The sequence below is a fragment of the Pleurodeles waltl genome, chromosome 4_1, assembly GCF_031143425.1.
Source record: "Pleurodeles waltl isolate 20211129_DDA chromosome 4_1, aPleWal1.hap1.20221129, whole genome shotgun sequence".
Taxonomy (NCBI): Eukaryota; Metazoa; Chordata; class Amphibia; order Caudata; family Salamandridae; genus Pleurodeles; species Pleurodeles waltl.
Window position 1 is genome coordinate 120,123,437 of NC_090442.1, and position 288,358 is coordinate 120,411,794.

General features: G+C 47.8%; 1 protein-coding gene across 1 annotated transcript; it reads left to right on the plus strand.

The window, feature by feature from the left end:
* The first annotated feature begins 88,318 nt into the window (after positions 1–88,318).
* On the plus strand, positions 88,319–233,455 carry LOC138287099 (olfactory receptor 5I1-like). The gene is made up of 5 exons (XM_069227461.1): positions 88,319–88,566; positions 88,667–88,812; positions 99,080–100,019; positions 101,896–101,959; positions 233,321–233,455. The coding sequence occupies exons 1-5, from the start codon at positions 88,319–88,321 to the stop codon at positions 233,453–233,455; spliced, it is 1,533 nt and encodes a 510-aa protein (XP_069083562.1).
* Positions 233,456–288,358: the final 54,903 nt, after the last annotated feature.

The window sequence follows — 288,358 nt, forward strand, 5'->3', positions numbered from 1 at the left end:
GCCCAGGAAGGACCAGGAGGTCACCCCTTGGAGGAGGAGACAGAGGGGGCGCTCAGCAGCACAGAGAGCCCACGCAAAAGCAGGCAGAACCCGCAGAAGCACTTGAACAGACGTTCAAGAAATCTGAGCATGGTGGTCGTCTCAACACAACAAAAAGAGGGTCCCACGAAGTCGGTGGTCAACTCAGCGAGTTGAGCAATGCAGGACCTGGGCTGTGCTGTGCACAAAGGATTCCTTGCAAAAGTGCACAGAAGCCCTAGTAGCTGCAGATCACGCAGTACAAAGGATTAATGTCTGGCGTGGGGAGGCAAGGACTTACTTCCACCAAATTTGGACAGAAGGACCACTGGACTGTAGGGGTCACTTGGATCCAGCTCCTGTGTTCCAGAGACCAGGCTTGCCAAGGTGAGAGGGGACCCAGAGGACCGGTGAAGCAGAAGTTTGATGCCTGAGTTAGCAGGGGGAAGATTCCATCGACCCACGGGAGATTTCTTCTTGGCTTTCAGTGCAGGGTGAAGGCAGACAGCCATCAGAGGGTGCACCACCAGGAAACAGTTGAGAAAGGCAGCAGGATTAGGCTCTACAATGTTGCTGGTAGTCTTGTTGCTACTTTGATGTGGTTTTGCAGGCGTCCTGGAGCAGTCAGCGATCGATCCTTGGCAGGAGTTGAAGAGAGAGATGCAGAGGAACTCTGGTGAGCTCTTGCATTCGTTATCTGACGAGAAACCCACAGGAGAGACCCTAAATAGCCCTCAGAGGAGTATTGGCCACCTAACCAGGTAAGAAGCTACCAGGAGGGGTCTCTGATGTCATCTGCTGGCACTGGCCTCCATTGTGCCCTCATACCTCTGCATTCAAGATGGCAGAGGTCTGGGACACACTGGAGGAGCTCTGGGCACCACCACTGGGGTGGTGATGGACAGGGAAGTGGTCACTCCCCTTTCCTTTGTCCAATTTCGCACCAGAGCAGGGGATGGGGGATCCCTGAACCGGTGTAGACTGGTTTATGCCAGGAGGGCACCATCTGTGCCCTTCAAAGCATTCCCAGAGGCCAGGAGAGGCTACTCCTCTCAGGCCCTTAACACCTATTTCCAAAGGGAGAGGGTGTAACACCCTATCTCAGAGGAAATCCTTTGTTCTGCCTTCCTGGGACTGGGCTGCCCAGACATCAGGAGGGCAGAAACCTGTCTGAGGGGTGGCAGCAGTGGTAGCTGCAGTGAAAACCCCAGAGAATTAGTTTGGCAGTACCCGGGGTCCATGCTAGAGCCCCGGGGATGCATGAGATTGGCACCCCAATACCATATTTGGCATGGGGGGACAATTCCATGATCTTAGACATCTTACATGGCCATGTTCGGAGTTACCATTGTGAAGCTACATGTAGGTATTGACCTATATGTAGTGCACGCATGTAACGGTTTCCCGCACTCACAAAGTCCAGAGAAATTGCCCTAAACAATGTGGATGCACCTTGGCTAGTGCCAGGGTACCCTCACACTTAGTAACTTTGCACCTAACCTTCACCAAGTGAGGGTTAGACATATAGGTGACTTATAAGTTACTTAAGAGCAGTGTAAAATGGCTAGGAAATAACGTGGACGTTATTTTACTCAGGCTGCAGTGGCAGTCCTGTGTAAGAATTGTCTGAGCTCCCTTTGGGTGGCAAAAGAAATGCTGCAACCCATAGGGATCTCCTGGAACCCCAATACCCTGGGTACCCAGGTACCATATACTAGGGAATTATAAGGGTGTTCCAGTGTGCCAATCAGAATTGGTGAACATGGTCACTATCCTGCAGTGACAATTTTAAAAGCAGAGAGAGCATAAACACTGAGGTTCTGGTTAGCAGAGCCTCAGTGATACAGTTAGTCACCACACAGGCAACACATATAGGCCACAAACTATGAGTACTGGGGTCCTGGCTAGCAGGATCCCAGTGACACAGGCAAAAACAACCTGACACACAAGTAAAAATTGGGGTAACATGCCAGGCAAGATGGTACTTTTCTACACTTCCTTGGGATCCCCTTGGAGTGTTGAGGTCACAAGGGGTGGAGCACAGCAGGCTCTTCGGTGCACGGCACAGGGCGGCCAGGTGCAGAGCAAATCGGTGATCCAGGAGCTGTGCGCAAGGATTCCCTTTGGAGCTGGAGGTAAGTTGGTTCAGGGGTCATTTACAGGACAAAGGGGCACGCTGGTGGGTTTCCAGGGTGTTCTTGAAGTCCCTTGAGTGGAGCTTCCTCCTGGTCCTTTACGAGCACTGGCCTTGCTGGTTTTCCTGGTGTCCAATGTTAGCTGACCAATGCCCAGGGTATTGGTATGGTTTGACCACTGGAGGCTGCAGTGCCACCAAACTTGGCACACTTGCAGGGTTTGTCCTCGCAGTCATTGGTGTGTCATTGGGTACAGCTGCAACTCCTGGTTCAGGAGTTAGCTGTTGGTCAGTGAAATGACCCTCACTAGTATGTGGGTTTCTTCTTGTTGCAGAGTGGTAGCTCCTCTCTGGAGGGGGTTCTTGGGGGATAGTTGAAGCCTGGTGGTCTTCTGGGGTTCTTTAGAGTTTTTTCAGTTGTCCGGCAGCTCCTCAGCAGTAATTGTTTGTCCTGGGTGCAGCTGGCAGGGTTTGGCACCTTTTCTTTGTTGCAGCAGGTCCACAGTTCTTGTGCTTTGGATCTTCTTGGTGCTAGTCTTCTTTTGTCCATCAAATATGAGTACTTGGTATAGGGACTAAATACTGAGTTTAGTGGGTGTTTTAGGAGGAACCTGGTAGTGTCCAATGGACACCTTCCTGATGGAATAAAATGGAGTGCCCACCTCGCAGGTAACACCTTAGGGGTGCTGCATGCCAGATGAGGCCACTCCCCCTATTGTGTAGTTTCCCACCTTTGCTGCTGTCAAAAGTGGGGTCTGCAATGGGGTTGACCATCTGCTGCTAGTAGCAGGCCTGTGGGTTGAGTTTCAAAGGAGGTAAGCCCTTTGAAGCTCGCTGCCAGGGCAGTGCACATTCCTGAGGGAGGGGGTGTTAGCATCTCCACACAGGAAGGGCATTGTTCTGCAAACCAGAGAGACCTCTAAGGTGACCCCAGGGACATTAGGGATAAATCCAATACTGGTACCAGTTTGGATTTATCACTCTGAGTTGTTTGATACCAAACAATCCAGGATTCAGAGTGGCCATCATGTAGTTGAGAAACTCATGTTGACCAGTGTCCAGCACGTGTATTAAAATGGCTGCTCTGTTCACTCACTATGTCTAAGGTTTGGCAAGGACACAGTGGGGGTATATTGCCACAGCTATGCCCTCACATATACTATGGTACCCCTGCCTACATCACAACAGTTTTAGAGAAAGGGCTCTGTCCCAGGGAACCTGGTTAGAAGGGGCCGTGGCTCCTATAATTTCTAGGCTACATCATACATCAGGCAAAACACATAGTTGGAACTTGGGGCAAGCCTTCGAAGGTGTAGTGTTCACAAAACATAGGAAAAGTGCCCTATGCATAGTCTAATCCCTCCACTGCATGTACTTTCACACATGTACATTTACAATAAATACAATGAACACATGGAAAGAGAGGAGAGTGTGAAACACAACTGTTTACAGGCAACACAGCAATCCATTTGACTGTATAAATGAATTCCACATGACACCATCCACATATAAACATTTTTCATTCATTGCATAAAACATCAACACATTGACCCAATGTGTGTTTTTTCAGCCATCGCGTATGCCAAAACTTTATGCATCCCAGGTGACGCGTCTGAACTTGCTCATGGTGCTTCATCATGCGTCCTCAAAAATACACTTATTGATGTTAAGCATAAAAAAAAACAAAGCATTGGCTTAAAACGTGCCGCATCAGCCCAGGAAGTGACATAATGGATCAGCCATGTTGCAGGAACTGTAAAGTTAATTTTACTTTCTCTGACACACAATCTTTGTGTCTGCGCTTGGGAGAGGTTTGTGGTACTGGAGATGTGTTGAGGAGTGCTGTTTCAGGAGCCTTTTGTGCCTTCTATGTTGTGTCCCTGACGTCTGTTTTGTTGTCTATTTGTAAATTGAGTTGTAAATAACTGTGTATTGTTGAGTGTTCACCCTTGGGGTAGATTTGTCTGTTGGGGTAGTTGGGGGTTGTTAGACCTGGCATTCTTTGCATGGTTTCCTCTGTCTTTTTGCCTCTACTTCCTTTATTTTTAACTTTGTGCCGGACTTTGTTTTTGCTGGTTTTTGCTACTCTGGGCACGTTACCACTGCTGATCAGTGCTAACTTTCAAGTGTTCCCTGTATGATTTGTGATTATGATTGGTTATCCCTGATTGGCATATTAGATTTAGTAGTAAATCCCTAGTAAAGTGCACTAGAGATGCCCAGTTGCTGTAAATCAAATGCTGCTAGTGGGCCTGCACCACTGACTGTGCCACCCACATGAGTAGCCCTGTAAACATGTCACTGACTTGCCACCACAGTGTCTATGTGTGCAATCTCATACCGCCAATTCAACCTCGCAAGTGTACCCAATTGCCACCCTCAAATCTTCCCTTTTACTACAAGTCAGTCAACCCTATGGTAGGCCCTAGGTAGCCCCATGGGCAGGGTGCAGTGTATTTAAAAGGTAGGACATGTACTGGTGTGTTTTACATGTCCTGATATTGAAATACTACCAAGTTTGGTATTGCAAGGCCTATCTCTCCCATAGGTTAACATGGGGAGTGCCTTTAAATGTCTTTAACTGCAGTTTCCCATTGGAACCAGATAGAGATGTGGGGTTGGGGGTCTCTGAAGTCACAATTTAAAAATACATCTTTTGGTTAAGTTGGTTTTTAGGTTGTCTGGTTTGAAAATGCCACTTTGAGAAGGGGACCATTCTGTCCCTCTGCCTGTCCGTGGAATCCATGTATGGGTCAAAATAACAGTTGGGCTGTTTGTGAATTCCCTCTAGACGGGAGGAGTTGACACCTGCACCTGAAAGGGCTGTACCTGTCCTCACACAATGCAGTCTCTAACCCTATGGAGTGTATCTGGGGCAGGCAGGATCTTGTGAACAACAGACACTTTCCTTTGAAGTTTGCCTACTTCAAAGTCAGAAATTACTATAAGTAGTGGACCAGGATCAAGGATCAAGAGAAACCTCTGCCACGGAGAAGAGCTGAAGAGCTGGAGGAGGAGTACAGCCCCTTTGCTATGTGGGACTGCTGGGTTGGCCTGCAGTTGCTGCTTCTGCCTTAGAGAGGACAAAGACTGGACTTTGTTATGCGTCCTGCTTGTGAAGATTCTCCAAGGGCTTGGACTGAGCTTGCCTCCTGTTAAGAAGTCTCAGAAACATTGAAGACTTCAACTGCCAGCACCTGGGCTCTCTTGCTGAGACCTCCTGAGTTGCCAAGTGGTGCCACATCCAGTCCCTGGGCCCCTGGATGGAGAAGCTGACAGAACCAGAGAGAAAATCCATGCACCAGATCTGAGCAGCACAACAATCAATGCAGTACCTGCACCGCGGCTGAAAAATCGATGCAGCACCAGTGAAATCCACACATTGCCAGCTCAACGCAGGTTCATCGTTGACGTCCGTCTGGATTTTCCACATCTTATCCCTGGGGGTCAAAATCTTCAACATCACCGCACAGACCTGAGGCTGCTTGTCCATAAATCGACGCATCCCTTCTATGCGTAGAAAGAATCGACGCATCGTTTACCCGGCGGATAAAGAATCGGCGTACATCCTCACTTGTGAGCAAGGAATAGATACATCTCTTGCTTTTCCGATGCAAGCTCACCCGTACAGCTTTATTTTTTATGTATACCAGGTACTTTGTGCTAAAACAATGAATCCATTGATTTCCATGGATTAAGGCTCTGTTTACTTTAAAAATTCATGTCTTTGCATGTGTGTGTTGGATTTTTACCATTTTGGTCTTGTTTGATTCAGATATTAGCTATTGTTCTAAACTGGTGTGGAGTCTTTTTGTGGTGTTTTCACTGTGTTACTGTGTGTGTTTGAATAAATACTTTACACATTGCCTCTGACATAAGCCTGACTGCTTGTGCCAAGCTACCAAGAGGGTAAGCAGGGTTATCAGAGCTGTGTATCTCGCCAACCCTGACTAGATTGAGGGTCCCTGCTTGGACAGGGAGTATACTGACTGCCAACTAGAGACCCGATTTCTAACACTGATGATCAGCAGTTAGGATAGGATTGGTATTTGTTCTTGATATACAGTGATTGGTGTACACTACTGTTTTATTGCAGACCATTACACAACCAAATGCTGTTTTTTTCTCTTGGATTTTTTTTACTTATCTTTTTTTTTAATCTCTCTGCCTTTTGAGACTTTGTACCTTTATTGAACCTTGTCCACAAACATGTCTCAGTCTGGGGAGCCATCAGCAGCTGTTGCAAAAGTGGTGTTTGAGCTAGAGAAATTGGAGGATTACATAGTGGCCCAGCTCAAGCAATTTTGTAAGGAGTTCCAATGCCCAATCAAAAGCTCCACTAAGAAGGATGAGGGCCTGGCTGCAGCGAAGGAGGTTGCGGGGCACACAACAGAGGAGAATGGATGAGAATGTGCGGAGCATGCATGGTGATTTGGTGAATAACCCGGACCTGCCTGGAGGGAGGACCTCAAGGGCAGGCAGCAGTGTTTCTTTTAAAGGTCTGACCACAGATGAACTTAAGGACAGACAAGCTGAGAGGAAACATCATTTGGAGCTTGAGGAGCTGTTGTTAGCCCAGGATCTGAGCTTAAAGGAGCTGGATCTGAAGCAGTACCCTAGAGCAACCTAAGAAGACACTGCACATTCCCAAAGATCTGGTAAAGGATTCTAATAGGGAGGATATACACTTGTGGTTTAAGGGGTATGAGTCAGCTCTTCACATGCACCTGGTCCTTGAGGTGCACAGGGGAAGGGTCTGTGAAAGCACTTTGAGATAGAAGGGAGGGACACCTTGTCAGCTCTAGGGAATCCTCAGGGGCTCACCTACTCCGCCAGGAAGGAAGCCCTTCTCACTAGACTAGTCTCACAGAAATACAAGGATATATTTAGGTCCTACAAGAAGGGGGGCCCTCAAACTTGGTTGGAATGTGTTGATTCTTTTTGCAGGGCACTGGATGGATGGGGAAGAGCAGCAAGGTAAGAACTTATGAGGGGCTGTATAATTCGAATGCGTGGGAGCACTTGTATAGTCTTTTTTTTCCAGAGCTGCGCCAGCACCTAATTGACAGCAAGCTGACTGACCCCAGGAAGCTTGCCCAGGAGGAAGACCTGTGGGAGAGCACCAGGGTCCAAAAGATGTAAGGAGAGACTCCGGCAAGGGTGGGCAGGGCCCCCATCAGAAGAATTCAGGGTATAACATTAAAAAGGGAGGGGGAGTTCTCTAAAGGGCTCCAATATAGTCCCCAGGATAAGGATTCCCATCACCCAGGTGAGAAGAAGTCATGGACCTCTACAGGGAAGCCTGCAGAGAGGGGTCCCCGTATGTACTATGGATGTGGTCAGAAGGGTTATATGGGGGGATCCCAAGTTTTCCAAGAGGACACCGGCACCCACTGGTGCACAGTTACACGGTTAAGCTGGTGCAGCGCTTGAGGAGGTGTTGGTTCCAGGAGAAGAGTGGGAGTCAGCTGAGATGACACTTGTCTTACTAGGGGACATTCAGGTGGTCCACAGGACCCTTGTGCCTGAGAACACCAAGAAGTACAGAGAGTGGGTGACCATCAATGGACAGAGTGTGGAGGTTCTGAGAGACACTAGAGCCAGTGTGGCTACTGTCAGGTGTCATCTGGTGTCTGAAGGTCAAGTGGTTCCCAATGTGCTTCAACAACTAGTTGCTGTAGAAAACGTAGAGCACCTCTGTCAGGTGGTGCGTGTTCCCTTTGAATAAGGGAGGTCTCAGGTTCCTTGAGGGTAGCTGTGAGTCCAACAATGCCTGTTGATTGTCTGCTAGGTAATGACCTGGAGAGTTCCCCTTGGAGTGAGGTGAAACACCGGTCACACTTGGATGTTGGGACTGCCTGGGTGGGCATGTGTGACCACCTGGTCTATGGCAGCCAGTCAGGGTGATCAGGAGACCTTTGAACCTGAAAAAGTAGCCGGGTGGTTGCAGAAGGAAGAACGGAAAGGGGTGCATGAAACCCACCTAGAAGTTCTCTTGGTCCGGTAGGAGGCTGAACCTTAGGGGGGTGACCTGGAGCCTACAGTGGAAACTGGGGGATGTGTCTGAGCTGACCCATTGGCATCAGGAACGAGGTCCCACCAGGAAGGAGTTTTGCGAGGTACAGGTCATGTGATTCTCTTGAGGGTCTGGGGCGACATGCTGCAGACCAGGCATCTGGCAAAGAGTCTGGATCAAACTGAATATACTGGGAGGATGACCTCCTGTATAGTGAGCCTAATGTTCCTGAGTCTGGGGCAGCCTGTGTGCTGGTAGTACCCGAGTGCTTCAGAACCTTCCTAATGGGGTGGGCTCATTTGTTGCAGAACAAAACCTTTGAGAGGATTGCCACCCACTTTTACTGGCCCTAAATACGCAGACAGTCTGACAACTATTGTATGTCTTGCCAGACTTGCCAGGCAAGAGGCAAGAGTGGTGGGGTGCAGGGCTCCCCTCCAGCCATTCCCTGTAGTCAGCACCCCTTTTGAGTGGGTGGGAATTGACATTGTGGGGCCTCTGGACCCCAAGACAGCCATAGGCAATAGGTTTAGCCTAGTCTTGGTGGACCATGCCATCTGGTACCCGAAGGCCATCCCTCTGAGATCAGTGACAGCCCCCGTGGTGAGCTATGCAATGATGGGGATTTTTACCTGCTTGGGGAGCTGGGCAGTGATGGGGATTTTTAGATTACTTCTGTATTTAAGAGGAACCTCTGTTAAGGGGAAAAACTGAAGAGCTGTAGGAGGAGTACTGCCCCTTTGATTGTGACTGTGCTTTGCTGGGTTGGCCTGCAGTTGCGTCTTCTGCCTGAAAGAGGACAAAGACTGGACTGGCGGTATCTTCCTGCTTGTAAAGTGTCTCCAGGGCTTGGACTGAGCTTGCCTCCTGTTTTGAAGTCCAGGGGCGATCAAAGACTTCCTCTGCAAGCACCTGGACTCTCTGCTGAGACTCCTAACCTACCAAGTGGTGCCCATTCCAGTCTCTGGGCCCTTGAAAGATGAAGCTGGTATAACAAAAACTGAAATCCATGCATAGGAGCCCTGAGGGGAAAATTTAAACGTACCACCTGCTATAAAAACGACGCACCACCTGCTTTGCGGCTGAAATATCGATGTACCACCTGCTTTGTGGCTGGGAAATCAATGTATCACCTGCATCACGGGTGGAGAAATGACGCAACACCCACTTGCGGCTGCTGAAAACAATGCAAACCCCACACAGCATGGATTGCTGTCATCGTGCAGCCTGATTGTGGTGGTGGAATCATAGGTGAACATGGCATTACACTGTATACCTAAGCAAAGCTTTTAATACGCACAGATAGGCTATTGTTACTCACAGTGCAATCTATGTCTGATTTATCTGGCAAGCCCACACATGGTATATGAGTCCTAACACAGTGATGACAGTAAGAACATGTGCCAGAAGTATAGGGTCCTACGCATCCATGCAGGGTGGCACTATGTGGATTACAGAACATGTTGCTGCTGTGTGTGCCACAGAAATATCACAGTAAAGCATGTACTTCCAGGACTGAGGACTGTGTGAATAGGGCCCTAAGATTAGCAGGATAGTGGTCAACATACTACACGTGGATTAGCAGTTGAACTGACCACTCATGTGGTGTGATGCCCCATAATCTATGTTGTATGTATCAACATTGCTATCCCATGCCAAGTGCCAAGATCTAGAAATGTGTGTCAGACAGGAGGGATGTCCTTACAACGTTGTCATACGACATGCCACTACCCAATCCACCTTCAGACAGTGTTGGCCGAGCTTTCCATACTCGGACTGAGGCACCTTTGGACTGCCTCTATGGTGCCCACCACAGTCTCCATTCCCACTTGCACCATATCTGCCTGCTCCCGCTGGACTCATAACACAGTTTGTAGGAATCTAAGTCCTGGGTCCTAGGAGTTCAGGGCTCTGGGTGGGCTGGCAAGTGGTGTTTGCTAGATGTTGGGTGGAATATTTGGAGTCCCTGCAATGATGTCTAGACTCCCTGTGACTGGAGATGATGTCTGTATGGCACCAAGGATTTCCTGAGGGGTATTTGGATGTATGGTTTGCAGCTGGTCATCCACATCATCGGAGAATTCCAGGACAGACAGCTGGCCAGGAGGTATGAAATCCTCCTCTCCAATGAAAGGGAGATATGTTAATGTTGATGTCTGCTAGATGAGATGTTGGCATGAGTAATCAGGTTCACAATCATGGATTCACAAACAGCAGTGTCAACGCCTCATTTACAATGCCCTATCAGCACACCATGCAACTGGAGTGTCATTGTATCTGATGCTCCAGTGGCACAGTGTGCAGGCCCTTAACTTTCATGCATTATACTATGTAGAAGGTGATTTCCATGGGTGTTGCTGTGGGTGTTTCCACACAACATCCATGGAATCCATTGAAATGTAATGCATTCCCTGATTTAGGTGTCTGGAACTGCATGAGATTTCGCCTACACCTCAGGGGTGGCACTGAAGTGGTGCAACGAAGAGAAAGGACATTTTACTCCCCATTCTTTAAAAAATGAATGTGTGCTGAATTCTACAACACACATAGAAAGTGGAAGACACCATTCATAGTTGTTCAAGTTCAGGGAAGTGCCCCTTCCAGCACATGAGCAATCACCCCTGCAACATAAGCACCATTACACCATGGTGAAAGGGTGCATGTGTTGGCGCTAGGCAGATGTTAGTGAACCGTTGCTGAGGAAAGTACAGGGATGCTTTGCATTCTGTTACATACAACACATCCTTGTACTTTCAAAATGGTGCAGGCCAGCAACCTGGCTTGCAGCACCATGTTGCATCATTTCCACATACATTGGGTCCTGAGTTGAACAGCGATGTGTACTATACCTGTTGGGCATGGGTACTGTTGCACAGTTTCCCAAAATTTCCAATACAGATGGATTGTTCTCACAAGCACTGTGTTCTTCCTCTGAGAGGATGGGCCCTATTCTACTGGGTAGTTTTGTCTCATTTAGATTCCCCTTGTTAGACCTGACAGCCTTAGGGTGGTCACCCCCAACAAAGTGCACTGCATGTGTCCAGAGCCTGTAAATTAAATGCTACTAGTGGGCCTGCAGCACTGATTGTGCCACCCACATAAGTAGCCCTTAACCATGTCTCAGACCTGCCACTGCAGGGCCTGGGTGTGCAGTTTCATGCCACTTCGACTTGGCATTTAAAAGCACTTGCCAAGCCTTAAACTCCACATTTTCTACATATAAGTGACCCCTAAGGTAGGCCCTAGGTAACCCATAGGGCAGGGTGCTGTGCAGGTAAAAGGCCGTACATATACCTGTGTGTTTCAGATGTCCTGGTAATGAAAAACTCCTAAATTCATTTTTCACTGCTGTGAGGCCTGCTCCTTTGATAGGCTAACATTAGGGATGCCCTCATATTATGTTTGGGTGGTAGATTCTGATTGGAAAGAGGTCAACAGGTCATATTTAGTATGGCACGAATGGTAATACAAAATTCTGCTTATTGGTGAAGTTGGATTTTATATCACTATTTTAGAAATGCTACTTTTAGAAAGTTAACATTTCTCTGCACTTAAAATCCTTCTGTGCCTTACAGCCTGTCTTCAATCCACATCTGAGCTGGGCTGGTTGACAGCTCCCTTGTGCATTTCACCCAGACAACCACGAACACAGGATGCTCAGTCACACCTGCACACATCTGCATACTGAATGGGTCTTCCTGGGCTGGAAGGGTGGAGGGCCTGACACGTACATTTCAAAGGACAGTGGCCTGCCCTCACACAATGGACTGCTAAACCCCCTACTGGGATCCTGGCAGACAGAGTTGTACTGAAAGGGGACCTTGTGCACTTCAAAACCACTCTTTGAAGTCTCCCCCACTTCAAAGGCACTTTTGGGTATATAAACTGGGTCCCTGACCCTACCAACTTAGACACTTCCTGGGACAGACACTCTGAAGCCGATCCTGCAAACTGCCAAGAGGACCTGCCTGGCTGCCCAAAGGACTCACCTGGACTGCTTTGCTGAGAAGGACTGCTGCCTTGCTGTTGCCCTGCTGCCTTGCTGGCCTCTGGCTCTGCTGAGAAGTGCTCTCCAAGGGCTTGGACTAAGCGTGCCTCCTGTTTCCTGAAGTCTCAGGGCCAGAAAAGACTTCACTTCTGCAAAGGAACTCCTTAAGCAATGAAAATCGACTCACAGCCTGTTGGAATCGACTCACATCCTGCCTAGCGGTGAAAGAATCACTGCATCGCCGTCCTGGAATGACGCTGCCCAGCTCCCCGAGTGGAGATCAACGCAGCGCCAGCGTTGCAACCAGAACTTCAACTCATAGCCCACCGGATCAATGCATCACCAAGCCAAAACGACGCAGCCCGACTTCCTGTGGGAGGAATCGACGCATCGCCTGCTGTGCGACAGAAACGTACCCACTGGATTGACGCAGCACCTGTGAATTCATCCTGTACACTCAGGATTTACACGCATCGACCCTGGGTGTCAAAAGACCCAGCATCGCAAAGAGGATTCAAGCCTGGGCACCGGAATTTGACGCAACGCCCCCACCACGTGGAAAAGAATTGACGCATTGTCTGTGTGCTTCCGGAAATGTGACGCACATCCTTCGTTTTCCACACATCTCCTATTCTGCGGTCTCCGTGCGTGTAATTTTGACGCATACCAGGTACTTTGTTCTTGCAAGAGACATTTACTGATTTTTAAGACCTTAAGACTCTTCTTATCATTATAAAAGTGATATTTCAACTTGTGACTATCACATCTTGATTGTTTTGATCTCAATTAAATCAGATACATATTTTTTATTTTTCTACACCTTTGTGGTGTATTTTTGTGGTGTTCTCACTGTGTTATTGAATAATTTATTGCACAAATACTTTACACCTTGCCTTCTAAGTTAAGCCTGACTGCTCAGTGCCAAGCTACCAGAGGGTGGGCACAGGATATTTTGGATTGTGTGTGACTTACCCAGACTAGGATTGTGGTCCCTACTTGGACAAGGGTGCATACCTCTGCCAATTAGAGACCCCATTTCTAACACCCCTGATATGAGTTTTTAATCTGCAAAGCGTCACACATCATATGATGGCCCAGACCATTCTGTGTGTACAGACCTCCTCAGGTTACCCACTTTTGTGTCCTGGTACACAGGTAAGTGACACACAGTGCTCCTACCCAGTTCATACATTCATTCTCACACACCTACAACACATGTATCATGCATGTCCATATCCAGTGGTACTACATGTTGTTTTGTTATGGACAGCAATTGTTAGAGCCTCACCACACATGGTAGTAGTGGTGTGATTAATGTCAGGTCCCCACATCTGACTCCCACATCAGTAGGCCCACTAACTTCAGCCTGGGTTCTTTCATGGGTCCAATCATTTGTTGTGGCTATGAGTTTCTTGGTGTCCCTTGGGAAGTCCCTGTTTGACATCCTCCAAATAGTACATGCGATACCATGAGACAATGTTGCATCATACTCCTTCCTGGCATGTGTCACATGCTTGCCCCAGTCCACATGACATCTAGGTTGTAGTCTACCAATAGGCTTTACTCTGCATTCCCTTCCCAGGTGAACCACAAGCATTGCACAGTCAGACCCAGTGGTGCATGTGTATTTGTGTTGCTACAATGCAGTACACATGTCTATTCCCTCCTCCCTAGTATGCACGGTCTCCCCATTCCACACAGATGTCATTTGCCATGCAGAGTCAGCACCTACTATGCAGAGCAGTAGCAGTGTGCCACCATGCCTACACATAATCATTGGTTTGTCCACACATGGTCCAGTGGTGTGCATTTCTTACGTTACTCCCTACTACTTGATTCTGTGTGATGGGTTCCTGTGGTCCTTTCAGCTGATACCTGTGTGCACTCACGCTGCCTACCATGTCAGCTTGGTGCAATTTAGTATAATGCAGGGTACAGAAGACATGTCTCTTGCCATTTCCCTATGTGTGGATACCTCCTATCGGCCACATCTGCCCCCCCCAGGTGAGTTGTTTGTCTTGTGACTCAGCCATTTCTTTCTTAGATTTTCTATCTCAGATTAGTGTGCATAGCCCAAGTGAGACCAAGTAATAACATGGTGCAAGGGTCCCTGCAGTTGAGCTAGGCAGCAGTTGGTGAATCATTGGTGTGGTAAGTACAGGGATTCAATGTATTTCCTTCCTTACATTGCATCCCTGCACTTTTGAAATTACACACCACAGTAGAGTGAGCTGGCACGCTGCACTGCATTGCATCATTTCCTCATGTATGAGGCACACAGCTGAGTAAATGTGGACTGATGCTGCACTTCACATAATGATGAAGAGAGTGAGATGATGGTTCTGGCCTGGGTTGTGCAAATTGTTGGAGATCAGTGCACATTACGGCCCGTATTTATACTTTTTGACGCTAAACTGCGCTAACGCAGTTTAGCGTCAAAAAAATTAGCGCCGGCTAACGCCATTCTGAAGCGCCATGCGGGCGGCGTATTTATTGAATGGCGTTAGCCGGCGCTAGCAGACCGGCGCTGCCTGGTGTGCGCGAAAAAAAACCACGTACACCAGGCAGCGCCGGCGTAGGGGAAAATGGCGTTAGGGCGTCTTAAAATGGGGCAAGTCAGGTTGAGGCAAAAAAAATCGCCTCAACCCGATTTGCGCCATTTTTTTACGACGCCCAGACGCCATTTACATGACTCCTGTCTTAGTAAAGACAGGAGTCATGCCCCCTTGCCCAATGGCCATGCCCAGGGGACTTCTGTCCCCTGGGCATGGTCATTGGGCATAGTGGCATGTAGGGGGGCACTAATCAGGCCCCCCATGCCAAAAAAAAAAAAAAAAAAAAATGTCTTACCTGAACTTACCTGAATGTCCCTGGGGTGGGTCCCTCCATCCTTGGGTGTCCTCCTGGGGTGGGCAAGGGTGGCAGGGGGGGTCCCTGGGGGCAGGGGAGGGCACCTCTGGGCTCATTTTGAGCCCACAGGTCCCTTAACGCCTGCCCTGACCCAGGCGTTAAATTCCGGCGCAAATGCGGGTTTTTTTGACCCGCCCACTCCAGGGCGTGATTTTTGCCCGGGAGTATAAATACGACGCATATGCGTCGGAGTCATTTTTTAAGACGGGAACGCCTACCTTGCATCTCATTAACGCAAGGAAGGGGTTCACACCAAAAAATGACGCTAATTCCTCATACTTTGGCGCTAGACGCGTCTAACGCCAAAGTATGAATATGGCGTTAGTTTTGCGTCGAATTTGCGTCGAAAAAAACGACGCAAATTCGGCGCAAACGGAGTATAAATATGCCCCTACATGTCTTTGCTGTTTAACCATAGGTGTGCAAGCATACTACCCTTTGGCCTGCAGACAGTGTGTTTTAGCAATGGGGCATGTCTGCCTCCCCCGTATACATTGCATAGTTACCACATTGCCCCCCACTGCAACTTACCCTGTCATTGTTGTTGTTCTTCATATGCTGCACTGTCATGCCCTGTGACTCCTGCCACCAGCTCCTCAGGGATGATGGCTGCCACCATCTCCTCCAACTCATCCAGGGGCTCCGGTGGTGCTGCACTTCCACATCTGTTCTGCAATGCTGCCTTGCGGTTGCTGGCCAGTTTCTCCTTTGTACTGCACTTGCATGCCAGCCCTTCTTACAGACAATGATTGTCCTCTTGACCTCTGCCACATTGTTGGCTTTATCCACAATGGACTGCCATATGGCCTCTTTCCTCCCTAACGGCAATTATGAGGTGACTAAGGGCTGTTGTGGATTCTCTGTCACCTTAGTGATCAGTATGTTGTTCTCCTCCTCACTAAACGTTCAATTCCTCTTCCCCTTCTCCTGGGTGCCTGTCTGGACATCCTGGCTGGTACTGGGGTTGTCCTGCTGGGGTGTATGGTCTCCAGTGGTATAAATACCTGCTTCTGCAGTGTCCTACTCGGCTTCTTTTTGGAATAGTAGTGTTTTCTGTCTGTTTTTCTACGCTTTTAAGCACAAATGTGATGCTAGGACAGCTAGTCTCAGATTATGTGCACTAATCAGGCTAGCATCACTTTTGCAGTACTAGCATAATTTTTGGTGTGCCAAGGTGTGCAGGCTAGCGTTATGTTTTATACTAACCAGAACCTAATGCCATGCAGTGCTGTTTTGTAAATACAGTGGAAGCATGGCATTGCTATCTGTTGTTAGCTGACAGTAAACTTTTTGATGTTCCGCTGTGCTGCAGCAGGAGAGCGTCATTTCTTGTAAACGAGGCCCTAAGTGTCTTGGAGTGATGTGAGAGAAAAAGAGAGAGTGTGGGGCATATTTATACTCTGTTTGCGCGGAATGTGCGTCAAAAAGTTTGACGCACATTCAGCGCAAACTGTGCACCATATTTATACTATGACGCCGACCCCACGAACGTCAAAGTTCCTCCGTGTGCGTCATTTTCTGGATGCGGGAAACCGCCTTGCGTTTGATGACATGCAAGGTAGGCGTTCCCGGCCAAAAAATGACTTTAAGGCCTTTGCGCCTTATTTACACTCCGCGTCATTTTGACGCAAAGGAGGGGGCGGGCCTTAAAAAACGGCACACAGCCTGATGCGCGCCGTTTTTTAACGTCTGGGTGAGGGCAGGCGTTAAGGGGCCTGTGGGCTCACTTCCATGGTCTCTGACCATGGAAGCTGTCCAGTGGTGCCCTTCCCTGCCCCCAGGGACACCCCCTGCCACCCTCTCCCACCCCTGGAGGACACCCATGGATGAGGGGGCCCATCACAGGTAAGTAGAGGTAAGTTGAGGTAAATATACTTTTTTATTTTTTTTAAAGTGGCATGGGGGCCTAACTTGGGCCCCCCCTACATGCCACTGTGCCCAATGGCCATTGGGCAAAGGGGTAAGACTCCTGTCTTTGCTAAGACAGGAGTCATTTAAATGGGGGTTGTGCATCAAAAAATGGCGCAAGTCTGGTTAGAGCCATGATTTTTTACTCTAACCAGACTTGCACCGTTTTTTGACGCACAACCCCCATTTTTCTCTAAGCCGGCGCTGCCTGGTTAGAGTCATTTTTCACTCTGACCAGCCCGCAGCACCGGCTAATGTCAATCCTTAAATAAGGCGCCTGCCTGGCGCGTAGGGATGGCGTTACCCGGCTGGTTTGCGTCAAAAAAACATAAATATGTGCCTAAGTATCTTTCTTCAGCTCATCTACAGACACATCTTTAGTAGGTGTGAGCATAAAGTGCTCAAGTGTAAGACTGTGTTTGTAACTTTATTGTGAATCAACATTATTCAAAGTTTCCTGGGACTGGATCATAATCTATGATTTGTTTGGATGAATGCTGGTACTCTGTATGTCCACTGGTGCGCTTTTTTTATGAATTGTGTTTGTTACATTGGAAGCATGTGAATATAATGCTACCTTTTCAACTCTACCACAAAAAAATGAATACAAAGGTAAATACCAAACTTAGGGGCATATTTATACTTTTTGTGCAAAACTACACTAAAGCAGTTTTGCATCAAAAGGTTTTGCACCGGCTTGCACCATTCTTGAGCGCCAGCCGGGCACCATATTTATGGAATGGTGCAAGCTGGCGCAAAGGGTAGGCTAGCGTAAAAAAAAATGATGTCAGCCGGGTGGGGATGGCAGTATGGGAGAAGGGGGTTTTGCACTAAAAAATGATGTTAGCGGGTTAGAGTAAAGAAAATGACTAACCTGCCTAGCATCATTTTCTGTTGCAAAACCACCATAACACGTGACTCCTGTCTTAGAAAAGACAGGAGTCATGCCCACCACCCCAATGGCCAGCACAGGGGACCAGGGTCCCCTGGGCATGGCCATTGCACCTAGTGCCATGTAGGGGGCCCACTTCAGGGCCCTCAATGGCACTTTTAAAAACAAATACTTACCTATACTTATGTATGCTTACCTGGGGTCCCCTATACTCCGCTGTCCCTCTGGTGTGGGTGTGGGTGTCCGTGGGGCCTGGGGAGGGCACCTGTTAGTGTATTCCATGGTTCTCCACCATGGAAATAGGCCCACAGGTCCCTTAATGCCTGCCCTGACCCAGGTGTAAAATAATGGAGCAAAGCAAGCTTTGCACCATTATTTGATGCCTCCTGCCCCTAATGCATGATTTTATCATGCAGGGATAACTATGGCGCTAAGGCCATAGAGTCATTATTTGCACGGGAACGCCTACCTTGCATCTCATTGATGCAAGGTAGGTTTCCACATCCGAAAAATGACTTTAACTCCATAACCTTGGTGCTAGATGGGTCTAGCGCCAAAGTATAAAAACTGGAGTTAGTTTTGCACTGAATTTGCATAAATAAAATGGTGCAAATTCAGCTCAATACAAGTATAAATATGCCCCTTAAACTAGCAAACACACTGTGTTTATGAAGGCACCAAAACAGAATGCTGCTCTCTCTTTGGGAGAATTTAGAAGCTGGCACTATATGACAGTCCGTCGTGTAGAACACTCCTGTTGTTGAAGTCACAGGGCCATCAAAGACTTCCTCTGCCAGCACCTGGACTCTCTGCTGAGACTCCTGCAATGCCAAGTGGTGCCCCATCCAGTCCATGGGCCCTGGAAAGATGAGGTTGGCAGAACAAGACTGAAATACACGGCCAGAAATCCATGCGGTGAAATTTGTGATGCATCATCTGCAACACGGCTGATAATTGATGTGCCACACGCATCGCAGATGGGAGATTGACATAGCCAATGACGTAGCGTGGCTGGAAAAACGGCACAACACTGATTGTGGCTGTTGATAACAACACAAACCCCATGCAGCATGGTTTTCTAACACCGTACAACCAGATTTCACTAGCTGGGCATCAAAGTCAAAGAGAACCTGCGTGGATGTGAGGTGTCCTGTCTGGAAATCAACGCATCCCTCTCTTGCGGGAGAAAGAAATGATGCATTGCCTACCCGACTGGAGAAGGAGCCATGCAGAGCCCCACTTGCAAGCACAGAATTGGCGCATTGCTCTTTTGCGAGGGAGACAAACAACGCTTCGCTGACCCGACCGGAGAAGAAACGACACACGGTCTCACTTGCAAGTAAGGAATTGACGCATCAGTGCTTTTTCTGATGTACGCTCACCCATGCAGCTTTATTTTTGACGCAAACCAGGTACTTTGTGTAACAACAACGTTTCTATTGTTTTCTATGGAGTAAGTCTCTTAGGGGGTGATTCTCACCCTGGCGGGCGGCGGAGGCCGCCCGCCAGAGTTCCCCCACCAAAATACCGCTCCGCGGTCGAAAGACCGCTGAGGGTATTTTGGGATTTGCCCTGGGCTGGCGGGCGACCGCCAAAAGGCCGCCTGCCAGCCCAGGGCAAATCAACCTTCCCACGAGGACGCCAGCTCAGAATTGAGCCGGCGTAGTGGGAAGGTGCGACAGGTGCAGTGGCACCCGTCGCGTATTTCAGTGTCTGCAAAGCAGACACTGAAATACAAAGTGGGGCCCTCTTATGGGGGCCCCTGCAGTGCCCATGCCATTGGCATGGGCACTGCAGGGGCCCCCAGGGGCCCCGCGGCACCGCTTACCGCCATCCTGTTCCTGGCGGGAGACCCGCCAGGAACAGGATGGCGGTAGGGGTTGTCTGAATCCCCATGGCGGCGGAGCACGCTCCGCCGCCATGGAGGATTCAAACGGGCAGCGGAAAACAGGCGGGAGACCGCCGGTTTTCCTTGTCTGACCGCGGCCGAACCGCCGCGGTCAGAATGCCCAGCGGTGCCTTGCCAGCCTGTTGGCGGTGCTACCGCGGTCATTCGCCCTGGCGGTTTTTACCGCCAGGGTTAGAATGACCACCTTATTCTTTTAAAAAGTCATATCTTGACTTGCGTACATTGGATTTTCGTGGTATTGGTCTTGTTTGATTTAGATAAATATTACCTATTTTTCGAAACCGGCGTGGTGTCCATTTTGTAGTGTTTCATTTTATTACTGTGTGTTGGTACAAATACTGTACACATTGCTTCTGGGTTAAGCCTTTCTGCTTGTGCCAAGCTACCAAGGGGGTGAGCGGGTTAACCAGGTGTGTTTCTCCTTTACCCTGACTAGAGTGAGGGTCCTTGCTTTGACAGGGGGTAAGCTGACTGCTATCCAAAGACCCCATTTCTAACAAGGAGAACTTGCAGTTTAGCACTGGACAGCAGTGGTAAAGTGCCCAGTGTACCAAAAGCAGCAGAAACAAAGTCCAGCACACAGTCAAAATATAGGAAGCAGAGGCAAAAAAGACAGGGGAGACCATACCAAGGATGCCAGGTCTAACACGTGTCCCCCCCAGCTGAAAGTGAGTGGGGAGAACTACTCAATCTTTTGAGCGTTCTCATCATTAAGGAGGAAGAATCTGGACAGATCTATCACCATTGTTGTGTTCTGTTCCAAGGCGGTGTTCCACCATAAAGTCTATTCCCTGTAAGGAGATGAACCAGCTCAACAGTTTTGGACTCTCACCTCTCATCTGCATTAACCATCTGAGGGGACTATGGTCTGTCTGAACTCAGAGGTGAGGCCCTAACATGTAGGGTCTTAGCTTCTTCAGAGCCAGAGTACAGCAAAAGCTTCTCGCTCAATTGCACTCCACCTACGTTCCCGGGGAAGTAACCTCCTTCTAATGAAGGCTACAGGTTGGTCTAGGACATCTTTATTCAGCTGTGCAAGTACTGCTCCACACCATGCTCTGTAACCATCCGTCTGAATGACAAACTCCTTGGAGAAGTCAGGCACCTTCAGCATGGGTGCCTTGCACACGGCTGCCTTCAGGGCATCAAAAGCGGTCTGGCAAGCCTCAGTCCTGACCCCCTTTTTGGGTTGCTTCTTGGAGGTTAACTCAGTCAAGGGAGCAACAGTAGTGCTCCTGTAGTATCCTGTGAGGCCTAGAAAGGCTCTTACCTCTGTCTGGGTCTTGGGAGGCTCCTAAGCCAGAATAATATCAATCTTTGGTTGTAGGGGTGCAACCTGGCCAATCCCACCTGTTGTCCCAAGTACACCACAGAACCCTATTTGGCACTTATTAGCCTTAATAGTGAGACCTGCCTTCAGCAGAGCCTTCAACACTTTGCAGAGGTGCTGTAGGTGTTCCTCCCAGCTGGAGATGAACACTGGAATATCATCCAGGTAGACTGCACTGAAACCTTCCAACCCAACCAAAACCTGGTTGACCAACCTCTGAAAGGTGGTAGGGGCATTTTTCATCCCAAAGGGCATAACCCTGAACTGGTAGTGTCCATCGAGGTTGGAAAATGCTGACCTCTCCTTTGCTCCCTCAGTTAAGGCAATCTGCCAGTACCCAGACGTTAGATCAAATGTGCTGAGAAATGTGGCAGCTCCCACCCGATCAATGAGCTCATCAGCTCTGGGGATGGAGTGCGCATCAGTCTTTGTGACAGCATTGAGTCCACGGTAGTCCACACAGAACCTGAGTTCTGGTGTGGCACCGAGGGCAGCAGACCTTAGGACCAAAATGATGGGGCTGGCCCAAGGACTACTGGAAAACTCAATAACCCCTAATGCTAACATCCTGGACACCTCATCCTTGATGCTAGACCTGATCTTGTCAGTCACCCTGTAAATCTTGTGCTTTACAGGTGGACTGTCCCTAGTGTCCACATCATGTGTACACAGATGAGTGACCCCTGAGGTCAAGGAGAACAAGGATGCAAACTGTCCAAATGTCTGGTGACAGTCCCTATGTTGCTCAGGGGTCAGTGAGGGGGAGAGGCTTACACCCTGCACAGATCCATCTTTCTCCTGGGTAGACAGGAGGTAAGGAAGAGGCTCACTCTCTCCCTCCACCCCATCATCTGTTGCTAGGAGCATTGTCACCTCAGACCTCTCAAAGTGAGGTTTGGGATGGTTCACATGCAGAACCCTTGAAGGGTTCCTTGAGTCCGCAAGTTCACCAGATAGGTGACCTCACTCTTGCACTCCAGCACCTTAAAAGGCCCAGTCCATTTATCTTAGAGAGCACAAGGCTCTACTGGGGCCATGACCCACACTTTCTGGAACTCAACCAGAGTGGTATTCTGGTCATACCAGCGTTTCATGTATTCCTGGCTTGTGCAAGGTTCTCCTCAGCGAGCTTCCTGAAGCGTGCTGTCTGGTTTCTAAATGCCAGCATGTAACTAAACACATCCTGGGGGGGGCTTACTGGAGGCCTTCTCCAAAGCCTTCTTCACCAGACTCAGAGGTCCCCTCACAGGTTGGCCATACAACAACTCAAAGGGGCTAAAACTTCCCTTCTGTGGCATCTCCATCTAAGCAAATAAAAGGCCTGGCAAGAGGACATTCCACTTACGCCTCATGAGCTCTAACAGGCCCATATTTATGCCCTTCAGGGTTCGGTTGAATCTCTCAATCAAACCATTTCCTTGGGGGTGGTAAGGAGTGCTGAACTTATAGGTCACCCCACACTCCTTCCACAGCAACTTCATATAAGTAGATATGAAGCTGGTACCCTGTCAGATTCCACCTCCTTGGGGGTAAATACCCCCATCAATGCTCGGCCCACCACAGGGGCTGTGATTGATCTAAGAGGGATAGCTTCCGGGTACCGGGTGGCACTGTCCACCAAGACCAGGATAAACCTGTAGCTCATTAATCTATTGAGATTCAGAGGCCCCACAATATCCATGCCCACCCTCTCAAAACGAGTGCTGACCACAGGGGAAGGCTGGAAGGCTGGAGGGGAGCCTTACATTTCTCCCCTTCTTGGTGTTTGCTTGTCAAGTTTGGCAAGACCTGCAATATGCATCAGAGTGCCTGTTCATTTGGGGTCAGTAAAAGTGGGTGAGAATCCTTTCAAAGGTCTTGTCCTGCCCAAATGTTTTGCTGAATGCACATCATGCGCTAAACTCAGTAGAATGGCTCTGAAGAACAGGACGTGGGCTGCCCCAGGCTCAGCAACATTATACTTTCACTATACAAGAGATCATCCTCCCAACAGATCCAGTGTGATCCACACTCCTTGCCAGATGCCTGGTCTGCAGCCTGGGGTCTGCAGTCTGCTGCTGCAGACCCTCTGGAGCAGGGCATGTCTTCTGTGGCTCACAGAATTCTTCCCTGGTGGGACCCCCTTCCTGCTGCCAATGGGTCAGCTTGGGTACCACCCCTAGTTTAGCCACTTGTTCCCCTGTAGGCTCTGGGGTGTGCCCCTCAGGTTCAGCCTCCTCCTGGACCATGGGAACTTCTGGGGCGGGTTTCCTGTGACCCTTGCCCTTCCTCTTTCTGGAAGGCACCTAGCCCACTCTTTCAGGCTCCAGGGCCTCCTCATCACCCTGACGGACTGCCATTGACCAGAGGGTCACACATGCCCACCCAGGCAGCCCCAACATCTCCAAGGGCGACCGTGCATCGGAAAAGTCAGCGAAGCGTCGATTCCTTACTGGCAAGTGAGGCCATGCCATTTCTTCTCCGGTCCGGTTTCTCTCATGCAAGAGAGTGATGTGTCGATTTCTAGACAGACAGAAACTTTGGACTTTGTGGTATATTCCTGCTTGTGAAGTGTCTCCAAGGGCTTCGACTGAGCCTCCTGTTTGAAGTCTCAGGGCCATTAAAGACTTCCTCTGCCAGCACCTGGACTCTCTGCTGAGACTCCTACCCTGCCAAGTGGTACCCACTCCAGTCCCTGGGCCCTTGAAAGGTGAAGCTGGTAGAACCAAGGTGGAAATCCACGCATAGGAGCCATTCAGGAAAAAACTTGATGCCCCACCTGCAACGCGGTTGTAAAAATGATAAACCACCTGCATCACAGCTGAGAAATAGATGCACTACCTGCAGCGCAGCTGGGAAATCGATGCGTCACCTGCATCATGGCTGGAGAAATGATGTAACACCTGCTTGTGACTACTGAAATCGACGTAAGCCCCACGCAACTCGGTTCCTCATCACCGTGCAGCCGGATTTCACACGCATCATCGTCGGGTGTCAAAACTGATGTGAACCTGCCCTGGTCCGAGGTGCCTGTCCATAAATCGATGAGTTGCTCTCTCGCAGGAGAGAAAAATTATGTATTGCCTACCCGACCAGAGAAGAAACGATGCACAGCCTCACTTGTGAGTAAGAAATCGACGCATCACTGACTTTTCTGACACACGCTCGCCCAATCGGTTTTAATTTTGATGCAAACCAGGTACTTTGTGTAAAATCAACGCATCCATTTTTTTCTATGGAGAAGAAAAACTTTAAAATGTCATACCTTTACTTGGTCTTGTTTGATTTATATAAATATCGGCTATTTTTCTAAAGTAGTGTGGTGTCCATTTTGTAGTGTTTTCACTATTACTGTGTGTGTTGGTGCATATTCTTTACACATTGCCTATGGGATAAGCCGGACTGCTAGTGGGAAGCTACCAAGCGGGTGAGCAAGGGCTATCCTCGATGTATATCTCCCTTACCCTGACTAGGGTGAGAGTCCATGCTTGGAAAGAGTGCAAACTGACTGCCAACCAGAGACCCTATTTCTAACAGTGTTGGTATGAGAGCACTGTTTCTAGTGAAAGTGTCTGTAGATGTGTTGGTCTGTCTGGGATGGGGGTATGCTCTTTGTCTCACATATGTCATCTCACTCTATATACATACCCTATACAAAATTCACACTGATTGACATTCCGTGCAATTGTTGCCATTTGTCTTTGCTCTGGAGAAATGTTCCCTCCTTCAAGGTTGTTTGACAGGTATTATCATTCATCTGGAAATAGAAGACGTGTTTACTCTTCATCTGTTGACTACTTTCTGTCCTCTGGGGAAAAGGCACATGCACAGTTTATCAAGATAAACTGTCAGTGCAGTGGAGGATAATGAGCTCAGGGATAAGAGGCAGGCTGGTCGCAGGAGGGAGACTATCTTATTTAAATTCCCCATAATACACCAAGATCTCTGTCATGCTTCTGGATGTTGTTTTCTGCCCTCTACTCAGATTGCTCACCTTTACACATGCTTGTGGGCATGTGAACTTAATCACGTTCCAGCCTACAATTCTTCACACTAGAGACTGGTGAGTTACAAGAAATACAAACATCTGCTTCAAAGGTTAATAGTATTATTTTTTCTTATACTCCCTGTTGTCTTAGAGTTAAACCTGGCAGCTCACACATTCCAACAGTTCAAACATGCTTCTCTTTCCTGACCCATTTTCTTTTTAATTTTCTCTAATATTGTTTTCTGTTTTCCTGCAGATCAGTCTGTTTTGCTATTGCATACCTGTTTCTCCGATTCTTGATTTTCTTTTGTCTCTTGAGTCAGTCCTGCCCTTCTGTATCTTGTGAATGTCTCTTGCTCCCTTGACTGTTGCTGATATTGTTCACTCCTGTTTGTCAGAAGCTGCTCGGACTCTGCAGAAGGCCAAAGCTGAGTAGCTTTCTTTTACCTTCATACATCTTTAACCCATCACCAAGTAATCCATATCCCTCAAACTCACTACTGCGCATTCTTTTTCATCACTGCTTTGTCACTGTTTTTCAGTCTCTTCCTCCTAGTTTCTCCTTTTTTGTGTTTTCCTCTATTTTGTGCTGTGTTGAAGCCTTATGTGTTAAAAAAATAATCACTGTGCCACAAAAATAAATGCCAGTCCACAAGACTAAGTGCTTATCCACAAAACTATGGTCGAAAATTAAGAAGGCCTAGCGTCACCTTAGATTAATATTTTTACGCTAATGTGGCGTTCATCTTTCAAAATCGCTGTGCCATATTTACAAGGGTGCAATGCATACATTGCGCCACTTTGTGACCCCTTGTCCCACATTATACCTGTGCCCTGCAAAATGTATGCAAGGGGGGAATTCTGGTGCAATGAGGCCCGCCAAAATGGTGCACTGTAATCTGCAAGATTTAGTGCGTCATTTTTGGCGTAATTTCAAAAGGACGCACCCATTGGAATCAATGGACCTCCTTGCACTTTGCTCCACTAACATGAACATTTTTGACACTAGTGGAGCAAAGCACCACAATAGTTTCAGAAACGTTGACGCTATTATTCCTAATACTGCCATGGTACGCCATATCTTAAATATAGCTTAAATACACATGGTGGCGTTAGGGGGTACACGGGGTGCATCGTGGAGCACCACTTATCCTAAATCCGGGCCCAAGTGCCGGTCCACAAAAATATGTACCGTCCCACAAAAATAAGTGCTAATGGGCTCCACCTACGACCAGAGGCTTAGATTATGCACTGCGCACCATGCATATTAAAGGTGTGCCATTTGAACTGTATTGCATACAGCTCATCTACCCAGTTTCTGATATGTTGTAGACAGAGAGCAGAGCGCTGTCCTTACCTAAGCATCATGGTACGAAAAGTCACCAGAGCACTAAGCGATCAATATGAACAGTAGTATCTAAATGTTCACAGAAAACATTATTCATCGTCTATTAAAAATTCATCAACTCATACCCCTTTTGTGGTGTATTTTCATGGCAAGTTGGTCTGTTGTTCTGCTGCCTGCAAGCCAGTCTTTTACTTTCCAGTTCTGGAGGGGTTACTTAGACTTTGTTGGCTGTGCATAATCTGATACAAATACATATGGATCCATGGAGCTCGGCATCCGTGTGTCCAGTTAGTGGGGGACCAAGTGCAGGGCTCCTCACTTGAAAACTCCTTAAATGACAGTCCAAACTTTTCATTATGGGGCACCCGTCACAAGATTTCACTGCCGCCAGGTGCCTCAATGGGGGTCCCAGGCAATGAAATAATTTAACAATCCCAAAACACAGGGATTTTGTTCATGAAAAACAAAAAAACACTTCCATGCGGGTAAATCCATGATGCTGCTTGCTTAATAAAGTTGTCTCCCTTCAGTGAAACTGCTGTACTGGTGGTTGCGCTGAGCAAAGGCGGTGGGGTTCTCTCAAAAGGGTGGGTACTCACGTATTCTCTGAATCTGGCCCGTTTTATTCTGCAGAAATACCAAGGCCAGTAGTCAGTTTTTCAAACCTTGGCGCTTCATTGTATGCTGATGAAGAGGTGAGTGTGGACGGAAAGGGACTTGGTTTGTAGTGAAAAAATGATCATGTTGGCTACCTATTCTGAAACTAACTTATTGCGATTCAATACATGTAAAATACAATTTTTCATATTATGGGATAACTTTGTGTCACAGTTTTGCTATAACAACTGAGATATTGCTTGTTGTCAAGCAGTGGATCTTGGCTTTCTGTTTTCATTTAACCTTCCTTGATTGGTTCATAGGCAAGTACTCACTAAGAGGGGCCTTTGGTCTTTTTAATAAAATGTAGGAAGCCTTTGGCTCACTGTGCGTGCCTGCCTTCTTTTCTTGGCTCAGACTTTATTTTTGGGCGGAATTAAGTTATTTTAACATAATTGAGCGTAAATGCTGGAAGAAAAATTTAGGACTCCTAAATTGCATAATCACGGGGGATCTACATGTCGAAATGAAGTTTTCAGTTACTTAGGCCGCAGTTACCATTGACACATCATCGTTATATTTTATTAAGTAGAGATGATACCTCAATTGAGAGATGGTTTTTCAGCAATTATGGAATTCCCGACCTGTTTGGGCCAATATCGAGATGATAGCTCTGCAAAGTGTGCTTAGCCCAAGTAAGACTGTAATTGTCTAATAACTGTATAATAGAATTGTGTTTCATGTTTTCAGCATGGAGGTAGCTGGTTTTGTTAAAAATCTGTGTCTGAAGATTTTTGGACAGTGAGAGAGATCAAATTTTATCAATGTATTAGTGGCATAGAAGTTAGCATTCAGTAATGAATTAACCAACACTTAAAGGCCTGACAGAGAAAATAACATCTTGAAAAATGTGCACGTCTGACTTATGTGGCCGTCATTCATAGTAAACATTACGTTTTGCATTCATATTAAATGAAGTACTAATGTAAATTAATATTAAAAGTCTTATTTTAAATAATAAATGAATATGAATTAATCACACATATTGAATATAATGGATTTTAAGAATGCAAGTTACATGTGTGCAGAAAAATAAATGCACGTTTAAATTTGTTTCAACATGTCCTAAATAATGTTTGCAATTAAATAATTTGCTTTGCATATATGAATTGTAAAGTGCGCAATAGGTTTATAACTGTATTGAATGTTTTAATGTATATTAATGCTTTCTTAGCTTGACTAGGCCTGAAAGATTCATTTGGCAGCAGTAATGGAAAATCACTTGCTTATTCTGTCCCCTCTGACCTGAATTCTTTTCCTAGGCTGTTAAAGTGATGTTGAATGCCCTATTGAATTGAAGGTAAGGAACATCGGCCCTCATTTTGACCCTGGCAGTCTTTTGACCGACAGGGTTAATGTGTCGGAATCACTGACAACATGCTGGCGATGTATACCGCCACATTATGAGTGTGGCGGTTTGGCCGCTGGCAACCTGCCACATCACCACTCATACTGCCATGGCGGTATGAACTGCCAGGCCAGAGATGTTTATGTATTATAAGGGTGTTCCAGTAAGCCAATGTAAATTGGTAAAATTGGTCACTAGCCTGTTAGTGACAATTTGAAATAAATGAGAGAGCATAACCACTGAGGTTCTGGTTAGCAGAGCCTCAGTGAGACAGTTAGGCACCACACAGGGAACATATACATGCACAACTATATACTCACAAACAAGCCAAAAGTGGGGGTAACAAGGCTAGAAAGAGGCATAAACACTGAGGCTCTGATTAGCAGAGCCTTAGTGATACAGTTAGGCACCACACAGGGAGCATATACAGGGCACACTTTATGAGCACTGGGGTCCTGGCTAGCAGGATCCCAGTGACACAGGCAAAAACAAACATATATACAGTAAAAATGGGGGTAACATGCCAGACAAGATGGTACTTTCCTACACTACCTTTCTTTCTCCATGTTGAATTTGTGTTTGTGGTGTTTAGTTTGTGTTTGTGTGACATGTGTGTGTGTTGGTTGTGCATGCTGTTACACCAGGCCTGCTTGTGTGTCTGAGCCCCTGCCATCAGTACCACTGTGATGGGTGTGTATTGTGTGTAGGATATACTTGTGTAGTTACATGCATGTGTGCAGCTAAGTTTTGTATTGTTCGTGTTGCGATGCATTGTGGTGGTGTTGTTTGCCATTGTGTAGTTGTTGTTTATGCGTCCATGTCTGTGGTGATGGCTATGTCACATGCTTTGTGTGTTGTGTGGGCGTGGTGTGTAAATTGGTACGTTGTGTGGGTGTGTTATACTGTTAATTGATTGTGAGTTGTCATTCCGTGTTGTTGTCAGTATGTGTTGTCTTGTGTAGGTGTGCAGTGAAATAGTTTGCTGACATGTTTGTGTAGTTGGGGTTGTAATGTTGTTGTGTGACTCTGTGGAGTTCTGCATGAATGTATTAGCAAGTGGCTGTGATGTGTGGGTTGGTGTGTGTTTGGCACATGTGTGTTGGCTGTAGTGTTTGTAGTTTGGGTGTGCGGGTGTGTATGTAGGTGTGTGTTTGGTATGGCTGTGTGGTTGCATGTGTGTGTGACCGTCGGAAGCTATCCAGGGTGTGTGTGTTGTTTGTATGTGTGTACTAATGGCTTTCCGTCCAGTGTGTGCTAGGTTGGTGTACTTACGTTTGTTGTCTTCGTCACCCCCGTTGCTGGTTCCGGAGTCATATTGCGAGCAGGAGCAGTGGGAGGATTTCGAGTTCAGGTACCATATCGGCTCTGAACTTGTCTGTGTTCCTGAAGGTAAGTGTCTCCTTTTATAGTGTTCATTTCCACCAGGATTTTGGTGGTGGTGCGACTGCAGGGGAATCCTTGGCATTGTGCAGCTTTGTAATGTGTCTGGTGAAAACATGGTCTCCGCCAGCCTGAAGCTGCCTCCTGCCGTCCATGGCAGTCTGACCGCACTGGCGGTAATTGCGGTGTTCTGGCTGTGTTTTGTTCGGAACACCACCATGGTCATAATTTGGCAGTCTTCAACGCCGGGCTGTCGGTGGTAAACCACTGTTGCCAACATGGCAGTCTGGAGACTGACAATCTCGAAATTACCACCTTAATCTACTAAACATTAATACTATCAAACACTCCAAAAGAATAATGTAGATTAGCAACAACACAACATGCACATTATTATTAAAATTCAAAGCAGATGATGATGACATCAGTAAACTATCAAAATACAATTTAACAATCAATTTCTGATTTCATATTACAGGGCTGGGCTGGGCCGGGCCATTCCTTTCACTAACACAAATTTGGACTGGCACATTTCGGAACAGGCTAACACATGCAGGCAATATCAAAAATAAAAGAGAGACAAAAATAATTCAGAAAAAAATCTAACTAAGGCAAGTCACTATAAAAATACGCTGGTGTAAGTACCTGACTGAAAACAAAACAAGAAACCACATTTAGTTATACCTCTCCTCATGAGACAGCCTACAGCGATGATTCATCAAACAGGACTGTCACCTTCTTCCAGCATCAGTTGACAGCAGCATCCGGACAGTGCTGAACACAGGCTACACATCAGACAGATCAGCAGATCAGGATTAGTTGGGCTTCTCAGTACTGAACCACATACCAGAATAGGATAATTAAGAATAAGATGAGAAAACTCATGTTACAGCAGACGCAAACGATGTTCTGGACAGCTTCTAGGCAGGAGAAGACTAACTAGGACTGACTTTAACAAAAACAAACTCAAGACTCACATAAATCTCTCTCAAGACTGACTAACTCAAGACTGACATCAGTTTCAAAGTTTCTCACTAATTAGAATAACCAGTTTTAGACCTGACAACCTTAGGGTGATCACCCCTAACTTTTTGCCTGTCTCCCTCCACTTTTTGGACACCGTTTTTGTTGGTTTTAGGACTCTGCACACTTTACCACTGCTAACCAGTGCTAAAGTGCATATGCTCTCTCCCTTAAAACATGGTGACATTGGTTCATACCCAATTGGCTTATTTAATCTACTTGTAAGTCCCCAGTAAAGTGCACTGCATGTGCCCACGGTCTTTAGATGAAATGCTACTAGTGGGAATGCAGCACTCGTTGAGCCACCCACATAAGTAGCCCCTAAACCATGTCTCAGGCCTGCCATTGCAAGGCCTGTGTGTGCAGTTTCACTGACAATTCGACTTGGCACTTGAAAATACTTCCAAGCCTTAAACACTCTTTTTTCTACATATAAGTCACCCCTAAGGTAGGCCCTAGGTAACCCACAGGGCAGGGTGTTATGTAGGTAATGGGCAGGACATATACCTGTGTAGTTTATATGTCCTGGTAGTGTAAAACCCCTACATTCGTTTTACTTTGCTGTGAGGCCGGCTCCTTTCATAGGTTAACATTAGGGCTACCCTCATATACTGTTTGAGTGTTAAATTCTGATCTGAAAGGAGTAACAATGTAATATTTAGTATGGTCAGAATGGTAATACAAAATCCTGCTGACTGGTGAAGTTGGATTTATTATTACTGTTTAAGAAATGCCAGAAAGTGAGCATTTATCTGCACTTAAATCCTTCTGTGCCTTACAATTCACGTCTGGCTAGGTTTAGTTGACAGCTCCCTTGTGCATTCACTCAGACAAACCCAAACACAGGATGCTCAGTCACACTTGCACACATCTGCTTACTGAATGGGTCTTCCTGGGCTGGGAGAGTGGAAGGGCTGACACTTACATGTCAAAGGACAGTGGCCTGCCCTCACACAATGGACTGCCACACCCCCTACTGGGACCCTGGCAGTCAGGATGGAACTAAAAAGGGACCTTGTGCACTTCTAAGCCACTCTTTGAAGTTTCCCCCACTTCAAAAATACATTTGGGTATTTAAACAGGTCCTTTGACCATACCAACTCAGACACTTCCTGGGAAAGCAACTCTGCACCAAAACCTGCAATCTGCCAACAGAAGCTGTCTGGCTGCCCAAAGGGTTCACCTGACTACTTTGGTGAAAAGGACTGCTGCCTTGCTGTTGCCTTGCTGCCCTCTGGCTCTGCTTAGAAGTGCTCTCCAAGGGAATGGATAGAGCTTGCCTCCTCTTCCTTGAAGTCTTAGGGCCAAAAACACTTCATCTCTGCAAAAAACTCCTTCTGCAGCGAAAGTTAGGTGCACAGCCAGCCAGAAATTATGCACAGCCTGCATCACGGTAAGAAAATCACCGCACGTCAAACCTGAACGATGCAGCCTGGCTCCCCAAGCGGAGATTGACACAGCGCCAGCATTGTGACCGGAACTTTGACGCACGGCCCACTGGATTGACGCTTAACTGAGCCAGAACGCTGCAGCCCGACTTCCTGCAAGAAGAATCGATGCAGCACCTGCTGTGTGACAGAAATTTCCCCGCATCGCCCACCGGATCGACGCAGCTCCTGTGACTCCGTCCTGCTCACCAAGGATTTCTCTGCATCGTCCCCGGGCCGTCCGAATACACTGCAAACCCAAAGAGGATCCAAGTCAGCCGGAAATCGAAGCAAAGCCTTCCCTGCATGGAAAATTAACAACACATCGTCTGTGTGTGCCTGGAGAAACCGACGCACACCTCCCCATTTTCCATACATCTCCACCTCTGTGGTCCCTTGTGGAGCAGTTGAATGCAAACCTGGTAGTTTGTGCTCGCAAGAGACACTTGTTGCTTTTTAAGGATTAAAGACTCTTTTTATAATTTTCTAAAGTGAGATCTCAACGTGTACTTATCAAATCTTGATCGTTTTGACCTGCATTTAACTAGATAAATATTCTATATTTTTCTAAACACTGTGTGGTGTATTTTTGTGGTGTTATACTGTGTTATTGCATGATTTATTGCACAAAAACTTTACACATTTCCTTCTAAGTTAAGCCTGACTGCTCAGTGCCAAGCTACCAGAGGGTGGGCATAGAATAATTTGGATTGTGTGTGACTTACCCTGACTAGAGTGAGGGTGCTTGCTTGGACAGGGTATAACCTGACTGCCAACCAAGGACTCCATTTCTAACAACCAGAATTCTCTCAAATGGTCCTTCAGGTGGGTGCACTTCGGACATCAGATTCAACATCCAATGGCTGCAGATGGCACTACTGATATTGCAACTATTCCAAATCTTCTCAGCAAAAGGGCATTGTCATCTGTATGATTTCATTCATTTCCTGACAATATTGCATTCTCCAATTATTTGTTACTTGAGATCTTTTCTCACCACACACACTAAACTATGTTAACTACACATTTCCTGTCCTGTTTAACAGACAGAAGAAATAATGTAACATTGTTATTTCTAAACTATGGCCCTCATTTTGACATTGGCAGTATTCTTTAAATACCGCCAATGCCACGGCTGCTAGAAGACCGCCCACCATATTATGGATACTGAAGGATTTCTGCCACAGTCAGGGCGAAAATCCAGCAGTAGCCATGCTGGCAGATGATGGTGTCCTGGCGCTGCTACCACCAGCACTGCCCCACCAGTAGGAATCCACCACCCGTATTAAGACTATTAGTAGGGCCTGACGGTGTCCTGCTGGGGGGGCGCTGCCGGCAGTATCAGCACCCCTTCCCTGCTGGATGACCATCTCCCTGGAACAGGTAAGGTGATCCTCCGACAGGGGAGGGGGGTGGCAGAGTGGGGGAGTTGTGTGTGAGAGTGTGGTGTGTGCCTATGTGTATGAATGTGGGTGTGGATGTTTGAACGTGAGTGTTGTGGTGTATGCATGGTTTTATGCGTGTGAGTGAATTCATGTATGACTGTTGAAGTGAGTGCATGTCTGCATGTCAGTGTGCATGTGTGTGAGTATGCGTGTTTGGATGGGTGTGTGCATGCGTGCCTGAATGCTTGTGAGTATGTGTGAGTGAATGCGTGGACGGATGAGTGTGAGTGGATGCGTGCCTGGAAGTGTAGGCGAATGGGTGTATGCGTGGTGCATATGGGTGTCTGTGTGCATGTATGCGGGGAGGGGGCGCTGTGACTGTTGGGGGTGAGGGAGGGGGGTGATGTGAGTGTGTGTGGCTGTGTGCGTGTATGGCTGTGGGGGCAGTTGTGTGGTGGGTGCGTGTCTACGTCACTGTATGAATGGGTGTTGTGAGTGTGAATGAGTGCATGCGTATATGGGGAGTAGGGGTGTGTGTGAATGGATCGGAGGGGTTGGGGGTGTGTGAATTAATCGGAAGGGGTGGGGGTGGATGAATTGAAGGTTCTAGGGGTGTGTGTGAATGAATCAGAGGGTGTGGGGGTGTGTGTGAATGAATCGAAGGGGGTGGAGGGGTGTGTGGATGAATCAGTGGGGGTGGGGGGTTGAGTGTTTGGATCGGGGTGGAGGAGTTTTTGGATCGGGGTGATGGAGTTAGTTTGCATCAGGGGTAGGGGGGTTAGGTGCCTGAAGGGAGGGTGGGCGAGCTGTCTACCAGTGACAGGGAAGGAATTCCCTGACACCGGTAGGCCCTACCACTGTGGTTTTTGTGGCTGTGCTACCGCGGCGGAAACCATGGCGGTAGGCCGGCTCATAATACCACCAGTGGTACTCTGTGGGTGCACCCTTATAATTCCCTAGTATATGGTACTGAGGTACCCAGGGTATTGGGGTTCCAGGAGATCCCTATGGGCTGCAGCATTGCTTTTGCCACCCATAGGGAGCTCTGACAATTCTTACACAGGCCTGCCACTGCAGCCTGAGTGAAATAACGTCCACGTTATTTCACAGCCATTTTACACTGCACTTAAGTAACTTATAAGTCACCTATATGTCTAACCTTTACCTGGTAAAGGTTAGGTGCAAAGTTACTTAGTGTGAGGGCACCCTGGCACTAGCCAAGGTGCCCCCACATTGTTCAGAGCCAATTCCCTGAACTTTGTGAGTGCGGGGACACCATTACACGCGTGCACTACATATAGGTCACTACCTATATGTAGCTTCACAATGGTAACTCCGAATATGGCCATGTAACATGTCTATGATCATGGAATTGCCCCCTCTATACCATCCTGGCATAGTTGGCACAATCCCATGATCCCAGTGGTCTGTAGCACAGACCCTGGTACTGCCAAACTGCCTTTCCTGGGGTTTCACTGCAGCTGCTGCTGCTGCCAACCCCTCAGACAGGCAGCTGCCCTCCTGGGGTCCAGCCAGGCCTGGCCCAGGATGGCAGAACAAAGAACTTCCTCTGAGAGAGGGTGTGACACCCTCTCCCTTTGGAAAATGGTGTGAAGGCAGGGGAGGAGTAGCCTCCCCCAGCCTCTGGAAATGCTTTGTTGGGCACAGATGTGCCCAATTCTGCATAAGCCAGTCTACACCGGTTCAGGGGACCCCTTAGCCCTGCTCTGGCGCGAAACTGGACAAAGGAAAGGGGAGTGACCACTCCCCTGACCTGCACCTCCCCTGGGAGGTGTCCAGAGCTCCTCCAGTGTGCTCCAGACCTCTGCCATCTTGGAAACAGAGGTGCTGCTGGCACACTGGACTGCTCTGAGTGGCCAGTGCCACCAGGTGACGTCAGAGACTCCTGCTGATAGGCTCCTTCAGGTGTTAGTAGCCTATCCTCTCTCCTAGGTAGCCAAACCCTCTTTTCTGGCTATTTAGGGTCTCTGTCTCTGGGGAAACTTTAGATAACGAATGCAAGAGCTCATCCGAGTTCCTCTGCATCTCCCTCTTCACCTTCTGATAAGGAATCGACTGCTGACCGCGCTGGAAGCCTGCAAACCTGCAACATAGTAGCAAAGACGACTACTGCAACTCTGTAACGCTGATCCTGCCGCCTTCTCGACTGTTTTCCTGCTTGTGCATGCTGTGGGGGTAGCCTGCCTCCTCTCTGCACCAGAAGCTCCGAAGAAATCTCCCGTGGGTCGACGGAATCTTCCCCCTGCAACCGCAGGCACCAAAAAGCTGCATTACCGGTCCCTTGGGTCTCCTCTCAGCACGACGAGCGAGGTCCCTCGAATCCAGCAACTCTGTCCAAGTGACCCCCACAGTCCAGTGACTCTTCAGCCCAAGTTTGGTGGAGGTAAGTCCTTGCCTCACCTCGCTGGGCTGCATTGCTGGGAACCGCGACTTTGCAGCTACTCCGGCCCCAGTGCACTTCCGGCAGAAATCCTTTGTGCACAGCCAAGCCTGGGTCCATGGCACTCTAACCTGCATTGCACGACTTTCTAAGTTGGTCTCCGGCGACGTGGGACTCCTTTGTGCAACTTCGGCAAGCACTGTTTCATGCATCCTTGTAGTGCCTGTTTCTGGCACTTCTCCGGATGCTACCTGCTTCAGTGAGGGCTCTTTGTCTTGCTCGACGTCCCCTCTCTCTTCAGGTCCAATTTGCGACCTCCTGGTCCCTTCTGGGCCCCAGCAGCGTCCAAAAACGCTAAACGCACGATTTGCAACTAGCAAGGCTTGTTGGCATCCTTCCGGCGGGAAATCACTTCTGCACGACTCTCCAAGGCGAGCGGGATCCGTCCACCAAAGGGGAAGTCTCTAGCCTTTTTCGTTCCTGCAGAAACCTCAGCTTCTTCTGTCCAGTCGAAGCTTCTTTGCACCCGCAGCTGGCATTTCCTGGGCATCTGCCCATCTCCGACTTGCTTGTGACTTTTGGACTTGGTCCCCTTGTTCCACAGGTACCCTAGATTGGAAATCCACAGTTGTTGCATTGCTGGTTTGTGTCTTTCCTGCATTATTCCTCTAACACGACTATTTTGTCCTTAGGGGAACTTTAGTGCACTTTGCACTCACTTTTCAGGGTCTTGGGGAGGGTTATTTTTCTAACTCTCACTATTTTCTAATAGTCCCAGCGACCCTCTACAAGGTCACATAGGTTTGGGGTCCATTCGTGGTTCGCATTCCACTTTTGGAGTATATGGTTTGTGTTGCCCCTATCCCTATGTTTCCCCATTGCATCCTATTGTAACTATACATTGTTTGCACTGTTTTCGACTATACTGCATATTTTTGCTATTGTGTATATATATCTTGTGTATATTTCCTATCCTCTCACTGAGGGTACACTCTAAGATACTTTGGCATATTGTCATAAAAATAAAGTACCTTTATTTTTAGTATAACTGTGTATTGTGTTTTCTTATGATATTGTGCATATGACACTAAGTGGTACTGTAGTAGCTTCACACGTCTCCTAGTTCAGCCTAAGCTGCTCTGCTAAGCTACCATTATCTATCAGCCTAAGCTGCTAGACACCCTATACACTAATAAGGGATAACTGGGCCTGGTGCAAGGTGCAAGTACCCCTTGGTACTCACTACAAGCCAGTCCAGCCTCCTACATGGACCAATTCCAATGCCACCACACATGCGGCTATAATAGTCATAGGGCATCAGATGTGCACCCAATTTATCATGACATAATGAAGGCTGTTACTCTGCATTGCAGCATAGGAATTGCTAGGGCCTTGTCATACATGATGTTAACAAACAATGGTGACAAATCAGGGATCTCCCAGGGCACTTACCACCGCTAATGCTATCCCATAGTTTAAAGGCCAAATTCCCACATTAGTAGCTCCAAAGACTGCGTTATCTGTGCAATCTGACCTCAATAAATGTCATTAATCAGTATACCATGGTTGCTTCCATACACATACCCTGCACTCTGTAGGTTACCTATATCTGCATAGTCAACTATCATGGCAATACTCATGTCCCATTAAGGCCTGTTATGTGGTGGAACTGTACTGCCAGCCCCACAATCAGTCTATACCAGCTACAGTACAAGATTTATATTGTGATAATAGGAGAGTAACACAGTAGCACATACAGAGTGGCTACACAGATGGGATTGGACTGACACCTCAGATATACTAGTGCAGATGGGTGGAGTTGGTCATACACAGTGCTTAGGGTGATCCAACTCTCACAACCATTGTATGTCCAAGATCGATTCACATGTGCCCATGTCACAGCTGCATCTCCACATTAAAGACATGGAGAGGAATGGAAAAGGGAGATGTATATCCAAAGACAGTAGAATCATAAGATACCCTGCCAGGGTGACTAATACCCATTTACCATTGTCAATGTGCATGCAGCATTGACCACAACCACACTATCACAGCAGTGAGCCAGCCAATCCCATTTAAGCCCTGACACGTCCCAGGATACAGTCAGTACTCACACCCTTGTGGCTGCGGTTCTGCCCTCAAACACCCATCCACCTCAGGGTAGGCCACTGCCAAAATGCAGGCCATTAGGGCATTCAGGGTCCGACGGGCACCCCTCCCTCATTGGGAGGGCATCCCCAGCTTGGCCTCTGCGTTCTTCTGGGTCATCATCTCAGGTCCTCCCACCACTTGCAACAATGGGTCCTCCACTAGCTATGGACCGCCAGGGTCTGCCCTTACTTGGTGATGGCATGCCAAATCCCCTTCTTGTGATGGGTGCTGACCTGGATGCAGAAGGAGAAAGTAATGAAAACTGGCACCACATCAACAGCTGTGGATTATACACATCAGACACACCAAATGCCCACGCTAACCTATTGTTACGGTTCGCACACGTGAACTCCATGCCCCCTGCATGCATGTACTCCCTGGCCGGTATGCCTATGCCATTCCCCCTCACACATACCCCTATCACACAGGACAATGGCATTGGGCTCACCTGCGCCTCTGGTACCACATACAGCTGTCCGTCCAGGGGTAGGACCCCATCCAACAGCTTCACCAGCTCTTCTTGGGTGAAGGCTGGGACCCTATCACCTGTAGGATATGGCATGTTGGCTCCCAGAGACTGTACACAGCAGCTCAGGTCGTGGAGTATAAGAGGCTGACCTGATGTGTGGTGGGTACCTCAGGTACTTACACCTTATACCAGGTCCAGGTATCCCTTAGTAATGTAGTGTAGTCAGTGTCTAGAAGCCAGGCTCTCTAGAGGTAGCTGTGGATGAGCAGCCAACGCTTATCTATGAGACATGCAAAGCTCATGCAATACCACTTTAGTCCCACAGCAGTTACACACATTAAAGGAAACACTCAGTGTTACGAAAATAAAGGTACTTTATTAGAGTAACACAATACCAAAAATTACTAAAGAGGTCATACTCCCTTAGGAGGTAAGTAACACACAAGTTATATACTCTAGTAGTCAGAAATAGGCTTAAGAACAGTTAGAAAACAGTGCAAAACACAATATAGAATAGTGACCGTAGGGGGACCACAAACCATATGCTAAAAAAATGGAATGCGAATGCAGGACCAACACTTAGGTAAGTAAAGAGTATAGAGGGGAGCTGGGGAACCAGAATACCACAAAGGTAAGTACCACAATACCCCCCAGCAACCAGGAATGCAGGAGTAAATCACGGGATTTTCCCCAAACCACCCAAAAGGAAGAAAAGAAGAGAAATGCAAAACCCAGAGAAGATTCCTGAAGAGGAAGACCTGTGGAAAGAGATGACCAAGTCCAGAAGACACCGCAGAGTGGGGGGAGACCTCTTCATTCCTCAAACCCTGGTACCTGGATGCCATGGAATGAACATTCCCCCATAGGTTGTTCTACCTCTTCCTGATGTCCTCCCTTGTGTGTGGATGGTTGCCCACTGAGTTGACACTGTTGATGATTCTCTGCCATTTTTCTGGCTATGGAGGTTTGCTGGACCTGTGCTCCAAACAGTTATGGCACTACGCTGACTATTTCATTGACCATGACCCTCAACTCATCGTCTGTGAAATATGGGTGCTTTTGAGGGGACATGGTGGTTGTGTTGTGGGTGGTGGAGTGTGTAGTGTGCAAGGGTGCAGTGTAGGGTGCTTGGTAGGGTGAGGGGTGTTTGGTTGTGTTTGGTTGTGTGTGCTGGTTGTTTGAGGTGTTTGTGTGCAGTAATGATGTGTGTATTGTGTTGATGGTGCAGTTGTGCGGTGTGTGCAGAGTATTGAGTGTGATAGTGCCTATGGTGTACAAGTGCAGAGTTTTTAGTTTTTGTGTTCCTCACTGTCAGTATTCATAGTTGCAGTTGCAAAGGATTGTGGGTTGTGTAGGGGTGTGTTATGTAGTGCAGTGAGCAGGTGTGTGTGGTGTGTGTATGTGTCTCAAGTGTGGGGTATTTGTACTGTCCAAAGTGGTGTTATGTTCTTTCTACGGTGAGATTTTTACCCCAGTGGTTCCTACCACCAATGGTTTTCCACCATGCAAGAACCCCTTTGCTGGTTTGTGGGTCGTAATGTGAAGGGTCAAATTTAGTCAGTGTGGTGGTGCTATTGGTGGGACCACTTCTATCCTGCCCTTTGTTGTCCTGGTGTTCTCAGATTTGTGGCTGTATCTGGCTTTCTTTGAAGTGTGATTCGTAATACAGCGGTCGGAATACCCCCTCCATGATGGTCTTTTGGCGACCGCCACCATGGCGGTCTTCCGAAAAGACCGCTAAAGTCGTAATGAGGGCCTAAATCTTTTTAGATGTTTCAGTCAGCCTATGGTTTTCATGTATATTTATAATTTAGTTTTGCACACTGTTAGACTTGGCCTCCTTGGCGTGGTCTCCCGTAACTTTTTGCTTCTGCTTCCTAGGTTGTTTCTGTGTGCTGGACTCTGTTTTTGCTGTTCTGTTTGCTCTGGATGCTTTACCACTGCTGACCAGTGCTAAAGTGTAAGTGATCCCTTTTTCAATTATATGGGTGTAGGAAGGTTGCCTCTTTCTAGCCTTGTTACCCCCACTTTTGGCTTGTTTGTGAGTATATGTCAGGGTGTTTTTACTGTCTCAATGGGATCCTGCTAGCCAGGACCCCAGTGCTCATAGTGGAAACCGTATTTGTCAGTGTGTTTGAGATGTGTCACTTGGACCCTGCTAGCCAGGACCCCAGTGCTCAGAGTTTGTGGCCTATATGTGTTCCCTGGGTGGTGCCTAACTGTGTCACTGAGACTCTGCTAACAGAACCTCAGTGTTTCTGCTCTCTCTGCTTTTAAAATTGTCACTGCAGGCTAGTGACTAATTTTACCAATTCTGATTGGAACACTGGAACACCCTTATAATTCCTTAGTATATGGTACAGAGGTACCAGAGTATTGGGGTTGCAGGAGATGCCAATGGGCTGCAGTATATCTTTTGCCACCCATAGGGAGCTCAGACAATTTTTACACAGGACTGCCACTGCAGCCTGAGTGAAATAACGTCCACATTATTTCACAGCCATTTTACACTGCACTTAAGTAACTTAGTAGTCACCTATATGTCTAACCCTCACTTAGTGAAGGTTAGATGCAAAGTTACTTATTGTGAGGGCCAATGTTCCCTCTAATTCTTTTCCACTGTGTGCGGCAGTGTGCGGTCTCTGTGTGCTGCAGCCAAGGATACGTGCGCCAAGAAATTGACCATTCAAGCGCGCGCAGCGCATAACTAGCCAAGATCTTTGGCATTAGCCTCTCCATACCACTAAAGCAAAAAAGGGATATCATTGCTCCATGCAATAGGGCATCAAGGCAGTTTTGTGACCTGGTTGCACACCCCAAGGAAATGACCTGTTAGGGGAGCACGTATATTGCTCTAAAAGGCTTATTTAGGCTTAGAAAGTGATAACGCATATAAACTACCACAAAGTATAGGAATGGTGGGACATTTGATAACAGCACATTTTCTACTGTTCTGAAGCATTTCCTAGCTCATGAACCATTGATTTTCAAGACAAATATCACTTGCCTGCTTGTATGCTAAAGCATGCCAAATGATGTTTAAAACACTCCCCGCGGTATTTAAAAGCTGTTTTCATTGACTTTAATCCAGATTCAAATATAAGCAGTATCTGCTTTAGGGAAGCACGTATATCGCTCAAAAAGGCTTATTTAAGCTTAGAAAGTGATAAAGCATATAAACTACCACAAAGTATAGGAATGGTGGAACATTTGATAACAGCACATTTTCTACTGTTCTGAAGCATTTCCTAGCTCATTAACCATTAATTTCCAAGACAAATATCACTTGCTCGCTTGTATGCTAAAGTACGCCAAATGATGTTTAAAACACTCCCCGCGGCATTTAAACGCTGTTTTCATTGACTTCAATCCAGATTCAAATATGAGCATTATCTGCCTTAGGGGAGCACTTATATCGCTCTAAAAGGCTTACAGGGAACATTGGTGAGGGCACCCTGGCACTAGCCAAGGTGCCCCCACATTGTTCAGGGAAAATTCCCCGTACTTTGTGAGTGCGGGGACACCATTACAAGCGTGAACTACATGTAGGTCAATACCTATGTGTGGCTTCACAATGGTAACTCCAAACGTGGCCATTTAACATGTCTAGGATCATGGAATTGTCCCCCCAATACCATTCGGGTATTGGGGGGACAATTCCATGCACCCCCGGGGCTCCAGCATGGACTCAGGGTACTGCCAAACTAGCTCTCTGGGGTTTTCTCTGCAGCTACCACTGCTGCCAGCCCTCAGAAAGGTTTCTGCCCCCCTGGGGTCTGGGCAGCCCAGTCCCAGGAAGGCAGAACAAAGGATTTCCTCTGAGAGAGGGTGTTACACCCTCTCCCTTTTGAAATAGGTGTTAAGGGCTGGGGAGGAGTAGCCTCCCCCAGCCTCTGGAAATGTTTGAAGGGCACAAATGGTGCCCTCCTTGCATAAGCTAGTCTACACCGGTTCGGGGAGCCCCCAGCCCCTGCTCTGGGGCGAAACTGGACAAAGGAAAGGGGAGTGACCACTCCCCGTCCATCACCACGCCAGGGGTGGTGCCCAGAGCTCCTCCAGTGTGTCCCAGACCTCTGCCATCTTGAATGCAGAGGTGTGAGGGCACAATGGAGACCTCTGAGTGGCCAGTGCCAGCAGGTGACGTCAGAGACCCCTCCTGATAGGTGCTTACCTGGTTAGGTAGCCAATCCTCCTCTGAGGGCTATTTAGGGTCTCTCCTGTGGGTTTCTCTTTAGATAACGAATGCAAGAGCTCACCAGAGTTCCTCTGCACTTCTCTCTTTGACTTCTGCCAAGGATCAACTGCTGGCTGTTCCAGGACGCCTGCAAAACCACAACAAAGTATCAAGAAGACTACCAGCAACACTGTAGCGCCTCATCCTGCCAGCTTTCTCAACTGTTGGTGCATGCTCTGGGGCTGTCTGCCTTCACCCTGCAGTGGAAGCCAAGAAGCAATGTCCTGTGGGTCGACGGAATCTTCCCCCTGCCAATGCAGGCACCAAATTTCTGCATCACTGGTCCTCTGGGTCCCCTCTCATCTTGACGAGCGTGGTCGCTGGAACACAGGAGCTAAATCTAAGTGACCCCGACAGTCCAGTGGTTCTCCTGTCCAAATTTGGTGGATGTAAGTCCTTGCATCCCCACGCCAGACAGAAATCCTGTGTACTGTGTGATCTGCAGCTGCTAGGGCTTCTGTGCACTTTTGCAGAACTTCCTTCGTGCACAGCACAGCCCAGGTCCCCAGCACTCCGTTCTGCATTGCCCAACTCACTGAGTTGACCTCCGACTTCGTGGGACTCCCTTTTGCTGTGCTGATATGACTGCCATGCTCAGATCTTCTGAATGCCTGTTCAGGTACTTCTGTGGGTGCTGTCTGCTTCTGCGTGGGCTCTTTGTGTTGCTGAGCACCCCCTCTGTCTCCTCCTCTAAGGGGCAACCTCCTGGTCCTTCCTGGGCCCTGGCAGCACCCAAAATCTTCAACTGCGACTCAGCTAGCAAGGCTTGTTTGTTGTCTTTCTGTGTGGAAATAACTGTGCGTCCTCCAGCACGCCGTCTGTTATCTTCTGACTGAAGGGGAAGTTCCTGGCACCTTCTGTTGTTGCAGAATCTTTGGCTTCTTCCACCCGAAGACGGCCCTTTTGCACCTTCATCCGGGGTTTAGTGGGCTCCTGCCCCCCCACCTCCCGGACACTTGCATGACTCTTGGCCTTGGTCCTCTTCGTTTGCAGGTCCTCCGGTCCAGGAATCCATCTTCAGTGCTTTGCAGTCAGTTGTTGTCTTTGCAGAATCCACTATCTCGACTTTACTGTCTTTCTGGGGTAGTAGGGTAACGTTACTCCTACTGTTCAGGGTCTTGTGGTGGGGTATCTTGAACACCCTGAGTATTTTCTTAAACTCCCTGTGACCCTCTACACACTACACTAGGCCTGGGGTCCATTTGTGGTTCACATTCCACTTTTGGATTACATGGTTTGTGTTGCCCCTAGGCCTATTTTCTCCTATTGCATTCTATTGTGTTCTACAGTGTTTGCACTATTTTTCTAAGTGTTTTACTTACCTGCTTTTGGTTTGTGTGTATATTTTGTGTATTTTACTTACCTCCTAAGGGAGTATATCCTCTGAGATACTTTTGGCATGTTGTCACTAAAATAAAGTACCTTAATTTTGAGTAACTCTGAGTATTGTGTTTCTTATGATATAGTGCTGTATGATAGAAGTGGTATAGTAGGAGCTTTGCATGTCTCCTAGTTCAGCCTAAGCTTCTCTGCTATAGCTACTTCTATCAGCCTAAGCTGCTATAACACTACTAATCTACTAATAAGGGATAACTGGACCTGGCACAAGGTGTAAGTACCACAAGGTACCCATTAAAAGCGAGGCCAGCCTCCTACAATAGTTAATCGGCTTTCCATGACTGGCATATGTGATTTACTAGTAAGTCCCTAGTAAAGTGCTCTGGAGGTGCTCAGGGCCTGTAAACCAAATGCTACTAATAGGCCTACAGCACTGATTGTGCTACCCACTCTAGTAGCCCTGTAAACATGGCTCAGACCCGTCACTGCAGTGTCTGTGTGTGCAATTTTTAAACTGCCAATTCTACTTGGCAAGTGTACCCACTTTCTAAGCTTAAACCCTCCTTTTTTCTACATATTAGGCACCCCGAAGGTAGGCCCTGGGTAGCCCCAGGGGCAGGGTGCAGCATATCTGTTAATGGTGGGACATGTACTGGTGTGTTTTACATATCCTAACAGTAAAACACTGCTAAATACATTTTCACTGGTGCAAGGCCTATCTCTCTCATAGGTTAACATGGGGGCTGCCTTTAAATATCCTTAAAGTGCAGATTCTGTTTGGGGGCAGATAGAAATAAGGAGTTTAGGATCTCTGAACTCACAATTTAAAAATACATCTTTTAGTGAAGTTGATTTTTAGATTGTTAGTTTGAAAATGGCACTTTTAGAAAGTAGCCATTTTCTTGCTATAGCCATTCTGTGACTCTGCTGGTTTGTGGATTGCCTATCTGGGTCAGACTGACAGTTGCGCTGTTTGTGACATAAAGGGAGCTGGGGTGTAGCCTGCATATCCTGATGGGCCATCTGAGCTAGAGTGGAAGGAGGAGTGGCCACTTACACCTGAATGGGCTGTGCCAGCTCTCACACAATACAGTCTCCAACCCCCTGGTGTGTGTCTGGGGCCTGGCCTGGGCAATTCAGGGTCTTGTGAACAATAGTGACTTCCCTTTGAAGTTTGCCTTCCTGGGACCTTTAAAGGTGAAGTTGGCAGGACCAAAACTGAAATCCACGAACAGAACACCATGAAGGGAAATTTTCGATGCACCATCTGCAACGCGGCTCACAATTGACACGCCATCTGCTTTGTTGCTAAAATCGACACTCCCCCTGCATCGCGGCTGGGAGATCGATACATTTTTGCTGGAGAAACAACGTAACACCTGCCTGCGGCTGCTGATAACAATGCAAACCCCATGCTGTGTGGTTTTCTAACACCGTGCATCCAGATTTCACACGCATTATCAGTGGACATCAAAGTCATTAAGAATCTGTGCGGATCCGAGGTGTCCTGTCCAGAAATCGACACATCGCTCTCTTGCGGGAGAGAAAAGCGCATCATCTACCCGACCAGAGAAGAAACAACGCACGGCCTCACTTGCGAGTAAGGAATCGACGTATTGCTGCTTTTTCCGACACACGCTTGCCCGTGCGGCTTTATTTTTGATGCAAACCAGGTACTTTGTGTAAGAATAACATTTAAATTGATTACTATGGAGTAAGACTTTTTTTATTTTAAAGATATATATCCTGGCTTGTGAATGTTGGATTTTTGTTGTTTTGGTCTTGTTTGATTTGGATAAATATTACCTATTTTTTCTAAACTGGTGTGGTGTCCATTTTGTAGTGTTTTCACTGTATTACTGTGTGCTTTGGTGCAAGTACTTTACACATTGCTTTTGGGATAAGCCTCTCTGCGTGTGCCAAGCTACCAAGGCGCTGAGCGGGGGTTAACCAGGTGTGCATCTCCTTTACCCTGACTAGAGTGAGGGTCCTTTATTGGACAGGGTTTAAACTGACTGCCAACCAAAGACCCCCTTTCTAACACTGGTGATGAGCGGTGAGGATTTGACTTTTAGTTTTTACTTGACATACAGTAATTAAGTGTACACTACTGTTTTCAGTGCAGACCATCATGTGACCACATACTACTTGCCTTTGTGATTTTCTTTTTCTCCTTTTGGACTTTTTCCTGCTTCCATATTTTTGGTGATCTCTGTTTTTGAACTTCTCTTGGAAACTCTTTTTTCTGCCTTGGAACTTTGCACTTTTTGACTTGCCAACATGTCTCAATCTGGGTATGCATCAGTTGTGTCTACATAGGCTGTTTTTGAGTTGGAGAAGCTGGAGAGTTACATAGTTGCTCAACTGAAATGGTTTTGCAAGGATCTTGCCTGTCCCATTAAGGGGTCCACCAGGAAGGAGGAGCTGCAAAAGGCACTGAGGGCCTGGGTGACAGCCAAGGAGGCTGAGGGGCACACAGAGGAGGAGGATGTGGGTGAGAAGGTAGAGAATGTTCATAATGTAGTAGTGGGTGTACTTGTTCTGCCTGAGGGGAGGGTCTCCAGGGTGGGTAGCAGTGTGTCATCCAAGTGTCTGACTCCTGAAGAGTTTCAGGACAGACAGGCAGAGAGGGTTCACCAGCTAGAGTTAGAGAAGCTTAGGATGAAAATGGAGAAGGAGATGAAAGAGAGAAGACTGGCCATTGAGGATAAGATATTGCTGGCTCATGAGATTAGTTTGAGGGAACTAGATCAGAGAAGCACATCTATCAGAGATGGTGGCAGCAGTACCCCAGTACAGCCTGAGAGGAGGATACACATTCCTAAAGATCTGGTGAATGATTACTGTTAGAAATGGGGTCTTTACTTGGCAGTCAGGTTATCCCCTGTCCAAGCAAGGACCGTCACTCTAGTCAGAGTAAAGGAGAATCACACTCAGTTAACCCTCGCTCACCCCCTTGGTAGCTTGGCACGAGCAGGCCGCATTAACTTTAGAGACAATGTGTTAAGTATTTGTACAAACACACACAGTAATTTTAGGAAAGTACCCTCTTTTTGGCATGTTACCTCCAATTTCTGACTGATGTCAGTGTGTTTGACTGTGTTCACTGGGATTCTGCTAACTAAATTTTGTCACTGCATACTGGTAATCCAGTATTTCACCCACAATTGGCATACTGATGCCCCCTTATAAGTCCCTAGTATAGAGTACCTAGGTACCCAGGGCATTGGGGTCCCAGGGGATCCCTATGGGCTGCAGCATATCTTTTGCCACCCATGGGGATCCCATGCAAAGGCTTCTGCAGAACTGCCATTGCAGCCTGCGTAAAAAGGTGCAAGCACCCTTTCACTGTCACTTACACTGCACCAGGTCACTCATAATTCACCCCTATTGCAGGCCTTCCAGCCCAGAGGGCAGGGTGCGGAATACCTGTGTGTGAGGGCACCCCTGCACTAGCAGAGGTGCCCCCAAGAACTCCAGGCCCATTTTCCTGGTCTTCGTGAGTGCAGGGACGCCATTTTATAAGTGTACTGGACATAGGTCACTACCAACCTCCAGCTACATAATGGTAACTCCAAACTCTCAGTATTGCCATTCATGCCTTCTGAGGTTTTCCAGGCAGCACCAGGAGCTGCCATCCCTCAGACAGGGTTCTGCCCTCCTGCTGCTTGAGAAGCTCAACCTCAGGAAGGCAGAAACAAAGGATTTCCTTTGGGAGAGGGGTGTTACACCCTCTCCCTTTGGAAACACGTGTTACAGGCTTGAGAGGGGTAGCCTCTCCAAGCCATTGGAAATGCTTTGAAGGGCACATTTGTTGCCCTCCTTGCATAATCCAGTCTACACCGGTTCAGGGACCCCCAGTCCCTGCTCTGGTGCAAAACTGGACAAAGGAAAGGGGAGTGACCACTCCCTTGTCCATCATCACCCCATGGGTGGTGCTCAGAGCTCCTCCAGAGGGACCCTGATTTGTGCCATCTTGTTTTGAAGGTGGGCAGGGAACTCTGGGAGCATTTGAGTTGCCAGTGCCAGCAGGTGATGTCAGAGCCTCCACTGATAGGGGCTTACCTGTTTAGGTGATCAATCCCCCTTTCAGGTCTATTTAGGGTCTCTCCTCTGGGTGGTTCTTCAGATTCAGATTGCAAGACTTCAGCATTAATCCTCTGCATTCTTTACTTAACCTTCTCACTGAAGAAAATGCATCTGGACTCTACAAACTGCAACAAAGAAGCAAAGAAGCAAGACGACTTCTGCAAGATTGTATCTTCGGCTCCTGCCAGCAACAGCAACTGTTTCCTGGTCATGCATCCTCAGAGGACAGCCAGTCTTCTGCCTGTACCAGAAGAGCGAAGGAATCTCCCAGGAGTGAAGGTATCACTCCCCTGCTCCAGCAGGCACCCTCTGCAGCAATGACTGGTGGTTTGGGTCCCATCTCCTGACAAAGTGCGTGGCTCCAGCATCATGGGTGGTAGACAGAAGTGGTCCCAATGGTCCTGATGTCCTACTGTCCAACTTTGGTGGAGGTAAGAGCTTGCCTCCCCATGCAAAACAGTATCCCCGTGCACCCCGTGATTTGCAAATGCCAAGGCTTGTGTGTGACCTTCGACGAAGTTCTTTGTGCACAGCACAGCTCAGGCCCCTAGCACTCCCTCCTGCAATGCACAGCTTCCTGCGCAGTTCTCCGGCAGCGTGGGACCCTTTGTTGTAGTGCTGCATGGGCCTCCTTCTGCACCTTCTTTCCCCTGCCTCTTGTTTGACAGGTTACTGTCTTAAACCCTCAAGTGTGGGACAGGTCTGCTGAGCCACACTTAACTCCTCCCTGGAAGGCCCCCCTGCACCCAAGAGTTCAGCTGTGTCAGCCTGACGCTCCTCTGGTGTAGGTTCTGCATCAGAAGTAGACTCCTCCATCTCAAAAAGGCAATCTTCAGTGGAGGGAGGGATAGTGGATAACCTTTTACCCTTACACCCCTGCTTTTATTTTTGTAACACTGAGGCCCTCATTACGACCCTGGCGGTATAGAACCGCCAGGGCCGCGGGACGTGGTGGCACCGCCGACAGGCCGGCGGTGCCCCGCGGGGCATTCTGACCGCGGCGGCTTAGCCGCGGTCAGTAAAGGGAAACCGGCGGTCTCCCACCGGTTTCCCGCTGCCCCCAGGAATCCTCCAAGCCGGCGCAGCTTGCTGCGCCGGCTTGGGGATTCCGACTCCCCCTCCCGCCATCCAGTTCCTGGCGGTTCTCCCGCCGGGAACCGGATGGCGGGAGGGGGAGTCGCGGGGCCCCTGGGGGCCCCTGCAGTGCCCATGCCAATGGCATGGACACTGCAGGGGCCCCCGTAAGAGGGCCCCTACAAGTATTTCACTGTCTGCTTGGCAGACAGTGAAATACGCGACGGGTGCAAATGCACCCGTCGCACCTTCCCACTCTGCCGGCTCGATTACGAGCCGGCATCCTCGTGGGAAGGTCGTTTTCCCCTGGGCTGGCGGACGGCCGCCCGCCAGCCCAGGGGAAAACTTGAAATACCCGCCACGGTCTTTTGACCGCGGCGCGGTATTGTGGAGGGCGGAATTCTGGCGGGCGGCCTCCGCCGCCCGCCAGAATCAGAATGAGGGCCTGAGTATTTTCTTTCAAGTGTGTAAGTACTGTGTCACTGTTGTGATGCTGCATGAGCTTTGCATGTCTCCTAGTTAGGCCTTGGCTGCTCATCCACACTACCACTAGAGAGCCTGGCTTCTAGACACTGACTACACACACAAATAAGGGATAACTGGACCTGGTATAAGGTGTAAATACCACAGGTCCCCACCACAAACTAGGCCAGCCTCCTACAGTATTACAGTGAACCATCTCAAAATGACACAACACAGGTTTAGATTTTTTTTTATTATTTTATCTAAATAAACAAGACCAAATACAATAAAAAGCCACAATATACAGTCAAAAATACGAATTTAGCAGTTAAAAGCATGAAAACAGTGCCTTGCGTCACAAATACTGAAAGTTGGTAACAAGCGGCATCGTGATGGAGTCATTCCTACAATGCAACACAATTGGCACCGTTTACAAATTTGGTTGACCCCCGGGTACAGTACCTTAGTAAACAAGTAGAAAACAGGGCGGTGGAGTCTGGGAGTGCGGCGTCGCTGGGTCCGATGCACCGTCAGTTCTGGCGCCATGGGACAGAAGGGCAGAGACGCCAGGTTCTTACTGCAGGACGGCGGAGGTAAAGCAGCATCAAATGCGAAGTCAGCAGCTGCGAGGTCCGGCGAAGTCACAATGCTGCAGGGCAACCTCACGGGGTCACAATGACATCACTGGGCCACAGGCACTGATATGGCGTCAGATGTCCCGGACATTGGACTTATGAACTCCAAAGTCAACGAATTTGGGTGGGATCAGTGGTTGCAGTGAAACGAAGCCTACAGAGTCGTCGGGGTCATCATACTTCTGGGAGGTCCACAGCCTCGGGGCAGGCGGTGTCGTGGTTCTGAGGGTAGTGGCATCAGCCTAGATGGTCGTCGGATTAATTGCACTCAGCGAGGTGCACAGCCTCGGTGCAGGCAATGTCACAGTTCCAGGCCTTTGCGAAGTTGCACTGTGTCGTCCGGCACTGTTAGACTGTTTTTTCTCCAGTAATTTACTTCCAGGGGCCGAGGAACTGGAATGACACCCACTGGCAAGCTAGAGTCCTTAGCAGGTAGAATCAGGTATGTATAGTGAAGCCTTTGCTGTCCCTGAGGCTACAAAACAAGAGGCAAACTGTACTCCAAGCCCTTGGAGATGCCTCTCAAGCAGGAATGCAAAACAAAGTCCAGTCTCTGTCCCCTGGCACAGCAGAAGCAGCAACTGCAGGATAGCCCAACACAGCACTTCTCCTCAGCTCTTCAGCTCTTCTCCAGGCAGAGGTTCCTCTTGAATCTGTGAAGTAATCTGATTTTCAGGGGTTTTGTGTCCAATACTTATACCCCTTTCTGCCTTTGAAGTTGGCAGAGTCACAGAATGGTCAAAGCAAAAAATGCCTTGTTCTAAAAGTGGCATTTTCAAACTAAGAATCTAAAAACAACTTCACTAATGGATGTGTTTTTAAATTGTGAGTTCAGAGACCCTAACTCCTCATTTACATCTTCTCCCAAAGGGAATCTGCACTTTAATAATATTTAAAGGCAGCCCCCATATTAACATATGAGAGAGATAGGCCTTACAACAGTGAAAAACAAATTCAACAGTATTTCACTGTAGGGTATGTAAAACACACCAGTACACGTCCTAACTGCCCATGGAGCTACCTAGGGCCTACCTTAGTGGTGTCTTACATGTAGAAAAAGGCAAGGGTTAGGACTGGCAAGTCGGTACACTTGGCAAGTCGAATTGTCAGTTCAAAACTGCACACTCAGACACTGCATTGGCAGGTCTGAGCCATGCTTACAGGGCTACTCATTTGGGTGGCACAACCAGTGCTGCAGGCCCACTAGTAACATTTGATTTACAGGCCCTGGGTACCTCTAGTGCACTGTACTGGGGACTTACTAGTAAATCAAATGTGGCAATCATGGAAGCCAATATATTTTACATAGGAGCACTTGCACTTTAGCACTGGTTAGCCCAGGGTATCAAAAACAGTCCAGCACACATCAACAACCTGGGAAACAGAGGCAAATAGATAGGAGAGACCGCACCAAGGATCCTAAGTGTAACACTTGTCCCCCCCAGCTGAAAGTGGGGAGCAACTACCCAACCTTATGGGAGTTCTTATCACCAAGGCACAATAATCTGGATGGACTATCAGCATTGGCGTGTTTTGTACCAGGGCAGTGTTCACCGTAAAGTCCATCCCCTGTAGGGAAATAGACCACCTTAACAGTTTTGGATTTTCACCCCTCATCTACATTAACCATTTGAGTGGCCAGTGGTCTGTCTGAATCCCAAAGTGGGTCCCAAACAAGTAGGGTCTTAGCTTGTTCAGTGCCCAGAGCACAGCAAAAGCGTCACTCTCAATTGCACTCCACCTATGTTCCCTGGTAAGCAACCTCCTATCGATGATTGCTACGGGTTGATCTGGGCCCTCTTCATTTATCTGGGATAACACTGCTCTTGTACCATGCTCTGAGGCGTCTGTTTGCACAACAAACTCCTTTGAGTAGACAGGTGCCTTCAGCACAGGTGCTTTGTACATGGCAGCCTTCAGGGCTTTAAAAGCAGTCTGGCAAGCCTCTCCAGATCACATTCCTTGGTTGCTTCTTGGAAGTCAACTCATTCAAGGGGGCAACAATGGTGCCATATTCCTTGAAAAACCTCCTATTATAACCAATGCGGCCTAAAAAGGCCCTCACCTCAGGCTGGGTCTTGGGAGGCTCCCAAGCCAGAATGGTGTCAATTTGTGGCTGTAGGGGTGCCAGCTGGCCACTCCCTACTTGGTGTCCGAAATATACCACTGACCCCTGAGCTATTTGGCACTTACTAGCCTTACAGGGCCTCCAATACTCTGCAGAGGTGCTGCAAGTGTTCCTCCCAAGTGGAACTGAACACTGCAATGTCATCCAACATCCAGGTAGGCTGCGCTGAAGTCATCCAGCCCAGCCAACACCTGGTTGACCAACCTCTGAAATTTGGCAGAGGCATTTTTCATCCAAAATGGCATCACTTTGAACTGGAAGTGCCCGTCTGAGGTAGACCATGCTGACCTCTCCTTGGCCCCCTCAGGAAAGGCAATCTGCCAATACCCAGACGACAAATCAAATGTGCTGAGGTATTTGTCAGCTCCCAACCGATCAATGAGCTCATCAGCTTCATCAGCTTTGGGGATGGGGTGTGTATCGGTTTTAGTGCCCGCATTGAGACCTCGGTAGTCCACACAGAACCGGAGTTCTGGGGTGGCACCAGGAGCAGCAGCTTTTGGGGCCAAGACCACAGGACTGGCTCAAGGACTGCTAGAAAACTCAATTACCTTAGGGTGAACATCTTAGACACCTCATCTTTGATGTTAGCCCTGACATCATCAGTCACCCTGTAAACCTTCTGTTTAATAGGTGGACTGTCCCCAGGGTCCACATCATGAGTACACAAGTGTGTGACCCCTCAGGTCAAGGAGAACAGGGAGGCAAACTGAACCAATGCCTGGCAACAGTCCCTCTGCTGTTCTGAGGTCAGGGAGAGGGAGAGGTTCACTTCCTCCACAGACCCATCCTTCTCTCCAGCAGACAGAAGGTTAGGAAGATGTTCACTCTCTTCCTCCACCCCATCATCTGTAGCTAAGAGCATGGATAATTCAGTCCGCTCAAAGTGTGGCTTGAGACGGTTCACATGCAGGACCCTTAAGGGGTTCCTGGGAGTCCACAAGTCCACCAGGTAGGTGACTTCGCTCTTGCACTCCACCACCTCAAATGGCCCAGTCCACTTGTCCTGGAGCACCCTAGGCTCCACTGGCACCATTACCCACACATTTTGCCAAGGCTAAAACTCGACCAGAGTGGCATTCTGGTCAAACCGCCATTTCATATCTTCCTGGCATACTTCTAAGTTCTCTTGGGCGTGAGCTCTAAAGCGGGCAGTCTGGTTTCTGAAAGCCAGCATGTAACTAAATACAGCCTGGGGAGGTTTACTGGGGGCTTTCTCTAAGCCCTCCTTCAACAGACTCAAAGGTCCCCTGACAGGGTGGCCACACAGTAACTCAAAAGAATTAAACCCAAGCTCTTTTTGAGGCACCTCCCTGTAGGCGAACAAAAGGCATGGCAAGAGGACATCGCCTCAAGGGCTCTGATAGGCCCATTGTAGGAGGCTGGCCTGGTTTATAGTGGGTACAAGATGTACTTCCACCTTATACCAGGTCCAGTTATCCCTTATAAGTGAAATGCAGTCAGTGTCTAGCAGCCAGGCTGTCTAGAGGTAGCTGTAGGCAGAGCAGCCAAGGCTGAACTAGGAGACATGCAAAGCTCTTGCAATACAACTGTAGTCACACAGTACTTACACACATGAAAGACAATACTCAGTGTTAGCAAAAATATAGGTACTTTATTTTAGTGACACAAATGACAAATATATCTTAGACGCTATACTTCCTTAGGGGGTAAGTATTATACACAACATATACACCAATAACCAAAATCAGGTAAGTAAACAGTCATAAAATAGTGCAATCAATGAAAATCACAATAGGTTGCAATGGGCCTAGGGGGACACAAAACATGTACTAAAATAGAGGAATGTGAATGTGGATTTCCCACCTAGGCAAGTGTAGTGTATAGAGGGTTGCTGGGAGTGTAAGAAAACACCAGAGGTAAGTAAAACACCCCACCCCAGAGCCCAGGAAAGCAGGAGTAAAGCACAGCAAGTTTCCTAAGAAAACACTAGAAGTTGTGATAGAGAAGAATGCAAAAACCAAGCAAGACTGCAAGACACCAGCTATGGATTACTGGATCTGAAGACCTGTGGAAGAAGGGGACCAAGTCCAAGAAACACTGAAGAGTCCAGGAAGAACAGGAGCCTCTGCTAACCCAGATGAAGGTGCAAAAGAAGAACAACCGGTGAGAAGAAAAGTCAGTTATGCACCCAGGAAGACAGATATGGGTTCCTTGTTGGTGCAGATGATGTCCCACACTGGATGGATGAATGCAGTCTGGTTTGCGTTTCTGGATTCCACCAACAACGCTTGGCAAACGCAAAGCTCACAGTTGGAGGAAAATGTCGATGCCTGGGACCGGGAAGGACCAGGTCGACTCTACCCAGGAGGCGGAGTCAGGGGGGGCCATCAGCAGTCCAAAGAGTCTTTAGAAGACCAGGCAGCATGTCTAGGAGTCCCATAAGATGAGGACAAAGGATGTGCAAATGGAGGCCCATGCAGCACTCTAACAAAGGGTCCCATGCCACAGGAAGCTATGCGTCGCAGGAGGGAGTGGTGGGGACCTGTGCATTAAGAACTTCAAGGAAGGTCGCACAGGCCTTGGCAACTGCAAACCACGCGGTGCACAGGGGTACTGACTTGCGTGGGGAGGCAAGCCCTTACCTCCACCAAAATTGGACAGCTGGACGTCTGGACCGTTGGGACGACTTCAGTCCACCACTCGTGCCACTTGATCCATGCACGTTCACCAGGAGAGGGGACCCAAGCCACCGGTCACTGCTGCAGAGAGGTGCATGCTGAAGCAGGGAAGTGACTCCATCACTCCACAGGAGATTTTTTCTGTTCTTCTGGTGCAGGCTGAAGACAGGCAACCCTCGGAGGGTGCACAACTTGGAAACTGTTGCAGTTGCCGGCAGGAGCTGAAGTTACAATGTTGCTTCTTTGTTGCAGTTTTGTAGAGTACCTGGAGCAGTCAGCAGTTGATCCGTAGGTAGAAGATGAAGTGAAGGATGCAAGGGATTTCTGCTGGAGTCTTGCAATCTGAATCTGAAGAACCACCCAGAGGAGAGACCCTAATAGCCCTGAAAGGGGGATCGGTCACCTAACCGGGTAAGCACCTACCAGGGGAGGGCTCTGACGTCACCTGCTGGCACTGGCCACTCAGATGCTCCCAAAGTTACCTGACCATCCTGAAAACAAGATGGCAGAACCAAGGGACCCTCTGGAGGAGCTCTGAGCACCACCCCTGGGGTGGTGATGGACAGGGGACTAGTCACTCCCTTTTCCTTTGTCCAGTTTTGTGCCAGAGCAAGGACTGGGGGTCCATGAACCAGTGTAGACTGGATTATGCAAGGAGGGCACCATCTATGCCATTCAAAGCATTTCCAGAGGCTCTGGGAGGATACCCCTCCCATGCCTGTAACACCTATTTCCAAAGGGAGAGAGTGTAACACCCCTCTCCTAAAGGAAATGCACTATTTTGCCTTCCTGGGATTGAGCTGCTATAGCCCCACATAGCAGAAGCCTGTCTGTGAGGTGGCAGCAGCTGGGGCTGTAGTGTAAACCTCAGAAAGCTGGTATGGCAGTACTGGGGGTTCACTGTGGAGCACCCAAAGTGCATGAGATTGTGCAACCAATACTGGAATCAGTATTGTGGTACAATTCCCAGTTGTTAGACACCTTGCTTGGCCATATTCTGAGTTACCATTATGTAGCTAGACATAGGTAGTGACCTATGTCTAGTACACATATAAAATGTCATCCCCGCACTCACAAAGTCCAGGAAAATGGGCCTGGACAATGTGGGGGCACCTCTGCTAGTGCAGAGGTTCCCTCACACACAGGTACTTTGCACTCAGCCTTCAGGGCAGGAAGGCAAAACATATAGGTGACTTTTAAGTGACCTAGGGCCAGATGTAGGAAGCCTTTTGCGCGTCGCAAACTGCGAAAAACGCAGTTTGCGATGCGCAAAAGGCCTAACGCGATGCACAACCTCAAATTGCGAGTCAGTACCGACTCGCAATTTGAGGCTGCGACTCGCAAATAGGAAGGGGTGTTTCCTTCCTATTTGCGACCGCATCGCCATGCTGAGTTGGTTTGTGACCGCGAATGCGGTCGCAAACCAACTCGCAGTTACCATCCACTTGAAGTGGATGGTAACACATTCGCAAAAGGGAAGGGGTCCCCATGGGACCCCTTCCCCTTTGTGAATGCCAAAACAAATATTTTTTCAGAGCAGGCAGTGGTCCTATGGACCACTGCCTACTCTGAAAAAACCGAAACCAAATGATTTCGGAAGTTTTTCTTTTTGCAGCTCGTTTTCCTTTAAGGAAAACGGGCTGCAAAAAGAAGAAAAAAACAGCTTTATTAAAAAAGCAGTCACAGACATGGTGGTCTGCTGTCTCCAGCAGGCCACCATCCCTGTGAGTGCATGGACTCGCTATGGGGTCGCAAACTGCGACCCACCTCATTAATATTCATGAGGTGGGTCTTTGCAACCCCATTGCGAGTCGCAGAAGGTGTCTGAGACACCTTTCTGCATAATATTTTGCGAGTCGCTGTGACTCACAAATTGCAAGTCGCAAAATATTGTTTTGCTACATCTGGCCCCTAGTGAAGTATAAATGGCAGTGAAAGGGTGCATGCACCGTTTCACACAGGCTGCAATGGCAGTCCTGTAGAAGCCTTTGTATGGGCTGCTTATGGGTGGCAAAATAAATGCTGCAGTCCATAAGGATCCCCTGGAGCCCCTATGCCCTGGGTACCTAGGTACCATATACTAGGGACCAGTATGCCAATTTGGAGTGAAATACTAAATTAGCAGTATGTAATGACAAATTTAAAAACAGAGAGAACATGAGCACTTGGGTCCTGATTAGCAGGTCTCCAGTGACAATTTAGAAAACAGTGAAACACACTGACAAGCATGCCATAAACCATAAGCACTGAGGTCCTGACTAGCAGGAACCCAGTGACACAGTCAAAAACACACTGACATCAGGCTATAAATAGGAGTAACCATGCTAGAAAGAGGCTGTGTTCTCACTCTCATGATCATGCTTTTTAAGGTTCGATTGAATCTCTCAACCAGACTATTGCTTTGGGGGTGGTAAGGAGTGGTGAACTTATACATTACCCCACACTCCTGCCACAGAGACTTCATATAAGTAGACATGAAGTTGGTACCCCTATCAGATACCACTTCCTTGGGAAACCCTATGCAGGTAAAAACCTGCATCAACACATGACCCACCACAGGGGCGGTGATTGATCTCAGAGGAATGGCTTCTGGGTACCGGGTGACATGGTCCACAAAGACCAGGATGAGCTGCTGCCCATGGCTGTCTTGAGTTCCAGAGGCCCCACAATGTCAATACCAACCCTTTCAAAGGGGGTACTAACCACTGGAGAAGGTTGCAGGGGAGCATTGCACTTCCCTCCACTCTTGCCACTTGCCTGACAAGTTTTGCAAGACTTGCAATGAGCATCTGATTGCCTACGCATCTGGGGCCTGTAAAAGTGGGTGACAAGCCTTTAAAAGTTCTTATCCTGCCCCAAATGACCAGCTAAAGGCACATCATGAGCCAGACCCAGTAGGAAGTCTCTGAAGCACTGGGGTACTACGAGCACACTGGCTGACGCAGGCTCAACAGCCTTAGGCTCACTATACAGGAGGCTGTTCTTCCAATAAATCAGGGTAGATCCTGGCTCCTTGCCAGCCACCTGGTCTGCAGCCTGCTGCCGCAAACCCACTAAAGTAAGCCATACCTTCTGTGCCTCACAGGATGCCTCCCTGGTGGGCCACCCTCCCTGCTACCACTGTGACAGCTCAGGGACCTCCCCCAGCTGGGCCACCTGTTACTCGTAGGCTCTGGGGAATCACCCTCAGGTTCCACTTCCTCCCAGACCATGGGAACATGTGGGGCCAGTTTCCCACGCCCCTTGCCCTTGTTCTTTCTGGCAGACCCATGGGTCACTGTTTCATGCTCCAGGGGCTTCTGATCTCCCTGATGGACTGTGACCGGGTTGTTACGCACACCCACCCAGGCAGACCCAACATCTCCAAGTGTGACCGGTGTTCTACCTCCTTCCAAGGGGAATCCTACAGGTCATTGCCAACCAAACAATCCACAGGCATGGTTGGGCTCACAGCTACTTTCAAGGAACCTGAGACCCCTTCCCCTATTCAAAGGGAATCTGCGCCACTCTGCACAGGCAATCTGAGTTGTCCACTGCAACTACTTGGTGAAGTACATGGGGATCTATCTGCTCTTCAGACACCAGGTGACATCTTACTGTAGTCACACTGGCACTGGAACCAAATCCTCCCCATGCGCTACACTAGCCAAACCCTGTGACTGAGCACCAGTGGGTGCCGGTGTACCCTTGGGGCATTTGGTTTCCTCCCTCACATGACCCATCTGGTCACATGCAAAGCATTTGCGGGGGGCCCCCTCCACTGGTTTCCCTTTGGAGAACCATGGCTTCTTCTCAATGGGGGGCTAGGAATTCTTACCCTGGGAACCAGGCTGGGGCACTATAGAGAATTCCCCCTGTTTATCCTTACCTCCCCTTTCTTCTGAGAGGGACCCTGCCCACCCTTGGCGTGGTCTCCCGCATGCCTCTTTTGGACCCTGGTGCTCTCCCAATGGTCCACTTCCTGCGCAAGCTTCCTGGGGTCAGTCAACTTGCTGTCAATCAGGTGCTGGCACATCTCTGGAAAACATAAACTGTGCAAGTGCTCCCAAGCAATTAAATTGTAAAGCCCCGTATATACACTGTCACATTACTGCCATTCACCCGACCATCCAGTGGTCTGGAAAAAGCATCCATACCTTCCAACCAGGTTTGAGACTCTGGCCCTCTTTACAACACTGGCTGTCGGTGATAAAGCGGCGGTAATACAGCCAACAGGCTTGTAGTAAATACCACCAAATGATGACCATGGTGGAAACAGCTCAGACAGACAGCCACTTCAAGACACTGACCGCCAGGGCGGAAACAACAGGCACCACGGCGGTAACCGCCTACAGCCAGGCGGAAGCCAATGTTCCACCCACTGTACTATGAGAAATGAAACCGCCACCTTTTCCGGGGCGGTACCAACAACATCAAAAGCCTGGCAGAAACAGATCTCAGAAGTCAAAGGACTCACCTGTGGAGAGTCAGGGAAGAACCATGCCGCCATGGAGCCCGAGCTGCACATATTCCCAATGCTGCTCTATGTTCTGCTCCACCACGAACACCAACGACGGCGAAGATGACCACAGTGAGTACAGCCACCCAGCACATGGGGGGGAGGGAGGAAAAGGATCGTGACACACACACACAACATGCAACACCTCCACCCCCAACACCATACACACAAGCAGATGCAGTAACATATTATATTTACTCCATGCCCCTCAGGAATAATGCAAGGACAACACCATAGATCAAAGTGAGTGTAATAAGATAAATATAGTAGCAATACATGCATCCAAATCAAAAAGTATATACAAATGTTCAAATGAAGGGACACTGCCCAGTCCTCAATGTCCGTGGGCAACAGGACCACATTATAAATTCCAAGGCCCCACTTGACTCCTGCAACAACACGGAGAGAACACTGCAGGGGCATCAGTTCGAAAATAGGCAGGCACCTCGGGGGGACGGGAAATAGGGGGCACCTCAGCCGGCAGATGGAACACCGCCACTGATCCTGGAGGAGGCGACATGCCCATTACTCTGTCCTGGGAGTGCAAGGCCACAGTCCCTCAAGTGGGTGACTTGTCCACATGCTCTGGAGGGGACAACATGCCCTGTGCGCTGTCCTGGGGAGTGCAAGGCCACAGTCTCTCAAGTGGGTGACGTGTCCACATGCTCTGGAGGGGGCAACATGCCCTATGATCTTCGTCCTGGGGAGGATGGGGTGAGTGGGTGGCTTCTCCACATACTCTGGAGGGGGAAACATGCCCTGTGATCTTCATCCTGGGGAGGATGGGGTGAATGGATGGCTTCTCCACTGGTTCTGGAGGGTGCATCATGCCCAGTGAGCTACATCCTGGGGAGGATGGGGTGAGTGGATGGCTTCTCTACTGGTTCTGGAGGGGGCATTGTGCACTGTGATGCAGAACTTGGGGAGTGAAAGGTCACAGTCTCTCAGCTGGGTGTCATACCCACAGGATTTGCAGGGGCAGGCCGCACAACAGCCTATGGAGGCAGGACTACACACTGTCCGCCGGCAGTGACGGCTGTTCAGTGGTGGCAGTGGTGCTGCTGCTGCTGGTAGTGGTGGGGGGAGGCTCCTGCCCATCCCCTGCAGCCTCGGACGGCTGCCCACTGGTGCTGCTGCTGGTGGTGGGGGTGCTGGTGGTGGTGCTGGTGGTGGTGCTGGTGGAGGTAGTGGTGGTGGGGGAGGATCCAGCCCATCCCCTGCAGCCTCAGACGGCTGCACCACTAAGGTTGGTGGTGTGTGATCCAACTGAGTCCCAGCAGCAGGCCCCTTGCACTTCCTGCCAGCACCTGGGGATGGCTCCTTGCTCCTTTTGGAAGCAGCTGGGGATGGCTCTTGCTCCTTTTGGCAGCAGCTGGTGATGGCTCCTTGCTCCTTTTGGCAGAAACTGGGGATTGCTCCTTGCCCTTCCTTGTAGCAGCTGGTGGTGGCTCCTTGCCCTTCCTTGCAGCAGCTGGTGGTGGCTCCTTGCCCTTTCTTGCAGCAGCTGGGGGTGGCTCCATGCCCTTCCTTGCAGCACTTGGGGCAGGCACCTTTTCCGTGTGGCTACATGGTGCCCAGGATCCTTTCACACCACCAATTGCTGTGGAAACTACTGGGCACGTTGACAGGGCGACTGAGGTGTTTGCCTCGGTTTTACCCACCCTGGCAACACGTGAAGGACGGGGGAGGGGTAGGGAAGAGGTCAATGGTGGATGGGAAAAGCTTCTCTGGTACATTGGGGGAGAAGAGGGAGAACGTTTGGGAGTGGAGGAAGAGGGAGTAGTTGTAGGAGGTGTCTGTCTGCTGTGTTTGGGTGCAGGTGCATGGGCTGGATGCTGTTGTGAGGTGGATGGCTATTGGGTGTCTGAGTGCTTGCGTTTGTGTACTTTGGGAGGATGGGGCACAGACAGAGTGGGAGAGGACACAGGGGACGTGTGTATGGCTGTGGGGGTCGTGACTGCCAGTGAGGTGTGTGATCTGATAGGTTTGCTGGTGATGGTGGTAGTGGATGAGGATGTAGTGCATGCAGGTGTGAGTGTAGATGCAACTGGGAGGGAGGTGGAGGACAAGGAGGAGGGGGACACAGTAGAGGCAGTGGATGTTGGTATGTCTGCATCTGAATGGTGTTTGTGTGAGTGCCTGTGCGATGAAGTGTGGTGCCTGTGTTTGTGTGTGCCACTCTTGTGTGTTGCCCTGTGTGCATGCTCGTTTGCCTGTGTTCTTGGGATAGGTTGGGGTTGAGGAGAATGGGACTGGGTAGAGGAAGTTGGAGGGGGAAATAGGGACAATTGCTGCCATCAGGGAGGAGGCTAGAGCCTGGATTGATCTCTGTTGGGCTGCCAAGCCAGTGTGAATGCCCTCCAGGAATGCATTAGTCTTTTGCATTTGGGCTGCCAGCCCCTGTATGGCATTCACAATGGTTGACTGCCCAACATAGATGGATCACAGGAGGTCAATAGCCTCCTTGCTCAGGGCAGCAGGGCTAACTGTGGCAGGGCCTGAGGTGCCTGGAGCGAAGGAGATGCCCACCCTCCAGGGTTAGCGGGCTAGGGCAACTCGATGAGGGGCTGCTGTGAAGGAGGTGCTGTACCTGTAGCTGGGGTGGGCACAGATGTGTCTACCACCACCGGGGAGCTTCCATAGGAGGATGTATCCATGTCTGAACTGTCCCCTCCAATCTCTGCTGTGGTGCTCACCTCGCTCTCCGTCCCACTGGTGCCTTCAGTGTTGGTAGACTCTACCTCCTAGGTCCTGTGGGATGCAGCTCCCTCCGTCACCGGTGCCTCTGCTCCTCTGCCAGATGATGCTAATGCACATAAAGACAGGATGACAAAACAAAAAGGGGGTGAAGAGACAAAGGATATACCTGGTCAATGGCTGCACCAACACCACCGTTGGCATGCACAACACATTACACACAGGGAACAGCCCTACACACTAGGCAATGCACTACCAGTAACAATGCTAGTCACCAGGACATGGGGAGGGACAAATACCACCAACTGCAGCATACCTGGGACCCACACACCCCTGTCTTGTAGTGGATGCCAACTAGCTAGGTTGGAGGAATTTCACATCAGAGCCCTGCCCAACATGGGACCTACTCTGCAATGTCAGGCCTGGCCTAGGGGCACCCACAGGCACACATCCCCCACCCGGATACCACCCCACCAGCTGTAAGTAGTAATAATGGACACTCTACTCACCCCCTTGTTTCTGCTGTGATGCCCCCAAGTGCCAATCCAGCTTTGCATCGGCCACCACCAGTATGCGGGCCATCAGGGAAGGGCAGGTTTCGACGGGCACCCCTTCCTTGTTGGGAGTCCATCCCTAGATCGGCCTCTGCCGTCTTCCGGGCCCAGCGTCTCATGTCCTCCCACCGCTTACGACAGTGGGTGTTCCACCTGCCGTAGACCCCCAGGGTCCGCACCTCCTTGGTGATGGCACACCATATACCCTTCTTTTGTTGGGCGCTGACCTGCAGAGGAAATATACACAGGTAAAGATATTAGTCAGACCATCCTGCCTGTTACACTCATGAATCACCATATGCCTTCCCATCCCTTACGCATGGGATCCTGCATGCTGCCCAGGTCCCATCCACCAACCCCCCCTTACACGAGGCCTTCACACACACCATTCCATGCATTCATGCCCCATGCATCGTGCTCACAGTGTACTCACGTGTTGATCTGGAGGCCCATACAACAGTCGGTACTGGGGTAGGACCCCATCCACCATTCTCTCCAACTCCGCTGAGGTGAAGGCAGGGGCACTTTTCCCAGGCACACGAGCCTTGGTAGGCTCTAGCGACAGGTCACAGCAGCACATGCAGTGTAGGTCCTCTCCTGTTGAAGGTCAGGTAGCAAGTGAGTGAACAGCTAGAAAATGGCGGTGACGTCCGCGGCGGTGCATACCGTCACCTCTGGCGTACATCACCATTGGCCACTGTAACCCATAGGGCCCAATTATAACCAATGAGGAGTTGCACAGCGGTTCTCGACCACCTCCTGCAACGGCGCAAAATGTCAGCGGAATTACCTCACTTCTATCTGTCCCTCCATACAGGACAGGCAGATGCCATTTTGGGGGGTGCAGCCATGGATCCTAACTGCGTCACAGTTCACAATTGTACATTCAGGACATATGCCACCAATAATTTGTCAAAAATCACATCATGCATTGAACTGTAGTGGTTACAATGTACAGATTATGACTGCCTCCTCAATCTTTTGCTCCATAGATTGCAGCCACTGTGGATGAATAGGAGATGGAGACATCCCCGTGTACAGACCCCTGGTGGACTTGGCAACAATGGAGGACAGGCACATCATCCTCACCTACAGACTTGACAGGGCCACAATCACAGATCTGTGTGCCCAATTGGAGCCTGACCTGATATCTGCTATCTGTCAGTCCACTGGGATCCCCCCTCTTGTGCAAGTGCTATCAGTGCTCCATTTCTTGGCAAGTGGTTCTTTCCAAGTGACAGTGGGCTTGGCAGCAGGAATGTCACAGCCAATGTTCTCAATAGTGCTGACAAGAGTGTTGTCCGGCCTGATTAATCACATGTGCAGCTATATTGTTTTAACCCAGGTGGGGGATTTGGCCACAGTGAAGGCTGACTTCTATGCAATGGGACATATCCCCAACATTATTGGGGCTATTGATGGAACACATATTGCATTTGTCCCTCCCCGGCAAAATGAACAAGTGTTCAGAAATCGAAAACGTTTTCACTCTATGAATGTACAGATGGTGTGTTTGGCGGACCAGTACATCTCCCCTGTCAATGCTAAGTATCCTGGGTCTGTGCATGATGCCTTTATCCTGAGGAATAGCAGCATCCCAAATGTGATAGCCCAACTCCAGAGGCACAGGGTGTGGCTAATAGGTGAGCCCTTGTTCCCACCCGGTGGATGTTGGTGTATGGGTATGGTGTGGGCCATAAGGGTTAGTGTGTAGCTAACAGTTGTCCCTCAATATTTGCAGGTGATTCTGGTTAGCCCAATCTCTCATGGCTACTGAACCCTGTGAGGAATCCCAGGACAAGGGCTGAGGAAAACGGGCGAACAAGAAGGATAATTGAACGTAGATTTGGCCTGCTGAAGGCCAGGTTTTGGTGCCTCCATCTAACATCCTCCATCCTGTGCTACTCACCCAAGAAGGTCTGCCAGATCATCGTGGCATGCTGTATGTTGCACAACCTTGCCTTGAGGCGCCATGTGCCTTTTCTGCAGGAGGAGGGGGCTGGAGATGGCCGTGTGGCAGCAGTGGACCCTGTGGACAGTGAAGATGAGGAGGCAGAGGATGAGGATGAGGACAACAGAACAGCAGTGATTTGTCAATACTTCCAATGACACACAGGTAAGGCAGTGTAACTTCACATTTCATTGACACTTAAATGTTTGACATTGTCACTGGCAGGCTGTGAATTCCTACTTCTTTACCCACTCACTGTACCCTTTGGCATCTCTTTTTGCAGATGTTGGGGCCCCACTATCACTCCTGGTGTGTTCACTGCTGCCAACTACAGGTCTTGCCTATGTAAACATTACTGTACAGTTGAAATGCAATGTTTAAACCTTGTTACGCGAATACATACTCTGACAAAAATGGGGAAGTGCTGGGGGGATGATGTAGGAAAGTCCATGTTAGTGTCCAGTCTATTTGTAGCACAGGTGTATTGTCCAAAAGGGCTTAGGAAGAGGAGCAATGGCAGTTCAAGGTAGACAGGGTGACAGAGTGGGACACAAGGGTGACAATCAGGAGAGTCTTATTTCCTGGCGGGGGTCTTGGCAATAGTCTCTGGCTTTTGCCTGGATCGCAGGGAACGTTTGCGGGGTGGTTCTCCTTGGTCCTGTGGCGGGCCTCCTGTCCACTGGCGGCAGCAGACGTGGAGGGATGTTCAGTATTCTGGCTAGTGGCTTGGTGTGCTGTTGTCTCCCTCATATTGTTGGCCATGTCTACCAGCACCCCTGCAATGGAGACCAGGGTGGTGTTAATGGACTTCAAGTCCTCCCTGATCCTCAGGTACTGTCCCTCCTGCAGCCGCATGTTCTCCTGCAACTTGTCCAGGATCTGGTGCAGCGTATCCTGGGAACATTGGTATGCTCCCAGGATCTGTGGTAGTGCCTCCTGGATAGTCGGTTCCCTAGGCCTGTCCTCCCCCTGGTGCACAGCAGTCCTCCCATCTTCCCTGTTTTCCTGTGCCTCTGTCCCCTGAACCGTGTGCCCACTGCCACTGACCCAAGGTCCCTGATTGTCCTGGGTTTGTGGGGTGGCAACTGTAGTGGTGGACACACTGCTGATTGACGTGTCCTGTGGCCAGAGGTATGAGCACGCTGGGTGGGTGCTGTGGCAGTGTTTCCTGAGGGAGAGGCTCTGTGGTGGTGTGAGACTGTGCCTGGGTGTCCGGAGGTCCCTGATGGGCCAGGTTGGTCATCCAGATCCAGGCGATCGGAGCTGCTGTCATCACTGTGGGCCTCTTCTGTGGGGGGACTGGAAATTGCTGTCACCGGTGACATTGGCTGGGATTCCGGTGGGGAAGTAAATGCAGTGTTATTGTTTCTGAGTGTGACATGTTGTGCATGGGTGGGTTTCTGTCTATGGTTGTTCTTACCCTGGCAGCCTTGCCTTGTGTGAGTTGTTATTTGCTGGGCTGGCTCATTGTCTCTAGAGTTCATGCTTTAGTGATAGGTATCCATGGAGGTCTGTGAGTGGTATCCATGCATTGGTGGTGCATGCAGGGCTTGGCATTGTGATGGGTGGGTTGTGATGGTGGGGTGAGTGGGAAGTGGTGGAGTGATGGGAGTCAGGGTGTGGGTATGTGATGGCATGCAGGTAGGGGGGTAGTAGTATTTAAGAGTTGACTTACTAGAGTCCAATCCTCCTCCTACTCCTGCCAGGCCCTCAGGATGCAGTATTGCCAAGACTTGTTCCTCCCATGTTGTTAGTTGTGGGGGAGAGGTGGGGGTCCACCGCCAGTCCTCTGTACAGCGAGTTGGTGTCTTACTGCTATGGAACGCACCTTCCCCCGTAGGTCGTTCCACCTCTTCCTGATGTCATCCCTTGTTCTTGGGTGCTGTCCTACGGCATTGACCCTATCCACGATCCTCCGACATAGCTCCAACTTCCTAGCAATGAATATCTGCTGCACCTGTGCTCCAAACAGCTGTGGCTCTACCCGGATGATTTCCTCCACATTGATCCTTAGCTCCTCCTCAGAGAATCTGAGGTGTCATTGTGGTGCCATGGGTGTAGTATGAGTGGTGTGGGAGAGGGTGTGTAGGGTGATGTGTTGGGGTGTGTGATGTAAGGTGTGTGGGTGGTGTATAGGTGATGGTGGTATGTGGTTTTGGTTGTGTGAGTGCTCTTGCTGTCTCTCTCTGTTGGCAATGGTTTGTATTCGTAAAGGGTTGTGGGTAGTGTGGGTGTGTGTTTTATAGTGGTATGGGTGTGGTGTGTGTATGGGTATCAGGTGTGTCGTTTGAATTGTCCAATGTGGTGTTGTTTTGTTTGTGTGTGTATTTTGAGTGCGGCGGAATGTACGCCAATGGTTTACCACCGTTGAATGTCTGCCATGGTGATTCGTGGGTCATAATGTGGTGGTCGTTGTTCTGTTGGCATAACGGTGTGAGTTTTGATCCCGCCAGTTTATCACTGACCTTTGGGCTGGCGGACTTGTGTCTGTGGCTGAATTGTGACGGATTGGTGTGTGTGTCATAATATGGGGGACGGATTTCCGCGGTGGCGGCGGTAAGTTGGCGGCAGTCAGCATGGCGGTAAGTGGGATTTACCGCCAATGTTGTAATGAGGGCCTCTTTCTTTTTGCAGAACCGAAACTTGTTCTTATACTGCTCAGGGGTCGGACCATACCTTGTGAGTAGGGCGTCTTTCACCATGGTGTAGGTGAGTCCCTGAGAATCCCCTAGGGATGTCAGAGTGTCCCTCCCGTCTACCCCAAAGTCCTTTCACATACCTGTACCCCAAAGAGCTTCAGGGGCCAGATTCATATGGAGAGCAGACTCACACCACTTGAACCACAAGAACATGTCATCCTCCTTTTTGTAGTCTTTCACCAGGCCTTTTGAAATGTGCACCCTTCTTTCACCATGGAATTGGCTCCCATGATTGGCATATTTGATTTACTAGAAAGTCCCTAGTATAGTGCACTAGAGGTGCACGGGCCTGGAACTCATATGCTACTAGTGGGCCAACCACACTAGTAGCCCTGTAAACATGGCTCCGACCCACCACTGCAGAGTCTGTGTGTGCAGTTTCGAACTTGCCAATTCGACTTGGCAAGTGTACCCCCTTGTCTGGACTAACCCTTTCCTTTTTCTACATGTAAGGCCCCCTTAAGGTAGGCCCTAGCGAGCCCCATGGGCAGGGTGCAGTGTATGTTTAAGGTAAGACATGTACTGGTGTGTTTTACTTATCCTAACAGTGAAATACTGCTAAATTCAGTTTTCACTGGTGCAAGCTCTATCTCTCTCATAGGTTAACATGCAGGCTGCCATCAAATATCCTTAATGTGCAGATTCCCTTCTCTAAACTCAAAATTTTAAAATACATTGTTTAGTGAAGTTGGTTTTTAGATTGTTCGTTTGAAAAGGCATTTTCTTGCTTTAACCATTCTGTGACTCTGCTGGTTTGCGGATTGCCTGTCTGGGTCAGACTGACAGTTGGGCTCTTTGTGAATCCCCTCTAAACAGTGACACAAAGGGAGCTGGGGTGCAGCATGTATATCCTGATGGGCCATCTGACCTAGAGTGGAGGGAGGAGGAGTCACTTGCACCTAAATGGGCTGTGCCTGCCCTCACACAATGCAGTCTCCAACCCTCTTGTGTGTGTCTGGGGCCTGGCCTGGGCAAGGCAGTTTCTTGTGAACAACAGAGACCTGCCTTTGAAGTTTGCCTACTTCAAAGACGGAAAGGGGTATAAGCAGTGGCCCCAAACCCCCAGAAAATTAGATCACTTCTGGATTCAAGAGGAACCTCTGCCATGGAGAAGATCTGAAGAGAAGTGCTGCCCCTGCCTGTGACTATGCTTTGTTGGGCTATCCTGCAGTTGTTGAAAGAGAACAAAGACTGGACATTGTTATGCATTCCTGCTTGAGAAGAATCTCCAAGGGCTTGAAGCAAGCTTGCCTCCTGTTGTTGAAGTCTCAGGACCATCAAAGGCTTCCTCTGCCAGCACCTGGACTCTCTACTGAGACTCCTGCCCTGCCATGTGGTGCCCCATCCAATTCCTGGGCCCTTGAAAGGTGAAGTTCGCAGAACCAAGACTGAAATTCACACACTGAACGCGGTGCAGGGAAACCTTTGATGCACCATCAGCTGATAATTGATGCACCACCTGCTTCCTGGCTAAAATCGATGTCCCTTTGTATCGCAGCTGGGAGATCGACGCATCATGGCTGGTGAAATGAAGCAACACCTGCTTGCGGCTGCTTATAACTACACAAACCCTAAGCAGTTTGGGTTCTAACACAGTGCAACTGGATTTCACAAGCATCGTCGCTGGGCGTCAAAGTCAATTAGAACCTGCATGGATTTGAGGCGTCCTGTCCGGAAGTCGACACATTGCTCTCTTGTGGGAGAGAGAAATGACGCATTGCCTACCCGACCGAAGAAGAAATGACACACATTACCACTTGCAAGCACAGTATCATGCGATGGAAACAAACGACGCATCGCTGACCCGAACAGAGAAGAAACGATGCACGGCCTCACTTGTGAGTAAGGAATCGATGCGTCGCTGCTTCTACCGATGTACGCTCGCCAATGCGGCATTATTTTTGATGCAAACTAGGTACTTTGTGTAACAGTAACGTTTCCATTAATTTCTATGTAGTAAGATTCTTATTATTTTAAAAATTCATATCTTTTTGTCGTTTTAGTCTTGTTTGATTTAGATATACATTACCTATTTTTCTAAATTGGTGTGGTGTCCATTTTGTAGTGTTTTCACTGTATTACTGTGTGTGTTGTTACAAATATTTTACACATTGCTTTGGGGCTAAGCCTTTATGCTTGTGCCAAGCTACCAAGGGTGTGTGCGGGGGTTAACTGAGGGTGTTTCTCCTTTACCCTGACTAGTGTGAGGGTTCTAGCTTGGACAGAGGGTACCCTGACTGCCAACCAAAGACCCCATTTCTATAACGCACCACATATGTGACATCGATTTTTGGGTTGTAATAAACCTTTGAAAGTTTAGTCGGTTTGGAGTTTGTTTCAGTGTTAAATTGTTTAAGGTGTCTAGAAAGTTTATGTTATAATGTCATTGATTTGTGAGTGAATGATTCTGACTACTACACTACAATCCAAAGGTTCAGATGCCTCAATGGGTGAGAATACAGATGGTGTCTCACCTGCGTGTGGGTTGTTGGTTTTTGTTCAAAATGTCACTGGGACTTCATTTGAGAGATGGGCAATTCAAATAGGGCCTCAACAATGAGAAGACTGATATAGTAAAATAATGACAGTACTGAAGATGCACTTTTGCATATGATATTTATCCTTCCTGACAAGCTGTCGACCCAATATTTTGCGATTTATCGGGAGCCAGGATGTATTCTGCAAATGAGCTATTATTTTCTAATGAAACACCTGGAACTGCATTGGCAGTTTTTTTTAAAGACATTATTGGGAAAAAAATCTGTTTTATTTTTTGTGATTGGCCTTACTTCCCATATAGGAGAAACGCAGTAGTGTAACTTCTCCTCTAATCTACTACACCACACTACTACTACTACACAAGGCATGTGCAGCATAATCATCAACTTAAACATGTGCACATACATGCCCCATCAGGACAGCAAGGAAGGATAGTTCATCAGGTATTAGAAGATCTTTGGAAAGTTACAGTAAAGACATGGCAAGAGAAATTAGTGACCATTTAGTTCTTCCATAATACCCTGGAATTATATAACAGCATATTGGCCTCTCATATGACTCCCAGAGAGCTTTGAGTTGCTGGGATTGTTTTATATTTCTGTCAATTCTTTTTTCCTTTTAAGTTCTCTATTTCCCCCCAATTTTGACTTGCACAAAGGCCAATTCTTTCTCTACATACTTTAATGTAAGTATGAAAGTCACTAAATGTACACATTTTTCCTCTAAATCATAGTGTGAAGCTAAAAGATTTTTTATTATAATTATTTACAGGTATGTTCGGTTCTGATTTCCAGCAAAATGGAGGCATTGTATACCTGTAAATGGATAATACTTAGAGCGAATAATCTCTGCACTTTTCCTAATGTTAGATGTATATGTTGAGTTAATTCTTTATGCTTTACATTGCATTAGGATATAATCATGTAATTGAATTCAAAGAGAAGGCTCTGCTCCTGGTAATTTCTGAAAAGGGTGTATGTTTTTTTACCTGGGATCTAATTTATATAATCCTCGCTCCTCCAGTGTGTCCCAGACCTCTGCCATCTTGAATGCAGAGGTGTGAGGACACAATGGAGGCCTCTGAGTGGCTAGTGCCAGCAGGTGACGTCAGAGACCCCTCCTGACAGGTGCTTACCTGGTTAGGTGGCCAATCCTCCTCTGAGGGCTATTTAGGGTCTCTCCTGTGGGTTTCTCTTCAGATAACGAATGCAAGAGCGCACCAGAGTTCCTCTGCATCTCTCTTTTCAACATCTGCCAAGGATCGACCTCTGACTGCTCCAGGACGCCTGCAAAACCGCAACAAAGTAGCAAGATGACTACTAGCAACATTGTAGCACCTAATCCTGCCAGCTTTCTCAACTGTTTCCTGGTGGTGCATGCTCTGAGGGCTGTCTGCCTTCACCCTGCACTGGAAGCCAAGAAGAAATCTCCCGTGGGTCGACGGAATCTTCCCCCTTCTAACGCAGGCACCAAACTTCTGCTTCACCGGTCCTCTGGGTCCCCTCTCATCTTGACGAGCGTGGTCCCTGGAACACAGGAGCTGGATCCAAGTGACCCCAACAGTCCAGTGGTCATTCTGTCCAAATTTGGTGGAGGTAAGTCCTTGCCTCCCCACGCCAGACAGTAATCATGTTTACTGTGTGAACTGCAGGGCTCTATCAGTTCACTGTGATGACCTTTGGTTTCGAAAATGCACCTGACACTTTTCCAGAGGTTGGTGAACACAGTCCTGCAAGGTTTGGAAGATTTTAGTGCAGCATATCTTGATGATATAGCTGTCTTTAGCTCCACCTGGGATGAGCGACCGGTCCACCTATGGAAAGTTCTGGAGAACCTGCAAAAGGCAGGCCTCACTATCAAGGCTTCAAAGTGCCAGATAGGGCAGGGGAAAGTGGTTTATCTGGGCCACCTGGTAGGTGGGGACCATATTGCACCACTGCAGGGGACGATTCATACTATTATGGAATGGGCTCCCCCTACAACTCTAACACAGGTGAGAGCTTTCTTAGGCCTCACAGGGTACTATAAGAGGTTCATCAAGAATTATGGCTCCATTGCAGCTCCTCTTAATGACCTCACTAGTAAAAAGATGCCTAAAAAGGTATTTGTGGACAGCTAGCTGTCAAAAGGCTTTTGATGAGCTCAAATAGGCTATGTGCTCTGCACCTGTCTTAAAAAGCCCTTGTTACTCCAAGAAGTTCATAGTCCAGATTGATGATTCTGAATAAGGGGTGGGGGCAGTGCTATCAAAGCTTAACACTGAGGGCCAGGATCAACCTGTTGCTTTCATCAGCAGGAGGTTGACCCCTAGAAAAAAGCGTTTGTCTGCATAGAGAGGGAGGCCTTTGCTGTAGTCTGTTGTAGGAAAGTACCATCTTGCCTGGCATGTTACCCCCATTTTTACTTGTGTGTCAGTTTGTTTTTGCCTGTCTCACTGGGATCCTGCTAGCCAGCCATAGTTTGTGGCCTAAATGTGTTCCCTGTGTGGTGCCTAACTGTGTCACTGAGGCTCTGCTAACCAGAATATCAGTGCTTATGCTCTCTCTGCTTTTTAAGTTGTCACTGCAGGATAGTGACCATTTTCATCAATTCTGATTGGCACACTGGAACACCCTTCTAATTCCCTGGTATATGGTACCTAGGTACCCAGAGTATTGGGGTTCTAGGAGATCCCAATGGGCTGCAGTGTATCTTTTGCCACCCATAGGGAGCTCAGACAATTCTTACACAGGACTGCCACTGCAGCCTGAGTGAAATTACGTCCACATTATTTCACAGCCATTTTACACTGCACTTAAGTAACTTAGTAGTCACCTATATGCCTAACCCTCACTTAGTGAAGGTTAGATGCAAAGTTACTTATTGTGAGGGCACCCTGGCACTAGCCAAGGTGCCCCCACATTGTTCAGGGCAATTTCCCTAGACTTTGTGAGTGCGGGGACACCATTACACGCGTGCACTACATATAGGTCAATACCTATATGTAGCTTCACAATGGTAACCCTGAAATGGCCATGTAACATGTCTAAGATCATGGAATTGTCCCCCATGCCAAATCTGGTATTGGGGTGCCAATCCCATGCATCCCCAGGGCTCCAGCATGGACCCCGGGTACTGCCAAAGTATCTCTTGGGTTTTCACTGCAGATACTGCTGCTGCTAACCCACAGACAGGTTTCTGCCTTCCTGGCGTCTGGGCAGCCCAGTCACAGAAAGGCAGAACAAAGAATTTCCTCTGAGAGAGAGTGATACACCCTCTCCCGTTGGAAATAGGTGTTAAGGGCTGGGGAGGAGTAGCCTCCCCCAGCCTCTGGAAATGCTTTGAAGGGCACAGATGGCGCCCTCCCTGCATAAGCCAGTCTACACTGGTTCAGGGATCCCCCAGCCCCTGCTCTGGTGCAAAACTGAACAAAGGAAAGGGAAGTGACCACTTCCCTGTCCATCACCACCCCAGGGGTGGTGACCAGAGCTCCTCCTGTGTGTCCCAGACCTCTGCCGTCTTGAATGCAAAGGTGTGAGGGCACAGTGGAGGCCTCTGAGTGGCCAGTGCCAGCAGGTGACGTCAGAGACCCCTCCTGGTTGGTGCTTACCTGGTTAGGTTGTCAATCCTCCTCTGAGGGCTATTTAGGGTCTCTCCTGTGGGTTTTTCTTTGGATAACGAATGCAAGAGCTCACCAGAGTTCCTCTGCATTTCTCCTGTCGACTTCTGCCAAGGATCGACCACTGACTGCTCCAGGACGCCTGCAAAACCACAACAAAGTAGCAAGATGACTACCAGCAATATTGTAGCGCCTAATCCTGCCGAGTTTCTAGACTGTATCCTGGTGGTGCATCCTCTGAGGGCTGTCTGCCTTCACACTGCACTGGAAGCCAAAAAGAAATCTCCTGTGGGGCAACGGAATCTTCCCCCTGCTAACGCAGGCACCAAACTTCTGCCCTCCAATGGTAGAAAATGCAGTTTTAGGTTTAGCATCTTCTGATAATTTAATCTGCCAATACCCTTCAGTTAAATCAAAAGTGCTTAGATACTTGGCAGAAGCCAGTGTATCTATTAGCTCATCTGCCCTGGGTATAGGGTGAGCATCAGTTGTGGTTACTTGATTGAGACCTCTGTAGTCAACACAAAACCTCATTTCTCTTTTACCATCTTTACTGTGAGGTTTTGGGACAAGCACCACTAGGCTAGCCCATGGGCTTTCTGAAGGCTCAATCACTCTTAAGTCCATCATTTTCGGTACCTCTTGTTTTATGCAATCCCTGGCATGGCCAGGCTGCCTATAAATCTTACTTTTGACAGGTAAACTGTCTACAGTATTGATTGTGTGCTCACACCAGGTAGTGGTATCTGGTATCAGTGAGAAGAGGTCAGAACATTGTCCTTCTGCTCAGCAGTAATGCAATCTGCTAGCACCACTCCCTCCACTAAGCCATCAGCTTCAGTGGTGGAGAAGAGATCAGGGAGAGGGTCACTCTCTTCTTCTTGTCCTTCATTAGTTGCCATGAGCAGGGTTAAGTCAGCCGTCTTATTGAAGGGTTTTAGGCGATTGACATGGAGCACAAGCTGGGGCTCCTGGCAATGCCCAGGCCTGTCCTGGGTGGTACTGGGTTAGGGCAGCCTTCTGGTCATGCCATTGCTTTTGGATCTCTTGGTTTGACTGAAGGTTTTTACTGGCCTTTTTCATGTACTCAGCCATTCTGGATCTTAGGCCAGTAAAAGTCCACAGTGGCTTCCTTAGGAGCTTTCAAAGGTTGTTCCCAACACTCCTTCGCAAGTGCAAGGGGACCTCTCACAGGGTGCCCAAAGAGGAGTTCAAAGGGGCTAAAGCCCACTCCTTTTTGGGGTACCTCACTGTAAGCAAAAAGGAGGCATGACAACAGGACATCCCATCTCCTTCTGAGTTTTTCAGGGAGTCCCATAATCATACCTTTGAGAGTTTTATTAAACCTTTAAACCAGACCATGTGTTTGTGGATGGTAAGGAGTTGTGAACTTGTAAGTTACACCACACTCCTTCCACATTGCTTTGAGGTATGCAGACATGAAGTTACTACTTCTGTCTGACGCCACTTCCTTAGGAAAACCAACTCTGGAAAAGATTCCCAGGAGGGCCTTTTCCATTGCAGGAGCTGTAGTCGTCTTCAAGGGGATTGCGTTAGGATACCTAGTGGCATGGTCCACTACCACCAGGATAAACCTATTGCCTGAAGCTGTTGGAGGGTCACGGGGGGCCAACTATGTCAACCCCTACCCGTTCAAAGGGCACCCCAACTACAGGAAGTGGAATGAAGGTGGCCTTTGGTGTGCCACCAGTCTTGCCACTGGCTTGGCAGGTCACACAAGAGCGACAAAACTCTATAGTGTCCTCTGACATATGAGGCCAATGAAACAATGGAACAAGCCTGTCCCAAGTTTTACTCTGGGGCAAATGCCCGGCCAAAGGAATGTCATGTGCCATGGTCAGAAGAACCTCACTACACTGCAAAGTGATGAGCAATCTCCTGGCAGCTCCAGGTTTTGGGTCCCTTGACTCAGTATACAGGAGGTTGTCTTCCCAATACACCTTATGGCTATCAGTGACATCCACATTCTGCTGTTTGACAGCTTGCTGTCTTAAACCCTCTAGTGTGGGACAGGTATGCTGTACCACACTCTGCTCTTTCCTAGCAGGCCCACCTGCACCCAAAAGCTCAGCAGTATCTGCTGCCAGCTCCTCTGGTGTAGGTTCTGCACAGGGAGAGGATTCCTCCTCCTCAAAAGATGAATCTTCTGGAGAGGGAGGGATAGTGGGCAAGGATTTACCCTTACTACCCCTAGCTTTTGAGAGCACTTGGTCCATTGTTCCAGGATCCAACTTTCCCTGTCCTTTTTGCTTCTTGGCCTGAGCCCTTGTCAAAGCAAAAATATGCCCAGGAATACCCAGCGTTTCTGCATGAGCCTCCAACTCCACTTCAGCCCAAGCTGATGTCTTCAAATCATTGCCTAGTAAGCAATCTACAGGTAATTCAGTGGCTATCACAACTTTCTTTGGACCAGTAACCACCCCCCCCCCCCAGTTGAGATTCACAACAGCCATGGGGTGGCTAAGTGTGTTATTGCGAGCATCAGTCACTCGGTGCTGCTGACCAAGAAGGTGTTGATCAGGGTGGACCAGGTTCTCAAGCACCATAGTGACACTGGCACCTGTATCACTGTAGGCCTCAACCTCAACACCATTTGTTAGGGGAAGTTGCTTGTACTTACCCATATTAAGGGGACAAGCATCCAAGGTGGCAAAGTCAATACCACCATCACAGACTAAAACAGCCTCTGTGGTCTCCCTAACAAGACCAACCCCAACTACACTACCAATGGTGAGCCCAGCTACACCCTTGGATTGGCTATTTGTAGTAGACTTCCTACCACCACTGCTATTACTAGGGGCACTAGAGGTTGCAGGCTTTCATAGTCAGTCACTATACTTCCATCTAACCAACCCTCCAAGGCCTTCACTGAACAGTCTCTTGAGAGGACTCTTTTCTGGTGTCTCTGAACTTAATCCTGTATTGTTCAGTGGTTAAGCCAAATCCATCCAAGAGTGCATTTTTCAAAACTTTGTAATTATTACCATCACTTTCTCTGACAGTAAGGAGCCTATCCCTACCACTAGCAGAGAAAGATAGCCACAAGATAGCAGCCCACTGTCTTTGAGGGACCAACTGTACCATACAAGCCCTCTCAAGTGCAGTAAACCACATGTTAATGTCATTCCCCTCCTTGTAAGGGGGGACTATCTTATACAGGTTTCTGGAATCTTGTTCTCTCAGAGGGTTGCTATCAAAAACACTGCCGCTGCCACCATGGGGAACTAACCCCGACCTCTGCCTTTTCCTCTCTACATCCAGAGATTCACTGTCTAAGGCCAGTTGCTGCTGTCTTAGCTTCAGCTTGGCCTCTTCCAACCTCACCTTTCTGAGATCCTTTTCCATAGTGTTATCCTCAGGGTGGGAGGCTTGTAAATTCTGAGAAACAGAAGAAATGTGGTAATTGGCGGAATGTGACCTGTCTCTAACTGGCTGGACTCTAGTAACCTGGCCTTTACGAGTGAAAGATGTCCTACTAATGTGTGACCCCCTCCCACTACCAGTGTCACTAGCTGGCCTGTTAGCTGGCAGGTCTTTGTATGAATCCTCCCCAGCATCCTCAGGGGACTCCTCTGAGTCTTGCTGGGTACCCCCCCCCCTCTATCTCCTGATCCTGGGATGGGCCAGACAGGTTCTGGTCACTCTCTAGGAGAAGGCTAAGGAGAAGATCTTTGGTAGGATTCTTACAAATGCTTAAAACCTCTTTCTATGATGATACCCCGCAAACCTTTAACGTTTAAACTACCATAGGTTGCCTGGACAACTGTGGGGGTAAGTTATACTGCAGACATGATTATTAAAAAGGGTTTAGGTCAGAGATAAAAACGTTTTAGGAACTTTTAGAGAAAAGAGAAAAAAAAAAAAACGTTTGTAAACTTTTGAAAACGTTTCAGAAACTTTTTTGAAATTTAAATCACAAAAGTTAAACTGTTTAGGTTAATTGTGTATATTCTGAAGTCTTTGATATATGTTTTTCTTATGAAAAGCACCAATGACAAAATGGTAAAGCAGTTACAAGTACTTATCCCACCGCTGCACCACCAATGTAGGAGGCTGGCCTGGCTTATAGTGGGTACCTGATGGTACTTACACCTTGTGCCAGGTCTAGTTATCCATTATTAGTAGATTAGTAGTGTTCTAGCAGCTTAGGCTGATAGAGGTAGCTATAGCAGAGCAGCTTAGGCTGAACTAGGAGACATGCAAAGCTCCTACAATGCCACTCATATCATATAGCACTATATCATAAGAAGCACAATACTCAGAGTTCCTAAAAATAAAGGTACTTTATTTTAGTGACAATGTGTCAGATATATCTCAGAGGATATACTCCCTTAGGAGGTAAGTAAAATACACACAGTATACACACAAACCAAAATCAGGTAAGTAAACAGTTAGAAAAGTAGTGCAAACTCTGTAGAATACAAAAGGATGCAATAGGCCTAGGGGCAACACAAACCATTTACTCTAAAAGTGGAATGCGAACCAATAATGGACCAGTCGGGCAGACTACTAAAAAAAGGTATATGTTCAACATCAATATAGCAAAAAACAAGATTTTAATTTTTATAAAAAGGAACATCAAATACGGGAGTTGGTACATAAATGGTCACAGGGTCAAGAGTGTCTAACATCAAATATCTCGGACTATGGCTAAATGATGAAGACCTTCCACCTGTGCAAATTGAGGCACTGACAATAACGATAAATGCTCTTATTTTTGCCTTGCAGAACCTCCTTAAAGATCCTTTGGGGACAGATTTCTGCAATTTGCAACATTGATGAGTGTAAACTCATGGCCACTCTCACATATGGCCGTTTTGTCCACAAAAATCACCTATCAAGCTGGCTGGATCTGGTGCAATGCCCAATGGTGTAGGAGTTTATTACAGCTACCTACTTCTACGGTGCAGGCCTAGATTCACCTGGATTTAATCTGGCTTTTCAAGATTATGGTCCTTATGAGTTTGGTGGGTGGCGGTGGACACTCACCAAACTCATGCCGCCATCTGACCGCCAATGAAGGCCTATTTTAAGTTTCCCGCTGGGCCTCACCATTGATGCAGCCTCGTAATCGAGCAAGCGGCAATGTAGCAGTGTTGTGGGTGCCACAGCACCTGTCGCGCTTTCCACTGCCCATAATTCGGGCAGTGAAAAACATGACGGGGCTGTGCATGGGGGCATGGCGGTCTTAAGACTTCCAGACTCACAAAGACAACCTATGTGCTTTGTGCATGTTTTCATTCTCTTTGTGCCAAGCTACCATCAGCTGAGCCAGAGTCAGTCAAGCAGCTTTTGTGGGGCCTTATTCAAGATAAATCTTTAGAATGCACAATTTTTATCAGGCTGTGATCGATCGGCTTGCAGCCAAAAACATTTTCGAGCTGCCTTACCACTGAAAAAATGAACAAAAATACTGATAAAACAAGACAGGTTATTGTGAGATCAAGATGATTTACAAGCTCATTTGACTGTGTGCTGGACTTCATTTTTGCCGGTTTTCGTACTCTGGGCATTTTACTACTGCTGACCATTGCTAAAGTGCAAGTGCTCTCTGTGTAAACTGTATTGGTAATTGGCTTATCCATGATTGGCATATTTGATTGACTAGTAAGTCCCTAGTAAAGTGCACTAGAGGTGCCCAGGGCCTGTAAATTAAATGCTACTAGTTGGCCTGCAGCACTGATTGTACCACCCACAGGAGTAGCCTGTAAACATGTCCCAGACCTGCCACTGCAGTGCCTGTGTGTGCAGTCTTGCACTGCCAATTTAACCTGTCAAGTGCACTTGCCAGGCCCAAATCTTCCCTTTTACTACAGGAAAGTAACCCCTAAGGTAGCACCATGGGCAGGGTACAGTGTATTTAAAAGGTAGAACATGTACTGATGTGTTTTACATGTCCTGATAGTGAAATATTGCCAAATTCGGTGTTCACTATTGCAAGGCCTTTATCTCCCATATGTCAACATGGGGACTGCCTTTAAAAATGTACCTTTTAAGTGCAGATTCCCATTGGGTGCAGATAGAGAAATAGAGCTTGAAGTCTCTGAACTCACAATTTAAAAATACACCTTTTGGCAAAGTTGGTTTTTAGATTGCCAGTTTGAAAATGCACCCTGTAGAAAGTGGGTGTTTTCTTGCTTAACCATTCTGTGCCTCTGCCTGCCTGTGGAATCCACATCTAGGTCAAACTGACAGTTGGGCTCCTTGTGAATTCCCTCTCGACAGTGACACAAAGGGAACTGGGAGTGTTGTGCATATTCTGATGAGCCTCCTGGGTTAGAGTGAGGACGGAGGGGCTGACACCAGCACCTGAAAGGGCTGTGCCTGTCCTCACACAATACAGTCTCCGACTACCTGGTGTTGTATCTGGGGCCAGGCCTGGGAAAGGCAGGATCTTGTCAACAACATAAACTTTCCTTTGAAGTTTGCCTACTTCAAAGGCAGAAATGAGTATAAGTAATGGACCTAAAACCCCAGACTTTTAGAACCCTTCTGGTTCAAGAAGAACCTCTGCCAAGGAGAAGAACTGGGGAGCTGGAGATTGAGTGCTGTCCCTTTGCTCTGTGTGCTTTGCTGGGTTGACCTGCAGTTACTGCTTTAGAGAGCGCAAGGACTGGACTTTGCTGTGTATCCTGCTTGTTAAGTTTCTCCAAGGGCTTAGACTGATCTTGCCTCCTGTTAAGAAGTCTCAGGGACAGCAAAGACTTCACCTACCAGCCTCTCTGTTCACTTGCTGTGGACTCTAATCTGCCAGGTGGTGTCTACTCCAGTGTCTGGGCCCTTGGGAGTGAAACTTGGTTGAAAACCAAGAAAAACAAAGTACATAGACTTCGGATGACACCATAAAAGATGCGGCTGCCTGACCCCGTGACGCCGCCTGCAACCGAAGCCGTGGTTCCCGCAGGAGTGCAATGACCCTGACTGGCATCGCAGGCCTGATGCATCTGCAGCCTGCTGAAGTCCTGTGACTTTGTAAGTCCAGAGTGCCATGTCTCTGAAGTCCTTGACACTGGACTTCCCCGTGGTGCCTGCAGCCCTGTGGCTTGACTGCAACCCCGTGAGGTTGCCTGACCATGTCTTGACCAGCTGGACATCAACCCTGCCGGAGCATAAGGAACCAATGCTTTGCACTGCCGCTGCCTCATCTCCACTGTTCTGCAGCAAGGAACTGACACTTCGCTCTGACGCTTCCTTGCCTCCACTGCTCAGCAGAAACGGAACCAATGCTAGACTCAATCCAGCAACGCATCTTCTTCCCTACTACGTGCACCGGCCTGTTTCCTCACTTTCACAAGGTACTGTAACTGGGGGTCCGTATGATTCTGTGACCGGCGCCATTGGTGTCGGATTGTTGGGAATGACGCCGTGATAGCACCAAATTGCAGCATTTTTGTTTCTAAGCAGTATAGTGAAGATTAATCTTTACAAAATCATAACTTTGCTTGTATATGTTGGATGTTTGTTGTTTCGGTCTTGTTTTACTCAGATAAGCATCAGCTATTTTTCTGAAGCTGTGTTAAGTGGTGTTTTCATTGAGTTACTGTGTGTAATTTTACAAATACTTTACATATTGCCTTTGAGATAAGCCTGACTTCTTGTACCAAGCTACCAAGGGGGTTGAGGAGGGTTTATCCTAGGTGTGTATCTCTATTACCCTGACTAGAGTGGGGGTCCATGCTTGAACAGAGTGCAACACTGACTGCCAACCAGAGACCACATTTCTACCATTGGTGATCAGTGGTGAGGATAGAACTTGTATTTGTACTTGATACAGTGATTAAGTGTACACTACTGTTTTCAGTGCAAACCATTACGTGACCACATACTAATTGCTCTTTTCTCCTTGGATTTTTTCTGCTTCCTTTTTTGGAGGGTTTTCTTAGGAACTCTCTGTTCTTTTTGGAACTCTTGCATTTTCATTGAACCTCACAATCATGTCTCAATCTTGGGATGCACCAGCTCTGTCTACAAAAGCTGTGTTTGAGTTGGAGAAACTGGAGGAGTACACAGTGGCTCTGCTCAAGCAGTTTTGTAGGGAATTAGGATGTCCAGTCAAGAGCTCCGCTAGGAAGGAGAAGCTACAAAAGGCGCTGAGGGATTGGTTGGCAGCAAAAGAGGATGAGGTCCAAACAGCAGAGGAGGATCTTGTTGTGGATGAGGCGGTACAGAGCATACATGATGTTGTGTTAAATAACCCTGACCTACCTGGAGGTAGGGCCTCTAGGGCAGGCACCAGTGTTTCATCCAAAGGCCTTACCCAGGAGGAACTGGAGGACAGGAGGACAGGAGGAAAAGAGGAGGCACCAATTGGAGCTGGGGAAGCTCAGACGCCAGCATGAGAGGGAGCTGCATCTGGCTAGAACCAAAAGGGAAGAGGAAAAAGACAGACTTGCATTGGAAGAGAAGAAACTGATCTTTGCACAAGAATTGAGTTGAAAGGAGCTGGATCTGTGGGGCAGATGCAGCACAGATAATGGCATCAGTACCCCAGTGAAGCCTAAAAAATAGAGTGCATATCTTCAAAGACCTGGTAAAAAGATTACAAGAGGGAGGATGACAAACACCTGTGGTTTAAGGGGTATGAGTCAGCGCTTCACATGACCCTGGTACCTGAGGTACACTGGGTGACAGGTCTGTGGATGCACTTTGAGGTAGAGGGGAGGGACACCTTGACATCCCTGATCCCTGATCCCTGATCCCCGATCCTTGGAGACTAACGTACTCTTTCATGAAGGACACTCTACTCACTAGATATGGCTTCACTCCACAGCAGTACAAGGAGAAGTTCAGGTCTTACAAGAAGGGGGATTCTCAAACCTGGTTAAAATGTGTTGACTTTTTTTGCAGGGCACTGGATGATTGGGTAACTACTTATGAGGGGCTATACAATTTGATTGAGAGGGAGCACTTCTATAGTTTTTGTTTTGCAGAGCTGAGCCAGCACCTATTTGACAGCAAGCTGACTGACCCCAGGAAGCAGACTGGTGGGAAAGCACCAGGGTCTAAAAGAGGCATGGGGGAGACTCAGCCAAGGGTGGGCAGAGTCCCCATCAGAAGAAGTGGGGGGTAAGAGTAAACAGGATGAGTTCTCCAAAGGGCCCCAACCTAGTTCCCAGGGTAAAGATTCCCAGACCCCAGTTGAAAAGATGCCTTGGATCTCTACAGGGAAACCTGCAGAGAAGGGTCCAAACAAATGTTTTGCATGTGATCAGGTGGGTCACATTAAGGGGAACTCCAAATGTCCCAAGTGGACACCAGCATCCACTGGAGCTCAGTCATAGGGTTTGTCCAGTGTATAATTTGGGGAGGAGTTATGAGAAAGTAGTCTCTTTCTAGCATGGTTACCCCCATTTTTGGCCTGTTTGTCAGTGTGTTTTGACTGTGTCACTGGGATCCTGCTAGCCAGGACCTGTAGGAGCCTGGCCTGGCTTTTAGTGGGTACCTTGTGGTACTTACACCTTGTGCCAGGTCCAGTTATCCCTTATTAGTAGAACAGAGGTGTTTCTAGCAGCTTAGGCTGTTAGAGGTAGCTATAGTCGAGCAGCTTAGGCTGAACTAGGAGACATCCAAAGCTCCTACTATACCACTTATATCATATAGCACTATATCCCACGAAAACACAATACTCAGAGTTACTAAAAATAAAGGTACTTTATTTTAGTGACAATATGCTAAAAGTATATCAGAGGATACCCTCACTTAGGAGGTAAGTAATATACACAAATTATATGTACACAAACCAAAATCAGGTAAGTAACAGTAAGAAAAGTAGTGCAAACAATGTAGAATCACAATAGGATGCAATAGGTAGAATTAGGCCTGGGGCAACACAAACCATATACTCCAAAAGTGGAATGCGAATCACGAATGGACCCCAGGCCTATGGTAGGTTGTAGAGGGTCATTGGGACTGTAAGAAAACAGTACGGGTGTCCAAAATACCCCACCCCAAGACCCTGAAAAGTAGGAGTAAAGTTACCCTACTACCCCAGAAAGACAGTATAGTCGAGATAGGGGATTCTGCAAGAACCACAACTGCTACCAAAGCACTGAAGACGGATTCCTGGACCTAAGGACCTGCAAAGGAAGGGGACCAAGTCCAAGAGTCACGCAAGTGACCGGGGAGGCAGGAGCCAACTAAACCCCGGATGAAGGTGCAAAAGGGCTGCCTCTTGGTGGAGGAAGCCAAAGATTCTGCAACAACGGAAGGTGCCAGGAACTTCTCCTTTGGTCAGAAAATGTCCCACGGCATGCTGGAGGTTGCAGAAGTGTTTCCACGCAGAAATACCGCAAACAAGCCTTGCTAGCTGAAAGAGTCGTGGTTGAGGATTTTGGGTGCTGCTGGAGACCAGGAGGACCAGGATATCGCTCCTTGGAGGAGGAAACAGAGGGGGCGCTCAGCAACTCAGAGAGTCCCTGCAGAAGCAGGCAGCACCCGCAGAAGTATCGGAACAGGCACTTTGAAGATCTGAGGACAGAGGTCGACTCAGAGTCACAAAGGAGGGTCCCACGACGTCGGAGTCCAACTCAGCGAGTTGGGCAAAGCAGAACGGAGTGCTGGGGACCCAGGCTAGGCTGTGCACAAAGGAATCCTTGGAAAAGTGCACAGAAGCATGAACAGCTGCAGATCACGCAGCACACAGAAGTACTGTCTGGCTTGGGGAGGCAAGGACTTACCTCCACCAACTTTGGACAGAAGGGCCACTGGACTGTGGGAGACACTTGGACCCAGCTCCTGTGTTCCAGGGACCAAACTCGTCAGGATGAGAGGGGACCCAGAGGACCTGTGATGCCGAAGTTTGGTGCCTGCGTTATCCGGGGGAAGATTCCGTCGACCCACAGGAGATTTCTTCTTGGCTTCCAGTGCAGGGTGAAGGCAGACAGACCTCAGAGCATGCACCACCAGGAAACAGTCGAGAAAGCCGGCAGGATGAGGCGCTACAATGTTGCTGGTAGTCTTCTTGCTACTTTGTTGCGGTTTTGCAGGCGTCCTGGAGCAGTCAGCAGTCGATCCTTGGCAGAAGTCAAAGAGGGAAGTGCACAGGAAATCTGGTGAGCTCTTGCATTCGTTATCTGAGGAATAGCCCAGAGGAGAGACCCTAAATAGCCCAGAAAGGAGGATTGGCTACTGAGAAAGGTAAGCACCTATCAGGAGGGGTCTCTGACATCACCTCCTGGCAATGGCCACTCAGAGCTGTCCATTGTGCCCCAACACCTCTGAATCCAAGATGGCAGAGGTCTAGGACACACTGGAGGAGCTCTGGGCACCTCCCCTGGGAGGTGCTGGTCAGAGGAGTGGTCACTCCCCTTTCCTTTGTCCAGTTTCGCGCCAGAGCAGGGCTGGGGGATCCCTGAACTGGTGTAGACTGGTTTATGCAGAGATGGGCACTATCTGTGCCCACCAAAGCATTTCCAGAGGCTGGGGGAGGCTACTCCTCCCCATCCCTTCACACCTATTTCTAAAGGGAGAGGGTGTAACACCCTCTCTCAGAGGAAATTCTTTGTTCTGCCTTCCTGGGACCAGGCTGCCCAGGCCCCGGGGGGGCAGAAACCTGTCTGAGGGGTTGGCAGCAGCTGCAGTGGAGACCCCGGAAAGCAAGTTAGGCAGTACCCGGGTTCTGTGCTAGAGACCCGAGGATGCATGGAATTGTCCCCCCAATACCAGAATGGTATTGGGGTGACAAATCCATGATCCTAGACATGTTACATGGCCATGTTCGGAGTTACCATTGTGAAGGTACACATAGGTATTGACCTATATGTAGTTCACACGTGTAATGGTGTCCCCGCACTAACAAACTCCGGGTAAATTGCCCTGAACAATGTGGGGGCACCTTGGCTAGTGCCAGGGTGCCCTCACACTTAGTAACTTTGCACCTAACCTTCAATAAGTGAAGGTTAGACATACAGATGACTTATAAGTTACTTAAGTGCAGTGTAAAATGGCTGTGAAATAACGTGGATGATATTTCACTCAGGCTGCAGTGGCAGTCCTGTGTAAGAATTGTCTGAGCTCCCTAAAGGTGGCAAAAGAAATTCTGCAGGCAATATGGATCTCCTGGAACCCCAATACCCTGGGTACCTAGGTACCATATACTAGGGAATTATAAGGGTGTTCCATGGTGCCAATCAGAATTGGTCAAATTAGTCACTAGCTTGCAGTGACAATTTTAAAAGCAGAGAGAGCATAAACACTGAGGTTCTGGTTAGCAGAGCCTTAGTGATACAGTTAGACACCACACAGGGAACACAGACAGGGCACAAGTTATGAGCACTGGGGTCCTGGATAGCAGGATCCCAATGACACAGGCAAAAACAAACATGCACACAAGTAAAAATGGGGGTAACATGCCAGGCAAGATGGTACTTTCCTACAGTAAGTACCTTTGGTACCCACCACAAATCAGGCCAGCCTCCTACAGGAGTTGGTTCTAGGAGAAGGGTGTGAGCCAGCTGACACGACCCTTGTTTCAGTAGGGGACAGTGAGATGGTCCAAAAGACCCTCATGCCCGAGTCACAGGAACCAGTGTGACTTCTGTGAGTTGTCACCTAGTGTCTAAAGAGCAAGTAGTTCCCATTGTGTTTCGCCAAGTAGTTGCAGTAGACAACTCAGAGCACCTGTGTAAGGTGGCGCAGGTTCCTTTTGAGGGGGGGGGGGGGGGTTATCAGGTTCCTTGAGGATAGCTGTGAGTCCAACCATGCCTATTGTTTGTCTGCTAGGCAATGACCTGGAGGATTCCCCTTGGAGTGAGGTGGAATGACGGTCACACATGGAGATGTTGGGTCTGCCTGTGTGGGTATGTATGACCACCCAGTTTATGGCAGCCCATCTGGGTTATTAGGGAGTCCTGGAGCCTGAAAGACTGGCCCAGGTGCCTGCCAGGAACAGGAAAGGCAAGGGGAGTGGGAAACCCACCCCAGACGTTCCCATGGCATAGGAGGAGGCTAAACCAGAGGGGGACACCCTGTGGCCTAGAGGGGAACAAGTGGCTGAACTGGGGGAAGCATCCAAGCTGACTCATTGGCAGCAGCAAGGGGGTCCCAGCAGGGAAGAGATCTGTGAGGCACAAAAGTCATGGCCTTTTCTTGAGGGTCTGTGGCGGCTTGCTGCAGAGCAGGCATCTGGCAAGGAGACTGGATCACACTGGATTTATTGGGAGGATGGCCTCCTGTATAGTGAGCCCAAGGTTGCTGAGCCTGGGGCACCCCGTGTGCTGGTGGTACCCAAGTGCTTCAGAACCTTCCTACTGGGGCTGGCTCATAATGTGCCTTTAGGAGGACATTTGGGGAGGGACAAAACTTTTGAGAAGATTGTCACCCACTTTTACTGTCCCCAAATGTGCAGGCACTCTGATGCATCTTGTAGGTCTTGCCAGACTTGTCAGGCAAGTGGCAGAAGTGGGAGGAGATGCAAGGCTTCCCTCCAACCATTCCCTTTTGTCTGCACCCCTTTTGAATGGGTGTTGATTGACATTGTGGGGCATCTGGACACCAAGACAGGCAAGGGCAACAGGTTTATCCTGGTCTTGGTGGACCATGCTACCTGGTACCTAGAGGCCATCCCTCTGAGGTCAGTGACAGATCCTATGGTGGAATGGTCACTGATAGGGATTTTTACCTGCATGGGGTTCCCCCGAGGAGGTGGTGTCCGACTGGGGTAACAACTTCATATCTACAAATATGAAGTGTCTGTGGAAGGAGTGTGGGGTGACCTAAAAGTTCACCACTCCTTACCACCGCCAAGGGAATGGGTTGGTTCAGAGATTCAACCGTGCCCTGAATAGCATGACAATGGGCCTGTCAAAGCCCATGAGGCATAAGTGGTACATCCTCTTGCCATTCCTTCTCTTTGCTTACAGGAAGGTACAGCAGAAGGGACTTGGTGTTAGCCTCTTTGAGCTACTGTATGGGCACCATTTGAGGGGACCTTTAAGTCTGGTGAAGGAGGTCTTGGTGAAATCTTCCATGAAGCCCCCCAGGTCGTGTTTAGCTATGTGCTGGCCTTTAGAAACCAGACTGCGCGCTCCAGGAAACTCACTCAGGTGAACCGAGAAGCCAGCCAGGAGGACACGAAACAGTGGTACGACCAGAATGCCACTGTGATTGAGTTTTAGCCTGGCTGGAAAGTGTGGGTCATGGCCCCAGTGGAGCCTCGTGCTCTCCAGGACAAGTGGACTGGGCCTTTAGAGATGGTGGAGCATAAGAGTGATGTCACCTATCTGGTGGACTTGCAGACTCCCAGGAACCGTTTGTGGGTCCTACATGTCAACCTCCTCAAACCTCACTTTGAGGGGTCTGAACTGAGCCTCATCCTGACTTCCTGTCTATGGAAGGTGTGAACCTCTCCCTAACCCTGACCCCAGACCAACAGAGGGACTGCCACCAGTTGGTGGGACAGTTTGTCTCCTTGTTTTCCATGACCGCAGGGGTCACTCATCTGTGTACCTATGATACACTGGGGACAGTCCACCTTTGTAACACAAGATATACAGGGTTACTGACAAGGTCAGAGCCACCATCAAGGATGAAGTTTCCAAGATGGGAGCACTAGGGGTAATTGAGTTCTCCAGCAGTCCGAGGGCCAGCCCAGTAATCTTGGTCCCAAAGACTGCTGCCTTTGGTGCTACCCCAGAACTGAGGTTTTGTGTGGACTACCGTGGACTTAATTCCATCATTAACACTGATGTGCAGCCCATCCCCAGAGCTGATGAACTCATAGATAGGCTAGGAGCTGCCAAGTTCCTCAGCACGTTTGATATCTGGGAACTGGCAGATTGCCTTGACCGGTGGACCAAAAGAGAGATCAGCATATTCCAACCTAGAGGGGCACTACCAGTTCAGGGTTATGCCCTTTGGGTTGAAAATTGCCCCTGCCACCTTTCACAGGTTGGCCAATCAGGCTGGGCTGGAAGATTTCAGCGCAGCTTACCTGGATGGCATCGCAGTATTGGGCTCCAGCTGGGAAAAACACCTGCAGCACCTCTGTGAACTGTTGAAGGCCGTGCAGTATGCAGTTCTAACTATTAAGGCCAGTAAGAGCCAAAAAGGACAGGGATCTATGGTTTACTTGGGACCCCAGGTGGTGAGTGGCCAGGTGGCATCTCTGTAACCCAAAATTGACACTATTCTGGCTTGGGAACCCCCCAAGACCCAAACAGAGGTGAAAGCCTTCCCAGATCTCACCAGTTACTACAGGAGGTTTGTCAAGGGGCATGGCACCATTGTTACCCCCTTGACTGAGCTGACCTCCAAAAAGCAGCCCAAGAAAGTGATGTGGACAGAGGCTTGTCAGACTGCTTTTGATGCACTGAAGGCAGCCATGTGCACAGTACCCGTGCTGAAGAAACTCGACTTCTCCAGGGAATTTGTTGTGCAGACTGATGTTTCCGAGCATGGTGTGGGGGCAGTTCTAGCTCACATAAATGAAGAGGCCCTACACCAGCCTGTAGCCTTCATTAGTAGGAGGTTACTCTCCAGGTAATGGAGGTGGAATACAATTCAGAGAGAAGCTTTTACTGTGGTCTGGGCACTGAAGAAGCTAAGACCCTACTTGTTTGGGGCTCACTTCCGGGTTCAGACAGACAACAGGCCCCTCAGATGATTAATGTAGATGAGGAGTCAGACCCCAAAATTGTTGAAGTGGCCCATTTCCCTACAGGGAATCGACTTTACTGTTGAACACCGCCCTAGTACAGAACACGCTAATGCTGACGGTCTGTCCAGATTCTTCTGCCTTAGTGATGAGAACTCCCATAGGGTTGCGTAGTTCACCCCACTTTCAGCTGGGGTACACGCGTTAGACCTGGCATCCTTGGCATGGTTTCCCCTGTCTTTTTGCCTTTGCTTCCTGTATTTCTGACTGGATGCTGGAGTTCGTTTTCGCTGATTTTGGTACTCTGAGCACCTTACCACTGCTGGCAAGTGGTAAAGTGTATGTGCTCTCTGTGTAAACTGTATTGGTAATTGACTTATCCATGATAGGCATATTTGATTTACTAGTTAGTCCCTAGTAAAGTGCACTAGAGGTGCCTAGGGCCTGTAAATGAAATGCTACTAGTGGGCTTGCAGCACTGATTGTGCCACCTACAAGAGTAGCCCTGTAAACATGTCTCAGACCTGCCACTGCAGTGTCTGTGTGTGCAGTCCTGAACTGCCACTTCGGCCTGGCAAGTGAACCCACTTGCCAGGCCAAAACCTTCCCCTTTACTACATGTTAGTCACCCCTAGGTTAGGATCCTATGTAGCCCCATGGGCATGGTGTAGTGTATTTAAAAGGTAGGACATGTACTGGTGTGTTTTACATGTCCTCATAGTGAAATATTGCCAAATTCATTGCATATTATTGCAAGGCCTATCTCTCCCATAGGTTAAAATGGGGACTTTGGAGATTGGGGTCTCTTAACTCACAATTTAAAAATACACCTTTAGGTAAAGTTGGCTTTTAGATTGTCAGTTTGTAAAGGCCAATTTTCAAAAGTGGGAATTTTCTTGCTTCACCATTCTGTGCCTCTGCCTGCCTATGGAGTCCACGTCTGGGTCAGACTGACAGTTGGGCTGTTTGTGACTTTCCTCTAGACAGTGACACAAAGGGAGCTGAGGAGTGTCCTGCATACCCTGATGAGTCTCCTGGGCTAGAGTGTGGAGGGAGGGGCTGACACCTGCATCTGAAAAGGCTGTGCCTGTCCTCACACAATACAGTCTCCAACCCTCTGGAGTGTTTCTGGGGCCAGGAGTGGGCAAGACAGGATCTTGTCAACAACAGAGACTTTCCTTTGAAGCTTGCCTACTTCAAAGGCAGAAATGGGTATAAGTAGTGGATCCCAAATCTCAATACTTAGAACACTTCTGGATCATTAGGAACTTCTGCCAAGGAGAGGAGTTGAAAAGCTGGAGGAGGAGCACTGCACCTTCGCTGTGCGTGCTTTGCTGGATTGGCCTGCAGTTGCTGCTTCTGCCTTAGAGAGGGCAAAGACTGAACTTTGCTCTGTATCCTGCTTGTGAAGTTTCTCCAAGGGCTTGGACTGAGCTGGCAGGCTGTTAAGAAGTCTCAAAGACAGCAAATATTTCATCTACCAGCCTCTGGGTTCACAGAAAAACCAAGTGCCCCGACTTCGGATGATGCCGGACTGACGCCGCTGCCTGACCGCGCAACACCGCCTGCACCTGAAGCCGTGGTCCCCGCTGGAGTGCGATGACATCGCAGGCCTGTCGCCGCCACAGCCAGTTGATGTCGATTGACTTTGTGAGTCCCGAGTGGCGTGTCACCGATGTCTGTGACACCCGACTCCACCGCAGTGCCTGCAGCTCTGTGGCATGACCACGACTCCATGAGGTCGCCCCACCACGTCTTGACCCGCTGGACATAGACCTTTCCTAAGAGTAAGGAACCAATGCTTTGCACCGACGCTGCCTCATCTCCACTGCTCCGCAGAAAATGAACTGACGATTCGCACTGATGGCGTCTCACCTCCACTGCTCCACATCAAAGGAACCAACACCACACCAGATCCAGCGGCGCCTCTCCTCCCTGACCCCGTGCACCGGCCTGTTTCCTCACTTCCTAAAAGTACTGTGCCTGGAGTCTGTGTGACTCTGGAACTGGCGCCATTGACTTTGGATTCTTGGGAATGGCTCAATCACCACGCCAGGATACCACAATCTTTAAAAAATCATTAGTTTACTTGTGTATGTTGTTTGTTTGTCATTTTGGTCTTGTTTTACTCAGATATATATTGGCTGTTTTTCCAAAGTGGTGTTAAATATTTTTGTTGTGTTTTCACTGTGTTACTCTGTCTGAATTTACAAATACTTTACACTTTGCCTTTGAGATAAGCCTGACTGCTTGTGCCAAGCTACCAATGGGGTGTGCAGGGGTTTCCCTAGGTGCGTTTCTCAATTACTCTGTCTAGAGTAAGGGTCCCTACTTAGACAGAGTGCAAACTGGCTACCAACCAGAGACTCCATTTCTAACACACATTTAACAGCAGACTTATATCAACTGTTAACTTTCCAGTCAAATCTATTGAGCCCATCAAAACTTCACATCAAGACACAACTACTCCGGCTGTGGCTCAGCTTGATCCCAATGAAAGCACACACATTTGGGCAATTAACAGGTGGTCAATGTCGCTCTACGAAGGAGGTTCTCTCCCACATTCTCTGCATATGCACCTGCCTGTCCCGCAACAGACTTTATTAGCTTGTATCTATCTTCAGACAATTGAAGATAAGATCTTGCAAAGTTGCAGTTGAAGAATGCATGAAAGGGGAGTACGGTTGATTGACTATCTTTTACTTTTATTAAGGCTGCTACAATGATGTTGAACGCTGCAGCACCATGGAGCAAGCAGATTATTCAATTTGTTTTTGGTAGTGCTCATATGGACTATATTAAACAACTCTGCTTTAATCTTTGGTCATGCTGTGTGCTCTAATACCTTCGTCATCAGAAAATATTTATTGTTCTTGTAGACATTGACAAGTACTGCACTGAAATGTACTGGTGCTCTAAATGCTTTGATGAGAAATGCTTGCACTTATTGTGACTTTGATGTAATTCATTTTGGTCCTCGAAAGGCCAAGGTTTTTTTCCCTGCATCTAAATTGCACAGCAGCCTTTGCATATGAAATAGTAGATTTCATTTAATCCCAACAATTGATTCACCAACCTGTAGTTACAGGCTGTTAATTGGATAGCATTCACACGTTAACTGCTTGTGAGATGAGATGTTGATTTATTAAATGTGATTTTGATGCAACCATACCATAAGGCCATGAACTTTTAAGGATACTTAGCATTGTACCCCTTGTATTTATATTAGTGTGTTAGGCGTTAGTGTTCATCCACAAATCTTTATTCATTTAAGATTCATAGTCTGCTTTTGTGTGCATTGTAAATGCTAACATAGACTAAATGATGACAAAAAGCACTTTCACTTCAATTATATATCTGGGTTGGCTGCATGCTTCTTTTTAAAGTGGTTATTTCTTAGATGGTGCTTTTTACAATTCTTTTTATTCAAACTAGTCAGCAATTGTTGCTGTGACACATGTTATCATCTGTACCTTGTTTGCTATCTTCTTCCCTTTTCTTTCTTATTACATAATTTACATTTTTTTTTTTTAAATTAGCACTTGTATAGCACACTACTCACCCGTTAGGGTCTCAAGGCGCTGTACTCATACTGCTATGGAACCCCTCCTGGCTTTTCCCTGTGAGGCGCCCACTCCTGAGCACCCCCAGGGTGAAGCCAGGCATCCAAGCGCTGTGGGGGCCGTTGTGGAGATTAAGCAAGCTATTGCCCAGAGTTGCAGAGTGGGACCCATGAATTAGATTAGTCACTGAGGCGAGAATTATCTGGTCAAGGGGAATTGAGCCCAAGACCTGCCGAAGCAGGACTTGAACCCTGGTCTTGAGCCAGATCTCTGCTTCAGGGTCTGCCGCTCTAACCATTGAGCCACACTTCTCCACATAAGGAATTTTTGGCTTCCTGTAGGAGGCAGGCCTTATTTGTGGTGGGTACCTGTAGGAGGCTGGCCTGGTTTGTAGTGGGTACCACAGGTACTTACACCTTATACCAGTTCCAGTTATCCCTTATTAGTGAAATGTAGGCAGTGTAGACAATACTCAGTGTTACCACAAATAGGCCAAAAATATCTTAGAGGCTATACTCCCCTAGGAGCTGAGTATTAGACAGAAAATATACAGTAGTAACCAAAATTAGGTAAGTAAACAATCATAGAATAGTGCAAACACTGAAAATCACCATAGGCTACAATGGGCCATGGGGCAACACACACTGTATACTAAAATAGTGGAATGCGAATGTTGGTTCCCCCCCTAGGCAAGTGTAGTGTGTAGAGGGGCACAGGGAGTGTAAGAAAACACCAAAGGTAAGTAAAATACCCTACCCCAGAGCCCAGGAAAGTAGGAGTAAAGTACAGCAAGTTTCCCCAGAACACACTTTAAGTTGCGATAAAGAATAATGCAAAAACCAAGCAAGACTGCAAGACACCAATCATGGATTCCGGGACCTGAAGATCTGTGGATAGAGGAGACCAGGTCCAAGAACAGATGAAGAGTCCAGGAAGAACAGGAGCCCCTGCTAGCCCGGATGAAGGTGCAAAAGTGGATTCTCTGTTGGAAGAAAAAGCCAGATATGCACCAAAGAAGACAGCTGCAGGTTCCTGCTTGGTGCAAGAGATGTCCCACGTCGAGTCATTGGATGCAGGCTGGTTTTCGTCATTGAATTCCCCCAACAATCCTTGGCTCACGCAAATGTTGTGGTTGGTGGGAAAAGGCCCTACCAGGGCCCAGGAGGGACTTGGGGGTCTCAACTCGGACTGAGAAGAGGGGGCTCTCAGCACTTTAGAGAGCCCTCAAAAGACAAAGCAGCAACCACAGGAGACCCAGGACACGGGGACAAATGAGTTGCAAATCACAGTCATCGCAGCTCTACACAAAGGGATCCCATGCCACCGGAGAACAACTCAGGGAGCTGAGCGTCGCAGGATAGAGTACTGGGGACATGAGCTACGCTGTGCGTGAAGGATTTCATGGAGAAGCACACAGATCCCTAGGAACTGAAAAAAATGCAGTGCACAGGGGTACTGTCTGGCTCGGGGAGGCAAGCCCTTATGTCCACCAAATTTGGACAGCTGGACCTTTGGACAGTCAGGATCACTTTGGTCCACCACCTGTGTTCCAGGGATCATGCTCATTGACAGGTGAGGAGCCCCAGAGAACTGGTTGATGCTGCAGAGAGGTGCCTGCTGAAGCAGGGAAGTGACTCCATCACTCCACAGGAGATTCCTTCAGTCCTTCTGGTGCACAAAGAAGGCAGGCAGTCCTCAGAGCGTGCAACCTGGAAACTGTTGCAGTTGCTGGCAGGAGCAGAAGTTACAGAGTTGCAGTAGCCTTCTTGGATACTTTGTTGCAGTTGTAGTGTTCCTGGAGCAGTTCTGCGGTTGATCCGATGGTAAAAGATGGAGCAGAGTTTGCAGAGGAGTCCTGCTGGAGTCTTGCAAAACCGAATCTAAGGAAACACCCAGAGGAGAGACCCTAAATAGCCCTGAGAGGGGGAATGGCTACCTAACCAGGTATGGACCTATCAGGAGGGGTCTCTGACATCCCCTGCTGGCACTGGCTACTCAGATGCTCCCAGAGTATCCCAACACCTTGGAATCCAAGATGGCTAACGCCAGAAACACGCTGGAGGAGCTCTGTGCACCACCCCTGGGGTGGTGATGGACAGGGGAGTGGTCACTTCCCTTTTCTTTGTCCAGTTTCATGCTAGAACAGGGACTGGGGGTCCCTGAAATGGTGTAGATTGGATTATGCAAGGAGGGCACTGTTTGTGCCCTTCAAACCACTTCCAGAGGCTCTGAAAGAATACCCCTCCCACGTCTGTAACACCTATTTCCAAAGGGAGAGGGTGTAACAACCCTGTCCCAAAGGAAATGCTTTGTACTGCCTTCCTGGGATTAGGATGCCCAAGCCCCAGGAGGGCAGAGGCCTATCTGTGAGGTGGCAGGAGCTGGGGCTGAAGAGGAAACCTCAGACAGCTGGTTTGGCAGTACTGGCGGTCCAAGGTGGAGCCCCCAGGGTGCATGGAATTGCCCCCCCGATGCCAGAATCAGATTGGGGGTACAATTTCACAATCCTGGACACCTTACATGGCCATTTTCGGGGTTACCACTGCGAATCTACATACTTGTATTGGCCTATTTGTAGTGCACACTTAGAATGGCATTCCCCATACTCACAAAGTCTGGGAAATTGGTCCTGGACAACATGGGAGCACCTCTGCTAGTGCAAGGGTGCCCTCACACACAGTAACTTTGCACCTAGCCTTCAGGAGCTGCAGGTTAGACATATAGGTGACTTATCAGTTACCTTGTGCAATGAAAATGTCTGTGAAATAGTACTAACACTATTTCACTCAGGCTGCATTTGGCAGTTGTGAAGAAGAGTTTGTATGAGCTCCTGATGGGTGGCAAAAGAAATGCTGCAGCCCATAAGGATCTCCTGGAACCCTACTGCCCTGGGAACCTAGGTACCATATACTAGGGACCTATGAGGGTGTCCAGTATGTCAATCTGGAGTGGAATATGGAGTCACTAGACTATAGTGACAACACAGTAAAACATACTGACATATAGGCCACAAACTGGGGGTAACATGCCATGAAAGATGGTACTTTCCTACAGTACCTATGGTACTTACACCTTATACCAGGTCCAGTTATTCCTTATTAGTGAACTGTAGTCATTTTCTAAAAGCCAGGCTTCTTAGGGGTAGTGTGGATGACATGCAATGCTCATGCAGTATCACTTTAGTCACACTTAGTACTCACACAAGAAAGAAAACACTCAGGGGGTCATTCTGACCCCGGCGGTCTGAGACCGCTGGGGCCAGGGTCGGCGGAAGCACCGCCGACAGACCGGCGGTGCCCCGCAGGGCATTCTGACCGCGGCGGTTCGGCCGCGGTCAGATGCGGGAAACCGGCGGTCTCCCGCCGGTTTCCCGCTGCACTGCAGAATCCTCCATGGCGGCGGAGCGCGCTCCGCCGCCATGGGGATTCTGACACCCCCTACCGCCATCCTGTTCCTGGCGGGACTCCCCCGCGGTAGGGGGTGCTGCGGGGCCCCTGCATGGGCACTGCAGGGGCCCCCGTAAGAGGGCCCCACAAAGTATTCCAGTGTCTGCTATGCAGACACTGAAATACGCGACGGGTGCAACTGCACCCGTCGCACCTTCCCACTACGCCGGCTCAATTCTGAGCCGGCGTCCTCGTGGGAAGGCTGATTTGCCCTGGGCTGGCGGGCGGCCTTTTGGCGGCCGCCCGCCAGCCCAGGGCAAATCCCAAAATACCCTCAGCGGTCTTTCGACCGCGGAGCGGTATTTTGGTGGGGGAACTTCGGCGGGCAGCCTCCGCCGCCCGCCGAAGTTAGAATCACCCCCTCAGTGTTACAAAAATAAAGGTAATTTATTTTGGTGACACAAATACTAAAAATACCATAGAGAGTATACTCCCTTAGGAGGTAAGTAATACACAAATTATATACACTAGTATCCATAAATAAATGTAAAAACAGTTAGAAAACAGTTCAATTAGTGAATATCACCATAGGTAGAAATTAGCCTAGGGGGAAGACAAACCATATACTAAGAAAGTGTAATGCGTAAGTCAGTTTCCCACCTAGGCAAGTGTAGTGTGCAGAGGGGCACTGGGAGTATTAGGAACCCCCAAAGGTAAGTAATAGAAACTGGCTCATCGATTCTGATGCATCAGGAAAACAGGAGTAAATCACAGTAAGTTTCTTAGAACATGCAAGAAGTTGTGATAGAAGACTATGCAAGAACCAGAAGAGACTGCAAGACACCAACATGCACAGGAGTCCCACAGCACAGGGACAAAGAAGGTGCAAAAGGAGGCCCACACAGCAATGCGACAAAGGCTCCCACACTGCCGGGGAACCACTCAGGAAGCTGTGCATTGCAGGATATAGTGCTGGGGGCCAGAGCTTCAAGGTGCATGAAGAACTTCATGGAAGAATGCCCACGGGCCTAGACAATTGCAACTCACGTGGTGCACAGGGGTACTGTCTAGCATGGGGAGGCAAGCTCTTACCTCCACCAACTTTGGACAGTAGGACGTCAGTCCACCACCCGTGTTGCAGGATCCACGCAGCCCAGCAAGAGAGGGGATTCACACCACTGGTTGTTGATGCAGTAGTTGCCTGCTGGAGCAGGGGAATGATGCCTTCACCCCACAGGGAAATTCCTTCACTCCTCTGGTGCAGGCTGAAGACAGGCTGTCCTCAGAGGGTGGACAACCAGGAAACAGTTGCAGTTGTTGCAGGAGCTGAAGATGCAATGTTGCAGAAGTCTTCTTTGCTTCTTTGTTGCAGTTGTAGAGTTGCTGGAGGGTCAGATGTAGTTTCTTCAGTGAGAAGGTGAAGTGGAGGATGCAGAGGAATCCTGCTGGAGACTTGCAATATGAATATGAAGAACAACCTAAAGGAGAGAACCTAAATAGCCTTGAAAGGGGGATTGGTCATCTAAACAGGTAAGCACCTATCAGGGGAGGGGGCTGATGTCTCCTGCTGGCACTGGCCACTCAGATGCTCCCAGAGTTCCCTACCAACTTGGAATCCAAGATGGCAAAACCCAGAGACCCTCTTGAGGAGCTGTGAGCACCACCCCTGGGGTGGTGATGGACAAGGGTGTGGTCACTCCCCTTTCCTTTGTCCAGTTTTGTGCCAGAGCAGGGACTGGGGGTCCTGAACCGGTGAAGACTGGATTATGCAAGGATTGCACCAAATGTGCCCTTCAAAGTATTTCCAGTGGCTTAGGGAGGCTATCCCTCCCAAGCCTGTAACATCTTTTTTCCAAAGGGCGAGGGTGTAACACCCCTCTCCCAAGGGAAATCCTTTGTTCTGCCTTATTGGGCTTGAACTTCTCAAGCAACAGGAGGACAGAAATCTGTTTCTGAGGTGGCAGCAGCTGGGGCAGCCTGGAACACCTCAGAAGGCTGTAATGGCAATACTGTGGGTCCTCTAAAGGTGCATGGAATCATACATCCAAAGCTTGCAAAAGCCTTGGGGTATTATCCCAGCATGAAACATGCCTATGTTTAGGGTTGCCATTATGTAGCTGGACATAGCTTAGGGACGTATACCCAGTACACACGTAAAATGGCCCGTACTCATGAAGTCTGGGAAAATAGGCCTGTAGTTCGTGGGGGCACTTCTTCTAGTACAGGGGTGCCCTCACACACAGGTACTTTGCACCTTTCCCTCAGGGCTCGAGGGCCTGCCATAGGGGTGACTTATAAGTGACCTGGTCCTGCAGGAACCTTTGCATGGGCTCCCTATGCGTGATCAAATATATGCTGCAGCCCATAGGGATCCCCTGGAACCCTAATGCCCTGGGTACCTAAGTACTAGGGACTTATAACGGGGGCACCAGTTTGCCAATTGTGGGTGAAAAATACTAGGTTACCAGTATGTAACAACCAGATTTAGAGGAGAGAGAGCCCAATCACTGGGGTCCTGGTTAGGAAGATCCCAGTGAACACAGTCAAGTACACTGGCATCAGGCAGACAATGGGGGTAACCATGACAAAAAGAGGGTACTTTCCTACACTTGCAATGAAATTGATCAATCATGCAAAGAATCAATAAGCTAAACAAAACTATTAGAGCCTTCTCCACATCTATCCATATGCTCTTCTCATACCTGTATTTCTATTATTTCTCTATGTGACTTTGATTGATTATTACTTACTCTTACAGAAGATATCCCAATAAGCATGCTTTCATCAGAGGAAGTGAACAGGACCTTGCTGACAGATTTCATCCTGGCAGGCTTTGCAGTGGACCCAGACCTACAACCTCTTCTCTTCATTGTGTTCTCAGCCATGTATTTGATTACAATTCTGGGAAATGGAAGCTTCATCTTGCTCATTAGGCTTAACCCTTGCCTTCACACACCTATGTATTTCTTCCTCACTTCTTTGTCTCTCTTGGACATCTGTTACTCCTCTGCTGTAGTTCCTAATACACTAGTTAATATCCTAAACAAAGATGGAAGTATTACTCTCATCGGATGTGCTACACAGCTGTTTCTCTTCTGTGCCTTGGGATCAACAGAATGCCTCTTATTATCAGTGATGGCCTTTGATCGCTACGTTGCCATATGCAGACCACTGCATTATACCACAATTATTACTGGGGGACTTTGCATTCAACTAGTAGCTGCATCCTTTGCATTGGGCACTGCTCACTCCTTGCTGCAGGTCAACCTAACATTTAAGCTAAAGTTCTGCCAGGCAAGAGTGGTGGACCATTTCATCTGTGATGTTAGACCCCTCTTGAAATTGTCCTGCACGGACACATTCATTAATGAGGCTGTAATATTTATTTGTGCAACGATGGTTAGTGGCACATCTCTCGTCACAATATTAATGTCATATACATACATTATATCTGCCTTGCTCAAAATCCCATCTGTGGCAGGTAGGCAAAGGACATTCTCGACATGTGCATCTCATCTGACCTGCGTGATCCTTTTCTATGGTGCAGTCCTCTTCATGTACTTGCGACCACCCTCACTTTATTCCCCTGAATCAGAGCGAGCAGCCTCAGTTTTGTACACAGTTGCAATTCCAATGTTCAACCCACTGATCTACAGCCTGAGGAATCAGGAAGTTAAGGAATCTTTGAAGAAAATCCTGTTTTATAGAAACCCTCTCCGTTGCTCAAAAAATGTGAATAAATAATTCATGGACTTTTAGTAGCAGTATTTGAAGGAAGGTGATTTGTATGTATGATAACTTGTGCAGTTCATGTTCAATGTCAAACATTTGTATCAGTGAGTTATTGTTTCCTCCTAAACAGATCTGAAAATAAGCATTACTTTATAGCAGCCTGTCCAACTGAACCAAACATTTAAGTTGAAATGAAAAATGTACATGATCTACTCAGCCTGCTGAATTACTTTGCTGATCAAATTGCAAAGAAATATGTTTTATGGCAATTAGGCCCAGAATTAAGAGGGCCTAGCGCCATTCCAATGCCACATTAGCATCATGTGACCATTGCACCAGTTTGTGAAGCCTTGAGTCACATTATACCTGTACCAGGTAGGATGTATTCCCCCATTAAAAGCCATGCAGAACTGGTGTAGTAAAATCTACAAGATTTCACTGCGAAAATCTGCGCCTTCACAGCATACATTTTTTATTGCCTGCTCAGATTAAGCATTCATTTGACAATGGGTTTATTATCATGGGACCCCACCTTGCATTGCTGGAGTAGTGTCATTTTCTTGACGCTAGTCCAGCAATGCGTCGGTTTAGCATAACAGCTGCATCAGAATTTCTGACACATCTGTGTAAATGTGCATCATGGAGCACTGTATCGTAAATACTCCTCTACGATGGCATCGTTAGGGGGTCCAGGGCTGGCACAAGAAAACTGGCTCATCGATTCTGATGCATCAGTTCCTTGTAAATGAGGCCCAAAGGGTTAAATTTTTTAGTAGGATAACAGGCACTCCTCTTGCTTAGTCTCCCTCACTTAGATTGCTGGGGACTAAAGATAGGAGCTGGCTCTGCCATCAGGATCTACCTTTCCCTGGTCCCGGCGCTAGCCAGAATGGGTGTGTGATTGCCACCAAGTTTAGGATGGGTCATAAAAATCATTCCTATTGTTAGTTTTTTGCCATACCATTTGTATACCTTGCAAGTCTGAGACAGATGAAGTCATTTAGCGTCCCTGATCCCTGGTAAAACAAACCCAGGGTATGGAGAAAACTTGTGTCAACTGGCCAACCCATTTTAATCAGAATTAGCTCCTGTCATGGATAAAAGAGTTGTTGCTGTGAACAATGGGGCATATTTACAAGAAAGTGGTGCATCGGTCCCAATACGCCATTTTTCATTCCTTGCCCCTGCCCCACCTAACAACACAATGGTTGCACCATATTTACAATACCACGCACCATGGCGGTTGTTAGGACAATAACAGCAACATTTTGTACGCTATTGTGGTGATTTGCTGCACTAGCATCAAAGATTTTGACACTAGTGCAGCAAAGTGCAGGACAGGCCCAATGATTAAAATGGGTGCTTCATTTTAACGCCTGCTCTGAAAAAGGTTTTCGAGAAGCTATAGTGATGGTGGTGATGGTTGTGATGGTGGCAGCTATGACTTGGACCCAGAGCAGTTCCTGGTTATTGTAGCTGGCCAGCAGTGGCAGGAAGGGATCTTGCTGTGTGCTAGGCTGGACCTGCATTGACAGAAAGGATACCTGGTAGATGCAGTCCCACGTGGGCTCCACTGAGGCAGGACTCCTGGCGCTACTACATAGACAGTGAGCCAGGAGGGGGAGTAATTACTGGTGGGATGCGGTGCAACCAAGCAGCTCAAGCCACATGACACGGCATGGATTAAAACACAGGGAGGAAATAATAGAAGGTGAAAAAAAAGAGAGAGAAGGAGGAGAGAATAATTACCTGGCAGATCTCTTTGCTGACTGTGCAACAGTGCAACAGTGTTAACCCGGGGTACGGTAGCCCTGCCACTGCTGCATGGGGCATGCCGGTGAGGCTGCGGAGGCTGCTTGCTCACAAGCAAGTGTGGCTTGCGGCCACTGTGTCTTGTTGTAGGAAAGTACCATCTTGCCTGGCATGTTACCCCCATTTTTCACTGTATATATGTTGTTTTAGTTGTATGTGTCACTGGGACCCTGTCAGCCAGGGCCCCAGTGCTCATAAGTGTGCCTGAATGTGTTACCTTTGTAGTGACTAAGGGGGTGATTCTAATTCTGGCGGGCGGCGGAGGCCGCCCGCCAGAATTCCGCCCCCATAATACTGCTCCGCGGTCTTCATAATGAGTTTTTCCCTGGGCGGTCTCCAAAAGACCGCCCGCCAGCCCAGGGAAAAACTCCCTTCCCACGAGGATGCCGGCTCGTAATCGAGCCGGCGGAGTGGGAAGGTGCGACGGGTGCAGTAGCACCCGTTGCGTATTTCAGTGTCTGCAAGGCAGACACTGAAATACCTTGCGGGGCCCTCTTACGGGGGCCCCTGCCGTGCCCATGCCATTGGCATGGGCACGGCAGGGGCCCCCAGGGGCCCCGCGACCCCCCCTACCGCCATCCTGTTCATGGCGGCTTTCCCGCCATGAACAGGATGGCGGTAGGGGGGGTCAGAATCCCCCATGGCGGCGCAGCAAGCTGCGCCGCCATGGGGGATTCTGAGGGCAGCGGTAAACCGGCGGGAGACCGCCGGTTTACCCTTTCTGACCGCGGCCAAAGCGCCGCGGTCAGAATGCCCTGCGGGGCACCGCCGGCCTGTCGGCGGTGCTCCCGCCGACCCTCGCCCCGGCGGTCGAAGACTGCTGGGGTTAGAATCAGCCCCTAACTGTCTCACTGAGGCTCTGCTAATCAGAACCTCAGTGGTTATGCTCTTTCATTTCTTTCAAATTGTCACTAACAGGCTAGTGACCAATTTTACCAATTTACATTGGCTTACTGGAACACCCTTATAATTCCCTAGTATATGATACTGAGGTACCCAGGGTATTGGGGTTCCAGGAGATCCCTATGGGCTGCAGCATTTCTTTTGCCACCCATAGGGAGCTCTGACAATTCTTACACAGGCCTGCCACTGCAGCCTGAGTGAAATAACGTCCACGTTATTTCACAGCCATTTTACACTGCACTTGAGTAACATATAAGTCACCTATATGTCTAACCTTTACCTGGTAAAGGTTAGGTGCAAAGTTACTTAGTGTGAGGGCACCCTGGCACTAGCCAAGGTGCCCCCACATTGTTCAGGGCCAATTCCCTGGACTTTGTGAAGTGCGGGGACACCATTACACGCGTACACTACATATAGGTCACTACCTATATGTAGCTTCACAATGGTAACTCCGAATATGGCCATGTAACATGTCTATGATCATGGAATTTCGCCCTCTATGCCATCCTGGCATAGTTGGCACAATCCCATGATCCCAGTGGTCTGTAGCACAGACCCTGGTACTGCCAAACTGCCTTTCCTGGGGTTTCACTGCAGCTGCTGCTGCTGCCAACCCCTCAGACAGGTTTCTGCCCTCCTGGGGTCAAGCCAGGCTTGTCCCAGGATGGCAGAACAAAGGACTTCCTCTGAGAGACGGTGTTACACCCTCTCCCTTTGGAAAATGGTGTGAAGGCAGGGGAGGAGTAGCCTCCCCCAGCCTCTGGAAATGCTTTCATGGGCACATTTGGTGCCCATTTCTGCATAAGCCAGTCTACACCGGTTCAGGGACCCCTTAGCCCTGCTCTGGCGCGAAACTGGACAAAGGAAAGGGGAGTGACCACTCCCCTGACCTGCACCTCCCCTGGGAGGTGTCCAGAGCTCCTCCAGTGTGCTCCAGACCTCTGCCATCTTGGAAACAGAGGTCCTGCTGGCACACTGGACTGCTCTGAGTGGCCAGTGCCACCAGGTGACGTCAGAGACTCCTTCTGATAGGCTCCTTCAGGTGTTGCTAGCCTATCCTCTCTCCTAGGTAGCCAAACCCTCTTTTCTGGCTATTTAGGGTCTCTGGGGATTCTTTAGATAACGAATGCAAGAGCTCATCCGAGTTCCTCTGCATCTCTCTCTTCACCTTCTGCCAAGGAATCGACTGCTGACCGCGCTGGAAGCCTGCAAAACTGCAACATAGTAGCAAAGACGACTACTGCAACTCTGTAACACTGATCCTGCCGCCTTCTCGACTGTTTTCCTGGTGGTGCATGCTGTGGGGGTAGCCTGCCTCCTCTCTGCACTAGAAGCTCCGAAGAAATCTCCCGTGGGTCGACGGAATCGTCCCCCTGCAACCGCAGGCACCAAAGAACTGCATTGCCGGTCCCTTGGGTCTCCTCTCAGCACGACGAGCGAGGTCACTCGAATCCAGCAACTGTGTCCAAGTGACCCCAACAGTCCAGTGACTCTTCAGTCCAAGTTTGGTGGAGGTAAGTCCTTGCCTCCCCACGCCAAACTGCATTGCTGGGAACCGCAACTTTTGCAGCTACTCCGGCCTCTGTGCACTTCCGGATTAAATCCTTTGTGCACTGCCAAGCCTGGGTCCACAGCACTCTAACCTGCATTGCACGACTTTCTAAGTGGGTCTCCGGCGATGTGGGACTCCTTTGTGCAACTTCGGGTGAGCACCGTTTCACACATCCTCGTAGTGCCTGTTTCTGGCACTTCTCCGGGTGCTGCCTGCTGCTGAGAGGGCTCTTTGTCTTGCTCGACGTCCCTTCTGTCCCATGACGCAATTGGCGATATCCTGGTCCCTCCTGGGCCAAAGCAGCATCCAAAAACACTAACCGCACGATTTGCAGCTAACAAGGCTTGTTGGTGGTCTTTTGGCGGGAAAACACATCTGCATGACTCTCCACGGCGTGTGGGATCCGTCCTCCAAAGGGGAAGTCTCTAGCCCTTGTCGTTCCTGCAGAAACCTAAGCTTCTACTGTCCAGTAGCAGCTTCTTTGCACCCACAGCTGGCATTTCCTGGGCATCTGCCCATCTCCGACTTGCTTGTGACTTTTGGACTTGGTCCCCTTGTTCTACAGGTACCCTCGACTGGAAATCCATCGTTGTTGCATTGCTGGTTTGTGTCTTTCCTGCAGAATTCCCCTATCACGATTTCTATGTCCTTTGGGGAACTTTAGTGCACTTTGCACTCACTTTTCAGGGTCTTGGGGTGGGCTATTTTTCTAACCCTTACTATTTTCTAATAGTCCCAGCGACCCTCTACAAGGTCACATAGGTTTGGGGTCCATTCGTGGTTCGCATTCCACTTTTGGAGTATATGGTTTGTTTTGCCCCTATCCCTATGTGTCCCCATTGCATCCTATTGTAACTATACATTGTTTGCACTGTTTTCTAAGACTATACTGCATATTTTTGGTATTGTGTACATATATCTTGTGTATATTTGCTATCCTCATACTGAGGGTACACTCTGAGATACTTTGGCATATTGTCATAAAAATAAAAGTACCTTTATTTTTAGTATAACTGTGTATTGTGTTTTCTTATGATATTGTGCAAGTGACACTAGTGGTACTGTAGGAGCTTCACTCGTCTCCTAGTTCAGCCTAAGCTGCTCTGCTAAGCTACCATTATCTATCAGCCTATGCTGCTAGACACCCTATACACTAATAAGGGATAACTGGGCCTGGTGCAAGGTGTAAGTACCCCTTGGTACTCACTACAAGCCAGTCCAGCCTCCTACACTTGTCCCAAATCTGACATTACCACTCCCCCCAATGTCAAAAGCAGCTGTCAATAAGCTCAGAAAGATCAGAATTTAGCTGGATTTCCCTGTTTCTCCTGTGTCCGGGGTTGGTATATAAATGAAGAAGGCTGGACTCAGACACTGATTAATTAGTGGGTGTACTTAACGGAAATCCTAACTAGCACGAGTACCCAAAATCTCTAAAACATACCAGATTTCTCCACAAGGTAGCAAGAGGAAAACTAATCTTCAGAACTGTGAGGGCTCAACTTACAAAGATTCTAAACAAGTGGTCTCTCCTCTGGGGGCCAGGGTAGAGGATCAGCCATACCTCCACCAGATTCTATAGTGTTTTCGCTTTCACCAGGTTGAGAGCGCAGCTCACAAGAGCAAGGTCCCCGGATGCTACCAATGCAAGCGCTGTCTCAGGTGGAGAGTTTTCCAGAAGCCTGCAAGAAACCATTGCTTTATCCTCTATTTGGCAAAAGCTTGGGGGCCCCTGTAGACAGAAAGCATGGTCACTTCATCGGCAGTGATAAGAGTTACAGGCAGCAAGTATGCATAATGAGCTGGCTTAGCAGCTGCTGTTTATTCAAACTATTACTAGCAGCAATTCTACTGATGGTAGTTTAAATGGTAATTCAGCACAAATTTGGGTGTTGGATCCACAACTGGAAAGTGTTCTGTTACAAATGGTGGGGGAATTAAGAAGGCTTAGGACAATAAAGCTCATGCAGAAGTACAAACACAGTTGGCCCTTATCAATCAAAATCTTGCTCATATCAATTCTAGGTTGGCCCAAGCAGAACAAAGCATATCAGACTTGGAGGATGTTCAGAGTACTGTGGAACCTCAGATAGTGCAACTCAAATGCCAGATACTTGAAACCCAAATAAAGATGGATGATTTGAAAAATCGTGCTAGGCTTTCCAATTTGGGTTTTGTGGGGATTCCAGACGGGCTCGAGAATGGGCAAGACCCGGTGAAATTTATGACTGACTTGCTTTCTTAGCATGTTTTTCCTGAGGGTATTGCTACACCAAAAGATTTTACTATTAATCAGGCCCATCATGTTTCTTTGAATCGGCAGGCGAATATGAAATATCCTCGACCTTTCTTGGTGAAATTTGGGGACTTTAAGGTCAAAGAAGTCATTTTATAAGCTGCTATCAAATCCAAAGGTTTTCCTTTATCTGACAAAGGGCGTTTCAATGTTTTTCCAGGTCTTTCAGCACAGGAAGCTCAATGCCGTCAAGAGTTTAAAATTATGATTAATCCTTGAAATGGCAAGGCATTCAGGCAACTGTAGTCTGGCAATCAAAATTAAAAGTACTGTTGGAAGGTCCGTTTCATGTCCTACAAACAGTTGAGCAAGCGAAGACGCTGCTAAAGCCCTAGAAAGACAGCATAAACTTGGGTGGTGCCTCTGGCAATGTCAATGAGGGGGAGTTCTTTGAGCTGATTTTTTTTTTTATTCCAAAAATTTAATATTGTCTACGGCAGTATTATTTCATTGTGCCATTGGTAGCTGGGACCACATTGTTTAGCAGATCATTCAATTAAATATCTCCCGGTGACAAGCCAGTAATTGATGGTTTCTTTTTAGTCGGTGACTGATAGCCACAAGAGGGCTTCTGGGTGCTATGACAAGACACTCAGCTAAAGGGCAGGGGGAGAGGGGAAGGGGTATGAGCTCGGGAGAGCCATAGGAGAGCCCCAGATGCGATGGACTCACTGGACCTCTTCACTTTAAGGGTGGAGTGCAGGGTATCAAGGCACTGGGGGATGGGAATTTGGTTGTGGAGTGTGGCACTTGGGGTTGAGTTTCAATAATTTCAATAATCCTGGATTTAAAGCTCTGAGAGCTATGGCACAGAGCAGTCAAGCTTAACTTAGGAAAATGTGTAAAGTAAGTAGCAGAAATAAAATAGAGAAAAGGCCAAATTCAATACAATAAAAATCTCACAATCACTTTATGAAAATAGAGAAATATTTATTGAGCAAAATGACACTAAAATGTCAAAAATTCAATGAGGAGTACCAGAGATATGATCTCCTTCTTTTTACGATTTAAGGTAAAAAAATGCTATGATAAAGTAAAATATGGTCCAATCATTAGTCAGCATTTGTGGTTGACCAAGACTTAGGTACAATTTCAGGCCAACACAGTTGAGTAAGGGTTGGATACTCCAAGCAGTTCATCCAAATAAACAATTTTACACTCTGGCCTAGTCTTTGAAATAGAAGCCTTAGTCCTCTAAAAGGGTAGTGTTATACTCCTTATTCCTTGAAGTACTCTCAAAGCCGAATGGGAATTGGATGAGGTTCCACTGAAGCCATTGCTTTTGTCTGAAAAGCACTGAGATAGAGAAATGCAAATTTCATGGCCACAAGAGTCCTCAGTCAAGCAGATACTTTTTGGACCTTCGCCTGCGCATGATTTTTTCCTTTACAGTCTTTTTCCTGTGCTATTTATGGTGCTCAAAATCCTCCAGTAGGCAAAGCCTGAATCTGTATCTGACTAGGGACCTGATTTAGATATTGGCGGATGGGTTTCTCTGTCATAATGGGGACGGATATCCCATTCATCGGAATCTAAATTCCATAGGATGTAATGTGATTTAGATTTCGGCTGAAGGAATATCTGTCACCGTTTTAATGGCGTAACCTATCCACCAGTATCTAAATCAGGCCCAAATTCCGCTTTCAATTGGGCACTTTTGCCATGACGTCCTACTGATGCTCAGGTGGTCTCAGAAGTCCAAAAATAGCCCTAACATTTCAAAGCTTCTTCACACTTCTAAGTTTCTGAGGACCTATGGGCAGCACTAATCCAGGACTCATTCCAGAAGAGACCACCAGCAGGTGCTTCTGGTTAGCTTGGCACATCAAGAAAAGGCCTCTTGTTGTGGTTGCCACACATTAAGTCAGCCAACAGAACTTGGTAGTCAACTTCAAAGTCCTGCTTGCAAGTGGAAGTCTCCACACAGATCTCAAACAGACAGAAAGTCCTGTCCTTTTCTATTGACCCACAAGACCAAAGAGTGTTCTGATGAGCTGGAGGAAATGTGCCACTTTTTAAGGATTATCTAGCCTGTGGGTGGGAATGACTCTGGGCACTCCTTAACCAATGAGGAAAAAGTTCCCAAGAAAAAACCTTCCCACTTTTGCAGCACATCCTGTTTGCCTTACTAAAACTGTCCCACTGTGCCCTATTCTACGTAAAATACAATATGACACAACCTTTCTGTCTTTGAAGGTGACTTGTGTGAAAGTTAGGATGGCTTTTATGAAAATTAGCAATACTTTCCTCCTCCGCTACACCAAACTTGGGCCAGCTCCCCCTCCCAGCAAAACACAGACTGGCCCCTTTAAAATTAAGGACGTTCTTGAATCCTACCCAGCAGCTTTTCCCCAGCTGACATGTGGCACAGATCTCACACCCAGGTCTTCCCACCAAAAGTCTGAAGTAATTGTTTTTTCTCTGGGAGTAGTTTTCACACATCTTTAACTGGAAGCACACCAGCAGCTATCAGGCTAATGCTAAGTATCCAACTGGAGGTTTAGGCAGACAAATATTAACTTTTGAAGTCACTTTTCCTAAATATTTCTTAAAAGACATGACTTTACTACTGAATTTGATTGTTAATAAGCAATAAAAATAGCGTTTGAATTATTCTGATTGCTTGTCCCAAACTGAAAATTGCAATCCTTCATTGTGAAAATAGATTTTGGGAGCTAGTCACTGTGGGTATGTCCTATCAATACATGTTGGCATGTACCACTCAGCACCCTTCCTTGTGGGCTACAAAGCCTACTGTGCACAAATTCTAAATTATATATAATGAATTAAACATGCAACTAAAAAGACATTGTTCTGCACAAAACTCTTGTGTAGTGCAAAATAGAACCTTCACACCTTGACGTCTGTAATTGGACAGCTCACAGGGAGGTGCCACTGTTGTATCCCTGGGCCAATTATATTTATCCTATATGGATTTCTATATGATTGAAGCACATAAGCACTTCACTGTTCAGCCTACACGTTTCGTCCTCAAGTGGAAACATGGATTTACCAAGATCTTCCTCTGGACTATGTATCTCAGCAATTCTCAGCAACTACAGGCCCATCTCACTCCTGCCCTTCCAGGACAAAGACTTGTAATAAGAAATCAAAAGGCAGCCCTCCATCTCCATCTTGGACAGAAAACACAGCAAGGAAACCCCCCTCCTGACAGCAACAGATGATATCCGGTCCATCATGGAGAAAATGCCACTCTCATCCTGCCCAACCTCTCAGCAGTTTTTGACACCAAACCATTGAACTCTCATTGCCAGACTCCAAGAATCAGGAATTCAATTGCCCGCCCTAAGCTGGATCGCCTCCTTCCTCTTCAACAGAAAAGAATGGGTCACAGTCTCCACTATCATCTCTGACCTTAAGAAGCCTGTCTGCTGAGTCCCACAGGGCTCCTTCCTCCAGCCCAACCCTGTTCAATGTGTACTTGGCACCTCTTGCCCACATCATAAGAACCAATGGCATCAATATTGTCTACTACGCCAATGATACTCAGCTCATTGTCTCCCTCACAACATGTAAAACACCACCAGGAACATCTTCACTGACTGCATGTCCAATGTGGCCAACTAGATGAGAGAGAACTGCCTCAAACTGAACACTGACAAAGCAGAAATTCTGATCTTCAGAAGTAAGAGCTCTCCCAGGAATCCCCCTGCATCGTACTTGTCAACAAACTGATGATAAATACACAGTTCGACACTTTGATTGCATCCTGCTACCACATCCTCAGAATGCTTTGCAAGATTTTCAAACGGCTATACAATACACATAAGACGCACGGTCACCAAGGCCCTCATCACCAGGATACTCAACTACAGCATAGCACTCTATGTTTGTATTTCCAACCAACTTACGCAGTGACCAAAACACTGCCACCATGACTCAACCTAGACATCCCAAGAGGAGATCACATCACTCCCTACCTCACTGAATTACACTGGCTATTGATCCATAAACAGCGCAAATTCAAGCTGCTCATCCACACTTACAAAGCCCTCCACAACATAGGGCCCGCATATCTCAACAACTGAGTCTAACTCTACCAATCCTCCAGACAGCTACACTCCACCTCTCTCTCCATCACAGGAATCCCCTGCATCCGCATAAGCAAGACTGGCAGACAAGCCTTCTCCTTCATTGCCACTAAAAACTGGAACAAACTTCCTCACCACATCAGGACTGCCACTCCACTTCTCAACTTATGCAAGGAACTGAAGGCCTGGCTGTTCAACTCAGATCACCACCAGGCCTTCACTCCTATTCCATCACCTGGATACCCTTCTGGGTGATGAGCTGCACCACACAAATCTTCATGACAGAACATAACACATTTTATTAGATTGAGCCAGGAAAACACTTTCTCTATTACAGGTCTTTCTTCTACCACTGTATATGCTATTTGTATTTTTAAGCAAGTTTCTATTATCCTTAGAATGTAACTTTGGGAGCATTGTAAGAAGCCTCCAGCAACACATGAATATGCCTCTTATGCAAACTGCTTGCTAGAAAAAAAGATTGTAATTATAAATCATTCTAAATGTATTTGTTTTAAATAAGAACAACTAAAAAATGAAATTTATTTTCCAAAATTGTTTTCAGTTACTTGAGAAATTGTAGAAAACAAAATGTATTTGTTGGGGTTTCTGCTACCTCTCTGCCAAAGCAATACTGGTACTGAGATTGTTTGAGACTGTGCTTGTCTTGTCGGTGCTTGAGTTGGTAGTGATGGAAGTTGGGGTGATGCAAGTGGAGGTGAAGCTGGTTGTGGCAGAGGTGTGAGGTCAGCAAGTGATGTGTTCATCCTAGGCTAAGGTGCCTCTGAAGACTCTTGTGCATGTGTTGGTCATGTCGAGTGTCAGTGGCATGTTTTTCTCGCCCTCACAAAATTCTTTAATCAGTCTTGCAAATTCAATCATAAAATCTCCCAAACCTAATAATCCATGCCCCATAGGACATGTATCATAACAATAACTGAGACAACATTAAAATGGACAAAAATAGCTAAAAACAGGTCCACTATACTGTGTAAGGCATCAACATAAAAGTATTCTGCACAATTCACGGACCAATCCAGCTTATTCCTAGGTTCTCCCTGATACGTGTCCCAGAAAAAACATATCTTAATAGGGAACAAAACATCATTAAAGTACATGGTGTGTGAATCCAATCTAATCTGACATGGCCCATAATGAGTATACAATAAATAGAAGAAAAATACAAGGCATCATTAAAATGCATGACCTGCAAATACAATCTAGCCTGACATGGCACATAATGAGTATACAATAAATAAATGACATACAGTAATGCGAAGAGTCTCATACAACCAGACCTTCATACTATGCTTGGCCTCCAGCTACAAAGTCATTTCCAGTAGTTCATTTCAGACCTGGGCCCACAGTCAATAAAATTCTCATCCAAACCCATTTTCATGCAACTATCTTAACTTCAAAGATGATGCCAAAAAAAAAACAGGTGACTTCATACCTTATGCAGACATCTAGGAATGATTGAAGGAATCTGAGAGCAGGTGTAACATGAACAAAATTCTGGGATTTCAACAGAGGTAGCAAAAAGGTCTTACGAGGAGCATTATAGAAGCCACAGAAGTACATAAAATTAACAAGATCCTGAGCGGGGAATTGATCACCAGCACAGACACCAATCTCTCTATTCCCCTTGTTATGCCAGGGTGGGGCCAACAACAGATGAATTTGGTTGAATCAGAATCTGGTGAGGAAACATTGATGATTACCATTATGCATATTAAGCAAATAGGGTTCAATGACATACCCTGTTAGGATCTGTGCATGGGGTTTCACCAAATGTTTTTCAAGTTCATATCCCTCTCTCAATGCTTCCCGCCATAATAAAAAAAAAAAAAACAGTGTCCGAGGGGCATCTGCCTTCACAATATTCCCTGGTGAGTCAAGCAGAGCTGTTCCTCATTTGGTAAAAGTATCCCTTATATACAATAAACATTTAATTGACCTTCACCCATGAGGCTGCATAAAGTCCATGTGTAGGAAAGTAGCCTATCTTTAGCATGGTTACCCCTCCTTCCTGCCTGTTTGGCTTTGTGTTTAACTATGTTCACTGGGATCCTGCTAACTAGGACCTCAGTGACTATGCTCTCTCCCTTAAAACATGGTTGCTTGAACCTTTTTCACCCCACATTTGGCATACTGGTGCCCCCCTGTACGTCCCAAGTATATGGTACCTAGGTAGCCAGGGCAATGGGGTACCAGGGGATCCCCATGGGTTGCAGCATGTATTAAGCCACGCATAGGGAGCCCATGCAATACTGCAGTCCTGCCATTGCAGCCTGTGTGAAAGGGTGCATGCACTCTTTCACTGCCAGCTCACTGCACCAGGTTACTATAAGTCACCCCATGGCAGGCCCTCCTAGCCCAGAGGGCAGGGTGCAGGTACTTGTGTGTGAGGGCACCCCTGAACTAGCAGATATGCTCCCACAAACTCCAGCTCCATTTTCCTGGACTTCATGAGTATGGGGATGTCATTTTATGCATGTGCTGGACAAAGGTCACTACTTATGTCCAGTTACATAATGGTAACTCCGCACATAGGCATGTTTGGTATTAAACATGTTGGAATCATACCCCAAAACCTTTGCAAGTATTGGTCGTATGATTCTGTGCACTCTGGGGGCTCCTTAGAGGACCCCCATCATTCTGAGGTTTTCCACGCAGTCCAAGCTGCTGCCACCTTACAGACAGGTTTCTGCCCTCCTGTTGCTTGAGCAGCTAAGGCCCAGGAAGGCAGAACAAAGGATTTCCTTTGAGAGAGGGGTGTTATACCCTCTCCCTTTTATAAATAGGTGTTACTGTTCCCAAGCCACTGAAAATACTTTGAAGGGCACATTTGATGCCCTCCATGCATAAACCAGTCTACACCAGTTCAGGAACCTCCAGTCCCTGCTCTGGCGTGAAACTGGACAGTGGAAAGGTGAGAGACCACTCCTCTATCCATCACCACCCCAAGGGTGCTGCCCAGAGCTCCTCCAGAGGGTCCCTGGGTTTTTCCATCTTGAATTCAAGGTTGGCAAGGAAATCTCTTGAAACATCTGAGTGGCCAGGCCAGGCAGGTGAAATCAGAGCCCCCTCCTGATAGGTGGTCACCCAGATAGGTGACCAGTCCCCCTTTCAGAGCTATTTAGGGTCTCTCTTTTGGGTGGTTGCTCAGATTAGGCTTGCAAGATTCCAGCAGGACTCCTCTGCAACCCCCACTTCGACTTCTGACCAAAGAAACTGCATCTGGACTCTCCAGGACTCGACACTCTGCAACAAAGATGAATACTTCGCTGCAACATTGTTTCCACCGCTCTTTCCAACTTCTGCAACATTTCCCTTGTTGTGCACACTCCGAGGACAGCCCATCTTCAGTCTGCACAGGAAAGAAGAAGGAATCTCCCTTGGAGTGAAGGAGTCACTCCCCTGCATCTGCAGGCCCCAACTGCAACGATGACTGGCTGCGTGGATCCCCTCTCCTGCTGAGCTGCGTGGATCCTGCATCAAGGGTGGTGGTCAGAAGTGGTCCCTTCGGTCCTCTCTGCCAGCTGTCCAACTTGGGTGGATGTAGGAGGCTGGCCTGGTTTGTAGTGGGTACTAGGGGTACTTACACCTTAAACCAGGTCCAGTTATCCCTTATTAGTGTATGTAGTCAGTGTCTAGAATCCAGGCTCTCTAGTGGTAGTGTGGATGAGCAGCCAAGGCCTAACTAGGAGACATGCAAAGCTCATGCAATATCACTACAATCATACAGCACTTATACACATAAAAGAAAACACCCAGTGTTACAAAAATAAAGGTGCTTTATTTTGGTGACACACTTACCAAAAATACCATAGAGACTACACTCCCTAAGGAGGTAAGTAAAATACACACTATATACACTAGTTTCCAAAAACAGGTATGTAAACAGTTAGAAAACTGTGCAAATAGTGATAATCACAATAGATAGAAATGGGCCTAGGGAGAACACAAACCACATACCATATGTCAGTTTCCCACCTAGGCAAATGTAGTGTGTAGAGGGGCGAAGGGAGTATTAGAAAACACCAAATGTAAGTGATAGAATCCACCCCAGGTCCCAGGAAAGTAGGAGTAAATCACAGGAACTTTCCTAGAACACACAAGAAAACAAAAAAGAAGATAATGCAAGAACCTGAAGAGACTGCAAGACACCAACAGTGGATTCCTGGACCTGAAGACCTGTGGAAGAAGGGGACCAAGTCCAAGAAGCACAGAAGAGTCCAGGAAGAACAGGAGCCCTGCTAACCCGGATGAAGGTGCAAAAGAAGAACAACCCGTGGAGAACAACAGTCAGTACTGCACACAAGAAGATGGATGTAGGTTCCTGGTTGGTGCAGATGATGTCCCAGGCCAGATGGATGATTGTTGTCTGGTTTGTGTCGCTGGATTTCACCAACAAGCCTTGGTAAATGCTAAGCCAGCGGTTAGTGGAAAATGTCGCTGCCCGGGACCAGGAAGGACCATGTCAACTCTACCCAGGAGGGGGAGTCAGAAGGGGCTCTCAGCAGCTCAGAGATCCCACAGAAGACCAGGCAGCATGCACAGAAGTCCAACAGCATGGGGACAAAGATGATTAAAAAAGGAGGCCCAGGCAGCACAACACGGAGGGATCCCACGCCGCCGGAGAACCACTCAGGAAGCTGTGTGTTGCAGGAAGAAGTGCTGGGGGCTGAAGCTGTGCTGTGTGCAAAGAAATTTGTGGAAGGTCACAAACAAGCCTTGGCAACTGCAAATCACACAGTGTACAGGGTTGCTGTCTTGCATGGGAAGGCAAGTCCTTACCTAAACCAAAGTTGGATAGCTGGACGTCAGGACCGTCGGAACCATTTCAGTCCACCACCTGTGATGCTGGATCCATCCACTTCTTCAGGAGAGGAGACCCATGTCACTGGTCGTCTCTGTGGAGGGGTGCCTTCTAAAGCAGGGAAGTGACTCCTTCACTTCAAGGGAGATTCCTTTGTTCTTCTAGTGCAGGCTCAAGACAGACTGTCCTCTGAGGATGCATGACCGGGAAACAGTTGCAGTTGCTGGCAGGAGCTGAAGATACAATGTTGCAGAAGTCGTCTTTGCTTCTTTGTTGCAGTTTGTAGAGTTCCTGGAGGGTCCAGATGCTGTTTTGTAGGAGGCTGGCCTAGTGTGTAGTGGGTACCAGACGTACTTACACCTTACACCAAGTCCAGTTATCCCTTATTAGTGTATGTAGTCAGTGTCTAGAAGCCAGGGCTCTCTAGTGGTAGTATGGATGAGCAGCCAAGGCCTAACTAGGAAACATGCAAAGTTCATGCAATATCACTGTCAGAAAATACTCTGTGGTACAAAAATAAAGATACTTTATTTTGGTGACACACTTGCCAAATATACCTTAGAGACTATACTCCCTTAGGAGGTAAGTAATATACGCAATATATACACTCGTATCCAAAAACAGATAAGTAAACAGAAAACTGTGAAAATAGTAACAATCACAATAGTTAGAAATAGGCTTAGGAGGAACACAAACCATATTCTAAGAGTGGAATACATATGTCGGTTTCTCACCTAGGTATGTGTAGTGTGTAGAGGAGCGCTAGGAGTATTAGAAAACACCAAAGGTAAGTAATAGAACCCACCCCAGTGTCCAGGAATGTAGGAGTAGATCAGTGGAACATTCCTACAACATAGAAGAAAACAAGAAAGAATATATTGCAAGAACCAGAATAGACTGCAAGACACCAACAGTTGATTACTGAACCTGAAGACCTGTTGAAGAAGGGGACCAAGTCCAAGAAGCACAGAAGTGTCCAGGAAAAACAGGAGCCCCTGCTAATCAGGATGAAGGTGCAAAAGTGGAACCACCGGTGAAGACCAGCAGTCAGTACTGTACCCAAGAAGATGGATGCAGGTTCCTGGTTGGTGCAGATGATGTCCCATGCCAGATGGATGATTGCAGTCTGTTTTGCATTGCTGGATTCTGCCAACAAGCCTCGGTCAATTCAAAGCTTGCGTTTGGAGGAAAATGGTGCTGCCCTGGACCAGGAAGGACCAGGTCGACTCTACCCAGGAATGAGAGTCAGAGGGGGCCCTCAGCAGTCCGGTGAGGCCTCAGAAAACCAGGCAGCATGACTAGGAGTCCCACAAGATAGGGACATAGAAGGTGCAAATGGGGGCCCATACAGCACTATAACAAAGGGTCCCACACCGCCCGAGAACATCACAGGAAGCTGTGCATCACAGGAGGGACTGCTGGGGGCCAGAGCTGTGCTGTGCATGAAGAACGTCATGGAAAGTCGCAAACAAGCCTTGGCAACTACAAATCGTGTGGTGCAAAGGGGTACTATCTTGCTTGGGGATGCAAGCTCTTACCTCCACCAAATTTGGACATCTGGACGTCAGGACCATCTGGACCACTTTAGTCTACAACCTGTGTTGCTGGATCCATGCACTTTGCCAGGAGAGGGTACCCAAGCTGCAGACTGTACATGCTGGAGCAGGGGAGTGATACCTTCACTTCTAGGGAGATTCCTTTGCTCTTCTGGTGCAGGCTGAAGACTGGAAGCCTTCTGAGGATGCACGACTGGGAAACAGTTGCAGTTGCTGGCAGGAGCTGAAGATACAGTGTTGCAGAAGTCGTCTTGGCTTCTTTTTTGCAGTTTTGTAGAGTTATTGGAGGTGCAGATGCAGTTTCTTCGGAGAGAAGGTGAAGTAAAGTATGTAGTAGATTCCTGCTGGAGTCTTGCAATCCGAATATGAAGAACCACCAGAGGAGAGAACCTAACTAGCTAAGCACCTATCAGGGGAGGGCTCTGACATCACCTGCTGGCACTGGCCCCTCAGATGCTCCCAGAGTTCCCTGCCCATCTTGAAAACAAGATGGCAGAAACCAGGGACCCTCTGGAGGAGCACTGAGCACCCCTGGGGTGGTGATGGACTGCAGAGTGGTCATTCCCCTTCCCTTTGGCCAGTTTCGTGCCAGAGCAGGGACTGTGGGTCCCTGAACCGGTGTAGTATTATGCAAGGAGTGCCCTTTAAAGCATTTCAAGAGTCTTTGGGAGGCTACCCCTCCCATGCCTGTAACACCTATTTCTAAAGGGAGAGGGTGCAACACCCCTCTCCCAAAGGAAATCCTTTGTTTCTGCCTTCCTGAGCTAAAGCTATACTAGCAGCAGGGGGGCAGAAACCTGTCTGTGGGGTGGCACAGCTGGGCTGCCTTCAAAACCTCACAAGGCTGATATAGCAATAGCAGTACTGAGGGGTCCACTGTGGAGCCCTCAGGGTGCGTGGAATTATACAACCAATGCTAGAATCACCACTGGGGAACAATTCCAAGATGTTAGACACCTTACATGACCATATTCAGAGTTACTGTTATGTAGCAAGACATAGGTAGTAACCTATGTCTAGTACACATAAAGAATGCTGTCCCCACACTCATGAAGTCTGGGAAAATTATCTTGGACGATGTGGGGGCACCTCTGCTAGTGCAGGGGTGCCCTCACACACAGGTACTCTGAACCTAGCCTTCAGGGCTGGAAGGCTTGACATCCAGGTGACTAATAAGTGACCTGGTGCAGTGTAAATGACAGTGAAAGGGTGCATGCACCATTTCACACAGGCTCCAATGGTAGCCCTGTAAAAGCCTTTGCATGGGCTCCCTATGGGTGGCAAAAGAAATGCTGTAGCCCATAGGGATCCCCTGGAACTCCAATTCCCTGGGTACCTATGTACCATATACTAGGGTCTTATAAGGGGCACCAGTATGCCAATTATGAGTGGAATACTGTGTTTACAGAATCCAACAATATAAAAGGAGAAAGCATAACTACTGGGGTCCTGGTTAGAAAGATTCCAGTAGATACAGTAAAAGATACTGACAAACACTTAAACACTCTATCAAGTCTAGAAAAGGGCTACTTTCCTACAAGTTTCTTCGGTAAGAAGGTGAAGTGAAGGACGCAGAGGATTCCTGCTGGAGTCTTGCAATCCAAATCTAAAGAACCACTCAAGAGAGAGACCATATATAGCCCTGAAGGCGGATTGGTCAGCTAAACAGGTAAGCACCTATCAGGGTGAGGGCTCTGATATCACCTGCTGGCACTGGCCACTCAGATGGTCCCAGAGTTCCCCACCAACTTCGAATCCAAGAAGGCAAAACCCACGGACCCTCTAGAGGTGCTCCGGAAGAGCGAACAAATCTCCCTGTGAAGTGAAGGCATCACTCTCCTGCTCCAGCAGGCAATTACTGCATCGACGAACGGTGGCGTGGATCCCTTCTACTGCTGAGCTGCATGGATCCTGTAACACTGGTGGTGGGCTGTAGTGGTCCCGATGGTCCAGACGTCCTACTGTCCAAATTTGATGGAGATCAGAGCTTGCCTCCCCACGCTAGACAGTACCCCCATGCACCATGTGGGTTGCAGTTGCCCAGGTCCGTGGGCATCCTTTCACAACGTTCTTCATGCACCTTGAGGCTTCAGCCCCCAGCACTCTATCCTGCAATGCACAGCTTCCTGAGTGGTTCTCTGGTGGCGTGGGACCCACTGCCGTAGTGCTGCGTGGGCCTCTTCTTGCACCTTCTTTGTCCCCATGCTGTGGGACTCCTGTGTGTGCTGCCTGGTCTTCCGAGGGCTCGCTGAGTTGATGAGAGCCCCCTTTGTCTCCTCCTCCTGGGTAAAGTCCACCTGTTCCTTCCTGGTCCTGGGCAGCGCCGTTTTCTGCTATCCACAAGCTTTGTGAGGATCTCGGTTCATGGGCGGACTCCAGCAATGCAAACTAGACAGCAATCCTCCATCCTGCATGGGACATCACCTGCCCCAACCAGGAACCGGTCTTCTTGGGTGCAATACTGACTGTCCTTCTTCACCGGTGGGTCTTCTTATTGCACCTTCATCTTGGTTAGCAGGGGCTCCTGTTCTTCCTGGACTCTTCTGTGCTTCTTAGACTTGGTACCCTTCTTCCACAGGTCCTCAGGTCCAGGAATCCGCTATTGGTGTCTTACAATATCTTCTGGTTCTTGCATAATCTTCTTTCTCGTGTCTGTGTGTCTTCTAGGAAAGTTCCTGTGTTTTTCTCCTACTTTCCTGTTCTCTGGGGTGGGTTCTAGTACTTACCTTTTGGGTTTTCTAGTACTTCCTGAGCCGCTCTACAGACTACACTTACCTAGGTGGGAAACCGACTTTCGCATTCCACTTTCTTAGTACATGGTTTGTGTTCCCCTTAGGCCCATTATTGCCTATGGTTATATTTACTAATTGCACTGTTTTCTAACTGTTCTTAACTGTATTTCTGGATGCTAGTGTACATGATTTGTGTATTACTTACCTCCTAAGGGAGTATAGACTCTGTGGTATTTTTGGTATTTGTGTCACCAAAATAAAGTACCTTTGTTTTTGTAACACCAAGTATTTTCTTTCTTGTGTGACCACTAAGTGTAACTATAGTGATATTGCATCAGCTTTGCACTTCCTCTAGTTAGGCCTTGGCTGCTCATCCACACTACCACTAGAGAGCCTGGCTTCTAGACACTGCCTACATTCACTAATAAGGGATAACTGGACCTGGTATAAGGTGTAAGTACCATAGGTACCCACCACAAACCAGGCCAGCCTCCTACACCACCCACATGAGTAGCCCTGTAAACATGGCTCAGACCTGCCACTGCAGTGTCTGTGGGTGCAGTTTTAAACTGCCAATTTGACTTGAAAAGTGTACCCACTTCTCTTTTGCTACATGTAAGACACCCCTAAGGTAGGCCCTAGGCAGCCCCATGGGCAGGGTGCAGTGTATGTTTAAGGTAGGACATTTACTGGTGTGTTTTACATGTCCTAAAAGTGAAATATTGCCAAATTCGTTTTTCACTGTTGCAAAGCCTATCTCTCTCTTAGGCCAACATGGGGGCTTCCTTTAAATATTATTATAGTGAAGTTTCCCTTTGGGAGTAGATGGAAATATGGAGTTTAGGGTCTCTGAACTCACAATTTAAAAATACAGCTTTTACGAAGTTGGGCCGATATTTATACTTTTTTAGCGCCACATTTGCGCTGCGTTTTGACGCAAAAACGGCACAAACTTACAAAAACCAATTGTATTTTGCAAGTTTGTGACACTTTTGCGTCAAAAAATGACACAAATCTGGCACTAAAAAAGTATAATTATGGGCTTTGGTTTTTAGATAGTTAGTTTGGAAATGCCACTTTTAGAAAGTAGGCATTTTCTTGCTTTAACCATTCTGTGATTATGCTGGTTTATTGATTGCCTGACTGGATCAGTTTGACAGTTGGGCTGTTTGTGCATCACCCCTAGACAGTGACACAAAGGGAGCTGAGGTTCAGCCTGCATATCCTGATGAGCCATCCGGCCTGGAAGGGAGGGGAGGAGTGGTCATTTACACCTGTATGGGCTGTGCCTGCCCTCACACAATGCAGACTTTAACCCCCTAGTGTGTGTCTGTGGCCTGGCCTGCACAAGGAAGGATCTTACAAACACTTGAGACTTTGTTTTGAAGTTTGCCAACTTCAAAGGCAGAAAGAGGTATACATATTGGACCCCACACCCCTGCAAATCAGATTACTTCAAGGATTCAAGAGACACCTGTGCCTGGAGAAGAGCTGAGAAGTGCTGCCCTGGCCTGTGACTGTACAGTATTAAGCTGTCCTCCATTGGCTGCTTCTGCCTGTGCAAGGGGACAGAGACTAGACTTTGTTTTGCATTCCTGCTTGAGAGGTATCTCCAAGGGCTTGGAGTAGAGCTTGCCTCCTGTTTTGAAGCCTCAGGGACAGTAATAGGTTCACCATCCAGAACTGAGTCTACCTGCTATGAACTCTAACATGCCAGTGGGTGCCATTCCAGTTCCTGGGCCCCTGGATGTGAATTCCTGGAGAAAAAACAGTCTAACAATGCCAGTCAACACCGTGTGACTTTGCAAAGGATGCTGCTGCCTGGAACCGTGACTCTGCCTGTCCAGAGGCTGTGGACCTCTCAGAAGTGTGATGACCTCGATGACCCTGTAGGCTTTGCATCGCTGCAGTCGCTAATCCGGCCTGACTTCACTGATTTCGGAGTGTTGTAAGTCCGACATCCGTGACATCCGACGCCATTGCAGCACCTATGGCCCTGTGACATCATCGTGACCTGGTGAGATTGCTCAGCAGCATTCTAACTCCGCAGGACCTCTTCGCATCTGACGCCGCTTCACCTTCTGCCCTGCAGTAAGGACCTGACACCGCTGCACGACACCTCTGCCCTTCTGCCCCGTGACATCGTAACCGACGCCACATCGGACCCAGTGGCGCTGCACTACCTGCCGGCCTGTTTCTACTTGTTTACTAAGGTACTGTACCTGAGGGTGGAATGTCTCCGTAAATGGCATCGTTGGTCTCACATTGTACGAACGACTCTGTCACGACGCCGCTTGTTACCAACTTTCAGTATTTGTGCCTCAAGGCCCTGTTTTCATGCTTTTAAGTGCAAAATTTATATTTTTTACTGTTAATTGTGGTTTTTTATCATATTTGGTCTTGTTTATTTAGGTAAATTATTTACTATTTTTCTAAACCCGTGTTGTGTCATTTTGTAGTGGTTCACTGTATTACTGTGTGTGTTTGTACAAATACTTAACACATTTTTTTTCTGAAGTGAAGCCTGCCTGGTTGCGCCAAGCTACCAAGGGAGTGAGCGGGGTTAACTGAGTGCGATTCTCCTTTACCCTGAATAGAGTGAGGGTCATTGTTTGGAAAGGGGGTAACCTGACTGCCAACCAAAGACGCCATTTCTAATATATTGGTGATCAGCCGTGAGGATTTGAACTTGTATTTGTACTTGACATACAGTGATAAGGTGTACACTACTGTTTTCAGTGCAGACCATTACGTGACCACGTACAGTTTGTTTGCTTTTGCTCTACTTTGGAATTTTTCCCTACCTCCATATTTTTGGTGATCACTTTTTGAACTTCATTAGAAACTCTTTTTCTGCATTTGGAACTTTCCACTTTTGTTGATTCTTCATCATGTCTCAATCTGGAGATGCATCAGCTAGGGCTGCTTTTGACTTAGGGGAACTGGAGAGCTATACAGTTGCTCAGTTAAAGCAGTTCTGGAATAATCTTGGCTGTCCCATTAAAGGCTCTACCAGGAAGGAGGAGCTGCAGAGGGCACCTAAAGAGTTACAGGACAGAGAGGGAGAAAGTTTAATGACCATAGAGGAGAAGATGTTACTGCTGTTACTACAAAAGGGAGGATGACATATTCTTGTGGTTCAAGGGGTATGAGTCTGCTCTCCATATGAATCTGGTCCCTGAAGCTCATTGGGGGATGGGACTGTGGAAGCACTTTGAGGTAGAGGGGAGGGTCACTCTGACATTCTTAGGAGATCCGCGGGGACTCACCTACACCATAACGAAAGACGCCCCACTCACAAGGTATGATCTGACCCCTGAGTCTCAAACCTGGTTGGAGTGTGTAGATTATTTTTGCAGGTCACTGGGTGGTTGGGTGAAGGGTAGTAGGTGACAACGTATGAGGGGCTTTACAATTTAATTGCTTGGGAGCACTTGTACAGTTTATATTTTCCAGAGCTCCCGAGCACCTGATTGAAAGCAAGCTGACTGACCCCAGGAAGCGGACCGTTGGGAGAGCACCAGGGTCCAGAAGAGGTATGGGGGAGACTACACCAAGGGTGGGCAGGTTTCCTCTCAGAAGAAAGGGGGGAAGAAAGGGTAAAGAGGGGGAGTTATCTAAAGGGCCCTAACCTAGTTCCCAGGGTAAGGATTCTCAACCTCCCAGTGAGAAGAAGCCATGATTCTCCAAAGGGAAACCTGTGGAGGGGGGTCCCTGTAAGTGCTTTGCATGTGACCAGGTGGGTCATGTGAGGAGGAACCCAAATGCCCCAAGGTCACACCGGCACCCACTTGTGCTCAGTCACAGGGTTTGGCTAGTGTAGCGCTTGGGAAGGAGTTGGTTCCAGGTGGGTGGGAGCCAGCTGAGATGACCCTTGTCTCGCTAGAGGACAGTGAGATGGTCCAGAGATCCCTCGTGCCAGAGAACACTAAAAAGTAGAGGCATTAATGGACAGAGGGTGGAGGTTCTGAGAGACACAGGAGCCAGTGTGATTACAGTGAGGAGTCACTTGGTGTCTGAAGAGCAGATAGATCCCTGTGCACTTCACCAAGTAGTTCCAGTGGACAATTCAGAGCACCTGTGCAGAATGGTGCAAATCCCCTTTAAATGGGGGGGTCTCAGGTTCCTTGAAAGTAGCTGGGAGTCCAATCATGCCTGTGTATTCTTTGCTTGGCAATGATCTGGAGGATTCCCCTTGGAAGGAAACGGACTAAAGGTCACACTTGGAAATGTTGGGTCTGCCTGGGTGGGTATGCTTTTCTACCCGGTCAATGGCAGCCCGCCAGGGTGATCAGAAGCCCCTGGAGCCTGAAACAGTGGCCCAGGAGTCCGCCACAAAGAGGAAGAGCAAGGGGCATGAGAAACCGGCCCCAGAAGTTCCCACGGTCCAGGAGGAGCCGGAACCTGAGGGTGACGCCCGGAGCCTATAGGGGAACAGGTGGCCAAGCTGGGGGAGGTCCTTGAGCTATCACAGTCGCAGCAGGAAGGTGGGCCCACCAGAGAAGCATTCTGTGAGGCGCAGAAGGTATGCCCTAATTGAGAGGGCTTGCGGCAGCAGGCTCCAGACCAGGTGGCTGCCAAAGAGACAAGATTTCACCTGATTTATTGGGAGGACACCCTCTGGTATAGTGAGATTAAGGCTGCTCAGCCTGAGTCAGGCCATGTGCTGGAAGTATCTCAGTGCTTCAGAGCCTTCCTACTGGGTCTGGCTCATGATGTGCCTTTAGCTGGACATTTGTAGCAGGATAAGACCTTTGAAAGGCTTGTCACCCACTTTTACTGGCCCGAGATGCACAGCCACTCAGATGCTCATTGCAGGTCTTGCCAGAGAAGGGGGAAGTGCAAGGCTCCCTTCCAACCTTTTTCAGTGCTTAGTACCCCCTTTTAAAGGGTTGGTATTGGCATTGTGGGGCCTCTGGATCCCAAGACAGCTATTGGAAACAGGTTCATCCTGGTCTTGGTGAACCATGCCACCCGGTACCCAGAAGCCATTCTTCTGAGATCAAGCACCTTCCCATGTGGTAGGTTGTGTTTTGATGGGGGTTTTACCCACATGGGGTTCCCTAAGGAAGTTGTATCTGATAGGGGTACCAACTTCATACCTACTGTAGGAGGCTGGCCTGACTTATAGTGGATGCCTTGTGGTACGTACACCTTGTGCCAGGTCCAGTTATCCCTTATTAGTAGAATAGAGGTGTTTCTAGCAGCTTAGGCTGTTAGAGGTAGCTATGTGTAGGAAAGCACCATCTTGCCTGGCATTTTACCCCCATATTTCACTGTATATATGTTGTTTTAGTCTATGTGTCACTGGGACCCTGCCAGGCAGGGCCCCAGTGCTCATAAGTATGTGTCCTGTATGTGTTTCCTGTGTGATGCCTAACTGTCTCACTGAGGCTCTGCTAACCAGAACCTCAGTGGTTATGCTCTGTCTGCTTTCCAAATTTGTCACTAACAGGCTAGTGACTAAATTTACCAATTCACAGTGGCATACTGGTACACCCATATAATTCCCTAGTATATGGTACTGAGGTACCCAGGGTATTGGGGTTCCAGGAGATCCCTATGGGCTGCAGCATTTCTTTTGCCACCCATGGGGAGCTCTGACAATTCTTACACAGGCCTGCCACTGCAGCCTGAGTGAAATAAGGTCCACGTTATTTCACAGCCATTTACCACTGCACCTATATGTCTAACCTTCACCTGGTGAAGGAAGGGTGCAAAGTTACTTAGTGTGTGGGCATCCTGGCACTAACCAAGGTGCCCCCACATCGTTCAGGGCAAATTCCCCGGACTTAGTGAGTGTGGGGACACCATTACACGCGTCCACTGTACATAGGTCACTACCTATGTACAGCGTCACAATGGTAACTCCGAACATGGCCATGTAACATGTCTAAGATCATGGAATTGTCACCCCAATGCAATTCTGGCATTGGGGTGACAATTCCATGATCCCCCGGGTCTCTAGCACAGAACCCGGGTACTGCCAAACTGCCTTTCTGGGATCTCCACTGCAGCTGCTGCTGCCAACCCCTCAGACAGGTTTCTGCCCTCCTGGGGTCCAGGCAGCCCAGGCCCAGGAAGGCAGAACAAAGGACTTCCTCTGACAGAGGGTGTAACACCCTCTCCCTTTGGAAATAGGTGTGAAGGCTGGGAAGGAGTAGCCTCCCCCAGCCTCTGTAAATGCTATGATGGGCACAGATGGTGCCCATCTCTGCATAAGCCAGTTTACACCGGTTCAGGGATCCCCCAGCCCTGCTCTGGCGTGAAACTGGAAAAAGGAAAGGGGAGTGACGACTCCCTTGACCTGCACCTCCCAGGGGAGGTGCCCAGAGCTCCTCCAGTGTGTCCCAGATCTCTGCCATCTCGGAAACAGAGGTGTTTGTGGCACACTGGACTGGTCTGAGTGGCCAGTGCCAGCAGGTGATGTCAGAGGCTCCTTCTGATAGGCTCTTACCTCTCTTGGTAGCCAATCCTCCTTCCTAGGTAGCCAAACCTCCTTTTCTGGCTATTTAGGGTCCCTGCTTTGGGGATCTCACCAGATAACGAATGCAAGAGCTCATCAGAGTTCCTATGCATCTCCCTCTTCACCTTCTGCCAATGGATCGACTGCTGACTGCTCAGGACACCTGCAAAACCGCAACAAAGTAGCAAGACGACTACTAGCCACCTTGTATCGCTTCATCCTGCCAGCTTTCGTGACTGTTTCCAGGTGGAGCCTGCCTCCTCTCTGCACCAGGAGCTCTGAAGAAATCTCCCATGGGTCGACGGAATCTTGCCCCTGCAACCGGAGGCAACAAAAGACTGCATCATCCGTCCTCTGGGTCCACTCTCAGCATGACGAGCGTGGTCCCTGGAACTCAGCAACTCTGTCCAAGTGACTCCCACAGTCAAGTGACTCTTCAGTCCAAGTTTGGTGGGGGTAAGTCCTTGCCTCCCCACGCTAGACTTCATTACTGGGTACTGCGTGATTTGCAGCTGCTCCGGCTCATGTGCACTCTTCCAGAATTTCCTTTGTGCACAGCCAAGCCTGGTCCCCGACACTCTAACCTGCAGTGCACAACCTTCTAAGTTGTCCTCCGGCGTCGTGGGACTCCCTTTTGTGACTTTGGGTGGACTCCAGTTCACTTTTCTTCTAAGTGCCTGTTCAGGTACTTCTGCGGGTGCTGCCTGCTTCTGTGAGGGCTCCCTGAGTTGCTGGGCGCCCCCTCTGTCTCCTCATCCAAGTGACAACATTCTGGTCCCTCCTGGGCCACAGCAGCACCCAAAAACCCTAACTGCGACCGTTGCAGCTAGCAAGGCTTGTTTGCGGTCTTTCTGCGTGGGAACACCTCTGCAAGCTTCTTCACGACGTGGGACATCCTTCCTCCAAAGGGGAAGTTCCTAGTCCTCTTCTTTGTTGCAGAACTCCAAGCTTCTTCCAACAGGTGGCAGCTTCCTTGCACCCTAGGCTGGCATTTCCTGGGCTCCTGCCCACTCTCGACACTGTTGCGACTATTGGACTTGGTCCCCTTGTCTTACAGGTACTCAGGTCTGGAAATCCACTGTTGTTGCATTGCTGGTGTTTGTTCTTCTTGCAGAATCCCCCTATCACGACTTCTGTGTTCTCTGGGGGTAGTAGGTGCACTTTACACCTACCTCTCACGGTCTTGGGGTGGGCTATTTTTCTAACCCTCACTGTTTTCTTACAGTCCCAGCGACCCTCTACAAGCTCACATAGGTTTGGGGTCCATTCGTGGTTCGCATTCCACTTTTGGAGTATATGGTTTGTGTTGCCCCATACCTATGTGCTCCTATTGCAATCTACTGTAACTTTTCATTGCTTGCATTACTTCCTTTTGCTATTATTTGCATAATTTTGGTCTGTGTATATACATCTTGTGTATATAACTTATCCTCATACTGATGGTACTCACTGAGATACTTTTGGCAGCTTAGGCTGAACTAGGAGACATGCAAAGCTCCTACTATAACACTTATATCATATAGCACAATATCATAAGAAAGCACAATACTCAGAGTTACTAAAAATAATGGTACTTTATTTTAGTGACAATATGCCAAAAGTATCTCAGAGGATACCCTCACTTAGGAGGTAAGTAATATACACAAATTATATGTACACAAACCCAAAACAGGTAAGTAACAGTAAGAAAAGTATTACAAACAATGTAGAATCACAATAGGATGCAAGTAGACATAGGCCTCGGGGCAACATAAACCATATACTCCAAAAGTGGAATGCGAATCACAAATGGACCCCAGGCTTATGGTAGGTTGTAGAGGCTCGTGGGGACTGTAAGAAAACAGTAAGGGTGTCCAAAATACCCCACCCCAAGACCCTGAAAAGGAGTAAAGTTACCCTACTACCCCAGAAAGACAGTATAGTCGTGATAGGGGATTTTTGCAAGAACCCCAAACTGCTACCAAAGCACTGAAAATGGATTCCTGGACCTGAGGACCAGCAAAAGAAGGGGAACAAGTCCAAGAGTCACGCAAGTGTGAAGGGGGGGCAGGAGCCCACTAAACCCCGGAGGAAGGTGCAAAAGGGCTGCCTCTGGGTGGTGCCAGGAAACTTCCCCTTTCTTCGAAGATGTCCGACAGTGTGCTGGAGGTTGCAGAAGTATTTCCACGCAGAAATACCACAAACAATCCTTGCTAGCTGCAAGAGTCGCGGTTGAGGATTTTGGGTGCTGCTGGGGCTCAGGAAGGACCAGGATGTCGCCCCTTGGAGAAGGAGACAGAGGGGGCGCTCAGCAACTCAGAGAGCCCCCACAGAAGCAGGCAGCACCCGCATAAGTACCGGAACAGGCACTTAGAGGATCTGAGGACAGCGGTCGACTCAGAATTACAAAGGAGGGTCCCACGACGTCGGAGTCCACCTCAGCGAGTTGGGCAATGCAGGACGGAGTGCTGGGGACCCAGGCTAGGATGTGCACAAAGGAAGTCCTGGAAAAGTGCACAGAAGCCGGAGCAGCTGAAAATCACGCAGTACACAGGTTTTCTATCTGGCGTGGGGAGGCAAGGACTTACCTCCACCAAAATTGGACAGAAGGGCCACTGGACTGTGGAGACACTTGGACCCAGCTCCTGTGTTCCAGGGACCACGCTCATCAGGATAAGAGGGGACCCAGAGGACCGGTGATGCAGAAGTTTGGTGCCTGCGTTGGCAGGGGGAAGATTCAGTCGACCCACGGGAGATTTCTTCTTGGCTTCCAGTGCAGGGTGAAGGCAGACAGCCCTCAGAGCATGCACTACCAGGAAACAGTTGACAAAGCTGGCAGGATGAGGTGCCACAATGTTGCTGGTTGTCGTCTTGCTACTTTGTTGCGGTTTTGCAGGTGTCCTGGAGCAGTCAGCAGGCGATCCTTGGCAGAAGTCAAAGAGGGAAAGTGCAGAGGAACTCTGGTGAGCTCTTGCATTCGTTATCTGAGGAATAGCCCAGAGGAGAGGCCCTAAATAGCCAAAAAAAGGAGGTTTGGCTACTAAGAAAGGAGGCTTGGCTACTGAAAGAGGTAAGCACCTATCAGGAGGGTTCTCTGACATCACCTGCTGGAACTGGCCACTCAGAGCAGTCCATTGTGCCCCAGCACCTCTGAATCCAAGATGGCAGAGGTCTGGGACACACTGGAGGAGCTCTGGGCACCTACCCTGGGAGGTGCAGGTCAGGGGAGTGGTCGCTCCCCTTTCCTTTGTCCAGTTTTGTGCCAAAGCAGGGCTGGGGGATCCCTGAACCGGTGGAGACTGGCATCTGTAGAGATGGGCACCATCTGTGCCCATCAAAGCATTTCCAGAGGCTGGGGGAGGCTACTCCTCCCCAGCCCTTCACACCTATTTCCAAAGGGAGAGGGTGTAACACCCTCTCTCAGAGGAAATCCTTTGTTCTACCTTCCTGGGACTGGGCTACCCAGGCCCCAGGGGGACAGAAACCTGTCTGAGGGGTTGGCAACAGCTGCAGTGGAGACCCCCGAAAGTTAGTTTGGCAGTACCCGGGTTCTGTGCGAGAGACCCGGGGATGCATGGAATAGTCCCCCCAATACCAGAATGGCATTGGGGTAACAATTCCATAATCCTAGACATGTTACATGGCCATGTTCAGAGTTACCATTGTGACGCTACATATAGGTATTGACCTATATGTAGTGCATGCATGTAATGGTGTCCCCGCACTCACAAAGTCTGGGGAAATTGCCCTGAACAAAGTGGGGGCACCTTGGCTAGTGCCAGGGTGCCCTCACACTAAGTAACATTGCACCTAACCTTCACCACATGAGGGTTAGACATATAGGTGACTTGTAAGTTACTTAAGTGTAGTGTAAAATGGCTGTGAAATAACATGGACGTTATTTCACTCAGGCTGCAGTGGCAGTCCTGTGTAAGAATTGTCTGAGCTCCCTATGGGTGGCAAAAGAAATGCTGCAGCCCATAGGGATCTCCTGGAACCCCAAAACCCTGGGTACCTAGGTACCATATACTAGGGAATTATAAGGGTGTTCCAGTGTGCCAATCAGAATTGGTAAAATTAGTCACTAGCCTACAGTGACAATTTTAAAAGCAGATAGAGCATAAACACTGAGGTTCTGGTTAGCAGAGCCTCAGTGATACAGTTAGGCACCACACAGGGAACACATACAGGGCATACTTTATGAGCACTGGGGTCCTGGCTAGCAGGATCCCAGTGACACAGGCAAAAACAAACATACATACACGTAAAAATGGGGGTAACATGCCAGGCAAGATGGTACTTTCCTACATGCTCCTCCTAGGGTCACTATTCTTTACTGTGTTTTAGACTATTTTACACTGTTTTGTAACTGCTTTATGTCTTTTTCTGACTACTACTCTATCTATCTTGTGTGTTACTTGTCTCCTAAGGAAGTATTGCCTCTATAGTATTTTTGGTGCTGTGTTCCTATAATAAAGTACCTTTATTTTTGTGACACTTAATATTTTCTTTTAAGGGTGTAAGTGCTGTGTGACTACAGTGGTATTGCATGAGCTTTGCAGATCTCCTAGGTAAGCCTTGGCTGCTCATTCACAGCTACCTCTAGAGAGCCTGGCATCTAGACACTGGCTACACTACACTAATAGGGGATACCTGGACCTGCTATAGGGTGTAAGTACCATAGGTACCCACCACACACCAGGCCACCTTCCTACACCATGATTATCTCTCTGTTTAAGAGGACTTTCAGGACATAGCCCATGAACCATCTGACCAGTGGTGCAATGCAGGGAGGTCCCAGAGATAGGGCAATCTCAATTCCTTGTGAACCATAGAAGCAGGAGTAGATACTGGAACTGCCAGGAAGCATCACAGAAGCCATTTTCCTCCACCTGGAGCTCTGAAGCATCAATATAATTTGAAACTTCACTGCCATACATGGCTGCAGAACCCAATTTAGCTTGATATATCTTAGTCAGAGCACCCACTGGTTTACTACCAATTCTAGAGGGAAAGGAAAATATAGCCACTAAAGAATGAGACGGACAATCTTCTTAAATTCCTCAGTGGACCCCATGAGAAGTGGTTGTCAAATTCCCCACCTAAATATGTGAAGGTTTGAATCCTAGTTACCTTGTGGCCCTGCACCTGAAAAGATCTAGACATAGGGCCTGGTTTAGATATTGGGGTGTGGGCTACTCCATTAGAATACCGAAATCTAAATCCCATTATGTCCTATGGGTTTTCTATTTTTACTTTTGGGATATCCATCACCGTTGTGATGGAGTAACCCATCCACCAATATCTAAATTAGGCCCATAGCCATCACCTGGGATTTGCAGTGGTTGGTGGACAGACCAAGACTATTAAAAAAGGTGATAAAACCATCAATCAGTGATTGGAGGACCAGAGCAGTTCTAGCAAGTGAAACTTTATCATCTGCGAATAACAATGTCTGGATTGGGCTACTAGCAACTCACGGGCAATCCATCTGCTCATCTAATAGCCTGTTCCCTAAGTTGTTTACATACGAAGGAAACAAGAATGGGGCCAATATACATCCCAGGCTTACTCTGCGCTTCAAAGAGAAGGCTCTAGTACAGGACCTATCAATGTTATATCGGACAGCAGCAGTCATGTCCCTGTGCAGCCCACTAAGAAAGGAGGCAATCTCTATATACATTCCCAGGTCCAATAAGTTTGGATATGTTCACCCTGTCAAAGCAGAGGACAGGTCCATAAATGCAATGAACAGGGACCCAGGTCTTGCCACACTGTACTGGTTGATTAACAAGAAAAGATTTAAACACTGGTCACATGTGCCGAGGCCAGGACCAAACCCACATTGCAGGTCTGAAAGAATGGAACCATCCTCTGCCCATGATGTTGCCCTCTCCAGGATAACCCTGCCCCTCACCTTGACAACAGAGGCCCTCATTCTGACCTTGGCGGTCGGCGGAGAGGCGGCGGTCGGACCGCGAACAGACCGGCGGTCCAAAAAATGGCATTCTGACCGCGGCGGTCACCGCCGCGTGCGACCGCCACTTTCCCACTCCGACCGCCACGGCGGTCATGACCGACGGGCTGGAGTTTGCGCACTCCGGCCCGGCGGTCGACCCAAGACCGCCAACCGTATCATGACCCTGCTTACCGCCGCGGTTTTTGGCGGTCGGGAACCGCCATGCGAACCATGGCGGTAGGCACTATCGGGGCCAGGGAATTCCTTCCCTGGCACTGATAGGGGTCTCCCCCACCCCCCACTACCCCCCACGAGTCCTCCCCCCACACCCTCCACCCCCCCAGAGGTGGTACGAACCCCCTGCCCCCCCACCCCGACATGCACATACACGCACCCCGACATGCACGCACCCCCAACATGCACATATGCACACCCCCTACACACACACATACACAACGGGGGCACATACCCGCACACATACATGCCAACATGCGCACCCGCCGAACTACACACATTGCCCATAGGCACAGCAGCACCCCCCGCCCGCATGCACGCACTCACACACCCCCTCTACACCCCCCCATGCACGCACACATCACACAACACCCCCCCACCCCCTCCCCTCACAGACGATCAACTTACCTTGTGCGTTGGTCCTCCGGGAGGCGACGGGAGCCATAGGGACGTGACCGCCAACAGAAGACCGCCAACAGAAGACCGCCACACAGAAATGTGGGTCGTAATTCTGGGGGCGGTGTTCTGCTGGCGTGGCGGTGGAGGTTGACCAGTCTCCACTTTCCCGCCGACCGCCAGTGTGGCTGCTGGCGGTTTTCCGGCAGAACGCTCCCAGCGGTCGGAATACGCGCAGCGGCATACCGCCGCGGTCGGCGGTCTTTACCGCGGCGGTAACTCGGCGGTCTTGCGAAAAGACCGCCAAGGTCAGAATGAGGGCCAGAGTCTATCGAAGAGATACCACTTGTCCCGTTTTGCTGATGCTTTCCTTAAACCCATAGTCCAAAACATGGGCACATACCTTAAAGACACAGAAGATGTACTGTGTCTTTTAAAAGATAGACCTTTCGATCATACCAATGAAACACTGTTAGGTTTTGATGTGTAAAGCCTGTACACCAGTCTCCCTCACAATAACACTTTACGCATAATAGAGGAGGTAATTTTTTATATAGACTGGGAATACCACACACCAGGTAATGTGGTTACTGAATGTTGTTTCTGGGCTTTAACCAAGAACTTTTTTGATTTGGAAGGCAACTTGTACCTTTGAAAACATGGGACAAGCATGGGAAGCACCTTTGCTCCTAGTCTAGCCGGTCTCTATGTTTGTCATCTTGAGAAAGAGACAATTCTAAAAACCACTACCCTATATAGAGAAAACATTGCAGTACAGAAAAGCTACATTGATGACATTTTGGTCACCTGGAAAGGGGAAGAAACATAAATGGGCCCTTATTTGGAGTGTCTCAACAGTCAGGACAAGTTCCTGAGATACACTCTGACAAAGAGCAAAGAATAGTTGGTTTTTCTGGACCTTAACATCATAGCAACCAATGGAGCCCTAAAAACCACCACCCAGGAAAAACCGACAGCAAAGAACTGTTTGTTACTTTTCAACAGTGCCCACCCCCGCTTTTTGAGGGAGAACCTCCCGTTTGGACAGTTCCTCAGACTGAGGAGGAATTGTTCGGAGGTGTATGACTACAAACAACAAGACCAGAACATTGCATTCAAATTTGAGGCAAGGAAATATCCCCCCAAAGTCATCAATCGAGCCATGAAACGAGCACGCAACAATAACAGAGAGGCTCTCTTGGACACTCCTCCCCAAAAATGGAAAGAAGAAAGACCGATCTATACTACGACATTAATTGTAGCCTCTAACCAAGTGAACAAGATTATAAATAAACATTGGCACGTTTTGAATAGTGTGCCTTTGAACTTTCCCAAACCAATGTTTTCCCACAAACGTGGTAAAAGTATAAACAACATGCTAGTAAACCACTGCCCACGCCTGTCCAAGTGAAAATTGGACACTACCATCTTCCTACCACCACCTACAGGACACTACCCATGTGACAATTGCAGCGGAATTGCAGCTTGTGCCATTTGACAAACGCAAACAAAAGGGTCATTTTAAATTACAATAATAGATGAGAAATCGAGGATTTCACCAACTGCAACACCGAGCAAGTAGTCTATATGATTACATGCCTATGTAATTTACATTACATAGGAATGACCACCCGCAAAGTGAAAACACGCATCAGTGAACATCGTAGTAATTTGAGGTGTGGCTGCGCCACCACAAAAAGGTCCTCTCATTACATTAACAGCGCACATACAGAGAAGGATTACCGATGGGTCATTCTTGAACATCACAAGGAGGTTAAGAGCGAATCCTTCCTACTCGAAAGAGAACAACATTGGGTTTTTAAATTATGCACACACCAATGTGGCCTTAATAAGAATATCCCCTGGGGTTTACCCTGACATTTAGCAGGTCACAATTCCCTTTGACAGAGCTACTTTTGTATAACACTTTCCACAAGTCCATTACAGGGAGTCTAATTATTCTCACTTCCCTACGACAGTAGAGCCAACTACAGGGAGTGCTATATTCCTCCTGCCATGATTTAATTTATCCAACTGTCATGTTTCCCATCCTCTATGATTTATTTTTATTTTTCCCCTTTATTCCTCTTACTTCCCCTTTTTCCCCCCTGTTTTTTAATGCCCACATAATTTCATGCATTTCTGAGGGACACCTAAGCATAGGGGCCCTTGCAGCCCCTCTTCGGCACACCGATGTCCGCCATTTTGGCAAGTCAGTGGTCTAGCGCCATACGCATCCACTAGCTGGGATGCGTGAGTGGCATTGAACACAAATACTGAATCTCCACGGGGACCACAGTGTTTTCGGACCCTGGGGAGGTGAGGATTAGGCAAAAAGCGGGAGTGTTGCTTTGATGAAGTAAGTACGCGTACGCTTCTGACCACATGCAGCGGTAGTAGCCATTCAGTGAGTCTAACTATGCTCCATATTTTTTAAGTGTGTGACTGCAAGCACACCCCCCTCCCAGAGGATCTATGAGGCAAAAGCATAGACACTAAAAAGTAGGTCACACATGTACCACGCGTGTTTCTTAGAGGTGCCTCACATGTTGAAGTGTTTTGAGGTGGTTTTCTAAAAATAGTATGTCTTGTATTTGTCTATTATATGTGAATCACAAGTACCATTGTTCCATGAGCGGTGTGATGGTTGTTATAGCTCCACACCCTTAAGTGATATAAGTAGCAACCTTTATCCTTTCATTTTCCACAGGTTTTCCAGACGACATTGTTACCAGTGGGTGTTACTTTACTTTAGTTGTATGTACCACACCATACCACAGAGCATTTTGTGTTAGTGCTTTCACTAGTGGTAGTTTATCAAGGAGTGACACTAGGGAGTCCACCTTGGTCCTGAAGAGGAGCCTAGGGGTAGACTCCAAAACATATAGACCACTTAGGAGGTAAGGTACCTAATATACCCCCCTCCAACACCCCTCTTTTAACCATACCACCACTGAGAGACATATCAAATTAGTAATACCATTCAGAGGCAGGTATTTTTAACTCACGTAAGACCCCACCACTCCTATCCCTCTTAGTATTCACATGAAGTAAACTATAAAAGCGCTCCCACATATTTTGTTGGTTGCAGCACGCCTCGTTCTGCAGCAGAACAGGAGGAAACCCAATGATAAAGCATGCCACCAAGGGGTAACCCTGGTGGGTGAGGGTTTTTCACACAAAAAAAAACGTTTTTTCCACCCTGTGGAAGTTTCGTTGGGCTGAGCCTTTTCGTAAGTTGTATAAGCTCTAAGGAGGACAGATTCAGCCCTAAAAAACCTCCTTCTCCCTCTTTGTTAGTATATCAAAGAGATAGACCTATAGCAACTGTGTAAACCTCTTGAGCCCTTTCTTGTATACAGGCCTAATAATTGACTGAGGCTATTAATCCAGAAGGCCCATGCATATTGCCAAGTTAAACATGTTGGTTAAGATCGGTGCACACAGTTCTGGTGTCACCTTAAAAAGATCTACAGGAATCCCATTGAGACCAGGGGTCTTTTGTATAGTAATTTGACCCATGGCTAATTGGATCTCCTCATTGTAAAGGTTAACTTACATTGGTGGTTGGGTTACGTGGCAGACTCACATTGACCCTCATTGAGCAGGGCAGTATAAATGTCCTCAAAATGAACTGTCCATTTCTCAGCGAGAATATGCAATGGGATAGTATGAACCCCTTTGTCATTAAAGACTGGGTGATTAACCACCTCTCAGAATTTACAGATGTTACCCCTATTAGAAGCTTCAATCAGTGCTTCCCAAACTTCGTCTCTGAATGCCCTCTTACTCACATCTAGCACCTTCTTATATACAATTCCTCTACCATCAATTGAGCAGAGGTCTTTAGGCGAAGATCTAACGGTGTTCACTAACGTTCGTGGACTACTACTCTTTGTTGTATTAAGAGGGAGGGATAATTTTGGCTTGATTTCCTTCCCATTCTCTGAGTATGCATTTAGAAAGGGAATAACTGTACTGGAACCCTTCAGACAGGTCTCAAATATTCCTCATTTGGTCACCATGAAAGATCGTAAAAAGTCTTCTGGGATTACATTTGACCACCTTAATCTTCTGCCCTGGTCGGTCACTACAACACCAGCATGATGAAACCTACCCCAATCCGTAACCTGCAAAATGTTCTGCAAAATTAATGTTACTGCTATTTGGTCACTAAAATGAGAGGCATTTATCCAGAAATATTTCAAAAAGTTTAGCAAGGAAGCTGGGACAAAGATATAGGGCTTGGTTTAGATCTTGACAGACTTGGTCCTGCCTTCTGTTTTCCAACGGATAATCCATCCACTGACTAGGTGGTCCTCCCACTCAAAGCCAGGATTGTACACCCCCGTAATAGTCAAGTCCTGCCTTTGCTGCTGCTACTGGACCACAACGAAATTCAGACCTGTCGATGTCTGAATTGGAGGTAAGTGACTGTTTACCTATTATCATTAGAATTGTTGTTTAGATTAGTACTGGGCTCATGTATTTTCAATTAATACCTGCAATCAAAGGTAAAATAGTAAAATAATGTCCAATGCATATGTGTGTAATATGGTAGTTTAATTATTATATTTACATTCACCAATTTGGTACAAGCTGGCTTCTATCCTAATAGACACATACAAAGTCACATTAATCCAAAAATTAAAATTGGCCCATACATGTGTGTATAATCATTTTCCCTATAGTACATTTGGATTATACATGATGTGTACTACATAAACTAATATCATATAGTAATAATACTACACAATGCAAATAAGTGAGCTTTCAACAAATATACATTTAATGTCACCTCTAAACTTATATAGGCGTATGTGTCTATCACTAACACTTATCATTTCTAAATAGACACACCTGCATTCACAAGTAACAAAAATAAAAATATTTAATTTTGGTGTACGTGTCCATTATCTTGATGAATGTTTTCACCAAGTGCTAGACCTGACAGCCTTAGGGTGGCCATCACCCAACGTTTTGCCTGCCTCCTCCTCTTTTCGGACACTGTTTTTGCTGGTTTTAGGACTCTACACACTTTACTACTGCTAATCAGTGCTAAAGTGCATATGCTCTCAAACATGGTAACATTGGCTCACACCTAATTGGCTTGTTTAATTTACTTGTAAGTCCCTAGTAAAGTGCACTACATGTGCCCTGGGCCTGTAAATTAAATGCTACTAGTTGGCCTGCAGCACTAATTACGCCACCCACATAAGTAGCCCCATAACCATGTCTCAGGCCTCCCATTGCAAGGGCTGTGTGTGCAATTTTACTGCCACTTTGACTTGGCATTTACAAGTACTTGCCAAGCCTTAAACATTTTCTACATATAAGTCACCTCTAAGGTAGTCCCTAGGTACCCCATAGGGGAGGGTGCTATGTAGATAAAAGGCAGGGCATATAACTGTGTGTTTTATTTGTCCTGGTAGTGGTAAACTCCTAAATTCGTTTTTCACTACTGCTCCTTTCATAGGCTAGCATTAGAACTACCCTCATATACTGTTTGAGTGGGAAATTCTGATCAGAAAGGGGTAGACAGGTCATGTTTATTATGGCCAGAATGGTAATAGAAAATCCTGCATGGTGAGGTTGGATTTTATAGTACTATTTTAGAAATACCACTTTTAGAACGTGAGCATTTCTCTGCACTTAAAATCCATCTGCGCCTTACAGTCTGTATCCAATCCATGTCGGGGCTGGGCTGATTGACAGCTCCCTTGTGCATTTCACCCAGACAACCACAAACACAGGAGACTCAGTCACACCTGCACTCATCTTCATACTGAATGGGTCTTCCTGGGCTGGAAGGGTGGAGGGACTGATACTTCCGTTTGAAGGGCTAGTGGCCTGCCCTAACACAATGGACTGCCAAACTCCCTACTGGGACCTTAGCCGACAGACCTGTATGGAAAGGGGACCTTCAAAACCACTCTTTGAAGTCTCCCGAAGTTCAAAGGCATGTTTGGGTATAAAAACTAGGTCCCTGACCCCACCAAATCAGACACTTCTGGATCAGATCCTGCAACCTGTCAAGAGGAACTGCCTGGCTGCCCAAAGGACTCACCTGGACTGCTTTGCTGGGGAGGACTGCTGCCTTGCTGTTGCCCTGCTGTCATGTTGGCCTCTGACTTTGCTGAGAAGTGCTCTCCAAGGGCTTGGATTGGGCGTGCGCCCTGTTTTCTGAAGTCTCAGTGCCAAAAATACTTCATCTCTTGAAGAAAGTCCTTGTGCCCCGAAAATCGACGCACAGCCTGCCAGAAACAATGCATAGCTTCCCTTGTGACAAGAAAAGCGCTGCACAGCTGAACCAGAACGATGCAGCCCGACTTCCTGAGTGAAGAATCGACGCAGTGCCTGCCGTGAGATTGAAAATATGAGGCATGGTCATACTGGATCGACACACCGCTTGCGACTTCACCCCGCACACCCAGGACTTTCTACGCATTGTCCCTGGGCATCAAGAGATCCCCGCACCGCAGTGAGCAACCAAGACTGCACAGCGGAAATTGGTGCAAAACCCCTTACAGCGTGGAAAGAAATGATGCATTGTCTGTGCAGTGTCAGAAAATCCAACGCACATCTTATTTTTTTCCACACATCTCCTTCTCTGCAGTCTCCGTCTGTGATCATTTTGACACAAATGAGGTACTTTGTGCAAACAAGAGACAACTGTTGATTTTTGAGAATTAAGACTCTTTTTAATCTTACAAAAGTGATATTTTCAGCTTGCGCTTATTATATCTTGAATGATTTGACCTTCATTTAAGTGGATAAATATCAAATCTTTTTCTAAGCCTGTGTGTTGTATTTTTGTGGTGTTTTCACTGTGTTGTTACATAATTTATTGTACAAATACTTTACGTATTGCCTTCTAAGTTAAGCCTGACTGCTCAGTGCCAAGATACTAGAGGCTGGGCACAGGATAATTGTGTATGACTTACACTGACTAGGATTGTGGTCCATACTTGGACAAGGTTGAATACCTCTGCCAACTATAGACTCCATTTCCAAGATTAATATGTCCATCTGAAATGCTCATCACTAATGTATGCGCCATACAAAAATCTCAAAAAGTAAACCTGTTTTGTTCATCCGTTCATCCTCCATCCATTCAAAGGCAACCCCGGACCCAAGCCCACACCACAGCTTCAACCTGGCGAGAGCTCTGTCATACTATCAACCATTCCAACAAAACTGCCACCTTCCTTCATATTTCCATAAATCACATTGTCAACAATCAATTACTTATGATAAAAAATGATGTCACGACTGACTTTGTGAAAAGAAATGATAATTTATTGACAAATTAGATACTTTTCTCAAAATGATTTAAATAAGCAGAACATAAATATAATGCCCATAAAAATGTGAAGTCCAAAAAAGTTGGGTTTCTGGCTTATAACTTGCCTCTAAATTACACTGCCAAAGGACAACTTCCTCAGTAAGGAGCACCGAGTGGGCAGAGCAGGCACTTTAACGATTCTTCTTGGGAGGGCTTGGTTTGGGTTTTTTAGGGGTCAGGGACAGGGTAACAGTAAAGTGTGTGGAGAAGAAGGTATAGAAGGGGTGGGGGAGAATTGGGTTTAGGAGGGAGTGGATGTTGTGTGTGTTTGTCTATTTTGCAGATGCAAGTGGGTCTTGGGTATATGATGTATGTTTGAAGGGGTGTTTTTGAAGGTGTGTGGTGTTTGGGTGAGTGTGTGCATTTGTGTTTGGTAGGTGCTGGTGTGGATGTGCTTGTCTGTGAGTGTGTACATTTAGATGAGAGTGCTGTTGAGGTGTTGGGTGTGGTTGTGGTGTGTGTGTCTGTGGTGGTAGGTATTGTGAGTGTGTTGGTTATGCTCATGGGTGTTGTGGGTATGGTGGTTGTGGTGGTGGGTGTGTTTGTGTTGCTTGTCACTGTGATAGTGAGTGTTGTGATTGTATGTGTGGTGGTTGTTAGTGTGGCGGTGGTGCTTGTGGTAATGGATGTTGGGGGTGTGGTGGTGTTGTTTTTGTCTGTGTTAGAAGGTGGGTCATTAGTGTAGGAGGCTGACCTGGCCTATAGTGGGTATCTAATGGTACTTACACCTTGTGCCAGGTCCAGTTATCCCTTAATAGCAGATTAGTAGTGTTCTAGCAGCTTAAGCTGATAGAGGTAGCTAAAGCAGAGCAGCTTAGGCTGAACTAGGAGACATGCAAAGTTCCTACTATACCACTTATATCATATAGCACTATATCATAAGAATCACAATACTCGGAGTTACTGTAGGAGGCTGGCCTGGCTTATAGTGGATACCTTGTGGTACTTACACCTTGGGCCATGTCCAGTTATCCCTTATTAGTAGATTAGAAGTGTTCTAGCAGCTTAGGCTGATAGAGGTAGCTATAGCAGAGCAGCTTAGGCTGAACTAGGAGACATGCAAAGCTCCTACTATACCACTTATATCACTTAGCACTATATCACAAGAAAACACAATACTCAGAGTTACTAAAAGTAAAGGTACTTTATTTTAGTGACAATAATCCAGAAGTATCTCAGAGGACATACTCCCTTAGGAGGTAAGTAATATACACAAAATATACACACAAACCAAAATCAGGTAAGTAAACAGTTAGAACAGTAGTGCAAACACTGTAGAACACAATATAATGCAATAGTAGACAATAGGCCTAGGGGCAACACAAACCATGTAATCCTAAAGTGGAATGCCAACCTTGAATGGACCCCAGGCGTAGTGTAAAGTGTAGAGGATTGCTGGGAGTGTAAGAAAACACTAAGGGTGTCCAAGATACCCCACCCCACCCTACTACCCCAGAAAGACAGCAAAGTCGAGATTGGGGTTCTGCAAAGACAACAACTGACTGCAAAGCACTGAAGATGGATTCCTGGACCTGAGGACCTGTAAAGGAAGGGGACCAAGTCCAAGAGTCACGCAAGTGTCAAGGGGGGTCTGGAGCCCACTAAACCCCGGATGAAGGTGCAAAGGGGCTGCCTTTGGGTAGAAGAAGCCAAAGATTCTGCAACAACAGAAGATGTCAGGAACTTTTCCTTTGGTCAGAAGATGTCCCACGGCGTGCTGGAAGATGCAGAGTTGTTTCCACGCAGAAAGACCGCAAACAAGCCTTGCTAGCTGCAAGAGTTGTGGTTAAAGGTTTTGGGTGCTGCCAGGGCTCAGGAAGGACCAGGAGGTTGCCCCTTGGAGGAGGAGACAGAGGAGCACTCAGCAACACAGAGAGCCCATGCAGAAGCAGGCAGCACCCACAGAAGCACCTGAACACGCATTCAGAGGATCTGAGCATGGTGGTCAACTCGGCACAACAAAAGAGGGTCCCACAAAGTCGGAGTCCAACTCAGTGAGTTGGGCAATGCAGGACAGAGTGCTGGGGACCTGGGCTAGGCTGTGCACAAAGGAAGTCTTGCAAAAGTGCACAGAAGCCCGAGCAGCTGCAGTTCATGCAGTACACAGGATTACTGTCTGGCGTGGGGAGGCAAGGACTTACCTCCACTAAATTTGAACAGAAGGGCCACGGGACTGTCGGGGACACTCGGATCCAGCTCCTGTGTTCCAGGGACCACGCTCGTCAGGATGAGAGGGGACCCAGAGGACCAGTGATGCAGATGTTTGGTGCCTGCATTGGCAGGGGGAAGATTCCCTCGACCCACAGGAGATTACTTCTTGGCTTCCAGTGCAGGGTGATGGCAGACAGCCCTCAGAGCATGCACCACCAGGAAACAGTCGAGAAAGCTGGCAGGGTGAGGTGCTACAATGTTGCTGTTAGTCTTCTTGCTACTTTGTTGCAGTTTTGCTGGTGTCCTGGAGCAGTCAGCGGTCGATCCTTGGCAGAAGTTGAAGAGGGAGATGCAGAGGAACTCTGGTGAATTCTTGCACGTCATTATCTGAGGAAAAGCCCACAGGTGTGACCCTAAATAGATCTCAGAGGAGGATTAGCCACCTAGTGAGGTAAGCACCTATCAAGAGGTGTCTCTGACGTAACTTGCTGACACTGGCTACTCAGAGGCCTCCATTGTGCCCTCACACCTCAGGATTCAAGATGGCAGAGGTCTGGGACACACTGGAGGATCTCTGGGCACCACCCTTGGGGTGGTGATGGACAGGGGAGTGGTCACTCCCCTTTCCTTTGCCCATCTTCGTCAGAGCAGGGGTTGGGAGTTCTCTGAACCGGTGTAGAATGGATTATGCAAGGAGGGCACCATCTGTGCCCTTCAAAGCATTTCCAGAGGCTGGCAGAGGCTACTCCTCCCCAGCCCTTAACACCTATTTCCAAAGGGAGAGGGTGTAACACCCTCTCTCGGAGGAAATCCTTTGTTCTGCCTTCCTGGGACTGGGCTGCCCAGACCCCAGGAGGCCAGAACCCTGTCTGTGGGTTGGCAGCAGCGGTAGCTGCAGGGAAAACCCCAGAGAGCTGGTTTGGCAGTGCCCTGGGTCCATGGGCGAGCCCCGGGGATGCATGGGATTGGCACCCCAATTCCTTATTTGGCATGGGGAGACAATTCCATGATCTTAGACATGTTACATGGCCCTTTTCGGAGATACTATTGTGAAGCTACATATAGGTATTGACCTATATGTAGTGCACGCGTGTAATGGTGACCCTGCACTCACAAAGTCCGGGGAAATTGCCCCAAACTATGTGGGGGCACCTTGGCTAGTGCCAGGGTGCCCTCACACTTAGTAACTTTGCACCTAACCTTCACTAAGTGAGGGTTGGAAATATAGGTGACTTATAAGTTACTTAAGTGCAGTGTAAAATGGCTGTGAAATAACATGTGCGTTATTTCACTCAGGCTGCAGTGGTAGTCCTGTGTAAGATTTGTCTGAGCTCCCTATGGGTGGCAAAAGATATGCTGCAGCCCATAGGGATCTCCTGAAACCCCAATACCCTGCGTACCTAGGTATTATATAATGGGGAATTATAAGGGTGTTCCAGTGTGCCAATTAGAATTGGTGAAAATGGTCACTAGCCTAGAGTGACAGTTTTAAAGGCATAGAGAGCATAAGCACTGAGGTTCTGGTTAGAAGAACCTCAGTGACACAGTTAGTCACTTCACAGGGACACACATTCAGGCCACAAACTATGAGCACTGGGGTCCTGGCTATCAGGGTCCCAGTGAGACAGGCAAAAACAAACTGACATACATGTAAAAATGGGGGTAACATGCCAGGCAAAATGGTACTCACCTACAATTAGTTATGTGGCCTGCACAAGTAATGGGTCTGTGCACGACCACCACTGGAAACCAAACACCCCATTGTAGCACTTGACTCTCATAGGGTAGTATTGCAGAACAGTCCAAGGCGTACTCAAGTGAGGTGGTGTGCGCTAGTAATCCTCATCCATGAGCGCACAAGCATGACGTTCATTAAATGGCTGCCCAGTCTGTGCTTTTTCTTTGGATAAAGTAAAAGTACATTTATTACACACACTACTCAATACCATGCAACAATTCACAAATATACACAAATTGATTGACTTACTCTTTGATGACATTGTGTAATCTCTCATGTCTCCCCAGAGAGAAAATATAATCCAACAACCCACGTGGCAACCCCATCCCTGGTATCTCAATGCAACATTTGACTATAATGTAGAGTGAGAGAACCAAAATCTGGCAAATAAGTACATATGCTGTACAAGAAAGTAGTTATCAGTTTCATTATGCAAATCAGCATTAATAAGAAGCATACAGAGACAGGTTTAAATACTTCAAAAAGTAACGATTACTTTTTGGTTGTCCTGGATTGACCTGGTGAAATACCATCCTACAACCTTAGAGAATACAATCACACAAGCAAAGGACAAAAGTTCCAAGATGCTGGTGCTTTACATTTGGTTGTAACCCTTGCGGGGTTATATTTCCTAAGGCCCACCCAACATAGGGTCGGGACATAAACGTTGCGTTGGGGGGATGATGCGCTGTTCCTGCAGCTCCCCCTGGCAATGGGCACTTGTTTGGTGGTGGCCCCATCTTCCTGGGCCACCACAAGCTGGCAAGGGGGCTAAACCAATTCTGGTGCCCGCAAAGCATTCTGGGGTGGGACACATAGGAAAAGGGCAGCTCTCCCAATGTGCTGGGGAGTGCTGCGTCACTCCCAGAGCTGGAGTGCTGCCTTGGGGGTGCCTGGTGCCACCCGGACACCCCTACACCAGGTAAGTGCTCCCTCATTGGGGTACAGCACAGATTGTCCATCCCTGGCTGCCCCCTGCCGGCTCCCTGCATGGCCAGCACCTCCATGTGCTGCTGTGGGAGCCAGCCTTTCCTGGCGGGCAGACACGTGCAGGGTCTGCAGCCGGACAGGCTACCTGGAGGAGTTCAACAGCACTCCCTCCTCCTCCTCTGCATCCTCAGGGCCCCCCCTCACCCCTGCGGGGAGTGCAATGGCACTCCCCGATGACCTCTGCTTCATGGGGCACCCGGGATGGGATCTGGAGCTCCCCAGGCGATTTCACGGGGGTGCAACAGTGCCCTGACTTTGTTTCTCGTGGGGACCCGGAATGGGATCATGGGCCCCAGGACTGATCTTCACGAGGAGCACGACAGTGCTCCTGGGCTCGTTCTTCTGCCCCATCCACAGCAGGCAGACATTTTGCAGGTGGTGCGTTAGTATCCTCCCCACCTATCCTTCCTCACGGGCCCCGGGATGAGGTCCAGGACCCCTTTCCACTATGTTCATGGGGATCGCAACAGGAATCCCTGACTTTGCTTCAGCGGCAGGAGGCCGCGGGATGGGGCCAGGGGTCCCTACACCATCACAACGTGGGGGTTTGTGACGGCGCCCCCCATCTTCCTGAATGGGCAAGGCTTCACGGGGCCCTGGGATGGGGTTTGGGGCCCCTTCTTCCTCCAGAGGGGGAGTGCAACAGTACTCCCCCGGCTCCTCTTCTTCGTGGGGCAGCCCTTGATATCTCAGTCCCCAAGGGCCAACTTCCATGATTCTGGTGTTGTTTCACTCCTGGTGACAAGCCCTTGCCACCAGAAGTACTTTCTTTAGGCCTCCTGGCCTAGAAGGATCCTAAATGCTGGGGAGCCCTCCTTTTCCTCTAGGCAGCGTGCTCTGCTTGCGCCAGCCCAGTCCTTCCCCCAACTAGTCCTCAGGGGGGGTAAGGGGGCCAGCTTACCTGGCCCTGGCATGCACCTCACTGAGTCTAAAGTCCTTCAGGGGCAGAGTCCCTGCCCCAGGGGGCAGTCATGGGGGTTCTTCCTTCCAGTTACCCATGACTCCCGTCTGCAGTCCCAGTGACCAGCAGTGAAGCACAGCCAAGAGAGAAACCTCTTCCCTGTGCAGGACCTTTTAAGTGGGGGCAGAAGTGACCAACAGGCCTGCACCTCTGGCCAGTCCAGATGTGCCACATCCCTTCCTTTTCCCTGTCCCCTCCTCCCTGCACAGTCTTCTGTGATAGCTCAAAATAGCGTCCTCCAGGAGCTAGGGCCACATGTGCTCTGAATTCAGCCCTTCCTTCCTAACATTTCTTTCAGGGCTTCTACACCCATTTCCTGGCATGGGCTGACAGCTGGCTGATTGATGCAAGGCCATGCTCAGTTAGCTGGATAGAGCAGTAATTGACCCTAATCCTGAGTTGAGTCAGACAAAGATGAAAATTCTGGATGACCCATAAGTTGTACAGCTATGCTTTTGTAACCTACTGCATTGTTCTTTACATACAGGTTACAGTGTACATTGGTGTGACACTGGTCTCTGTGGGCCCCAGGGGACACTCTTTCCCATTGTCCTTGAATGGACTGTCCCTACAGTGAAAAGACAGTAAGCACACTGATGTTGACATGTACTGGAGTGTCCCTACAGTAAAAAGACAGTAGGCACACTGACCATCCCTCCTCTGTGTACACCCATCTCATGAGGCCTACTCCAGGTCACCACCCACTCTGCATAGTTCCTTCTGCACCAGGCTCCCTAAGTGCAATTCTTGGGCTGCGCATGCTAGGAACCCTCCCTACACAGCCCTTACATAGGTGCACAGGTGTGTGCACACATGATCACATGTAACCAGCCCGGGGCCTCCTACTCTTGCTGTGCCACAGCAGCCTTTCCTTAGCAAAGCGGCACCAGTGGTCACACGTGCAGTCCATTTTCCCATGAGTTTACTGTGGGGGAGTCCCTGACTAGGATGATCCCTCACAGTAAAAGGTCAAAAACCAGGTGGTCAAAAAGTGAAAAATCAGGGCAGACCAGATGGTCAGAACTGTCCTCTCACAGTGGGTGTCCTAGGTGTGGTAGTCGTGGGTATAACGATGGTGCTTCTGTATGCTATGGTAGTAGTGGTGGTTGTGGTGGTGGGTGTAGTGGTGGTGGGTGTAGTGGTGGGTGTTATGGTTGTGGGTGTAGTGGGTGTGGGGGTGGTGGTGGTGCTTGTGGGTGTGGTAGTGTTGGTGTGGTAGATGATGCTGAAAAGAAACAGACAACATTTCTATTATATCTGTACAAATAAAAATGTTCATGAGGTTCATTAAGAAAACATTTCATACTTTTATTGTTTCACCCACAGCAAAGGTGTTAAAACGTAGGTATACTTCACCGATACCCCATGCATGTTGGGAACATATCATGGACCCATTTGCTCACAGTTTTGCAAATTACCATCCTTACTTCCATCTTGTTTAAGATCATTACCTCGGAATGGGTCAGATAGGCTGTTCTTAATAGTGAACTCATGTCAGAAAAAAAATATCAAGCAAGAAAACGTTGTACCATGTAAATTTCCCATCTGTAAAAGTTCCTTTCAATAACCCCTTTACTTCAATGTTGATTTATCATCTGTACATAAAAAAGGACACAACAATGTTGTCTTGGTATGTGTTACCAAAGTGTCCACATTCCTGTCTGTTTTAATTGGTATTGTTTGCCTGCTAACCTCATGTTTGTTGAAACAGACTGGCTTACATGCCCATTTGTGAAGGAGTATGGCTTCATGCCAATCTCCAACTATTAACATGAACTGACTTTGCAGTGGAAACATATTTATAAATGCTTCTTGTTTAAAAATGCTGCCATCTTTCTCATGTTCCTAGTCATTTTGGATTGCATGTTTAATTTTGTTTGATCTTCAGACCAACTCACTAATCTAATGTTTAGAACATCCACCGTATGATAAATGCATGGGATGCTATGCCACCTGCAATATGGCCAACATAACCTCCTCACAATTGTGATAGAGCACAAGACCTAACAGAATAATAAATTGAGGCCTGTTTGATATAACTATCCCTCATAACATAGACAAAATCCATGTACCTCTTTTCTCTTACACAGGCATGTGTCTATTCAAAACAGCCCTTTTGTAGTAAGAATTAACCTAATGGCAGACCTTAACACAAACCTTAACACAAATCACTATACAAAACACACCTCATGCCAAACTCACACCTTCCAGAAATCTTCTTGTGCATTGGATGTATGTCAACCTTTTTTTGATGCCATAAATTATTACTATAACAAAAATGGTAAAGAATAAGAACTTAAAAAATATCCTAGCCTTTTGGTGCTGCTGTTGGGAGCTCAACTACCCATCAAGGTCCGGGCAGGCCACTCAAATATGCGGCCATTGAAGGGGGTCACTGTGCGGCATATCTGCTTCGCACGTTGGGGGGACTGGCCTAGCTGGACTTCAGATGACTTACGGGTCCAGGGTTGTAGGTCTTCCCACCTCTTGTGGCAATGGATGCTGCGCCGCTGGTATACCCTTTAGGTCCACATCTTCTTTTCTGTAGCCTTTGATATCATCTTCTTCTTATGGGCGTTGACCTGTATGGATATGAAAAAATAAAGAAAAAATATTTGTGAGGTTTTGTGTGTCTGTATTGCTGTAACACAGTTTTTATAAATCTATCACAAGCATTTCTAATGAGTTAATATAGATTAATTTCTAAAAATTATTATTTCCAAGGAAATACTAATTTGTAGTGACCTATATCACTTTTCATATCATATTTTACAAATCAAGGTGACAAACATCATCCAGGCTAGGAGTCTGAAAGATTTGCTCTAGTGAGAGCTATTTCTAATCAGTACAATTCAATGCATGCTGCTGAAGGCTTAACAACTTGTATATTCTTAGCATGCACCCTCAAGCCCAGCTTCATTGGCTTAATGCCTAATATTTTCAAAGCCTGATACTATGGTTAGAACCACATTCTATGGCTAGGGGCACTTTGGAAGGGCTCCCATGTGTGTCAGTGTGAGCACAGGATTTGGCGATATACGAACATGTGTGTGTAGGAATGAGGCATATTTGTTTGGCTGACTGAGAGTCTGTGTCATATGTATTTGCAGCTCAGAACCTAAATGTCCCCATATGTGGCACCATTACATAAATCATATATACATATTATCACTACTCAGACAATGGGATCAATTTAAAGTGCACAAAAAAATTCATGCAAGTTCATAACTTGAATATTTTGTTCTGCACTTTACATTTCTTTCATGTTGGCATATGTCTTTAATTTTCAGTTATTCTCATGACACGTTTTCTACTAGCCACTAGAAGTAGGGTAAGATGTGAATTGTGAGTAGATTGAAATGAAAAGTCAACATATTCATTCAGATATCTTTTCATTTCAATTTGCAGACATTGAAAAACATTGTTGAACATAATTTTGTCCCCAATCCTTCTTTCAGGAACTAAACAGTACAATTCAGCCTGTGTCATTAAAAAAAACAAGTTAGTTAGAAATACATTTGCCATTCAAACATGTACCTGTTCCTCTGTATTGGAAAGTGGGTTATCACTAAGGGCAGGTAGGTACCTATACTTAGCAATAGGCAACAAACCCTCATTAGGTCCAGTCAAAGTCTCAGTAAATTAATCCTTGCTCAACCCTTGGTAGCTTGGCTTGGTAGCTTGGACAACGAGCAGTAAGGCTTAACTTAGAAGGCAGTTGTGTATAGCTTATCAACCAAACTGTAAATAAGTAAAACACAAGACACAATAAAAATCTAACACCTTTTTAAAAAAAATAGCAAATATATATTTTTTTAAATGAGACCAAAAGGGCAAAAAATCCAATGTTGTGAACCAGATATAAATGTTTAAAGATTAAATGAAAAAAGGTGCTTTCTAGCGCCCAAAAAACAAAACCCCCAACCAGGGACATCTGGTCGCACTCAACTGTGGCAAATTCAAAGTTGAGTCTGACCCCGATTGAGCCCTACTAGGTTACACTGATCAGGAGGCCTCAGGCAAAGTTTTACCTTCACACTTAGAAACTTTTCTGGAGCTTCTCTTCCTCTACGTTGTGGGGTCCTCCTCAGCAAGTAGATTTCGATGCAACATTGTTGGCTTGCCTTTCCACAAGCGCCCAATCAAATCCTGGAAGTCTACTGCTCCAGAGCTTTTCAGCCTGATGAACCTGAATTCAGGCCAGGTCTCACTTGAAGGTATCCGGCTTGACAGGCCATGTCAGGGTGGTCACTTATGGAGATCTTTTCCAAAGTTGTTCCAAACTTCTGGATCTTCTTCCAAAAGTCCTTTTTGGGTCCTTGAAGTGTCCGCAAACTTGATCCATGGTTCCAGAAGCTCTGAATTGCTCCTTGGAATTTGAGATTACAGTTCCCAGAATTCACTCGAACAGAATCCTCAAATGGCCTTTGGACACTGGTCAGCTGGGTTCTTCTTGCAGGATTTGATGCAGGGGACTCTAGTCAGCTTCTTTGTGCATGTGGCAAACAATGGGTCCACTCCTGGAGTTGCAGAAGCAAAGCAAAGTCCTGTCCTTGCTGAAGCCCAAAGTGTGCACTTTGTGGCGCACCTTGTGAGTGCAGTGTTCAGGTACAGGCCAGGGGTCCATCAGGGCAGTCCTTCTTCTTCCAATATCTTCTTCCAGCAGCGATCTGAATTGTGGGGCAGCTCTGACATATTTCACCTTGCTTTTGGGGTGGGAAGCAGGGGGTGCTCCTTTCCAATGGGGTGCAGGCCACCACCCTCTGCGTAACCACTTCCTATGAAGTGTGGCAAAATTCAATCCCAGAAAGCAGAATTCTTTAAAAATATAAGGTGATTAAAATCATTCCTTAGAGGTTAGATCTGGCTGAGTCCACGCACTGGTGTGGCTAAGTTTCTATTAACACACCACTTTCAGCCCCTCTCCTAATCTAATCAGTGGGGCTCCCATCTGTCTGGGGGAGAAGCAAGTGGGGGAAGTCCAGTTACAGTTCTAAGTGGCTTTCCCTTCGTTGAAGAGCAGGTTGGCTACTCTTCCCCCTCCTGCTCTGCAATCTGCTACAGCAGTTCCCCACCCACCAGATGCTTCCTTTCTTGCAGCCCCGGCCACCTCACACCTCATTAAGGTAGCCTAGCTCAGGGCATCGCAGGCTGAATTTGGTAACCTTCAGAAAGGGTTCTAAAACCCTTTTCCTGTGCTAGCTATATTATATTCAAAACTGGCAAGTCGATGGATGTATTATACCATTTAATTTGACACTAAACTTGCTATATTTAGCTCATATCTATTGAAAATCTAATTGTATTATTTTACAATAAAGTCTCCCAATGTTAGCCTACGGAGCCTATTGACTCAATGGGGACAAAGGTATTTGGCAGTTTGTCCCTCACCAGGGCTTATAAAACATTCTTTATAAGACCCCTGCTTATATTTACACTGCACACAACCCTGGGAGCTCCTAGTGCAGACCTTAGGGGTGACATGTGCAAACATAATGTAGTTTAAGACTTTGTAAGTACTTTTAATTCCAAAGTCGAATTTGGTGTTAACTTTAACTCAAAAGCAGCCAGCAAGGTTTGCCTTTACAATGACACCATGACCTCAGCAGAGCACCCGGGGTGACCTATCTGCCTTGGGGGGCCCTAAATCTACATGCCCGACCACATACGGCAAACTTATAGATAGGTTGTCAGAGCCAATTTTTATTAGGTGTAATTTGTATACATCATTTTACACAGAGCACTGGCTCTGGGACTGGTTATCAGTGCCAGGGCACAGTCAGAGCCAGTAATCACCACTATCAGTCATACAGTTTGGGGGTGACCAGTGCAAAGAGGATGACTTTCCAACACTCTGGGTTCCCATACAGCTGGCTGTACAGGAACAGGACTCTATTAGTCAGAAGTTTGAACTCCTCAGCTGAGAAGTTAGGGGACTTGTCACCTGCTGCATCTGGCATTATGGCTTCCAGAGGTTGATAACAGCAGCAAACGTGGAGGAGGTGTTCCTGGCTGCAGTGTTAAGAGGTAAGTGAGATTTTTTTGTAATGCTGCATACATGTACATTACATATGTGATCGTTAATGGCGGCAGACACAGCCATTGGCTTTCTTACATTGCTCTCAAATGCGTTAGACTATGGCTGTGTCTGTAATGGAGTGTTATACCTTCTACGTGGTCAACTTCTGCCAATGCCCGTCAGACTGCAAATGTCCTAACGGAAAGGTCAGGTGTCCACCATTTTAGAATGTGAAGGAGTACATTTTTAAATGTTAAGGGCTTCACCACCACTCAAAATTGTGTCTAGTTTGCTTTTTGTGAAAATGTAAAAAGTATAATGTAAAATGTCACTGTGTTTAAATGCAATACTTCCATTACAGAGTTAAAGTACACAGCCTAAATTATCCTGTGTTCACCCTCTGGTAGCTTGGCACAAAGCAGGCAGGCTTAACTTAGAAGGCAATTTGTAAAGTGTTTGTGCAACACACACAAAGTAATCACAGGAAGTACACCACAAAAAGACATTCAGGTATAGAAAAGTAAAGCTCATTTATCTGCATCTATCAAGATCAGTATGACAGAAATCCAATTCATTATTATCAGGTCTTCACTTTTCAGGATTAAGCAAAACAAGGATGATGTACGGTTACAGGATAAAACAGTGGTGTGGGGGGCTCCTCAGCAGATTATGGTAATGTCTAGAATGCATTATTCTTGAAGAAAGGCTGAGTGTTAGGTAGGTTTCTCCACAGCACAGTCACAAGGAAACATGTGGGGACCACGGGGAACTGTGAGGAAAAGACCAATGGCACCAGGGGCAAATCGCTGCCACAGCCCTTGCCAGGAAGGTCAGAGCCAACAGTAAAGTGCACAAAGCAGATCGGGACCTCTGATGAAAGTGGATGGCTAAGTCAGAAAAGTCACTCGAAGGTTGTTGATGAGAAAGGTCCACAAATTCCAGCAAAGCCTCTCTGGTTTGTTGATAAAAGCGGGAAGCCAAGCCCAGCAAAGTCACTTGAGGTTGCAGATGAGAGCAGGTTTCAAAGTCCTTCAAAGCGGCTGTGGGTTGTTGATGAAAGCAGGTGGCAAGGTTCAGCAAAGCTGCATGGGGTTGTTGATGAAAGCTGGTATCAAAGTCCAGCAAAGTTGCTCGGAGTCACTCTGAGGAAGGTGGTTGAGGCCTTGGTTACCAGGCAGAGATTAGCAGGCAGCAGGGTGGCTCATCAGGGCAGCACAGCAGTTCCTGGGATCAGTCATTCCTGGCAGAGTGTCAATCCTGACACACAGTAGTCTTTAATCCAGCAGCGTTTCATTGAGTCCAGAAGTGTACTGATGTTATTAGGTCAGAGACCCCGTACTTTTACTAGGAAAGGAATTTTATTTGTGTGATGACTTCAAAAGGTTTTTGGTCACTCTTTGCTCCACACTATCAGTGAGAGGTAAACAGCCTCTTTGTGAGCACTCTGCCCACTACTCTGTGAGATGTAAGTGGGAGTCCTTCCCAACCTCCTCCCCAAGAAGACCCATCAGTATGCAGATACATATAGATGTGGCTGAGTATACTGTGTTGTGGTTGTCTGAAGAGAATGCACAAGTGTAGCTGTCACCTAGCCCAAGCCAGACATCTATTGGAGATAGACTCTCGGCACACATGGTAGTGAGAGCAGAGAAATGCCCACTTTCTAAAAGTGGCAGTTCTAAAATAATAATAAATCTGCTTACACCAGTAGAGAGGTTTTGATGTTACCATTCCAATGGTACTAGATGTGATGCAGCTATGCCTCTCAGATCAGGAATAAAAGCTTAAAAGGATTATAAGGAATGCTGGCCTATGAGAAGGGAAGGCCTCACAGTAATGAAAAACGACTTTGGGACTTTTTCATTACCAGGACATGAAAAACTCAAAAGTAAATGCCTTGCCTTTTACCTACATGGCACCTGCCCTATAGCAACCTACGTCCTTCATTAGCTGTGACATATGTGTAAGAAAAGGGGAGTTTGAGGCTTGGCAAGAGGTTTTAACTGCCAATTCAGGGTGGCAGTGAGACTGCACACACAGGCTCTGTGGTGGCAGACCTGAGACATGTTTAGAGGGCTACTTAAGTTGGTGGTATAATCAGTGCTGCAGGCCCACTACTAGCATTCAGTTTACAGACCCAAAGCATATGGTATACTATCTTACAAGGGTCTTACATGTAAATGAAGTATGCCACGTCTTCATATACCAGTGTTATCATGATTTAGGGGAGAAGCACATGCACTTTACCACTGATTAGCAGTGGTAAAGTGTTCAGCGTCCTAATGCCAAAAATGGATACAGCAACAAAACGGGAGGTAAAGGCAAAATAAATCTGGGGTGAGACCACCCAAGGATGCCAGGTCGAACAAGTCCTTTTTGCACAGTGATTGAATATAAGTTATTAAGATTGCATTAGACCTATTGAATGTTGAGTGTTGCCATCAAGGCAATATGTGCTGCTTAACTTGCTTTAACCACATGTATAGATCAAGTCATAGTGTACTTTTCTCCCTTCAGATTGCCTGTATCCTCATGTATTGTTAAGTGTATGAAGCTGTTGATGTGCCTCATCATAGTAGAAAAAGATTTTTGTAGCACACCACTGGATGTTGAGTGTGACATTCCACAGGATCCTGAGGCCACAAAATATAGTACTGCCATGATTTTGACTATTGGTGTTATTGATGTGGGTTTCCCATTGTGAGGTAGGATATCTGAATCTAGCTGATGACATGAATCAACAATAGTTTGCTTTTTAAATCTGCTTATTAGGATTATATCCCATTCTTCCATGGTTTCAAGTTCTTAAACAGGTAATATAAAAATGTCACAGGCTATATGGGTTTTGCTAGATTTGTAAATCTTTTATGAAATTTTGTCAAACAATTATGTCTTCCAAATTTATGTGATCAATACATTAAGATTTGTGTTTTTTTTGGGGAGGAATGGGAGGAACATTGCATAACTGTGGCATTTTATTTTGGGATGCATCTTATTTATGATTAGCTTTTTTCAACTAATGATTGACAGAAGATATAAAAAAGTAAATACCACAAGAAATACAATACCAGTCTTTGACCTTTTTTTTTTTTTACATTTATTGAACACACACAAATAAACTTAAACATGATAGAAAGCAAAACATGTAGGGACAAAACTAAAAAAAGTAAATCAGGGTGAATGATAGCATTTAAGTGGAGACAACATGTTTTTGAAGTCCAATGTACAAAATACTACTGTCCTGAAAAAAGGTAATTGTGTCCATGAAATAGTCCACAGAGAGAATGGAAGTCACACATTGGAGGAAATTAAGATCTTCATCTCTTGATGATGGTGGTGGAGGTCTTTCCATCCTCTCCTGGTGGTCCAGATGAATGTCATCTCCTGAGGGGGGGGGGCACAGTTGCAGGGACTGGGGTGGGTAGCGCTTGTTCCTGTTGTGGCAGGGCCTCCCTGTTTGTGGCTGAGGCAGATGTATTTTGTATAGATGTGTAGGAGGCTGGCCTGGCTTATAATGGGTACCAAGTGGTACTTACACCTTATGCCAGGTCCAGTTATCCCTTATTAGTAGATTAGAGGTGTTCTAGCAGCTTAGGCTGATAGAGGTAGCTATAGCAGAGCACCTTAGGCTGAACTAGGAGACATAAAAAGCTCCTACTATACCACTTATATCACTTAGTACTATATCACAAGAAAACACAATACTCAGAGTTACTAAAAATAATGGTACTTTATTTTAGTGACAATATGCCAAAAGTATCTCAGAGGATATACTCCCTTAGGAGGTAAGTAATATACACAAAATATACACACACAAACCAAATCAGGTAAGTAAAACAGTTAGAAAAGTAGTGCAAACACTGTAGAGCACAATAGAATGCAATAGGAGAAAATAGGCCTAGGGGCAACACAAACCATATACTCCAAAAGTGGAATACGAACCACAAATGGGCCCCAGGCCTAGTGTAGTGTGTAGAGGGTCACTGGGAGTGTAAGAAAACACTAAGGGTGTCCAAGATACCCCACCCCAATGCCCTGAAAAGTGGGAGTAAAGTTACCCTGCTACCCCAAAAAGACAGTAAGGACGAGATAGGGGATTCTGCAAGGACAACAACTGACTGCAAAGCACTGAAGACGGATTCCTGGACCTGAGGACCTGTAAAGGAAGGGGACCAAGTGCAAGAGTCACGCAAGTGTCCTGGAGGGGCAGGAGCCCAATAAACCCCAGATGAAGGTGCAAAAGGGCTGCCTCCAGGTGGAAGAATCCGAAGATTCTGCAACAATGGAAGATGCCAGGAACTTCTCCTTTGGTAAGAAGATGTCCCACAGCGTGCTGGAGGATGCAGAGTTGTTTCCATGCAGAAAGACCGCAAACAAGCCTTGCTAGCTGCAAGATTCGCGGTTAAGGATTTTGGGTGCTGCCAGGGCCCAGGAAGGACCAGGAGGTCGCCACTTGGAAGAGGAGACACAGGGGGCACCCAGCAACACGGGGAGCCCACGCAGAAGCAGACAGCACCAGCAGAAGCATTTGAACAGGCGTTCAAGAAAACTGAACATGACAGTCAACTCAGCAACACAAAAGAAGGTCCCACGAAGCCGGAGGTCAACTCAGCGAGTTGGGCAATGCAGGACGAAGTGCTGGGTACCGGGGCTTAGCTGTGCATGAAGTAATACTTGCAAGAGTGCACAGAAGCCCTAGCAGCTGCAGTTCATGCAGTACATAGGATAACTGTCTGGCGGGGGCAGGCAAGGACTTACCTTCACCAAACATGGACAGAAGGACCACTGGACTGTGGAGGTCACTTGGATCCAGCTCCTGTGTTCCAGGGACCACGCTCGTCGAGATGAGAGGAGACCCAGAGGACTGGTGAAGCAGAAATTTGGTGCCTGTGGTATCAGGGGGAAGACTCCATCAACCCACGGGAGATTTCTTTGGGATTTCCAGTGCAGGGTGAAGGCAGACAGCCCTCAGAGCATGCACTACCAGGAAGCAGTCGAGAAAGCTGGCAGGATGAGGCGCTACAATGTCTTTGGTAGTCTTCTTACTACTTTGTTGCAGTTATGCAGGCGTCCTGGAGCAGTCAGCTGTCGATCCTTGGCAGAAGACGAAGAGAGAAGTGCAGAGAGCTCTGGTGAGCTCTTGCATTCAGAATCTGATGAGATACCCACAGGAGATACCCTAAATAGCCCTCAGAGGAGGATAGGCTACAGAATAAGTTAAGCACCTATCAGGAGGGGTCTCTGACGTCACCTGCTTTCACTGGCCTCTCAGAGCTGTCCATTGTGCCCTCACACCTCTGCATCCAAGATGGCAGAGGTCTGGGACACACTGGAGGAGCTCTGGGCACCTCCCCTGGGAGGTGCTGGTCAGGGGAGTGGTTACTCCCCTTTCCTTTGTCCAGTTTCGCACCAGAGCAAGGCTGGGGGATCCCTGAAGCGGTGTAGACTGACTTATGCAAGGAGGGCACCATCTGTGCCCTTCAAAGTGTTTCCAGAGGGCAGGAGAGGCTACTCATCCCAGGCCCTTCACACCTATTTCCAAAGGGAGAGGATGTAACACCCTCTCTCAGAGGAAATCCTTTGTTCTTCCTTCCTGGGACTGGGCTGCCCAGGCCCCAGGGGGGCAGGAACCTGTCTGAGGGTTGGCAGCAGCGGTAGCTGCAGAGAAAAGCCCGGAAAGGTAGTTTGGCAGTACCGGGGCTCTATGCTGGAGACCCGGGGATCATGGAATTGACCCCCCAATACCAGAATGGTACTGGGGTGACACTTCCATGATCCTAGACATGTTACATGGCCATGTTCGGAGTTACCATTTTGACGCTACATATAGTTATTGACCTACATGTAGTGCACACTTATAATGGTGTCCCCGCACTCACAAAGTCCAGGGAATTTACCCTGAACTATGTGGGAGCATCTTGGCTAGTGCCAGAGTGCCCTCACACTGAGTAACTTTGCACCTAACCTTCACCACGTGAGGGTTAGACATATAGGTGACTTCTAAGTTACTTAAGTGCAGTGAAAATGTCTGTGAAATAACGTGGATGTTATTTCACGCAGGCTGCAGTGGCAGGCCTGTGTAAGAATTGTCTGAGCTCCCTATGGGTGGCAAAAGAAATGCTGCAGCCCATAGGGATCTCCTGGAACCCCAATACCCTGGGTTCCTAGGTACCATATACTAGGGAATTATAAGGGTGTTCCAGTGTGCCAATGCGAATTGGTAAAATTAGTCACTAGCCTGCAGTGACAATTTTAAAAGCAGAGAGAGCATAAGCACTGAGGTTCTGGTTAGCAGAGCCTCAGTGATACAGTTAGGCACCACTCAGGGAACACATACAGGGCATACTTTATGAGCACTGGTGTCCTGGCTAACAGGATCCCAGTGACACAGGCAAAAACAAACATACACACAACTAAAAATGGGGGTAACATGCCAGGCTAGATGGTACTTTCCTACAAGATGTAGTAGGACCACAGACAGGGGAAGATGGTACTTGAAAAGCCCTGCAGATATGTTGATCTATATCTGACATCACACCATTCAGGAAGCCCAAATTAGAGTTAAGATTTTCTATCTCATAATTGTGCACCCTCTGGAATTGCTTCACCTCCCAGAGCTCTGTTAGGACCTGGCCCATCAAGTCTTGGGGCAGATGTAGGGCTCCAAGACTTGGTCGATGGTTGTTTTGGTGACAGTGTGCTCAGTGGCCTCACTTTGCTGACCCCCAGATTTAATCCCATGACACCTATCTCCCTTTTCTGCCCCCTTGCGGTAGTATGCCCCTATTCCACTCGGACCTGGATGAACTGGATTTGGTATTGGCGCTGGCTCAACAGCAGGGAGGTGATGAGTGCTATTTTCCTTTGGACACAGGAAATGCAAGTGTCCTGAGGCTGAAGTGTTGTTGCAGCTGGGGTAGGAGGTGTAGGTGTGGGCTGAGTGAGACTAATTGGAGCTGTCTGCCTAGACAGACCAGATGTGCCAGCCAGCTCACCATTCAATGAATCAGTCATTATCTGGACTTGCTGGAGTGGTGTTCTCACTGAAGGCTTGGCCTGGAGTGGAGGTGCCCTCAGTGTCAGACGGTGTTCTACTGATGAGTGTGGCACCTAATAAATGTTGGAAAGTGTATTATTTCTAAGGGCAGGTATATACCTACACTTACCAATAGACCGCTAAACTCCACTAGGTCCAGTCAGCTCTCAAAAACTTAATCCCAGCTCAACCCTTGGTAGCTTGGCAACAAGTAATTAGGCTTAATTTAGGAGACTGGTGCCTAAAGCATTAAGAATAACAAAGCAGTAAATAAGTAAAACACAAAACACATGAAAATCCAACAGCAATTTATAAAAACATATTATATTTTTATCTTCAAAATGATACTAAAACAACAAAAATCCAATAAATGGAACCGGAGATATGAATTTTTAAAGATTAAGGCTAGTGGAGCTGTAAAAATCGATGAGATTCCTTTGCAGCATTTTTATTGGCATTTTTTAACACCTGCTAAGTGCATGCATTAAAAAGATGTTTCCCTTGTGTTCAATGGGCCTCTGGATGCTTTACAGGATTGCCTTCAAAATTTTTGATGCTAGTCCTTCAAAGTCCTGGACTAGCATAAAAAATGATGACGCTAGTCCCCCTGACTACTGCCATGGTGCACCCTATTTTAAATACGGTGCACACATGGTGGTGTTATGGGGCCACTAAAGGTGCAAGAAAGTGGCGCTGCACTAGGTGCAGCGCTACTTTTTATAAATCTGGGCCTAAATGTTTTTTAGTGCATAGAAACTTAGGCCTATATTTATGAAACGTTTGCACCACCTTTGCGTCATATTTTTTTATGCAAGGGCTGCGCTAACTTAACTCCATATTTATATGTTGATGCTAGACCCGTCTAGCATCAAAATATCTGAGTTAGCATCATTTTTTGGGAGCGCTAACCCGCCTTTCGTCGAATTGCAACAATGATATGCATTCCCTACCAGAAAATGACGCTAGCCCTCCAGCGCCATATTTACCTCCTGAAGCAAAAATGATGCACACTAAGGAGGTGGACCCAAAAAGTGACGCAAAGGCCGATTTGCATCAAATTTTAACACCTGGTCAGACCAGGCGCTAAAAAGAGGTCCACACACCACCACTTAAGGAAAACATACAAGAGGAGCATTTGCCACCTCCAGGACAACATGGAAGTGTTACTGCTCCAGCTTTGCACACGCCACAAACATCAGCTACAACAACAGGTCCCTCCACCAACACCGCAGCAACCTCAAACTCCAACACAGCAGCCACAAAGGCAGAGCAGAAGGCGGGAGAGGATCTTTTGACAGTGTACAACCATCCTTGGGCTCAGGGAACAAAATGTCATCAGGACTTACCTTCTGAACCAGGAGTCAATTGTACGCTTGCTGCACCACATTGCGCCAGACATCACTGCAATGGTGGAAACGCCAACAAACATACCACCCATGACCAAACTCCTCACTGTCCTCCATATGCTGGCATCTGGATCTTTTCAGACAATGGGCACACAAGTGTCTGGTATCTCCAGCCATCCTTGTTGGTCTTCCTTCCAAAGGTTGTGGATACAATCATACACCTCACACGCCACCACATCTGCTTCCCAAACACCCAGCAACTGCAGCTGGAGACCAAGCAAGGTTTCTATTTAATTGCTGGGTGCCCGCATGTGCTGGGTGCAATGGACTGCATCCATGATCAACTGGTACCATCTGCAGCAACCCGAACACCTATACAGGAACCGCAAGCACACCCATTCCATAAATGTGCAGGCCATTGTGGACCACTGTGGGCTCTTAACAAACATCCTTGCAAAATACCCCAGCAGAGTACATGATGCCTACGTATTTTGGCATTACACCACAACAAGTGGTTCCAAGATGGCCGATATGGCAATGGCCTACTCGTAGGGAAGCCTCCAGACCAAACAGTACACAGACAACACACCTACCATGTAGGACAAACAAGACAAACACCACAGTAAACACACATGGGGAGGGTAAGACAGATGTACAGACAACAACACATATGCCACATGCCACACTATACCACAATCATTGCACATCACACACACATATGCATCAACATGCACATAATATAGCCACAACCTGGGCACACCACATGTGGCGCTATGTCCCCTTTGCATACAGAAGCTGGGCACAAACCACAAGTGTCCACTGGTTGATAACTAAATATAGATCCCCCACACATTACAACCAACAAATTTTAGCTCAGCAATGTGAATTGCATAGGCCATGTCAATGTAAACAAAGTCACATATAGCCACAGCCTCACATCAGTCATTGCGGACAAGCATCTGGTGGCACCAGTATCAAATGCCACCCAAGTGTTGGCATGACCAACTAAATATCACCTACAAATATCTTGTTGAAGTAAGCCTCAGCAAGGCCCACTAGTGCAAGGGGTTCACCCTTCTCTGCACAAAGTCCTCAGACCATATAGGAAGAAGTTGGCACAGAAACTGAAATAAAAGACAAAGTTTATTAAACCTCATGAGGTGGTACTACAGTTCAAACAGCACCCTTCGGTAATATTTGAAATAGCACACTGAACTTAGAGAGCATGGTCCTTTTATACCCATGCAGGGGCTAAAAGGAGGTGGTACAATTATAGAAGCAAGACTTCTATACATATAGGGTCATGTGGAAATGCACAGTCGACAGGTAGGAGGGGCTAACAGTTTTCAAGGACTAACAGATGCAGACCTTACTGGGCATGTGCGAAAGTGGGAGATGCTAAATATAACTTGTCACTAGACAGATTTTCAAGAGTAGTTAACAGGAAGATAGGACAGAGCACATGGTGAGCACATGACAGCATGTGGCAGAGAAAATGGCTGCCATGAATACAAAATGGTTTCCGCTAAATGTTCACAATAGTTGCTAAATAAAAGATGTCTTCTGCTAATGCTTAATCTAATCGCTGCTAAACTACAACAGACGACCCTTTCAGCATTAGCTGAAGACATTCATCTTTCTGGGATAATCTAAATATTCATCTTGTATATTTATGCTCATCATTTCAGCTATTTCCTTATCTAACATGTGTTGTGCTTTCATTTCTGTAATATTTCTTTTGGTAGGCATACAGGCAGTAATACACATGGAGCAGAACATTGGACCACACTGAATACAGATATAGCATGTGAAAAATATTGCAATCATTACACACACCTGATCACCCAACAGGTAGTTGGTAATATCCATAGTTACCACAAACAAAATATGTATTATGTGAAGCTGTAAAACGACTATTATTTACACCCTCAATAGTTAAAATCAAGGTACAATTGCTTATCCCCACTGGAATTCCCCCAATGCCACGTATGCATAAATCTGCTTTGGTTTTTGTAACAGAAATCACAAATTGTTCTTTCTTGTCAGAGTCTCTTATATTTGTGAAGACATATGGTATTGAAACATTGTCCTGTTGATACTCTTCCCATTCCCATTTAGTTCCTTTGGCTTGGGGATACCCATCTTTGTCTTGGTAGCATACTTTATTAAGGCGAAAAAGAAGTCCGCCCTCTGTACGTTTTCTAGATGCAAACAAAAGCGTGTACCAAGCTTGACAAGAACCATTGTGTGAAAAAGGAAGAGGAATGAAAGGTGTTCCTCCTTTCTTTTGATTCGCAGGTATCATTCCACATACCCAACAGTTAGTATTATTTGTAGCATTATGAGTTTGATGCAACATCTTAATGAAAGTATTATTGAAGTACGATTGACGGTGCTTCTGCTCCTGATAGGGAAGCGTGAAGTAATAGTGATCCTCTGGTACTGGAGTAGTGGCAACAAAAAACTCACGAGCAGGAGAATTCTTTTCAACAAACCAGGTGATTATTGCTATAACCACCAAAACAACAACAAACCCCATAGTACTAATTATCACTTTGGTATTAATTTTAGCAACAGTGATAATCGACCCTTTTAGAAATTAATTAAAAACAATCGTTGGAGCTCTTATCCCTGGGCAGCCGCTGATTTCTTCACCACGGGCCAAGACGGGTGTCACTACTCTAATGCATGACTGATCCCCCCCTTGCCACATTGGCTCTCCGTTTCACTAACCCAGGGCAGTAGCTCAACCAGTTTTTAAAAAAAAAAATTCAGATTCTTTCCTCGGTCTCATATTATATTGCGACACTCCAGAAATCGTATGGTCCGGGAAGAACTCCGCAGATTCGTCAGGTGATACAGCGCGGCCTTTCTCCGTAGTCAAAATCTCTCGATGACCGGTCAGCACAGCAGGCTCCACCAAGGTCGGTAGCACTCTCTTGCAGTGAGTACTATGGACCCAATTCTTTTGGTTCGTCACTCGAACTGCTGTCCTTGTCGCAAGGAGCACCTGCTCTGGGCCTCGCCACCTTGGTTCCAAGCTGCTTGATCTTTCAAAGGATTTAATCATCACCTGGTCATCAGGTCGGAGTTCATGGCCTTCACCTGTAGATCTGTCAGGAAGTGCTTCTCGAACCTGTTGATGAATAGAAACCAAATTGTCGGTTAACTGTGCCAAATAATCATTCATCAGGACACAAGGTACATCATATACAGAATTTAGCTTAGGAACTCCCCAAATGTTAATTTGCCTTCCAAACACTATTTCTGAGGTAGTAAGGCCAATTCGAGAATATGGCACTGACCTAATAGACAATAATGCTAACTGTAATGCATCCGGCCAAGCTAAGGATGTGGAAGCCTAACTTCAGCTTCAAAGTAGCATTATACCTTTCCACCAATCCTGCTGATTGTGGGTGGAAAACCGCATGGAACTTCTGTTTGATCCCTAATCCTTTCAGGACATACTTAATAACTTCCTCAACAAAATGTGGTCCGTTATCATTCCATAAAAGTCTGCAAACACCAAACCTAGGGAAAAATTATTTCAAAAGCACCTTCGCTGTGGTAATGGCAGTATTATCCTTTGTGGGGTACGCCTCTATCCATTTACTGAAGGCACATACCACCACCAAGACATACTTTAAATTGTTGCAGCGTTCAAGCTGAATATAATCCATTTGTAGAACTTCAAAAGGTGCAGTTGGTGTAGCAAACCCTCCCGCAGGAGTTCATGTCCCTTTTCCAGGATTGTATTGTAAACAGATCAAACAAGACTGTACTACTCTCTTAGCTGTACTGGAAATTTCTGGATGCTCCCAAACTTGCGTAAGTAACTTCGTTATTGTTGAAGCTCTAACATGTGCCAGCCCATGTGCCATCTGAACCATAGGTTGTACAAAATCTATAGGCAATTTCCATTTATCCATCTGCCTATTCCGCCAACAGCCCTCATCATCCATTTCTCCTTCTTCAGACCATTGCTCACGTTCTTTCACAGAAGCAGATTTCTATATTTCTAATACGTCTTGTCTAGCATTATGCCAACGTTCAGCTTGTGACTTCACTACATACATAGAAGTAGTACTTCGCTGCATCGCAGTCTCACGTGCTACACGGTCCACAAGGGCATTACCTTGCCCTTTCTTATCGGTCACTCTCTTGTGTGCACTACATTTCACAATAGCTATTTTCTTTGGATATGTCAATGCAGTCAAGAGGTTATGCACTAATTCTCCGTGCATTATCTGCATCCCGTGGGATGTGAGAAAGCCTCTCTCCTTCCAAAGCAAACCAAAATCATGAGCCACTCCAAAAGCATAGCGGCTGTCTGTATAAATGTTCACACATAAGTCAGTACTAAGCTCACATGCTCGTGTCAAAGCTATTAGTTCAGCTGCTTGAGCTGACTTCTGTGGTATACGAGCTGTCTCCACTACCGTGTGTATTGTGGTGATTGCATATGCAGCTGAAGTCATACCGTCTGGCAACTTCAAACAAGACCCATCAACCCACAATTCCCCGTCTACATCTGGAAGGGGTGTATCTTGTAAATCAATATGACCCTTTGTCTGTTCTTCGGTAAGGAATATACAATCATGTGTTTCTTGTGACTGAGGCTGAGTCACCGAATATGGCAACAAAGTGGCTGGATTTAGTGTTGCACATCTCTACAGTGTAATGTGAGGAGCCAGCAATGTCAATTCATAGCCAATCAGGCGAGCGCTAGTTAAATGTTGCGTCTTTGTTTGATTTAAAAGAGCATCAACCGCATAGGGTATTAACACCAACAGCTTATGTGACAAAACTATCCCTTCACTCTGACGTATTGACACAGCTGTTGCCGCAACTGAACGAAAACACCCAGGCAACGCTCGAGCGACAGGATGAAGTACTGCTGAAAAATATGCACAGGGACGCTGCTTATCGCAATGTGCCTGTACTAAAATTGACAAAGCACATCCATCTTTCTCATGTACGTAAAGTGCAAAAGGCTTCATGTAATCTGGAGTACCTAACATTGGTGCTGAACAAAGGGCTTGTCATAGCTGCTGGAAAGCAGTCTCACATTCATCTGTCCATGGGAGGGGCATTGGAGTATCTTTAGTCAAAAGTGCTAGCAAAGGTTTGACAATGTGTGAAAACCCTAATATCCATTGCCTACAAAAAGAAGTAAGAACAAGGAATGCATGAACATCTTTCTGAGTAGAGGGTACTGGTGTGTCTAAAATTGCTTGAATATGATCTGATGTAAGTGCACGGCCCTCCTTAGACAAAAGGTGACCTAAATAGGTTACCTATGGTCTACAATATTGCAATTTCTTTCGTGACACTTTATGATGGTGTGAAGCAAGAAAAGAAAGTAAGGACAAAGTGCACTTTTCACATTGCTCAGGGGTATCAGCTGCCAACAAAATATCATCAACATATTGTATGAGAGCCACACCTTCAGGCAAAACAAAAGAATCAAGTTGTCCAAAGTCATAGTACAAGAACTAATTGATCCCTCAACTTCCTCATAAAAGGCGGCTGTATTTTTCCGCTGGTCAGGTAATGCTGTTTTGAGTGCCATTACATCTGCCCTATTCCAAGGAGTATACACCCAATTATAAATAAAATAACCCTTCGCATCAACAGAAGTTTTATCATCACTTGTACCCGATCCTTTAGGAGGAACATACAAAGGCACGGCCTCCTGCATTGGTTTCGCGTGAACTATCATAATCTTATCTGTTCCAAAGATGGAAGCTTGCACCCCGCCGGTCTGAGATGTCCGTGCAACCACGTCCACGGCCCTTTTTTCCTCTCGCAAACGGTCTGCTGCAACACATAATTTCACCAAACACCTGATTGCATCAGCCACCTGGGAGAATACAAAAAGACCATCACGCATTTGCTTATGATCAGCTGCAACATCATCGGGCTCTAACTCATCAGAATATTTCCGAAATAGTTCAATAACTTCTGTGCCAAATGCCTCAGTAAAATATAGCTGCTCCTTTTCTGTCCACCCTTTCATGTTATCTAAAAGTTCAGAAGCAGAGACATCGCTACAAATTGTTTTATGAGCAAAAGATCTAAGCTCAGACGCACGGTCAGCAGGCAACATAGAGCGACTGTCTCGTATCTTCTGTTGCTGTGAACCGGAGACCTCAGCTAACTCATGAGGGGCAGAAGGAATGACATACGGAGGTGGAGGGCGATCTAGTAATAAAAAATCATTGTGTGGTTTATTAAGGATAGGATAGAGAGGTTGCCTAACAGTGTATTGGCAAGTTACCTGTAATTTACGTTCTTTCTCTTCTATCGCCTTTAAGTCATTTCTTTCTTTCTCTCTCATTTCCAATGCTTTCACATATACATTCTTCCGTTGCTCTTTCTCAAGCAAGGCTTGCTCACGCTTCACTCGTCCACGCACTTCTTTCTCCAACATTCGTACACAGTCAAACATATCTTGCCTAGAACTTCGCTTACACATACATTGTTCCACATACTCAATCTTTCGCAAATCAAATGACCCATGCATAGGCCAACATAACTCAGGATCCGCACAAGTGTATTTATTCTATAATGTGCTGTACATTATAGAAGAAAGACCACATTTAACATACATATCTCTATTGGGCATCCCCTCTGGGGGTGCCGGTTGTGATTCTTCCAGTCTCAAATTGGTACCATTACAAAAGCAACACATCCTACGAAGTGCGCTAAAAACAGGCATGCCAAAAATAGTGCAGAATATGCAGTATTATAATCAAAGTAGCACGTAAGGTGCCGTTCAAATCAAAATTTAATTGGAGAGAATTCTCCTCATTACCTGCCTATATAAATTGCAATTTATATATCAATTCAAAGGACACAAATTGACTAGTCACCCAAAACACGAGAGCCACAGTAAGTAGTGCTAAACTTCATTACCAAACAAAGGCATCAAAACCTACAGCAAGTGCCGTAAAACGGCTCTTACCAATTACAGGGTGTCCAGGTTCCAACTGCCAAGTTCTAAAATCGACCAAATGGTCACTGCATGACGAATTAACAAAAAGGATCTCAGTCGAGGACCGGCGCCACCTGGATGGTCAAGTCAGAAGGAAGGGAAAAACGCAGTGGTTGCCAAGACTCGGGTCTCCTCAGGCATTGATCGTCCGCAGCGAGATCCCAATCCTTCTTCGCGACCAATCCGTTGGGCGTCCGAGTCGCCGATGAGTCCCTGTTCGGGCGCCAATTTGTTGAAGTAAGCCTCAGCAAGGCCTACTAGTGCAAGGGGTTCACCCTTCTCTGCACAAAGTCCTCAGACCACATAGGAAGAAGTTGGCACAGAAACTGAAATAAAAGACAAAGGCCCGTATTTATACTTTTTTAGCACTGTGTTTGCGCCGCTTTTTGACGCAAAAGCGGCGCAAACTTACAAAATACAATTGGATTTTGTAAGTTTGCGCCGCTTTTGCGTCAAAAAGCGGCGCAAATGCGGCACTAAAAAAGTATAAATACGGGCCTAAGTTTATTAAACCTCATAAGGTGGTACCACATTTCAAACAGCACCCTTCGGTAATGTTTGAAGTAGCACACTGAAATGAGAGTGCATGGTCCTTTTATACCCACGCAGGGGCTAAAAGGAGGTGGTACAATTATCGAAGCAAGACTTCTATACATATAAGGTCATGTGGAAATGCACAGTCGACAGTTTTCAAGGACTAACAGCTGCAGACCTTTATGGGCATGTGCGAAAGTGGGAGATGCTAAATATAACTTGTCACTAGACAGATTTTCAAGATTAGTTAACAGAAAGATAGGACAGAGCACAAGGTGAGCACATGGCAGCATGTGGCAGAGAAAATGGCTGCCATGAATACAAAATGGTTTCTGCAAAATGTTCACAATAGTTGCTAAATACAAGATGTCTTCTGCTAATGCGTAATCTAATCGCTGCTAAACTACAACAACCTGACATACCTGTAGTGTGCACATTCACCTGTCTGCTGCATTGTGATGCACACATAGGAATACACCATTACCTGCCATTAAAGACCATGGGGCAGAATGACGAAAAGTCATGCAGCACCTAGTCCAGTGCTACCTCTCATGTGCCCCTTACCACCCCCTTACGCCACCATGTGTGTGCCGTATACAAGAAACTGTCCACCATGGCACAGAGTTTGTGTAATACTGTAGAAATAATGGATGCTATTGTAGGACTCTGTAGAAGTATAGTGGACTTACATGACCTTTCATGCACCATGCACAGGGACCCATGTGGAAGAATGGTGTGCTCCCTCTGTAGGAAAGTACCATCTTTCTTGGCATGTTACCCCATTTTTACCTGTATGTCAGTATGTTTTTGCCTGTCTCACTGGGATCCTGCTGGTCAGGACCCCAGTGCTCATAGTTATGGCCTAATGTGTGTGTATGTATGGTGCTTGACTCTATATGAGGCTCTGCTAACCAGAACCTCAGTGTTTATGCTCTCTCTACTTTTAAATTTGTCACTGTAGGCTAGTGACTTCATTTACCAATTTCAATTGGCACACTGGACTCCACTTATAAGTCCCTAGTATATGGTACCTAGGTACCCAGGGCTTTGGGGTTCCAGGAGATCCTTATGGGCTGCAGCATTTCTTTTGCCACCCATAAGGAGCTCAGAAACACCCTTCCACAGGACTGCCATTGCAGCCTGCTTGAAATAGTGCACACACTATTTCACAGCCATTTTACACTGCACTTAAGTAACTTATAAGTCACCTAAATGACTAACCTTCACTTTCTGAAGGTTAGGTGCCAAGTTACTAAGTGTGAGGGCACCCGTGCACTAGTAAAGGTGCCCCCACATAGTTCAGGGCCATTTCTCAGGGGTTTGTGAGTGTGGGGACGCCATTACACGTCTGCACTACATATAGGTCAATACCTATATGTAGCTTCACAATGGTAACTTCAAATATGGCCATGTAAGGTGTCTAAGATAATGGAACTGTCCCCCCATTCCAAATCTGGTATTGGGGAGCCAATTCCATGCATCCTGGGAGCTCCACTATAGACCCCGGGTACTGACAAACCAGAGCTGAGGCTAAAAACTGAAGCTACAGTTGCTGCCACCTCACAGACAGGGTTTTGACCTCCTGGGGTCTGAGCAGCTCAGTCCCAGGAAGGCAGAACAAAGCATTTCCTATGAGAGCAGGGTGTTACACCCTCTCCCTTTGGAAATAGGTGTTACAGGCTGGGGAGGGGTAGCCTCCCCCAGCCTCTGGAAATGCTTTGAATGGCACAGATGTTGCCCTCCTTGCATAAGCCAGTCTACACCGGTTTAGGGAACCCCCAGTCCCTGCTCTGGCACGAAACTGGACAAAGGAAAGGGGAGTGACCACTCCCCTGTCCATCACCACCCCAGGTGTGGTGCCCAGAGCTCCTCCAGTGAGTCCCAGACCTCTGCCAACTTGAATCCAGAGGTGTGAGGGCACTCTGAATGCCTCTGAGAGGCCAGTGCCAGCAGGTGACGTCAGAGACACCTCCTGATGGGTGCTTACCTGACTAGGTGGCCAATCCTCCTCTGAGGGCTATTTAGGGTCTCTCCTGTGGGCTATTCCTCAGATAACAACTTGCACGAATTCACCAGAGTTCCTCTGCACCTCTTTCTTCGACTTCTGCTAAGGATTGACCGCTGACTGCTCCAGGACGCCTGCAAAACTGCAACAAAGTAGCAAGAAGACTACCAGCGACATTGTAGCGCCCAATCCTGCCGCTTTCTCAACTCTTTCTAGGTGGTGCATGCTTTGGGGGCTGCCTGCCTTCATCCTGCACTGGAAGCCACGAAGAAATCTCCTGTGGGTTGAAGGAATCTTCCCCCTGCTCCAGCTAGCACCAAACTTCCGCATCACCGGTACTCTGGGACCCCTCTCATCCTGACAAACGTGTCCCCTGGAACACAGGTGGTAGACCCAAGTGACTTAGACTGTCCAGTGGTCTAACTGTCCAAATTTGGAGGAGGTAAGTCCTTGCCTCCCCTCTCCAGACAGTAATCCTGTACACCGCGTGTACTGCAGCAGCAAAGGGCTTCAGTGCACATTTCCACAAAATCCTTCATGCACAGCCAAGTGCCCAGCACTCTTTCCTGCAATGCTGAGCTCCCTGAGTTGATCTCTGACTTCGTGGGACCCTTTTTTGCAGTGTTGAGATGACTGCTGTGTTGAGACTTCTTGAACCCGTGTTCAAGTGCTTCTGTGGGTTCTACCTTCTTGTGCATGGGCTCTTTATGTTGCTGAGGGCCCCCTTTGTCTTCTCTGCTAAGTGGCGATATCCTGGTCCTTCCTGGGCACCCTTTTTCTTCAACCGTGACTCTTGCAGGTAGCAAGACTTGTTTGTGGTCTTTTACCAAAGAAACAAGTCTGCATCCTCCAACCCTCCGTGGCACATCTTCTGCATGAAGGAGAAGTTCCTAGCACCTTTCGTTGTTGCAGAACCTTCAGCTTCTTCCATCCGGAGGCAGCCATTTTGCACCTTCACCCGGGGTTTAGTGGGCTCCTGCCCCCCCCGGACACTTTGATGACTCTTGGACTTGGTTCCCTTCCTTTGCAGGTTCTCAGGTCCAGGAATCCATCTTCAGTGCTTTGCAGTCTGTTGTGGTCTTTGCAGAATCCTCTATCACTAGTTTAGTGTGTTTCTGGGGAAGTAGTAGCACTTTGCTCCTACTTTTCAGGGTCTTGGATTGGAGTATCTTGGCTACCCTTAGTGTTTTCTTACACTCCCAGCGACCCTCTACACACTACACTAGCCTAAGGGTACCTTCCTGGTTCGCATTCCACTTTCTTAGTACATGGTTTGTGTTGCCCCTAGGCCTATTGCATCCTATTGTATTCTATAGTGTTTGCACTACTTTCTGATTGTTTTACTTACCTGATTTTGGTTTGTGTGCATAACTTGCGTATTTTACTTACCTCCTAAGGGAGTATATCCTCTGAAATATTTTTGGCACATTGTCACTAAAATAAAGTACCTTTCTTTTTTGTAACTCTGAGTATTGTGTTTCTTATGATATAGTACCTATATGATATAAGTGGTATAGTAGGAGCTATGCATGTCTCCTAGTTCAGCCTAAGCTGCTCTGCTATGGCTACCTCTATCAGCCTAAGCTGCTAGAACACTACTAATCTACTAAAGAGGAATATCTGGACCTGGCACAAGGTGTAAGTACCATCAGGTACCCACTATAAGCCTGGCCAGCCTCCTACAAAGTAAAAAAACTGAGTGTGTGATTTTTAAAACGTGGCGGTGCACCCAGTGCAGCGCCACTTTCCTTGCGCCCCATTGCATCCCCCTACCACCACCAAGTGTGTGCCATATTTAAAATACAGTGCACCATGGTGCAGAGTATAGGACAATAGCCTCATATTCCTGACACTATTGATGTACTCTGCAGGAGTAGCGCAAACATTTTGCAGAGTACATGGGGACCCATTTTATTCATTGGCATGTCCCCTTTGAATGCCTACTCTGAGCAGGTGTTAAAAGTGCCCAAAAAATGGTGCAAGGAAATCTCTTAGATTTCCTTGTGCCATTTATTTGGCTCCCCTAATGGGGGAACGCCGCCCTTGCATACATTATGCCTGGAGCTGGCATGATGTGGTGCCAGGGTTTACAAAGTGGCACAATACATGCAAGTGGCACAATGCATGCATTGCGCCACTTTGTAAATATGGCGCGTGTAAAAAGCCACTTTAGCACTGCCTTACCGTCAAAAAAATTATGCTATGGCGGCGCTAAGGTGGTGCTAGGACCTCTTAAATCAGGCCCTGATTATGTTGTAACACAGATACAAACGTGAATCAGTTAACCACCTCCACCTTGAACCTTCTGCGTATTGCCAACTAACAAACTGGCCAAAAGAAATTAGGTCCACATTTTGATAGAGGGAGGTAGCGTTTTCTTTTAGCCAAGATCTTACCACAAGCCACCTGTTGCCAAATTTGAGACATGCTAGGAAGCTGCTATAATGCCAACCACAAGAACTATTCCATCCTAGCCCAGTGGCCTGCCAATCAGGAAATACTGCAACAGTTTAAATAATTATGAGGGATTATATTCTAGACCATCTAACTAAGCTGTTCCCAAATTATCATGACTCAGACATCAATTTATAGCATAATGTCATCCCAAAAAAATGGCTTGAAAAAGAAGGGAAATATGATTCATCGTAAAAAAGCATTTCTGTCAAAGTTAAGTGAAATAAATTGGAGAAGAAGATTGAAAGTAATGAAGAATGGCACATGCCATAATTTTCCTTTCACTTAGGGCCTCATTTAGAGGGTTGTATCACAGAACCACGCATGCCGGAACAGTGCATGCCTTAACAACACGGTTAAAAACATGACAGCATAGTTTCCACGCATGCCTTTACCACGCATGCCTTTACAATGATTTTCGTTGTAAAAAGAATGCCTAGAAAGGCATATGTGGAAAAGGCATGGGAAACAGCATGCGTGGTTCATAATAGCTAAACTATCCTGAATGAGCCCTAAAAAAAAACTATCCCAACCCCCCACCCCGTCCCTAAAAAACGAAACTACCTTGATGAGCGCTGTAAAATAAAACTATCTCAACCCCCACTCCTGCTCATAAAAACTTAACTACATGACCCCCCACCTGCCCTGAGCCCTAACAAAACTCACCCCAACCCCCCCACCCCCCCTTAGCCCTAAAACCTTCCCCCAATAACTAAACCACCCCAAAAGCCCTAAAAAAAACTATCCCGACCCCCCACCCTGCTCCGAAAAACTAAATTACCCTGACACCCCACCAGCCCTGAGACCTAAAAAAAGACTACCCTGACCTCTCCCGCCCCAGCCCTTAAAACCTAAACTACCCCAAAACTCCCCACCCACCACAAAACCCTAAATCCACCCCCACTGCTAAAAACTTCTCATCAATCTGGCCCCAACCCTACTTACCTCATCGGGTCCTCTCCTGATCCTTCCTCCTCTTCTCTCCTCCCGCTTCTCACCCGTCCTTAAACTTTCCCCACCCCTTCAAAAATAAACTACCTAACAGCCCACCCTAAGTCCTAAATAAATAAAAAAATACCAAAACCCCCCACTCCCACCCCTTAAAAATACTGTAAGTAGCCTGACTCCTGCCTCCACCATGGAAATAGGGCCACAGGTCCCCTAACGCCTGCCCTGACCCAGGTCTTAAAAAATGGGGCAAAGCAAGCTTTGCCCCATTTTTTTACCCCTCCTCCCTCCCTTGCACCATTTTTACATGGGAGTATAACTATGGTGTTAAGGCCATAGAGTCATTTTTTTGCACGGGAACGCCTACCTTGCATCTCATTAAGGCAAGGTAGGTTTCCACTTCCAAAGAATGACTTTAACTCCATAAATTTGGTGCTAGACGGGTCTAGCACCAAAGTATAGATATGGAGTTAGTTTTGCACTGAATTAGAGTAAAAAAATAAATAAGCTAATTCAGTGCAAACAGAGTATAAATATGCCCCTTAGCGCCAAAAAATGAGGCTAATCTGGTCAGAATCATTTATTTTGACTCAAAACTGCCTAACGTCATTTTTTTTAAAGCTAGCCTACCCTTTGCACCGGCTTGCACCATTCCATAAATATGGTGCCCAGCTGGTGCTAAAAAATGGTGCAAGCCGGTGCAAAACTTTTTGGAGCAAAACTTCCTTAGTGCAGTTTTGCACCAAAAAGTATAAATAAGGCCCTAAATGTCTGCGTCGATCGATATGCGCTGTTAAGGACGTTTCCCGATTTAGAGATCAGCAGACGGGTTATCGGTTACAAATCGCAACCACCATATTAAAAGTGCCAATGCACTTGTACAAGGACGTCCTGGATATTCGTCATATTTCTAACCGAGTAGCTGTCCATTGAATCAGACCCTTAGATCAGGATAATGAAAGCCAAAATGAAGTTGTTTTACGCCTGGACTTTCAAGTTGATATTATATATATATAAGAAGCTGGGATTTGTACTGTAATGTGAGTCAAAAGTGGTTGTGTGAGGTGGTTAGGTTTGGTTTGAAACATGCTGAAGTGAAAAATAGTGATAAGCAAAATAAAAAGAGATTGGTAAAGGATGTTAATGCCCTAGAGATGTGCCACTGCAATTCTAACGGGACCTCGAGTTTCAGAGTTTTGTGCATGTTTGTAGGCTGATTGAATGACAGTGGATGTCTCTGTCAGTTGGGTTTGAGCTTTGCATATGTATGTATAAGTGTATGTGTGTGTGGACGGAGATGTGTGTCGCTGGGCTTAGATGCAAAAGCAGAATGTACATTATAGCATGGAATTCTTAAATACGTTATAGGTTGATGCTTTGTAATATACATTCTCCAATTTTATCTGCTGGTAGGTGGATTTTCTTTTAGGTAGGATATCTCTGTGCAGTTTTGCTGAATACATCTGTTTGGTTTTAGCACATTCATCTATGTGCCATCCTGCAACACTGTCTACTTTCATAAAGACAAATTACGTGAATTTACCTGACAACAGACTTCCCTAGCTGGTGGGATGAGGGCAGCATAAGTAGCGATGGCTTGCACTTGTCCTTCGAAGCTCTGATGACTGGCGTTCAGCATGTACTATTTGTGTATGTACAGAGGCAGATTGGTGGCCACAGCAGGTATGTTATTGGTTGGGCTTGCTATACAGCTCCTGAGGCTGAAGCTGCATAGGGAGTGGAAGCCTTCCAGCTATAATGATGGTTATTGATCATGCATGCAGCACCCCCTAGGAAAAGGCTTGAGCTGGGACATGGAAGGGGATCCCAAGGTATGCCATTTTCTCTTTACAGGTGAGTCCAGTACTACAGATGGGAACTAGAACAGTAGCTACAGGTAACTTACTGGCTCCATAGAAATGCTGGCACAAATCAGTCTATGTCCCACCACCATCTTATATATTGCATCCACTGTATTTTCAATGCCTCCCTAGCACCCTTGAACAATACACAGCTTAAGAATAGGCTTCACAGGCCATAGCTAACATGTTAACTATAACAAACCTGTAAAAGCAAATCAGTTCTACAAAGAAGGTTGAATGGATTCCTCTCAAAGTGGATGCCGGGATACTATAAGGCATTCTACCATAGTCCACCTGGATGCCAGGGAGTCTAGAGGATGTTGTTTTGCTGAAATGGGAAGCATGTGTAGAGGTGTGACTTACTGGGGTCTTTCACGCATTATCCACAAGCTCTGTCTCAGCATGGTCGCTGAGTTGCCTGTCCATCCTAATGCTAGTCTTGGCTCCCCATCTTCAGCGTGTATGTGATGATACACTTGGTACTAAAGGCTTCGGCAGGATGGCATGGGCTGTAATAGAGCACATTCAATCATGAATAAGTGCCAGAAGTAAATGTTAAGATTTGCAATTTACTGTTCCTCCTTCCATGTCCATTCAACAATTGTAACTGCTAAAAAGAACCAGCAAACTCTGGACAGATAAGAGCTCATAAATTAAGCAAGTAAACAGGAGTCCAGAGCATCACCATAATTCTCAAAGCAATGAAAAACTCCCATCAGATCAATGTCCCACCATGTTGCTCCCACTTCTGAATCCTAAGCCATGTTTGCTTGTACCACTACTGAGCATCAATACCCCAATACACATTACTTTATTGTAAATGTGCCGCCCCACCTTTATTTACTGGGATCTCAGGGGCACCACGTGTCCTAATGCTAACCAAGGAATTTCCACCCCATTGCCAGCTACTATCATAAAAAACGGACACTAATTGGGATGACTGAAGCCGCTCCGACTCCTGGGCCCCGATGCCACTGCACCTGCCTTACCACTGATCTCTACTCTGCAGGCTCTCTCATGACCAAGCGCAACTTTCCTTTACGTATATAAAGCTACTTCCCTTCTGCCCTGTGTCCTACCAATAGGACCCTGAACGCTCCTGCAGACACTTGTCTTTTCGAAATAGCGAGAGGACAGTGCTGATAACTGGTATGTCAAAGTTGAGGATCCTCTCAACCACCACCACCCACCACCGGCCCCCAGTACCCTGAATCCTGTGTGCTAGGTTAGCTTAGGTTGTATTAGGTTAGGTTGTATGTATTCGTAGAGCACACGATCACCCAGGGTTGCATCCTGGTGGTGAAAGGGGTAGAAGACTGGACGAGCCACTGTTTGGCCCAATTGAAAGATAGGTTTTCATTGTTTTCCAGATGTGAAGAAATCTGTCCTACGGTGCTGCACCCACAATGACGCTGAAATAATCCAAACACCTTGGAGAATGCCAGGGATTGTGTGATTCGCTCAATCTTGTGTGATGTGTTATTTCTCTACCTGTTTTTTTCTATTGTACTGCTTACTACTTTTTAATGCATGAACACAAGTTAGGCGTTTAGCTTCAAACAGCAGGAAAGAACGAAACAGGTAGTTTTCATTTTCTCCCAAAGCCAATTTCTGCTGAAAGAAAAGAAAAAAAACCTGAACACTTTGGAGAGGACTGGAAAGGAGCTTGGGATAGGTTACTTCCAAAGATAAAGCAAATCTACTTGGACCCTTCCTTGATGAAGAAAGATGTAGATAGGTCCTTATTGAATTCCAAGTATTAAAGCTTGTGCATCCTTCTAAGTAGCACAACAAGAACCATAACACACAGCTGCAGTGCTTCACTGTTGCTCTACATACTTTGACCTCTACCCTGCAGTTACACACAGTGGCTGCCTTGGCACATTCACAGGATATCATAGTCTTTTTCTCCCATATAGATTCACACATACGTTTTAAGGTATGGGCAAAGTGAGCTCAGGCACAGGGCCCCAGACCTTCGGAGGGCCCCCCTTATAGGGACAGCTCAGGTCCACAGACAGTTTTCCCCCATTGCCTTGTGTAATTCTTATGCAAATTGTTTTAAATACTGTTTTCCTTCAATTTATTTTTAATATCGGTGATGTGTGAGAGTCTATTATGGAAATTTTGCAGAGATATGCTGTGTTTGTGTTTCATGCAACATCCATAGAAAAAGTTTCTTTTAGATCAAAACAGAACCTCACATATGAGAAATGGGAGAGCATTGCAGAGATTATTTGCAGCAAAATTAGTGAGCTGCTGCTGAGTTAAATATTGAAAACGCAAGTCATTATCCTTTAATATTAGATGTAAACATATTTAAGGGCATATTGACAAGTCCCTATTGCCATCTGGCACCACCCTAGCATCATTGTTTTTTACACTAAGGCGGAGTTAAAGAGGTCTTTCTCCTGCATTGTAGTTACAAAGTGGCACAATGCTTGCATTGTGACACTTTTTAATCCCGTGCCCCACATTATACCTGCGCCAGGCATAATGTATGCAAGGGGGTGTTCCGACACAGGGAGGCCCAAAAAAATGGCACAGTAAAATTTATAACATTTCACTGTGCCACTTTTTCTGTCATTTTGCTCAGAGCAGGTGTTAAAATGACGCACCAATTTTAATTGGGCCTCCCTGTGCTTTGCTGCACTAGCAAATTTTGATGCTATTGACCTAACGACCACCCCGGTGGGCCATATTGTCAATACGATGCAACCAAGGTGTTGTGAGGTGACGCAGGGGCGATGCAAGAAAAGTGGTGCAACTTTCTTGTAAATATGCCCCTTAATGTTTGAATAATGCACTGTCAGTGACCGGGCCAAAGAGGGCATGAAAGAGCTGAAAATGGATCATAAATTCAAATCTGTTCTGAACAGGGGCCTGCAAAATCGTTTTGGCCCAGAGACCCCCGAAGTCCCTGGATTCACAAATATACATCTACCATCACACATCTGTTAGTGAATCACACCTGGATGCTGCACCCTCACATCTGTGGAATGTGTAGAAGGCGAACAAACCAAAAAAATGAAGGTTGTTAAAGTGATTTGAATTTCAAGTTGTGGGGTAATGGAAATAATGTTGAATTGTATCGCACATTTACGATAACTGTACAATAAAGGCTTCGATTCGAGAAACGAACCATGCCTCAAAGGGCATAAACTCACTTCAAAGAGTGCATCAGCGAACATCCTCAGGCAAAGAACAACTGCTGCGGAAAAGATAAAGGCAGCATTGACCTGAGTGCATCTGAAAACTATGCACGAGCAGGTTTGGACCGAAGGTGAAGAGTGTGGAGTGGCCGACAATTGAGTGACTGTGTGTTGTAGTGCCCACCAGAACTGTGCAACCTGAGGATTTACCTGCTGCCTGTACTATAACAAATAAAGCAAGCAAGGGAGGGCCCACGCCTACAGGAGCACTCAGACCTAAGGGGAGGTTGACTAGAGAAGAAGACTTCTGAGCACACATGTGCAGGAGGAGCTACACATCTGTGTGGGTTGGTAAGGAGGGGAGGCCTTGGGCTTTGTAAACCATCTTAAGCAATGGCTCACATCAGTAAATGCCCAGTGGGGTAAATAATGAAACCTTGCATTGCGAATCCTTTTGCAAAAGTTCAAAGATAATAGGAACCGAATAAGCAGTTTCTGAATCTTCAGTGACTACAAAAAAATGTAAAGTTAACAAAAAGTGCTAACGATAGAAAAGCTGGCACTAGGCTGATACAGACCATGGACGTCTTGCTTGCCCCTTGCGACCCCTGGCATCGGAGGTGGCAAAATTAGTGCCAGGAACACAAGGACAGCGACACTTTCCTTGTTTTTGCCAATTCTTTATTAAACTGAGAATGAACAATATTTTAATATTCACAATTAGTGCAATAAAGAATGACTTACAATTTGCTAGAATATGACTCTCCCCAGCAGCTGGGGTAAGTACAAAATGATTTTAAGTGTATGTTGTGTGCGTGCTTGCAGGTGAGGGTCTGTTCATGCGAGAACGAGTGTGCTTATGTGTAAACCTGTGTGTATGTGTAAGCACGCGCGTGAGTAAAAGCAAAGGTTAAATGATGATGTAATCTCTGCATTCTGCCGAATTGGTATTCCTGCTACAGATGCCAACAAATAGAAGCTATAAAACGCCTCATTGTTTAGATTGCATATACACGAGGGGGGTGGACACACCGCAGTGTTTTGAATTTCGTAGGATCCACCCTTCCCCGCTGTGTCGTGAATAATGTGCAAACCTTTTAGAACCGAAAGCATCTGCTCTCAAAAGGTCACAAACTGGCCATAACTGTGACAGTAATATCGGCGGGAACTGATTTGCGAACTCGTTGAGGTCTCATTCCAGAGATTCCCGCCCTAATAATATCCATGAGGCCGGTGGTTTGTGATGTTTGCAAACAGTCCCTTGCACGCCAGGATCCCTCCTGCTGCAAAGGCGCAGACTGCTCACCGACCAATGGAATCATTGCGATGCTCCCACTCGCTTTTGGGCATCAGACATGATGTTAGCGCTTCGTGCCACGCGTCTCTTTTTTAAATGCGCTATAAACCAGTTGCTATTATCATCTAATGTAATCGTTTTTCAATTCAGTGACTTAATATGAATGAAGGGCTGAGGCAAGCATGCCGGGATGCACATGCATGACCCGCGGTTCATGTGTTACAGTGGCAACCATTCCACTCAGTGAACCATCCTACCTGTCTACATGTTACAAGCATGGGTAGTATAAGATCGCTGTGAACTTAACCATGTACATAAGAAGGAAAATGTACTGCATTACGTTTATTGATCAGTTCACAGGGCTGCTGCATTTCACTCATGGATATCCAACCTATGGTGGCAACCTGATATATATACAATTATCCATTATAGTGAAGCCCGTTAATTACTTCAAAAATAATGATCGATTGTAGGATGCTGCCCTGGTTTGTAGTGGTAACCTAAGGTACTTACACCTTATACCAGGTCCAGTTATCCCTTATCAGTGAAGTATAGTCAGTGTCTAGTAGCTAGGCTGTCTAGAGGTAGCTGTAGGCAGAGCAGCCAAGGCTGAACTAGGAGACATGCAAAGCTCTTGCAATACAACTGTAGTCACACAGTACTTACACACATGAAAGACAATGCTCATTGTTACCAAAAATAAAGGTACTTTATTTTAGTGACACAAATAACAAATATATCTTAGAGGCTATACTTCCTTAGGGGGTAAGTATTATACACAAAATATACACTAATAACCAAAATCAGGTAAGTAAACAGTCATAACATAGTGCAAACAGTGTAAATCACAATAGGTTGCAATGGGCCTAGGGGGAACACAAACAATATTCTAAAACAGTGGAATGCGAATGTCAGTTTCCCAACTAGGCAAGAGTGGAGGGGTGCTGGGAGTGTAAGAAAACACCAAAGGTAAGTCTAGAGCCCAGGAAAGCAGGAGTAAAGTACAGCAAATTTCCTAAGAACATACTAGAAGTTGTGATTGAGAAGAATGCAAAGATCAAGCAAGGCTGCAAGACACCAATCATGGATTCCTGGACCTGGAGACCTGTGGAGAGAGGCGACCAAGTCCAAGAGTAACTGAAGAGTCCAGGAAGAACAAGAGCCCCTGCTAACCCGGATGAAGGTACAAAAGTGATACCTCCAGTTGGAAGAAAAAGTCAGAAATGCACCATAGAAGACAGCTGCAAGGTTCTGCTTGGTGCAGGAGATGTCCAACTATGAGTAGATGAATTCAGGCTGGTTTTCATCACTGGATTCTGCCAACAAGCCTTGGCTTATGCAAGAAACATGTTTGGCAGGAAAAGGCACCACCCGGGCTCAGGAGGGATCTGGGGGTCTCAACTTAGGATGAAGAGGGAGAGGAGGCTCACAGCACTTCAGAGAGCACTCAGAAGACTAGGCAGCACCCACAAGAGTCCCAGAACATGGGGACAAAGGAGTTGCAAATGGTGGTTGTCGCAGCACTACACAAAGGGATCCCACGCCGCTGGACAACAACTCAGGGAGCGAGGGATAGAGTGCTGGGGACTTGGGCTAGACTGTGTGTTAGAAATGGGGTCTTTGGTTGACAGTCAGGTTATCCCCTGTTCAAGCAAGGACCCTCACTCTAGTCAGAGTAAAAGAGAATCACTCTCAGCTAACCCCTGCTTACCCCCTTGATAGCTTGGCAGAGCAGTAGGCTTAACTTCAGAGTGTTAGGTGTAAAGTATTTATACCAACACACATAGTAACTTATTGAAAACACTACAAAATGACACAACATCAGTTTAGAAAAATAGGAAATATTTATCCAAACAAAACAAGACCAAAACGACAAAAATCCAACATACACAAGTCAAGTTATGAATTTTTAAAGATTAAACTAAAAGATAGCACTTAGAAACACAAAATGCTTCGATGAGGTGTTAACACAGCGCCGTGATGGAGTCGATCCCAACAAGCCGACACCAGCGGCGCCAGACACAGAGTCGCGTAGACCCTCGAGTACAGTACCTTTGGTGAAGAGTAAAAACAAGTCGATGCCCCGAGTCGGGGATCGCGGCGTCTGTGCGAAAAGTTGAATCCGCACACTTCGAGCGGCATTGGTAACGACGTGGTGCAGCGACTTCCACTGAGTTGCGGACTTCAGCAGGGCTGCAGCAGCATCGGGCCTGCAAAGGTCGTCGCGTTCCAGCGAAGATCACAGAGTCAGTTGCAGGTGGCGTAACCGGATTCAGCAGCGACGTCGGTCCGAAGTTGTCCGAAGTAGATTTCCTTGGATTTCCACCAGCTTTCCTTTCAAGGGCCCAGGGACTGGATAGGGCACCACTTGTCAGAGCAGTCAGAGCAGGAGTCTCTCCAGAGACTCCAGGTGCTGGCAGATAGAAGTCTTTCCTGTCCCTGAGACTTCAAACAACAGGAGGCAAGCTCTAAATCAAGTCCTTGGAGATTTCTTCACAAGATGGAAGGCACACAAAGTCCAGTCTTTTCCCTCTTACTCTGGCAGAAGCAGCAACTGCAAGATAACTCCACAAAGCACAGTCACTGGCAGGGCAGCTCTTCGTCCTCAGCTCTTCTCCAGGCAGAGGTTCCTCTTGTTTCCAGAAGTGTTTTAAAGTCTGTGGTTTTGGGTGCCCTTTTCATACACAATTTCTCCTTTGAAGTAGGCCCACTTCAAAGTAAAGTCTCTTTTGAATGTGAAATCCTGCCTTGCCCAGGCCAGGCCCCAGACACTCACCAGGGGGTCGGAGACTGCATTGTGTGAGGACAGGCACAGCCATTTCAGGTGTAAGTGACCACTCCTCCCCTCACTCCTAGCTCAGGAAATGCAGACTACACCCCACCTCCCTGTGTGTCACTGTCTAGTGTGAGGTGCAACCAGCCCAACTGTCAAACTGACCCAGACAGGGAATCCACAAATAGGCAGAGTCGCAGAAATGGTATAAGCAAGAAAATGCTCACTTTCTAAAAGTGGCATTTTCAAACACACAATCTTAAAATCAACTTTATTAAAAGATGTATTTTTAAATTGTGAGCTCAGAGACCCCAAACTCCACATGTCCATCTGCTCCCAAAGGGAAACTACACTTTAATCAGATCTAAAGCTACCCCCCATGTTAACCTATGAGAGGGACAGGCCTTGCAACAGTGAAAAGACGAATTTAGCAATATTTCACTGTCAGGACATATAAAACACATTACTATATGTCCTACCTTAACCACACACTGCACCCTGCCCTTGGGGCTATCTAGGGCCTACCTTAGGGGTGCCTTATATGTAAGAAAAGGGAAGGTTTAGGCCTGGCAAGTAGGTACACTTGACAAGTCGAATTCATAGTTAAAACAGCACACACAGACACTGCAGTGGCAGGTCTGAGACATGATTACAGAGCTACTAATGTGGGTGGCACAAGCAGTGCTGCAGGCCCACTAGTAGCATTTGGTTTACAGGCCCTGGCACCTCTAGTGCACCTTACTAGGGACATACTAGTAAATCAAATATGCCAATTATGGATAAACCAATCAGCCATACAATTTACACAGAGAGCATATGCACTTTAGCACTGGTTAGCATTGGTAAAGTGCTCAGAGTTCAAAAGCCAACAGCAACAGGTCAGACAAAATAGGAGGCAGGAGGCAAAAAGATTGGGGATGATCCTGCATAAGCAAAAAAGTCCAACACTGTGCACAAAGGATTTCTTGGAAAATTGCACCGAAGCCCTAAGAGCTGCAAAACATGCAGTGCAGAGGGGTTCTGTCTGGCATGGGGAGGCAAGCCCTTACCTCCACCAAATTTGGACAGCTGGACCTTTGGACAGTCAGGGTCACTTCAGTCTACCACCTGGGTTCCAGGGACCATGCTCGTTGACAAGAGAGGGAGCCAGTGTACCAGTTGTCACTGCAGAAAGGTGCCTGCTGAAGCAGGGAAATTACTCCGTCACTCCATAGGATATTTCTTCAATTCTTCCAGTGCAGGCTGAAGTCAGGGAGCCTTCTGGGTATGCACAACCTGGAAGCTGTTACTGGCAGGAGCTGGAGTTACAGAGTTGCAGTAGTCGCCTTGGATACTTTGTTGTAAGTTGTAGAGTTCGTGGAGCAGTTCTGCAGTTGATCCGATGGTAGAAGCTGAAGCAGAGGACGCAGAGGAGTCCTGCTGGAGTCTTGCAATCCAAATCTAAAGAAACACCCAGAGGAGAGAGCCTAAATAGCCCTGAGAGGGGGGATTGGCTACCTTATCAGGTAAGCACCTATCAGGAGGAGTCTCTGGCGTCACCTGCTGGCACTGGCCCCTCAGATGCTCCGAGAGTATCTCAACACCTTGGAATCCAAGATGGAAAAATCCAGGGACACTCTGGAGGAGCTCTGGGAACCACCCCTGGGGTGGTGATGGACAGGGGAGTTGTCACTCCCCTTTCCTTTGTCCAGTTGTGTGCCAGAGCAGCGACTAGGGGTCCCTGAACCGGTGTGGACTGGATTATGCAAGGAGGGTGCCATCTGTGCCCTTCAAAGCACTTCCAGAGGCTCTGGGATGATACCCCTTGCTGCCTGTAACACCTATTTCCAAAGGGAAAGGGTGTAACACCCCTGTCCCAAAGGAAATGCTTTGCTCTGCCTTCGTGGGATTGGGCTGCCCAAGCCTCAGGATGGCAGAAGCCTGTCTGTGAGGTGGCAGCAGCTGGGGCTGCAGTGGAAACCTCAGAGAGCTGGTTTGGCAGCACAGGGGTCCATGGTGGTGTCCCCAGGGTACATGGAATTACCCCCCCAATACTAGAATCCGATTGGGGGTTCAATTTCCAGTTCTTAGACACCTTACATGACCATATTCGGGGTTACCATTGTGAAGCTACATATATGTGTTGACCTATATGTATTGCACACTTATCATGGTGTACCAGCACTCACGAAGTGTGGGAAATTGGTCCTGGACAATGTGGAGGCAACTCTGCTGGTGCAGGGGTGCCCTCACACACAGTAAATTTGCACCTAGCCTTCAGGGTCTGAAGGTTAGACATATAGGTGACATATAAGTTACCTGTTGCAGTGAAAATGGCTGTGAAATAGTGCGTGCATTATTTCACACAAGCTTCAATGGCAGTCCTGAAGAAGTGTTCATATGGGTTCTCTATGGGTGGCAAAAGAAATGCTGCAGCCCATATGGATCCCCTGGAACCCCAATGCCCTGGGTACCTGGGTACCATATACTAGGGTTATAAGGGGGTCCAGTGTGCCAATTTACGGTGAAATACTGAGTTATCAATATGTAAGGATACATTTAGAAACAGAGAGAGCATGAGCAATGGAGTTCTGATTAGCAGTACTCCAGTGACAATTTAGAAAACAGTGAAACACACTGACAAGCGGGCCAGAAACCATAAGCACTGAGGTTCTGACTAACAGAATCCCAGTGATACAGTCAAAACACACTGACAATCAGGCAGAAATTGGGGGTAACATGCCAAGAAAGATGGTACTTTCCTACATCAATAAGGGAACATACAGCAATAATTACCTCCTGTAACTTGATCCTGTATACAATTAAATAGGTGAAACACCTAAACCTTCTGTTGTGCCTTTATTCGGTCATGGTTACATCTCTAAGGGAAAGCAAGCAATGTATGTTTTATCCAAACAGAAGATATCCCGATGCAGCTCATATAAACATGTATTTGATTATTAATGTTTGTCCTGTGTTCTATCACAAAACGCTTCGCTGCTTTTGGCTTACAGATGGATTTTTAGGTCGAGCATAGCAGCACGCAAGCGCTGCTTTTCCGATGTGTTGGAATGTATCACTCGTTCATGGGCTTGCCTTTCAAAAATCCTTTGTTTTCGTTGGTAACTGCTTTACATTTGCCCCTCCTTGGGGCAGTTTTGTCACTGTTATAGCTATAGACCCTGTTACATGGATAATTGCACCATGGCGGCGATGAGAATTGGCTCATTTATGTCAACTGTTTTACTTTTTATTTTCAGTTTGTGTGGCAAAAAAGTTCCAGTTAGAAATTTTCAACGCTAATACCTCCAACTTTAAGTGTGCTTTACATTGACAGAATATGCTTCCTGCTCCATCCCTCTTCCCCCATTGCAATAACAAAAGGGCTGTCCTTTCAAAGCGCCGTTTGCTCCTGGTAGATGTCTTAGTAGCCTTTGTAAACGGAACGTTTTTCTTTCCACTGGTATCGGTCACAACATTGTTTTTTTTTATTCGTTCATTATTTAATATCTGATCCATTGTAGTTCCTCAGGCTTTTTACGTTAACCTATTTTGTTTCAATAGACAATACTTGAGTCTGCACATTGTGCCCACTTTTCAGGATCTAAAACCCCGGGCAAGCACAAAGGAATACATCTTAATTAACACATGAGTTTGGAGGTGGAAGACGTACGAAGCCAACTAAGGGATCTTTCCTTAGTATTTATTATAAACACTTTTAAATGGTGTTTAATGAATTTCTCTCTTATAAAAACACGTCTTCGTTTCTGGTTGATTCTCTGTTTGCTGTTGCCTTTTACACCCCGAGGCTACTGCTTAACTCTTTGTACCGCATGGAATCTTCGGGGACATGCTCACATCGGTCTTTTGTTCTGAATCACAATTTGCTTCCTGTCTTAAAAGCAAACACTCGCCGTGAGCTTGCTTTTCTAATTGTTTTATATGTTAAAATACAGCAAGTTCAAAATAATTGTTGAATTATATTGTGAACAAAAAGCGTTCTCCTGACATGAGCTTGGAAAAAGTTGCTCCGAGTCCAGTTTTACGTCGGGTGTGCAATTTTTGGTCTGATATTTTTTCGGCCGAAAAAGCAGTCACTTGTACTACAACACACTGCAAATAAATCATAATTAATACTAATTTGCAAGGGCTATTTTGTTTGTTCACATTAAAGCCTAATTTATTGTCAAAAGATACAATCTACACTTACTATAAACACACACTACTGCAGAGCAAACAACAAATAAAAGAAAACCTCTTGCAAAGGCCAGCCCTGTTGGCTTGGCTCAAACATGTCACAATGCAAAGCATAGTTGGCAAAACACAATGGTAAAAGACATTGGCCCTCATTACAACATTGGCAGTAAATCCCGCTTACCACTGTGCAGAAGACAGTCAACACACCGCAGCAGCAGTGGAATTCCGCCACAGCTATTACGACCCACAGCTCGGAATCCGCCAAAATCCAGACACCCACAAAAGTCCGCCACACCAAAGGTCTGTGATAAACTGGCGATAACAAAACCTCCACCGTCACGCCAACAGAAATACGCCCACACTATCACGACCCACGAATCCACACGGCGGTCTTTCAACCGCGGTATTCCATTGGCGGTACACACCGCCGTGTTGAAAATACACACACATTTACAAAACACTACTACATTGGACAAATCGAAATACACACACCTGATACACATACACACACCACTCCCACACACTCAATACAATATAAAACACACACCCACATCACCCACAAACCCCTACAACCACAATTGAAACAGAAGGCCAGAGAGAGACACCACCATCAACAAACTAGCATCTACAGGCACTCAACACCATCACTCACACAACATCCACATGCCTCACACAACACACACAAAAACATACCCTCACACATCACAAAACACCACCGCACACATCACCCACACCACACCATGGCACTCCAAAGACACCCCAGGTTTTCTGAGGAGGAGCTCAGGGTCATGGTGGAGGAAATCATCCGGGTAGAGCCACAGCTATTCGGATCACAGGTGCAGCACGCCACCATAGCTAGATCTATGCCGCAGAATCGTGGACAGGGTCAACGCAGTGGGACAGCATCCAAGAACACGGGATGACATCAGGAAGAGGTGGAACGACCTACGGGGGAAGGTACGTTCCGTGGTCTCAAGATACCACATCACGGTTCAGAGGACTGGCGGCGGACCCCCATCTCCTCCCCCACAACTAACAACATGGGAGGAGCAGGTCTTGGCTATACTGCATCCTGAGGGCATCGCAGGAGTAGCTGGAGGAATGGACTCTGGTAAGGCAAATCTTTCACTACTTCATCCCCCACCCTACCTGCATGCTATCACATAAACCCACCCTCGCCCTCACCCCATCACTCCAACTCCTCACATATGTCCCACTATCACAACCCACCCATCCCAACACCAAGCCCTGCATGCAACACCAAAGCATGGACACCCATCACCAATGCATGGCCACTGCACATACCCACACACACCCCGAAACAATTAGCACACAAGGTCCTACACAAGAATGCAAGCACTGGGGTACAGGGTCACCCACCCATTGCACACCATGGCACACACAGATGCAATAATTATGCCTTTACACCCCTGCAGGACCCCTACCAAACATCCCCGGACAGGAGGTTCCAGACATGTCCACTCCCCCCACAGAAGTGGCCCACAGTGATGACAGCAGCTCTGTCCAACTGGATCTAGATGACCAGCCCGGCCCATCTGGGACCTCGGGACAGTCGATTCCCCTCACAGTGGCACAAGCCACAACAGAGCCTTCCCCCTCTGGAAACACCAGCACAGCACCCACCCAGCAGACCCATACCTCTGTCCCCAGGACACGTCAAGCAGCAGTGTGTCCACCACTACAGGGAACCCAGGCTAACCCAGGCTAACCCAACAACAGCAGGGACCTGAGGGCAGTGGCAGTGGGCACACGGTTCAGGGGACAGAGGCCCAGGAACACAGGGGAACTGGGAGGGCTGCTGTGCGACAGGGGGAGGACAGGCCCAGGGAACCCACTCTCCACGAGGCCCTCTCCAACATCATGGGAGCCTACCACCATTCCCAAGAGACGATGGCAACGGTACTGGCCAAGTTTCAGGAGACCCAGCGGCTGCAGGAGGAACAGTATTTGGGGTTCAGGGAGGAACTCAAAGCCATCAATTCCACCCTGGGCACCATTGTAGGGGTGCTAAAGGAACTCGTCAACACCAGGAGGGACACTGTGGCACAACAAGGGGCCCCTGACACTAGCCTGGACAATGAACTGCCCAACACCTCCGCCGGCGCTAGTGGACAGGAGGCACTGCCACAGGACCACGACACCAGCACCCCACCCCCCTGCAGATGGAGAACCACCCCGCAAGCGGTCCCTGAGATCCAGGACAAAGACAGAGAACAATGCCAAGACCCCCGCCAAGAAATGAGACCACCCTGATTGTCATCCTTTTGTCCCACTTTGTCACCCAGTCCGTCCATCAACTGCCCCAGCTCCACTTCCCATGCCCCTTTGGACAATGCACATGTGAGACTAATAGACTGGACTCTGCCATGGACATTCCTCCACCATCACCCCTGACCATTTTACAACCCCCTCCACTATTTAGCACTTAAATAAACACCCTTAAATCACAAAACTATCTAGAGTCAGTCTGTGCTTTCGAAAATGTGTATTTGCAATAACTGAGGAAAAATGATATATCCATTGTATTGTCAACATACCCATGTCACACAGCTCTAGTCCATGAGGAAACAAAGCAGATGTCACACAGTGGGACCCACATCTGTGAAATCGAAAGGGAAAGTGACAACTCAGGCTCCATACACTGGGTGAAAGTGACAGACAGATGAGAGGTAGAACAAGTGTATCAGATGTAGCAGGCAGTGATGTCTTCTTACTTGTGTCTCACTGGAAGTATTGATAAATCACTGTGTTTCTGTTGTCGATATCCTCTTCTTCTGCTTCCTCGTCTTCACTGTCCACAGGCTCTACAGCTGCCACAAGACCTCTATCTGGCCCATCCTCCTGCAGAAAAGGCACCTGTCGTCGTAAAGCCAAGTTGTGAAGCATACAGCAGGCCACGATGATCTGGGACACCTTCTTTGGTGAGTAGAATAGGGAACCACCTGTCATATGGAGGCACCTGAACCTGGCCTTCAGGAGTCCGAAGGTCCTCTCTATAACCCTCCTAGTTTGCCCATGGGCCTCATTGTAGCGTTCCTCTGCCCTTGTCCTGGGATTTCTCACTGTGGTCAGTAGCCATGACAGGTTGGGGTACCCAGAGTCACCCGCAAATGTTGAGGGACAACTGTTAGACACACACTAACCCTTAGGGACAACCCCAGACCCAGACAACTATTCACACTGTATAGGGTCCATGTCCTCACCTAATAGCCACACACAGTGCCTCTGGAGTTGCCCCATCACATAAGGGATGCTGCTATTCCTCAGAATGTAAGCGTCATGCACTGAGCCAGGAAACTTGGCGTTCACATGGGAGATGTACTGGTCGGCCAAACACACCATCTGCACATTCATAGAATGGTACCTCTTCCGGTTTCTGTACACCTGTTCACTCCTGCGGGGGGGACCAAGGCCACATGTGTCCCATCAATGGCACCTATGATGTTGGGGATATGTCCCAGGGCATAGAAGTCACCTTTCACTGTTGGCAAATCCTCCACCTGAGGGAAAACGATATAGCTGCGCATGTGTTTCAGCAGGGCAGACAACACTCTGGACAACACATTGGAAAACATTGGCTGGGACATCCCTGATGCTATGGCCACTGTCATCTGAAAAGACCCAATTGCCAGGAAATGGAGTACTGACAGGACCTGCACTAGAGGGGGTATATCCTGCTCCAACTGGGCACACAGTTCCAGGATTGTGGCACGGTCCAGTCTGTACGTGAAAATTACATGTCGCTCTTCCATTGTCGACAGGTCCACCAGCGGTCTGTACACCGGAGGATGCCGCCATCTCCTCAGCTGCCCCAGCGGACGTGCCCTATGGACGAGAACAGCAAGCAGAGGGTCAGCCAACACTGAGGTATGAAGACACTACTTTATTGCACACATTTTTCAATCCGCTATGTCCCTGTTGTAATGTGTATGCAAGGCCTAGATATGTGTGACACATTTAAAATTATTGCCTTATAGTCCCCTGAAATGGCGGCTGCCTGACCTGTATTGTGGGACAAGGGGACGTACACCATCGTGGTAGGCAGTCGAAGACCGAGGCGCAATCCTGTATTGGTTATCCTTGGATCCTATTGGTCCCAGGAGCCAATGACGATGTACGCCGGCGGTGACGGTATGCACCGCCGCGGACGTGACCGCCATTTTCTATCTGTTCACTCACTTGACACCTGATCTTCGACAGGAGAGGACCTACACTGCAAGTGCAGCTGTGACCTCAGTCTGGAAGAGACAATGGCTCATGTATCTGGGGAAAGGGCCCCTGCCTTCACCACGGAGGAGTTGGAGAAACTAGTGGATGGGGTCCTCCCCCAGTACACGCTACTCTACGGTCCTCCAGACAAACAGGTAAGTACACTGTGAGCATGCTGTATGGACAATGCCTGTGTGAAGTGGTGTGGATGGAAGATAGGGGGAGGAGAATGAGGCATGCATGAAACGACAGTGAGTGCATGTGCGTCAGGGCAAGGGTGGGAACGTAGGCCAATGACTGTGACGGTTTGGAAGGTTATATCTCCTCCTTTTCCCCTGTACCATTCCTGTAGGTCAGTGCCCACCAGAAGAAGGATATTTGGCATGCCATCGCCAAGGAAGTCCGGACCCTGGGGGTCCACCACAGACAGAGCACCCACTGCCATAAAAGATGGGAGGACATTCGCCGCTGGAGCAAGAAGACGGCGGAGGCCCAGCTGGGGATGGCCTTCCAACGTGGGAGGGGTGCCCATCGCACCATGACCCCCCTGATGTTCCAGATCCTGGCGGTGGTGTATCCGGAGTTGGATGGGCGCTTGAGAGCATCACAGCAGCCACAAGGGGGTGAGTACACTCTCATTCAGCTGAATCAGCGCGCATTACGAGGTGTCTGGGTGGGGGAGGTGGGCAGTGGGTTCCCCTAGGCCAGGGCGAGTTTAGTAGGCAAGGTCCCTTCGTAAGGCAGGCAATGTGGCACCCCACCCCACCAGTGTTCAGAGACAACTACACCTAGTCAGGCTCGTGTGACTTCCATGTGTGCACCAATCGGGCATAGGCCTTGTACCCCGTGTCCCTGTGAATAATTAGGGAACTCTAAGTGCACGGCGTAGTGCAGAGGTCTTCTGTGTCTGTAGTGTCCGCAAACGGTAGCAGTATTGCATGCACTGAACATGTCTTTCTTCTGTCTTTCCCCCCCTTTTTTTGGTCTCCCTGTTTTTGTATGCCATAGCATCATCGGGCGGAGGAGCAGTGGCACCAGAGCAGGAGGGAGCTGCATCCCACATGGCCATGGAGGGTGAGACAACGGTCTCTGAAGCCACCAGTGGGACGGGGGGCGAGGGGAGCTCCACGGCGGGGACAGGAGCTAAGACCAGTGACACGGACTCCTCCTCTGATGTGAGCTCCCTTGCGGTGGCGGGCCCCTCTGTGCCACCCGCATCTACAGGCACAGCCGCAACCCCCCCTACCAGCACCGCCCTCCCAGCAGCCGCTCAGCGTCTGCCCCATGGCCGCTCACCCAGGAAGGTGGGCATCTCCTTCGCCCCAGGCACCTCAGCGCCTGCCCCAGTCAGCCCTGCTGCCGTCAGTGAGGAGGCCATTGACCTCCTCAGATCCCTCACTGTTGGGCAGTCTACCATTCTGAATGTCATCCAGGGTATAGAGAGGCAGTTGCAACAGACCAATGCATACCTGGAGGGCATTCATTCTGGTCAGGCAGCCCACCAGCGAGCTTTTCAGACTCTGGCCTCAGCACTGATGGCAGCCATTGTCTCTGTGTCCAGCCTCCCCCCTCCAACTTCCTCCACCCAGACCCAAACCCCTGTACCTCAGCCTATCCCAAGCACACCATCAGACCAGCATGCACACACCTCAACACACAAGGGAAGCTCTGGCAAATATAAGCACCACACATCCCACAGGCACTCACACAAGCCTCATACCAATGCAGACATACCAACATCCACTTCCTCCACTGTGTCCCCCTCCTCCTCTTCTCCCTCCTCCCTCCCTGTCTCGTCTCCACTCACTACTGCATTCACTACATCTTCATCCACTACGTCCATCACCAGCACACCCATCACCACACACTTCTCACGTGCAGTCACCACCCCCACTACCATTCACACATCCCCTGTGTCCTCTCCCAGTGTGTCCATGAGCCCACCTCCCAAGGTACACAAACGCAGTCACACACCCACCCAACAGCCATCCAACTCATGACAGCCTCCAGCCCATGCACCTTCACCCGAATTCAGCAAACGTACACCTCCTACAACCAGTACCTCTTTCTCCACTCCCAAACCCCCTCCATCTACCCATCCCAGTGTGTCTAAAAAACTTTTCCTGTCCAACCTTGACCTCTTCCCCTCACCTCCCCCACCCCTTCAGTCCCCTAGGGTACGCCTTTCCAAGTCCCACCCAGCACCTGAGCCACCACATCAGCGGGAACAGTGGTGCCAGCAGTAACCGGCTTCTGGAGTGCACCAAGCAACAGGGCAGCCAGTGTGCCAAGGAGCCAGACCACGGACAGTCCCCCACCTCAGAAGCATAAGAAGTTGGCCACTGCCCGGAGGGAGAAGGGTAAAACACCTGCCACCAAGTGCCCTCCCAGGACTACAGTTGGGAGTTGGAAGAAAGCTGCACCACCATGGGGAAGGGGCACAGAAAGAAAGGGAAGTCGCCGCCAACCTGCACGGCGGACAAGACCGCTGCCAACGACACCGCCGCCACCAGCACCGCTGCCCAGGACACAGCCGCCAGCAGTACCGCTGCCCAGGACACCGCCGCCACCAGCACCGCTGCCAAGGACACCGCCGCCAGCAGCACCGCTGCCAAGGACACCACCGCCACCAGCACCGCTGGCCAGGACACTGCCACCAGCAGCACGCTCGCTGAGTCACCCACCAGCACCGCAGGCCAATGAGTGCCGCAAGCACCGCCGCTACTGAGGCTGCCATGAGCAGGAGGAAGCACTCTGGGCACAAAGCCCCCTCCAGAACCAGTGGAGATTCACATCCACTACCTCAGTCCTTGGCAGGATGAAGCACTCTGGGCACAAAGCCCCCTCCAGAACCAGTGGCGATTCACATCCACTACCTTAGAACCTTGGCAGGATGAAGCACTCTGGGCACAAAGCCCCCTCTAGAACCAGTGGAGAAAGGCATCCACTACCTCTGTCCTTGGCAGGATGAAGCACTCTGGGTACAAAGCCCCCCTCCAGAACCAGTGGATATTCACATCCACTACCTCAGTCCTTGGCAGGATGAAGCACTCTGGGCACAAAGACCCCTCCAGAACCAGTGGAGAAAGGCATCCACTACCTCTGTACTTGGCAGGATGAAGTACTCTGGGCACAAAGCCCCCTCCAGAACCAGTGGAGAAAGGCATACACTTGAGAGACTGTGGCTTTGCACTCCCCAGGATAAAGCAGTGGGCAAACCACCCACTTGAGATACTTGAGAGACTGTGGCTTTGCACTCCCCAGGATAAAGCAGTAGGCAAACCACCCACTGGAGAGACTTAAGAAACTATGGCTTTGCACTCCCCAGGATAGAGCAGTGGGCAAACCACCCACTTGAGACACTTGTGAGACTGTGGCTTTGCTCTCCCCAGGATAGAGCAGTGGGCAAAGCACCCACTGGAGAGACTTGAGAGACTGTGGCTTTGCACTCCCCAGTATAAAGCAGTGGGCAAACCACCCACTGGAGAGACTTGGGAGACTGAGGCTTTGCACTCCCCAGGATACAGCAGTGGGCAAACCACCCACTGGAGAGACTTGAGAGACTGTGGCTTTGCACTCCCCAGTATGAATCAGTGGTTAAACCACCCACTGGAGAGACTTGAGGGACTGTGGCTTTGCACTCCCATGGATGCAGCAGTGGGCAAAGCACTCCCTGGAGAGACTTGAGAGACTGTGGCTGTGCACTCCCCTGGATACAGCAGTGGGCATGGAGCCCCCTCGTGGATCTGGTGTCGTGCACTCATCCGGCTGAGCCGCTCCTCTTCCTTTCCCCCTGAGGTGTCTGTTGTATTTCTATCTGATGCCCCTGCAGGGTTCTCTCCGTTTTGATCGGGTATTGAGTGTGGGCCTCACCTATGCATTTTGGGCCCAGTGGTCCACGGACTTTAATGGTGCAATACCTGTACTTGTATTATTGGTGTATATATTTGTTTATAGTGTATATATATTTTTGAGTACTGGATTTTAATAGATTACAATCGTTCAAATCATTTCCTTTTGTCTTTGCATTCTTCCGGGGGGGGGGGGGTTGGGGTGTGTAACTATAATGTATCAACATGTATTAGTGTGCGTGTTGTAGTGGGTGAGGGTGGGGGTGTTGCATGTGTGTGTCACTCTCTTTTCCCTCCCCCCTCCCCTGTGTCGTAGGTGCAGTACTCACCGTGGTCTTCGCCACCGGCGTTCGTGCTCCTGGTAGAGGAGCCGTAAGACAAAAGCAGGGAGAATATGGAGTTCGGGCTCCATGACGTCCTGGTTCCTCGTGGGGTGTGTGGAAGTGATCGTTTTCCCTTCCAAGTCCTGTTTCCGATGTGTTTTTGTTCGTGGTGAATCCGCCCCGGAAAAGGTAGCAGATTGACCTGTTGTAATACTGTGGGCGGTACATTGTCTTCCGCCTGTCTGTTGGTGGTTACCGCTGCGGTGTTTGTTTGTATCGCGTGGCGGTCGGAGTGTTAAAGTGGCTGTCTTTGTTGGCGGTTTCCGCCATGGTCTTGATTCCATTTTTTTTTCCGCCGGCCTGTTGGCGGTTTTACCACTGCTCTAACACCGACCACCAGGGTTGTAATGACCACCATTGTGTTTACAACGCCAATGGCTCTAACTCTCACAAATGTGAGACCTATTGCATTGCAAATACTTGTTTATAATGTATTTTCCCGGTAATTATCAAGATGCTCTTGATAATTCAGATAGTACTAGCTGAAAAAACGCGATTGCTTTAAAATTCCAATAAAGGTCAGTCAGTGTACAGGATCAAAAATAATTTTTCAATGTAGACAATTATGATTACCTGCAAATTTAAATGACATACACTTGAAACTAATTACATAACCAGATTTAGCTCTACAACACAATATACAACTAGTTTTCTTTCTTTAAATTAACAATTTAACTACTTACAACAGGTGAAAACGCTGGTCTTTTGCGTGAACTCAAGCACCCTGGATACAATGTGCATCAGGAAAAGCATATTAAGTTCAGTTTGTGTCACTTAGGTGTGTTGCAACATATTCAGCTTGTGATGGCACAGTCTTGACACACTGGTCTGTCGTGGTCTGGACTGGTGCGGTTTCAGTTTTGTGGCAATGTTGACTTTGGTGTCCTTGGTTGAAGACGCCAATATTTCTCCATTAGTTGGATGATCTCTACTTGGTCTTTGACAAATGCTACATTCTAGAGCTCAGGGATGGCGTGAGCCTCTAAAGCTCGACATGGTCCCTTTCCGTTTCAGTGCATGAATCCCATCTGATTTACAACACAGGGCAGGCCAGCGAACTCGCCCTTTAGTGAACATTAGCGATTGGCTAATGTGGGATTTGTGCCTAAGAACGTAGGTCACACAGGTAATGGGTTTGTGATTCCTTAAAATTTGTATTTTATTAAATTAACTCTGTCCCTGGAATACGTTTTTCACTATTACATTTCCTGACAGCTGCACGTAATTGAAAAAGTGTTGGAGTTACCTTCTTCACTAGTTAATTTAGAAAGGGTTGAAGTTACCTTCTTCATCAATTACCTGTAAACTCACAAGTACATCATCTGAATCCTCAAACAACTGAAAGAGTATACAATGAAAATAGAAAGAGGAGTCAGGGTGAATGGTGGCTCCTGAAACAGGTAATGCATTGATAATGTAGTTTTTGTCCTCAGATGTCAATCATCCATAACCAGGACGTTTTCAACTTAGATAAAATGAATGGATGTTGTCTACCTGCCCTTTCTAACCATTTTAGGAAAATAGGAAACATCCCCCTATGCCTGCTCCCTGGGTAAATATTCAGAAAGGCCTAATTGAAATGTGACTGGGACAAGCCATCTCAGTTCTGCTAATTTTACCTTTAGGAGCCCTCCATAATTAAAAAAATGAGACAGAAGATAGACATGTCTTTATTACGCAGGGTGTCTTATGATATTGAAATATATTGAAATGGATATGCTTCTTTTACTATAGCCTGTTCGCATATACCTATGTGGAATGAATGTAAACTAGGTCCTGTGTATGAATGACACCATACCAACACCTTCCTTTTGTCTTTACTTTGTACATAGTAATCAGATCTGCACTGGCACTTACTCAATGATGCATACTTTTTGTGTGATTGGAAGGAGCCCCTCAGACCTAGGCCTGTATATTTCTAAATTGAATGCTTCACACTCAAAAGTTAGATTAGGTGAATCATTCAGACAGATTGACAGATTAGCAGTAAAGAAACAGAACTGCAAGAGCTGCTTGGCAAACGTCTACTGGGGACATGGGGCCAGATGTAGAAACGAAACATTTTGCGACTTGCAAATAGCAAGTCATAGCGACTCGCTATTTGCAACTCGCAAAATGTTATGCAGTACGGTGTCTCAGACACCGACTGCGACTCGCTATGGGGTCGCAATGACCCACCTCATGAATATTCATGAGGTGGGTCGCAAATTGCGGCCCCATAGCGAGTCAAGGCACTCGCAAACATGGAGGCCTGCTGTAGTCAGCAGACCTCCGTGTTCGTGACTGCTTTAAATAAAGCAGTTTTTTTTTTTTTTAAGTGTAGCCCGTTTTCCTTAAAGGAAAACGAGCTGCACTTAAAAAAAAAAACCGAAACCTTTAGTTTCGGTATTTTTTCAGGGCAGTCAGTGGTCCCTTGGACCACTACCTGCCCTGAAAAAAATGTTTGGGGTCCATTCACAAACTGGAAGGGGTCCCATGGGGACCCCTTCCAATTTGCGAGTGGGTTACCATCCACTTGAAGTGGATGGTAACTGCGATACGATTTGCGACCGCGTACGCGGTCGCAAATGGTATTGCATCCCACTCAGACTCACAAATAGGAAGGGAACACCCCTTCCTATTTGCGAGTCGGAAATGCATTTTGCGAGTCGGTCCCGACTCGCAAAATGCATTTCTGAATAGGAAACTGCGATTTGCGAGTCGCAAACGGCAAATTTTGCCGTTTGCGAGTCGCAAACAGTTTCCTACATCTGGCCCAATGTCTCTAAATTATTAGACCTGCAGACATTGGTGTAGTAAGCATTGAATATGGTAAGATCGGCATGTAATGCACATTTTCAAAAGAAAACTAACAAAAAGGCACTTGCTGGAACCAGCAGTTGCCTCGCCCCATGGTGTCAGTATTAATCAGGTCTGGTTAATTAATCCTTCGGCCTAGCCAATCAAGGTGTGCCACTTGCCGCCACATACCCCATGGGCATGCCTACACTACCCCCTTATATTTTTTAAATTATTTTAATTCAATTTCAAGACCATGTCCCCGAGTCCTGTAGTGGTTGCCACAAGATACAGTGGCAATCTAGTAAGGGTTGGCTAGTTCCCCTTAATATGGCAATCTGCACATATTTTGACACTAAATATTCAGAATACCTACATTTTAACCCATTCATGTCCAACATGCCCCTTTTTAAAATGCTTATTTCTTAAAATAATGAAGGCTACGGGTTGATCTAAGCACTCTTCATTAAGCTGTGAGAGTACTGCTCTTATACCATACACTGAGGAGTCTGTTTGCACAACAAACTCCTTGGAGTAGTCTGGTGCCTTCAGCACAGGTGCTGTGCACATGGCAGCCTTCAGGGCATCAAAAGCGGTCTGGCAAGCGTCAGTCCAGATCACCTTCTTTCGTTGCTTCTTGGAAGTCAACTCATTCAAGAGGGCAACAATGGTGCCATATCCCTTGATAAACCTCCTGTAATAGCCAGTGAGTCCTAAAAAGGCCCTCACTTCAGTCTAGGTCTTGGGAGGCTCCCAAGCCAGAATGGTGTACATTTTTATCTTTAAGGGTGCCACCTGGCCACTACCCACGTGGTGTCCCAAATACACCATTGAACCCTGCCATATTTGGCACTTGCTTGCCTTAATAGTGAGGCCTGCCTTCTGCAGGGCCTCCAACACTTTACAGAGGTGTTGCAAGTGTTCCTCCCATGTGGAACTAAAGACAGCAGTGTCATCCAGGTAGGCGGCACTGAAATCATCCAGTCCAGCCAATACCTGGTTGACCAACCTCTAAAAGGTGGCAGGGGCATTCTGCATCAGAAAGGGCATCACCCTAAACTGGTAGTGTCCATCTGGTGTGGAGAATGCAGACCTCTCCTTAGCCCCCTCAGTTAGGGTAATCTGCCAATACCCAGAGGTAAGATCAAAGGTATTTAGGTATTGGGCAGCTCCCAACCGGTCAATGAGCTCATCAGCTCGGGGAATGAGGTGCGCATCAGTCTTGGTGACCGCATCGAGTCCCCGGTAATCCACACAGAGCCTGAGTTCTAGGGTGGTACCAGGAGCAGCAGGCTTTGGGACCAACACCACAGGGCTGGCCCAAGGGCTGCTGGAAAATTCAACAACCGTCAGCGCTAACATTTTAGAGGCTTTATCTTTAATGTTAGCCCTTTCTCTGTCAGTCACTCTGTAAACCTTGTGTTTAACAGGAGGATTGTCCCAGTGTCCACATCATGTGTACACAAGTGTGTGACCCCTGGGATCAGAGAGAACAGTGAAGCGAACTGACCCAACAAGTGGCAACAGCTCCTCTGCTGCTCTGGGGTCAGGGAGCAGGAGAGGATCACTCCCTCCACAGACTCATCTTGTTCTCCAGCAGACAGGAGGTCAGGAAGAGGCTCACTCTCTTCCCCCACCCCATCATCTGTTGCTAGGAGCATGGACAATTCAGTCCACTCAAAGTGTGGCCTGAACTGGTTCACATGCAGGACCCTTAAAGGGTTCCTGGGAGTCCGCAAGTCCACCAGGTAGGTGACTTCAATCTTGTGCTCCACCACCTGAAATGGGCCAGTCCACTTGTCCTGGAGTGCCCTAGGCTCCACTGGTGCCATTAGCCACACTCTTTGCCTAGGCTGAAACTTGACCAGAGTGGCATTCTGGTCATACGAGCATTTCATGTCTTCCTGGCTTGCTTCCAGGTTCTCCTGTGCGAGATACTTGAAGCGGGCATTCTGGTTTCTCAGAGCTAGCATGTAACTGAATACATCCTAGGGAGGGGGTACTAGGGGCTTTCTCCAAAGCCTCCTTTACCAGACTCAAAGGTCCCCTCACAGGGTGGCCATACATCAGTTCAAAAGGACTAAATCCAAGCCCTTTTGAGGCATGGCAAGAGGATGTCCCACTTACGCCTCAATAGGCCAATAATCATGCCTTTTAAGGGTGAGGTTGAATCTTTCAACCAGACCATTGCTTTGGGGGTGGTAAGGACTGGTGAACTAGTACGTTACCCCACACTCTTGCCACAGAGACTTCATATATGCTGATATGAAGTTGGTACCCCTGTCAGATACCACTTCCTTGGGGAACCCCATGTGGGTAAAAACCCCCATCAATGCACAACCCACCACAGGGGAACTGATTGGCCTCAGAGGAATGGCTTCCGGGTGGCGTAGTCCACCAAGACCAGGATGAACCTGTTGCCCATGGCTGTCTTGGGATTCAGAGGCCCCACAATGTCAATACCAACCCTTTCAAAGGGGGTACTGACCACTGGAAAAGGTTGGAGGGGAGACTTACATTTCCCCCCACTCCTGCTACTTGCTTGACAAGTCTGCAAAGACCTGCAATGAGCATCTGAGTTCCTGCGCTTTAGGGGCTAGTAAAAGTGGGTGACAAGCCGTTCAAAGGTCTTGTCCTGCCCCAAATGTCCTGCTGAAGGCACATCATGGGCCGGACCCAGTAGGAAGGCTATGAATCACTGGGGCACCACCAGCACACGGGCTGACCCAGGCTCAGCAACCTTAGGCTCACTATAGAGGAGGCCGTCCTCCCAATAAATCAGGTGAGATCCTGGCTCCTTGTCAGCAACCTGGTCTGCAGCCTGCTGCCGCAAACCAACTAGAGTAGGGCATGTCTTCTGTGCCTCACAGAATGCCTCCCTGGTGGGTCTCCCTTCCTGCTGCCACTGTGACAGCTCAGGGACCTCCCCCACCTCAGCCACATGTTCCCCAGTAGGTTCCGGGGCATCACTCTCAGGCTCCGCCTCCTCCCGGCTCTGGGAACTTCAGGGGCCAGTTTCCCACGCCTCTTGCCCTTCCTCTTTTTGACAGTCCCTTGGGCCACTGTTTCAAGCTCCAGGGGCTCCTGACCACTCTGATGGGCTGCCACTGACCTGGTGTGTACGCATACCCTCCCAGGCAGACTTAACATCTCCAAGTGTGACCTGTTTTCCACACCTTCCAAGGGGAATCCTCCAGGCCATTGCCAAGCAAACAATCCACAGGCATGGTTAGGGTCACAGCTACCTTCAAGGAACCTGAGGCCACCCCCCTATTCAAAGGGAACCTGCACCACTCTGCACAGGCGCACTGAGTTGTCCACTGCAACTACTTGGTGAGGTACCCGGGGATCTTACTGTTCTTCAGACACCAGGTGACTCCTCACTGTAATCACACAGGCTCCTGTGTCTCTCAGAGCCTCCACCCTCTGCCCATTAATGGTCACCCATTGCCTGTACTTTTTAGTGTTCTCAGGCACTAGGGTTCTTTGGACCATCTCACTGTCCCCTAGTGAGACAAGAGTCATCTTAACTGGTTCCCAACCACCTGGAACAAACTCCTCCCCAAGCGCTACACTAGCCAAACCATGGGACTGAACACCAGTGGGTGCTGGTGTACTCTTGGGGCATTTGGGGTCATCCCTCACATGACCCACTTGGTCACATTCATAACACTTACTCAGGGGCCCCCCTCCACATGTTTCCCTTTAGATAACCAGGGTTTCTTTTCACTGGGGGGCTGGGAATCCTTACCCTGGGAACTAGGTTGGGGCCCTTTAGAGATCTCCCTCTGTTTAACCTTACCCCCCTTTCTTCTGAGAGGGACCCTGCCCACCCTTGGCATGGTCTTCCCCACACCTCTTCTGGACCCTGGTCATTTCCCAGCAGTCTGCTTCCTGTGCTAGCTTCCTGGGGTCAGTCAGCTTGCTGTCAATTAGGTGCTGGCGCAACTCTGGAAAACATAAACTGTACAAGTTCTCCCAAGCAATTAAATTGTAAAGCCCCTCATACATTGTCACCTTACTGCCCTTCACCCAACCATCCAGTGACCTACAGAATAAATCAACACATTCCAACATTGTTTGGGATTCCTTCTTCTTATGGGACCAAAACTTGTCCTTATACTGATCAGGGGTGAGACCATATCTTGTGAGTAGGGCATCCTTCATGATAGAGTAGTTGAGCCCCTGAGGATCCCCTAAGGATGTCAGAGTATCCCTCCCCTCTACCTCACAGTGCTTCCACAGACCCGTCCCCCAATGAGCTTCAGGGACAAGATTAATATGGAGAGCAGACACATACCCCTTGAACTACAAGAATATGTCATCCTCCCTTTTGCAAACTTTCAAATGGTATTTAGGAATTTGCACCCCCTCTCAGGCTGCACTGTGCTGTTGATGCTACCATCCCTCCTGGACAGGCTCCTATGATCCAGCTCCCTCAAGCTAAGCTCATGGGCCAGTAGTAACTTCTTTTCCTCCATGGCCATCCTTCTTTCTTCCATCCTAAACTTTTCTAACTCCAACTGGTGAGCCCTCTCTGCCTGTCTGTCCTGTAACTCTTCAGGAGTCAGACCCTTTGATGAGACACTGCTACCTGCCCTGGAGACCACCCCCCTGGACATAACAGGCCCACCCACCATACCATTGTGTATGGATTGCTCTTCCTCCTCCTCATCCTCCTCCTCCTCTGTGTGCCTCTCAGCTTCCTTGGCTGTCACCCAGGCCCTCAGTGCCTTCTACAGCTCCTCCTTCCTGGTGGAGCCCTTGATGGGACAGGCAAGTTTTTGCAGAACTGCTTCAACTGAGCAACTGTATAGCTCTCCAGTCAAAAGCAGCTCCAACTGATGCATCTCCAGATTGAGACATGATGAAGAGTTAACCATGAGCCACCATGAGTCAGGCACGGGTACATACTATGTGGGTACCGTGTTGTGACACGGAGAACCAAAGATAACCCACATTTGTATTGTTACGCCACAGTTGAGGTCATATAACTGAGCCATGTCTCTCCTGTGGCAGTGGAGGACCAGCAGACCAAGCAGCACTTGTTCACATATTTCCAGTGGTCAAATGCACAGAGGTGTCTGGTTCATGTGTGTGGGCCAATGTTTCGCCTGTATAATTATTGGGATCTATGTTGTCACAGTTACGAGCAGGTCTAGTCATGAGTTTGTGGCGCCATTTCCTGTATCTACAAAGTATCCTTTGCAGATCTATAGAAGTAAAGCCAATGAGGATTTGAGAACACACATGGGGATGGTCCAACCCTGTCACTGTAGACAGGTTATGAGACTGTCAACAGGGCAACCTTGGTGTGCTGATACAGTTAATATCTCAGGATTATTGTACCAGCAGGTGTCATCACAACATTTGTACACAGGTTGGCCTCTAAAATTCCCACTGCATCTGGGAACAACATTGCCTCTGTGCTGATTAATCTCACAGCCATTCACCACGCACGCCCCATCAATATGTTGGGAGCAATGTGAATCAGCATGTGGGCTGTCAGGGTCCTAACATGTGTAGACATTTCATGCACATTATCTGACGTTGATTGTTGTGCTGGAGGCACCATACCCAATCCCTGCATACAGCCATGGTACACTGTCACAATTTGTCACTCATGCATACATGAGACCCAGACAAGGGATAGTCCATGATTTGGGTATTTGGAGACAAGTTCCCACACATGGTACGATAAATAAACTGATGATGCTATACATTTTTTTGAGTCTGCATTGTCGACCCACCTGACACAATACCCCAGGAGGAATAAGAGGTTTGGAAAAGCAACTATGATACAAATGTAGCCACAAGGAACATTTAGGGTAATGCAAAGACAGGAGCCAGTCAGGCTAACAGGATGCAGGGTCAATCAGGATCCAGACAGTTCACAAGGTAAATACACAGTGGTCAGACTGAGACTGGTCAAAGGAGGAACAAGACAGTTGAAATGGAAAACTATGTTTGTCCTGTGTTTTGGAAGGTAAGACATTAACCCAAGGGCTGTGTTACACAGCTGATTTATACGGCAAGGCAGAACAGTGTTATAGATAAAATGGCAGCTTCTATGCTGTTCCAAGCATCAGCAAGAGCAGTGCATGTTCAAATTGCTGGTCTCCATGGATGTGCTCATAGGTGTGTGCAGCATCAGTCTCTCACAAGTCCTGTATGTGAGATTCAAGTTCAAAGGGCCAACAGTACCTTTCACATGGGAATCACTGTACAAGTGATAACAGGTCTTAGAAACTACAAGCCAGTGTATTATTTAACTTGATGTCCATGCAGACAGAAGTACAATGACTATGCCATACCATGCTGAAGGGTGAAGCACACTGGATTTAGATTGTGAGTCTGGGAGTGTGTGCAGAGGAGGTATTATCTGGGTACACATATTACCTTTCCAGGGACCTCTGAAGACGGGTGGGTAAGACCGGGAACATGGGTGTGTCAGGACTTAGGACATGGGCTGACATGTCCAGGAGATGTCATGTGAGCAATGCTTGTCATACCTGGGGCACTTGTGCTATGACTTTGCTGCTTATATGTGTTTGACCAGGCCCTTTTACAGGGTCATTCCCCAGACTTTTTGCTTTTTGCTTCATAATTTCTTCTGACCTTTGTTGGCTGACGTTTTGACTCTGAGCACTTTTTCACTGCTTACCAGTGCTACAGTGGATATGCTCTCCCTTACAAAATTGGTATGATTGGATTATACCTAATTGGCATATTTAATTTACCTATAAGTCCCTTGTAAACTGATATCCCTATACCCTGGGCCTGTAAATTAAATGCTACTAGTGGGCCTGCAGCGCTGCTTGCGCCACTCACTGAAGTAGCCTGTCAAACGTATCTAAGGACTGCTAGCGCAGAGCATGTGTGCGCAGTTTCCTGCCACAGGGACCTTGCATCTAAATTTACTTGCCAGGCCCAGAACTCCCCTTTTACTACATGTAAGTCACCCCTAAGGTACGCCCTAGCTAGCCCTTTGGGCAGGGTGCCATGTATGTAGAAGGCAGGACATTTGCCATGTTGCATGGCCTGTCCTGGTAGTGACAAACAGCCTAACTTAGTGTCTCACTGCTGTGACTGCCACCTCCTCATAGGATTACATTGGTAATGCCCTGCCTTATGTGTAAGGGGTATTGTCTGATTTATAAGGGGTAGCGTAGGCATGTTTGGTATGGTTGTGATAGTGGTAAGAAATACTGCTTACTGGTGTAGGTGTATTTTTTTTTACTATCACTTAAATGCCACTTCTAGAAAGTGCTCATTTATCTGTGCTTATGACTTTGGTGTTTTGCAGCTTGTCTCCAATCCACGTCTGGGCAGACTGACAGTTGGGGCTTTGTGCCTACTTCTCAGACAGCCTGAACACAGGGAGGGTGGAGGTGATACAGAGGTGCATCTACATATTGTAAAGCCTTCCTGGGATTTGAGAAGGGAGAGGCTGGGCACACCTCCATTTGTAAAGGCAGTGCCCTGGCCTCACACAATAGGGTCGTTAACCCCCCACAGACGTTTGGAGCCTGTGCTGAAAGGAGAGAGGGGGCACTCCCAGAACCAGTTATAACTGGCTGGAACCTCCTCTCCCTGCCATTGTGAAACACACTGTAAACCCAGTATAGGTACATGGGAATTTTCCCCACAATTTGAACATTCTTGGAACTTGAAACTGGACACAGAATGCTAATGAATGGACTCACCAGGAAACCACCTTGGACTGCTGCTGCTGTGCTGACCTGTGACCTGCCTGGTCACTAGGAGAACTGCCACCATCTGCACCCCTTGTGCTGGCCTGTAGCTGGGCTTACCAGCCCTGTGCTTCTTCTTGTCCTGCTTGCTCTCAAGGGCAGGGTGCTCTGGCCCCTGACCCCTGCCACGATCTCTACATCCTTGCCTGTAGTGCTTGGGGAAAGCGCTCTCTCTTGAATTGCTGAAGAAGATCACTGCTGAAGCCTGGGCTTCAGATGTGCCTTAGCGCTTGGAAAAGCGCTTTATTTTTCTTATCCCTGAAATCACTGCGGCATCCTGGGCCTGGGACAGAGCCCTCGCGCTCCTAAGCGCGCTATTGTCTTTTGCCCAAATCACTGCGCAACCCGGGCTGAGAAACAAGCCCTAGTGCTTTCTTAAGCGCTCCCCTGCTGCTAAGATTCACCGCAGCAGCCGGGCTTGTGAATTCTCCTTAAGCGCGAGGTCCGCGCTCATCTAAGTGCCCCCGGGGCATGAGGAAAAACCAACCGGAGCAAGCGTGCTCCTGTCTGCGCCCCTATGGCACGGTCCGCTCCCAGGAGCGCCCCCGGGGCACCAGCTGCCTCTCCTTTCCTCTGAAGTGTTGCGGCGGCCCGGAACAGCTTCCAACACTCGCGCACCACATCGGGTGTGAGCGAGTGTCTCCTCGTGCCCCCGGAGGGGTCCGAGGTTCCAAGAACCGCAAAGCAGGACTCGGGGAAGGCGCGGGGAGCGCCCCTTCCCCGGTCTCTGCAGTTGAAGCAGGACGCTCCGGTTTCTGCAATTTTTTCTGGCCTTTTAGGCAGCAGCGCCGTGAACGAGGGCGGCTGCCTATTCCCAAGCAGGACACGGAGAGAGAAGGGAATTCCCTTTCCCCTGGTCACAAGGATCACGGGTCCCCAGAGGTGCCTGTTCTTTTCATTGTAGAGGGGTGCAGACCCCCCCTCTCTCCCAAGAGACATCAGAGGCCCCCGTTTTGCACATAGGAGCACCGGGTGCCCCATTGTTTGTCTTCTAGGCACTGGGAGTGCCTCCTCATCACAACTAGGTACGTTTTAGGGAATATGGGCTCCAGGAGCCTAGTATAGAACTTACCTGCTCTCATAATATTACATATATGTGCTGATGGTTCTTTTATGAGCGTGACAAGCTGATATGTATTTTTATGACTTGTGATCTGTTTTCTAATGTTCCTTTTATGGGTATTTAGGGGTTATTCATGACAAGTGCATATAACTCTTATTGTAATTCCTGACTACTGCTTATGTTACAGAATCCTGAGTACTCATGTCTTCTAATGTGACAACTGCGTATTCTTGCAGAGTATTAGTAACATTCTGACAACTGCTAAGGTAGCAGGATATTACTTACGTGTAATGTTGGTCTAATTATGTTTTGTGCAATACAGATTATTTTTACATAGCTCAGTGTTGTATTTACTTTGTGGTGTACATTTTGCGTCACGTGTGTTGTGTGTGTTGTGCAAACGCTTTACACATTGCCTCTGGGATAGGCCTGACTGCTCGTGCCAAGCTACCAAGGGGGTGAGCAGGGGTTATCTTGGACGTGTAACTCCCTTGCCCTGACTAGAGTGGGTAGGTTCTGCCTGGCTGAGGTGCATACCCTAGCCAACCAGAAACCCCATTGCTAACAAAATGGAAATCTAGTCACACATTGTCCTTGCAAAGATAGGTGATGTAACAGTTACTGCTGTCAAGGGTCTGGTCATACATTCCTGTTACTAATGCAATAGCACATTCACTGTCTCATGTATGATGATTTTTTTTCCATTATTGACTGATGGTGTCTTAGTTGTGTGCCATATGCTGAAATGAACCTTGTTGCCAACATGTATGTGTGAAATAGGTGTGGTCCTCTGCTATCGCCCTTCAAATGTGACATGTACAGGATATATGTCATTTACAGTGTGAGTGAATGTGTCTGTACATTCATACGCATCTAACTAGTTTAGCAAATTCTGTGTCCTAATCGGTATTTCAGCAATGCTCCATGAGGCTACACTCTGAAGCTGATAGTTAGAGATAATGTTATGCAAAAATGATTTTCCAGACCATGATATGGTTATTTACATATGGTTAGACTGTGGTGATGGGTGAGTAGGGTCAAAAGAACATTTGTGCAATCTGATGTCTCCGACGCAATCCTGCTGCTGTGTTTGGATGGTCCCCCTCATGTTGATGGCCAGCATCCTCCTCTTCCTCCTCTTCAGGCATTTGTGGGTCGGTTCATATAGGGGAATGTTCCTTCTTACACATATGTTGTGCAGGATGGCACAGGTCAAAATTATTTTGCACACCATTTCTGGTGAGCATAGGAGGCTGCCTCCTGTGATGTTGAGGCACCTGAATCTTGACTTCAGCATGCCAAAGGTCCTCTCGACTATGGTGCGTTTCCTCCTATGTGCCTCATTATAGGCACACTCTGATGCAGTGCTTGGGTTGCCAAATGGTGTCATAATCCATGGCTGGATCCCATACCCCTGATCAGCTAAAAGAGAAAATGAGTGAGAACATGTTGATGTAGCTTGTCCCATAAATATCACCTTGCATGGCAGTAGGTCTCTTGTGTTGTCTGTGACTCATTGGTGTTTGTGTTATTGTGTCGATTGCTAGGCTTTTAGGATGTACCATCAGCATTGGGTTGTTTCCTCATCTAAACGGGTGTTTGGCTGTTGACCGGATGTCAGCAGTATTTTTGGAGAATTGCAGTACAGTGTGTACTCCCTTGCATTGTGACTTGTGATACAGGTGTTCCACGTGATTTATTGAATCCAATCTTCCAACAGCTTGAATCCCAACAGTTCATTCATCGGAAAATTACACTACATTCCAAGCTTTATTTATAACCGGAATATAATACAGACGTGTATTACTGTCCGTGCAGATATCCTTAACAATCCTAACCATCAGTCATGACCATCTAGGTCCAAATCTTGAAATCAATGCTTGGTACTGCATACGTCGTGAGTTATACAATTATCGGGCACAGATTGGTGAATGGGCAGAGATTGACGAACTGGAGTTTATTACGACAAGCTCGTGGAATTACTAATTGCAGAAGATTGGATTCAATAAATCACGTGGATGGGACTACACATTATAGAATTGTTTTGAACTTTGATTATAAATACTATATGTTACTATAACGACGTGGATACATGCTTTGTATTTAAAATTGTTTGAGTGCCTCACATTGTTCTCTATGTGTGTCATGGTGTTTGACCTGCAGCTAAAAACATTACACACCCCTTACATAGTACGTATTGGTTTGAAGGGTGTTGGATTGAGTGTTATTGATGTGATATTGAAAGTTTCATCTTCCCAGATGTACTGCCAGTTGGGGCACTGTGTTTGTCATTGTGTTGTTTTTTAATTGTTCCCTTGTGTCTGTGGAGTGGCATCAGTTGTTAATTGGAACGGTCATTTGTCCCTAGGTGTGTCTCCCATTGGGTGAAGATATGAAACATGCCTAGCAGTGTCACAACCTCAGTGTTTTCCTGTCCACGTGTCGATGTCGTGGTGTATGTGTTGTGTGTCCTAGAGGGTTGCTGTGCAGTGTGTGTATATAAGTAAGTTTCTGTACTTACCAACAAGTAGGCCATTTCCATATCGTCCAAGATGAATGAATCATGTACACTCCCAGGATACTTTGCCACGATGTTGGTAATCAATCCCTGGTGATCGACAATGGCCTGCACATTGATGGAGTGTGTGTGCTTCCTGTTGCGGTATAGATGTTCGGTTGCAGCAGGTGGCACAATGCGTACATGTGTGCAGTCAATGGCACCAAGGACGTGCAGGAAGCCATTAGGTAAAACCCCTGTTTTGTCTCCTGCTGCTTCTGCTGTGTGTTGGGGAAGCAGATGTGGGGGGTGTGAGTGAGATGATGGCATATAGTACCTTGGGGATGAAGTCGCAGAATGATGGCTGTGAGATCCCAGCAACCAGGGCGCCAGTGGTTTGAAAGGAGCCACTTGCCAACATGTGTAGTACAGCTAGCAGCTTGGTTTCTGGTGGAATGGTGTGGGGTGTCTGCAAGCTGGGTACCAACTGTGGCTCAATGTTGTGCAGCGGCTGCTGAATGACTTGCCAGTTCAGCCTGTACCTCTGAATGATGTCTTGTTGGCGGAGTCCCATAAGGGTTGTCCTGGTGCGGAATATCCTCTCCTGCCTTCTACGTTGCCTTTGGGGTCCCTGCCCGTGTTGTGGAAGCTGCTGTTGTTGTTCCTGTGCTCTGCGTCTGCGTGCATGCTGGATGAAAAGCACCTCTATGTCTTCCTTTTGGAGCTCTGCTGTTGCTTCTGTGTGGTTTCACTAAATACAGGTGTGTTTGCCCCATTTTAACGCCTGCCCTGACCCAGGCGGCATTTTTTGACGCAAATCGGGTTGTGCCTCATTTTCCGACTCCGCCTCCCGGCCGTGCGTCATTTTTGCACGGTAGCATAAATAAGGCGCACGGGTGTTTAAGTCATTTTTTGGACGGGAACGCCTACCTTGCATGTCATTAACGCAAGGCGGTTTCCCGCATCCCGAAAATGACGCACACGGTGGGATTTTGGCGTTCGCGGCCTCGGGCGTCAAAGTTTAAATATGGTGCACGGTATGCGTCGAATGTGCGTCAAAGATTTTGACGCACATTCGGCGCAGAGTATAAATATGCCCTGCAATCTAAAAACCAACTTCACTAAAAGATGTATTTTTAAATTGTGAGCTCAGTGACCCTAAACTCCACTTTTCTATGTGCTCCCAAAGGGAGTCTGCACTTTAATAATATTTAAAGGCAGCTCCCATGTTAACCTATGAGAGATGGCCTTGCACAGTGAAAACCGAATTTGGCAGTATTTCACTGTCAGGACATATAAAACACATTAGTTTATGTCCTACCTTAATCTTACACTGCACCCTGACCATGGGGCTAGCTAGGGCCTACCTTGGGGGTGCCTTACATGTAAGAAAATGGAATGTTTAGACCTGGCACGTGGGTATACTTGCCAGGTCAAATTGGTAGTTTAACTCGGCACACAGACACTGCAGTGGCAGGTCTGAGCCATGTTTACAGGGCTACAAATGTGAGTGGCACAACCAGTGCTGCAGGCCCACTAGTAGCATTTGATTTACAGGCCCTGGGAACCTCTTTTGCACTGTACTAGGGACTTACTAGTAAATCAAATATGCCAATCAGGGAAAGCCAATTACACATATATTTTACATAGGAGCACTTGCACTTTAGCGCTTGATAGCAGTGGTAAAGTGCCCAGAGTAACAAAAACAGCAAATACAGAGTCCAGCACACATCGACAACCTGGGAAACAGAGGTAAAATGTTAGGGGAGACCACGCCAAGGATGCCAAGTCTACCACACTACAAAAATAGACTTCACAATAAGTTCTATCTCAGCCCAAAAGAAACAAGGCCCTGCAATCCCCAGGAAATCCACTGTGGGGCGAGGCACTGCCACCACGACCCAAAGGGAGTAATGTGGGTGCCCCTCACACACCAGCCCAGACAACAAGGCAAAACAGCGCTCTTCATATGCTACACCATGGGAGGGGACGTGACGCTCACACTGCCACAACAAAGGCTGGGAGGAAAAGGGGCACATCGCCCAGCCCCTGGAAACAACTGAGGGGGCACAAGGATGCAGGGCCCAGACAAGAAGGCCAGCACAAAGGTCTTGATAAATGTAAGTGGCAGTCCTTCTACTGACCCAGCAGGCGGCAGGTCAGCACATTAGCAGGGTAGTCCCAAGGTGGTTCCTGGTGAGTCCTTCCAGCAGCATCTAGTGTCAAGTCCCCACAGTGTCCAACAGCGTCTCAAAAAACATGGGGAACAACCCCTGTACTTATACTCATTTTGCCCAGATTCTACAAGTTGGGAGAAGGTTCCAACGAGCTCTAACTAGTTCCAGTAATGACCCTTTCTCCTCCACGTGGCTCCAGACATCAGTAGGGGGTAAACAAGCCCTTTATTTCAGGGCAGGACACAGCCTGTACAAATGTAAGTGTGCCCCGCCACTACCTCTCCCAGCCCAGGAAGATCACTCAGTATGCAGACATACTCCTTTTATACTTCCACCCTCCCTCTGTAATGGCAGTCTGGAAATTATACACAAAGCCCAGCTGTGAATCTACCTCAGACGTGGATTGGAGTCCAGTTGCAAAGCACAAGAGTCATAAGCACAGAGAAATGCCCATTTTCTAAAAGTGGCATTTCCACAATGGTAATAAAAGAATTCACCTAAACCATTAAGCAGAATTTCTCACTACCATTCCAACCCTACTAAACATGCCCACGCTGCCCCCATAGGTCAGAGAATACCACTTAAATCTATAAAAGGGCATTTCCAATGTAAGCCTAAGAGAGAGGCAGCACTCACTGAAGTGTCCAACCAAATAGGCTGTTTGTCACTACTAGGACAGGTCACACAGTAAGGCACATGTCCTTCCTCCTAGCTACACAGCACCCTGCCCATAGGGCTGCCTAGGGCCTACCTTAGGAGTGACCTGCATGTAGTAAAAGGGGTGGTTCCAGGCCTGGCAAGTAAAGTAGATGCCAAGCCACCGTGGCAGTAAACTGTGCATGCAGGCCCTGCAGTGGCAGGCCTGAGACAGGCTTGAAAGGCTACTTCTGTGGGTGGTTGTAGAAGGCTGGCCTGGTGTGTGGTGGTTACCTATGGTACGTACACCACATACCAGGTCCATGTATCCCTTCATTAGTGTAGTGTAGGCAGTGTTTAGAAGACAGGCTCTCTAGAGGTAGCTGTGGATCAGCAGCCAAGGCTTATCTTTGAGACATGCAAAACTCATGCAATACCACTTTAGTCACACTTAGTACTTACACACATGAAAGAAAACACTCAGGCGGTCATTCCAACCTTGGCGGTAAAAGGCACTTACCGCCGTGCAGAAGACCGCCATAACACCGCCGCGGTAAACCGCCACGGTCATTCTGACCCACAACAGGCAAACCGCCAAAATACAGACATCCACAAAAGTCCGCTACACCAAAGGCCAGCGAGAAACTGGCGATGTCCAAACCTCCACCGTCACGCCAACAGAAATACGCCCATGCCATTACGACCCACGAATCCACGCGGCGGTCTTTCAACCGCGGTATTCCATTGGCGGTACACACCGCCGAACTCAAAATACACACACATCTACAAAACACCGCCACATTGGACAATTGCAAATACACATACCTGATACACATACAAACACCACTCCCACACACCCAACGCAATATAAAACACACACACACATCACCCACAAACCCCCACTCCTAGAAAATCGTGAACACGCAAAGAGGAAAGAGATCCGAGCACCCAGACGCGCAATTCACTGTCACCCAGCAATATTACCACGCACTTCAAACAACACACCAATACACATCACCCCACTTAGCACCACACAATCCACCACACACATCACCCACACCACCCCATGGCACCGCAAAGACACCCCAGGTTTTCTGACGATGAACTCAGGGTCATGGTGGAGGAAATTGTACGGGTAGAGCCACAGCTATTCGGGACACAGGTGCAGCACACCACCATTGTCAGGAAGATGGAGCTATGGCAAAGAATAGTGGACAGGGTCAACGCTGTGGGACAGCACCCAAGAAATAGGGACGACATCAGGAAGCAGTGGAACGACCTACGGGGAAGGTGCGTTCTATGGTATCCAGGCACAACATCGCGGTGCAGCGGACTGGCGGCGGACCCCCACCTCCTCCCCCAGAATTTACAGCATGGGAGGAGCAGGTCTTGGCGATCCTGCATCCTGAGGGCCTCGCAGGAGTAGCTGGAGGAATGGACTCTGGTAAGTCAAATCTTAACTACTTCATCCCCCCACCCCACCAGCATGCCAACTCATACCCCCACCCTCACCCCCACCCCCATCACACCTACTCCTTGCAAATGTCTCAACATCACAACCCACCCATCCCCACACAAAGCCCTGCATGCGACCACAAAGCATTGACACCCATCACCAAAGCATGCCCACTGCACATACCCATCCCCCCCCAAACCACCCTCACAACAGCCCCCACAAGAGAATGCCAGCACTGGGGTACACGGGCACCCACCCATTGCACACTATGGCACACACAGTAGCAATAACCATACTTTTATACCCCTGCAGGACCCGAACGCCACGTCACCGCGCAGGAGGGTCCACAAATTTCCACTCCACCACCAGAAGAGGCCCACAGTGATGACAGCAGCTCTGTCTCCCTGGATCTAGATGACCAGCCCGGCCCATCGGGGACCTCGGGACAGTCGTTCCCCTCAGACAGCCACTGGCCACAGCAGACCTTCCCCCCTCAGTGAACACCAGCACAGCACCCACCCAGCGGGCCCATACCTCTGTCCCCAGGACAGGTCAATGAGCGGTGTGTCCACCACTACAGGGCACCCAGGTTAACCCACCACCCCAACAACAACAGGGACCTGGGGGCAGTGGTAGTAGGCACACGGTCCAGGGGACAGAGGCACAGGGAAACAGGGGAACTGGGAGGGCCGCTGTGCGACAGGGGGGGAACAGGCCCAGGGAACCCACTCTCCACGAGGCCCTCTCCTCCATCATGGGAGCATACCACCACTCCCAGGAGACGATGGCGACGGTCCTGGGCAGGTTTCAGGAGATCCAGCTTCTGCAGGAGGAACAGTATATGGGGTTCAGGGAGGAACTAAGAAACATCAGTTCCGCCATGGGCACCATCGTAGTGGCTCTGAATCAGGTAGTCACCACATTGCGGGACACTGTGGCACCACAAAGGGCCCCTGACACTAGCATGGACCTAGAACTGCCAACCACCTCTGCCGGCGCTAGTGGACAGGAGGCCCCGACACAAGACCAACAGGCCACCAGAACCCCACCCCCTGCAGAAGGAGAACCTCCCCGCAAGCGGACCCTGAGATCCAGGAAGAAGACAGAGTAAGATGCCAACACCCCCGCCAGGAAAGGATACCTCCCTGATTGTCATCCCACTGTCCCACATTGTCACCCTGTCCATCCTCAAACTGCCCCTGCTCCACTTTCCACAGCCATTTGGACAATGCACCTGTGAGACTAATAGTCTGGACTCTGCCATGGACATTCCTCCACCATCACCCCTCACCGAATTGCAACCACCCACCAATTTAGAGCACTGTAATAAACACACTTATTGCACAAAACAATCTGGAGTCTGGCTGTAATTTTGAACAGATGTATTAGACATGAACGTCCCAAAATGGTCATTTACATTGTGATGACAACATACCACTGTCACACAGCTGTAGTCCATGGGGAAACAAAGCAGATGTCACGCAGTGGGGCCCACATCTCTGAAATCGGAAGGGAAAGTCACAACTCAGTTACCATACACTGGGGGAAAAGGTCAGACAGTAGAGAGGTAGTAGTCTGTAAGTAAATGTTATATGCCGGTGTGGATTCTTACCTGTGTATCACTCAAAATACTGCTGTATTACTGTGTTCCTGTTGTCTATGTCGTCCTCTTCGCCTTCCTCCTCTTCACTCTCCACAGGCTCCACAGCTGCTACAACACCACCATCTGGACCATCCTCCTGCAGAAAAGGCACCTGGCGTCGCAAAGCCAGGTTGTGAAGCATACAGCAGGCTACGATGATCTGGCACACCTTCTTTGGTGAGTACATTAGGGATCCACCTGTCATATGGAGGCACCTAAACCTGGCCTTCAGGAGGCCGAAGGTCCGCTCGATCACCCTCCTAGTACGCCCATGGGCCTCATTGTACCGTTCCTCTACCCTTGTCCTGGGATTCCTCACTGGGGTCAGTAGCCAGGACAGGTTGGGGTAACCAGAGTCACCAATTAGCCACACACGGTGCCTCTGGAGTTGACCCATCACGTAAGGGATGCTGCTATTCCGCATGATGTATGCGTCATGCACTGCCCCAGGGAACTTGGCATTAACATGGCAGATGTACTGGTCAGCCAAACAGACCATCTGGATATTCATGGAATAATAGCTCTTCCTGTTCCTGTACACCTGTTCACTCCTGCTGGGGGGGACCAAAGCAACATGTGTCCCATCAATGGCACCTATGATGTTGGGGATATGTCCAAGGGCATAGAAATCACCCTTCACTGTAGGCAAATCCCCCACCTCAGGGAAAACGATGTAGCTCCGCATGTGTTTCAGCAGGGCAGACAACACTCTGGACAACACCTTGGAAAACATAGGCTGGGACATCCCTGATGCTATGGCCACTGTTGTTTGAAATGACCCACTTGCAAAGAAATGGAGTACTGACAGCACCTGCACTAGAGGGGGGATCCCTGTTGGTTGGCGGATTGGTGACATCAGGTCTGGCTCCAGCTGGGCACACAGTTCATAAATAGTGGCTCGGTCAAGCCTGTATGTCAGTATGACATGTCTTTCCTCCATTGTCAACAGGTCCACCAGCGGTCTGTACACGGGAAGATTTCTCCATCTCCTCGCATGTCCCAGCGGACGGTGCCTATGAAGGACAACAGCGAGCACAGAGTCAATCAACCCACAGGTATGTTCCCACAGCTTGCACAGAACACGATTTCCAATGCATTGAATGGCTTGTATGAGTGTCGATGCAAGGCCTAGGTATGTGTGACGCAGTAGAAACTAAGCCATGTGGGCCCTTGAAATGGCGGCTGCCTGACCTGTGAAGTGCGACAATGGGATGTGAGGTCAATGCGCTGGCGTGGCACACCGTGGCGGTAGGCGGTCGAAGACCGCGGCGCAAAGCAGCATTGGTTAACATGGAACCCTATGGGTCTCAGGAGCCAATGACGATGTGCGCCGGCGGTCGCGGTACGCACCGCCACGGTACGCACCGCCATTTTCTATCTGCATAATCACTCGATACCTGATCTTCCACAGGAGAGGACATACACTGCAAGTGCTGCTGTGACCTCGGTCTGGAAGAGACAATGGCTCATGCGACTGGGGAAAGGGCCCCTGCCTTCACTGCTCAGGAATTAGAGAAACTTGTGGATGGGGTCCTCCCCCAGTATGCGCTACTCTACGGTCCTCCAGACCAACAGGTAAGTACACTGGGACCATGCTTTGTGGGCAATGCCTGTGTTGAGTGGGGTGGATGAAAGATGGTGGGGAGGGGAGCGATTGAGGCATGCACCAAACGACAGATGAGAGCATGTGCCACATGGCAAGGGTGGGGATGGAGGGCCACTCACATCGAGCATGCTGAAGGTGTTGATTATTTTTCTCCCCTTGTACATGTCACATAGGTCAGCGCCCACCAGAAAACCGATATTTGGCGTGCCATCGCCAAGGACGTCCGGACCCTGGGGGTCCACCACAGACAGGGCACCCACTGTCGGAAGAGATGGGAGGACATCCGCCGCTGGAGCAGGAAGACGGCGGAGGCTCAGCTGGGGATGGCCTCCCAACATGGGAGTGGTGCCAGTCGGACTTTGACCCCCCCTGATGTCCCGGATCCTGGCGGTGGCCTACCCCGATTTTGATGGGCACGTGAGGACATCACAGCAGACACAAGGGGGTGAGTACACTCCAATCCTGGTGACTTTGCGCACAGTGGAGGTGTCTGGGTGGGGGAGGAGGGCTGTGGCTAACCCTAGGCCAGGGCAATTTCTGTAGGCTAGGCCCCTCCGTAAGGCATGGGCCTGTGCCCCCGCCCCCCAGGGTGCCAATGACAGCTATTCATTGCCCTGTGTCATCTATGTGTGCAGATGTCGCCCATAGGCTTGTAGGCCATGTCCCACGAATTGAGTAGTGGACCCCAAGTGCGCGGCGTAGTGCAGGGGGCTTCTGTGTCTGTCCTGTCCGCCAACGGTGTCGCCAATGCATGCACTCAACATTTCTTTATTTTTCCCCACCCCCCTTTTTGTTGTCTTCCTGTTCATGTGTGCATTAGCATCATCAGGCGGAGGAGAAGTGGCATCGGAGCACGAGGGAGTTGCATCTCACATGGCCACGGCGGGCCATGCAACGGAATCGGAATACACCAGTGAGACGGAGGGCGAGGGGAGCTCCACAGCGGGGACTCGTGCTGATGTCAGTGACAGCGACTCGGCCTCTGAAGGGAGCTCCCTTGTGGTGGCGGCAACATCTGTGCCCCCCGCAACAACAGGTACAGCCGCCACCCAGCGCACAAGCACCGCCCTCCCAGCAGCCCCTCAGCATCTGCCCCATGCCCGCTCACCCAGGAAGGTGGGCATCTCCTTTGCCCCAGGCACCTAAGGCCCTGCCCCTGTCACCCCTGCTGCCCTTAGTGAGGAGGTCATTGACCTCCTGAGGAAGCTCACTGTTGGGCAGTCTACCATTTTGAATGCCATCCAGGGTGTAGAAAGGGAGGTGCACCAGAGTAATGCATACCTGGAGGGCATTCCTTCTGGTCAGGCTGCCCTTCAGCGATCGTTCAACACTCTGGCCTCAGCACTGATGGCAGCCATTGTCCCTGTCTCTAGCCTCCCCCCTCCAACTTCCTCCACCCATACCCAATCCCCTGTACCTCTGCCTATCCCAGCCACACCATCAGACCAGCCTGCACACACCTCAACACCCAAGGGAAGCTCATCCAGACATAAGCACCACACATCACACAGGCATTCACACAAGCAACATCCACATGCAGATATACCAACACCCACTGCATCCACTGTGTCCCCCTCCTCCTCGTCTCCCTCCTCCCTCCCTGTGACGTCTCCACTCACACCTGCATGCACAACATCTTCAGCCACTACATCCATCACCAGCACACCCACCAGAACCCCCTGCACACGTGCACTCACCACCCCCACTACCATTCACACGTCCCCTGTGTCCTCTCCCAGTGTGTCTGTCACCCCCTCTTCCAAGCTACACAAACGCAGGCAGCCACCCACCCAACAGCCATCCACCTCACGACAGCCTCCAGCCCAAGCACCTGCACCCAAAGACACCAGACTTCAAACACCTACAACCGCAACGTCTTCCTCCACTCCCATACCCACTACACCTACCCGTCCCTCTGTTCCTAAATTGCTTTTCCTTTCCAAACTTGGCCTCTTCCCAACAACTCCCCCACCCCGTCCATCTCATAGGACTCCAGTCAGCACCTCAGCCACCACAAAAGCGGGCCCAGTGATGACAGTCTGCCATGGACTGTGGAGTCCCCCAGCCTCAAGGGCAGCCAGTTCAGTAAGGAGCCAAGGCACGGCCAGCCCACCCCCGCAAAAACATGCGAAGATTGTCAGTGGCTGGCGCAAGAGGCCTAAAACACCAGGGACCAAAATCCCTACCATGGCTCCGACAGGAAGTGTGGTGCCAGCTGGCACACCGCCAAAGGTGGGGAAGGGCCACAGGCGAGCAGGGAAGGCTGGGAAGGGCAGCACGCCCGAGAAGACCGCCAGCAGCCTAGCTGGCCAGGAGGGCCCCGCCAGCCCCATCCCAGGTGGGCAGGAGGACACCAACAGGCCCGGTACTGCAGCCCAGGAGGACCCCGCGAGCCACACTTCAGATGGGCAGGAAGGCGCCCCCAGCCACAGGTCAGGTGTCGAATGACCTCCACGCCATGGCCGGATCCGCTGCACTGGGCCCTTCATCAGAAGCACCGCTGAACTGGGCACCGCCATCTCAAGCACCGCTGAACTGGGCACCGCCGTCTCAAGCACCGCTGAACTGGGCCCGTCATCTCAAGCACCGCTGAACTGGGCCCTTCATCTCAAGCACCGCTGAACTGGGCCCTTCATCTCAAGCACCGCTGAACTGGGCACCGCCATCTCAAGCACCGCTGAACTGGGCACCGCCGTCTCAAGCACCGCTGAACTGGGCCCTTCATCTCAAGCACCGCTGAACTGGGCCCTTCATCTCAAGCACCGCTGAACTGGGCACCGCCATCTCAAACACCGCTGAACTGGGCCCGTCATCTCAAGCACCGCTGAACTGGGCCCTTCATCTCAAGCACCGCTGAACTGGGCACCGCCATCTCAAGCACCGCTGAACTGGCCCCTTCATCTCAAGCACCGCTGAACTGGGCACCGCCATCTCAAGCACCGCTGTGCGACGGGGGGGAACAGGCCCAGGGAACCCACTCTCCACGAGGCCCTCTCCTCCATCATGGGAGCATACCACCACTCCCAGGAGACGATGGCGACGGTCCTGGGCAGGTTTCAGGAGATCCAGCTTCTGCAGGATGAACAGTATATGGGGTTCAGGGAGGAACTAAGAAACATCAGTTCCGCCATGGGCACCATCGTAGTGGCTCTGAATCAGGTAGTCACAACATTGCGGGACACTGTGGCACCACAAAGGGCCCCTGACACTAGCATGGACCTAGAACTGCCAACCACCTCTGCCGGCGCTAGTGGACAGGAGGCCCCGACACAAGACCAACAGGCCACCAGAACCCCACCCCCTGCAGAAGGAGAACCTCCCAGCAAGCGGACCCTGAGATCCAGGAAGAAGACAGAGTAAGATGCCAACATCCCCGCCAGGAAAGGATACCTCCCTGATTGTCATCCCACTGTCCCACATTGTCACCCTGTCCATCCTCAAACTGCCCCTGCTCCACTTTCCACAGCCATTTGGACAATGCACCTGTGAGACTAATAGTCTGGACTCTGCCATGGACATTCCTCCACCATCACCCCTCACCGAATTGCAACCACCCACCAATTTAGAGCACTGTAATAAACACACTTATTGCACAAAACAATCTGGAGTCTGGCTGTAATTTTGAACAGATGTATTAGACATGAACGTCCCAAAATGGTCATTTACATTGTGATGACAACATACCACTGTCACACAGCTGTAGTCCATGGGGAAACAAAGCAGATGTCACGCAGTGGGGGCCACATCTCTGAAATCGGAAGGGAAAGTCACAACTCAGTTACCATACACTGGGGGAAAAGGTCAGACAGTAGAGAGGTAGTAGTCTGTAAGTAAATGTTATATGCCGGTGTGGATTCTTACCTGTGTATCACTCAGAATACTGCTGTATTACTGTGTTCCTGTTGTCTATGTCGTTCTCTTCGCCTTCCTCCTCTTCACTCTCCACAGGCTCCACAGCTGCTACAACACCACCATCTGGACCATCCTCCTGCAGAAAAGGCACCTGGCGTCGCAAAGCCAGGTTGTGAAGCATACAGCAGGCTACGATGATCTGGCACACCTTCTTTGGTGAGTACATTAGGGATCCACCTGTCGTATGGAGGCACCTAAACCTGGCCTTCAGGAGGCCGAAGGTCCGCTCGATCACCCTCCTAGTACGCCCATGGGCCTCATTGTACCGTTCCTCTGCCCTTGTCCTGGGATTCCTCACTGGGGTCAGTAGCCAGGACAGGTTGGGGTAACCAGAGTCACCAATTAGCCACACACGGTGCCTCTGGAGTTGACCCATCACGTAAGGGATGCTGCTATTCCGCATGATGTATGCGTCATACACTGCCCCAGGGAACTTGGCATTAACATGGGAGATGTACTGGTCAGCCAAACAGACCATCTGGATATTCATGGAATAATAGCTCTTCCTGTTCCTGTACACCTGTTCACTCCTGCGGGGGGGGACCAAAGCAACATGTGTCCCATCAATGGCACCTATGATGTTGGGGATATGTCCAAGGGCATAGAAATCACCCTTCACTGTAGGCAAATCCCCCACCTCAGGGAAAACGATGTAGCTCCGCATGTGTTTCAGCAGGGCAGACAACACTCTGGACAACACCTTGGAAAACATAGGCTGGGACATCCCTGATGCTATGGCCACTGTTGTTTGAAATGACCCACTTGCAAAGAAATGGAGTACTGACAGCACCTGCACTAGAGGGGGGATCCCTGTTGGTTGGCGGATTGGTGACATCAGGTCTGGCTCCAGCTGGGCACACAGTTCATAAATAGTGGCTCGGTCAAGCCTGTATGTCAGTATGACATGTCTTTCCTCCATTGTCAACAGGTCCACCAGCGGTCTTTACACGGGAAGATTTCTGCATCTCCTCGCATGTCCCAGCGGACGGTGCCTATGAAGGACAACAGCGAGCACAGAGTCAATCAACCCACAGGTACGTTCCCACAGCTTGCACAGAACACGATTTCCAATGCATTGAATGGCTTGTATGAGTGTCGATGCAAGGCCTAGGTATGTGTGACGCAGTAGAAACTAAGCCATGTGGGACCTTGAAATGGCGGCTGCCTGACCTGTGAAGTGCGACAATGGGATGTGAGGTCAATGCGTTGGCGTGGCACACCGTGGCGGTAGGCGGTCGAAGACCGCGGCGCAAAGCAGCATTGGTTAACATGGAACCCTATGGGTCTCAGGAGCCAATGACGATGTGCGCCGGCGGTCGCGGTACGCACCGCCGCGGTATGCACCGCCATTTTCTATCTGCATAATCACTCGATACCTGATCTTCCACAGGAGAGGACATACACTGCAAGTGCTGCTGTGACCTCGGTCTGGAAGAGACAATGGCTCATGCGACTGGGGAAAGGGCCCCTGCCTTCACTGCTCAGGAATTGGAGAAACTTGTGGATGGGGTCCTCCCCCAGTATGCGCTACTCTACGGTCCTCCAGACCAACAGGTGAGTACACTGGGACCATGCTTTGTGGGCAATGCCTGTGTTGAGTGGGGTGGATGAAAGATGGTGGGGAGGGGAGCGATTGAGGCATGCACCAAACGACAGATGAGAGCATGTGCCACATGGCAAGGGTGGGGATGGGGGGCCACTCACATCGAGCATGCAGAAGGTGTTGATTATTTTTCTCCCCCTGTACATGTCACATAGGTCAGCGCCCACCAGAAAACCGATATTTGGCGTGCCATCGCCAAGGACGTCCGGACCCTGGGGGTCCACCACAGACGGGGCACCCACTGTCGGAAGAGATGGGAGGACATCTGCCGCTGGAGCAGGAAGACGGCGGAGGCTCAGCTGGGGATGGCCTCCCAACGTGGGAGTGGTGCCAGTCGGACTTTGACCCCCGTGATGTCCCAGATTCTGGCGGTGGCCTACCCCGATTTTGATGGGCACGTGAGGACTTCACAGCAGACACAAGGGGGTGAGTACACTCCAATCCTGGTGACTTTGCGCGCAGTGGAGGTGTCTGGGTGGGGGAGGAGGGCTGTGGCTAACCCTAGGCCAGGGCGATTTCTGTAGGCTAGGCCCCTCCATAAGGCATGGGCCTGTGCCCCCGCCCCCCACCCCTGTAGGGTGCCAATGACAGCTATTCATTGCCCTGTGTCATCTATGTGTGCAGATGTCGCCCATAGGCTTTTAGGCCATGTCCCACGAATTGAGTAGTGGACCCCAAGTGCGCGGTGTAGTGCAGGGGGCTTCTGTGTCTGTCCTGTCCGCCAACGGTGTCGCCAATGCATGCACTCAACATTTCTTTATTTTTCCCCACCCCCCTTTTTTGTTGCCTTCCTGTTCATGTGTGCATTAGCATCATCAGGCGGAGGAGAAGTGGCATCGGAGCACGAGGGAGCTGCATCTCACATGGCCACGGCGGGCCATGCAACGGAATCGGAATACACCAGTGAGACGGAGGGCGAGGGGAGCTCCACAGCGGGGACTCGTGCTGATGTCAGTGACAGCGACTCGGCCTCTGAAGGGAGCTCCCTTGTGGTGGCGGCAACATCTGTGCCCCCCGCAACAACAGGTACAGCCGCCACCCAGCGCACCAGCACCGCCCTCCCAGCAGCCCCTTAGCATCTGCCCCATACCCGCTCACCCAGGAAGGTGGGCATCTCCTTCGCCCCAGGCACCTCAGGCCCTGCCCCTGTCACCCCTGCTGCCCTTAGTGAGGAGGTCATTGACCTCCTGAGGAAGCTCACTGTTGGGCAGTCTACCATTTTGAATGCCATCCAGGGTGTAGAAAGGGAGGTGCACCAGAGTAATGCATACCTGGAGGGCATTCATTCTGGTCAAGCTGCCCTTTAGCGATCGTTCAACACTCTGGCCTCAGCACTGATGGCAGCCATTGTCCCTGTCTCTAGCCTCCCCCCTCCAACTTCTTCCACCCATACCCAATCCCCTGTACCTCTGCCTATCCCAGCCACACCATCAGACCAGCCTGCACACACCTCAACACCCAAGGGAAGCTCATCCAGACATAAGCACCACACATCACACAGGCATTCACACAAGCAACATCCACATGCAGATATACCAACACCCACTGCCTCCACTGTGTCCCCCTCCTCCTCGTCTCCCTCCTCCCTCCCTGTGACGTCTCCACTCACACCTGCATGCACAACATCTTCAGCCACTACGTCCATCACCAGCACACCCACCAGAACCCCCTGCACACGTGTACTCACCACCCCCACTACCATTCACACGTCCCCTGTGTCCTCTCCCAGTGTGTCTGTCACCCCCTCTTCCAAGCTACACAAACGCAGGCAGCCATCCACCCAACAGCCATCCACCTCACGACAGCCTCCAGCCCAAGCACCTGCACCCAAAGACACCAGACTTCAAACACCTACAACCGCAACGTCTTCCTCCACTCCCATACCCACTACACCTACCCGTCCCTCTGTTCCTAAATTGCTTTTCCTTTCCAAACTTGGCCTCTTCCCAACAACTCCCCCACCCCGTCCATCTCATAGGACTCCAGTCAGCACCTCAGCCACCACAAAAGCGGGCCCAGTGATGACAGTCTGCCATGGACTGTGGAGTCCCCCAGCCTCAAGGGCAGCCAGTTCAGTAAGGAGCCAAGGCACGGCCAGCCCACCCCCGCAAAAACATGAGAAGATTGTCAGTGGCCGGCGCGAGAGGCCTAAAACACCAGGGACCAAAATCCCTACCATGGCTCCGACAGGAAGTGTGGTGCCAGCTGGCACACCGCCAAAGGTGGGGAAGGGCCACAGGCGAGCAGGGAAGGCTGGGAAGGGCAGCACGCCCGAGAAGACCGCCAGCAGCCTAGCTGGCCAGGAGGGCCCCGCCAGCCCCATCCCAGGTGGGCAGGAGGACACCAACAGGCCCGGTACTGCAGCCCAAGAGGGCCCCGCCAGCCACACTTCAGATGGGCAGGAAGGCGCCCCCAGCCACAGGTCAGGTGTCGAATGACCTCCACGCCATGGCCGGATCCGCTGCACTGGGCCCTTCATCACAAGCACCGCTGAACTGGGCACCGCCATCTGAAGCACCGCTGAACTGGGCACCGCCGTCTCAAGCACCGCTGAACTGGGCCCGTCATCTCAAGCACCGCTGAACTGGGCCCTTCATCTCAAGCACCGCTGAACTGGGCCCTTCATCTCAAGCACCGCTGAACTGGGCACCGCCATCTCAAGCACCGCTGAACCGGGCACCGCCGTCTCAAGCACTGCTGAACTGGGCCCTTCATCTCAAGCACCGCTGAACTGGGCCCTTCTTCTCAAGCACCGCTGAACTGGGCCCGTCATCTCAAGCACCGCTGAACTGGGCCCTTCATCTCAATCACCGCTGAACTGGGCACCGCCATCTCAAGCACCGCTGAACTGGCCCCTTCATCTCAAGCACCGCTGAACTGGGCACCGCCATCTCAAGCACCGCTGAACTGGGCACCGCCGTCTCAAGGACCGCTGAACTGGGCACCGCCGTCTCCAGCACCGCTGAACTGGGCACCGCCGTCTCAAGCACCGCTGAACTGGGCCCTTCATCTCAAGCACCGCTGAACTGGGCACCGCCATCTCAAGCACTGCTGAACTGGGCACCGCCGTCTCAAGCACCGCTGAACTGGGCCCTTCATCTCAAGCACCGCTGAACTGGGCACCGCCGTCTCAAGCACTGCTGAACTGGGCACCGCCGTCTCAAGCACCGCTGAACTGGGCCCTTCATCTCAAGCACCGCTGAACTGGGCACCGCCGTCTCAAGCACCGCTGAACTGGGCACCGCCGTCTCAAGCACCGCTGAACTGGGCACCGCCGTCTCAAGCACCGCTGAACTGGGCACCGCCGTCTCAAGCACCGCTGAACTGGGCACCGCCGTCTCAAGCACCGCTGAACTGGGCACCGCCGTCTCAAGCACCGCTGAACTGGGCACCGCCATCTCAAGCACCGCTGAACTTGGCACCGCCATCTCAAGCACCGCTGAACTGGGCCCTTCATCTCAAGCACCGCTGAACTGGGAACCGCCATCTCAAGCACCGATGAACTGGGCCCTTCATCTCAAGCACCGCTGAACTGGGCCCTTCAATTCAAGCACCGCTGAACTGGGCCCTTCATCTCAAGAACCGCTGAACTGGGCCCTTCATCTCAAGAAACGCTGAACTGTGCACCGCCGTCTCAAGCACCGCTGGCCCATTAGCGGCAGGGGCAGGCCCGCATCTGTGTCGGGCATGGCTGCACGAAGCACTCTGGGCACCAGTCCCCCTCCAGTACCAATGGAGACTGTTATCCACTTGTTAGACTGTGGCTTTGCACTCCCCAGGATGGAACAGTGGGCAACCCACCCACTGTAGATACTTGAGAGACTGAGGCTTTGCACTCCCCAGGATGGAACAGTGGGCAACCCACCCACTGTAGAGACTTGAGAGACTGTGGCTTTGCATTCCCCAGGATGGAACAGTGGGCAACCCACCCACTGTAGAGACTTGAGAGACTGTGGCTTTGCACTTCCCAGGATGTAGCAGTGGGCAAGCCACCCACTGTAGAGACTTGAGAGACTGTGGCTTTGCACTCCCCAGGATGGAACAGTGGCCATGGAGGCCCCTCGTGGATCTGGCGTGGTGGACTCATCTGGCTGAGGTGCCCCCCCTTCCCTTCCCCCTGAGGTGCCTGTAGTTTTGCTATCTGATGCCCCTGCAGTGTTCTCTCTCCGTTGGAGTCAGGTATCCTGTGTGGGCTTTGCCCATGTGATTTGGGCCCAGTGGTCCACGAACAATGCCTGCTAGAATTATCGGACTTTACAATTTATGTATATAAAAGTTTTAGATGTGTGATATATTTTTGAGCCAGTAATACAATATATTCCAATGTTTATAATCATTTCCTTTTGTCTTTGCATTCTTCCGGGGGGTTTGGGGGGTGTAACTGTGATGTATTGCTATGCATTGATGTGTGTGTTGTAGTGGGTGAGGGTGGGGGTGGGTGTGTCGCGTATGTGTGTCCCCGTAATTTTTTGCCTCCCCTTTGTCGTAGGTGCAGTACTCACCGTTGTCTTCTGCACCGGCGTTCGTGCTCCTGGTAGAGGAGCAGGTAGACAATCGCTGGGAGGATGTGGAGTTCAGGTTCCATGCTGTCCAGATTCCTCGTGGGGTGTTTTCCGTTCGAAATGTCTGTTTCCGCCGTGTTTTTATCGGCGGGGCTACCGCCCTGGAAAAGGTGGCGGATTGGTGGGTTGTGATAGGGTGGGCGGTACATTGACTCTCGCCTGTCTGTTGGCGGTGACCGCCGCGCTGTTTGTTTGTCCCAATTTGGCGGACGGTGTGTTGAAGTGGCGGTCTCTGTTGGCGGTTTCCGCCGGGGTCGGAATTCAAATTTTTTTACCGCCAGCCTGTTGGCGGTTTTGCCGCCGCTTTAACACCGACCGCCAGGGTTGGAATGACCACCTCAGTGTTACAAAGATAAAGGTACTTTATTTTGGTGATACAAATACCAAAAATACCATAGAGACTATACTCCCTTAGGAGGTAAGTAATACACACTTTATATACACTAGTTTGCAGAAATAGGTTTAAAAATAGTTCGAAAACAGTGCAATTAATGAAAATCACAATGGTTAGAAATGGGCCTAGGGGGAGCACAAACCATATACTAAGAAGTGGAATGCGAAAGGCGGTCCCCCACCTAGGCAAGTGTAGTGTGTAGAGGGGAGCTGGGAGTACTAGGAACGTCCAAAGGTAAGTACCACAACCCACCCCAGTGACCAGGAAAACTGGAGTAAATCACAGTAAGTTTCCCAGAGCACACACAGAGAAGTAAAGAATATTGCAAAACCCAGAAGAGACTGCAAGACACCAACAGTGGATTGTTGGACAAGAGGACCTGTGGAAGAAGGGGACCAAGTACAACAAGCACAGCAGAGTCCTGGAAGGGCAGGAGCCCCTACCCACCAAACTGAAGGTTGAAGAAGTGAGTCGACATTGTAGAAGGAGAGTCAGCACTGCACCCCAGAAGACGATGTCAAGTTCCTGGAGGATGCAGGTGATGTCCCACGCTGGAAGGAGGATTGCAGTCAGGTTTGCGATTTCGGATTCCACCAACAAACCTTGGCACATGCAAAACTTGTGGTTAGCAGAAAATGCCGCTGCCGGGGACCAGAAAGGACCTTGTGGACTCTACTCAGGAGGGGGAGTCAGAGGGAGCCCGCAGCAATAGCGAGAGCCCACAGAAGCCCAGGTAGCACCCACAGGATGGGGACACGTACGTCGAGGAAAAGGCCCGTGCAGCACTACAAAGAAGGCTCCCACACCGCCAGAGAACTTCTCAGGGAGCTGTGCATCGCAGGATGGACTGCTGGGGGCTGTAGCTTCAGGACGCCCAAAGATCTTGAAGGAAGGATGCCAACAAGCCTTAGCAGCTGCAAAACACACAATACAGGAGTACTGTCTTGCATGGAGAGGCAAGGTCTTACCTCCACCAAAGTTGGACAGTTGGAAGAAAGGATCGTCTGGACCATTTCATCCCACCACTTGTGATGAAGGATCCACATGGCTCGGCAGGAGAGGGGAGCCACGCAGAGAGTCACCATCACAGTTGGTGCCTGCAGAAGCAGGGGAGTGACTCCTTCACCCCAAGGGATATTCCTTCTTTCTTCTGATGCAGGCTGAAGACGGGCTGTCCTCAGAGGATGCACAACTGGGGAAATGTTGCAGTTGCTGGAAGGAGCTGGAGATACAATGTTGCCGAAGGTGTCTTGCTTCTTTGTTGCAGTTTGTAGGGTCCTGAAGAGTCCAGATGTAGTTTATTCCGTCCGAAGTCGAAGTGGAGGGTGCAGAGGATTTCTGCTGGAGTCTTACCATCCTAATCTAAGGAACCACCCAAAGGAGAGACCCTAAATAGCCCTGAAAGGGAGATTTGGTCACCTTGCTGAGTGACCACCAATCAGGAGGGGGCTCTGACATCACCTGCTGGCACTGGCCACTCAGATGCTCCCAGAGTTCCCTGCCAACCTTGAATCAAAGATGGCAAAACCAAGGGACCCTCTGGAGAAGCTCTGAGCACCACCCCTGGGGTGGTGATGGACAGGGGAGTGGTCACTGCCATTTCCTTTGTCCAGTTTAGTGCCAGAGCAGGAACTGGGGCTCAGTGAACCAGTGTAGACTGGTTTATGCAACAAGGTCACCAAATGTGCCATTCAAAACATTACCTGTGGTTAGAGAGGCTACCCCTCCCAAGCCTGTAACACCTATTTCCAAAGGAAGAGGGTGCAACATCCTTCTCCCAAAGGCAATCCTTTGTTCTGCCTTCCTGAGCTCGAGCTGCTTGAGCAACAGGAGGTCAGAAACCTGTCTGTGAAGTGGCAGCAGGTGGGGCTGCCTGGAAAACCTCAGAAGGATGTCATGGCAAATCTGGGGGTCCTCTAAGGAGCCCCCAGAGTGCATGGAATCATAGAACCAATACTTACAAAAATATTGGGTTATGATTCCGACAAGTTTGATACCAAACATGCCTAGGTTCGGAGTTACCATTATGTAGCTGGACATAGGTAGTGACCTATGTCCAGTACATGTGTAAAATGGTGTCCCCACACTCACAAAGTCCAGGAAAATGGGTCTGGAGTTTGTGGTGGTACTTCTGTCAGATCAGGGGTGCCCTCATAAACAGGTACATGCACCCCACCCTCTGGGCTGAGAGGGCCTACCATAGGGGTGATTTATAGTGACCTGATTTAGTGACCTATAGTGAAAACAGGTGCATGCCCCTGGTTCACGCAGACTGCAATGGCTTGCATGCAGAACCCTTTGAATGGGCTCCCTATGAGTGGCAGAAAAACTGCTGCAGCCCATAGGAACACCAATGCCCTGGATAACTGGGTACCATATACTAGGAACTTATATGGGGCATCAGTATGCCAATTGTGGAGTGAAATACAGTGGTAAAGGTTCCAACAACCAAATTTAGTGGAGAGAGCATAACTCAAACACACTGACAAAAAGGCCAAAAGTGGGTGTAAACAAGCTAGAAAGAGGCTACTTTCTTACAGTGATGCAAGCTGTGATGCAGGCCCACTAGTATTATTTAATTTACAGGCCCTAGGTATAAGGGATACAACTGTAAAAGGGACTTACAGGTAAATTAAATTTGCCCATCAGTTGTAAGCCAATGCTACCAACATTAGAAGGGAGAGCACATGCACTTTAGCACTAATCAACAGTGTTAAAGTGCACAGAGTCCTAGTGCCAACAAAAAGAGGTCAGAAAAACAGTAGGAAGGCAAAAAGTTTGGAGATGACCCTGGAAAAAGGGCCAGGTCCAACATCCATAAATCCCGGAACTTCACCTTCTCCCAACTGTATTTTGCACTGCATTTCAAGTCTCTGCTACTGGAATTTAGCCAGAAAATAAATTAATGAAGATCTTCTTCTTTCCCTAACCATGCAAACAATATGTAATCTATAAATCACAACCAGTTCTTCACATTGTCAAAGAAGGGTGCTGCTTCATTATAGATATGTTGCAATTCATATTCACCCATAAAGATGTTTGCTCTACGGGGGACACAAGAGGCCCCCATGCTACTCCCCATAATTTGCTGGTAGATGGTCCCATTAAATTAAAAAAAAGTTGTTAGAGCACCTTTTCCAAATATTCCAAAATGAACTTGCCTGGTCTATTGCCAGGCATTCTCCCCATCCCCATGCTAGAGGCTTCTATTGCCTCTAGCGCTTCCCTCTGAGGGATGTTGGTGTAAATCACATTGATGTTTAATGTTACAAGGACCTCTTGATGGTGGTTAAAAGGCACATTTTTGATTTTAGAGATCATATCGTCTGTGTCCTTCATATATGAGGCAAAGGACTTGGCCATGGAGCAGAGAAAGCTTACTTATGAACAGAGCAGATAAAAGGGCAAAACGGTGTGTCCTCTATAGTCTTTTGGGTCTTTGGGACTCCATACAGTGCTGGAATGACTGGTTTGTTTTTATTTAGAAATTCAAATTCCTTCTTGCAAATATCCCTACTCTCCAAAGCTCTAGCCATCAGCTGTGACAGTGAAATATTGCTAAATTAGTTTTTCTCTGTTGCAAGGCCTGTCCCTCTCATAGGTTAACATGGGGGCTACCTTTGAATCTGATTAAATTGTAGAATCCCTTTGGGAGTGGATGGACATGTGGAGTTTGGGGTCTCTGAGCTCACAATTTAAAAAAAAACATCTTTTAGTAAAGTTGATTTTAAGATAGTGTGTTTGAAAATGCCACTTTTAGAAAGTGAGCATTTTCTTGCTTATACCATTTTTGTGACTCTGCCTGTTTGTGGATTCCCTGCCTGAGTCAGTTTGACAGTTGGGCTGGTTGCACCTCACACTAGACAGTGACACAAAGGGAGCTGGGGTGTATCCTGCATATCCTGATGAGCCATCTGTGCTAGGAGGGAGGGGAAGAGTAGTCACTCACACCTGAAAAGGCTGTGTCTGCCCTCACACAATGCAGTCTCCAACCCCCTGGTGAGTGCCTGGGGCCTGACCTGGGCAAGGCAGGATTTCACATTCAAAAGAGACTTTACTTTGAAATAGGCCTACTTCAAAGGAGAAATTGGGTATGAGAAGGGCACCCAAAACCACAGACTTTAGATCACTTCTGGACATCAAGAGGAACCTCTGCATGGAGAAGAGCTGAAGAGCTAAGGAGAAGTGCTGCCCTGTCTGTGACTATGCTTTGTGGAGCTATCCTGCAGTTGCTGCTTCTGCCTTTGCAAGGGGACAAAGACTGGACTTTGTGGTATACTCCTGCTTGAGAAGGACTCTCCAAGGGCTTGGAATGAGCTTGCCCCCTGTTCTGAAGTCTCAGGGCCATCAAAGACTTCCCTTACCAGCACATGGACTCTCATCTGAGACTCCTGCCCTGACAAGTGGTGGCCTATCCAGTCCTTGGGCCCTTGAAAGGAAAAGCTGGTGAAAATTCAAGGAAATCGACTTCGGACGACTCTGGACCGATGCCGCTGCTGAATCCAGTGACGCCGCCTGCAACCGACTCTGTGATCTTCGCTGGAACGCGACGACTTTTGCAGGCCCGACACCGCTGCAGCCCCGCCGAAGTATGCGACTCCGTGGAAGTCGCCGCACCACGTCATGACCGACACCACTCAAAGTACGCAGATTCAATGTTTCAACGATCCCTGACTTCGCACATCGGCTTGTTTTCACTCTTCACCAAGGTACTGTACCTGGGAGGTCCGCGTGACTCCGTGGCCGGCGCCGCTGGTGTGAGATTGTTGGGAACGACTCCCTCACGACACCGTGTTAACACCTCATCGAAGCATTTTGTGTTTCTAAGCGCTATTTTTGAATTTAATCTTTAAAAATTCATACCTTGACTTGTGTATGTCGGATTTTTGTTGTTTTGGTCTTGCTTTGTTTAGTTAAATATTCTCTATTAATCCAAACCTGTGTTGTGTCATTTTGTAGTGTTTTTCATTAAGTTTCTGTGTGTGTTGGTACAAATACTTTACACCTAGCACTCTGAAGTTAAGCCTTCTGCTCTGCCAAGCTACCAAGGGGTGTAAGCAGGGGTTCGCTGTGGGTGATTCTCTTTTACCCTGACTAGAGTGAGGGTCCTTGCTTGAACAGGGGGTAACCTGACTGTCAACCAAAGACCCGTTTTCTAACAATAAACAAAACACAACATCCACACAACCTGCATTTCTTCTATTATGGCTATTCATGCATCTTGGTCTGACCAAAAACAAACTTTGACAATTCATAATTACTTTTATTACGTATATTTTATTTATTATTTTTCCATCATTGATTTGTGTATATTTCATTGCTTTTTTACCTAACTACGTTTGTAATCATCAAATCATTACTCATTTTCTATGTATCAGACATGTATACAATAAGTTAAAATACATAAAATATTTTACATAAAAGCATAAACAATTCTTTGTGTTACAACATTATTACACACAATATTAATTTATCCCCATCTGTCAATCCACTCATTCACTCCCAAAAACACATCCTCAAACACTAACACTAACACCACTCACACAGCTTCCAGCCACAACCTACCTACACCAAAGAATACAATGGGAATAGATCTTCTTTTTCAGCCATTGTTGTGTTGCGGACTCACTTATGAAAATATTCGGCGGACATTTTGGTGGGAATAATGATTCTTAATCCACCTTCTTCAGGACCAATACTTTAATTAGAATTTTGAAAAGTGATCTTCTAGTAGACCTAAACATAGCAATAGTAGTGCCTCACAAATAGTGGGAAACATTTTTTGTGCTATAATTTCTTCAGTAGTAGACAAACTTGCCACTAGCACAACTAGTGCATTGCTGGCCATAGATAAAGAGCTAGCAACAATTAGGTCTATGTTTTTGAAGAATCACATCTTGACATAGAAAGAGGGCGAATTCTGAAAGATGCTGAACATTTAATAGTGCTGGAGCTTTATCCAAGATAAGAGTAAGGACAGAAGAGCATTAGTAAACAGTGTCATTTGTTTGAAATCTGAATTGAAGTAATGGGAAGCAACTGGCACGTGGGAAGCAATTGGAAAGGGATTTGTTGCCATAGGTGGTCGGCAGTGCAATATTGGGAGTGGAGTTTTATTTAAGGAACTATATTGAGGCCTAAGTTTATCATTGGCATTTGCTTCATTCGTTTATTTGCTAGATTCAAGGGATTTACATGATATCAAAGAAAAAGGTAGATGAAGGAAAAGGAATCAAAAGAAAAAGGTATGAAGTTGAGTTAGAAGCGAAACAGAGGAAGTCCGATGATGACATGAAGGATTTAGACATAGAGTAAGATGTTGAAGGCAGTAAGACTTTGATGTGTTATCTGAAAATTAATGTGATTTGTATGATGGCTATTCAAGCTGTTAGAGCAAGGATGGGAGAGCTCTCCCATGTACATGCAACTTATATACTTGGGGCATATTTACAAAACATTGGCATAGGATAGTGCCATAAGTTATTTTGCAGTGCTGCCCCACGCCAATATGACAGGCGAGCAATGCACCATATTTGTGAAATACAATGCATTCCTGTCCTTTCAGCCAGCGCCTGGGCACAATTTGGTGCTTAGCACCTATGCAGGCAACCTTGCACCGTGGTACAGGCGGGATAGTTTTTGTGCAGGAAGGAGCACCTTCCTGCACAAAAAAATCCATGGAGGCATTTACCTCTTCCTATGTGTGCTGCAGAGGAAAAACAGGGAGAAATTAAAACATTTCTCCTCTGTAAGTCTCTCCTGTGGTTTTGACCCATTCTTAGGTTTACACAGCCTTGTAAATCTGGGCAAAACCCATGGGAGTTGAATGGGAAAACCCACCAGAATGCCCCCTGGTGCAGTGTAAGGAAATGCAGCGACTTGCGCTAGGTTGCCTTACACCAAATATACAAGGCCAAGAAAAGCCATGCAAAGTGGAATTGGGTGGCCTCGTAGGTATAGGCCTGCACTTTGTGCCACCAGAGGATAAAAAAATGACATACCTGTGGCGCAAGGGGCTTGTAAATATGTTTCTATGTAACTGTAGCATTGTTCCTGCATATTGGGCAGGACGCTGATGCTGATCTGTGGAGTGTTCTGGAATACTGACAAATTTTGAAATAATGAAATAAATATTCATTACAAATTATGGTGGTCATTCCAACCCTGGCGGTCCATGACCGCCGGGTTGGAGGACCGCGGGAGCACCGCCGACAGGCCGGCGGTGCTCCAATGGGCATTCCGACCACGGCGGTAAAGCCGCGGTCGGACCGGCAACACTGGCGGGCTCCCGCCAGTGTACCGCCAGTGTACCGCCGCCCATTGGAATCCTAGGGGATTCCGACCCCCCCCTACCGCCATCCATTTCCCGGCGGTTCTCCCTAGGGGGGGTCGCGGGGCCCCTGGGGGCCCCTGCAGTGCCCATGCCACTGCATACCTGCATGGGCACTGCAGGGGCCCCCGTAAGAGGGCCCCTAAATCTATTTCACTGTCTGCTGTGCAGACAGTGAAATACGCGACGGGTGCAACTGCAACCGTCGCACAGCTTCCACTCCGCCGGCTCGATTCCGAGCCGGCTTCATCGTGGAAGCCTCTTTCCCGCTGGGCTGGCGGGCGGCCTGAAGGCGGCCGCCCGCCAGCCCAGCGGGAAAGTCAGAATTACCGCTGCGGTCTTTCGACCGCGGAACGGTAACCTGACGGCGGGCGGCCTCCGCCGCCCGCCAAGGTCCGAATGAGGGCCTATATGTTCATATGTGAATAACAGTCTTGAATTGTAATTATTAGGAAATTAAAGTAGGACTGGGTTATTATGTACGAAAAAAAGCTCAATAATATAGAATTCAAATACAAATGTTTTGCATTGATTTCAGACCATATATTTCTCCAAAAGTTTCGGAAAGATGGCAAATTGTGAGAAAAAGACGGGAAGTATAGATAGCATTCTGAAGGAAGTATACATGGATGTGAGATACAGGAAACCCAGAAAAAGATATACTAAGGTTCTGATATAGAGATTAGTTGGCAGGTTACTGTGTCACAAAGGTGACAGGTATCTCATCTGCCTTATTCCAAATGTATTATTTCCTAAGGCACTCATAATACGTAGCTGACAAATTTGCAATGTCCTTTAACCAGATCTTAAGTGGCAAATTACATATTTTGTATTTCTTCTGACTTATTTTCCATGACGCCCAATAGAACCAATTTAGGGTGTAGAGATTTAGCAAATTAGAAAGTTCAAGGCAGGAGCGTCATTGCATTTGGTTAATATTGTGTTAACTTTATTTCATGAGCAATAGCCTTACAGAAACATATTTAATCATATTTAAAACCAAGAAGACTTGCGATCTGTAAAAGGAGACACACACAACTGGCTGCTACAACTTATTTAATGAGCTGAGTTTCTTCCTCATCAAATATGTATGCAAATGGTTGCCAATCAGGTTCAGGCTCAAGGTGATTTTTTTAATGCTTGTTGCACTGCATAAAATATCTGATTCTATTTAACAGTCCAGTTCAGTGTGTTCATCTCCTGAAGGATATTTTCTTTGATGCTAACATAAAATTACTCTGCTTTCAACTCACATTAGATGATAAAGGGAAGCTATTTAAGTTTGATCCTGTCGCTTCTCTCAGTCCAATCACTTATTTACATTCAGTCCAACATGCTTTCCTATTTCATATCCATTTTCAAATGTGGATTCCGACTAACATCATACCTAGAGGCACTCAGATAAATCAACTATTTGTGTCATTATGTATTTCCCCAATCAACAGAGATGCCAGTAGTGTATCGGTCAGTGAAAGAGTCTTAGTTTTTGCACAACCCAAAGACCCCTCACTCACTGTGAATGGTCAGTGTCTTATACACAAAAACATATCCAATGATACTCCTGTAGTAAATCCATTTCGCCACTTAAGGATAGTTGGATTATGGAAAGAATATCATTGCGTTTTTATATACAATGAACTTTACACACTTTTTGTAATCTTAACAAAACCTAAATAAATGTGCATACACAATAAATGGTCACTGTGTTGTTTACAAATGTTGCAGTTTGCCTATTACATAGACCTGATCCCCTATTTCCTTTGTGTAGACCTTTGACCATTTCAGCAATAAGTCTTTTAATAGCTCTCCATGTGATTTCAGTGCATTATATTAAGCTTTCATAACTTCCCAAAAGAAAACAAGGTTGCAAAACATTTTCTGGTACTGACATAATGATGATCATTTCATTAGCACACAAGGGACCAGGACACATTTCCCCTTTACTGATACCTCTTGTATTCAGGTCCTCTTTCATGCCATTTGCAAGCGGTTGGAAGGCAAGCAATATGGGAAAGTTACACAGTTATTTGGTGCATTTATGGACCATCCAATGCATCAAATGTTATGCCATTAGTGGTTATTCTGGAACAGAAACTGTGCCACAGTGCAACAGATTGTGTGCAGAAAGCATCACATTAATTTTCCCTTTTCAATATTCCAAATATGTGAGACCTGGCTGCAGTCTCTTATAATACCAAAATGTATTTTCATTGTGAATTGCATTATGTCAAAAATTCATCATATATTAAGTAGGACTTAGTCATTGTGATACATTACATTGGATACTTAGCTTTCAATGCCTTCTGTGACATACTCAATCAACTGATTATGTACTAGCTACTAAAGTGCTCTGTAATGCATCATGCACATGCCTGAAACTAATGCAAAGAACGTATCACACTATGTTCAAGACAGTCGGGTTTTCTGTAGAACACTCCCCAGTACCTCTCGAATAGCCTTGTTCCTAAGAGCATAGATGATGGGATTGAGCAGTGGAGTAGCCGTAGTGTAGAGCAGAGAAGAGAATTTGCCTACACGTAGGGAGCTTCCTGTCTTTGGCATGTAGTATGTGCAGATCAGGGAGCCAAAGTAGATGGCAACCACCAGTAGATGGGAGCTGCAGGTGGAGAATGCTCTTTCTCTGCCTAGGGCTGATGGGATCTTCATTATGGCTGATATGATAAACGTATATGAAACGATGATCACCGGGAATGGGATGAGAAGGGCAAATATAGAAACAACAAAGATGTCTATTTCAACCGCAGAGGTATCTGAACAAGCCGCTTGTATTAGTGGCCCCAGGTCACAGAAGAAATGGTCAATTATGTTCAGCTTTGAGAACTGTAGCTGTCCAATAGGAAATATAACCAATAATGCAATGATGAAACCACCCATCCAGGAGCTTCCAGACAGCTGCAGACACAGCTGCTGGTCCATGACGGTAGGGTAGTGTAAGGGTAAACATATGGCTACGTATCTGTCATAGGCCATCGCCAGTAAGAGGCAGCACTCGGTGCTCAATAGGAATCCAGCAAAGAAGCACTGCATAATGCAACTGGTGTAGGAAATTGTCCTACCCTGAGGGAAAAATCCTCCAAGAATAGTGGGCATGAAAGTGATGATGTACCAGATTTCTAGGAAGGACAAATTGCCTAAGAAAAAGTACATGGGTGAATGGAGGCGCGTGTGCATGGAAACAGTGATCACTATCATTGAGTTTCCTGCAATTGAAAAGAGGTAAATATTGGAAAATATCAGGAAAAGAAGGGGATCCAGAACTCGAGGGGTCAGAAATCCCAGGATCACGAATTGCACGATAACGGTGGTGTTTTCCGAGCAATTCTTCAGTGCCATGAACTTTACCTGAGGCTACAAAACAAAAGGCAGAACCGATTGAAGCAATACATTCAGAAACATTTTAAATGTGACTCTTTCATGCTTTAGCCCTAGAATTAACACTCCAAACTAAATATTGGCGCCATTTAATTTAGCCAGATACTGGTGCTCCTTTCTTTGTTTCGCAAGAGACGCAACAATTACACGGTGTAAGAGTGCAGAATTATATGAATAGGTCAAACAAGAAGAACCACAAACTATATTGAGGCAAAAAGTTACACCTTGTGATCTTAAACTGTTCACATTTGTTGGTAGTAGATTTCTCTTTGAAGCAGCGTGCATGGCAGCTAACAGAATCCATCGACAAACTGATTGAACCTTTTTCTGGGTCACTTTCAATCTTCTTTTCTATTCAGGATTGACAGAAACTGTGGTTATAAGAATAATTCAGAACAAATTATATTAATGGTACAATTGAGTGTCTTTACAAGAGCATAATGTTGGCAGCAGTGGGCATAGGCAAGATAGACAAAAGTATTTCAATATTACAACTTTTACACATTTTTAGGTATTTAATTACTTTATTAAACAATTCAATGCAGTACTGATAAAGCATCTGACAAATTCCTGTCCTGATGGAAAAAAGGTTTCCTTGGTTTTAAGATGGACACCTAAGGTAATACAATTGGCCCCATCATTCAAGCTGAAGTACTCAATTTTTGTGTGTTTCTGTGATAGGAATATACTTGATAAATGTACGCCCCTTCACAATATTCTTTTACTTAGGAAAGCGTGGCTTATTCCTGAAAATTCAGGAATATGTCTGAGGAAAGAGCTTTGTTAACTGGGCATATAAACACTTTGGGCCATATTTAAACTTTTTGATGCAAAACGAAGCCGACACAGTTTTGCGTCAAAAAGTTTAAAGCCAGCTAACGCCATTTCTTTGTGCCACCTGGGTGTCAAATTTATACGTTGACGCTCCGTGGCGCAAACTACGGGTCAGAGTTTTTTTTACTCTAACCATTGCGCCACGTCGTAAAGAAAAAAATGTTAACGCGGAAAAAATGACTTTAATCCGGTTTACGAAGTCGAAACCGGATACGCGCCTTTTTTCCCTGCAATAGCGTCAAAAAGCGGAGCAAACACAGCAAAATGTGCAAAGGAGCCCCAAAATGTATCCCAGAAGCCATGAGAGACCCCAGGAAGACTCCAACCGACCAGGAACCAGCCAGGAGGACACAGACAAGACCCAGGAGAAGGAGAAGAAGAAAACGAAGTGTACGATCAGTGCAGACGAGCAGGAAATACGGGCGAAAGAGGTGATGGAACACAAGCATCAACTTTTTTTCACCTCAAAATTGCCATTTGGGAGGAGAGAGGCAATTTGGCAACAAATTGTCGACAAGATAAGCGGTATGGCAGAAGTACGGAGAACAGTCACTGAGTGCAAAAAACGCTGGCATGACTGGAAGTCCAGGACCAAGAAGAAAATGGCAAGGAACAGGAAGGCAACACTGCAGACTGGAGGTGAGAGTCCAGCACCACAGGAGGCCCTGGACCACATGGAGGAGATGGTGGCAGCCATCATCCCAGAGGAGATCGTCACAGGGATTCAATGACAGGACAGCACAGACTACCAGGAAACCACATAGATGCAGGGTAAGTTGCATGGGGGACAAAAATGCCTAAATGTTAACTGTAAGCAGGGGGGAACATACCTACTACACAATGCATGTCAGCCATAAAATTCAGGTAGTGGAGAGGGCAAAGGGGCATGGCACAGGTCCATGGGCTGTGCACGGGAAAACAGGGGCACAGCACAACACTACAACAACAACCTTTGCATGGGGTACTCTGCCATGCCAAGGATGTTGGAAAGTCAAAGGCAGTCCAGGAGGGTAGGGTACAATGTAAAACTGGCCTGCTGTCACACAACAGCTGGTATTGTCGCTACATGAACTAGGGCTCAATTTCCAGTCTCAGGCCATATCCGCAAGTGGTATTTACCATTGACAACAGTTGCCACTACCACCTGTGCTGTGTGTGCAGGTCAAGTAGCTAATGGAAGTCACGTGCCCATGGATCAAACACACCCAAAATAGAGGGTTCAGGATGATGACGTTATCAATCCCCTGTAATTCCTAACAAAGTGCAAATCCTGTCAAATGCTCATGTCTATAGACGCTATAAACAACAGGTATTGTTACTTACATTATGAAGTACACAGCAGTAATGTCATGCCCATGCTGCACATTACAGGCTCTACCCCGTGCCTGTGTTACAATAGCTGCAATGCCACCTTGCAACATCCCAGCTGTCATACTGCTAAGACAACAGCATTGAGGGGGTGGACATATGTGTCTAGCTAGTAAAACACACCCGCACAGTCATAAGAGGAAATGGAACACTGCCAGGACCATCAGTGCAATCCAATGTAGCAGACATTCCCGAACATCACCATTACACACTAACAATGCTGACACCTGTATCATGCCATGCCAATGCTAAACATAGTATATGCTAAGTCTCAGCAACATATAGGTGTATGTGAAATATCTGAGACTGGGTCAGTTCCATATTGTTAAGTGTGGTGCAAGTGGCATCAGACCACCCACAACCATTGCTAGGCCTCACCATGCTAATAAACGTAGACAGAGGGTTGAGTAGGACAAGAAGGTGGCAACATACAATTTGGACAGAACCTACACCTAGAGGATGTGACGCAGACAATTTCCCAAACTGCCCACACTACATGTGACATTCAAGTGGGGCATAGGCCTGGGAAAATACTAACATTAATGACAGGAACAATGAACAGAAACCAAGATTACAATGTTCCACTAATAGGAAGTCAGTAACGTCACATTACAACTGCCACAACACAGACACACTAATTGTACAATATCTCATTGCAGAAGAGGATGGCTATCCTGGGGATATGCCTGTCCTGGACTTCCCTGATGACATGGATGACGAGCTGACAAACATTAGCCAGCAAAAAAAAAATCTATACACATAAATTCCAACATCATCCCCCACCCACCCACCCACAAAAAAAACATGTAATAATATAACCCACTCCACCCCCAACCCACTTATACTAACTAAACTAACAGCCTATTCTAACCTAACACTAGGCCCCCTAAACCCATTAAAGATAAGAACCAGGAAAGATGAGGGAGGGGAGGGAATCATGGGTGAGGATCCAAAAGTCACGCATTGGCCCTCCGCAGGATCTTCTTAATACCCCGCAGTCTCCTGCTATTGCGGGACACCTCCTGCTGCAGTCTGTCCATCCTGCTCAACATCCGTTGCATGTCACGTCTCAGTGTCTGAAATTCAACATTGTCTACCACAGCAGCTGGGGTTGTTTGTGTTCCACTTGTTGATGCCACTGCTGGTGCTGGTGCCGTGGGTGGAGGGGAAGGTGCAGGAGCTGCTGCTTGTGGTCCTGGAGCAGATGAGGTTGAGGGACCTGCTACAGTGGCTGTCATCCTTTGGGCGACTGTGGTCTGAGCTGTAGTGATCGTGGTGGCTGTTGTGGGCAAGGCTGGCCCCCCTTGGGCAAATTCCCTCCAGACCCCTGTGGCTCTCTCATGCGATAATGGTGTGCCATATTGCAGAACCCAGTCTCCACATCTAGTATGTGGCAGTAACGCATTGCCTGCCTCTGGAATTTCCTGATCTCATGGGCATTCATGTTGGCAGCTGTAAAAATAGAGAAAGCCAAACATTAGTGACATCATTGTGTGATACATCTACAGATGATACTCTAACACTTCCTCAAAAATAGCACATATAGTCCAAATCACAGTACAGATCATAGAATGTCCCTGAGGAATGACATGCCAACGCAGCCTACACATCTACTATCTAACAGCACAGCAATGCACAACAAGGTGTGTCTCTAATTAAATGATCTGTGCATCATTGTACTGCCATTAGTCACATAACAAATGCTGCAAGCACTCCACATGTGTCAGGCCAACTAATGACTATCTTCTGGATGACAATCAAGGTCCACAAGACCTGTCATTTGTAAATGGAATTGCCTTGACGGTATGCAGTTGCTAATCATGAGGGGCATCGTAGGTTGGAACAAATGAATGTTTGAATTACATGTCTGTCTTCTACACTGGGATCCCCGCACCTATGTACACATATTTCCTAACCCTAACCCTGTGCCTCGGGGGTGGGATGGACATGCAACACATACTTTCAAACATCAAGGACCAGGAAGCTTTGGACCGCTGTCCAGGGGTTTAGTCATTCCACCACAGGAATGAGGGCTGCCAACTAGGATTGACTCAAACATTGGTATTGTGTGGGATCCTAGGCTTCTAAGATGTTCTTTCTGCATTGGCTTGTTTAACTATCAAAACTGGTGTTTGACTGATTGACCTGATATCAGCAGTATATTTCTAAACTTGCAGTTCAGTGTGTATCTCCCATGCATTATGTCATCTGAAAGAAGTGTCCATGTGCCTTCACTGGAGGTGACATGATACTTCCTCACACACAATTAATTCCACTTTGGTGGTAACACGGTTGCACTATATGGGCTGAACATCCCATCAAATTCTACATATGTAATTGCATGTTCAATGCAACAGTTAGGCTCTATGATTTGGCGAAGTGACAATGTACAACACATCTCCATAAGTTGGCAGCACTGAAGTGTTCACAATTGATAATGCACAATTATCCCATGTGTGACAAGTTCTATGCAAACCTATTTCTGTGCCCTCACCAAGTTGTCTCATGCTCAAACATGTACCTACACTACTGAATTTGCTCCAGGTAAGCTGGCTAACATGGTTGTGGGAGTGAAGGTTTTAGTGTCAGAAGGTCCATGTGCCTGTACATCTGTTATGTACATGGGGAATTGTCTCAATCCTTATGTGTAGCAGTGTGCACTTTGCATTAGTGTCACATCCACGTTTTCATAGCACAGTCCACTTCCTTATTGCTAGTGGGCAATGTCACCCCAGGAGTGATGTGAGATGTTGGTACTGCCTCAATGATTCCATGTCACCTTCATTAGAGTCAGCATCATCATGCTGTGTCTCATGGTGTTTGACCTGCAGCAAAACACATTACACACCCCTTAAACAGTACGTATTGCTTGGAAGGGTGTGTAGTGGTGTATGTGTTGTGTGTCCTACAGGGTTGCTGTGCTGTGTGTATATAACTAGGTTTCTGTACTTACCAACAAGTAGGCCATTGTTATATTGTCCATCCTGGAAGTGCTGATTGATGGTGCTGTTGCAGAATATGAATGAATCATGTCCACTCCCAGGATACTTTGCCATGATGTTGGTGATCAGTCCACAGTGATCCACAATGGCCTGCATTTTGATGGAGAGTGTGTGCTTCCTGTTGCAGTATAGATGCTCCGTTGCAGCAGGTGGCACAATCCGTACATGTGTGCAGTCAATGGCACCAAGCACGTGCGGGAAGACATTGGTTTGATAGATCCCCTGTTTGGTCTCCTGCTGCTTCTGCTGCATGTTGGGGAAGCTGATGTGATGTGGTGTGAGGGAGATGATGGCCTCAAGTACCTTGGAAAGGAAGGCAGAGAATGAGGGCTGTGAGATTCCGGCAACCAGGGCATCAGTAGTTTGAAAAGAGCCACTGGCCAACATGTGCAGGACAGCTAGCAGCTTGGTCTCTGGTGGAATGAAGTGGGGTGCATGAAAGCTGGGTGCCAACTGTGGCTCAATGTGGCACAGCAGCTGCTGTATGGCTTGCCAGTTAAGTCTGTACCTCTGGATGATGTCATGTTTCCTGAGGCCCTGAAGGGTTGTCCTGGTCCTGAATATCCTCTCCTGACTTCTGCATTGCCTTTGGGGTCCATGTTGGTGTGGTGGAAGCTGCTGCTGTTGTTCCTGTGCTCTGCGTCGTTGTGCATGCTGGATGAATAGCATCTCCATGTCTTCCTTTTTGAGCTCTGATGTTGCTTCTGTGAGTTTTCCTTAAGTACTGGTGTGTTTGCCCCATTTTAACGCCGGCCCTGACCCAGGCGTTACATTTTGGCGCAAATTGGGATTTGCGCTATTTTCCAGCTCCGCCTCCCAGCCGTGTGCCATTTTTGCGCAGTTGGATAAATATGGCGCACAGGTGTTTAAGTCATTTTTTAGACGGGAATGCCTACCTTGCATCTCATTGACGCAAGGCAGTTTCACGCATCCGGAAAATGACACACACTGGGATATTTTGACGTTAGATGGGTCTAGCATCAAAGTATAAATATGGTGTTAGATTTGCGCCGAATTTGCGTCAAAATAAATTACGCTAATCTGGCACAAAGGGAGTATAAATATAGACCTTTGTGAATGAGGCTTGTAAGACGTGAGCACCACCCTTTGTTACATAAGCCCCGCGACAATCAGTCAGTGATCCTGGAGTGACTTATGTCAGCCCTCGATCTTAGATAGTGCAAAGGGAACAGCCAGACATCGCAAATTTATGAGCCCTAAGTGCTGCCGGACCGTCACTTTTTGTGACTCTTGATAGCGCATTGGAACCTTAATAAGTAAACTTACAAGGGGACGTGAATAGGTCGATGAAACCTTTGACCAACACTTGAGATGTTCCCACCATATAGGCCCTTACCATCACAATCGATAATCAACTGTCAACTATTAACAGCATTTAGCAACAATAATCAATAACAATAGTAATCAATAGGAGTCAGTATTTGACCCACCATGACCTTTTAGTCATGAATAACCACACCTTTAGGTAAAAGTTAGAATATTTATTTCCCTATATTAACAATGCTAACGTCACGTAAATTAATCTCAAAATCAAATTATGAATATACAGAAACAACAATGGCTGTCCAAATCTGAAAAAGAATTGCAACCTAATCAAGGCTTGAGCTACTACACATTCTGATATTATGGTGCAAATTGGTAACAAGAATATCTACGCAAACGTTGTCATATACATTTAGATTCAGCAAAGGAAAAACCTCAATTGTTATTTCATATAGCAGGCTTCATTAATGGTTTCCTTTACTAACATCAGATTAGCATCAGCATGTTGGGCTTCATGCAAAACAATTTAGTCAACACAAATTTGGAAAACATCTAACTATGGCTCTCTCAAAATATTGCGGTTGGTACCTAGAAAGAAAAGCAAAGAGACATAACAATAATTATTACAACCCTATACCTAGTCCTCAGATGGATCAGAAAGCATAGTCAGTTCGATCAGCAAGGCATCAGTCAAAGTTCAGAAAGGGCAAAGTCTTTAAGCATTAAAAGTTAAGCAAAATCTCTTGTCAAGATGCAAATAGGCAAACACTAGAGCCAAAGTGACTCGTTGGGCAGTTCGTAAAGAATAGTGGTGGCAAATGGCTAATGGCAAAAAATGCTGTCTTCTCCTCTGTGCAGTGCGGCTAAGTTAGATTTCCTAAAACTACTCCCCAATTCTAAATTGGTCCAGGGATCGTATGTTTACACTTTGTCCAATTATATTAAAACATCCGATTTATAGTTACCTTAGTTCGCAGTTCACATGTTGACGGTTGGCCCCCTTAGCAATGTCCTTATCGTTCGGCTCGTCAGGTAACAATATTGTTGCAGCTTTTACTGTGGTCAGTATGGTTATTGTTCACTCCTGAGAAAGTGAGTCTTAAACATGTTACTTTTACAGTGTTTCAACTAACAGGAACAGCATCTTCTAATAAACAGTTCTCATGAAAAAAATTTAAGCTATGAGCACATTAGGATAGTATTGTGGAAATTCACAGTTTAATTCTCAAGGCAGACATTTTATTAACGCTTTTGCAGAAATACAGTTTGACATGAGGCCGTGCAACTAGGCCAAGACCTCCGCTAAGTTAGGCTTTCAATTAATAAAGCTAATACATAATGCATAACCATAAATATGATGCATTACTACATTTTTAAAACATATGCTCAATATTTCATATTAAGAAGCCATGAATAAGTACACTTCATGAACATTGGCGGCCACTCTTCATGGTTACATCTTCAAATGCGTGTATTATTTTCCCTACGTTATTACATTTTCTACGCAATTTCAACACTCAAGATACATGAATATATATTAATATTTTTTGTTAAAACTCCTGCGCTAGCACTCTCTGGCAGTGCAGCCTATAAAACCATATCTATGAGGCCACACAAAGCCACTTTGCATGGCTTTGAATGGCCTCATAGATATGGAGTAAGGCAAGGCAGCGTTAATTGCTGTGTTGCCTTATTCTGCGATCAGGAGGCCTTCCATGTACATTACAGTGGGTGTTCCGATGCAACACCCATGTTTTTTTACGATTTCCCAGATTTATGAAACTATGTAAACCTGGGGAAGTGCCAAACCCTTACACCTCCCGAAGTGAGCCACAACGAGGAGATATATTTTCATTTTTTCTTGTTTTTTCCTCTTTCTGTAAATGCTGAATTCATAGAAAGAGGAAAAAGTTGCATCTTCCTACACAAAAACAATCCTACCCACAATACAGACACCCATGCACCATGGAGTAAGAGTGTCTGCATTGCTGCTAGGTTGCAGAAACTGTGCCAGTGCAGGGGGAAAGGACAGTAATGCACTGTATTGCATAAATACTGTGCTCTCTTGCCCTTTCAATGTGGCATACGGCAGCGCAGCAAGGTGACTTGCTGTGTTGCACTAAGCCAAATTCGCGTAAATGAGGGCCTCAATTTTCAATTGTCTCTAGCTTTTAAATTCAGACTCAACCACAATGTTTTTTTGACAAGAATGTAAATGCTGATCAACTTGAACAAAAAATGTATTGCAAGATAAAGGAAATCATCCCAAAATAAGCGCAGTAAACTAGCAAATTTCGAAAACATTGATAAAATGACTGTACTATAGAATATCCAGGCTAGGAATATTGAGATTCAATAATATTGTGTACAGAATATCAAGGAACAAAATATCGAAAGGTAAGTGCATGAAGAAGAAGATAGATTTACAGTTCTTGACTTCACATCTATGCCTATTGGAGCTATATGTTGTGAAGTCAGCTGCATATATGTGGAGTTAGATATATAAAATCTATACTTACTTACTTTTCAATATTTTGTCCTTTGCTCTTGTGTCCCCGATATTTGGTGCTGTTGAAGTTTCTACTTCGATATTCCAGGGGAACATCCCATAAAAGCCTTTATCTCTCTCCTCAGTTATTAAAAAAAAATTAAAAAAAAAAAAATGTGTTCTATAGTTCCTAGTAGGCGAAGGGTGAGTTTGTTTGTCTGAACTACTAATCTAATGCTTCACACACATGATGGTCCTTAATTTAGATTTAGGTGGCAGCTGTACATTTCTCATCACTTGTTTTTTTTAAAATGCTTTCTTCTCTCCCCTGTTCAAGGAGCAACATGTATAGTAAATTTTGTTTTCTCCAGACACCTTTATTTGAAAACATGTCTTTAATGAGTAAGACTTAGGGCCTGATTTACATCTAGGCAGAGGGTTTATTCTGTTGCAACGGTGACTGATATCCCTTCGGTTAAAATCTAAATGCCATTGTTTTCCATGGTATTTAGATTTTGGCAGACAGGATATCCATCACCATTGTGACAGAGTAATCCCTCCGCCGAGATCTAAATCAGGCCCTTAACCTTTCTCCATTTACATGCCCTTCAGGCTAAAGGCCTGATTTCGAGATTGGCGGAGAGGTTACTCCATCACCTCCGTCCGCCGTGTTGCAATCGCCATAGACTATAATAGGATCATAATAAGGTGGAAGGGATATCTGTCATGTTTTTGACGGAGTAATCTCCTCTGCCAAACTCTAAATCAGGCCCTAAGTCATTTAGTTCTCCGGATCGCTTTAAGAAAGAGACATCCCACCCTTTTAAAATCTAATACCCTTCAACATTATGGAAGAATGCTCAATGAATTCCAATGCATTGTGTTTGATCATAATGTTTCTCAACAGTGTAATATACTTGTTTGTTTGACCAACATGCATAAAGCTGTACCAATCAAAACTAACATTCCAAATATATAACTTAGACTCTCTTTTGAGGTCATCTTTTCTTCTAACAAATATGTGTAAATGCTTTGACACACAATTACAATGAGTGTGTGCCTAAAATTCTGAAAGACTTTGCCGGTGGATAAAAAATAGAATTCAAATAGTTTCACTGTTGCCACTCGAAAGATCTGAACCTGAACAAATTCAGAAATGTTTTTAGAGCATCAGAGAGGGCTTGGTGACAATGACCCTCTACTTCTAATTTGGAAAATCTTGAAAAGAAGATGTACACCTTCAAGAGACATGTTTATAATCCATGTCTTCCTTCATTACAACTTAGATTGAATGTGCCAAAAAGTTTCCAAAAGCTCATTGAATGCCTAACAAATGCCTCAATGTGACTCCATGTACTGAGCAAAAAGACAGTTTTAACAATTAAACAAAGTGAATCAGTTTACCACTTCAACTTTAAACCTTTCACGTATTGGCATCTAACAAACTGCTCTAAAGAAATTAGGCAGACATTTTGACAAAGGGGGTAGCATCTTCTCTTGGCCATGATCTTGCTACCAGCTACCTGCTGTCAATTTCAGGGCAGGCTAGGAAGCTGGTTTAATGCTAACCGGATAGTATATCCCAGTCTAGGTGAATGGCTTGCCAAATAGGATCAGGTGACAGATTCCAACACCAAAACATGCACGGCATGGTTGAACACCTCATCCTTCTAGGAGCATTGAAAGATTTTTATGTGACTAGATGGGACAGTACTCACCTTTTTTACCTAACAATTTGCTGACACATTAACATTTGAAACACTTTCTGAAGCAGTGCAACCTTTTGTTGGGCATTGCTCCAAAGTTCTGTCCTTTCACCCACCCATTTTGGTCATAATGTTGAGCACACCAAAGCACTTCTTTATAATGGAGGGAACTCCTACCATGGAGATATTTCTCAGCACACCCAATGCATGAAGAGCTTATATTCATTAATGTGTTTAAACAGTTGCAGGCTAACAATGGTTAAAATACAATTTCTGCTCTCTACCACGTATCTATAAAATCAAGGCTTGACTGCATATGTAAACTTGATTGCAAACATTAAATACTTCAATGTGCTAAACCCTCAACATTTATTCTGGACAGCAGAAAATAGCCTTAGTCATATATTCAAAGATCTTCATAAAAGTACAGTTGCAGTTTAATTGATTATGAGGGCTTATATTCTAAACCATCTAACCAAATTTCAAATGTGTGGTTCAAAAGTCTGAAACATCTACACAATTTCTCCAACTCCTAGTTCAATTGTGTTTGGTAAAATGAGCCTGTTTCTAAATAAACATGTCTCAGACATCAATTTATGGCATTGGGTATTCCCAAAAAGAATGTATTGAAAGAGAAGGTTAATATAATTAATGAAAGAAAAAAAAATATACATATATCTGGCATGGTGAAGTGAAATAAAGTGGAGAAGAAAATTGGAAATAATGTATGATGGCACATACAATCATTTTCCTTTTTACATAGGGCCTGATTAGAGACCAGTGGACTGGCTCTCTATCGCAAATGGGATAAATATCCCATCCGCTGTATTAGAAGTGCCATTGGATATAATGCTCTTCTATTAAGGCATATAGGATATATGTTATGCTTGTGCCCCCTCCACTGAACCTGGCCTTATATGTGGGCTATGAAAGCTAAAACAAACTTTTGTTTAGACTGGACTTTGAAGTTGAGATTTGGTATATATGAGAATCTGGGATTTGTACTGAAATGTGAGTAAAAGTGTATGTGTGAAGTGATTAAGTTTGGTTTGAAGCATGTCGAAGTGAATAATGGTGACAGGCAAAATGAAAGGATATTGTAATCAATCAATCAATCAATCAGGGATTTGTAAAGTGCGGCTACTCACCCGGAAGGGTATCAAGGTGCTGGGATGTGTTGATGCAGTAGAGATGTGTGAGTGTAATCCTAACGGGTCCTGGAGTTTCAGAGTTTTGTGGGCACTTGTAGGCTGGTGTACAGTGAATATCTGTGTCAGTGTGGTTTGAGCTTTACATATGTGTGTGTAAGTGTATGTGTCTGTGGAAGGGGACGTGTTATGCTGGGTTTAGATGTAAAAGCAGAATCTTTATTGCATCTCAGGGGTTCTGTAGGAATTATTGAATGTGTTATGGATCGTTGTTTTGTGACAGAAATATTCCAGTTTTGTCCAATGCTCAGTAGGTTTTCTTAAAAGTAGCATCTCTCTGTGTGGTTTTGCTTTATAAGCCTAGTTGAGCACATTAATCCAAGCTCCATCCTTCAACACTGTCTACCTTCATTAAGAAAAACAAAATGAAATAAAATGAATTTACCCAACTACAGACTTTCCTATTTGATGGGATGAGGTCCGAATAAGTGGTGATGGCTTGAGCTAGTCCTTCGAAGCGTTGCCAACTGGCTTTCTGCATGTACTGTTTCTGTGTGCATGCAGGTGGGCTGGTGGCCACAGCAGGTATTTTGCGTATGATCACAATAGCTACCCAGCTCCTGAAGGTTAGCAACAGGCTATCCACACCTGCAGCTGAAGCGGCATAGGATGGAAGCTCTACTGTAGTTATGGATTATGCATGCAGTACCCGCTAGGAAAAGGCTTGAGCTGGGATATGGAAGGGAATTCCCCTTTATGGGCCAGAAACTGTTCTTTTCTGCATACTGGTGAGTCTAGTCCCATGCACCACCACTAGTTCAGTAGCCACAAGCAGTTTAGTTGCTCCACAGAAATTGTGACTAAAATCGGCTGTGCCACTACCATCTTATAAAGTGCATCCTCTGTATTTACAAGGCCTCCTTATCTCCTTTAAGCAATAAAGAATAGGCCTCACACTCCATAGTTAAAATTCTTAATACAACATATCTGTAAAAACAAATCAAATCTACAATGAAGGTCAGTCATCTACTCTCACAGTAGTTGGCGTAATACTTGAAGGCAGTCTACCATCAACATGCAGCACATGAACTAGCCTAAAGTTCTGGTTTTGAACCATGGCCCACCTGGAGACTAGCTAGTTTAGAAGGTGTTGTTTTGCTGAGATGGATGCAAGTGTTGTGGTGTATTACCCCTCTGCTCTGTCCCAGCATGGTCTCCATGATGCGTGCTCATTTTAATGCCACTCTTGGCTCCCCATCTTCAGTGTGTGCGTGACACTACACTTGGCATTTAAGGTGTCGGCAGGAGGACATGGGTTGTAATTGCTCACATGCAATCATGAATAAGTGCAGAAAGTACATTTTAAAATTGCAATTTACTGTCCCTCCTGCTATATCTGCTCTCTAGTCATGGGGTGGTCCAGTTTTAACTGGTAAAAAAGATCCAGCAAATTTAGGTCAGATAGTAGCCCATATCTAAAGCGAAGCAAGAGTTCAGATCAATGTCTCACCTTGCTGCTCCCACTTCTGAATCCTAAGCCGTTTGCTTGTACCACTACTGAGCATCAATACCCTAATATGCTTTACTTCATTGCAAATGTGCCACCCCACTTTTATTTATTGGCATCTCATGGCCACCAAATGTCCTAATGCTAACAATGAAATTTCCACTCTCATTCAGTTTTTCTATGGTTACTTGTATGGTAACAAACGGACACTAATTGGGTTGACTGAAGCCGCTCCGATTCCTAGGGCCCTGAAGCCACTGTACCTGCTTTACCATTGATATCTATGCCTCTGTCTCTCTCAGGACCAAGTGCAACTTTCCTTTACCAAGATGAAGCCACTTCCCTTCTACCCTGTGTCCTACCTTTCGGACCTTGAATGCTCCTGCAGACACTTGTCTTTTCGAAATAGTGAGAGGACAGTGCTGATAAGTGGTATGTCAAAGTTGAGGACCTTCTCAAACACCACGCCCCCGAACCGCACCTACCACCCTGAATCCTATGTGCTTGGTTAGCTTAGGTTGTTTTAGTGAGTGTCCTCAGCCAAAGACCACCTGCTGCAGTAAAGATAAAGGCAGCATTTGACCTGAATGCATCTGAAAACTATGCACAAGCAGGTTTGGACAGAAGAGTGGCCCATTGAGGAGTGTAGACTAGCCGATAACTGAGTGACTGGTGTGTAGTAGTGCCCACCAGAACATTGCAACCTTAGGATTTAACTGCTGCCTGTACTATAACATATAAAGCAAGCAAGGGAGGGCCCACACCGACAGGAGCATTCAGAGCTTTGAGCAGGTTGACTAGAGAAGAAGACGTCTGAGCACACACATGTGCAGGATAAGCTACACATCTTTGTGGGTTGGTAAGGAGGGGAGGCCTTGGGCTTTGTAAACCATCCTAAGCAATGGCTCACATCCGTAAATGCTGTGCAGGGTAAATAATGAATCCTTGCATTGTGAATCCTTTTGCAAAAGTTCAAAGACAATAGGGAATGCATAAGCACTTGGTGAATCTCTAGTGAGGTACAAAAAGTGCTGCTGATAGAAATACTTGCACTAGGCCAGGGTTCTGCAAAGTCGGTCCTGGAGAGCATGACCATGCCAGGTTTTTAGAATATCCACATTTAGAATAAAGATGTTTCAGAAATCTACATTTTCCTAAATGTGGATATGCTAAAAACCTGGCATGAATCCGGCTCTCCAGGACCGACTTTGCAGACCCCTGCACTAGGCTAATACAAATGCCAGCAAATACAAACTACAACAAGCATTTACAATGTAATAGGTCTCGCATATTTAGAACAAGTTAATTGTCATCTTTTGACAATAGCACCCAGGAGCAAAAACCAAAGAAAGTAGAAACTGAGAAAAGACGACTTAACAAAATAAAAGAAAGTTAGTTTTAAAAAATAAAGCTTTGCAATTTAGCTTGTTTTGCAGGGCACGTTTTTGCCAGACACAAGTCTTCTGTTTGGGGGGTACTGGAAATTAGAACAAAATAGTACCTTGATCATGTCGGGAGCAGAGGATGGGCACTAATTAAGTTGAAATCAATTAGTGCTTGATCTCTGTTCCACACAGAGGAACAGAAATGATGCCAGGCTTGCCTTGACGAATTACAAGGCTGTAAAGAAGAGGACCAAGCAAACCAACAAATGGTGAGCAACAGGTGGGCTCCAAGCCCTCTACTGAGCGCAACAGTGTCTCGCATGCGAGACGCATGCGCTAGTTCATGCACTTGCAGGCTCAACCCTAAAAATGGTTCATTGTTTTGTACTTCGTAGGAACCACCCTTCCCTACTGTGTCGTGAATAATGTGCAAACCTTTTAGAGCTGAAAGCATCTGGTCTCAAAGGGTCACAAACTGCCCACAACTGTGACAGTAATATGGCGGAAACTGATTTGCCCACTCGTTGAGGTCTTATTCCAAAGATTCCCGCCCTAATAATCTCTATGAGGCCGGTGGTTTGTGATTTTTGCAATCAGTCCCATTGCACGCCAGAATCCCTCCTACTGCAAAGGCACAGACTGCTCAGAGACCAATGAAATCATTGTGATGCTACAAGCCTCTTTTGAGCATCAGACATTGGCCCTCATCATGACATTGGTGTAGGAGGCTGGCCTGGCTTATGGTGGGTACCTTGTGGTACTTACACCTTGTGCCAGGTCCAGTTATCCCTTATTAGTAAATTAGTAGTGTTCTAGTTATCCTCAGGGTGGGAGGCTTGGGAATTGTGAGACACAGAAGAAATGTGGGAATTGGCAGAGAGAGTCCTGTCTCTAACTGGCTGGACTCTAGTAACCTGACCTTTTGGAGTGAAAGGTGCCATACTAGTGTGTGACCCCCTCCCACTACCAGTGTCACTAGATGGCCTGTTAGCTGACAGGTCCTTGGAAGAACCCTCCCCAGCATCCTCAGGGGACTCCTCTGAGTATTGCTGGGTACCCCCTTTCTCTACCTCCTGATCCTGGGATGGGCCAGACTGGTTCTGGTCACTTTCTAGGAGAATGCTAAGGAGAAGATCTTTGGTAGGATTCTTACCAATTGCTAAACCTCTTTCAATGCAGAGACCCCTCAAACTTTTAAAGTTTAGATTCCCATATGTTGCCTGGACTACTGTGGGAGCAAGCTATACTGCAGACATGACAGAAAGGGTTTAGGACACAGAGAGAAAAAAGTTTTGAAACCTTTTATGGAAAGGAAAAAACTTTTTCAAACTTTTTCAAACTTTTGAAAGTTTTCAGAAACTTTTCAGAAACTTTTTAGAAAGTTTTAGAGAAGGAAAGTTAAACTGTTTAGGTTATTTGTATATTCTGAAGTATTTGGTATATGTTTTTCTTATGAACAGCACCAATGACAAAGTTGTAAAGCAGTTACAAGTACTTATCCCACCACTGCACCACCAATGTAGGAGGCTGGCCTGGCTTATAGTGGGTACCTTGTGGTACTTACACCTTGTGCCAGGTCCAGTTATCCCTTATTAGTAGATTAGTAGTGTTCTAGCAGCTTAGGCTGATAGAGGTAGCTATAGCAGGGCAGCTTAGGCTGAACTAGGAGACATGCAAAGCTCCTACTATACCACTTATATCATGTAGCACTATATCATAAGAAACACAATACTCAGAGTTACTAAAAATAAAGGTACTTTATTTTAGTGACAATATGCCAAAAGTATCTCAGAGGATATACTCCCTTAGGAGGTAGGTAAAACACACAAAATATACACACAAACCAAACTCAGGTAAGTAAAACACTTAGAAACGTAGAGCAAACACTGTAGAACACAATAGAATGCAATAGGGTACAATAGGCCTAGGTGCAACACAAACCGTATACTCCAAAAGTGGAATGCGAACCACAAATGGACCCCAGGCCTAGTGTAAGAAAACACTAAGGGTGTCCAAGATACCCCACCCCAAGACCCTGAAAAGTAAGAGTACATTTACCCCATGTTAGACTTTTCATCGTTGGCATGGTCTCCCTTAACTTTTTGCCTCCAGGTTGTTGATGTGTGCTGGACTCTGATTTTACTGTTTTTGTTACTCTGGGCACTCTTGGGGCTACCTAGGGCCTACCTTAGGGGTGTCTTACATGTAAGAAAAGGGAAGGTTTAGGCCTGGCAAGTGGGTGCACTTGCTAAGTCGAATTTACAGTTAAAACTGCACACACAGACACTGCAGTGGCAGGTCTGAGACATGATTACAGAGCTACTTATTGTGGGTGGCACAACCAGTGCTGCAGGCCCACTAGTAGCATTTGATTTACAGGCCCTGGGCACCTCTAGTGCACTGTACTAGGGACTTACTAATAAATCAAATATGCCAGTCATGAATAAACCAATCACATACACATTTTGTAAAGGAGCACTTGCACTTTAGCACTGGTTAGCAGCGGTAAAGTGCCCAGATTAACAAAAACAGTAAAATCAGAGTCCAGCACACATCAACAACCTGGGGAACAGAGGCAAAAAGTTAAGGGAGAGCACGCCAAGGATGAAAAGTCTAACACGTGCCCCCCCCCCAGCTGAAAGTGGGGAGCAACTACCCAACCTCATGGGAGTTCTCATCACTAAGGCGGAAGAACTTGAAGAGACCATCAGCATTGGCGTGCTCTGTCCCAGGACGGTGTTCCACCGTAAAGTCCATCCCCTGTAGGGAAATGGACCACCTCAACAATTTTGGATTCTCACCCCTCATCTGCATTAACCATCTGAGGGGCCTGTGGTCGGTCTGAACTCGGAAGTGAGTCCCAAACAAGTAGGGTCTTAGCTTCTTCAGTGCCCAGACCACAGCAAACGCTTCACGTTCTATGGCACTTCACCTACGTTCCCTGGGTAGTAACCTCCTGCTAATGAAGGCTACGGGTTGCTCTAGGCCCTCTTCATTAAGCTGTGAGAGTACTGCTCCAATACCATGCTCTGAGGCATCTGTTTGCACAACAAACTCCTTGGAGTAGTCAGGTTCCTTCAGCACAGGTGCTGTGCACATGGCAGCCTTCAGGGCATCAAAAGCGTTCTGGCAAGCCTCTGTCCAGATCACTTTCTTGGGTTGCTTCTTAGAAGCCAACTCAGTTAAGGGAGTAACAATGGTACCATATCCCTTAACAAACCTCCTGTAATATCCTGTGAGACCTAAAAAGTCTCTCACTTCAGTCTGGGTCTTGGGAGGCTCCCAAGCCAGAATCGTATCAATCTTAGGCTGTAGGGGTGCCACCTGGCCACTCCCCACCTGGTGTCCTAAGTACACCACAGAACCCTGCCCTATTTGGCATTCGCTCGCCTTAATAGTGAGGCCTGCCTTCTGCAGGGCCTCTAACACTCTCCAGAGGTGTTGCAGGTGTTCCTCCCATGTGGAACTAAACACAGCAATGTCATCCAGGTAGGTGGCACTGAACTCATCCAGTCCTGCCAATACCTGGTTGACCAACCTTTGAAAGGTGGCAGGGGCATTCTTCATCCCAAAAGACATCACTTTAAATTTAAAGTGTCCATCTGGTGTAGAGAATGCTGACCTCTCCTTGACCCCCTCAGTTAAGGCAATCTGCCAGTAACCAGATGTTAAATCAAACGTACTGAGGTTCTTGGCAGCTCCTAACCGGTCAATGAGCTCATCAGCTCGGGGGATGGGGTGTGCGTCAGTCTTGCTGACCGCATTGAGTCCCCGGTAGTCCACACAGAACCTGAGTTCTGGGGTGGCACCAGGTGCAGCAGCCTTTGGGACCAAGACCACTGGGCTGTCTCAAGGACTGCTGGAGTGCTCAATAACCCCTAGGGTAAGCATTTTGGATACCTCATCCTTAATGCATGCCCTGACCCTGTCAGTCACCCTGTAAACCTTCTGTGTAATAGGTGTACTGTCCCCAGTGTCCACATCATGTGTGCACAAGTGTGTGACTCCTGGGATCAGGGAAAACAGTGAGGAAAACTGTCCCAACACGTGGCGACAGTCACCTTGCTGCTCCTCAGTCAGGGAGGGGGAGAGGATCACTCCCTCCACTTACCCATCTTTTTCTCCTGCAGACAGGAGGTCAGGAAGAGGCTTACTCTCCTCCTCTACCCCATCATCTGTCGCAAGGAGCATGGACAGTTCAGTCCGCTCAAAGTGAGGTTTGAGGCGATTGACATGCAGGACCCTTAAAGGGTCCCTTGGAGACCGCATGTCCACCAGGTAGGTGACTTCACTCTTGCGCTCCACCACCTCAAATGGCCCAGTCCACTTATACTGGAGTACCCTAGGCTCCACTGGTGCCATCACCCACACTTTTTGACCAGTTTGAAACTCAACCAGAATGGCATTCTGGTCATACCACCGTTTCATATCCTCCTGGCTTGCTTCCAGGTTCTCCTGAGTGAGACTCCTGAAGCTGGCAGTCTGGTTTCTCAAAGCCAGCATGTAACTGAATACATCCTGGGGGGTTTACTAGGAGCTTTCTCCAAAGCTTCCTTAACCAGACTCAAAGGTCCCCTCACAGGGTGGCCATAAATCTGCTCAAAGAGACTAAACCCAAGTCCCTTTTGAGGCACCCCCCTGTAGGTGAACAGAAGGCATGGCAAGAAGACGTCCCACTTCCACCTCAAGGGCTCTGACAGGCCCATGATCATGCCTTTTAAGGTGCAGTTGAATCTCTCAACCAGACCAATACTTTAGGGGTGGTAAGGGGTGGTGAACTTGTAGGTTACCCCACACTCCTTCCACAGAGACTTCATATACGTGGATATGAAGTTGGTACCCCTATCAGATACCACTTCCTTGGGGAACCCCATGCGGGTAAAAACCCCCATCAAAGCACGACCCACCACAGGGCAAGTGATTGATCTCAAAGGAATGGCTTTTGGGTACTGGGTGGCATGGTCCACCAAGACCAGGATAAACCTGTTGCCAATGGCTGTCTTGGGATCCACAGGCCCCACAATGTCAATGCCTACCCTCTCAAAGGAAGTACTGACAACAGGCAAAGGTTGGAGGGGAGCCTTACATTTCCTCCCACTCTTGCCACTTGCCTGACAAGACCTGCAATGTGCATCTGAGTGCCTGCGCATTAGGGGCCAGTAAAAGTGAGTGACAAGCCTCTCAAAGGTCTTGTCCTGCCCCAAATGTCCAGCTAAAGGCACATCATGAGCCAACCCCAGTAGGAAGGCCCTGAAGCACTGGGGTACCACCAGCTCATGGCCTGACCCAGGCTCAGGAACCTTAGGCTCGCTCTACAGGAGGTCATCCTTCCAATAAATCAGGTGTGATCCTGGCTCCTTGCCAGACACCTGGTCTGCAGCCTGCTGCTGCAAACCCTCCAAAGTAGGGCATGACTTCTGTGCTGCACAGAATGCTTCCCTAGTGGGCCCCCCTTCCTGCTGCCACTGCGACAGCTCAGGGACCTCCCCCAGTTCAGCCACCTGTTCCCCCGTAGGCTCCGGGTCGTCACCCTCAGGCTCCGCCTCCTCCCGGACCGTGGGAACTTCTGGGGCCGGTTTCCCACGCCCCCTGCCCTTCCTCTTCTTGGCGGCCCCCGTGGCCACTGTTTCAGGCTCCAGAGGCTCTTGATTACCCTGACGGGCTGCCATTGACCGGGTGGATACGCATACCCACCCAGGCAGACCCAACATCTCCAAGTGAGACCTGTGTTCCACCTCCTTCCAAGGGGAATCCTCCAGGTCATTGCCTAGCAAACAATCAACAGGCATGGTTGGACTCACAGCTACCTTTAAGGAACCTGAGACCCCCCCCATTCAAAGGGAACCTGCACCACTCTGCACAGTCACTCTGAGTTGTCCACTGCAACTACTTGGTGAAGTACCCGGGGATCAATCTGCTCTTCAGACACCAGCTGACTCCTCACTGTAGTCACACTGGCTCCTGTGTCTCTCAGAGCCTCCACCCTCTGTCCATTAATGGTCACCCATTGCCTGTACTTCTTAGTGTTTTCAGGCACTAGGGTTCTCTGGACCATCTCACGGTCCCCTAGTGAGACAAGGGTCATCTCAGCTGGTTCCCACCCACCTGAAACCAACTCCTCCCCAAGCGCTACACTGGCCAAACCCTGGGACGGCGCACCAGTGGGTGCCGGTGTACTTTTGGGGCATTTGGGGTCCCACCTCACATGACCCACCTGGTCACATGCATAGCACTTAGGTGGGGGACCACCTGCCACTGGCTTCCCTTTGGACAACCATGGCTTCTTTTCACTGGGGGGTTGGGAATCCTTACCCTGGGAATCAGTTAGGGGCCCTTTAGAGAACTCCCCCTGTTTACCCTTACCCCCCTCCCCTTTATTCTGAGAGGGACCCTGCCCACCCTTGGCGTGGTCTCCCCCATACCTTTTTTGGACCCTGGTGCTCTCCCAGCAGTCCGCTTCCTGCGCAAGCTTCCTGGGGTCAGTCAGCTTGCTGTCAATCAGGTGCTGGCGCAGCTCTGAAAAACATAAACTTTACAAGTGCTCCCAAGCAATCAGATTGTAAAGCCCCTCATACGTAGTTACCTTACTGCCCTTCACCCAACCATCCAGTTACCTGCAATAAGAATCAACACATTCCAACCATGTTTGGTATTCCTTTTTCTTGTAGGACCTAAACTTATCAATGTACTGCTCAGGGGTAAGACCATACGTTGTAAGCAAGGCATCCTTCATTTTAGAATAGGTGAGATTCTGAGAATCCCCTAAGGCTGTCAGTGTATCCCTCCCCTCTGCCTCAAAGTGCTTCCACAGAGCCGCCCCCCAATGAGCTTCAGGGACAAGATTCATGTGGAGAGCAGATTCATACCCCTTGAACCACAAGTATATGTCATCCTCCCTCTTGTAATCTTTCACAAGGTCTTTAGGAATGTGCACCCTCCTCTCAGGCTACACTGTAGGGTTGCTGCCACCATCTCTACTGGACTGGCTTCTATGATACATCTCTTCCAAGCTAAGCTCATTAGCCATCTGTATCTTCCTTTCCTCAAGAGCTAGCCTTCTCTGCTCCAATTGGTACTCTCTTTCTGCCTGTCTGTCCTGCAACTCTTCAGGTGTCAGACCCTTGGATGAGACACTGCTACCTGGCCTGGAGACCTTCTCCCTGGACAAAACAGGCCCACCCACAATACCATTGTGTAGTGAACACTCTTCCTCCTCCTCCTCATCTCCCTCATCCTCTGTGTGCCCTTCAGTGCTTTTGGCTGTCACCCAGGCCCTCAGCGCCGTTTGCAGCTCCTCCTTCCTGGATGAGCTCTTAATGGGACAGTCAAAACTTTTACTGCTTCAACTGAGCCTTGGTATAACCCTCCAATTTCTCAAGGTCAAAGTCAGCTCCAACGAATGCATCTCCAGCTTGGGACATGCTGAAGATTCAAAAACAAGTGCAAAGTTCCAAAGGCAGAAAAACAAGTTCCCTAAATCAAGGAATTAGCGATAAAAAATGGAGTAGAATAAAAACAGTTCCAAAGAGAAAAATCAAAAGATCACCAAACAAGTAGTATGTGGTCACGTAGTGGTCTGAGATCACAACAGTAGTGTACACTTAATCACTGTATGTCAAGTACAAATACAAGTCCAAATCCCAACCGCTGATCACCAATGTAAGAAATGGGGTCTTTGGTTGACAGTCAGGTTACCCCCTGTTCAAGCAAGGACCCTCACTCTAGTCAGGGTAAAAGAGATTCACCCTCAGCTAACCCCTGCTTACCCCGTGGTAGCTTGGCAGAGCAGTAGGCTTAACTTCAGAGTGCTAGGTGTAAAGTATTTGTACCAACACACACAGTAACTTAATGAAAACACTACAAAATGACACAACACAGGTTTAGAAAAATAGGAAATATTTATCTAAACAAAACAAGACCAAAACGGCATAAATCCACATATACACAAGTCAAGTTATCGATTAAAAATCAAAAAGAGTCTTTAAGTAGTTTTAAATACACACTAGCGCTGCTAGAGTGAAAATTTACCTGGTGCGCGTCAAAAATAACCCCGCATGGGCGGGTGTGCGTCAAAAATAACTCTGCACGATGGTACGCAAGTCGAAAATCCAGCCGCACGATGATCCGAAAATCCCGCAGCGCAGGTTGTGATCTCCCAGCCTCCGTCAGCGTTGCTGCGCGTAGTTTCTCCTGCTCCGTGCATCGATTCTTCGGTCGCGTTTCCTGCGAGCGTCGTTTCTCAGCTGTAGAGCCGGCGGCGCATCGTTTTTCTCAGCCGCAGATCGGATTTGCGTCAATTTTTTCCCCGCACGGCGCTCTGTGCGTGGATTTTCTTGTCTTTAGGCTGCCAGCTTCTCCTTTCAGGGTCCCAGGAACTGGATGGGCACCACAGGGCAGAGTAGGAGTCTTTCCAGAGACTCCAGGTGCTGGCAGAGAGAAGTCCTTGCTGTCCCTGAGACTTCAAACAACAGGAGGCAAGCTCTAGATCAAGCCCTTGGAGATTTCTTCTCAAGATGGAAGGCACACAAAGTCCTGTCTTTGCCCTCTTACTCTGGCAGAAGCAGCAACTGCAGGATAGCTCCACAAAGCACAATCACAGGCAGGGCAGCTCTTCTTCCTCAACTATTCAGCTCTTCTCCAGGCAGAGGTTCCTCTTGGTTCCAGAAGTGTTTCTCCAGTCTGTGGTGTTGGGTGCCCTCCTTATACCCAATTTCTCCTTTGAAGTAGGCCTACTTCAAGGTAAAGTCTCTTTGGTATGTGAAATCCTGCCTTGTCCAGGCCAGGCCCCAGACACTCACCAGGGGGTTGGAGACTGCATTGTGTGAGGGCAGGCACAGCCCTTTCAGGTGTGAATGACCACTCCTCCCTACCCTCCTAGCACAGATGGCTCATCAGGATATGCAGGCTACACCCCAGCTCCCTTTGTGTCACTGTCTAGTGTGAGGTGCAACCAGCACAACTGTCAAACTGACCCAGACAGGGAATCCACAAACAGGCAGAGTCACAAAAATGGTATAAGCAAGAAAATGCTCACTTTCTAAAAGTGGCATTTTCAAACACACTATCTTAAAATCAACTTTACTAAAAGATGTATTTTTAAATTGTGAGCTCAGAGACCCCAAACTCCACATGTCCATCCGCTCCCAAAGGGAATCTACACTTTAATCAGATTTAAAGGTTGCCCCTATGTTAACCTATGAGAGGGACAGGCCTTGCAACAGTGAAAAGCAAATTTAGCAATATTTCACTGTCAGAACATATAAAACACATTACTATATGTCCTACTATAACCATACACTGCACCCTGCCCTTGGAGCTACCTAGGGCCTACCTTAGGGGTGTCTTACATGTACGAAAAGGGAAGGTTTAGGCCTGGCAAGTGGGTGCACTTGCTAAGTCGAATTTACAGTTAAAACTGCACACACAGACACTGCAGTGGCAGGTCTGAGACATGATTACAGAGCTACTTATGTGGTTGGCAAAACCAGTGCTGCAGGCCCACTAGTAGAATTTGATTTACAGGCCCTGGGCACCTCTAGTGCACTGTACTAGGGACTTACTAATAAATCAAACAAATATGCCAATCATGGATAAACCAATCACATACACATTTTGTAAAGGAGCACTTGCACTTTAGCACTGGTTAGCAGTGGTAAAGTGCCCAGAGTAACAAAAACAGTAAAATCAGAGTCCAGCACACATCAACAACCTGGGGAACAGAGGCAAAAAGTTAAGGGAGACCACGCCAAGGATGGAAAGTCTAACAAGGGATCTCTGACGTCATCTGCTGGCACTGACCACTCAGAGGTCTCCATTGTGCCCTCACACCTCTGCATTCAGGATGGCAGAGGTCTGGGACACACTGGAGGAGCTCTGGGCACCACCCCTGGGGTGGTGATGGACAGGGGAGTGGTCACTCCCCTTTCCTTTGCCCAGTTTCGCACCAGAGCAGGGGCTTCCTGAACCGGTGTAGACTGGCTTATGCAAGAAGGGCACCATCTATGCCCTTCAAAGCATTTCCAGAGGCTGGGGGAGGCTACTCCTCCCCAGCCCTTAACACTTATTTCCAAAGGGAGAGGGTGTAACACCCTCTCTCAGAGGAAATCCTTTGTTCTGGCTTCCTGGGACTTGGCTGCCCAGACCCCAGGAGGGCAGAAACCTGTCTGAGGGTTGGCAGCAGCGGTAGCTGCAGAGAAAACCCCAGAGAGCTAGTTTGGCAGTACCCGGGGTCCATGCTGGAGCCCCAGGGATGCATGGAATTGGCACCCCAATACCAGATTTGGCTTGAGGGGACAATTCCATGATCTTAGACATGTTACATGGCCATGTTCAGAGTTACCATTGTGAAACTATATATAGGTATTGACCTATATGAAGTTCACGCGTGTAATGGTGTCCCCGAACTCACAAAGTCCAGGGAAATTGCCCTGAACAATGTGGGGCACCTTGGCTAGTGCCAGGGTGCCCTCACACTTAGTAACTTTGCACCTAACCTTCACTAAGTGAGGGTTAGACATATAGGTGCCTTATAAGTTACTTAAGTGCAGTGTAAAATGGCTGTGAAATAACGTGGACGTTCTTTCACTCAGGCTGCAGTGGCAGTCCTGTGTAAGAATTGTCTGAGCTTCCTATGGGTAGCAAAAGAAATGCTGCAGCTCATAGGGATCTCCTGGAACCCCAATACCCTGGGTACCTAGGTACCATATACTAGGGAATTTTAAGGGTGTTCCAGTGTGCCAATCAGAATTGGTAAAAATGGTTACTAGCCTGCAGTGACAATTTTAAAAGCAGAGAGAGCATAAACACTGAGGTTCTGGTTAGCAGAGCCTCAGTGATACAGTTAGGCACCACACAGGGAACACATACAGGCCACAATTATCAGCACTGGGGTCCTGGCTAGCAGGATCCCAGTGACACAGGCAAAAGCAAACTGGCATATAAGTAAAATATGGGGGTAACTTGCCAGGCAAGATGGTACTTTCCTACAATTGGCGGTAAATCCTGCTTATTGCCGCAGTGACGGCTGCCAACATACCGCCACGGAGGCGAACATCCGTTTGCCAAATAATGACACATACACACCAATCCGACAGAATACTGCCACATACACAATTCTGCCAGTCCAGAGGTCAGTGTTAAAGTGTCAGTACCAACACCCATAGCGTAACGCCAACAAAACAATGCCCACCACATCATGATCAATGAATCACCACGGCAGACATTCAATGGTGCTAAATCATTGGTGGTACACACCGGCATGCTCAGAATGAACACCCAAAAGCTAAATTAGACAACATTGGCCAATACCAAAAACACACACCTGACAATAATACACACACCACATCCACCCACACCACAAAAAAACACACCCACATTACCCACAACCCTTTACGAATGCAAATTATTGCCACCAGACTGACACCAAGACCTCTGTGACTAGACATACTCACCACATACACCCATACATCCCCCATGCACCCCACTTCACACAGCAAACCACATTACACAACACCCTCACACCTACACACACCATACAACACCATGTCCCTACAAAGTCACCCCCGTTTCACAGATGAGGAGTTGCGGGTCATGGTGGAATGAAAAAGTCAGGGTAGAGCCACAGCTGTTTGCAGCACAAGTACAGCAAATATCCATTGCCAGGAAGATGGAGCTGTGGCGGAGAATCGTGGACAGGGTGAATGCCGTGGGACTTCATCCAAGAACAAGGGACGACATCAGGGAGAGGTGAAACAACCTACGGGGGAAGGTACACTCAGTGGCAGGAAGGCACCAGCTCGCCATAGAGAGGACTGGCGGTGGACCCCCACCTCCTCCACCACAGCTCACAGCATAGTAGGAGCAAGTCTTGGCAATCCTGCATCCTGAGGGACTCACTGGAGTATCCGGAGGACTGGACACTGGTGAGTCAACATTTACTACTTACCACCCCCCATACCTGCATGCCATCTCACCCCCTCACACTTACTCCCATCACTCCACTCCGTCCCACACACTGCACCCAAATATATGACTAACCCCAATGCCAAGCCCTGCATGCTATACCAATTCATGGACAGCCCTCCCAGCCCTGCATGGACACCCATCACAAAAGCATGCACAGCATAAGGGAACTAACAATCCCACAATCCATCACTGTACACATACAAAGGTGGCAGAGCAACAGCAACGATAGAGGGGAAGCTAGGGATGTACAATATGTCACAGACATGAAGCATAATACATCACTTACATCCCCACAGTGCCCCAGCCAATGTCAGGAGAGAGGAGGTACCACGACAAACCAGTCCCCCAGTTAGTGGGTGCCCCTTAATGCCAGGACAGACATTGCAGCATGATCCAGCTCAAGGGTAATGGGTGTATAGCAAATGAAGGTAACCTAGCTCAGTTGCATTCCATGTCAGTCAGGGCTTTGTGGGTTCCAGGAGGGGTGCAGTTTGCGTTGGTGGCACTCATCTTGCTGTGGCATATAGCCAATAGAATGCCAGTGCAATGCATAGTGCTCAGTCCTGAACCCTGTGTTTGACAAACACAGGGTCACCGGCGACAGAGGGAGCAGCATCCCACAGGACCCAGGAGACAGAGTCCACCGACGCCGAGGGAACCAGTGGGATGGAGGGCGAGGGGAGCACCACAGTGGAGACAGGAGGTGACAACACAGACTCTGATTCCGCGTCCGATGGAAGCTCCCTGGTGGTGGCAGACACCTCTGTGAGCACCCCAGCTGCAGGTACATCTGCCACCCCAGTATCAGCACCACCCTCCCAGCAGCCCCTCAGCAAGTTGCCCGCTCACCCAGGAGGGTGGGCATCTCCTTCACACCAGGCACCTCAGGCCCTGAACCAGTGAGCTGTGCTGCCCTGAGTGAGGAGGCTATTGACCTCCTGAGATCCATCTCTGTAGGGCAGTCAACCATTGTGAATGCCATCCAGGGGCTGGCATCCCAGATGGAGCAATGCAATGCATTCCTGGAGGGCATCCACGGTGGATTGGCGGCCCAACAGAGATCAATTCAGGCTCTGGCCTCCTCTTTGATGGCAGCCATTGTCCCTGTTCCTACCGTCCCTCCTTCAACTACCACTTCCCAGTCTCCTCAACCCCAACACATCTCACACATACAAACGAGCATGCACACAAGATATCACACAAGAGTGGCACAGTCAAACACAGGCACCACACGTCAGCCCACAAGTACTCACACAAACAACAGACAGTTGCACACACATCCACATCCACTGCCTCCACTGTCTCCCCCTCCTCCTCCTCCACCTCCCTCACAGTCATATACACTGCTTCATCAGCCACCACAAGCATCTCCACACCAAGCAGAACACACACCTCACTAGCAGACACCTCCACAACATCCATCCACTTGTCCTGTGTGTCCTCTCCCGCCCTGTCTGTCCCCCCTCCTAAAGGACACAAATGCAGGCACTCAGGCACCTTACAGCCATCCACCTCACATCAGCACTCTGCCCATGCACCTGCACCCAAGTCCAGCAGATGTACTCCTCCAACAACCACTCCCTCAACCTCCACTCCCATCTCTCATCCCGTCCCACCATCCCTAAGAAGCTTTTCCTTGCCCAACTTGACCTCTTCCCTCCCCCCATGTTTTGCCCATAAGAGCAGGGTCCCAACAACCCAGCCCAGCACCTCAGCCAAACAGTCCACGGGGACAGTGGAGGCACTTCCTAGTCGTGGAGGCTAGACAGTGAATGATCCCACTCCACCAGCCAGGAAAGGGAAGGATCCCACACCACCAGCCAGGAAAGGGAAGGATCCCACTCTACCAGCCAGGAAAGGGAAGGATCCCACTCCACCAGCCAGGAAAGGGAGGCATCCCACTCCACCAGACAGGAAAGGGAAGAAGCCCTCACCTGTAGCTGAGACACAGCAGCCCTCACCTCCTGCAGAGGCTGGCAGGGTACCAACAACCCCATCACCAGTGGGCACGTGACCCTCCTCCCCTGCTGAGACACAGCAGCCCTCACCTCCTGCAGAGGGCATGTAGGCCACCCTCCAGGGCCTGATGTACAAGGACCCCCCTCCAGAACCCCACCTCAGAGACTGTGATCTTGCATTCCCCAGCAAAGGATAATGGGCATGGAGCCCCCTCCAGAAGCAGTGGGCAAGTTACCCACCTCAGAGACTGTAACCTTGCACTCCCCAGCAAAGCATAAAAGGCATGGAGCCCCCTCCAGAAGCAGTGGGCAAGTTCCCCACCTCAGAGACTGTGACCTTGCACTCCCTGCAAAGGATAATAGGCATGGAGCCCCCTCCAGAACCAGTGGGCAAGTTCCTGTTTTCAGCTGAGGTGCCCGCGCCCCCATCCCCTTGAGGTGCCTAGCCACTTCCAAGATGTTTCCCCTATACAGTTTTGTGTGTAGTTAGTCAGGATCAAGTTGGGACTTGGACTGTGCCCTGTGGTCATGTGGGCCTTTTGTACTTTGGACTGGGCATTTGCCCTTTCTGGATAATTGTTCATATATCTTTGTTCTCCAATTGGTTCATATGGTGGCTGTTGCCATGCAATTACAATCTTAGTACTGCCGACCTGTAGTCGTTGTATTATTATGCTGTGTGTCCTGTGCCATTGGTTTACGTCTGCAGCTGGTTGTGAGTATGGTGTGTGTGTGAATGGTGTGTGTCATGCGTGTGTGTGTGTCACTCTCCTTTTCCTCCCTCCCACCCTTGTGTGCTATTTCACTCATGGACTCCCATCCTATGGTAACTACCTGATACATATCAAATTATCCATTATTGTCCATTAATTACTTCAAAAAATGAGGATCGACAAGGGGACATGCAGCAATAATTACCTTCTGTAATTTCTTGGTACCTTAAACAACTGGATAAGTAAAGCATAGAGTCCTTCTGTTGTACCTTTCTTCGGTCATGGTTACATCTCTAAGGGAAAGCAGACAATGCATGTTTTATCCAAACAGAAGATATCCCGATGCAGCTCATAAAAACATGTATTTGATTATTAATGTTTGTCCTGTGTTTTATCACAAAACGCTCCGCCGCTTTTGGCTTACAGCTGGATTTTTACAATGTAATTTCGCGGTAATTAACATAATGCTCGTGAGAATTCAGATAGTACTAGCCGAAACAAAAACAGATTCCTTTAAAATTACAATTAGGGTCAGTCAGCGGCCAGGTTAAAAAATAATTTCTAAATGTACAAAACAATAATCACCTGAAAATTCAGATCATGAACAGTCGAAACTGTAAGTTCACAATCAGTTTTATCTATATGAAACAATATACAACCAACCTTCATTTAAAAAAGATAACAATGTAACTACTTACAACAGGTGAAAATGCGTGCCTTTCGCATGAATACGAGTAACCCCCCCCCCCCCCCCCCCGGATCAGATGTGCATTAGAAAAAGCATATTACGTTCAGTTTGTGTCACTTAGATGAGTTGTAGAGTATTCAGCTCGTGATGACACAGTTTTGACACACTGGTCTGTCGTAGTATCGACTGTTGTGATTTCAGTTGTGTGGCACTGTTGACTTTGTTTATCAATTATTAAATGAGCCCTACTTGGTCTTTGACAAATGCTACATTCTATAGCTCAGGGATGGTGTGAGGCGCTACAGCTCGACATGTTCCCTTTCTGTTTCAGTGCATGAAGCCCAGCTGAGTTACAACACACGGCAGACCAGGGAACTCGCCCTTTAGTGAACATTAGCGATTAGATAATGTGGGATTTGAGCCTAAGAACGTAGGTCGCACAGGCAATAGGTTTGTTATCCCTTAAAATTCGATATTTTTGCAAATTAACATAACTGTGTCCGTGGAACGTGTTCGTAACTATAACACTTCCTGAAAGATGCACACAATTAAGAAACTGTTGAAGTTACCTTCTATACCAGTTAACTGTAAACTCACAAGTACATCATCTGGATCCTCAAAAACTGGCAAAAAACTAGAAGAGCAGTCACTGAAAACAGAATAAGGAGTAAAGATGATGCTGGCTCCTGAAACAGGCAATACATTGATATTGCAGCTTGAGTCTTCAGATATTAATCATCCATAACCAGGACTTTTTCAACTTAGATAAAATGAATGGATGTCTTCTATCTGCCCTTTATAGTCATCTTAGGGAAATAGGAAACAGCCCCCTGTGCCTGCTCCCTGGGTAAATATTCAGAAGGGCCTAATTAAAATGTTACTGGGACAAGCCATCTCAGTTCTGCTAATTTTCCCTTTAGGAGCTCTCCATAATTAAAAAAAATGAAACAGAAGATAGACATTTCTTTATTACGCAGGGTGTCTTATGATACTGAAATATATTGCAATCTATATGCTTCTTTGACTATAGCCTGCTCGCATATACCTATGTGGAATGAATGTAAACTAGGTCCTGTGTATGAATGACACCATACCAACACATTTCTTTGCCTTTGTACATAGTAATCAGATCTGCACTGGCATTCATTCAATCATGCATAGTTTGTATGATTGGAATGAGCTCGTCAGACCTAGGCCTGTATATTTCTAGCTTGAATGCTTTACACTCAAATGTTAGATTTGGTGAATTATTCTGACAGATTGCCAATTAGCACTGAACAAACAGAACTACAAGAGCAGCTTGGCAATGCCGCTTCTTTATGAGACATGCAGAAATTGGTTTAGTATCCATCAAATTTAGTGAGAATCAGCATGTTATGCCACATTTTCAAAAGAAAACTTAAAAAAGGAGGCACTTGCAGGACCCTGTAAATGCCTCGACCCATGGTGCCAGTACTTATCAGGTCTGGTTAATTCCTCTAAGCCTAGCCACTCAAGGTGTGTCACCTGCCCCTCACATATCCCTGGGTATGCTTACACTACTACCTTAAGTTTAAAAAAAAACAAATCTTTTAATTTTGTTTCAGGAAGTTGGGTCCATTTCCCTGAGCCCTGCAATGATTATAACAAAATACAGTGGCAAACCAATAGGGATTGGATAGTGTAGGAAAGTCCTCCTTTATGCCCTGAGCACCTCCAAACATTTTGGACAGATACTGGTAGTTACTGACTCCTGGCTGTGCCCTGGGTACTGCTAACCAGTCCGAGGACCAGTGCTTTGAGTAAAATGATTATGAAAATTAGGCTAATTATAATTGGCAGTATCAACCTACCTATAAGTCCCTTGTATATGGTAGGGCATGTAGGCTTAGGGACCCCAGCATAGGTAGTGCATCCATAGGTGCACTGCTGAGGTACGCAGTGTCATTTCAAAGGCAGGTCTGCCTTGCTGTCTGCTTTTAAATTAAAGCTACCTTCTAATTTGACTTTGGAATTAAAAGTACTTCTGAAGTTTTAAACTACCTTATTTTTACATATGTCACCCCTAAGTTGTGCCCTAGATGTCCCCATGTTTTAGTGCAGTGTAACTATAAGCAGGGACCTTGTAAAATAAGTTGTATAAGCCCTAGAGAGGGAAAAATAACTAAATTCATTTTCCCTCATTTTAGTGAATGGGTTCTATAGGTTAACAAGGGGGTATTGTATTTTTAATTAATAAAGTCTCAAAAGGAGCTACATAATTCAAGTTTGGTATCAAACTGTTTGTTATAATAAATTCAACAACTTGCCATTGTTGAATTTAATATAACTAGTTCAGGAAAAGAGTTTTAGAACTCTACCTGAAAGTTGCCAACTTCATCACTGTAGTGCCCTTCTCTGATTGGCAGCCTCAGCAGATGGTGAAACAGGATGGAGGAGAGCAGCCAAACTGGACATCAAAAGAGGGAAGGGCATGTTGGGCAGCTCTCGACCCCTCCCATTTCCAGCAAACCCAGACAGCCAGGTCCCCCCTGATTAGATTAGGAGAAGGCTGGAGAGGGGTGTGTTAAGGAAACTAAGTCACACCAGTGAGTGGGCTCAGCCACACCTAACTTCCAAAACTGAATTCCTGCCATTTTGGATTTTTAAGAAATTCTGGTTCCTGGGATTCATTTTTGCCACACTTTCCAGCAAGTGGTCATACAAGAGGGAGGTGGCCTGCATGGGTTTGGTCAAGAGGCCCCCTCTGCTTCCACCCGAGCAGCAAGGATAAATATGTCATAGCTGCACCCACACCTCAGATCTCTACCAGGAGCAAGACAAAAAGAAGAAGGACTGCACTGCTGGGCCCCTGACCTGCACCTGGACTGCACTCTGAGGAACTGCACCAGCTGCACACTTGGGCATCACCACAAAATGACCTTGCCTGGCTTCAACTGGTTCAAGAAGGGACTCCTCTTTTGCTACAGGTAGAAAATAGCTAACCAGAGTGCCCAGCATCAAAACCTGAAGAAACTGACCAGCTGACCACTGTCCAGTGGTCCTGTTTGGAGTTCAACCAGGTACATTCTGGGAGTTGGAGTCCTAACCCTCAAAGAGCAACTTAGAGCTTCTGGATCCTTGGGTTGAGTTGTGGACTCCTCAAGGATCTTTAAAGGCTTTCTGGGAGAAGATCCAGAAGTTTGGGGAAGTTTGGACAACTTTTGGACAAAAACTCCATAAAGGGACTGGACCGACGTCGTGAGTGAGACCGGCTTGCATCGACTGCAATCCGGCTTGACTTGCTGGTTCATCCTGCTGAAAAGCTCCGGAGCCTCAGACTTCCAGGATTTCACTGGGGGCTCCTGGAAAGGCAATCCAACAAAGTCTACTTGAAAGCAACTTGTTGTGCAGGGTTGTCTGATGTCAGAGAGTAAAAGCTCAAAAAAAGTGACAATGTCCGATCGTAAAAAGTTGACCAGGACTACCCAGCGCAGCGTATCTGAGGAGGGCTCAAGGGATGTCGGATCCAATTTCAAGTTCGGCCCTGATGAAGATTTCAGTCACATAAAATTGTCTGAGTCCAAAGGTAGAATTGTTCACTGATGTCTCCTGCAATGCGTATCCGAAGATATGCTTTACATACCTGTCTCCTAAGTTAAGCCTAACTGCTTCTTGCCAAGCTATCAAGGGCTGAGCTGGGATTAATTTATTGAGACCTGATTGGACCTAGTGGGGGTCTGTGACCTATTGCTAAGTCTGCGTACTTACCTGCCCTTGTCAATAATCCGCTTTCCAACAGCTAGTTCCCTTCAACATGGCAATCTGAACATATTTTGAAACCAACTATTTAAGATATCTACATTTTTAACCCATTCATGTCCATCCTAAGCCCCTCTTTAAAAAAACTTATTTGTTAAAATGGGTGAATGTATTTATAGCAAATCACAAAAAGCACACTTTTTGAGAAACTTGAAACTTTTCACAAATGTGCTTATTTGATGTAATGACACTCAGCTGTGTATTCTTGGAACATCTTGTATTAAGAACATTGAAATCCATGTCAAATTAAGTGCATATTTTGTAATGTTATAGACATGAGATAGAGCATATAATTAAGCCAGGCTTGTCTTCTTGATCAATGGACACGATGGCTAAAGGACAATCAATGAAATTTACTTTGGTTGTATGATGTTATGCTGTGATCTCTATGACAGGTAATTTGTAATTTGTTGGAGCAAATTCTTTCTTCCATGGGACTGTGACTGGAGTATAGTTTTCTTACTATTTTTGCTGTGTGGAGTTTCATTTGTTTTTAAAGGTGGTGGTGCACTCTGTTATTGTATCGGCTGTGAAGAAGATCTCTTTGAGATCGAAATGCATTGCCATTAAACTATTTTCTGCAAGCAATTAACCAGTCATTTGGTGTCCGCGATCCTGCGGCATCTTACTGTGTATATTTAGCTGCTGTCAGCGTCCAGAACTCACCTCGACCCCGTTACAGTGGATGTGGCTTGGAGGTGCTGGAATCCACGCTCTCTCTATATATATATATATATAAATAAAAAATGACCCTATATTTTTCAGTACATATATATTGTGGATCTGAAGGTTTGCGGATGGGATGAAAAAATAAGGTGGGCAATTTTTGTGAACTCCCTCCATGTGTCTTATGGGGTTAGGATACCTGTATCCTGACCCTTTATATGTTTTACACAGTTTTTTCCCACACCCCAGCAAAGGTGAGTGTTAGACCTGACAGTCTTAGGGTGGTCACAGCCTGTTGGAATCGATGCACAGCCTGCTAGAAGTGAAAGAATCACCACATCGCCGATACAGAACGATGCAGCCCGGTTTCCCGAGTGGAGATCGAAGCAGGGCCACCATTGCAACTGGAACTTCGACGCACAGCCCGCCACATGGACACATCGCAGAGCCGGAACAATGCAGTCTGACTTCCTGTTGGAGGAATCGATGAAAAGCCTGCTGTGTGACAGAAAGTCTGACCCATCGTCCACTGGATCGATGCAGCACATGTGACTTCGTCCTGCACTCCCAGGATTTCCACGCATCGTCCCTGTGCGTCAAAAGACCTCACATCGCAAAGAGGATTGAAGTTTGCGTGCCATAATTTGACGCAAAGCCCTTGCTTCGTGGAAAAGAATCGACGCATCGTGTAGGAGAAGAAAGGTTCGTATGCCCAAAGAATTAGTGCCTAGTTATGTGGTGGGAAATGACATTGATAAATGGTTTGCTGCATAAGAAGTTGCACTAAGGGCCTATGGGGTTTCTGAAGGCCAATGGGGAGCAGGTCTGTGTAAAAATGTTCCAATTTTTGGGAGGGACACACTCCTCACATTAGACCCGAAGAATCGGAACACCTACGTGCCCATGAAAACCATTTTAATTGCCAAGTTTGGGCTGACCACTGAGAAGTACCATCAGATGTTCAGGGACAGCACCAAACTCTCCACACAGACTTGGGTAGACTTTTTTGATTTTTCCAGTGAGGCACTGAGTGGATGGGTGCAGGGAAGTAAAGTAGATGACTATGTGGGGTTGTATACTTTGATCCTGAGAGAGCATATGCTCAGTGTTTGCTTTACAAAGTTGCGCCAGCATCTCGTTGATAGTAAGCTGACTGATCCTAGGAAGCTTGCTGAGGAGGCAGACCTCTGGGTTAGCACCAGAGTGTCCAAAAAGGTATCGGGGGGCACCCACAAAGGGTTCCCACCATGAGAAAGAGGGGGGAGAAAAACTCTAAAAATAAGGAGTTATCAAAAGGCCCCCAAAATAATTCCCTATTTGTGGAAACCAGTTCCAGCCTCATTCTGAAAAGAAGCCAAGGTTCTTTGACAAGTTGAAAGGGAAGTTTGCACCCAAATGCTTAGAGTGTACCAAGTATGGTCACTCCAAGGGTGACTCCAAGGCCCATATTTATACTTTTTAGTGCCTCATTTGTGCCATTTTTTTACGCAGAAGCGGCGCAAACCTACAAAATACAATCGCATTTTGTAAGTTTGCACCGCTTTTACGTCAAAAAATGACGCAAATGCGGCACTAAAAAAGTATAAATATGGGCCCAAGTGTCCGATGCTTCCAAGTATAGGCAGTGGGTCACCATTAATAGACAAAGGGTGGAGGCTCTGCATGACACAAGAGCCAGCGTGACTACAGTCAGGGATCAGCTGGTATCAGCAGAGCAGGTCATCCCCAATACTTTCCACCAAGTCATAGTCGCTGACAATCGTGAGAGTCACCTACCGGTGGCTCTCATTCACTTTGAGTGGGGGGTGGTCTCTGGTACTCTAAAAGTAGCTGTGAGTCCTGCCATGCCAGTAGATTGTCTGTTAGGCAACGACCTTGAGCTCAGGTCTCACCTGGAGATGTTAGGTTTTCCTGAGTGGGTCTGCATGACCACAAAGTCCATGGCTGCCCGGGAAACGGCCCAGATAGATGCAAAGGGAAGGGGCAAGGGAAACTGGACCCAGATGTTACCGTGGTGGTTGACGGGGCCCCAGAGGAGGAGGCCCCTGAGCCAACTGGAGAGGACATCACCACCCTAGGTAGCCTGTCTGAGCTTGCTGGCTGGCAAGTTGAGGGTGGGTCTACAAGGGAGGAATTCTGCAAAGCGCAGAAAGAGTGCCCCACTCTTGAGGGTTTGAGGCAACAGGCTGTGGCCCAGGCAGCAGGTGGAACCTCTGGCGATCACCATATTTATTGGGAGAATGATCTCCTTTACAGTGAGCCTAAGGTGCCGGAAGCTGGGGCAGCACGTGTGCTGGTGGTCCCTCAGTGCTACCGGGATTTCTTACTGGGTCTGACTCATGACATCCCTCTGGTGGGACATTTGGGACAAGACAAGAACTTAGCCAGGCTTGTCACCCACTTTTATTGGCACCGAATGTGCTTAGCCTCAGATGCTTTCTGTAGGTCCTGCCCAACCTGCCAAGCTAGTGGGAAAACAGGGAAAAGGCTCAAGGCCCCGCTGATCCCACTCCCCGTCATTGGCACCCCTTTGAAAGGGTGGGCATCAACGTTGTTGGTCCCTTTGACCCCAAAACTGCCCTGGCAACATGTTTGACCTGGTTTTGATGAACCATGTCATCTACTATCCAGAGGCGACCCTCTGAGGACAGTGACTGGACCAGTGGTGATCTAATGGGGATATTTACCCATGTGGGATTCCCAAAAGAGTTTGTGTCTGACAGAGACACAAATTTCATGTCTGCATACATGAAGTCCATGTGGGATGCATGTGGGGTGACCTACCAGTTTACCACCCCTTACCATCCTCAATCCAATGGGCTTGTGGAATGGTTCAATAAGACACTAAAAGGCATGATCACAGGCCTACCTGAGGCCTTAAGGCGTAAGTGGGACATCCTCTTGCCATGCCATCTCTTTGCTTATAGAAAGGTGTCCTAGAAAGGGGTGGGGTTCAGCCCCTTTGAATTTCTCTATGGGTACCCTGTCAGGGGACCCCTAAGTATAGTAAAAGAGGGGTGGGAGAAAGCTCCCAGGAAACCTCCCCATGATGCGGTCAGTTACATGCTGGCCCTCCGCAACCAGATGCAAAGGTTCTGGAAACAGGCCAAGAGCAACCTCGATGCCAGTCAAGAGGTGATGAAGCAATGGTATGACCAGAAGGCCACCCTAGTAGAATTCTCACTCGGAGACAAAGTATGGGTAATGGAGCCAGTAGAGCCTAGAGCTCTACAGGACCACTGGACTGGCCCATTCAAATCAAGGAGTGGAAGGGGGAGGCGACTTACTTAGTGGACCTCAAGTCCCCTAGAAACCCCTTAAGGGTGCTCCATCCGAACAGACTGAAGCCTCATTTTGAGAGGTCTAAAGTCAGCATGCTTCTGGTGACAGATGAGGGTATGGGAGTGAGCCTCCCCCGACGTCCTCTCTGCCAAGGAAGGTGATGGGTCAGTGGAGGGCATCAATCTCTCTGACTCCATGCATCTAAGAAGTTCTCTTCCCTGTTTTCCCTCACCCCTGGGCTCACACAATTGTGTGTCCACGATATCGACACAGGAGACAGTACCCCTGTAAAGAATACAATTTACAGAGTGTCAGATAATGTGAGGTCCAGCGTTAAGGAAGACGTTGACAAGAGGCTGGGTGATAGAGAGGGCCAGCAGTCCCTGCTCCAGCCCAATGGTGTTGGTTCCCAAGACTGCCGCTCCAGGTGCCAAACCAAAGCTTAGGTTCTGAGTGGACTACCGGGGTCTCAACTCTGTCACAAAGATAGATTCTCACCCCATCCCCCGAGCTGATGAGTTCATAGACAGGCTAGGTGCTGCCAAGTTCCTTGACTGAAGGGGTAAAAGAGAGAGAGATACGCTTTTTCTACTCCTGAGGGTCATTACCAGTTCAGAGTAATGCCCTTTGGACTGAAAACTGCCCCTGCTACCTTCCAACAATTGGTAACAGGGTCCTAGCTGGCAAGGATGCATTCTGCACAGCCTACCTAGATGACATCGCCATCTATAGTTCCAGCTGGGAGGAACACCTGCTCCACCTCAAGGAGGTGCTTCAGGCCCTGCAACAGGCAGGCCTGACCATCAGGGCCAGTAAGTGCCAGATTAGGGCAGGGTCCCATGGTGTACTTGGAACACCCAGTAGGTAGTGGCAAGATGCAGCCCATCCAGGCCAAGATTGAAACAATCAAGGCCTGGCAACCACCTAGAACCCAAACAGAGGTAAGGGCCTTCTTAGGTCTCACCGGGTATTACCACAGATGTGTTAAGGGCTATGGCACCATAGCCCTCCCCTTAACAGAACACTGTAGGAAGGTAGCCTCTTTCTAGCCTTGTTACCCCCACTTTTGGCCTGTTTGTGAGTATATGTTGGGGTGTTTTTACTGTCTCACTGGGATCCTGCTAGCCAGGGCCCAGTGCTTATAGTGGAAACCCTATGTTGTCAGTGTGTTTGATATGTGTCACTGGAATCCTGCTAGCCAGGACCCCAGTGGTCATAAGTTTGTGGCCTATATGTGTTTCCTGTGTGGTGCCTAACTGTATCACTAAAGCTCTGCTAACCAGAACCTCAGTGTTTTATGCTCTCTCTGCTTTTAAAATTGTCACTGCAGGCTAGTGACTAATTTTACCAATTCTGATTGGCACACTGGAACAGCCTTATAATTCCCTAGTATATGGTATCTAGGTACCCAGGGTATTGGGGTTCCAGGAGATCCCTATGGTCTGCAGCATTTCTTTTGCCACCCACAGGGAGCTCAGACAATTCTTACATAGGACTGCCACTGCAGCCTGAGTGAAATAACATCCACGTTATTTCACAGCCATTTTACACTGCACTTAAGTAACTTATAAGTCACCTATATGTCTAACCCTCACTTAGTGAAGGTTAGGTGCAAAGTTACTTAGTGTGTAGGCCCCCCGGCACTAGCCAAGGTGCCCCCACATAGTTCAGGGCAAATTCCCTGGACTTTGTGAGTGCGGGGACACCATTACACGCGTGCACTACATATAGGTCAATACCTATATGTAGCGTCACAATGGTAACTCCGAACATGGCCATGTAACATGTCTAGGATGATGAAACTGTACCCCCAATACCATTCTGGTATTGGGGGGACAATTCCATGCATCCCCGTGTCTCCAGCATAGAGCCCAGGTACTGCCAAACTAAGTTTTCGGGGTTTCCTCTGCAGCTACCACTGCTGCCAACCCCTCAGACAGGTTTCTGCCCCCCTGGGGCATGGGCAGCATGGTCCCAGGAAGGCAGAACAAAGGATTTCCTCTGAGAGATGGTGTTACACCCTCTCCGTTTGGAAATAGGTGTGAAGGGCCTGGGAGGAGTAGCCTCTCCTGACCTCTGTAAATGCTTTGAAGGGCACAGATGGTGCCCTCCTTGCATAAGCCAGTCTACACCAGTTCAGGGATTCCCCCAGCCCTGCTCTGGTGAGAAACTGGACAAAGGAAAGGGGAGTGACCACTCCCCTGACCAGCACCTCCCAGGGGAGGTGCCCAGAGTTCCTCCATTGTGTCCCAGACCTCTGCCATCTTGGATGCAGAGTTGTGAGGGCACAATGGACAGCTCTGAGTGGCCAGTGCCAGCAGGTGACGTCAGAGACCCCTCCAGATAGATGCTTACCTTTCTCTGTAGCCAATCCTCCTCTGTGGGCTATTTAGGGTCTCACCACATAACGAATGCAAGAGCTCACCAGAGTTCCTCTGCACTTCCCTCTTCGACTTCTGCCAAAGATCGACCGCTGACTGCTCCAGGACACCTGCAAAACCGCAACAAAGTAGCGAGAAGACTAACAGAAAAATTGTAGCTCCTCATCCTGCCAGCTTTCTCGACTGTTTCCTGGTGGTGCATGCTCTGAGAGCTGTCTGCCTTCACCCTACACTGGAAGCCAAGAAGAAATCTCCTGTGGATCGACGGAATCTTCCCCCTGTCAATGCAGGCACCAAACTTCTGCGTCACCGGTCCTCTGGATCCCCTCTCATCCTGACGAGCGAGGTCCCTGGAACACAGGAGCTGGGTCCAAGTGTCTTCGACAGTCCAGTGTCCCTTCTGTCCAAATTTGGTGGAGGTAAGTCCTTGCCTCCCCACGCAAGATAGTAATCCGTGAACTGCAGCTGCTAGGGCTTCTGTGCACTCTTGCAAGATTTCCTTCATGCACAGCCTAGCCCAGGTCCCCAGCACTCCGTCCTGCATTGCCCAACTCGCTGAGTTGGTCTCCGACGTCGTGGGACCCTCCTTTGTTGTTCTGAGTCGACCATCGTCCTCAGATCTTCTAAGTGCCTGTTCCAGTGCTTCTGTGGGTGCTGACTGCTTCTGCGTGGGCCCTCTGTGTTGCTGAGTGCCCCCTCTGTCTCCTCCTCCAAGGCGCGACCTCCTGGTCCTTCCTGGGCCCTGGCAGCACCCAAAATCCTCAACCGCAACTCTTGCACTTAGCAAGGCTTGTTTGCGGTCTTTCTGCGTGGAAACAACTCTGCATCCTCCAGCACACCGTGGGACATCTTCTGACTGAAGGAGAAGTTCCTGGCACCTTCCGTTGTTGCAGAATCTTTGGCTTCTTTCACCTGGAGGCATCCCTTTTGCACCTTCATCTGGGGTTTAGTGGGTTCCTGCCCCCCCGGACACTTGCATGACTCTTGGACTTAGTCCCCTTCCTTCACAGGTCCTCAGATCCAGGAATCCATCTTCAGTGTTTTGCAGTCAGTTGTTGTCCTTGCAGAATCCCCTATCTCGGCTTTACTGTCTTTCTGTGGTAGTAGGGTAACTTTACTCCTACGTTTCAGGGTCTGGGGGTGGGGTATCTTGGACACCCTTAGTGTTTTCTTACATTCCCAGCAACCCTCTACACACTACACTAGGCCTGGGGTCCATTCGTGGTTCGCATTCCACTTTTGGAGTATATGGTTTGTGTTGCCCCTAGGCCTATTGTCTCCTATTGCATTCTGTTGTGTTCTACATTGTTTGCACTATTTTTCTAACTGTTACTTACCTGATTTTGGTTTGTGTGTGTATATTCTGTGTATATTACTTACCTCCTAAGGGAATATATCCTCTGAGATACTTTTGGCATATTGTCACTAAAATGAAGTACCTTTTATTTTTAGTAACTCTGAGTATTGTGTGTTCTTATGATAAAGTGCAAAGTGAATTAAGTGGTATAGTAGGAGCTTTGCATATCTCCTAGTTCAGCCTAAGCTGCTCTGCTATAGCTACCTCTATCAGCCTAAGCTGCTAGAACACCTCTAATCTACTAATAAGGGATAACTGGACCTGCACAAGGTGTAAGTACCACAAGGTACCCACTATAAGCCAGGCCAGCCTCCTACAAACACACATCCAAAAAGCAACCTAGGTTGGTGAATTGGACAGAGGCTTGTCAGAAAACCTTTGACTCCCTGAAGGAAGCCATGTGCACGGCAACCGTGCTCAAGGCCCCTGACTACTCCAAAGAATTAATTGTGCAGACAGACGCTTCAGAGCATGGCATAGGGGCAGTCCTAGCACAGTTAAATTAGGAGGTCATAGACCAACCAGTAGTCTTTATTAGCAGAAGACTATTACCACAGGAACTGAGGTGGAGTGCTATTGAAAGAGAAGCATTTGCTGTTGTCTTGGCACTGAAGAAGCTGAGACCATACCTGGTAGGGACTCACTTTCAGGTTCAGACAGACCACAGGCCTCTCAGATGCCTCATGCAGATGAAGGGTGAAAATCCTAAACTCCTGAGGTGGTCCATTTCCCTACAGGGGATAGACTTTATGGAGGAGAATCGCCCGGGGACTGACCATGCAAATGCTGATGGTCTCTCCAGATACTTCCGCCTTAGCAAAGAGAGCTCCCAAGGGGTTGGGTAGCTCTCCCCACTTTCAGCTGGGTGGGATACATGTTAGACCTGACAGCCTTAGGTTGGTCACCCCCAAATTCTGGCCTGCCTCCCTCCACTTTTTGACACTGTTTTTGATGGTTTTAGAACTCTGCGCACTTTACCACTGCTAACCAGTGCTACATTGGCTCATACCTAATTGGCATATTTAATTTACTTATACATCCCTAGTACAGTACACTACATGTGCCCAGGGCCTATAAATCAAATGCTACTGTGGGCCTGCAGCACTGATTGTGCCACCCACATAAGTAACCTCTTAACCATGTCTCAGGCCTGCCATTGCAAGGCCTATGTGTGCAGTTTCACTGCCACTTTGACTTGGCATTTAAAAGTGTTTGCCAAGCCTTAAACTCCCCTTTTTCTACATGTAAGTCACCCCTAAGGTAGGGCCTAGGTAACCCAGAGGGCAGGGTGCTATGAAGGTAAAAGGCAGGGCACATGTGTGGTTTACATGACCTAGTAGTGGAAAACTCCTAAATTCGTTTACTGCTACTGCAAGGCCTGCTCCTTTCAGAGGATAGCATTAGGGCTACCCTCAGAAACTGTTTGAGTGGTAGATTCTGATTACAAAAGGGGAACATAGTTCATATTTAGTATGGCCAGAATGGTAATACAAAATCCTACTTAGTGGTGAGGTTGGATTTTAAATTACTATTTTAGAAATGCTACTTTTAGAAAGTGAGCATTTCTCTTAACTTAAATCCTTCTGTGCCTTACAGCCTGTCTCCAATCTATGTCTGAGCAACTATTGGTGGTATGATTCCATGCACTCTTGGGGCTCCTCAGATGACCTCCTATATTGCCATTACAGCCTTCTGAGGTATTCTAGGCAGCCCCAGCTCCTGCCTCCTCCCAGACAGGTGTCTGCCCTCCTGTTGCTTGAGCAGCTTGTGTTCAGAAAGGCAGAACAAAGGATTTCCTTTGGGAGAGGGGTGTTACACCCTCTCCCTTTGGAAATAGGTGTTACATGCAGGCTTGGGAGGAGTAGCCTCCCCAAGACACTGGAAATGCCTTGAAGGGCACATTTGGTGCCCTTCTTGCATAAACCAGCCTACACCGGTTCAGGGACCCCAAGTCCCTGCTATGGCATGAAACTGTACAAAGGAAAGGAGAGTGCCCACTCCCCTGCCCATCACAACCCCAGGGGTGATGCTCAGAGCTCCTCCAGAGGGTCCCTGGGTTTTGCCATCTTTAATTCAAGGTTGGCAGGGAACTCTGGGAGCCTCCACCGCGGTGCTCCCCTCGCCCTCCATCCCACTGGAGCTCTCACCGTCAGTGGACTCTGACTCCTGGCTCCTGTGGATGCAGCTCCCTCCATCGCCAGTGCCTCTGCTCTTCCACAAGATGATGCTAATGCACATAAGGACAGGATGACAAAACAAAAAGGGGGAGAGAGACAAAGGATACACTTGGTCAATGGCTGCACCAATACCACCATTTGTGTACACAGCACCCTGACACACAGGGAACAGGCCTACGCACTATGCAATGCACTACCAGTAACAATGCTAGTCACCAGGGCAACCAACCCCCCCATACCAAGCCTTCACACACATCACTCCATGCATTCATGTACCATGCATCGAGCTCACAGTGTACCCACCTGTTGGTCTGGAGGTCCATACACCAGTCTCTGCAGCTCCACCGAGGTGAAGGCAGGGGCCCATTCCCCAGTCACACGCGCCATGGCAGGTTCCAGACACAGGTCACAGCAGCAAATACAGTATAGGTCCTCTCTTGCTGAAGGTCAGGTAGCAAGTGAGTGAACAAATAGAAAATGGCAGTGACGTCCGCGGCGGTGCATATCATCACCACCGGCGTTCATCACCATTGGCCACTCTACCCCATAGAGCCCAATATTATCCAATGAGGTGTTGCAATGCGGTTCCCGACTGCCTCCCGCGACGGCGCACAACATCAGAGGAATTACGTCACTTCCACCTGTCCCTCCACACAGGACAGGCGGACACCATTTCAGGGGGGACAGGCACTGGATTATAACTGTGTCAAAGTTCACAATTGTACATACAGGACAAATGCCACTTTTACATTTCAAATTAACATCATGCATTATACTGTTGTGGCTACAATGTACAGTTTGTTACCAGCTCCTCACTCTTTTTCCCCATAGATTGCCACCACTGAGGATGAATAGGAGATGGAGACATACCCCCATGTACAGACGCCTGGTAGACTTGGCAACAATGGAGGACAGGTACATTATCCTCACCTACAGACTTGGCAGGGCCACAATCACGGAGCAGTGTGTCCAATTGGAGCCTCATCTGATATCTGCTATCCGCCACTCCACTGGGATCACCACTTTTGTGCAAGTCAAATCTGTGCTCCATTTCTTGGCAACTGGTTCATTCCAAATGACAGTGGGCTTGGCAGCAGGAATGTCACAGACAATGTTCTCAATAGTGCTGACAAGAGTGCTGGCTGCCCTGATTAAACACATGTGAAGCTACATTGTTTTCCCCCAGGTGGAGGATTTGGCCACAGTGAAGGCTGACTTCTATGCAATGGGACATATCCCCAACATCATTGGGGCAACTGATGGCACACATATTGCATTTGTTCCCCCTGGCAAAATTAACAGGTGCACAGAAATCAAAAGAGTTTTCACTCAATGAATGTCCAGATGGTGTGCCTGGCAGACCAGTACATCTCCCACGTCAATGCTAACTATTCTGGGTCTGTGCATGATGCCTTTATCCTGAGGAATAGCAGCATCCCAAATGTGATGGCCCAACTGCAGAGGCACAAGTTGCGGCTAATAGGTGATCCCTGGTTCCCACCCATTGGATGTTGGTGTATGGGTATGGTGTGAACCATATGGCACAGTGTGTGGCTAAATATTGTCCCTCCATATTTGCACGTGACTCAGGTTACCCCAACCTATCATGGCTACTGACCCTTGTGAGGAATCCCAGGACAAGGGCAGAGGAACGTTACAATGAGGCACATGGGTGAACAAGAAGGATAATTGAACGTACCTTCGGCCTCAAGAAGGCCAGGGTTTGATGCCTCCATCTAACAGGTGGATCCCTGTGCTACTCACCCAAGAAGGTCTGCCCAATAATTGTGGCATGCTGCATGTTGCATAACCTTGCCTTGAGACGCCATGTGCCTTTTCTGCAGGAGGAGGAGGCTGGAGATGGCCGTGTGGCAGCAGTGGACCCTGTGGACTGTGAAGATGAGGAGGCAGAGGATGAGGATGAGAACAACAGAACTGCAATGATTCGACAATACTTCCAATGACACACAAGTAAGACATTGTAACTTGTCACATTTCATTGTAATTTTTTTGTTTCACATTGTCACTGACAGGCTCTGATTTCCCACTTCTATGCCCACTCACTGTACCCTTTGGCAACTTTTTTCACAGATGTTGGTGCCCCACTATCGCTCCTGATGTGTTCACTGCATCCAAAAACAGGTCTATCCTATGTGAACATTACTGTACAGTTGATTTTCAATGTTTGAACGTTGTTAAACAAATACATACTTAAATCATTTCACATACTTCATATGTGTATTTTTTCAAAGTGTATTTTTGGAAGTGCTAAGAAAAAAAAGGGAAAGTGCAATGGGATGGGGTGATGATGGAGGAAAGTCCAGGGGTTGTTCCAGTCTATTTGTAGCACAGGTGCATTGTCCAAGTGGACATAGGAAGGGGAACAATGGCAGTTCAAGGTGGACAGGGTGACTGAGTGGGGCACAAGGGTGACAATCAGGAGAGTCTCATTTTCTGGCGGGGGTCCTGGCAATAGTTTTTGGCTTCTGCCTGGATCGCAGGGAACATGTGCGGGGTGGTTCTCCTTCTGAAGGGAGAAGGGTGCTAGTGCCCTGTTGGTCCTGTAGCAGGGCCTCCTGTCCACTAGCAGCAGAGGAGGTGGAAGGCAGTTTAAATGTCTGGCTAGTGGCAGGGACCCACTGTTGTAAGACTGCCTCCCTCATAATGTTTGCCATGTCTGCCAGCACCCCTGAAATGGAGACCAGGGTGGTGTTAATGGCCTTCAAGTCCTCCCTGATCCCCTGGTACTGTCCCTCCTGCCGCAGCCTGTTCTCCTGCACGTTGTCCAGGATCTGGCCCAGCATATCCTGGAAATGTTGGTATGCTCCCAGGATCTCGGTGAGTCCCTCCTGGAGAATCAATTTCCTGGGACTGTCCTTCCTCTGTTGCACAGCAGTCTTCCCAGTGTCCCTGTTGTCCTGTGCCTCTGTCCCCCGAACCGTGTGCCCACTGCCACTGACCCAAGGTCCCTGATTTTCTTGGGTGCAAGGTGTGCCCTGGGGTCCCTGTAGTGGTGGACACACTGCTGATTGACGTGTCCTGGGGACAGAGGCATGGGTATGCTGGGTGGGTACAGTGGTGGTGTTTCCTGAGGGGGGAGGCTCTGTGGTGGTGTGTGACTGTGTGTGATGGCATGCAAGTAGGGGGGTGATAATAGTATAGAGTTGACTTACCAGAGTCCAGTCCTCCTCCTACTCTGGCCAGGCCCTCAGGATGCATGATTTCCAAGCCTTGCTCTTCCCATGTTGTTAGTTGTGTGGGAGGAGGTGGGTGTCTACCTCCAGTCCTCTGTACAGCGAGTAGGTGTCTTGCTGCTATAGAACGTACCTTCCCCCATAGGTCGTTCCACCTCTTTGTGATATTATCTGCTGTTCTGGGGTGCTGTCCTCTGCCATAGCGCCATCTTCCTAGCAATAGATATCTGCTGCACCTGTTCTCCAAATAGCTGAGGCTCAACACTGATGATTTCTTCCACCATGACCCTTAGCTCCTCCTCTGAGAATCAGGGGTGTCTTTGTGGTGCCATGGGTGTTGTGTGAGTAGTGTGGGTGAGGGTGTGTAGGATGATGTGTTGGGAGGTGTGTTGTAAGGTGGGTGGGTGGTGTATAGGGGATGGTGGTGTGTGGCTCTAGTCTTGTCTGTGGTTGAGGTCCTCACTGCCCACAGTCACTAGGGGCATACCCAAAGCTAGTTGGGGTAAGAGGGTCCCTTCAGGAGGAGAGAACCTGTCCCTCAGGGAAAGAGAGCTGGAGGCCCAGCTAACATTTATAGCTTTGGAGGCACAGAAGCTGGCCCTAGAAGAGAAAAGTGGGTAAGGGAAGAGAAAAGAGATGGTGGCAGTGACAGAGAAGCTGAGGTGTCCATGGGTGTTTTTTTGCCCCAGATTTCCCAAGGGGGTGGTTCCTGCCTATGTAGAGGGGGATGACATAGATAAGTGGCTGGGGGCCTTTGAGAGGGCCCTCCAGATAAGGAGAGTTAAGCCTCAGTACTGGGGTTCACTTCTTTGGGAGTTGGATAGGCTCCTAACCTTGAGGGGGAGGAGGCAGATTCATACCCCAGTATGAAGAGATGCTTAACTAAAAAGTTTGGTCTGACCCCAGAGCAGTATAGGCTCAAGTTTAGGGACACCCAAAAGACAAGTATCCAGTCCTGGGTGGACTTTGTAGACATCTCATTTAAAGCACTAGAGGGCTGGATACAGGGCAACAAGGTAAGTACCTTTGTGGGGCTTTACAATTTCATTATGAGGGAACACCTTCTAACCAATTGTGCACAAGAGACACTCCGCCAGTATCTAGTTGATTCTAAGTTGACCAACCCCAGAGAGCTGGGGGAGGCAGTAGATGACTGGTTAAGAACTAGGGTTAACCAGAAACCTAGAGGGGGTGATCAGAAAAAGGGAGGGCATGGTTCTTCTTAGGGGAAGAACCATTGAAAAGATGATAAAAAGCCCAAGGAGTCCTCACCAGAGTCCCCAAAAACTTTTCAGTGTGGGGGAGCCCCGAGCCATTCCAGTTCTAAGGGGAAAGGGTCTCAGGGGAAGCATTATGATCCTGTTAAGGCAGGAAAGTTTCAGGAGCTTGCTAAAGCCGGCAAGTTCTTTGAGTGTCAACCTGGACACAAAAGAGAAGATGCTATCTGCTCCAAGAATCCCCCCATTGGTGGGCAATCCCAGGGGATTGCTAGTGTAGGGATGTGGGTGGAAGTTGGCCCACGGCTGGGATCAGGGTACACCGAGGTCACCTTAGTATCCGTGGGTGGGGTGGACATTGCAACTATGGCCACCTTACCTCCCAGCATGGAGAGGTATAGGCAGAGGCCTAAAGTCAATGGGACTGAAGTGGAAGCTCTGACAGATACAGGAGCCAGTGTGGCAATGGTCACAGAGAAGCTGGTTTCTCCAGAACAGGTCTTACCTGGTGTCTTCCACCAAGTGACTTATGCAGATAACAGAACCAAACTCCATCCCATGGTTGTGGTGAGCCTGGAATGGGGAGGTGTGACTGGCCCTAAGAAGGTAGCTGTAGCTCCTAACCTCCCAGTAGAGTGTCTGCTGGGAAATGATCTTGAAGCATCTGAATGGTCAGAGGTGGAGAGAAGGGTTCATGCACAGATGCCGGACCTCCATGAATGGGTGTGTGCTGTGGCTAGGTCACAGGCAGCACAACATGGAAGTGCTGGACACTTGGCCTTCAAGAAGAAGAGAAAGGGCACTGGGTCTGGCTTGCCAGGCCCCATAAGTACAGAGGGTCAGGAGGAATCCAAACCTGAGGGGGAGGACCTGACCTCTGAGGGAAGGCCACTTCTCCTGCAAGCTCTGCCTGACTTTGCAGAACTGCAAGGGGCAGGTGGGCCCACCAGAGAAGAGTTGTGCCAGGGACAAAGAGGGCCTAAGGCAGACTGCTGCCAGGCAAGAACAAGGGGACACCAGTGGAACCCACAAGGTTTACTGGGAGGATGGAGTTCTCTACATAGAGGCAAGGGACCCTATACCAGGGGCAACCAGGGCAACAGGCTGGACTGTTCCCATGGGGAGCAGGATCAATACTGATTTGCATGTGGTTGGGTCTAAACTGGAATGCCATGGCAAGCAAAAAAAATGATAGATTAAACCCAGATCTGTGACTGGGGGTGAATGTTTGATTTGTTCAGCATTCCGTCCATCATCTGTTGTTTTTGCAATTGTCTCCTAAGGTAAGCCTTATTGCTCGTTGCCAAGCTACCAAGGGTTGAGCTGGGTTTAATTTACTGAGACCTAACTGGACCTAAGTGGAGGTTAGTGGCCTATTGCTAAGTGTAGGTACTTACCTGCCCTTACCAATGACCCATTTTCCAACAACGCACAACACCTTTTGCCCATCATAGTCCTTTAGCGTGTCAATATATACACCCTCTTTAAACTCCACACTTTCCACTATAAATATCTTGTGACTAAAAGTCTGTTGGCAACCCTTTGTGAAGACCCCTTTTAATTTTGAAACCCTAAAATGGTCGCCTTCCTTTAAAAGCGGCTTCTTTACACCTGCGGCGATCCGATTCCCGTATACAGTTATCCACACCTTTAACAAGTTATCTGCTGTTACATTTACAGGTGCCATTTTGATGGTTCTCTGGTAAGTGGCATTATAAATGTCCATAAAAGCCTGTGGAACATCCACGTATCGGTAAGTGTTATAGGCCGTAAAATATCTCCACATCTTAGACTTTAAGGTTCTGTTAAAACGTTCTATAACAGCAGTTTACCTCAGTGTGTGTTACAAAATGTTTAACATTGTGCTGTTTTAGTAATTTCTGAAACATTCTGTTTAAAAACTCTTTTCCAGCATCTGTTTGTAGTTTTTGAGGTGTTCGGCCTTTCCTGAAGATGGCTTTAAAGGCGTCGGTCACACTGCTCCCACTTTTATCGAATAAGGCTTCTGCATAGGTGTACTGAGATACGACATCTATGCCCATTAATACATATCGAGCAACGTTATTGTGTTTTGCTAAATCTTGAAGACTGATTATGTCTGCCTGCCATTGATAATCTACTTGAGCATCAACAATTGTAGGTCTTCTCTTAAACCACTTCTGGGCAGTCTTATGGAGTGAATATGCCTTTTTCCTGGATAACCACGTCTTCACCAAGGCTCTGTTTACCGGCTCATTTACAACTAGAGCCCTTCTAAACAGTGCTTCTGTACCCCTGAAGCTATCAACACCACTTGTATTGTAATAAAGCTTCCTTAACCCGCTGCCAGCGGACATGTTATCAGCTGTTACAAACCATGAAATGAAAGACAAATACTTTATATGAGGCCATTTTCT

Coding starts and splice junctions, on each gene's coding strand:
- LOC138287099 (XM_069227461.1), top strand. CDS start 88,319: ATGGGAGCACTAGGGGTAATTGAGTTCTCCAGCAGTCCGAGGGCCAGC. Junction 88,567..88,666: donor CTGGCAGATTGCCTTGACCG/GTGGACCAAAAG, acceptor CACCTTTCACAG/GTTGGCCAATCAGGCTGGGC. Junction 100,020..101,895: donor GAATCTTTGAAGAAAATCCT/GTTTTATAGAAA, acceptor CATGCCGGTGAG/GCTGCGGAGGCTGCTTGCTC.